The sequence below is a fragment of the Tauraco erythrolophus genome, chromosome 5 (genome assembly GCF_009769465.1).
Source record: "Tauraco erythrolophus isolate bTauEry1 chromosome 5, bTauEry1.pri, whole genome shotgun sequence".
Classification (NCBI taxonomy): domain Eukaryota; kingdom Metazoa; phylum Chordata; class Aves; order Musophagiformes; family Musophagidae; genus Tauraco; species Tauraco erythrolophus.
Window position 1 is genome coordinate 20,787,659 of NC_141469.1, and position 249,806 is coordinate 21,037,464.

At 50.8% G+C, this 249,806-nt stretch overlaps 4 protein-coding genes across 23 annotated transcripts; 3 read left to right on the top strand and 1 right to left on the bottom strand.

Annotated features, from left to right (window-relative positions):
- Positions 1-5,169: 5,169 nt before the first annotated feature.
- Positions 5,170-8,025, top strand: NAGK (N-acetylglucosamine kinase). The gene is given in 11 exon segments (XM_086612125.1): positions 5,170-5,204; positions 5,759-5,843; positions 6,055-6,153; positions 6,255-6,397; positions 6,489-6,598; positions 6,672-6,796; positions 7,072-7,159; positions 7,388-7,485; positions 7,573-7,651; positions 7,739-7,812; positions 7,814-8,025. Coding segments are annotated over 11 exon segments (1,050 nt in total). The 3' UTR covers positions 7,928-8,025.
- Positions 8,026-9,701: 1,676 nt separating this feature from the next.
- Positions 9,702-28,330, bottom strand: PAIP2B (poly(A) binding protein interacting protein 2B). The gene is made up of 4 exons (XM_086611750.1): positions 28,289-28,330; positions 18,083-18,237; positions 13,122-13,298; positions 9,702-11,413 (listed from the first exon to the last, which is right to left on the bottom strand). The coding sequence occupies exons 2-4, from the start codon at positions 18,227-18,229 to the stop codon at positions 11,357-11,359; spliced, it is 381 nt and encodes a 126-aa protein (XP_086467876.1). The 5' UTR covers positions 18,230-18,237; positions 28,289-28,330; the 3' UTR covers positions 9,702-11,356.
- Positions 28,331-37,634: 9,304 nt separating this feature from the next.
- ZNF638 (zinc finger protein 638) lies at positions 37,635-96,325 on the top strand. 4 transcript variants are annotated; one of them, XM_086612427.1, is made up of 26 exons: positions 37,635-37,753; positions 53,537-55,154; positions 61,681-61,742; positions 62,032-62,070; positions 65,007-65,311; positions 66,758-67,098; positions 67,717-67,863; positions 68,245-68,376; positions 68,739-68,797; positions 68,974-69,017; positions 70,171-70,239; positions 70,723-70,887; positions 70,986-71,057; positions 72,041-72,093; positions 72,798-72,929; positions 73,073-73,201; positions 73,531-73,572; positions 75,345-75,485; positions 76,497-76,622; positions 81,962-82,011; positions 86,221-87,646; positions 88,276-88,341; positions 90,973-91,966; positions 93,979-94,071; positions 95,078-95,196; positions 96,018-96,325. In XM_086612427.1, exons 2-26 carry the CDS (start codon positions 53,739-53,741, stop codon positions 96,075-96,077), a joined length of 6,282 nt encoding a protein of 2,093 aa, XP_086468553.1. In that variant the 5' UTR covers positions 37,635-37,753; positions 53,537-53,738; the 3' UTR covers positions 96,078-96,325. The 4 variants fall into 4 exon arrangements, with proteins under 4 accessions (XP_086468553.1, XP_086468550.1, XP_086468551.1 ...); XM_086612424.1 differs by lacking the exon at positions 37,635-37,753 and having other exon boundaries at positions 53,691-55,154; XM_086612425.1 differs by lacking the exon at positions 37,635-37,753 and having other exon boundaries at positions 53,691-55,154; positions 93,982-94,071.
- Positions 96,326-100,966: 4,641 nt separating this feature from the next.
- Positions 100,967-210,869, top strand: DYSF (dysferlin). Of its 17 annotated transcripts, none has more exons than XM_086611421.1 (57): positions 100,967-101,054; positions 105,934-105,989; positions 106,696-106,787; positions 108,966-109,071; positions 109,893-110,007; positions 110,149-110,342; positions 110,490-110,618; positions 111,307-111,369; positions 111,548-111,598; positions 111,690-111,720; positions 112,464-112,579; positions 112,791-112,917; positions 113,249-113,352; positions 114,214-114,282; positions 114,361-114,404; positions 114,539-114,621; positions 116,482-116,523; positions 117,544-117,659; positions 117,978-118,091; positions 118,584-118,761; positions 119,398-119,522; positions 120,043-120,149; positions 123,107-123,299; positions 125,103-125,258; positions 126,371-126,502; positions 126,918-127,084; positions 127,552-127,666; positions 127,801-127,906; positions 128,811-128,953; positions 130,366-130,539; positions 134,237-134,330; positions 134,655-134,732; positions 140,324-140,505; positions 141,432-141,572; positions 142,343-142,372; positions 143,613-143,639; positions 144,488-144,529; positions 145,921-146,022; positions 146,562-146,723; positions 146,889-147,054; positions 147,682-147,755; positions 159,839-159,901; positions 170,423-170,521; positions 171,257-171,385; positions 172,608-172,763; positions 174,526-174,617; positions 176,879-177,049; positions 177,577-177,719; positions 180,830-180,969; positions 182,911-182,999; positions 183,268-183,363; positions 187,101-187,242; positions 200,325-200,424; positions 202,415-202,593; positions 203,319-203,428; positions 203,781-203,928; positions 210,831-210,869. In XM_086611421.1, exons 1-57 carry the CDS (start codon positions 100,967-100,969, stop codon positions 210,867-210,869), a joined length of 6,330 nt encoding a protein of 2,109 aa, XP_086467547.1. The 17 variants fall into 17 exon arrangements, with proteins under 17 accessions (XP_086467547.1, XP_086467552.1, XP_086467556.1 ...); XM_086611423.1 differs by lacking the exons at positions 100,967-101,054; positions 144,488-144,529 and adding exons at positions 103,956-104,049; positions 168,644-168,655; XM_086611426.1 differs by lacking the exon at positions 144,488-144,529 and having other exon boundaries at positions 142,343-142,377; positions 143,615-143,639.
- The last annotated feature ends 38,937 nt before the right edge of the window (positions 210,870-249,806 follow it).

Sequence of the window (249,806 nt, forward strand, 5' to 3'; positions counted from 1 at the left end):
CTCTGCCTCTCGCCAAGTGGCTCCGCAGAGCCGCCCCGAGCACCGGGACCCGTGTCGGGGCCGAATTGGAGCTGGGAAACGCTGAGTCGGCAAAACAGCTTGGAGAGGGTGGGAGGGGGGTTGGTGTTGGAGAACACCCTTTGGGTCAAGGGTCTGGCCTGATGGTGATGGGCACCCACTCAACATTGCGTCTCTGGGCATCTCCCTCTGTCTGGGGGGAGCCAGGATCTGTTCCCATCCCTGTCCCTGTCCCCATCCCTGTCCTTGTCCCTGTCCCTGTCTCTATCCCCATCCCCATCCCCATCCCCATCCCCATCCCCATCCCTATCCCCATCCCTATCCCTGTCTCCATCCCAGTCCCCATCCTTGTCCCCATCCCTGTCCCTCTCCCTGTCCCCGTCCCTGTCCCCATCCCCATCCCCATCCCCATCCCCATCCCCATCCCCACCCCCATCCCCACCTCCATACCCATCCTTGTCCCATCCTTGTCCTGGTGCCTTCTCTCTACCGCAGACCGGAGGAGCAGGACAGTGGCACCCAGGGCAGTGTGGACAGGCAGGGTGGGCTCCGGGGGGCAATGGACACGGGTGACCTTTCCCAGTGGAAAGGTCACGAGCACGTCCTCGTGCTCTGCTCCAGCCCTTGGAGCCGCCACCGCACTCCCTGAAATGCGCCTGCCAACCCCTGGCACGGAACGGTGCCACCGGAGCCACCCTGGGTGTCCCCAGCACCGTCACACCGCAGCGGCTGCACCAGCACAGTCCCCGACACTGCCTCCCCCGCAGTTCCCCAGGTCATCTTCCCATGGCCCCCCTACGCCACCTCCCTGTCCCCCTCCAGCGTTCACCTCCGCGTCCCCTCTGCAGATGTCTGGTGGAAGGTGGTAGAGCGGGAGCACGGATGCCACTGACACAAACTCCTTCCAAGGGGGATGGGGCCAGAGGACCCCCCGGGTGGGCACAGCTGTGGCGTGGCCGGTTGGGACACCCGGCGCCGAGCCCGAACCCTGGGCAGGCACGGTGGGGTGAAGATCTGGGGGGCGGGTGGGTGGATGGAGGGATGGATGGATGGATGGATGGATGGATGGAGGGGTAGGTGGATGGACAGGTGGGTGGTGGGTGGATGAATGGATGGATGGATGGAGAGATGGACAGACGGATGTATGGAGGGATGGATGGATGGGTAGGTGGATGGAGGGACGGATGGATGGGTGGGTGGATGGAGGATGAAAGGATGGAGGGATGGATGGACGGATGGAAGGATGTATGGGTGGCTGGAGGGATAGAAGGACAGATGGACGGATGGGTGGTGGGTGGATGAACAGAGGACAGACAGATGAATACTACGGGCACAGGCGATGGGACGGATACAGAACCTCCCGCACAGACAGAATCTCTGGGAAGGGAGAGGGGTTGCAGAGAGAGCCGGAGGAAGGTGGCCAGGTGAGGGAAGGACAGACGGACAGGGCTCGTGTCACCTACGTGTTGGCAGCTCTGCTCTCCCAGAGCTCTCCGGGCTGGTGCCTCGTCCTGCTGCTCCTGGTGCTGGTGGGACAGAGGTGGCCCCATGCCGCGCTGGATCAGACTGGGAGGCACTGCAGCCCCGGCAGCACCGCGCCGGGATGGGAATGGCTCCAAGGAGTCGCCCTGCTCAGGGTGGGCACTCCCAGGTCACCCCAAATCCAATCCCAAGGGCAGCGTCCAGCCCCCATGCAGCCCCTCGGAGCCAGGCAGCCACCAACCCCATCTCACCGCCACCCCGGGACCCTTTTTGCCACTCACCAGCCTCTCCCTCCGCACAGTGTGTCCCCAGGACGGACGCGGTGCCTGCTCCAGCCCCGGCTCAGCACTGCACACAGCCCACTCACCACTTCCCAACCCTCCAGCAGCCAGATGGATCCGTACCCCCACAATATATCTCAATCGCTCCAAGATCGGAGCTTCTGCGCCAGTGCCGAGGGCGGCCAAAGAGAATAATCCGGCTCCCGGCCGCCATGGCAGGGCCTTCCTCCACCTCTTTCCACCCTCTGCCTCCCGAGCCGGGTCCTGCGCAGCAGTGGGTGGCCCCAGCACCCACGGGATGCTTGAGCTGACAAAGGGGGGCTGAGCCCATGTCCCCTCTCTCCCCCTGGTGCCCTCGCTTGCCTTCCCCGTGCCCGGCCAGCACCCACGGCGGCTTCGGGGCTGGAGCTGCCTGGGGATGCCTGGGCTGCAGCGGGACAGGGTGTCCCCTGGAACAGTCCTGGCTCCTACACCCCATTTCTGGGGAGTCCGTCCCATCACTGGGGCGATTTGCTGCCTGTTTGCCCGCAGACCCCAAATCGCTGTATCTTACCCCGCGCCGGTGCGGGACCCCATGCCTCCCACACGCCCGAGCTTCGGTCCAGCCAGTGCCACCTCTGGCCCTGGTCTGATCCAAAACGGGGGAGCCACCGCTGCTGGGGTGGGAACAGGTTTGGGGATGGGGTCAGGGGGTCCTGGGGACTTCTGCCCTCAGTCGCCGGCCCCCGAGCGGGACGGCGGATGCAGTTGGGGTGCTGCCGGCATCACCCTGCTGGCTCCCTGGGCACCGAGGGTGGCATCCAGCCCAAGCAGGGGACATCGTGTCCCACCCCATGGGCCTCGTGGAATGCCCGCCGTGGCCCCACAGACTCACCTGCAGCTCCAGGCCCCTTGGCAGCCGCCACCAGCTCCGCAAAAACTTTGCCACAAGTTGAGACGAGACAAAGGCAGCGGGTCCCATCCCTGTCCCCTGTCCCTGTGGTCCCCAGACAGTCTGGTGCCACCAGGACTTAATGAGGGCACGAGGGCAGTGGGCTGAGGGGCGCACGCACGCACACTCACACACACTCTGCGGCTTAACCCTTCCCCTGCCGCTCTTCTCCACCCCATCTTTGGGGCAGTTGGGGACTTTTGGGGGGCTCCCCTGTGCCCTTGATGCTCCCTGCATCACTGTTGGCCTTGGGGTTCCCAGCCACAGCCCCCCAGGGGTCTCCACCCTGCAAAACGCTTGGGAAGGATGCAGGTGCCCCCGAGCAGCTCCGTCCCCCGAGCCACGCAGAGCGGGGTGGCCACGGATCTCGTCCCACCAGGACCCTCCACAGCACCCTGGGAGGTCTCTGCATGTCTCACCCTGTGCCCTTGGGGAGCCCCTGGAAGGGCTGGAGCCGGCAGATGCGGGGAGCTGACCCCAGTCCTGGGCTGGTTGCTCTGCTGATGTCCCCATCCCAGCACCCCGGGCCCAGGGGACGCCCCTGGCAGCAGCAACATGGCTGGGCCACACGTGGGATGGTCTGTCCTGCCAGGCTGGAACCAGCCCCCTGCCCATGCTGGGCCACCTCTGCCCTCCACGCAGTCACTGTTCCATCATCTCCGTCTCGTGACACCCCCTTTCTCACCTCCTCCTGCCTGCCTCATCTTCCCCCACCTCCTCTGTCCATTCTGATATGCCCATCCATCCATCCATCCAACCATCCATCCATCCATCCATCCATCCATCCATCCATCCATCCATCCATCCATCAGCTCAGCCATCCGTCTTTCCACCCAATCCCTCCACTCCATCATCCTCTTCATCCGTCTGCACTTCTCTCTTCTCCATCTGCCCCTCTATCCATCTATCTGCTCAGCCATTATCTTTCTGTCCACTCCAGGCACCCCATCATCCTCTCCATCCATCTGCCTTTCTATCATCTCCCATCCATCCATCCATCCATCCATCCATCCATCCATCCATCCATCCATTCTCTTCATCCACTCACCCACCCTCTCCATCCATCTCCATCTCTGTCTTCTCGATCTCCCCAAGTCTCCTCCATTCCTCTATCTGCTCAGCCACCCAGCTCTCCACTCTCTCCACCACCCTCTCCATGACTTCCCATCTTCTCCATCCATCCATATCCACCCGCCTGCCTGTCTTCTGCCTCCATCCACTCATCCGTCCACTCCTTTATCCTTTCCATCTACCCATCCTCCATCTTCTCAGGCCGTCCATCCATCCTCCCACCCCTCTCTCCCTCCCATCCCCTCCATGCACCACCCCTCATCCTCTCCATCCGTCTGTCCACCCCTCTGCCCCTCCACCCACCCACCACTACCCCTGTCCTTTCCGTTCCTCTCCCCCTCACCTCAGCCCCTGGCATAGGCACAGTGGCTGTCACCCACTGTCACCGCAGAAGGGGCTGCGGTGCCCAAGGAGGGGCTCAGCTGCGCCCGCGCCCCTGTCTGCCACTCGCCTGGATCACAGTGATGGGAGCTGACAGCCGCTCCTGCGCTCATTAGCGAAGCTCTAACAAGGGGAAGGGGTGTCAGCTCATGGGGAGGGGGACCCAGCCCCTGCCTCTGTGCCCCATGGGGTGATGTGGCTTTGGGAACAGAGAAGGACCCCGGTGCTGTGGTGACTCCTGGCCCACAGGCATGTCCTCCAAGCTCCCATCTCGCTGCTGGGACCCGGGAGTGATGGCTGGGTGGGTGCTGGATGGGGGACCCCACCCCATGCTCGTCCCCATGGGATCCCCCTTTTGCTCTGTTCCAAGATGCCAAGGGGTGCCTGGCAGGGCTGTGGGGCTGTGACCTGGGTGGGGCCGTGGGGCTGTGTCCTGGGTGGGGCCGTGGTCCTGGATGGGCTGTGTCCCAGGTGGGCGCATGCGTGGGGCAGTGTCCTGGGCTGGATGTGTGCGTGGGATCGTGTCCTGAGTGTGTCTGTGCATGGGGCAGTGTCACAGGTGGGTGCGTGGGTAGGGCTGTGTCTGGGATTGTGTGCGTGTGTGGGGCTGGGTCCCGAATGGGTGCGTGGGGGGTCGGGTGTGTCCCGCGTGGGTGCACGCATGCGACTGTGTCCTGGGTATGCGGGGCTGTGTCCCGAGTGAGGGGGGGCGGTATATCGGGGGCAGGGCTGTGTCCCGGGTGGGTGCGTTGGTCTGTGTCTCGGGTGGACACGCCGGGCTGTATCCCGCGTGACCCCGCACCCCTGCACGTGCACCACCCAGCTGCCCCCCCCAATGAACGAGCCCTCCCCCCGCGTCCCCACCCCACAGAGCTCCGCGTGGCTGCGGTGGCGGAAAACGGCGCCAGAGGGGCGGCATAGGGACCGGGGCGGGCGGGGGGGCGGAGCGAGGACTCAGGGAGGCGGGGCGAGGTGGAGCCGGGGGCGGGGCGTGTCCCGACTGCGATGGCGTCGCTCTTCGGCGGCGTGGAGGGTGAGGGGTTGCGCCGCGGGTGGGGCGGGGCGGGGGGTCCCTAGGGGGCTCTGCTCCCCCCCCCCCCCCCCGATTCCCACGGGTACCCTCAGTCCGGGGGCGGGGCTTCAGCTGGCCCCGCCCCGGGTACCCCCAGCCTGGGGGGGTGGGGCCGGGGGCGGGGGGAGCAAGAGACGGTCGTGGGGGGTCCGGCTGCAGCCGCTAGAGCCGGACCCCCTCCGACCGTCTTCTGCCCCCCCCGACTCCTCCCGCCCCATGCAGGAGGAGGCCAGGGCTGAGGTCAGTGAGACGGGGGCGCGGGGGGGTGTGTGTCAGCAGCCCCCCCCTCTCCAGGCACCCTCATCCTGGTGTGCCGTCCCCCATCCTGGACCCCCCCGCCCCTTCCCTAGGGTCTCAGCACGCTCAAGGGCTGGTTTAGGGCGTGCCGGGGGTCCCTGGGGAGATGCAGAGTCAGGGTGGTGGGGGCTGAGTGCGGATCCCCTGCTCTCCATGGGATGGCGGGGGGGGGAGGGGCATGGGATGGTGATAGCAGCGTGTCCCTCCCCCCCACTGTCTCTGCAGCGGGGGCACCCACTCCAGGGTGGTGGTGGTCTCCGGAGATGGTCGGATCTTGGCTGAGACGGAGGGACCCTGCACGAACCACTGGGTAAGCTGGGGGACACCCCCCTACCCAGTGCGAGGAGGGGACTGGGACAACGGGGGGTGGGGTGGCCCTTCTTGTCCCCAAGCTCCCAGTGTGCTTGGGTGGGATGAAGCCACTGGAGAACGTGCCCCGGCGTTGCCTGCAGCTCGTGGCTAGAGCCCGGGGGTTGGGGTGGGGGGCTTCAGCGCATATCCCCCCCACCTTTGGCTCTCAGCTCGTCGGTTCTGAAAAGTGCCTGGAGAGGATCGAGTGGATGGTCAGCGAGGCCAAGAGCAAAGCTGGGGCTGACCCCCACATCCCCCTCTGCTCGCTGGTGAGCCTCCCCCATCCCCCCTGGGACTAGCGTCCTCCCCAGGGATGCTCCGGCTCCGTGTGCCCCCCTGAGGGGTGACGGGGACCCTCGGCGTGGGGCAGGGGCTATCCCTGAGCGGGGGTGACCAAAAGGACGCCATTGGCAAACTGTCGGAGGAGCTGCACTGCCGCTTCCCGCACCTCAGCCAGAGTTACTACATCACCACCGATGCCGTCGGGGCCATGGCCACCGCCACTGACCACGGGTAGGGGACAGCTGCCTGGGGGGCACGTCACACTGACGGGGGTTGGGGGGTGACTGTGCGTCCCCCTCTCTCCGCGGCTCCAACTCCGCAGCGGCATCGTCCTCATCTCCGGTACCGGCTCCAACTGCAAACTCATCAACCCCGATGGGTCGGAGACAGGCTGCGGCGGGTGGGGGCACATGATGGGTGACGAAGGCTCAGGTGAGGCCGGCGGGCAGTGGGTGGTGGGGGACACCGGGGGGGGCTCTCTGCTGACTCCGTGCTCTCTCCACAGCGTACTGGATCGCGCATCAGGCCGTGAAGATGGTATTCGACTGCATGGACAACCTGGAGGTGCCACCCCATGACGTCGGATACATCAAGCAGGCCATGTTCGACTACTTCAGGTGCTGCCGTGGGGTCCCAGGGGGCTCCAGGCTGTGTGCCGGGGTTCAGGGCAGGTCTAGGGGCTGCTCCACGCTTGGCGGTTCTGGGGAGCTCCTTGGAATGTTGGGATCTGGGGGATGCTCTGGGATCTGCACCAGGATGGTGCAGTCCTGGGGGCTCTGGGTAGCACCCCGGGATGGTGGAGGGTCCTCAGGGGCTCCCAGCTGGGTGCAGGGGTCCCCTGGGGCTGGGGTCCCCTGTGCTGGCAGGTGGGACATGGGCTCACTGGTGGGTTTCCCATCCTGCAGATCTCCGACCGGATGGGCCTCCTGACACACCTGTACCGCACCTTTGAGAAGTCCAAGTTTGCGGGATTTTGCCAGAAGCTGGCGGAGGGTAGGGGAGCCCCTTCCCCGGGGGGCACGGGGGGACCGGGCCCTGGGGCTCAGTCCCCAGCTGGGGACTGTCACCCCTTTGCCGTCCCTCCCCAGAACCCATCACAGTCCCCCCCGCACCCTTTGTGCCGTGCACCCTCCACCCTCATTGTTGGGAAGCGGAGCTGAGTGGGAGCCCCAGCACGTGCAGGGGTGCAGGGTGGGGGGTCCCTATCCCACTCCCCCCCAGGTGCCCAGGCTGGTGACCCGCTCTGCTGCCACGTCTTCACCAAGGCTGGCGAGGTCCTGGCTCGCCACGTTGTCGCTGTGCTGCCCAAAATCGACAGGGTGAGAGGCGACAGCAATGGGGAGCGGGGCGAGTGGGGTGGGGAGGGTCCCAGTGCTGGCTCTCATCCGCTGCCCCCCTCCCCGCAGAGCCTGTTCCTGGGGGAGCTGGGGCTGCCCATCGTCTGTGTGGGCTCCGTCTGGAACAGCTGGGACAGGATGCAGGCGGGTGAGCAGCGGGATAGGGGTGCTGGGGTGGGGGGGGGTCCTGTGGTCCCCTGTAACCCTGACCCTGTGGTGTGTGTCCCGCTTCCAGGGTTCATCCGGGTGCTAGCACAGGCGCGGGAGGAGGCTCCCGACCACGTCTTCTCCCGGTTCAGCCTCCTGAAGCTTGAAGTGCTCCTCGGCGCTGGGGGGGGCCCGCCTGGGTGCCCGGAGCATTGGCCACACACTGCCCTTGGACTACGCTGGCAACGTTGACGTCTTCTACACCCATGTCTTCTAACTGCGTCTCCCCACCCCAGCTGCTGCTCCACAGCCCCCCGCGATGGAGGGACCCTCCGTGCACAGCGGCGGGTGTCAGAGAAACGGGGTTTTTGTAGTTTGGCAATAAAAAGGTTGCACCGCCTGAAGGGTAACGGGCCAGGGGCTGGCGCGGGGCCCGTGGGCAGAGTGGGGCTGGGAGCGTGGCTTAGCAGCCAGGGAGAGAGGAACCGGCCCCGGGAACAGCCTTGGTGGGTGGGGGGGAGAGCTGTGAGCTGCGGTGGGGCTGCTGGAAAATGAACCGAAACGGACCTCAAAGGTTCCTGTTTCGGAGCCCGAGCGGGACAGGGTGCTGCCCACGCCTGCCTGGGCTGAGCTGCCGCTGCGGGCACGGAGGGGGTCTGGTGCCCGGGGGGCAGCTGGACCCAAGCAGAATGGAGAGAGGAGCTGCTGGGGAGGAGGAAGAAGAGGAGGAGGAAGGAGGATGCCATTGGGGTTGAACAGCCGGGGTACCTTTGGCCTCAGCAATGGGGTGAAGGGAGCAATGCTGTCGGTGAGCCGGGGAAAGGACTCATGGTGATGGCTGGGGCTGGTCCCGAGTTCCAGCAGCTTTCCTGGGGCTGGTCTTCATTTAAAAAGGAAAAAAAAACGAAGAAAAGCCCTTTTGGCTTCCATCATGGGGCTGTGCCTGACCTGAGGCACAAACCCAAAAGCTGCCTCATCCTTCTCGGAAGGCTGGGTGGGACGCGCGGGCACTGGGACAGGCAGGGAGCTCATGTACCAAGTGGGGCGGATCCTGCCGGCTCCCCGTGCCATGTCAGCTGCTCTGTGCCAGGCTCTGCCAGCACAGTGTCCCAGAAGGCTCCTCCATACACCACCAGCCTCAGCCCGCAGCAGGACAAAGCCGTGAGCCAGGCACTTCGGTTTGCAGTACCCACTGCGGGGGGAAGAAGCAGCAGCAGAAGAGGCAGTGGCCTCTTCCCCGAGAATCCTCTCACCTGGCTTTCCAAATTTTTTAAAATTTTCTATTTTCAGTGCTGAGTTCCTGACCAGGCATAAACCTGACCCCTTTCCTCCTTCAGCCCTTTTGGGCTCTGCCCTGCCAGCTCCATGGCAGCCCCAGCACAGGATGCTGGAAGCCAGTGGAGCCGAGGAGGGGGGGAACGGAGGAAAAATCCTCCCGGAGCTTCAAGCTGCCTCTGAACTGGGTCAAGCAAAGCAAATGGGGGGCAGGCGCTCAAAGCCAGCTCTGGCAGAGCCATCTGGCGCGCGAGTGAAGGCATTTGCGCTGCTGTGGTCACCGGGTGGGTGGTGGCTGGGAGCAGACGCCCATGCGGGGGGTCCCGGCCCGGCAGCGAACCTCCTGCCACGACCGAGATGTCAGTGGGGAGCCGGTGTCGAATGGAGACCTTACCCCCTTCTCCAGGCGAGACTTCTGCACTGCTCAGTTCCAAAAAAGTTTATTTTTAATAATGCGTTGCCTGAAATTTACAGCACATGGGGAGGGGGGGTGTTTTTTTGGTAAGAAATCAAACAGAAACCAGAAAAAAGTGTGTGCAGGGGGGTGGGGGGGGACTGTGCTACTGCTGCAGAAGTTTGCCCGGCGTACGGCTGCCCTTCCCCGCTCCCCGAATCGTGGCCTGGCCTCGGCTGGAGCTCCGGCCCTGGAGCAGAGGGAGCCTCCGGCAGTGGGATGCGACCATGCAGGTGCTGAAGGCACAGCTCGTACCAGGAAATGGGAGAACTTGCCCCAGCCCGCCCTGCTCCGCACCTCTGGGCAGCAATATTTAAGACGGGCAGCTCCAGCTGTGGCAATGTCGGGATCTGGTGCTGGTTTTAAGACGGGGCAGCCAGAGCCGGGAGAACTGCTGAGATATAAGAGCGGACGGTACCAAGGGAAGCGGGCACAACCCTCCGCTTGCTGTTAGCGTTTGTGGTCCGATAACCGTGGGCCCTCCTGCTGAGCTCTCCGGTGGCAGGAGCCGCGGCTGTCAGCTTTGCTGTGCCGAGCTAATGGAGACGGAGCGAACCCCCAGCTAGTGCGTGGCCATTAGCTTCCATCTCCGCCAGCACCACGGGGGGCTGTAATCCCCCTCCATTAACTACTCCATTTAAGTAAAGGAAATACTGGAAGTAATTGCACCCGAGAGGTGAGATTTACATGGATGAGCAAGAACTCACCTCCAGCGTTACCAGAGCCAGTAACTATCATCACCGTTAGGCTACAGCCCTCATCGAGAAGCTCCTGCTTCCTCTGGATACAGATTTCTGACCCTGGCTCTTCGACGGAGCCCGCTAAGCACAGGACTGACACTCCCAGAAGCGCCCAGGGCTGTGGTTTCGGGAGCTGAAGCCCGGCCAGCTCCTGCCCATGGGGAAGGGGGGTCCCCAAAAGCGAGTTCAACCAGACTGGCATGGACACCGCTCACCAACTGCTCACACTTCCCCTGGCTTTGCCTTCAATGCCACCCGCCACCGGAGCCTTGGCAAAGGGCACTGCAGGGACAGTGACTGGCATGCCGATGCTGCCCATCATCGTCCCCACCTCCATCTGTGGGTGCTCCCCGGGGCTCAGACTCGTCTCGATGGAGGACCCCTCTCCTTTCCCAGGGAGGCTGCATGACACTGACTCCCCACCACTCTGCTCCACTAAGAACGGGCTCTATTCCGCTTTTTTCTTGGATTTATGTCAATGGGAAATGGAGGCACAGGGACTTCAGAGCCGTGGCCCGTAGTGCTGGATAAGCTCAAGAATCGAGAGGGGTAATTATTTAAGAAGACATGTTTTGTAGGAGCAGCGTCTCCTTGGGAAGGGCAGTTGGGGTGATGTCTGACGGGTCTGGTCTCCCCCAAGAGCTCCCACAAGTGGTAACGCAGGCAGGAGCCTCACCTACCAGCAGAGAAGCGTTCCGAGTTAGTGTTCAGCACTTATCGGGGAGCTGGGGCAGGGCTGCTGCTCGAAGGAATTCAGAGTTTGCAGTCTTGTTACACTTCATCTTTCCTTTAGCGAAAAGAAATCCTGTTTAACGGAAATGGGGAGAGCCAGCGCAGCTCCTGGCCCAGGCTTGCTGCCTCTGGGGAGGAAGCAGGCAGGCAGCAGGATCCTTACAAATTCTACTTCAACAAGAAAACATGACTTTTCCACTAGCAGGTCTGAAGCACGCGTGGAAATGGGCCTCTGAAGTAAGGGAAGCGCCGGGCTCCAGGACAGACCTGAGGGGCCGCGAGTCCTAGGAAGCAAAAACTGCCCAAAAAAAAAAAGGTGATAGACAATACAAAGGAAGAGTTTTAAGAAAGAAAAAAAAAAAAAAGGGTACTTGAAGCGTAGAGCAAGATTTTGCCACATTGCAGCAACTCCGCTATGGCACAGAGTCCAGCTGGGGGGCCAATCCCCCCCCCTCCACCTTTCCCTGGAGCAGGGACAGAGTCTCTCCAAAGCCCGCCTTGATGGTCAGTACTTCACGCCAGGCACAAACTCCTTGGCATCTGGATTCAAGTTGCTTTTGCTCTGGAAGAGAAGAGGGAAGGGGTGGGGGGGGCCATCAGCGATGCAGAATATCATCCAAATCCGTGGACCCGCACCCGAAGGCTGTCGCTCACATGCGCAGAGCAGCTGCCCTGGGCTGTGTCCCCGCAGTGCTCGGGATGCTCCTCAACAAGCGCCAGCTCCAAAGCAGCTTCTCCCAGGCTGTGTTTTTTTGGGGTGGGGAAAACATGGGCGAATCGGGCTGTCTCCGTCTCCCCCCGTTCCTGCTTCAGCACAGGGCTGCGAGGTGCCGGCGGCTGTTGTATCCCTGTGCGTGGCGCAGCCGGAAGGTGAAGCAGCTCTGCCCAAGCACGGTCAGAAGGGCCGGGTCACGACCACTCCCCTGCAGTGCTAGTTGTGCAGCATATCCCTTGCTCTCGGACGGGAACGGGCATTGCCTTAACACTGCTGCTCTTCCAGCCACCCAGGCGGTTTTCACCACTTTGAATACCCACCCAGGCTCGGGGTGCTCGGCACCCCTGGAGCAGACCCGTCTGGTCCTGCCCAAAAGGCAGAGCTGCCCAGCTCACGTGCAAGCAGCAGCCCCATTTCCAGGGCTTCTGGAGAGCAAGTTCTGCAGAGCTTGGGAGTTTTGTCTTTAGGATACACAGCCAAAATGCAGAAAACTCCAAATGCACGTTAGGAAATATGAGTTGTTTAGCCCAAATCAGCAAGTTTGTAGTACAATGAATGACTCAATCACTCAGCACCAGGATGCCGGGGTTACGGTACGTGCTGTGTTTGGCATTACCAGCTGAGCGCCAGTAGGTAAAATTGCCGGAGTCTTGGGCCACAAGCTGAGAACTTTTGCTTAGATCTGCTTTTAGCTGAGATAGCATTAACCTGCTTTCTGCTTGGCACAGTGCTGCGTCCTGGATTTAGTGCGAGAATAACAGTGACAGCACAGCGATGTTTTGGCTGTTGCTGAGTATTGTTTATCCTACGCCCAGGACTTTTTCAGTGTTTCCCACATTCTGCTGGCACCAGGAGTGCAAGAAGCCCATTCCCAGAAGATAAAGAGGCTCCAGCCGGCAGCAGAAGCTGCAACTCAGTGAGATATGAATGGTTAACAGCCAGGCTGGGGCCTGAGAGACAAAGAAGGAATCCAATAAAGTGTGAGAAGACCCCAGACCAGAAGTCACCAAAAGATCGCAAGGGAGGGGGGGGGGGGAGGGGCGAGTGCAGAGATATACGGGTATCATCGTCCAGGGATTTCTCCGAAGGCACCCAGCTCGAGCTGACCCTGCTGCTGCACCACGCTATTAAATTATTTATTATTATAAAATCCGATGTCTGAGAGTCCACTATGGAAAACTGAGGGTCGAACCTACAGAAGTGGAAGCACCTGTGGGTGAGTGTGTGTGTGAGAGGGAGGAGTGGGAAGGGGCACCCGCCGGCTCCACGGAGTCGCCTGCTGCAGAGGGACTCCGGCCCTCACAGGTAAAGTCTCGGGTGGTGTGGGTGCGACTCCCAGAACGCAGCATGAACGCTTGGGCAGCGCCTTCTCTTTCAACAACACATTGTGCCTGGTGCATTGGCACCAGCTCTTGCACCCCGACACCCCCACTGCCAGTCGGGAACCTCCCCCCCCCCCCCCCCCCAACCCCGCAAAAAGGAAATCCACCCCTCTTCCCAAGACAGGTCCTCTGCTCTTTGCCAGACTCCATGGCACGTTCTCCAAGGTCCTTACCAGAATGTCCTCTGAACTGTGGCCATCGCCAACCGAGAGGCCGTTCAGCTGCTGCTGCAGCTGCCCCATGCCCTGGGGCAGGTCGCGGGAGGGAATGAACCAGTCCTGGTCTTCTTCCTCCAGCATCTCCTGGAAGCAGCGGTCAAGGAATTCCTGCTCCTGCAGCTCCTCCTCCACCTGCCCAAAGAGATCTGTTAGGTGCAGGCACAAACGACACGTATCTTGGGGTTTTCCATATGCTGTTTCCACCTGGAGAAAGCCAAGTCCGCGAGATGCCAATCTCCTCTCTGTACCTGTCCATGCCTCAGGAACACCCCATCAGAGCCAGAGCTGTATTTCAGCCCTGGATGAATTCGGCTCTGCCAATCTGCCTGTAGCCAGCCCCAGGAAATGCAAGAGCACAAAAACCGGCCCTTTTTGAGGGGAGCAGAGCCGCGCTCAGACGTAGCTTCCTGGCTGTGGCAGATTGCTGGGGTGGGGAGGTGCAGACCGCAAGCAAACAGTGCCGGGAGAATCCGGAAGGGAACGGGGTAGGATTTACAGGACGGGACCTATGGGCTGTCTGGATGCATCAGCACACACACAGGATTTCAGGCTGCTGGGCTTCCGTGGAGCTGGCTGCAAACTGAATGGGTTGGCTAACGAAAGCCAGCTGGGAAGCAGCGCTAGAGGAGCATGTTGCTGTGCGGCTCCTCTGCTACAGAGCAATGCCACAGCTCTGCCAGCCCCTATTTTTGCTTTCTTGCTTCCGTGCTTCTCCAGCTGAATGCCGCGGTTCTGCTCAGCCCGCTCGACAGACCGGTGCTCCACGAGCACTGACGCATGGTGGCAGTCGGCTCCCATCAAGCACACCGGGGATGACACCATCTCAACCGTAGAAAAACTCCTCCCGAGGCTGAGGAAAGCCACGGGACCTGGCTCGGGTTCCTGGATCAGAAAGCTGCTTGCGCAGCGGGTCTACAGGCAAAGTCAGGCAGGAGAGACGCACAGGACGGGGGGTTGGGGGTCCCATCTGTACCCTTGAGCAGGCAGGTACCACATGTGAGTCGCGTTAACTGGCTGCTCCCATCTTCCAGGCTGGTTTTCTCTGGATGCTGACTGGAGCAAAGCAAGCGAGGCTAGCCCACACCCCACCGGCCTCCTGCTGAACAGGCACGTGGTTGCCAGAAAACGCGCAGATGGGACAACAGCCAGAAAACAGCACGATTTGGAGCAGCTGTTGTGGAGTCCAAGAGGGCTGAGGGAATCCATGAACCACAAAATGCTCTGAAAAGCTTAAAGCCTTCCATTTTACAGAAACTACAACTGAAACTGGCTTCCCAGGGGGAAAGGGGGACCCACTGTGCCCTGTCCTGAAGCCCCTGAGCTGGGGATGGGTGGGCAGCCCCTGCCACCGGTGTGCTACTGGGGTCCCACTGCCCCATCACGGCGTTTACAGAGACATGTCCATCACAAATAGATTGGGAAGGTAATTTTGGTAAACCCACAGTGCTACCGACTTTCCGGTTAATTCACAGCCAGTCCCTACTACGTTTTAAATCACTACCAGGCAAACTCCTTGCAAGGACTGCGAAAAGCTCTCACAGTGATCGAGCCCCGGACGCTGCCTCCAGCCTCGGCTACTGGAGAGCTGCTCACCATCAGCCTTAGAAATTGGGTCTGGCCAGGGAACAGCACCTTTACCGCCAGCAAAGCATCCCACGGCTGCCCTCAGCCGAGTTTCCAGAAGCTGTCCTGGAAACCACATTCTGCCATAGCATGTGAACACGTTTTTTTTTTTTAAAAAAAACCCCTCCAATCCAAGCACCCCAGGACTGCGAACTCGCCCCGGCAGGTGATGATGACAACGACAACGACTGCCCTGGGATCCTGCACTTCTACAGGATGCAGGATGGAGCGAGCCCAGAGCTTCATGCCCCTCACAACACTTCAAACCCAGGGGAACATTCCCTCTCCTCCAAGTCGCGGTGCTGCCGGCCATGCTCTAACCGCAGCTAGCAGCGCCCCATTTCCCTTCCCACACCTTCTCGGGCACGCAACCGGTCAGCGAGGCCGATACCAGCGCTGTCTGTGCGCCGGGGATGCGGTGACAATGTCAATCCTGGACCAGGGGATGGAGGGAACGCTCGCACCTGCACCTACCTGCCACCCCTCCAGCAGAACCCATCAGCTCCCTTTCACCGTCCCGTGACAACCTGAATCAGGTTTAACAAACCAGGTTTATTATTTGCTCAGGGCTCTTCTTTGGCTTCCTGTGGTATTTAAGGCAGCTCTGTCACCTCCCGCCCCAGGCCCTTCTGCAGCAACCTCAGCTGCTGTCAGCACAGTTTCTTCTCAGCACAAGAGCCCACCATTCCCTTTTCGCCCTCCGGGATGTGCAGACTCCATGGGAAAAGGAATGTTGCGTGCATAAATAAGGGAAGACTGTGCCAAGAAGCTCGTGGGTTTCTGGAAACACCTGCCTGTTCCCTTTGCTCAGGGCCTGGATGGCAGAACCTTTGTTGGAGGGGGCAAGGAAGCGATGTGGCTTCAGAAAGCTGAGGAAGATGGAAAAGAATATGGGTCTGGGGGTAAAGTTCAGCCCCAGATCTTACAGCAGCCCCAAGCCCCCGGGGTGTCTGTGGGGTGGCAGAAGCCACCATGGCCACCGAAAGGGACCTGCCTGCTGTCCTTCACCCCGTGCCCACATCACCGGGGTCTCGTCTTCTCCCAGGGTCACTCAGGAGTGACTCCGGGCAGGGAGAAGAACAGGGCCAGACGAGAGCACTGCCACCAGCCCAGGGACAGCTTCTACTGAGAGCGCTGCCTTCTGTGGGTCCTGGTGCAGGACAGCTCTCCTCCTGTCCCAAGAAGGACATGGAGCTGTTGGGGCAAGTCCAGAGGAGGGCCACAAAAATGATCCGAGGGCTGGAGCACCTCTGCTATGGAGACAAGCTGAGAGAGTTGGGGCTGTTCAGCCTGGAGAAGAGAAGGCTCTGGGGTGACCTTCCAGCAGCCTTCCAGTACCTAAAGGGGCTACAAGAAAGCTGGAGAGGGGCTTTGGACAAGGGTGTGTAGTGACAGGACAGGGCCCATGGCTTTAAACTGAAAGAGGGGAGATTTTGATTAGACCTAAGGAAGAAATTCTTCCCTCTGAGGGTGGTGAGGCATTGGCACAGGTTGCCCAGAGGAGTTGTTGCTGCCCCATCCCTGGAAGCGTTCAAGGCCAGGTTGAATGGGGCTTTGAGCAACCTGGTGTAGTGGAGGGTGTCCCTGACCATGGCAGGGGTGTTGGAACTAGATGATCTTTGAGGTCTCTTCCAACCCAAACCATTCTGTGATTCCTCACCCTGGCTGCTGCCCCACCAGCACAAAGATGGACTTCAAAGCCCTTCAAGAGCAACTCCAGCTTCGGTATGAACTATTTTCCCCTGAGCTGCATCTCACCAGCAGCTGGACAAAGGGCTGAGCTCCCAGGGCATTGCCAAAGAGTTGGAAGCGCAGAAGCGATGGCTGGCAGACCAGGAGAGCACAGGTGAGTATTTTGGCAGCCCAGTGCCCAACACGGAGAAGCTCTGAGGTCTTGGCTCCACTCTCCTCCTCCTCCATCTCCCTCCACCTGCACATGCTCCCCTCCACCCTGGGATGCTCCCTGCAGCAAAGTCTGCTTTGCGCTTTGCCTTCATCAGGCTTTTAATCAAGACAGCTCTTTACAAATATTAACTAATTAATCCAGCACGTTTCCATCAGCACAGCTGCTTGTGGGGGCTGGCTGCTGCCTAATCACATCATTAAATAAAAGCTTTGAGTCACAGCTCGCTAACAATCGCTAACGTGATGCGGGCGGCACAAGGCAGCTGCCACGTGCTCCCCACGAGTTACCGTCAGCGGCTGCAGTTGCCTCGTGTGGGAATGAGACTTAAGTATTACCATATGGAGATTTTCTGCTGAGGGCACCTGTAAAGCTGACGAAATCCTCCTTTGGTGACCGAGGGTTTGGTGGGGACATGAAATCCTTTTGCCCAGCCTGCTCGCGGTCCCAGAGGTCCCTTCCTGCCAGTCTCCTGACACCCCGGTGATGGGAGCCTGGTGCTTGGCCACGCTCCTGGGGACGTTTCAGGGAGGGGACGAGTGTCCAGGAGCGCTGAGGTTTCCTGCCCATGGCGCAGCTCAGCCAGCTGAAGGGGTAAGCTCCTTCCTCGCCCAGCTCAAGGTGGCTGACTTCTCTCCAGCTACTGGGATGATGGCAGGAGGGACCAGCGAGCCTCCAGCAAGCCCGTCCCTGCTGCCTCGTGCTGCCCTGGCATGTGAGTAAAGACCCCAAGCAGAAGCACGAGGACATTATGCAGCGGCTCCCTCTGCTCCAGCTCGCAGGGTCGCATCGCTATTCCACAAGCCAAGAGCTGTTCAAATCCCACCAGGGTCTGCCAGAAGCTCTCAAGAGCTTAGCACACAATTATGCATCTCATTATGCACACAGCCAACGCTCCTACCAAGTGGTCTGGCTGCTCCAAGTGTATTTGAGATCGTTTCATGAGATTGAGATTTCTGCCCCAAACAAGAGGTATTAGCTGCAGGAACTCATTGCTGAGGCAGCCAGGCTACAAACACGCTCAAATTCTGAGCACCAATTTTTACGCTGGTCCTCTCCTTCCAGCTGAGCATGTGGAAAGCGAAGGTCTCGGTCATCACAGCAAAGCACAGGAGAAGATGACGGTGCTGTCACTGTTCCTCCCAGAAAGATCTGAGAGAGTCAAAGGCACTGTGAGGTTTTTTTTCCGACTTTATTCTTCTCATGTCCTTACAGGCAGATCCAATACAAACAGGATGACGACTCCTGAGAGCCACCACCTCTGTGCAGGGCCCACGCCGGCTGCGACTCACATGCACTTCACAGTGCCCATCAAAGGAAACCTTTCCCTCTCCTCGTCTCTATTTCAGCTGCAGAAACGTGGAGCTGGCAACCACTCTCCCGTTCTTACCTGTCTGTTGAAGTCTTCTTCGTTCTCCATCCACATGTACTCCGCAAAGGGGTTGTTTTCCTTCTCATCGTGGCCGTTCACTACTTGGTCCTCTTTGGATTTGGGATTGGATGCCGTTGTACTGGCGAGGTCGGAGCCATTCATCATTACAGACTCTGGGAAGACAAACAAGGACGTGAGGGAGCTGCTGGGGAACCCCGTGCCCCCCAACTCGTGCCAGTCACCCAGCTCCCAGTTGGCCATGCCAACGGGCGCCAGCTCTGGCTTCCACCACAAGAACCTGCGGCTTCCAGGCTGCTTTTTCCAAGGCACAGCACTATTCCCGACTCCTTGAAAGTGCCGGAAGTGGCACGACACCTCCCTGGCAGGAGCAACATTTTGTTTTGATGGTTTTGACACATAAGGGATAATCTGAACGTACTCAGTCTGGATGTAGAGCAATGAGTGACCTGACCAGCAGCTTCTGGAGCAGCTGTGTACAGGGCTTGGACAGGCACCAGCACCCCACACCATCCCTCCATTTAATTTAAATCTGCCACCAAACACACCAAAAGACCACAAATGGGTTATTGCTGCAGTCAACACACCAACACTGCAGAAGCAGATTGCCCTCTACCCCAAACCACTGAATTTTTGGGCAGAACATATGCACACCAGTTCGTGTCCCTTTATCTCTGCTGTAATTTCTTTATTTTTAGAGGGCATTTTGCAAAAGCCTGTTGGTTTGTGACACAAAGGCTGTCTTTTCCTAAAGCAGGCACTCAGAGTCCCAGGAGCATGGCTTGAAGCAAGACAAACCTTACTGAGTCCCAAACCTGAATTTCCAAAAGGAGCAGATGGAGAGAAGGACTCACGAGATAAATGAGACGATAATTCAGTAACAAAATGTACGGAATAGCAAAACAGGGACTCAGGCCAGCAAACCCTGCTGAAAAACGTCCAAACATCACGTAACGCCATCCCAGCTGTGTGTTTTATTCTCCCCTGGTAAAGGCTTTGTCTGGAGTTGAGCTGCATCCAGCTCTGGCGCAGCACTGGGGCTCAGGGATGAACTGGAGAGCCTCCCACATGACTGGGGGCTGGAAAACACGACTCCTCAGGATGACTGGCAGGAGCGGGTTGGTTTGGTCTTGAGGAGGACAAGAACTGGAGAGCCCCATGCAACAGCCCCTTCCGTACAGAGAGAGGCTGCAGAAAAATCAGTCTCTTGTGCTTGTGGATACAGCAGGGTCTCAGTTTTTGCAGCAGCAGAAATCGGATTTGGAAAAAGGGGTGAGGTTGGGGAGACCACTAGTGACAACGGGAACTAATGCCCTTTGCAGGGGGACAAGCCTCTCCCCAAAAGTTTCAGGGAACAGTTGGTGATGGGTACGACGGACGGCCCAGGAACGCCTAATCCTCCTGTAGGAACACGAAGACAATTGAGGGGACCTCTCAGAGTCTCCATGAGCCTCTCCAAGACGGGGAGAGCAACATCCCCGCTAGAGCCCAGCACTTTCTGTCTCCACCCAGGTCACAGCTGCCGTCACAGCTGCATCCCCACAGCCGCTCTGATCCCACGTAACTCGCTAAACACAGCCCGCTCTAGAACCCGAGCAGATTCTTCTCATTTTTGGGAGGAACCCGAGGCACAGACAGCTGTCGCACGTTACTCTCTGAAAAGCAACCTCGTTGGTAACGGCGGGCAGCCCTTGCGTACTGACGCTCCCAGTCCCCAAGAGCAGCACGGCTTTAAAACAGCTGCTCCTGGGCAAAGCGGAAAAAAAAGGGAAAAGGAAGAGCAGTGAGGTTGTGAGGCTGCCCGCAGCTGCGGGACGCAGCACCAGGCCATGCTGAAGCAGCCTTTGTTATCTGCAGAGGAGCAAGAAAGGCTCCGGAACTGAGCGGGGAAACCTCGGCCGTGCCAAAGCCAACATGGCAGCTCTCCTGGGATCAACAAGGCTTATTGACGATGGGCAGCTCCAGCCTGGCAGGAGGGAGTCACGGGAAGGGGAACAGGGCTGCAAAGCAAGCGGAAAGGCACGAAAGGTTTGGACGGGGAAGCTCTCCCTCCCTCCCTGCTTCTCTCACTGCCAGCACAGATGTTTGCACAGGCCGAGCCCGGAGCTCAAGGAAACATGGGTTTTGAGGAGCTGGCAGGGTTCACGGCTTACAGACAGCGTCTGAAGCCAGGATCTGTGCCAACAGGCAGGATGGGTGCTGGGTTGGACCGAAATTCGTCCTGCCTGGGTCAGGCAGCTGCCGTCAAGAGACAAAACGAGGTGCCTGTGCCGGTCCGGCAGCTCTGTACCAGCCACTGCAGAGAGCGGTTTAGCTGGAGAAGCAGCATGAGAGAGGAGGGAAGGTTCTGCAATGTTTAATTTTACATTTTTTTTTTTTAAATAAAGAAAAAGAAAGCTTCCTCTCCCTCCCCAAGCCTCCATGCTCCTCGCTAATCTGGCTGCAACGGACCTTGCTCCCGTGGTGCCAGCTCCCGGCAGGGCTCTGCAGCTCTTTCCGAACAGCAAAGGGGGTTCTTCCCAATTGAGCATTTGGCGTGGGTGAGCCAGGACCTGCAGCACAGCCGTGAGGAGCTGCAGGAGGACAGCTAGAGGAGGGCAGCTGGCCCGGCACGGCGAGCGGCATGCTGTGGTTCAGGAGCAGGGTGAAAGGACAGTTTGTGCCTGGTTCCCCTCCCAGGTCTGTAATGGAGCAGCAGGACTTTTTCAGGCAGACAGGGAGCAGCAGCTCTCGACACAGACAGATCCTAACAGCAGGGCAGCCCCAACTGCTGTCAGCATCCTGACACCCGTATGGCACCCGCAGCCCCTCGGCCACCCACATGTCCCACCCCAGGGCCTAGGGCAAACCGAAGGACTCCCACATCCCAAGCCGCTGCCGTGGGGCATGCAGGGTCTGGGGCTGCCAGCCGAGCTCGGCTTCCCAATTTCAGCTTCCCCCATGCCCTAAGGGGCAGACAGAGAGATGGGACCCCCGGGAAGGCACCCTACCGCTGGCAGCCCTGGGTACCACCAGCTGCAGTGCCCAGGCTGTGCAAACAGTCCCACCGCTCGCACAAATCACAGCGCGGGAAGCGTTTGTATCTCCACATCACGGCCAATGCCACTTGTTTACTCTGTCACCAACAGGTCCATTTTTCTTTCTTTCTTTTTTTTTTTTCTTTGGACACACAGGTGTCCAAAGCCCCACTCCCAGCCCCTCCCAGCAGCCTCAGAATCCCCCATGCTCACAGTGGAAGTTGTTTCTCTGTGGTTATCACGCACGTTTCCCTACCACGCTATCCCCTACTATGCTATTCCCACCTCTTCTGTTAGATTTAAGTCACTCCAAAGCTTCCTGAGCTGTCCAGCAGTCCTCACCTGCGTCCGTCCCCTGCCTGCTGGGGCCAGAGGTTTCCGAACAGCCCTGAGCGATAAAGGGAGCTGGGAGAGGCCAGCATGGATATTTAAGCATCACGGAGCGAGAAGGAGCCCTTCTGCAGAGCCACGTCCCTGCGCTTTGCTGGGAGAAAGAGCAGCAGGAGAGGCAGGATGCCCACAGCACTGGGACAGCGGCTGCCCTGCAAGCTCGTCCCTGCCAGGGCAGGGGGGTGGGCTCCTGCCTGCGTGTCCACTGGGAACATCCTGGGTGAGAAAAACTCACCAGAAAGGAAGACAGGCACCCAAATCTCCCGTCCCGCTGGCCAGTACAGTGCAAAGGGCAGCGGATAGCCAGGGGCAGGGGGATGCGCAGGGATGGCGACAGCACTGTGTGATGTACTGCTTCAGTTGCCCAAACACAAAAGGGCAAAAAAAAAAAAAAAACACAACTAAAACCAACCAACCAAAGTGACTTTTTTATCTCCCATTTTTCACAGCTGGGTCTGAAGGACCCAAGGTCATGGTTTTCCCATCTCGGCCAGCACTCGGAGCACACCAGCAGTCCCTCGCAGCAGCCCTGGCCGTGCAGAGCCATCCCTGCCGAGAAAAGCACCTTCCAAGGGTGCATTTTCCAGGCTGGCCGAGCCAGGCGCGATGTATGTTTTGGTCTGCGTGTCATTTATTTGAGTCAGTGGCGCAGGGCTGTAGCCGTCAGCCTGTTGACACTCTACCAAGCACGCACAGAGCTGGGATAATTTTGATATATTGCTGACTGCTCTGAGCCACGGCTCTCCAATAAAACTGAAATAAATTAAAAAAATCTACCTTCCTATAATGAAGGCTTCTTGGATTTGTTTTTCCTTTCCCTTGGAAAATTGAGTAGATCAAAAAAAAAAAAAGTAAACTTCAACCTGGGGGCTGAGAGCTCAGAAAATACATCTAGAGCACACAAAGCACCTCCCGAGAGCTGCACGTCCCACGCCAGAGCACGGCGAACCCTGAAGAGGCGGCCAGGGAGCTCCCTGCTCGGCTGTACAAACATCTTCATCTGTCTTAATGCTCCCACACTTGCCCGGGGCTGGAGGAGCAGCCTGGTAAGGCAGGTTTCCTTTGGAAAAGGTGCTGGACAACATGAGGTGGGAAACAGAAATTCAGCCTGTTTGGTATTTGGGCAATGCTTAAAGGCACGACGCTGCAAGAGTCCAGATCTCATGGGACCTGACCCCAGTGGGGGCTACCAGGTGGTCCTGGCTCATCCAAGGGCAAACTAATCAGCGTGGCTCATGCAGGGAGATGCCAACATAACGCCGCCATCCCAACACTGACGGCATCTAAACGAGATGGACATGTTTTTGGAGGAAACATCCACGTTTCTGTATAGACATGCAAACCCCACCGAGGCAGTCAGGTTGTGCGACATGAGATTTGCTTCAGAGCAGATGCTGTGAGGCCAAGTGGGTGGCCACGTCCCACCACGCTCCCGCTCCTTGGAATTACAAAGCGGAGCAAGAGCAGGGTCTTCTCATCACCAGGTTGAGATATTTGATGCAAGCAGGGTAGAAACTTTATGGACAGACTCTGCAGGAGGTGGGGAAGGACTCCTCAGAGCAGGCAGCACTCCAGCATGGCATAAAAGGGGGTAGCTGCCCCCCAAGGGAGCCTGGGCTGAGACAGAGGATGGCAAGCACGAAGGCATGGGTACCCACCGTGCTGCAAGAGCCTGATGCAGAGGAGACAAGGCAGGGTGATGCGGTCAGAGCAGCAGGGAAGCGAGCCTTGGCACTGTCCGTCTGGCAGAGAGCAGAAAGGATGAGAGGCAGCTGACGGTGAGATGGCACCGCAGTTGGAATGAGCCGTCCCGAGAGGAGAGCGTATGGGCAGGAATGCTCTGGGCTGCTGCGATGGAGCGGCATAAGGCATGGTGAGTTATTAATATTATCTGGACAACGCACTTTGACATCCCAGAATTACACGCACAGTTATCCGCTCTTTCCAGGCGGGCCCCTAGCTCGTTTCCTTACCTAATTCAGGAGGATAACACGGTAGAACAAACTGGGGTTAGTCACAGCAGGACCAAGGAACTCCTAGGAGGCAAGACCCTTCCAGGGTCCTGCTCCCAGCTGGATTCTGTCCCTTCGACAGCGCCCCTTCCTTACACCAAGCGTGGCACGGGCCACGTCCCTCCCCTTCACCCCCAAAGAGTTAACAAGTCAGCAGCAGACGGAGATCGGAGCACAGCTGCGCACTTGGCTCAAGGCAGGGACATATGGTCCTCGTCACCCACCCAGGCTGGCGTAGCCAGAGCCAAAACCTCGTCGCAGGCTGCTCCAGTGGGGAGCGCTGGGTTCCATGACGGAGGAGGCTGGCTGGCCAGGGCTCCCGGCTCCATAAATAGCTTGGAGAATCATTGTGTTTGCAGACGGGCTGGTTGTTTGGCAGGAAAAGCCACCCAGCACAACCCAGACATCAGGAAAAATACCCCAAACGAGCCCTTCTTTCTCAGTGCGCTTTCACGGCCCCTCTCCCTCCCCACCGCCCCGCGAGTGCGGCGGGGTTCAGGAGCGCTGGCACCACAATGAAAGGCGAGAGGTTAGTGCTGTGGCCCTGTGCTGCTGCACTCTTGTGCCAGCTGCGCTTTGAGTTTGACACCACTCAAAGTTCCACTTGCGGAGCATTCCTAAGAAGAAACCCACTATTTTTCTCTTCCACTCAACCAGTGCAGAAACACTTCCCGCAGAAGAGGGATACTGGAGCACGAGCAAACTGGTTTGAAGTCCTCCACCAGAAGTCCAGGACTGACCCGTGCCCAGGCAGGGCTGGGCAAGAAGGGGAGGAGAGGGCTGGGTGTTTTTGCAGGCCACCTCTCCACTCCTCCGAAGCAGCAATTTAAAGAAGGGCAACTCGTTAGCCTCATTTCCCAAGAGTCCGGATTCTCCCCTTTCAGCTCGCGCAGGTACTTCTCGCGCTCCACAGGTCAATCCGGTTCAGCCCCATTTCCAACGCCCTCGCTCCTTCCACAAGCTTCTCCTCCGGCCCGCCTGCGCCTCGCACAGCAGACACAGAGATTACCTTGCCCTAATCTCCCTTTACAGATAAGGTCTCCGCACCTCGGAGTCCCGAGCTGCACTTTTTATCTTCCAGCAGCCGCAAGCGGTGCCAGCTGCCCTGCACGGCACTTGCCATGTTCCCCCTCCTCTCTGCTTCCAGCTGGGTCTTGTTGGGGAACCCGGTGTGACGGGGTCTGGCTTTTTCTGCCAGGCGCAATCTGGCTCCAGCCCAGTCCACGTTCTGTCACAACCCTGACGTATTTCAAGTCTTTTTTTTTCCCCCCAGGCTTCTCCTTCCTATTATATTATACTGGTGTTTCAGGTTTTATTCCCTGCTGCCGACGCTGAAGCACTGAGCTGGCGAGCTGCTGCAGACCTGCGGGAGTCACCCACTGCTCCCCGCTGTCTTCAGCCTTCTGTAATTACAGGGCATTAAGTCTTCCAGGTTAGTCTGGACTCCTAATGTTAGGCTGGACTCCTGGTACTCCCTTTTCATGCATGCCAGGGTACAGGGGGGTGCCAGTCCCTGCTCGCAGCCCACAGTAGATGTGGAGCTTTTCATTTTCGGCTCGCTCAGTTGCATCCTATTTCCATCTGTGATCTGGGGGATAATCTCATCCTGCACTATTTTAATCTGCATCCATAAGAACAATCCCCTACTTTGCTCAGGCACAAAACGAAGCGCCGCCAGATCCTCCATCATTCTGAAAGCACCAGGAACGTCAAACGCACTCTTGAGCTGTGTCCAAGAAACGCTTAGGAACCTAATTTCAAATTCATCCTAAATGCTGCTCTTCATTGAGCTCCTTTTAATGTCAGGCAAAGACACCACGTTCTGCGCTTGACGGCTCATGAACAGGTCCTGCTGCTCGCCAGGATGAAGGCTGCCATACACTGCAGCAGCGATATGGTCAACCAGCACCACGCCTGAGCCGCGACGTTCTGTAATTTAAAGGAATTTTAAGGACTTCAAAGCACAGCATCCATTGAGCAGCACCTTCCAGCGACCCGGGCAGTCGCAGCCACCTCCTGATGGAAGCCGGGAGATGCTCTTCCTGCATAGGGACATTGACGGGGCAGGGCAGGGACAGCGTTCCCCATCTGCCTGGCTGTGGGCACAGAAAACCGAGAGCAGAAAAAAAAGCCAGCGGTGCAATATCTGCAGCAGCAGCGGCTGGAAATGGAGCTCAGGGCGGCAAACTGAATGCTTTGCCAGGGCTCTCCGGATTTGCAGGAGCAGTTTTATTTCTGTTTGTGCCGGAGGCCCGACATGGAGGCACCTTTCCCAGCCCTCGCTCGCGGTGTGTGCCCTGTGCTCACACTCACTTGGCCCCGTTGGTGCTGAGCACCTGCCCTCCACGCCATCGTTTTCGGTCTGAGTGGGGACAGGGAAGCAAAGCGCAGTGAGGCCGAGAGGAAGAAAGCAGACTCAGGGACTCGGCACCACCCTTCAGGCCACCAAAACCTGACAAAATGTGCCCTGTCAACACCAAACAAGAGCGGGTGCTGGGCGGGCTGGCAGCTGCCTTTCAGCAGCCTGGATTTCGGCTGCTGACAACACTGGCATGGATCAAATTAGCGCTGGCGGAAGGGCTGGCACGATGACAAGTCTGGGGCCGGCCGCTGCCCTCGCGGCCCCCAGGGCACCACAGCCCGGCCAGCCCAGCCTGATGGGTGACGGATGACCCCACAGGGAACAACTGAGGGTCTCACTTCCCCGTCCCTTGGCCAGGGTCAAACTAGCAGCTGGCTGTGAGGGGAAAACAAACTGCTGCTTCAAGGGAGGGGAACAAGCCTGCTTCCCTCCTCAGCCGTTCAATTCTGGAACAAAAAGTCTGAAAGTTTGCAGGAGGACATCAGCGTCCAGCTCCTGGTAACACAGCCCTTGGATACATCATCCACCTGCGCACAGCAGGTGTTTTCTGCTCATTTCAGCTACACAGGGAATCCTGCAAGGACACGTGTGCACCTTACGGACAACGCACACGTGTGCCTGGCTCTTCCTTCCTCAGCCTGGGAAAGGGCTGTCCCTTCAGCTTGTCACCCACGAGCTCTTCAGATGGAAAACCCACAGACTCCTCTGCACAGAAAGGAAACGTGGACGTTTTCAATGCAAGACTGTAACACGCATTTTTGTCTCGAGCTATTAGGAACCAAACAAACTCAACTGAGGGCTTCACGCGGTCCCTTCTCTGGCTGCTCTGGCCAAGGCTATCAGAGGAATGAGGATCTGCATCAGCCGTGCTCCAAAGCGATGCAGAGTCCAGCGTGCATCCTGTCAAGCAGTCAGTCAGATGCAGAGAGAAGTTTCCCTACCTGGCCACAATGCTCCTGTAGCAATACCTGACTTGTCGCGGCACGTCAGGCTGAAACCTGAAGAGCCAGCACGTAACAAAACATCTGAAGGGCACAAGCCAGGAGCCAGCTACGCTGAGCCTGCTGATGCCGCATCCCATCCCCTGCACACATGGCTGGTGGGGCCAAGTCAGCCTGGCCTGGGGAAGGCAATCTCCTTGCAGCCGAAACCCACTCATGTGCTGCATCCTGAGCCTCTGCGGCACAGGCTGGGCTAGTTTTTTAGGTAAATTTCATGGAATCACAGAATGTTTGGGTTGGAAAGAATCTCAAAGATCATCTAGTTCCAAGCCCCCTGCCATGGGCAGGGACACCCTCCACTAGACCAGGTTGCTCAAAGTCTCATCCAACCTGGCCTTGAACACTTCCAGGGGTGGGGCAGCCACAGCTTCTCTGGGCAACCTGTGCCAGTGCCTCAGCACCCTCAACGTAAAAAACTCCTTCCTTACATTGAATCTAAATCTACCCTCTTTCAGTTTAAAGTTTAAATTTGAGAAACCAGCTTGCAGTCACTGCAATCTGCAAAAACAGCAGGCTGTGTCGCCTACCTCCGGGTTGGGGGTCCCTCCAGAGCGACAGCAGCGTGCAGGACCCCTGTGCCTGTCCCTCGTGTGCTCTGCTGGAGCAGAGACCATGTCGTGGGAGCGGGTCAGAGCAGGTTTAGGAAGGAGAAGCCAAACTCCCTTGCCCCACTACGGATCAGCAGGGCCAGGGACACGCTCCCTCCACTGCGCTCCACAGGCAGGGGACCAGGCAGGCAGGGGACCGGGCCCACACGGAGCGGAGCCTGGGGGCTGTCTGAGGAGCCCGCTCCCGAGGGGTGCCGGGGGCAGGGTGAGGGAAGAACGCCCAGATGGAGCCTGCGCCGGCTTCTTGGGGCAAACCAGCCGGGAGGGACTTCTGCCGCTCGCTCCGCCCGGGACGCACGGTTGAATACCGGCTCCCAGGCGCCCTCCGCATCCCCCTCACCTTCGGGAAGGAGCTGCTCCGGCAGCCCCAGCCCCGCTTTTCCCCGTCTCCGGCTTTACCTTCTCTGCGTGTCCCGGGGAAGAAAACTCCCCCAGCACAACGCGGTGCCTGCGAGCCGGTAAAGAACCCGGACCTGAGCAGCGTTCGTCGCCTCCCGCCCTCGGACTGCCCCGCCGGCGGCAGCCCTCTCGCCGGGCGCAGGCCGGAGCGCGGCCGCACACCCGGCGCTCCGCGGATGAGGCTGCCGGAGCCTCGCGGCTGCGCTGGCGGAGGTCCGAGGCGCGGCCGGAGCCGGGCCGAGGCCTGTGGCCGTTGCCCAGCGGGGCTTTCATTCCGGACCGGGCTGGGGCCTGCCCGGCCTGCGGCCGCCGGAGGCCCGCCCGCCCCGGTCCCCCTCGGTGTCCACCTCGAGCGGCCGGCGGGCTGCCGGGGCTGCGCCCCGGGGTGGTCCCGGAGCGCCGTCCCTGCCCCCGTACCTGCCGACCGGGCCGAGCCGGTGCCGCTCTGCGGGCGCCCGCCCTCCGCTGCCGCCGTCGCCGCCACCGGACCCCGCCGCCGCCCGCCCGCCCCGCGCGGCGGGGACACGCCCACTCGCCCCGCCCTAAAAGGACCTGGCACTCCATTGGCCAGACCCGCTGGGCGCCCCCGCCCCCCTCGCTCAGCTCCAAGTCTGGTTGGGAGGAAGGGAGCGCGAGCGTGTCGCTATTCCACCAGTCCGCTGCCACTCCAGCTTCTAGTCCCACCCGCTCTGTCGCCGTCTGATTGGAGACCCGGATCCACCTCCTAGCCTTCGGATTGGTTAACCTCGAAGGGTCGGATTGGTTGAGCGCACGCGTCTCCCACGTGGGGTCAGACAGGCAGACCCCGGAGGCGGGACCGTGCTGGGGTGGGCGTGGCCGGCCACAACGTAAAAAAACACATCACCCCGCCCCGTGGCCTAGATTTTGATTGGCGGGGGCAATGTCCAATGGGAAGAGGCGTCACAAGCTGCCCGCCCCGCCGCGCGGGAGTGCTGCTAGAGAGCCGCTGATTGGCGGATTGATGTAAACACACAAGCGAGAGGGCGGGGGAGTCCCCTGGCGACGGCGGACTGGGGCGGGGTGGGGGGGAGCTGTCACGTGGTGGGCGCGTGTCTGGGGTGGCGGGGACCCTCACGCTCGGGGGGGCACGCAGCCCCGCACCCCAGTGCCGGGGACCCGGCTTGCTCCCCCAGTTTGGGGGCACCTCAGTGCGGGGGGCACCCAGCCCCACACCTCCGGGGCGGGGGCACTCAGCCCCCCACCCATAGTGTTGGGGGATACCGGGGGGAGCACCGCCGGTACACCCACGACACCCTCAATATTGGGAGTACCTCGGGGGTCACCCAGCCCCGCTGCCCACTGACTCCCCAGCACCGCCCCCGAGGCCCCCCCCCCCCAAGCACCACCACCCCCCCTCCCCCCCCACCCCGGTACCCGTGTCCGTCCGTCCTTCCCCCCCCCGTGACGAGCTCGGGCAGGCTGCCAGGACCGAGCCGGGGCCGCGCCGAGCGGCGCCCGCGGGCACCCGCGCCCCGGCCCCCCGAGATGCCGGCGGGCGGCGGTGGGGGCTCCGCGCCCCTCAAGCGGGGCCCCCAGCATCCCCCGGCCCCCGGCCCCCTGCCCCTCGACCCGCTCGGACGGTGAGTGCCGCGGTCTCGGGGGTTCTCGCAGCTCCCGGGGGTCCCCTCGCCCAGCTGCCAGCCCCCTGCACGGGGCGAGGTTGGCGGGGCTGAGCCTTTCCCAGCCCCTCGGTGTCCCCAGCCCCACTTGCCACCCCCGGACGCCGCATCGGCGTACGGAGAAACTGGGTGGGAGAAGCAGCCCCTCTCCCTGGCAGCCGGACAGGGGTCCGACCCGCAGCCGTGGGGGGCCTCTGGCAGGACAGTGCCCATGGAATGGGGGTGCATCCCTGTGGGAAACCCCACAGCACAAGGGGGTGACCCCAAATCTCCTCCCACCCATCGGGGTGACCCCAAACCTTTTCCACCTTCTGGGCTGGGATTTTGCTAAAATGGGGAGCGGGGGGGTGGCAGCCTGTGGGGGTCCCCGTGCCCCTGGCCAGGGAGGTCCCCATGTAGTGGGGAGGTGAAAGCCTCTGGCAGGAGGCTCCATCTTGGGGTTTGGGGGTCAGCTAAGGGATGCTATGTGGTCCAGGGACCCCCACGGGGCTGGACCCTCCTCGCCTGTGCCAGCCTTTAGGTGTACGTGGGGGTTCAAAGCCCAGACCCGCCCATTGGTGGGATAGGATGGCGCCTGGCAAAGTCCCAGTGTCTCTGCCACTGATCCATGCCCATCCCTGGGCATGTCATTTAGCTCTGATGGGGGAAATGTGCTATTGAGCAAAATCCAATGGGCTGGGCTGGGCTGGGCCAACGGCCCTGGATCCAGCCCTCCCCTCATCCCCCAGCCCAACATTTGGATGGTTTCACCAGCCCCATGGCCACCACGCTCCCATCGATGGCATCACTGGTCAGAGCAGCAAGCTATTTCTAACCGTATTCCCTCATCCTCCGGGAACCTTATTCATTGCTAGGTGCTAATTCAGGGGGAGTTGAGAAATAGGGGGCTGGGTATCAGAGGGAGGAGACACAAACATCCCAAAGTTTCCCCAAGAGGAGAGTGGGATGTCTGGCAGTGGCCAGTCAGGGATGTAAGACGAGCAGGTTGGTCCACCGAGGTGACAATCCCCCCTCTACACCCCCCTGGGTCACTGCTATCTACTTGGGCGACCTGAAATGTGGCACCCTGGGGACAAATTAACTCCCCGAGGCGGCTGATGGCTCCTTGTATGGCTGAGGACAGGGCTCTGCTACCAGATGGAATAAAAATAGCCCGTGGCCAAAGGGCCTAATCTGGGGAGGTGCTGGGCACCCCCACAGCACAAGCGGATGGTGCATCGCATCTTGACTATGCAGGTTTTGGGGTGTGAGAGATGCTGGTGGAGGTCTGGGGGTGCTGCCGGGCATCTGCTGGCACAAGGGAGGGGGCAAAGCCGGGAGCAGCCCCGTTCTGTGGTGGCAGGGATGTCCCCGGGGTGTGGGGATGTTTTTCCTTGCTGTCTGTAATGGGAGACGTCCCCAAGCGCAGGAGCCTGGCGGTTCCCCACTGCCACTGTGGGTCTGGCCCCACACCGTGGTCCCACCACGAGGAGCCTGTGGATTTGTAGTTGCCCCCCCTGGAACCCCACCTGCGGATCCCCTCCAGGTTTCGGGGAGGATCCATGGACCCGGAGCTCCTGTGCACGGGCAGAGTCAGGACCTGAGCTGTTGGGGCAGCGGTTTGGGGGCTCCCGGGTCACTTTGGGGCATGAGAGGTCCTGGCATGGACCCGGACGATGGTGCACGTGGGCGTGGCTCTGCTCCCAGCTCCCTCCCCACCCCAAATCCGGTGGGGTTAATGGGATGGGTAATGGGCGAGGGCAGCCCCGCAAGGTCAGTGAAGGCCACCGAGTGCCCGAGTTAGTCCAGGAATGCCACCGCCGCTGGGTCACACACCGCCCCAGCCCCAGCTGTCAGCGGGGGAATGTCAAACACGGCCTCCCTCAGCACTGCACGTGGTCCCGGACACGGGGACGCCTCTGCGGGGACAGGGACACAGGGCTGCACGTCCCCCACTCTGTCCCCACTAGGGACACGGGGCCGCATGCCCCCTGCACTGAACCAGCCCCGTCCTCTGGCACGTATCCCACTAGCTCCATGCTTGCATCTCCCCGTCTGCGCCTGCATGCTCCTCTACGTCCCTTCACTCCTCCTTTCTCACCTGTCTTGCTGCCTTTTTGCGGTGGATTTGTGCCAGTTTGGGGGTACTGGTGGCCCTGTCTTGGTCCTGCTTCAGAGCCAGAGGAGGAAATTCGGGAGCTGTTCGGACTGGGAGGGGAGAGTCTTGTGCTGGGGGGATGTAGGACCTTGAGCATCTTCTGTTTTGGGTGGCACTCAGAGGTGGGGAAACGAGTTTGGGCAGGAGAAGGATGAGACCCTGGAGCTGGGCAATTTCAAGCTACATCAGTTGCTGGAACTTTTAAACCCAGTGCGACTGTGCGGAGGAATGTCAGCACCAGGGCTCCTCGTCCTCCCACCTCCCAGCGCTCCCAGTGCTCCCAGTGCCCTGGCTGGTGAGCCGCGCATCAGCTCACCCGGCTGTAAAGCAGCACAGCGGGGCCATGTCCTGCGGTGCTGCGGGCATGCCCGCCAGCTGTTTGGAGGCACGGGTGGGTGGCCGGAGGCTGTCCCCAGCCTCAGCACTGGTGTCACGCAGCATGAGCCCCCCGCGGTCCCTGGGGGGCTGGCGGCTGCCATCTGGGGTGAGGGGCTGTCACACACCCTGGGGGACGATGGAGGGGAGCATAGTGAGCCCCCAGGCTTCGCCGTGCCCGCTCTGGGCCACTAAAATGTCACCCTCGTCAGGCCTTGCTGATGAATTAATAAATTAACCGGGCAACCGTGGGAAAGCAGGTGCTTTCCCTGGTCTCCTGTTCCAGCCCAAAGGCTCTGGCTAGTGAGGGGGCAGCTGGGACTGGAGGGCAGGAAGCGAAGCCGGGGTTCCCGTCCTGTGGCGGAGGAGCAGCGGGCAATGGGGAGGTGGTGGCTTCTCCATGTCTTCGTCCCCGGCCAGCCTGGGTAGGACCGAGGGGGCAATGAGTCCTCTGTTGGCAGAGGATTCCAATGTGAAGGATGCTGTGAAGCGGAGGGTTTCTGGGTCAGCTCTTGCCTGAGCTTTGCAGGAATCAGAGCCTGGATAACAGGGTTTCCTGGGGGTTTCCAGCAGCCCCAGCACCGGCGGGCAGAACTGCCACATTCCCTGGCACAGGCCGAGGACAGAAGGATCCAACGAGGAGCTCGAAGGATCAGGGTGGCACATTGTGCTCCTCCGTTGGGTGGGTCACCCCTGTTCTCTCCAAAGTTTTATTCCTGCTCCTTGGAGCCACGTGGAAAGCAAGTGGAGGGGATCCCACCGCAGCTGGGATCCCCGCAGGATCGCCCTGTCCTGCTCCGTGCCGTTGCAGGACACTGCTCCTGCTCCAAAACTGCCTTTTAATCTTGCCGAGCTCAATGCTCTCATTTTATTCTTACAGCCTCATTGATACACACGGCTTCGTCTGCGTGCTCACAATCTCCTTGCACCAATGCAACTAACTAGATGATCTTTAACCAATTAACTAGATGATCTTTAAGGTCTCTTCCAACCCAAAGCAATGCAACCCGGAGCCTGTCCCTCTTCCCCAGGCCTCGCTCCACTTTACCACTATTTAAAATGAGCGCTAAGAATTCACTCTCACAAAATGTTTCAAGGCTCTGAGTGGAGCATCTGCGGCAGGAGGTAGCGAGTAAATGTACAGTTGTGGCAAAAATGGATCTCAAGGGGCAGTCCTGGTGAGGAGCGGTAATTTGAAGCCCTGGGATGCCTGGCTGGGAAGCCAGTCCCCAAAGGACCCGGTCCCCGAAGCAGCCAGCCCAGAGAGCCTGGCTGGAGGTGCTGGAGCCCGGCCCGGTTGTGGTTCTGCTGGCTTAGAGGCACCATCTGCCGGGAAAGGTCCCAGCTCAACCCGGTTGCTCCAACTGGGATGGATGTGCCAGGGGAGTGTGAAGGAAACATACTCCTGTGGAGGGAAGCGGAGCGGACAATCACATCCCTAAGTCTCCAGCATCCATGAGCCCCCCCCGATGAGGGGCTTGGCTGTGCTGCCACCGCTCAGGTCCTTTTAAAACATCTGCTAAGCCCCCACTTGCAGTCAAACAGAACGTGCTTCCAGGGCAAGAGGGTTTCTTGGCTGGCAAAGGAGAAACTGCGGTTGTTTTCACAGCCCTTTTGGGTATTTCTGCTCAGTGGGGAGAGCCCAGGGATCCGAGGAAGCTGCAGGAGGGGGATGTCCTGGTGCATCTGCCCCCTTCTCCCCACAGCAGGAGAGCGCAGTGGGGCATGGATCTGGCATGCTCCCAGGGTCTGCAGGCTCTTCTCCCAGGAAGCCCAGGGTCTTGCTCATACGATGAGGAAGATGAGGCTGCAAGGTCTGTGTAGGCATGATCCCAAGCTCAGCTCTTCCGAACACACAGCGCTGGCACCTCCAGCCTCCGCCACAGCAAGATGAGGAGCCAGCAAACCGGACAGAGGTCCAGAGCTCCTTGACACAGGCCCTCCCTGTCACCGGAGGCTTTCACAGCCCCAAGCTGTGCGGCATCCATTAACAGGATGTGCTTAATTAATGTGATCGACAGGAGCACACCTTGGGTGAATCCTGTGGCACAGAAGATGCCCAAAGCTCACCAAGTCATAACGCGACCGTGTGTCCGGGCTGTGGCTCCCCCACTCCCTTGACCCCAGCCCTGGCTCTCACCTCTTTTTTGGGGGTGTGACACACCTTTCCTACAAGGTGTAATGGCAAACGACTCACCCAGGATGCTCCAGAGGGAACTGGAAGACTTGCTACATCTCTTCTGTAGAGGAAGTGCCTGAATTCCCACTGCTCCCCCCATATCCCCACATACTGGGCAGAGGAACTGGACATCTGAAGATGGAAACCCAATTAATCACATCCAAAATCTGTTCCCAGAGCCGGCTGCGAGCTGAGACAACCCACACTGTCACGCGGAGCAGGGACAGTTGCCAGATACCGATGTGTCAGGCGAAGAGTATGCGGGGCTCTGCAGCTGCCAGCCGGTCCCGGAGCTTGCAGCCTGAAGGACTATTAATAGCCATCAGCCTGGGCAGCCTGGAGTGGGACCAGATTGGATGGAAAACACAGACTTAGGGCAAGGCTTGACAATACGATGGGGATGGGAGAGCAGCTGGGAGCCAGATCATTTTGTCAAGTAGCCAAAAGCCTGCCCAAGTGAAGTCCTGTGCATAAGGAGACGCTGGCTGCATTGGCTCCTTCCTGACTCCATGATTTACACCTCCTCTACAAGATGTAGCCAGCCCCCTGCCTTTCATGTGTGCCCACTCCCCAGCAGCGGCTGTCTCAGCCCGAGCCTTTGGTGATCACCCAATCTGAAAGTGGATTGCAGGTCTGAAAAACCATCTCTTCTCGCTTTCTGGCTACATCCCAAGAGTCTTCTTCCTGCACGCCCACGGCCCCTCTGAAATACAGGGTGATTTATGGTGAGCTTCAGGGCCAGCACTGGAGAAGGCGCTCGGGCTCCTGCTGCTGCAGCCCGTCTCTCCTGCGTGCCAAGCTGCTGGGCTGAGCTCTCAGGTATCTCCTGGAGTTGTTCTGGCAGCAGTTTTGTGCTTGTGTCATGTACACGTCTCTTTTGGGGACATCTTATTTTGACCCAGAGCAGCATGTTTAAGAGCTAAAGGGGTAGAGACAGTTTGGGATTACCAAGTACCCTTAGGAAGGACAAGATTCCGTGTTGTGTTCTCACATGGACACCCCTTCTCCATGTTGAAAATATTCAGAACGAAATCTTAGATGCTTGTCATCTGTGTAATTTTACGGTTAAAATGATCAAAACCCACGCCGTGCCAAACCTTGGACTACCCAGCATCACGTCTGCAAAGGGCAGCTTCGTGACTTCAGCTGTGGCTGTGAGCACTCTACATCACACCTGGAACCCCATCAGGAACACAGAAAGTTTGGCAAAGAACCAGCAAATGCCTAAAACGAGCTGGATTAATCTGGATCCCATGTGGATTTCTTCACAGGAGCAAGGGCAGTCCCTGACTCTGGCTGAAGCTCTTATTAAACTGTAAGACTTTTCCTTCAATCTCTTTGCCCCATGCCCTTTGCATCTCCCAAATTTTGCAACAAATGAGGCAAAGTCCTGCAGAAAACAGGTCCTCCAGGTGCCCAACCCCACTCCCGCAGCAGAGCTGCCGAGGCTCGAGTGTCGTATCCCGTAACCAGAGATAGTGTCGGGACATCAGGACACATCGGACTGATCAGGTTGCACAAGAAGCCTAAATGTTTACATTCCCAAAGGTCTTAGTGCTTAATTTGTTTAATTTTACCATCTTCATAATGCCTTTTAAAACAGAACTGCTGTAATTGCTACTGGATGTTTAGCAAATGAGACCGTGGGTGTGATTCCAGCCTTGTTTGCACCTGGACCTCAGTGCATTTTGACTCAAATTTAATTTCTTATTTTCAACTGTTATGTTTTACAGCTTTCAGGGCAGCACCACAGGAGCAAGACGGCATTCAAGCTCCACGTAGGCAGAGCGCTAATCTTATCCTTCTTTTATAAAGCCTTTGTCCCAAACGATTCTTTCCCAACAAGATGTTAAAGACTCCATAGCAGGTGCCGGCTAGAGTCCACCGTTGGGATACTCCTAAAACCGCAGCTAACCGTCAGAGTCCCGCAGTCTCACCATAAAAGCTGATCCTATCTTTTATTTTACAGCTGATTTTCCCTCCAGAGTACCTGGTCAGTGAAGATCTTCGGGCTGGCCTGAGAATGGCAAAACAGACACAGCACGTATCATATAATTTAGCTGTAAATTTGATTCAGAAGTTTAGGAAATAACAGCTTCTAACTCTCCAAAACGATCCAAGCTTCTAACTTCCCCCTGCTGTGCTGTGGTGAGAGTAAGGAATGCCTGTGGTCTACAGAAGTCACGGGTTGCAGGAGCAGACAGTTCTAAGCAGGTTTCAAAAGCCAAGAATATATGGAAGTCTTAACTTTTAAGGGTTATTGGAGTTTTTCCATGTGCTGGAGGGGAACCGAAGCAGGTTTGGAGACAACAACCAGCAAGCAATTTCTGTGTCAGCCCAGCTTTGTCAGAAAATCCAGCCCCAGTGAATCATTTTTGCTGGATATATGCAAAGTGTCCGTGGGATCTTAAAAAAAAACAAGAAAGAAAAACGCCCAAGCAACTTCAAAGCGGTAGAGCTGGACGGATCCGCACAGCAGCCAGTCCACCGGCGCTGCTCAGTCCACTCCCAGTCTGCTAAAAAACCTGAGTGGGTGCCTGCTGTCTGCCACGTTTGCAGCAAGACGCAGTGCCTTCAGCAGCTTCAAAATATGCTCTGCTTTGCAAGCAAATGGTGTGGTTTTGGGCAAAGCTGGCCCCAGGCCTGCTTTATGTATGCTTTATACGTGTTATATAAACCATACGCGCTTTAGGAGCTGTCACCGTGGCGCAGCAGCAGCATTTCTGGCTGACTTTGTGGCCAGGTTTAGTAACTGCTTTAATATTTTCAGGAAATAATGAGGCAGCTGTTAAAGGCATCTTCTGTCTCCTCAGAGAGAAGCCTGTGACTCCGAGAAGGTGCTCCGTGGGCAAGAGCACGGGGGAGCCCAGAGCACCAGGAGGTCCTTGTGCCAAAACCTCCCAGGGCCACCCAAGGTGGCACAGCACTTCAGACTCTCCTTTTCAGGTCAGCACCAGCACTGCAGATCATAGTTCATGTGGGAAGGCTGCGTTTTGGGACACTGGTGACTTCAGACACTGGTACTTCACTGTACCCCCAGGGAAGTAAGCTTGTTGGAAGTACCAGGTATTAACGCTGCTGCTCCAAAAGCAAGCATAGTTCCAGACAGCAACATGAACAACCCCTCTGAGTCAGTGCCTCAGAAGTCTTATGCTCTGTGCTGGTTTCCACTGGAAAACTGGAGCTGCCGCTGGCTCCCGGTCAGGCGCAGGACACGCCTGCCGCCAGGATGAGCGACTGCGCATGCGCACTGCGCGTACGGTGCCCACACCGAAGGAACCGCCCCACCGCGGCCTCGCGGAGCTCAATGCGCCTGCGCAGGTGGCACGTGCCGCACGACCGTTGTGCGCATGCGCCCCGCGCGCCGCTGCGCTCCGCCTCTTCCCGCCGCGGCTCAGCGCAGGCGCAGTGTCCATTGTCTCCCTCAGCGCTGTGCTTTCGCGGCCGCGGCGGTGGTGCTCGGCCAGGTCCGTCTCGGCGCGACGGAGCGGCAGAGGAAGCGGAGCGAAGGGAGGCTGCGAGCAGCGCCGCTTGGCTGCGCCCCGCCGGAGGTAGGAGCGCGGCGCCGGCCGCCCCCCGCCCCTGTGTGGCGCAGCGGGGGCTGAGGGGACGCGCAAAATGGCGGCGGGTGGGAGCGGCGGAGGCTTCTGCCGCAGGTTGTGGGGACCGTGCGCTCCGTCAGCCTCCGCGACCGCCCCCTGGGCCCGGCCCCGCTCGCCCACCGGTCACCCGAGCCATGGCGGGGCCTGGGAGCGTTGGTGGCGGCTGCCCGCGGGCCGCGAGGGGGACGCGGTGTAACGGCTTCACCGCCGCTCTGCGGCGGCTGCTGCGAAGCGCCTCCGCGCAGCCGGCTGATAACAGCGTGTCGCGGCTGGGTGTAAGCGCCGCGGTGCGTTTGAGCTACCAGCTGCCGCCTCTTTCTTCCTTTATTCTGCAACGGAGCGGGTTCGGCATGGCGGCGGTGGGTGCGGAGGGCCCTGCCAGGCGCTGCGGGCGAACCCAGGCACGGCTGCCCCACCGCCCCTGCGCTTGGTTGTGTTTTCTCGCCATGTAAAAGGCGGATGAATAAACACTCGCTTGTAAACAGCGGCTTAACGTTTATCTGCACTGCAGCCGAAGTCTGGGCACTCCAGCGGTGTATGTATTGATTTAACAAGTTTGGTAATACAACGTGTGTTTAGTCAATCTCAGCTTTTACGCGTTCGTTTAGTTGGGGAAATGCACCGTTTGCTTTCTGATTCTGACCTGGCTCTCTGTCTAGATGTGTTTCAATGAAAGCTCAGATCTTTAATTAAATCTGGAAATTTAGCACATTACATTGAAACAAAGCTCTCTGGCAGTTTGGGGATAGTGGTTTTGGGTTTAAAACTGGCCGTTGAGTGGAGTAATAGTCACTCTGGTTAGCTGGAGATACTGGTTTCCATCACCGAATCCTTTGAGAGCTCAGAATGCTGGCATGTCTTCTGACTCCTTGTTCGTGTGTGTTTGGGTTAAAAAGATAGCTTTCCTGTTTTTTGACTTTGAAGGTGGTAGTAATTCGTCTTAGTTGTTCAAAATAACTGAAACAACAACAAAAGTTCTTTAGACCCAAGGCAAAGTACTTTAGCACTGTGGCATAGTCTCTTTCGTAGTGCTTACCCAGGAACCTCTTGTATTTCTGCAACTTAGATACCTACTGCTTCAGTATTTTTGCTCAGTTACAATTATTTCAATATAGTAATGTAATATAGGTTGTTAATTTTTTTTCTCTGTAGTATTACTTCTAAAAGTATTTAACCATTTGAAATGTATTGTGTGTTTTTTTTTCTTAAAAAAAAAAAAACACAATCCATCATTCATACTGGTTTATAGCCCAGAATTGATGTTGAAATGCGTGTTGAGTTTTGGGTTATGCACTTCTCCCTGGTGTGTGATCATTCATTAGACATTTAAAATATTAAATTCTAGCTATGTTGTGAGATTTTCAAGAGAGTGGATATAAAAGTGAGGTAATTATTTTCCCTATTGAGAACGCACTGTTCAAGAGCAAGAAGTATCTTTAATTGCATTTTTTTCTGATTTAAAAGGAAAATATCATCTGCCAGAACTAACAGAGCAATCATGCTGGCTCGAAGGGTGGAGGATGTAAGAGACTAGACCATCTCTTCTACTCCAACTTCTATGACAACTGATACAGCTGACTGATGTTTATTCAAGGGTGGGGTTCCAAGTGGTTACAAAACTTGCTGCTTCCCGCTATACTGCTGGATTCCTTTTCTTCCCTTCTGTTTCCTCAGTATCTTGCAGTTTGGTTTTGTGGCTGAGAACTAACTCGTGTTAGTTCTTAACGAAACCAGGAGCTCTTCTGTGTATGAAACGGGAAGAACACTGAGGCCTTTTTTTTTCAGTGTTTCACACTTGAAGGTAAAAAAAATGTTTTCTTATTTCTTTGCCATCAAGTTAAATGTTCTGAATGAAGTTCGGAGTTTTAGTTTAGGCAGAGGTATTAGTATTTGCTCTTTACGATGCTCTTGGGCACATCTCCACATCAGGTGTGCAGAACTCTGTATGCCTCAGAGCTGTTGCATGTATATAAATGCGCTTATGAAACAGTTTTAGAGACAAGCTCTAAATTTTGATGTGGAAAGTGGAAATTGAAAAAGACCAGTAGATTTCTGCTGCTGATATTCCATGAAGGTGCTAAAATGCCCTTTTTTGTCTTAAGAATTACTTGCTGTAAGACTTGTGCTGATTTTTTTTTTCATGTGTGTCTGTATATAAACTTGATGCATTGAGCCCCATAAATGCTGGAATAGTGTCTTTTTGGAATATTCCAGTGAATTATGTTACAGAGTGGTGCTGGCTCTGGCTGGGATGGAGTTAACTGTCTCCGCAGCAGCCTGTGAGCTGTGATTTGGACTTGCGGCTAAACCAGTGTTGGTCACACACCAGTGTTTTGGCTATTGCTGAACAGTGCTTGCCCAGGGTCCTGGTTTTAGCTGGGATAGAGTTAATTTTCTTCCTAGTAGCTGGTGTAGTGCTGTGTTTTGGATTTGGCATGAGAATAACGTTGATCACACACTGATGTTTCAGTTGTTGCTGAGTAGTGCTTATACTAAATCGAGGACTTTTCAGCTTCCCGTGCTATGCCAGTGAGTAGGTGCACAAGTAGCTGGGAGGGAGTGTAGCTAGGGGAGCTGACCCAAACAGGCCAAAAGGGTATTCCGTACCGTGTGATGTCATGCTCAGTACGTAAACTGCGGGGAATTGGCCAGGGGGCTCGTGGGGGTTGCTGCTTGAGGATGAGCTGGGCATTGGTTGGCAGGTGGTGAGCAATTGCACTGTGCATCACTCATTTTCTGTATTCTGTTATAATTTTTTTCTTCCTTTTCTGTCCCGTTAAACTAGCTTTATCTCAATGCACGAGTTTTCTCACTTTGACACTTCTGATTCTCTCCCGCATCCAGCTGGGGGGAGGGAGTGAGCAGTGGAGCTGAGTTTCTGGCCAGGATTAAACTATGACAGTCATTTTTGGCACCCAACATGGAGCATAAAGGGTTAAGATAATGACAGATCTGACCAGAGAGTGTTAAAATGAATTTGCTATAAGCATTTATTATATTAGTTTAATAGTCGCTGGTCACAATGTTTTATTTGTTCGCATAGTTGTGTTACGTAAATCCTCACTTGCAGTATATATTCTGCGCTGTGCTGTTTATCACCTCTGGGAGCTGGGTCAGGATTATCATTTTGCTGTACTGTGTAATGTCAATTTATGATATGATAGCATTACTGGGCATGAGACTAACCTTTTATTTGTGCTTGGCATTGCTGTTATCTCCATACCTCGGGAAGCATCTCTTGGATGTTATTAATAATTACACTCGTTATCTTTTCTACTCGAAGAACCAATCTATGGGGAAGACAACAGGGGACACTTTCCCCCACTCTCACCTCCCCTTTCTCCCTCAGGCTGGTTACAACAGCCCTTGAGAATTTTGAATATCGTTGGGATATTCAAGGCGGCATGTTCTCATTGCTATGTCTCCAGAACATATTTCAGGTCTTGTTTAGGGTTAAACAGTTATTTTAAAATAGTACCCAGAGATCTGCCTGCAGGCTGAATAGTTGTGAGTGGCAGGGTGTGTGGGATAGCATGGGCAAATGCCTAGGACAGCGGGCACCTCCAATGTTTTGGAGCTTCTCCCCTCAACAGGTTCAGAATCCTGAAAAACTAGTGAAATATTTGGAAAAAGTATGGTGTCACCCTGGCAATTCCAGGAGACACAAATCACTGCAGTATGCTGGGTGCTGGCTCATGCTCACTGAGCCCTGTTCGACCCTGTTCAGTACCCTTAAGGGGAAGAGAAGGTCTCTGGATCTGACAACAAAACGACAGGCAGTGCAGCTGTTTGAGACCCAGCAACAGGCGCTGTGGCTGAACCAGAGGACCAACCCATGCCGTACCGGTCGCCCCTATGCACAAGAAGAAATCTTGGAAGTGAAAGTCAGGTCGTTTAGTAAGGGATGAAGAAGCTTCCCCTAAGAGAGTACAGGAGGAAGAAGTGTACAGCCCCCCAGCGATGAAGCAGGTTACTCTAAAGCAAGACCATCACAGGAACAGGAGGAGGAAGAGGAAGAATTCCTCACTTCCTCCTGAGGAAGAACTTGGTGGGAGGGCTCCTCCTCTTCCTTGGAGGGAGAGGAAGAACTCATAAATGAGACTGTAACCACCCAATCTCTATCCCTGAGTGAGCTGTGAGATATGTGAAAGGATTTCAGCTGTTGTCGAGGTGAGCACTTCGACACTTTGTCACCTGGCTGCTTCGATGGTAGCATAACAGAGACAGTAGTCTGGAATTAGAAGGCAGAGAAGCCAAGGAGCTGAGATCCCCTTCTAGGGAAGGGGGCATTGACAAAGCCCACAGCCTCTGAAGGTGACTCCTGTCAGGTGTGAAGGAAGGGTATCCCTTCGAGGAGGATGTGCTCTGTCACTGAGGTAAGTGGACCACCATGGAGAGAGGTATCCAGTACCTGAGGGAAGTAGCTGTGCTGAAGGTGCCGACAGGTGCTGATCGCTGCTACAACAGTGCATTTATGGCCGTACTGCACTAACCAAGACTCCCTGATCCCCATCCGTAAGTTGATTCATTGACTGGAGAGCCAAGGGATGATCAGAAAAACCCATTCACCCTTTAACAGCTCCGTATGGCCAGCGTGAAAGTCCAGTGAAGAGTGGAGACTGACAGTACACTATTGTGGCCTGAATGAAGTCATGCTGCCGCAGGGTTCTACGTGCCGGACACGAAAAAACTTCCAAGATGAACTGCAGCCAAGTGGTACACCGCAATTGATATTGCTAATGCGTTTTTCTCAATTCCTTTGGCAGCAGAGTGCAGGCCACAGTTTCCTTTCACTTCGAGAGGTGTCCAGTAGACCTGGGATCGACTGCCCCAGGGGTGGAAACACAGCCCTGCTGTCTGCCAGGGACTGATCCAGACTGCGCTGGAACAGGACGAAGCTCTGGTACACCTGTGATACATTGATGACATCGTCATATGAGACAGCACAGCAGAAGTTTTTGAGAAAGGCAATGAAATAGTTCGAATCCTTCTGGAGTCTGTTTTTGCCGTAAAACAAAGTAAAGTCAAAGGACTGGCACAGGAGATCTAGTTTTTAGGAACGAAATGGCAAGATTGATGTTGTCAGGTCCTGATGGATGTGATAAGTAAAATAGCAGCGATGTCCTCACCAGCTAACAAAAAGGAAACTCCAGATTTCTTAGGTGGTGTGGGTTTCTGGAGAATGCATATTCCAGATTACAGTCTGATTGTAAACCCTCGTGTATCAAGTGACCCGGAAGAAGAACAATTTCAAATGGGGCCCTGAGCAATGACAAGCCTTTGAACAAATTAAGCGGGAGGTAGTTCATGCAGTAGCCCTTGGGCTGAGTCAGGCAGATGGAGGTGTTAAAAATGGGCTCTGCACCGCAGCTGGGGAGAACAGCCCTACCTGGAGCCTCTGGCATAAAGAACCAGGGGAGGCTTGAGGTTTTGGATTTGGGGGTACAGAGGATCCAAGGCCAGCTATACTGCAACTGAAAAAGGGATATTGGCAGCATATAAGGGGGTTCAAGCTGCTTGGGAAGTGGTTGGCACTCAAGCACAGCTCCTCCTGGCACCTCAAGTGTGGATACTGGGCTGGATGTTCAGAGGGAGTGTCACCTCTACACATCGTGCAGCCAATGCTACGTGGAGTAAGTGGGTTGCACTGATCACACAGAAGGCTTGGATAGGGAACCCCCATTGCCCAGGAGTTGTGGAAGTGGTCATGGACTGGCCAGAAGGCAAAGGTTTCGGAGTGCGCAAGAGGGGGAGGTGGTGTGCGCTGAAGAGGCCACACTGTATAACTAAGTAGCAGAAAATGAGAAGTGATGTGCCCTGTTCACTGATGGGTCCTGTCGCATTGTGGGAGAGCATTGGAGGTGCAAAGCTGCTGTGTGGAGTCCCAGACGATCAGCAGGTGGATCAGGCTGCTGGGGTTGAAGTGGCTCAGGTGGATCTGGACTGGCAACATAAGGGTGAATTATTTATAGCTTGGTGGGCCCACAAACATATCAGGCATCAAGGAAGGGATGCAGTGTGTAGGTGGGCTTGTGATCCAGGGGTGGTCTTGACCATGGACACTGCGGCACAGGTTATCCATGAACGTGAAACGTGCTGCAGTTAAGCAAGCCAAGCAGTTAAAGCCTCTGTGCTCTGGAGGGCAATGGCTGAAACGCAAATGTGGGGAGGCCTGGCAGGTTGGTTACATTGTGCTCCCATGAACCCGCTGTGGCAAGCGCTATGTGCTCATGGTGTAGTGAGTGTAGTCCCTGAAATGCACAGAAAGAGTAAGTTAGGGAGCGCAGTCTGGGTTCGTCCTGCCTCTGGCAAGGGCAAACCCACCCACGGGATTGCTTTCGCTCAAGGACCTGGGTGTGCTTGGTGAGGGATGTGGAAGGATGGGGAAGTCTGATGTTGTCCTGGTTTTAGCTGGGACAGTGTTAGCTCTTCTTTTTAGCAGCTAGAAGAGCTCTGTGTTTTGGTTTTACTCAAAGGCTTGCTCTGAGAAGAATGCTGATAGCAAGTTGATGTTTGTGGTTGGACGTGAGACTCCAAGGACTTTTCCAAGTGTGCCAGAGTGCAGAAGCATGGCAGGATAAGAGGGGAGCATAGCTGGGACAAGGGGGACACGATTCCCCTTGTGATTTGTGGTGGAACTTAAAAGATGGAGGGCCAAACTGGCCAATTAGTATTCCATATCACGCAGCGTCATGCCCTGTATAAAAGTGAGGGTCAGCCGGAAAGAAGGGCTTTTGCGCTTTGGCTCTGTCGCCGCTTTTGCTCTTTTGCGCTTGCTGTGGTTTCGCTCTATTGCCTTTTTTCTTTTTTTTCTCTTCCTTCCAGTACTCCCACTCTTGGAGTACTCTCTCTCTCCTCCCCTCTCTATTTCGGGGCCTCACGTTCGTCCGGGATTGCAGCTTCGGGACGAGACAGGCTGCAGATAAGAGGGGGTGATGAGCATCTACACTGTGCATTACTTATCTGTATTAAATTGTTCTTATCTCAACCCACGGGTTTCCCGTTTCTCCTTTAATTCTTTCCCTCATTCCTGGGGGTGAGGGAGGGTGAGCGACCGGCTGTGTGTGGGTTCGGTTGCTGGAGCAGTCTAACCCACGACAGATGTGTACCTCAGTGGGATTTGGTTTTGGGTGAGAATAGCCAGTGTGTTAAATTGCATGATATTAGTTGCTGTATGACCCTGCCGTTGTATGTCATCACTGCTATAGTTGCTGTATTGATGGTATTACGATAAGAATCATCCTGATTAATGAAGAGAGAACTTTGATGAAACCAAGCAAAGTGCAGTGATGATGGAACCAGAACTGGCTTCATTCAGCAAGCAACAATCCAACACCACGTACAGTTCCTCCTGCCCTGAGGGACTGCTACGGCAGATGGAGCCCCAAGTCATGGACTAGCTGAACTCAGCTGACATTTTAGAGGGATGGTACATAGGCTAAGGGAATGATATCTGTGTGTATGTATCGAAGGATAGGAAAAGTGGTGGTGATTAAGTGGAATGTGTTGGAAATTGTAGGACCTGGGTATGACTTAGATGGTTCAGAATGAGGGGTAGGTACTGTCCTGGTTTCCACTGGGATAGAGTTAATTTTCTTCCTAGTAGCTGGTATAGTGCTGTGTTTTGGATTTAGTATGAGAATAACGTTGATCACACACTGATGTTTCAGTTGTTGCTGAGTAGTGCTTGTACTAAATCGAGGACTTTTCAGCTTCCCGTGCTCTGCCAGCAAGTAGGTGCACAAGGAGCTGGGAGGGAGCGCAGCCAGGGGAGCTGACCCAAACGGGTATTCCATACCGTGTGACGTCATGCTCAGTATGGAAACGGGGAAAGTTAGCGGGGGGACAGCTGCTTGGGAGCTGGCTGGGCATCGGCCAGTGAGTGGTGACCAACTGCGTCATGCATCACTTGTTTTGTATATTCTATTATTATATTTTTCCCTTTAATTTTCTATCCTGTTAAACTGTCTTTATCTCAACCCATGACTTTTACTTTTTTATTCTCCCATTCTCTTTCCCATCTCACAGCTGTTAACAGGCAGGCAGGCTCCTGTGCTTGCCATGGGACTTGCTTACCTTACTGTATATTAGAGTTCGGTGCTTGTTAGTGGCTGCATTTTGCTTTCATTGCTTGCTGTGCTGCTGATCATCTCACTCTGCTGTGCCTGGGAATGTTCTGATACCAGCAATGGTCATGCGCCTGGGCTGGCAGGTGGCCATCACTGCTGCTTCTGTGCTGCTGGACCGGACAGGCTGGAACTTCAGCATGAACTCAAGTGGAAGGACCTGGGACCTGTGGATGAGTTCACACAGAAGCAGGACACCCCGAAGCATCTGGTGCTGTGGATAAATCCATGCCAGAGCAGGTGCATCTCGAAGCATCTGTGACCATGGTTATATCTGTGCCACGTACCTCAGAAGGGATTGTGGCCCAAGAAGAAGTCCATGTGCGAGAAGGTACACCCCAAAGCATCTGTGGCTGCGGGTAGGTCCGTGCTACAGCAGGTGCACCTTGAAGCATCAGTGGCTGTGCATGAGGTCATGCTGGAGCACCTCAAAGCACGTGGGTAAGCCCATGACGGAGCTGGCACAGCCCTAGAGGGGCTGCAGCCATGGGTGAGGCTGTGTTGGAGCAGGTTTACTTCTTGTGGTGTAACCCGACAGACGGCTGAACACCACACAGCCTTTCGCTCAGTCCCACCTGGTGGGATGGGGGAGAGAATCAGAAGGGTAAAAGTGAGAAAACTCAGGGGCTGAGATAAAGACAGTTAAATAAACAAAAGCCATGTGTGCAAGCAAGACAGCACAGGGAGTTCATTCACTCCTTCCCACTGGCAGGCAGGTGTTCAGCCTTCTGCAGGAAAGCAGGGCTCCGTCATGGGTAATGGTTACTTGGGAAGACAAGTGGCATCACTCTAAATGTTCCCCCTTCTTCCTCTGTCTTTATATGCTGAGCATGATGTCATATGATCTGGAATATCCCATTAATCAGTTGAGATCAGCTGTCCTGGCTGTTTCCCCTCCCAAATTCTTGTGCACCCCCAGCCGACTGGCTGGTGGAGTGGGATGAGGAGCAGAAGAGGCCTTGAGGCCGTGTAAGCTGCTCAACAGTAACAAAAACATCCCTGTTATCAACACTGTTTTCAGCACAAATCCAAACCACAGCACCGTACTGGCTACTGTGAAAAAAATTAGCTGTACTGCAGCCAAAACCAGCACAGGCAGCCAAAGGGTGTTTGCTGACCAGATGGACGGCAGGAAGAGAAGACCTTGCTGCTCCCTGAGACAGCTCCTCAGTGTTGTTAGGTTGCTGTCATCCATCCGTCAACTCTGCCTCCCTATTGGTTTTTAATTTAGTGATTTTTTTTACCTTCTCAGTCGATATTTTTCCTGCTGAATCCTTGAGCTGGAAATGGCACCTGTCTGTGTCTGCTTCTAATTCCCCCTTGCTCCCTGCCTTTTTTTTAAAACTCTCTCTTGAGTCTTTATCAGAACTCTTTCCTACAACTCTGACAGCTTTCTCAGCAGCCTGACCAAGGTTATGCAGCTGAACTGCACCAGAGGTGGACCTTGAATCCTTCAAAAGGCAACTGGACCTCTGGGAAGACAGGAAGGTTACAGGGAGAGGGTACAAGCTTATTCTAGCTGTGTTCTCAAACCAGGGAAGGTACAGGACCATCCTGTGCTCACAATATGAACAAATGTAATTGTTAAGGCTCTCTAGTGTGTAAGCAGGTAGCCAGAACTTTTCATCTGTATCTCCATCCGTACTGGGAAGCTTGGCAAAATGGACTGAGGAAGTTGAAGGGAAGGCAAGAAGGGTATTGTTTGACTCTTCTGTGCTGCTCTGAAATTTTAAGTTTCCTTGAGGAGCCAGGTAAGCACAATGGCCTTTGGGAAATTCCACCTAAGCATCAGCAAGGTCCTTGGTCACTGCTGTCAGGGTGTCACTGCACCAGAAAAAGCAGTTTAGAGGATCACAGCCGCAGCCCAAACAAAGCTGCTTTTGAAGAGGAAGGTGAGAATCTAGCCTTAAATGTCCAGACCGTTGTTTCCTTAATCTTGGCATGGCTTTATCTTTTGACTGTCATTTCCAGCATTTTCTTTGAAAAGGTCAGTCGCGAGATGCAGCTGATGAAGGCTTCATTGCACACTTGCTGCGGTACGACGCTTGACTGGATGCCAGCAGAGAATTTGAGCGTACGACTTCCACGGGGAGGAATGCAGTTTAAGTGCTTGGCCTCTATTTCCTGTGACTTCAGGTGTAGTTAGGGCCAGGTGGTGAGGAAACTAATGTCTTAGATGTGCTCAGATGTCTGTGCATTATTGTGGGCCTGAGTAAAGTCCGGAATGCTTCACTGCAGAGGGGTTTCAGAGTCATTGAGGGCTGTATAGCACAACTAGGGGAGTGTTTTAAAACCTCAGCTTCAAGGTGACATTGTTCTTCCATTTTGAATTCTTTCACGAAGTAGCCTTTTGATCACAGAAAGCGCAAAAGTGTCTTTTTATTTCTTCAACTATTCATAGTGATGGAGAACTGAACAGTTTTAGTTTGAGAGAGAAATTCTTAGTATCTGTTATTTTGCTGACACAGGAAGGTAGTTTTAAATGCTAGTGCCATGTCTCTTGTGTTTCTCTGAAGAGACTGTTTTTGGTCTGTGCCTTCCAGCATCACAGTGGCTGAGACAGTGGTTCTCATGGCCCTGTATGTTAAGGAGCATTTGCTGTTGAAGTTTGGGTGGGTTTTTTTTTAATGTTTTTGGAGGGTTACTTAGCAGGTCCAGTATTATCATATCCTGAATAGATTGCAGCATTTTGTTCTGTTGCTTCTGAAAAAAGTCTTTGGCTGTTTTCTTAGTAAATGTCTAGGATAAAATGATATTACAACCTTTAGACTGTTAACTGAAGAACGTTTCAGGACTTTGGAGAAAGTGTATCAACTTATAGCATGGTCTGTAGCAGCAGATATTGGTTACTGTTGCACACAGGATGTTGGACCTCTGATCTACTTCAGTAAGGCTATTTTTATGTTTTTGATATCCATAATAGAAGATGTTATTTCCTTATTTTGGAGCACTCTTCCTAAAACAAAGTGGGGAAAAAACTTATCCTCAATTTTACTTTAGAATATTGTCCTGGTTTTGCTGGAATAAAATCATGTAACTAGTTTTCTGTTCAGAAAAGCTACATTTCTAAAGTAAACTGCATTTTTAAGACAACTGCAGCGCCCGATTTGGTGAGAATGCAGTTGATAAGACACTGTTTTGTTTTGCAGCCAGCCGTGGTATGCAAGTATCCATAGTGATCAAGGATTTTCAACTTGTTTTTGCTAATGACCCAGATGTCCAAGAAACCGGGGGAGTGTGGCCAGGGTGATGGACACCTGAATTGGCAAATGGATATTCCATACCCTGTAATGTCATGCTCACTGTAAATTGGAAAGTTTGTTGGGGACAGGCTCTCTTTCTTGATGGTCACTGTCCCTGGAAGGTCTCACCTGTTGTTCTGCTCCCAAGGCCGACTCTCTTCTGGGATTGCGGCTTCAGGACTTTCCTGCTCTGGGATCGCCAGCTGGGAACAAGCTGGACATTGGTGAAGGGGTGGTGAGCAGTTGCACTGTATGTCACTTGTCTGTATATATTATTATCATTATTATTTTAAATTTTATTTCATTTCAATTATTAAATAGTTCTTATCTCAACCCATGGGTCTTCCTTTTCCTGATTTCTCCTTCTCGGCTGGAGAGGGGACGCTGGGTAATAGAACTGGCTGGTGTTTAGCCATCAGTACAGGCTGAACGTAGACAATTGGCTTTTTCTACCTTCTGATTCCCAGACCACCATCTCTGACCAGGCTGGTGGTGTGCGAACTCTGACGAGAGGTTTGTAGAAGTGTATGACTTGTGGCAGTGATTCAAGGTACTGGTGTGGGAGCATCCCTGATCACAGCGTGCTGGGGCTGAGTGGGCTACACTGCCTGGAAATCTCGGAGGGAGTGGTAAGAGTTCTTCCCGTTGAAGTTCTGGTTTGCTCCTGAACAAATCCCCTGTGAGATTCCTAATCCGCTGAGTTAAGGTTCAGTTTGCAAACCAGCATGTTTATTATTAAAATGTGCTTTACGAAGATTTTCGTACTTGTTATGGGTGGCTTTGATACTGTTCTCTGTCCAACTACTTTCCAAATTAATGTGCTGAGAGGTTTTTTTCCCTACAGTGATGAGAGTTCTGGAGAAGAGCAGAACTGAAAGGCAAGAGATGACTTTGTGGATGTTTCCGTAGTAGTCTGTTTTGAAACTGTCTTGAACAAACTTGGTCAGACATGCGTTTACCATTTAAATATGATTTAGTTTGTTGAGGGAGGAGGGATATTGGGTAAGGAGTTCTGGATGAGAGGCCGGAGTTCTGGGATTGTCGTCTGATTGTCGTCTTTTCTTTATTACAGCTTCTTATGTTTTTGTAATGGAGGAGAGATAGGGGTAATGTTTCTGTAGCTACTGTTTCTCCTTGGCCTGACTTTAGTGTGTACTTAGTTAAAATCATAGAATCATAGAACGGCATAGGCTGGAAGGGACCTTAGAGATTATCTAATCCAACCTCCCTGTCATGGGCAGGGACGTCTCTCAACTAGATCAGGCTACTCAAGACTCGGTCCAACCTGGCCTTGAACACCTCCAGGGAGGGGGCATCCACAACTTCTCTGGGCAATTTATTCCAAAGTCTTACCACCCTCGTACTGAAGAATTTCTTCCTAAGATCTAATCTAAATCTGTTCTCCTTCAACTTAAACCCATTTCCCCTTGTCCTATCAGTGGACACTCTTGTAAAAAGTCCCTCCCCAGCGTTCCTGTAAGTTCCCTTCAGGTATTGAAAGGCAGCTATTAGGTCCCCCCGAAGTCTTCTCTTTTCAAGGCTGAACAATCCCAGCTCCCGCAACCTGTCCTCGTAGCAGAGGTGCTTCAGCCCTTGGATCATCTTTGTGGCCCTCCTCTGAACATGCTCCAACAAATCTATGTCTCTCTTATGGTGGGGACACCAGAACTGGACGCAGTATTTGAGGTGGGGTCTCACAAGAGCAAAGGGGGAGAATCACCTCTCTTGACCTGCTGACCATGCTTCCCTTGATACATCCCAGGATGCGGTTGGCCTTCTGGGCCGCATGAGCGCCCTGCCGGCTCATGTTGAGCTTCTCATCTATAAACACCCCCAAATCCTTCTCTTCAGGGCTACTCTCAACCCACTCTGTGCCCAGTTTGTATTTGTGCCTGGGATTGGCCCGACCCAGGTGAAGGACCTTGCATTTTGACTTGTTGAAGCTCATGCAGTTAGCACTGGCCCATTTCTCAAGCCTGTCAAGGTCCCTCTGTATGGCATCTCTTCCCTCAAGTGAATCCACGGCACCACACAACTTGGTGTCATTGGCAAACTTACTGAGAGTGCACTCAGTGCTGTCATCCATGTGGCTGACAAAGATGTTGAACAGCACTGGACCCAGAAAAGACCCCTGAGGGACACTGCTTGACACTGGTCTCCATGTAGACATCGCACCATTGACCACAACTCTTTGAGTGCGACCATCCAGCCAGTTCTTTATCTACCGAGTGGTCCATCTGTCAAATCCGTGTCTCTCCATTTTAGAGACCAGGATGTCACGTGGGACAGTGTCGAACGCCTTGCACAAGTCCAGGAAAACGACATCCATTGCTTTACCTACGTCAACCAGTGCTGTAGCTTTGTCGTAGAAGGCCATTAAATCAGTCAGGCACGACTTGCCCCTAGTGAAGCCATGTTGGCTGTCACCAACCACTTGGTTATTTTTTATGTGCCTTAGTACAGCTACCAGGAGAATCTGTTCCATGATTTTACCTGGCACAGAGGTAAGGCTGACTGGTCTGTAGTTTCCCAGGTTGTCCTTGGTCCCTTTTTTAAAGATGGGGGTTATGTTGGCCCTTTTCCAATCTGTCGGAACCTCACCAGACTGCCAGGACTTCTCAAATATGATGGCTAGTGGCCTAGCAACTTCAGCTGCCAGCTTCTTCAGGACCCGTGGATGTATCTCATCAGGTCCCATGGACTTGTGCACCTTCAGGTTCTCTAGGTGTTCCCGGACCTGATCTACTCCTACCCTGGGTGGTTCTTCACTCTCCCAGACCCAGCCAACGTCCTCTATGATTTGGGTGGTGTGGTTCGAGTGGCTGCCAGTGAAGACTGAGGCAAAAGAGTTGTTGAATATTTCAGCCTTCTCCATGTCCTCAGTAACCAGGTCACCTGTATCCTTCCGGAGAGGCCCCACATTCTCTCTCAAAAATCAAATAATTGCTAATAGAACTTAATAAGAATGCTTAATGTGCAGATAGTAACAAGGTACAGGAATTCAGCCATAAAATCTGAGTCTCCAGCTTGTACGTGGTTCATATTTCTCAAGCTGTAGCTGCGTGTAATTTTTAGTTTTTTGAGTTGTGGTTCTCAAGCTTCAGAACTTCAGTCCTTACAGATGACAAACATGAGAGAGGCACCTCCGTGTACTTGACAAACTTTTGATTAGAGTCAACTTGAGGTTTGAAGACAAAACCTGTGCTGGAGTTAGTGTTGGTGAGACGAGAACCTCAGTGCTGCGGAAATGCAACATGCAAGTTCAGGAACAAATAGGAAAGTCTGCCAGTCCTGTTTTAGTTATGCCTAGTGAAAAATGTCTAGTAAAACTCATTCCAACCTAGTGCGTTACTGCAAGAAGAATGAAAATAGCAGGTTATCCAGTTTCAGGAGACAGCAGACTGACAAGGGGTGTAGTGAGGACTTCTTGGGATCCTTGTGCCTGTGCTGGTTGTGTAGTTCGGGAGGGTTGTGAATGCAGGCAGGTGAGGCACCTTGCTTTGAGTACGCCACAAGAAAGCACTTCCAAACTGTGGTATTTCATTTTTTTAGTGTGAGCATCACTTTGTCTTATTCTACTTATACTTGTACGTTCTTTTACTGCCTTAAAGGCTTGAGTTCTCAGTGGTTTCAGCTGAAATAAAAGATGACAGTTTCTGTTGCCATTGTGCTTTTTTTACCCTTGTATGTATATTGTTTCAGTTTTTGTATGATTTTGCAGCTTTCTGTTTACAGTTGTTTCAGTATAAGGTCTTGCCTTTAACATCTGGGAAATGGAAATTTTCTAGCCACGGAATTCCAATGTTATCACACCCTTTGAATGCTTTCAGGGTATCGTCGTTTACCCATGAGAGTGGTCATGGGAGTGTCCCTCCTGAAAACTGTTCTGCTGTCCTCTGATTGATTCCACAGTGACTTGACAGCCAAGTTGTAACTGTTTTGAATTTCACTTGCAGTTCATACCTCATAAACATTTGGAGAGAGTTTTAATATTTTGGTTTATTGCTCATAAAATAGCTCTAACTGTAAATAAATCCAAGCTCTCTTGTCATTAAGAACTGAAATGTCAAGTTTTAGAAAATGCTGTTGAAAGTGTCATCACTAGGTATGTTATCTGTGACTTGGAACTTTCTGGGTAAAGCTCATTTACTTAATTATCTGTTACCTATTTGCTGACTATAAAGATTTTATCCAGCGAAAGAATATGGTATTGTTCAACAGAATTTTGAATTCAAAAGTACCATTTAAACTGTCATTAAACTACTGTTTTGTGACTTAAGTTGTTTTTCTCACTGGTTATAGAATCCACTGCGTAAAGTAGGTGAAAAGATAAAATAATCTAATGCTTGTCTTTTAACTTTCAGCTTTGTGTTATTCTTGGAAAGTTTCGCTCCACTTGTGAATTCCTTGAACCTTGGCATTGCAAGCCCATTTCTGTTGGGCCCTCCTCCTTTACAGCTTGCACAAATTAAGACACAGTTGGCTCTCCAGCAATTGACCTCAGTTGCTACCAACAGTTCTGCACCACCTTATGCTTGTTTAAATCAGGCCTTTCTGAAAAGCACAATGTTTAGCCCTAGAGGAACTTTACCTCCAAGGCCAAGAGGACCTAATCCATCTGGCACAAAGCCTCCGGGATCCTTTAGGGGAGGAGGTACAGCAGGTCTTCAGAGAAAGCCTGCACCCGGAGCACCTCAAGGAACATCACAAAGATTTTCGGGACAGGAAACGTTTCGGTGGACAGGTTCACAGAGGATAAACGTTCGGGTAACTCTGCACAGGCCCGATCCGAGGCAGGTAAAGCAGAAGATGAACCTACACCAGGAGCAGAAGGCAGAGCCTCGTACAAATTGCTGGGATAGTAGCCCGTGCTCAGCTGGGACAACTGGGCAAAAGCCACTTGCCTCGACACGGATCTCGGAGCAGAATTTGAATGCCCAGAACCGCTACACACCAGAAAGCGCTTCCAGTATTTTAGCAAGTTTTGGGCTGTCTAATGAAGATTTGGAGGAACTCAGTCGCTATCCAGATGATCAGTTAACACCTGAAAACATGCCACTGATTTTGAGAGAAATACGGAGTCGTAAGATGAGTCATTCTTTGCCGAGTTTACATTCTCAGAGCAGAGCAGAAGAAACAATTGGTGGTACGAGCGGTGCAGCAGTCAAGAGTAAAGTGATCGATTATGGTCACGCGAGCAAATACGGTTACACCGAAGATCCTCTTGAAGTGCACACTTATAATCCCGAAGTGCTGTCTGAAGAGCCTCTCGAAGCACGTGTCTATAATCCTGAAGCATCCAGTGGAGAGAACAGGGAAGACTTCCAACGAGAGCAGAACATGTCAATGGGCGTCCCACCATCCGGCGTGACGTGTAATCCGGTGTTTCCAGTTGAAGACTTAATAAAACCGACGGGGTTCCAGAATGATTCATCAAACACTCGATCGTTTTTTCCAACTGAGTCGATGGAAAAGGTGTCCGGATTGTGTGCAGCACCGTCTGGCCTCCCCGTGGTGAAACCTGTGTCCCAGCCTGCAATACCGCCTGTCATGCCGCCTATGATGCCACCTATGATGCCACCCATGGCACAGCCCATGATGCCGCCTGTCATGCCGCCTCTCGTCCAGCAGCCTATGACCCAGCACGTAATGCCGCCGATGGCCCAGCCTCCCTTTTCGGCTGGACTTCTTGCAGCTATAAGCCAGCATGAAAGAATTCAGCGTGAATCTGCGACGAGCCAGTCCAACGCCCAGAGCAGCTCAGGAGCTGGACAGAAGCCCTTCCAGACACAGTCTGAGGGGCCGATTAAATCTCCTTTTGGGATCGTGAAAGCATCGTGGCTTCCTGCCTTTCTCCAGTCTGATGCCCAGAAGATGAAGAGAATGCCCACCCCGTCAATGATGAATGACTACTATGCTACATCCCCAAGAATATTTCCACATATGTGTTCTCTGTGTAACATTGAATGCACTCATATGAAGGTGAGTGTCTTTCCAAGATTATTGCATAAACTCGTTCTCAGCACCTTACCTGCTGCACTGTTGATGAACTAATGTTTTACTGTGCGTTAAATGCGGCACGATGCTGTTCGCCAGTTTGAGTCCTTATGTGCAAGTTTTGAAACGCTAGAAACAGTTCTAGTAAATTATTGTAACTGCTGCACAGTGTGTTCGGTTCCAAATTGCATTTCAAAGTCGCCAGGCACATTGATTTCTATATATTTTTTTATATTAAAAAGTATTTATATCTTCTGCAATGGGTTTCAAATAACAAAACAAAACCCTTTATTGGTGGATTAAAATACTAATGTCATCTGGGTGACTAAAATGTGTGCAAAAACTGTATGCTGAGTCTCGGTAGGGTAGATGAGATGTTCATGTATTCAGTCCTCCTTCTGCAAAGTCTGCATTAAAACAAAGCAGCCTATTTATCTGCAAAAATTTAATCTTCCACATGGTGTCTGTGTGACATTGACTAGTCCAGACACTGAAGACTAACTCTGAGGGACACAAAAAAATGATTTCATTCATCTGACTGAGCTTTTTCAGCTGTGAAGCACATAAGAGTTTCAGCTCTTGAAGGAAGAAAAGGAAGGAACTGGTGGATACTGGGAGGGAGAAAAGCATTCTGAAAACTGTGGATTTTTCTTGAAAGACCTAGGCTTGATACATCAAAATACAAGGGAACGTAATTTTAAAAAATTGAATAAATCATGCTTTGATCAAATTTTAAATAGTCTTCAACAAACGTGTGGAAAGCCTGTGGGGGAGTGCTTATTTGCAATTTGACAAAAATTTGCTAGGCCCTATTTGTGCTGTGTATTTAAAAAAGGTGAATGATAGTTAAGATGGTGACAGCTGCATTAGGGGCTTCAGAGTGAAAATAGATTTTCAAGTGGTTTTACACTGGAAGCCCTGAAAGCCAGGGAGGAGTGCAGCTGTTTGGGCAGACTTGAAAACTTCAAAGGAAGTTTGATTTAAAATAAAAATGTGTGAAATTGAACAGGGTAACAGATTTGGGTTTGCGTTAATAGGTGGATGGAGCACTTTGCAACAGATTACACTTTTCCAATTTGAGTTACTCAGTTGCTTGCTCAGTGGTGCTTTCTAAAATGAAGCAAATGTTTTTACTAAAAATACTTCTTGACAAATTAGCTATGAAGTTTTCTGGGGAGGTTAACGATCATAACTTCTTGCCCTAATGGCGCCTCGGTGTAGCATGTCTTCTCCAGACATTCTGATCCAACTGTGACTACGCAACCTTTTCTCCTCGCCATGGCTGCTTCTTGCTCTGGCAGACGTTCACTTTATTCTGAATAGGATTTTTTTTCTTCATGTACACCTGCTGCTGCGTGGGCAGTTCAAACTGTTTAGAGACCTCATGGGGTGAGCTGTGTTTAGACAACAGTGTTGCAAAATAACCAAGAGTTAGGTGTTTTTTTTTAACTACAACAAATAAAAGTGTGTGAAGAAATGTCAGTCTTGTGTATTTGTGAGTTCTGAAGAATTCCTTTTACTTTCAGTTTTACAGTTTGACTTTGCAAATAAAGTTGTCTTTTTTGTCTCGCTTGCATGGTTAAAGATGACTTAGACATTCGTTTTTTTTTGTCTTCAAAGTTGTGCAGAGTGGTGTGGAGGAAGCACATGAAGCAGCACCTTCAAACTGAGAGAGAACTGGTGGGGAAACAGTGTAGTAGAAATTGATAGTCACGTGTGGAATTACATGCACTAGGAAATGGTTGTTTCACACGGCATAGGTACTGTTTGCCACAACATTGTGGAATCTTAGTTGGAAAATAACAAGTGCATAGAAGAAACCCCATGAGTGGCTGTGCAGAGACCCTGCGGTGGCTTGAGGCGTCTCTGATGAGCAGGTGCCTGTGGGCTGGAGGTGTATTCTCGGGAAGCAGCTCTGGTTTGTTACCACCTCCTGTGCCGTAGGAGAAAAGGTGCTGGGTGAGCCTGCAGGACTGTTGGTCTCCCCAGCACACCTGTAGGTGAACTGGATGTTCAGAGCAGTTTTTAGGTCAAAGTGATTAGACGTGATGATCTCTGGTGTGTAGTACCAAGTCATAAGAAACAGTTTAAGAATGCTGTGTTATAAACAGGTCTTTGTGACATGGCAAATTGGAAAGAAGGTGAAGAAGTGGATAGCGTGAAACAAAACCAGATGAAGATGATGAAGGATACTGAATGAGGAAAACCTCTTTGTCCAATGCTTGAAGATACTGGATATCTGAAAAAGTTTCAATGTTAAAATGATGGATTTCGAGTTCAGATTACTCACGGTGATGAGCCATCTTTTTCCATAGATTCTTTTAATCAGTCTTGTACTGAATTACAGACTCATCTAGGATTCGTTTTCTTGCCAAGGTGGAAGCAGAAGCTGCGTTGCCTGTCGGAAGAGAATCCAAGTGTGTTACCTGGCATTAGTTTATTAAAAGAATGTGAGACCCAACTCCTGCTCCTGAGGAGTCAGTCTGCGTCTGAGGCCATTAACTGTTAGTGGCTAAAACTTTGTATTTGCATCTGAACTGTATCCCCTTGGTCTTTCAGCTCGGCTCTCCCGTAAACGCGGTGAAACGTGGGCCGTTTCAGCTTCGAGTGAAAAACGCTTCTGCTGTTCCCCATAGCATCTGATCGGTTCTCCCCGTAGGCTGGTCGTCTTAAGTATCTAACTTGCTTAATTGATGAGCTCTGATGAAATCTAAGCTGGAGATGGCCTTGAGATCTCTGCAGTGTACTAAAATACAGAGTTCTTTTTCCAGTGTCATACTGCTAAGCAAGTAAAAGTATTTTCTAGTTTTTGCGTAGTATCAGAAAAATCCTCAACACCTCTTCTACAGAACTATGTGTATATATATTTGAAGGTGTTTTTTTATTATTTTTTTTTTGCTAATACACTGTTCAGAAGTCAAAAGTTAAAATATCTTCCACTTGCACGACATAGGTATTGTAGATCTGCCCATGAAAATTTTTGGTTTTAAACTTTGGAACTTTTTTGTAAGGCATATGGATAATCCTTGTGTGTAATGATACATGGCAGGTCAGCAACTGCGTGATAAGCTGCCTACGGTCCAGGGCAGAATGTGAAGAATACTCCAGGTGATTCATGCAATGGACTTTGGAAAGACTCTGTTCAGCATTTCTTTTCCTACCAAAACTGTCTGACGATGCCTCCAGCCACCTTGGTTGGGTCTTGCTGAGGTGTTTGTTCAGACAGGAACTAGGAGAGGTCTTGCCTTTTGGATCAACAGTGCAACTTCAGACTTGGCTGTCAGTGGTCCTCCAATGAGGTACTGGCACTCTAACAGACTATTTAGCTTTCCAAAATATTGTGCGTTTGTGGTAAATGATGATTACTGTGGATTTGAAAGCTGGTTGTTATTGGAGCAGCATCAGAAACATGCAAGATGTGTCCTTATTTATCTCTTATGTTAGGAAGGCTTTTGTGGTGTTGGCAGGGATAGTTGTATACACAATACTGTTAAAAGAAAGGGTATACTCCAGAAAAGTGGGCTTTTTGAGCTTTAAAAAAACAGCTTAGAAAATTAATTAACACTAAGGTGACTTGTTGATCCTAGGTGTTCTCAGAAATTTGTGCGTTTGTGTCCTGCAGCATTTTTTTGTGGAAGACTGCCCAGTTTTGCCCTTGGTTAGATGGAGTGTCCTCTCAGCGTAGTCGTCTTTCAAATACATTTACAACCTCCTCCAGCATATCAAAACATTCTATGAATGCTTCGCAGAGCAGCTTAATTTTCAACTTGAAATGTTGGATGTATTGGAATAATGAAGTGTGATTTCTCTGTCTTCAAACAGATGTCACTTGGAACAAAATAGATTTGCAATATTGCCAGCACGAGGGATCCTATTTACGGTGTGTTTCAATTTTCGTTTTCTATCTTAAATACATTTAAAGTGAGGGTGATGTCTTCTTGGGCTTTAAACTGCCTGAAGTCGTGGGGACTCATTGTTTTCTACATAGAATTGCGCTTGCGATTCCTTTGCTGAAGTAAGAGGACAACATGGGATCTACCCATTTTGCTCCTAGTTTTCAACATAACACTTTGCTGTGAAACCCTCACAAACAGGTGCGGGTGCTATCCCTGTGTACCATTGTTATCTTACTATTGGCAGAAGAGGCGAGATTGGAGAGTGAAGGCACCATGCTCTGTCAGCTGCTTCTTCAGGACCTTTTTGGTGGAAACCTGTGAGGAACGGGAGGTTTGCCATGGCCCGGAGCGGGATAACGTAGCAATTGAGGTGTCGGGTTGTGAAGCAGCAGTGCTGCTGCTGTAAGGAACTGCCTCCAAGTTCTTACTCCTGCCAGGATGTGATGGAGTGCGTGTGCTGGGAAGGGATCCTGTCCTTTTGGGGGAAAGGAGCCCTCTTTGGGGACAGACTTGCCAGAGGGAGTGGAGTATTTCTAAAGGCTGAAAAGGGCGAGGAATTAATCAAAGAGGAGGAACGTGCATAAATCAAGACTCCAATAATTCTGTGAAATGCAAGAGGGCATTGGCATAATGAAGACTTGAAGAAGAGAAGAATGTTGTGTTTGTTAGGGAGGAGAATCTCTCTTTGTCAGCCTTCCAGTCTCAGTGCTCATTTGACCAGTAGCTGAAGACCCTTGGAAGCCAAACGGCCTCCCACAGCCCTCGCTGTCTGCACATTCTTTGCATGGGACTGGGGAAGTGGAACACTTGAAGCCCAATTTCTTTCCGTTTCCACAAGCTAATTTGTTTTAGCCCTTGAGTAATAGTTTTTCTTTTTCCTGTCTGACTTTAAGACTCTGGAAAACTAGTATTCTCGAGAATGGGATTGCTTAGTAATGGCATGTTATTGGGGAAAAAAGTGTTAATGGTGAATTGCTTGTTGTTGCGTGCATGCCGTGTGTTCAGTGTGTGTGCAGTTCTACAGCTGCAGCTGGTTTTGTCAGTCTGCCCTTCAGCTCTCCATGTGCTTTGGTTCAGCCAGGGAGACTAATGCAAAGAGTCTTTTGGGTAATGTTTTTCTGACTTTATTTGAACGCTTAGAATGTTTTTATGAACACAGTTAGTAAAATCTTTCAGTGCCTTTTTGAGATTGGTTAATCAATATATCTGTTTCTTCAGGAAATTATAAGTCTTGTGCTTAAGATGTATTTTAATGTCTTTAAAACCCGTGTTTTTTGTACGTGGAGTATAAATAGTTTGGGTAGCTCTCCTCTAGCCACACATTTTGGTGTTTATAGGCTGATGCAGTAAGTGCAAGGAATGGTTGTTTTCACCACATTCTCTGTGCTGCCAAAATGCACAAAACTAATGGTGACCTGGTCATGGGTTTTTTTTCCACCTCATAGGCTTTGAGTGAGCCATCACAAGCTTTTCTTTGAACCAGTGTGTTCAGCGTTTTTGTCAATCAATGTGAGAGTTTGATACTGCCAACTCTGCGTTTTGTTGTAATGATTTTGTCATAAACCAGCGTGCACTTAGAAAAAAATCATATGTAATTTCACAACCCAAATTATTTCATAATGCCTTGTCTGTCAGTTGCATTATTCAGCTGTGATTACCTATTTTAAAACATTAAAGCAGCTAGAAATTGGGTTTGTTTTTTTTTTAAGGACGCTAAATAATTATTATTGCTGACATGATACCCTACAGCTTCATATCATGCGATATCTCTTCCCAGTAGCAAACTGACTACAGCAGTTGCTTTCACTGGCAGGTCAGTGTACTTCCATAATGCCATTACTCGAATGAAGCCTTCAGGCATCGTTTTCCATGCTGGGGACTGATTCTGTGTTTACAGTTAAACCTCTGCTTGAGTAATTTTCGAGATTGAGGACTTGCGTGGTACTCTGGATTTGTCTCATGCTTAACCCAGCAGTTATTCCCAAGTAAAACTTTTCTTAAGGGCTTTTTAATATTAAAAAAAGAAGGGTGCGTGTGTGACAGATTTCATCAGACTTTTTGACTGACCTTTAGTTGTAACGTTATTAGGAATGAATGTTCTTGACCTTAAGGCATGAAGAGTCATGGCTCTGTAGAAATGGTATGTGACTTAAAAATACCGTGTTGTGTGGGGTTCTCTGATTTATTCAGCTTAATTTGCAATGTATGTGTTCATCAATCTGACAACCTGTGAAGGCTGCTAATAGTTTTCTTCATTTTAATATAGCCGGCTATCAGTTCAACCTTTTGCGTTAGAAGTGTGGTGACAACCACCCAGTGTGTTACTGGAAGTAATGGATTCCTTTAATACGATCCATTTTGTTCAACTTCCACTTCGATTCCTTTGTGTTCTTTAACAGCCTTTTATAATCAATAAGTATTTCAGTCTTTTGCATAAAGAGTAATAATTTTAAGTGAGAGATTTGACCTTGACATAAGAGTTTAGGTAAATGTAAGATTCGTTAGGTAAAATTTGATGGAAGGTAAAATATCACAACCGGTAACTAGAAAGCATGATCAAACGCTGACATTTTACATGCTAATCAAGCTTCTCTGGATGTCTTTTCTCCGATTAGGACTGGATTCTTCATCAGAACAATCCTTCTCACATTGAAAGCTGCCGCCAGTTACGTCAACAGTAAGGAATCTGTTTAAAAAGTTCATTTAGTGTAAAAAGTTGGGTTTTGTGCATGCCCGTAGCCTGGGAAAATGTACTTGCCAGATTGCCTTAGTGAGGATTGCCGGTACCTGAGCGCTGCTCTAAATTGGCTTCAGACCAGTAGGGTAAAAGGTGAACTGACATGTGATGCTTCCGGAGTCCTGGACAGGACCGTTTGTCTGTAAAAGCTACTGCATGTAAACGAAAATTGTGTTCAGACAGCAAGCTTGGCTTTCTCACTGACGACGATGTTTTTAACATTTAACAGATACCCTGACTGGAACCCTGAGTCTCATTCCTCAAAGAGGTAACTACTTTTTGATTACAGGTTGTTTTTAATTTGTTGCTATTATAAACATGTGGTAATTAATGCCATTAATTTTCCTGGTTAGCTCACCGGCAGGCTCTATTAGTGGTGTCATATTTTCATTATAAAATTGCGTGGGGTGCTTTTGCGTTCTTTTGTCCTAAGTTCATTTAAGAAGTGGCATAGTATCTAAAATTCTTTTACAAGGATGAGAGTACTGTCTGTAGAAAAGGCTGAAGATGGATATTGTGAGCAGTCATCCCTTGAACCTCCTAACCCTGCTTCAGTATTTTTAAGTTATTGGACGTGATGCAGTAGGAGCTGAGCGAGACTGTGACCGGTGTTAGATCACTGATTAAACTGTGTGAGTGATTTCTGACTGTCAGACTTAATAGATTTTTTCCAGTTAAGCCGCTCTTGTTTGCAACTTGAAACCTGTTTGACGATAGGCGTGCTGGGGTTAGCTCTTGTTTCACACTCTGCAGTCCGTAGATCCCTTGGGAAGCTACGGGATCACAAGTTGAAAAAACACTGGAATTCATGAACTCATGTTCTGTACTTAAAAATCATGCTGTTTACTGTTAATTTTTTTGAAAACACACCCTGTGGACTAATTCTACTTGGATCTCAGCAGGACTGGGGTATTTTACTGGTTCAGTGTTTGTACATGTTTCAACTTGCATACTAATAGGAATGATATGACTTTAATTTTGCTAGATTTTCCTGTGACTTTCTATTAATTAGTTTGACATACTTGAATATGTAGGTCAGGTTGATTTGCAGAGTGCATCTGAGGTCTCTCCATGTTAATAAACAAGGAGAAAGAAAACTTTAAAGAGAGAAACAAAAGGAATAAACTTTTGAAACTTTCATGGAGAGAATAATTATATTTCAAAACCTCAAACTGAAATTGCTCTCCAGTGCTGCTGATGTTACCAGGAAAAGGAAACAGCTCTTAACTGGAGTACCTTAATAAACTGGAGAAAAGTTTAATAGCACTTTTTTTAGTGAGTGATTTTCTGTGATTGCAGATGGGGCAAAAGTTATCTTTTAGGGTGGTGCTTTCTTAAATCCTTCCTGATGACAACACATCTCCAGCTAGGAGAGCTGGAGCTGGAGAGGGACTTTTTACAAGGGCATGTAGTGATAGGACAAGAGGCAATGGTTTTAAACTGAAAGAGGGGAGATTTCGATTAGATATAAGGAAGAAATTTTTTACATTGAGGGTGGTGAGGCACAGGAATAGGTTGCCCAGAGAAGTTGTGGCTGCCCCATCCCTGGAAGTGTTCAAGGCCAGGTTGGATGGGGCTTTGAGCAACCTGGTGTAGTGGAAGATTTCTCTGCCCATGGCAGGGGGGTTAGAACTAGATGATCTTTCAGGTCCCTTCCAACCTTAACCATTCTATGATTCTATGAACACAGCTGCAGGCTCTCGGTGATCACAGATGTCCAGAGCTGCTGAGTGCAGTCTTGGGACAAGGTTGATGAGCTGTTACCACTCTGGTAAATCACTTCAGTCTCTGCTTTTTAAAATTGCACTGGTTTATTAACACGTTTAAACGTTTTTATTTGGCACAGGAGTAATGGGTTTTACACGGATTTTTTAATGATGTTTGAAACTTGCTAATTAAGTAACACTGTGAGACAGTGGTAGGTGATGTGAGTTTGAACATCATTTAGGAGACCTGAGGGTTGTTCAGCTGTCCTTGTCTAGCTGCTGGCGAAAAGACTGGGCAGCAGCGGCTGCAGTTGCTTGTCATCCCCTTCTCCTGTCTGCCAGTTGTCAGCCCTCTCCTTAACCTGTTTCATCTCAGAGGAACTTTGTCTAGTTGAAGTCTTAAACAGTAATAATAGGGCTCGATGTGGTGACTCATTACGCATTGGTGCTCTAGATTACCTTTAACAAAGTGAGACGCTTTTCAGTTGAAATGTGAGCTTCTGTTTCATGTTGTGTTAAGAGACTTGTGTGTTTAGTTGTCCAGCATACAGTCTTCCCAGTAAACCCACTCGTACTGGATGTAAATACAACATTGGTTATTTCCCCGTGTTTCTGTTAGTTTTGCTACTATAATTACTAGTGAGGTGCTGCTTTCTGCCTTAGGCCGAAGGACATGCTGCATCAGTGGCTTCTTCCAGTTTCACATCTCAAAGGTGCTGTGTCTGCTCTTACCCGGTTTTGAGTGCTGGTACAGTGTATCTTTTGGCATCAAAGAATTCCATATGGGCTGAAAAATTGGACAAGTGGTTGGCCGTAACACACTGGCCTGCCACCTGACAAGCGCATTAAAAATGCTTAGGATATTTAAGCATATACTCTTAGCATTTTTCAGCTTTTCCGTTTTACTCCTGTAATGTGTCCTGTAAGGACTTTCCTATTCCTCAATACTTTCCATGTCTCTAAGAGGGACTATTTCTGTCATGGGTCTCTTCACCATTACTTCTTTCCATGTTCTTCATCAGTTTGACATCTATAGGTAGCATAAGTGTGCAGTGGATGTATATTTATGTAGTCCTCTCAAATCTCTTTTTCAGTCTCAGTCAGTCTTTTAGATGTTATGTCTCATGGTTGCTTACTTCCAAAGTAAATTTGGAAGAAGTAAGGAAAGCATCTTAATTCATTACTCTTTCATGTACGCTTTTCCTCTTCCTATTATTTTTTCATAGCACTGCAGCTTATAACTTCAGAGTTATCCTTGCAACTTTCTCGTGTTCCATGCAGGTTTTTCTCTCCAGTTTGCTTCTTTTCAATTCTGTCTACCTATCCTAAATTCATATAGCAAACATGTTACCAGTAAGTAACGAATATTTGTTAACAGAATTAGACTCTGAGCTTGGTCAATTTTGGTTCTTTTTTGCAGAAAGTCTGTTTCAACAAACTTGGGTTAATTATTCTTTTCTGACTTGTTAAAACTCATTATATGCCTTTATTCTGCTAGAAGTGCTGGTGACAGAAAAGAAAACCAGACCCCAAAGCGTCGTTCCAACTCTGCCAGTCCCAGTCCAAGACGTTCAAGGGTCACAGGCTCCAGCTATGTTCCACGCCGGTCACGATCACGATCCAGGAGCCCTGGCCGCTTCAGGTCAAGGCCAAGAAGCCGAAGCCCACGGCAGATGCGACGACTTAGCCCCAGACACAGGTCAAGGTCACCGCATCGATCAAGAAATCCCCTGAGAACTAGTCCTCGACGTCAGAGGTCTTCTAGTAATGACTGGTCATCAAGGAGATCAACCCGATCTCAAGGTAAAGGGGTGGATAGACGCTGCCAGATCGAAACTACCTTTAGTTTCAGGAAAACTGAGTTATTTCAAGAGATTGATCTGTCCAGCTGTCACCTAGGCATTTTTGTAGCAAAATTCTGTTTCTAAAAACAACTTTTCCTTTTGCTGTTGCTTTGAGAGAAGTATGCTTAGAAGAAAGTGGGCATTCCAAAAGATCTGAGTTTTCCTTAACCTAGTGTCGGGAGTTGGTTAATTGTATCCAACAACTGCTGAACAAGTGTCTGTTCCAAGTGTGCACAGTTTTTAAGACAGGAAGGATAGTCAAGAATTGAAAACAACCGAAGGTGGTTCTTCCTTCAGCATCAAAAAAGTGGTTTTGCAAAGGTGGTAAAGATGAGGAGAAGGAAGAGGCGGTGCTCAGACGCTGCGTTGAACGGAGGTGCAGTTTACAAGGAAAGCGCAGTGCTCTGAGATAACTTTGAGATGGGAGCATGGTACGTGAAAAACTTTCAATGAAATATCTGTTGGAACAGTTAAGTTCATTGCAGCAGTTTGTGACTCTCCGTTCAGCTTATTTCTTCCTCTTCGCAGTTTTAGGAAGTTTTGCGTAAACTCAGTCAGTTCCATGTAGATAATTTTGAGCTCAGTCTCTGACTGAAATACCAGTTTGTTTGGAGTATTTGTTTCTTTTTAAATTCTGAAGAGAAAAAAATAGAGGAATTTTAAAAGGTTGACTTTTTTCCTTTGATCTGTATACTTGTGGCTGTGTTGTTTGCATGCTTTCAGAAAATTAAGAGGTACTGAGCTCTTGTGGGAAAGAAGTCTAGGTGAAAAGCTGTGAGGGGGATGGGCAGTTTCAAAGAGATCTTCTTAAGGGTAAAATGCAAGCCATTGTAATGTAGAAGAATGAGGGGAAGAAGCAATTAACTAAAATAAAGATTTTTCACAGAAAGAAAGAATACAGGACATAATTGTTGTATCAGATCGTTAAAAAATAATTTAAACCAAAACATCAGCCTGTAGGATAAAGAGCAAGACAGAGTCGGGTACAGAATTTAGCAGAAGGCATCAAGATGGTAAGTACTGCTGTGCATCAGTATGTGAGGGGAAGATCAATGTCTTGAAAACTTTTCTTTTCTTACATTCCTTGACATGCAAAATTAAAGAGTCATTCTTTTGCCTCAGCCATTAGGATTTTTGTAGGTATCATTGCCAGTGTCATGCTGTCAGTCTAACTAAAAACGTCAAGTTACGCAACAGCACAGTGAAAATAGTGCAGAGGTTTATTATTATTTATAGACCATCTCTGCTAGAGTGTGATTAATTAAGGTTCTCTAACTTCAGTGAGTCTCGAGATTGAATCAGGAATGGGTGGTGAAACTGAAGCTGTAGAAAACCGAACAGGGATATATGTAAGTTTTCTTTTAAAAACAAACAAAACCCAGTTTGTTTTCCCTTCCCCTCACAGACAGAAGGGCAGCTCTGGAGGCAGTAGTGAAAAGTTTGGGACCTGGCTTTGTAGCAGAGTTCAAAAAACATAAGTCACTTCAAGCAGCTGGGCAAGGATCTTCGGGATCGCGAAAATCACCTCTCTCTCATGGACTCTTAGGGAAGATGCCTGGAAGTACGAAGAAGCCGCTGAAAACAAGTGCTTCTGCAAAGGCTTCGAAGAAAGATGTGCCTTCATTGCTTGGGTCAAGTTCTTCATCTCCTGAATCTGATGATTTACCCCAAAGCAAAGAAATGGAAGAGGATGAGGAAGACTTAGCCACAGGAACCAGTGGACCTCGTCCTACTCCTTATAATAGGGTGAGTTGCGTAACGTTTTTCTCTGTGGTTTTAAGAATTTGGTTAGTATCTCATTTCAGAGAGATCGCTTGGGGGAAGATTAGCCCTTCTGTTTGCTGATTCTGTGCAATAGATACTGCCATCTGCATGCGGAGATTTGCTGGCTGCAAGTGAGCACGGTAATTTTTAACAGATGTGAAGCAAAAGCTTTCCAACAGCAGAAAGAAATGTCCATCAAATTTGGGTCCTCGTTCTACTGGGCACTTGTTTGTATGAATTGTGAGTGATGAGCTGTGTTTGGAGGAGCTTGTTGTGTAAATAAAAGTAAAGGATAGGAGGCAGAAAGAGTTCATTTTGCCCTGTCAAGCGAAAAAAATGAGGCAGAGAAATCTGCTGCTGTTGTAAGAAGGATCTTAAGCCAGTGTTGTCTTAGTCCATCATACCGACTGTTTGAATCTCTTAGAAACACCATCTATAAATCAGATTGTATTTTAATTGTGGTAGGTGCAGTCACAGTCCTTGGTAATGCATAGCCTCTAGATGCTAAGCAAAGAGAATTTTTATTACAGATTCTTTTTTCTTCCTTTTACTGGACATGAGGTGGAAAGCATTTATTTTTGTTTTGCGTTTAATTTGTAGCTGTTGAGAGAGGAATTGCTGAGTTGTGGGACTGTCCTTCAAATATCCGATTTACCGGATGACGGCTTTTCAGATCAAGACATTAAAAAAATTGTTCAGCCGTTTGGCAAAGTTAGTGATCTCCTTGTACTTCGCTCTAGAAATGAGGTGAGTTTTCTTGTAGAAAGTTTTTGTGTCAGAATGCAAAACAAATTGTCAAGCAATTAAAAGATGTAGTGTTTGGATCCTCAGCTGAACATCGGATAAGGCTTCCTGAACAGTTTGTTGTTAAAGATCACACACGTAATCCTGGAATAGCTGGGAATCTTAACGCTATAAATTCAGTCTTCCTTGCTACCTAAGTCTTAGAGAAAGTAGGACGCTTTTTATAAAATACTGAAATCCAGACTTTTTCATCAAACCCTGCGTGAACTCAGATAGAGAAGTACATGCAGTTCTGTCGTGCGCAGATTTGCTAAGGAAAAATGGCAGCAAATTGTATCTTGTGTCTGTAATATAAATAAAGACTGAAAGTGCCATTTATTTTAGGCCTTCTTGGAAATGAACTACAAAGAAGCCGTGATAGCAGCTGTGAAATATGGCGAGACTGTGCCAGTACTGGTAAATGGGAAGCGTGTGAAAATAAGTGTAGCAGAAAAGCCAAAAGCATCTCCTGGGCAGGTAAGCAGCAGGTGAACAGTGTGATACCTCGTGTGCAGCTTGGTATTTTGCTCCAAAACTTGGTGTTCTCCAGAAAAATAGGTTTTAATAGTTTTAACGTATTTTTAATTTCCTTTTCATAAACAGCAGTGGAAAATAAATACGCAGATGCATGTCCTAATTCCAGTTCTCCATTTTTCTTGATTAAATTTGATATTTGTGAACAGTATCAGTTTAATAAACACCAAAAGATACAACCTATATTTTATATTTATACTCAATCACTATTAATAATTATTAATACTGTTTTTATATGTGTATATACAAATATATAAATAAGTATAAATAATGCAGTAAAAGTTTTTTCTTTCTCTTCATTCCAGGCCAAAAAAAATATAAAAAAACGGGCTCAGAATATTAAAAAAGTTGCACCAAGTACAAAGTAAGTTTTGCCATTACATATAGTAGTGTTTGTGATAACCATTGCAAACCAAGTGGGTTAATCTCTGTTTGGTTTCTTGTGTTCTACTGTTTTTGAGCTTTTGTAGCTGTTTTGATACCCATCAATTGTCTTTCAACCTGATTTTTCTTTATTTTTCTCCTGCCTGCTCATAATAGAAAAGGTCAGAACACTGCCACTAAGACCACTAAATCCATTCCAGGTGAGGTTTTGGTTCCCTTTTATCTGGTGATACCTCTGTTATTGCCTTCCCTCTTTGTTCTCATTTCTGTGTTCATATGAGTGCTTTTCTTAATAGTGCCTGAAAGCAAGGCCAGAGAGCTGCAGGAATATGTCTGGTTTATACTTTCAAATGTCTTCCTTTTCATGCAACCCTATCTGTCTTTATAAAAAACCCACAAAAATCAACCCTCAAGCAGCAATAAAAAAACCCCACCTTGGCCTGTGGTTCTATTCTATAATTTTAAATGTTTGCCCCATCTGTCAAAGATAAATGTGGCACTTTGAGCTCCATAAAACCAGTGTAATTCTTCAAGTTGACTTTAAGCCTAATGTGTAACGTATTTAATGTTCTCTTTCACAGTTAGTCCTAGTGCTTCCCGGTGTGTTATGTTCCTTGTACCTTCCAAATGCTTTTAAATTTCTGCCCTGGTCTTCTAATGATTGAGACAGAAATTATTTCAATTATTACTTGGTGTGGCAGAAAAACTTGTATGTCATGCTGTTAGAGAAGAACCTTTTTTTGATACTTCAATGAAAATGGGACAAAGTGCAGTAAATACATCAAAAGCCAATGAAACATAACAAAAATCTGGTGTTACTAAGACATTGGAAGTAACAGCCATGTCATTTTTTTGTTGTTGCTTATTTTATTGACTTTCATGAGCAATTTTTCTGAGCGAAGTTAGGGACCGGACATGAATTTGATGGGAAATTGTGCTTTTTGGAAATGTGGTGTGGTGTTGATTCGTTCATCAGCATGGTCACTTCTGAATCCAGTTGCCGGAATGGAATTAAGGTTCATGTAATAGTGTGTTTCAGAGCTGTCTCACAGATGGAAACAGTGAATTGTTTGTGGTTGTTTAAAAGAGGGAGAACACAAACTCTTTTGCAGGAGCAAGGTTTTCTCACCAGAATCCTAAACAAATTCACAAGACACTCTACTTCATGGCTTTCATTCAGTAGTGTGTTGGAATTAATTTAGTTTTAGGTTTTGGGATTTTTTTTGTCGTATCTATTGAATTTTTGCAGATTAAACTAGTTTTGTATGTATTTTTATACTCTTATTTCACAAGTGTAAGATTTAAGAAACAAGCATTTCTACTGACTTAACTTGGTTTGGATGTTTTACATAGGTAAAAAACAAAAGACTAAGAAATCAACGACAGGAGACAGTAAAATCAAGAAGACTTCAAACACTGCAGGTAAGACAAATGAGAACTTTCACTCTTTCCTCGGAAAACACTGGCAGGTGCTTTTCTGCCTTCTGCCCCCCACTTTCCAGAACAGATATTTAAGGTAGTGAGTGAGTCCCAGATTTTCACACCTTTTACTGGGCTTACCAATGAGGTAGGTTGTTGGACAGGCAAAGCCCCGTCCGTGTGCCTTGGGGCTTGGCTAATGCAGTGATTACCAGCGCTGTTAGGGGATGGAGAATAGCAAAGAATAAGGGAAAGGTGGTGAGTTTGGGGAAACTTTCACATAACCACAGCCCCACGGCCGTTTTGCCAAGCTGGAACACGCATTTTCTGCCCATTTTCAACAAGGAGCAGGAATTTATGTGATAGGAGGCCTCTGAATATCTGGCAGAAAAATGTATAGTGCAGTTCATTCTTCTTTTGCAAGTCAATTAGTTTAATATATTGAAATGAAGACTGCTTTTTCTATTCCCTGCTGTTACCTACCAGCAAAACCAATAGATGAAGACCTTCAGATCTTGACAGAAGCTGAAATGGAAGTCAAGGAAACTAAGCTGCCAGACCCAAAGAACATCACAGAAGGAGACAGAGTTACAGAGCCTGTGAAGACTGAGACTCAGTCCCAAGGAGTGACCAACCCTGCACCTGTACTAGGTAATTCTAATACAATAATGCCATTTTTAAGTTACTTTGCTAGTTGTAAGTAATGTGAAGTTTAACATTGTGATGTCGTCTTGAATTTATTTTTTTAGAGCAACTTGCACAGACATCTGAGGTGGCGGCGTCGGACTTGAATGAGTTTAATGAAGCTTTAATTGATCAAGGTAAATTGGAAACCGACAGGGTTTTTCTGATTTCTGTCCCAAACCTCTCTGCTATTGTGAACTAAATGAGAGTGCTTTTGAGGCCAGGAAATTAAAATGACAGAGGATATCAGAGAAGAAAATCTATGAGAATATGTTCACTGACTGAAACATAAACCAGCAGTTCATCGTGATGACTGAAGTGGCTAAAAAAACCCAAGATTTACGTCTTTCAGCGGACATAATATTGTTATGTTCAGTGTGACATGGAGACTTTCATTTACAGCTCATTAGAGCAAAGGATTCAGGCTTTCGCTGCGTTCTGTTTACAGCTCCACCACGAATTCTTTTAACCTCATTGCTTTACATTGCCTGCTAGAGCTGGCTTGATAAATGATATTTTCCCCATGTTTTATGACTGATTAGTAACAGACTTTGTTTTAAACGTAGCGTAAGTGTATGTTAATTCTCAGTTACTATGCATGTGATAGTGGAGGTATGGCAAGGTTGTAGTTGCTCAGCCTGTTAAGGTAGATAAAAACACTTTACAGTAGAAGTGATTCTCCTTTACCTGCGCTTGCCTATCCTGTGTGATTGCTGTTTCCCTGTTTCCTGCTGTGTGTATTTTTCTGAGCCTGTCCCATATCACTGTGGACTTGTCCCAGGAAAAAGAAAAAGAAAGATAGGGCACCTACACAGTCCCTGTGTGCCCACAAGAAAGTCTTATGGTTGTGATTATTCAACGGATAAGGCCTTGTTGTCAGCAAAGTGTTTGCATGTTAAGATATTTTAATTTTTTCTTTATCCCTACTTAAACCCGTTCTTTCTGGAAGCATTTGCATAACACTGTACGTATCTCACCAATGTCATTTGTCACTAAGTTAAAATGAAGAAAATTTCGTTTTTCACAATGACAGTGGTGATAAAACGTAATGTAGGAAGTTCTTAAAGCTCTTCTGTATTTAATGAAATCTGAACTACTAAACCCCACCCCTTTATTTTAGAAGCTACGATAATGACTACGAAGAGTGAAGAATCGACAGAACCAGCTAACAAGGTCGGTTGAAAGGTGCTTGAATCTGTGGAAGGTTTAAGTAAACGCTTGGGTGCCATTCCCAAGTGTTGGTGTGCTGCCTGAAAACCTCCGATTTAAGTCCCCTGCCTATTAATTTCTTGTGAGAAACAATGAATAGTGTCTTTTCTCCTTGCTGTTTGTGATTTGATAAACATCTAGCATTTCACTCTTTGGCTTCTTGTTTTTGCCTCGGAATTTTTTAGTTACACCAAAACTCCTTTATGCTCTGATCATCTCTGTTGCCCTCCTGTGGGTTTCTTCTCTTTAGATGCAGTATTTGCACATAAGTATTTGATGTGTGGGCATGTCGTGGATATAAAGTAGTGGCATAATTGTAGGGGGGTTTGGTTCCGTTTGAATTTCTGGTGAGGTAGCATGAGACAACCTAAGGTCTGTGCAGACTTAGCTTACATGTGAATACATCCACAATTAAGCAGTAACTAAGTTGATTATGTGACATAATTAGAGAAAAGGGCTAAAAAAAATGTTTATTGCTACTAAATCCTAAAAAGGTTTAAATGGTCTTTGGGTTTGAGGTAATTGCAGGTGTTATAACATGCTTTTAAGCAGTGTTTCATTCAGTTTAATGGTGGTTTTGCATAGTAAAAAGAAATGCTCTCTTCGGTAATATAGCAGTTTTGATTTAGAGTTGAAGAAATACCAGTAATACTTCCGTTTGTTTATAGGAACTTGATGATATATGTGTCGTTCTTATTTCGAACCTGCCTGAGAAGGGTTTTTCTGCTGAGGAGATTTCCAACCTGGCAAAGCCGTTTGGAGGACTGAGCGATGTGCTCATTTTATCATCGCATAAGAAGGTATCTAGTGGGTGTTTAGTGGTGTTTTGGCCCAGAGCAGCAGCACATGGGTTTTTAACAAATGTGAATGTGATAATATAATGCAGCATTGATGTAAGCTGCTTTTGATATTTTTTTTGGTTTTGTTTTCTTTACTTTAAAAGGCATACATAGAAATAAATAGAAAATCTGCGGATTCTATGGTGAAGTTTTACACCTGCTTTCCAATATCACTTGATGGAAATCAGCTCTGCATCAACATGGTGCCTCAGTGTAAGACTATAAAAGATGAAGTAAGTAATGAAATATATTGAAATTCTGGGGTACGTGATAACATGTCTGCACAGCGCAGGGTTTTGAATTTAAGCTGACTTTTATACACTGCCTGTTTTACACATTCTGATGGTTTGTCCGATTGGAGACTGATTCTGTTAAACGTCTTTTTGGGTCCTGGTCTTCTGATACAAGAACAACCCAGGTGTTAGAAGTGCTGATGCTGTCGATTTTAGTAATAAAGCAGAAGCTAAGAGATTGTTAGGAGTCACTGCCACTCAGCTGCTGCTAGTGAAGCTATATTTTACAGTTCAAATCTTATAATGTCTTGTTTTTCTGTTTTTTAAAGGAAGCAATATTTACTGCTATAATTAAAGATTCTGACCCCAAGGTAAGTTGCTAACAGTCTATCTTTTCCTCCACATACTATCAAAATATGTTACTTTAAATTGGAATGAGCTAATATTTCAGTATGAAGGATACTAATTGAATTGTTATCTAAGCTTTCTCTTGAAATAAGTGTTCATATATGTTTTCACGGGTGAGTGAGCAGGGAATAGAATGAGTAAATGTTCACTTAATTTAGCTCCATGATGCATGAAGTGAAAGAAATTAAACATTCAATAGGAGTCCTTTGAGACCCTCTCCTTCTGTTACGTTTTTTTCGTGTTCTAACAACAAGCTGCTGACCACTGTAGCTTGGAGAATATGCAGTGCTCGCCTGTATATAATGCCACGTGTTTTCCTGGTGTGTTTAGTAGACAGATGTTTTGGTTTAACTATCAAAATTACCTCTGTGCTTTGTTCAGTGTAGCGTGTTCCTTCACTTCACGCAGTGCAAGCTGGCAATTGATGTACAAAGCGTTTTTATACAGCGTAGGCAGGCAGAGATTAATGGAGTTATAGCTTTTATGTCTTCTGTGAGAAACATTTTCAGGGTATTCTTGCTAGAGGGTCCGTCCTTGGCTCTGAGTGTGTGCCTTGGGTTCTGAACAGTTGGCACGAGAACTTCACAGGAGTGACTTTAAGAACAGCGCTCTTGGAAGCTAATTGTATCTGTTTAAAAAGCGTGTTGCAAACAGCCCTGTCAACAATAAATCACTTTACAAGAAACCTCAAGAGGCTTGAATTTTCATTTGCAAATGTATCTGGGGGATACCTGCTTTCTCCTTATGACCATTGCTTGGCACTGACAGATGCATCTGAGTACTTAACTGCCAATACCCCTGCTGCCATAGCCTACTTAAGCTTCTGATCTGCTTGTGGTGGAATACTTATTTTCTGCTCCTGGTGAAGTCTTGAATAATGGAAGAAAAACATACCAGACCTGGAGGGCGGGGGGAAAAATCTCTTCCTTGTTGGGAATGAGTGTTGCATTTTGAAAAGACACACAGCTTTGAAGTATTTAAAGATAAGAGTTGTTTAAGATTTCAGAAGTCTACTAGTACCTTTGGACTTTGTGTCCCAGGGCCCTTCCCTTTGATACTGCACGAAGTACTTGGTGCCAGGGTTGAGTCTTTGGTTCTGCTGGTGCTACGTGGCTGATGATGGCTTTCTGTTTGCTGTCAGCCCACTCATATGTCCTACACCAGAATCCTTCCTGGTCAGAAGAGACTTCCTGATCTCCTTGACAGCCTGTCCCCATGATGGTGGTGATAACTCTGTTTGAAAACTAAGAAACACAAGAAATGATATTTGACCAAGGATCCTTGTTTTATTATGAACTAATCAAGTAAACCAAACTCTCACTTAGAAACCAGGATTGGAGTCTTTTGGATAGGCTTCTATGTCTTGACCGATTTATAATCTGACTAGATAGTGTCTGCTTTTCGAAATACTAAATTTTATTTAAACTTTAGCTACATTTTGCAGAGTTCCTTGACGGTACTTTCACTAGTTAGTTAAAAAATTTAAATGATATTAAGACACTCAACTTGATCCTTTCAAGTTTGTTATTCTTTACTGGCAGACATAGCTGGTTCTTTTCATGTACTGCACAGAGACTGGAAAATCTGATGTGAATTGGATGTGTGTGAATGCTCTTTTTTTGATAAGACCAGAGTGATACAGAAGCTTTCTGTGAGGCTTTTCTAATCTAGCTTGGTAGTTGCTAATAAAGTATGTTACAAAGTTAAAGCAAGTTTTGTCTTTGCTTTTCTTTAGGTAAATACTGAAACTATCCGTAATCAGTTTGTGCATCTTGGGAACTTGCCGGATGATGGATACAGGGAACTTGAAGCAGTTTGTGTTGGACTTCGATTTGGAAAAGTAGATCATTATGTTGTACTGAAGAATAAAAACAAGGTGTGTGTTTCGTTTATTTTTTTCCTAAGGTGCAAAGTACCATGTTAGGAAAAAAAATTTACAAAAAGTAGTTGTTTTTCATTTCGCAGTACCGAGAATGTTCTGCTAATGAGAGGTCAAAGTTTCTGACTCTTTCCCACTCATCCTGAACAAGAAAATTGTCTTATTTGTTGGGGGCAGTGGGAAAGGAAAAAACAGAAAAAACCCAAACAACTGACCAAGCTTTCAGGTGTTATCTAACGTGAACAATACAAGAGCAGTTTGATAAGCTCTGAAAGTAAAGCTTCCCAAAGGCTGGAAAAATTATTTACCTTTGACATTAGAGGTGTAAGTGGGAGAAAGATGAGTTCCCATTTTCTAGGAAACTTGGGGGAAAAATTATTTTGATATGAGAAGTGAAAATGTAAGAATTGCTGAAATTACTTTTTGTTTTGGGACACTTCAAAATGTAGTGACTGGATTTTCAATTTCTTTAATTTTGATATTGTAATTTTTCATGTTGCTGGTTTTGCACTTAATATTAGACTTTTATTTTATGAACTAAATTTAAGTCACGGTGTGTACATGTATATTTTAATGATTAAAATGCAGTTGTGCTCCCGTTATTATGAGCTATTTTAAGTGTCCAGCTGCTGATAAACCATAAAACAGGTGAGGAAGCTTTTAAGAAAAATTATTTTTCTGTAGCCAGGAGGTTGGACACGTGTGGGTAGGGAAGCTTCAGGCTCCACTGTTTTGCGATGTAGTTATTTAGTTTTAAAGATAATTCCAAACAGGAGAGATCCTTCTGAGAGGCTGAAGGAAGAAAGAGTCCACTGTCCTCCATATGAAAGAACGTAGGATTTAATTAAAAAAATGCTGCTTACAGCTAATATAAAATGAAGATGTTGAAACCCTTCAGGAATACGAGCTACCCCATGTTATACCAACCTAATTTGCTAAACTTGTTCTGCAATACAGAAATAAGATAAAGTAACAGTTATTTGAAGTTTGTGCTTTGTTTTCTTGTAGGCAATTCTGCAGCTGGATAGTGCCAAGTCAGCCAAATCAATGTACACCTTCCTGCAGCAGTATCCATATAACATGGGTGAGCACACGTTGACCTGTACATTGTCACCCAACGGAGAGTCTGCTGAGGTAAGATTTCTTCTTTTCAGTAATACATTATTTTTGTGGAATAGAACAACCTTTCCATGAAGAGCAATGAACAGTGATGATGTCACTATTTCCTTCACTATTTGCTGTCATGGATGAGAGTGAAAACTGTGCGACAGCTGGGACCAGGATCAGCTAGTCTGCGTTCTGGGATGTGGCACCGGTGTGAAAGGATGTGTTGATGTTTGTCTTCCTTTTGGATCTTTCTCTGTTTTACAAACATATGGAATCTCTTTCATCTCCACCAATGAAAATGTTTCTTAGTGAAAGATGAAGAGAAAAAGCTAGGAAGGAGGAAAGCAACTCTTTCGTACTGGTTAGAAAAGTATTAATAAGTGAAATCAGTAGAGGTTTTTTGATGTAGTTTGATCCATCTTTAGCCGTTCATCTGCTTTAGTCCTCTTGATTCCAGACTCAGTTGTTGTGTCAGCACTGGTTTGTGCGCCCGCAGCTGCTTCCATCTCTCTGAAGAACGAAATGACTTGCAGTATCGAGCAGCTCCCAGTTTGCTTCTGGTGACTTGCTGAAGGAGCAGCAAGCTGCAGCAGCTGAGCACCGGAGAGAAGGGGGCTTTTAATGCGTGCTGCATTGGACAGATAAAGAGCATTAAGCACGAAACGCGAGCATTAGCCACTTGAGAAGCTGTAACACTCTTAGCAAAGTGCAGAACGTAAATCCAGACGTGGTCCCCCTCCCAGGGTGAAGGTAAAGTGGTGTTGACTTGGCGCTTGAACGTGAGGATTTTTTATGTCAGTAGTTCTGCGTACGCTCACCTTCTCATTTTTCAGTTCCGTTCTGGTGTTCTGACCCAATAAATTAGTTGTAGTATTTGTCCAGTGATCGACTCTCCATCTCTTGCCACATCTTCCAAATTATGCTTATTGTAGCGGTATGTAGGTTGGCTTTTATTCCTCTGAATTCCAGCTAGATTTGTTCTTCAAAATTCACCTGTAATTGAGAGAACAGAGACCAACTAACTGGTTCAGCGTGAACTGTACACAGTCGAGACTGAGACCAAAATGTGCATAGGGCTTCTTTGTTTTGTTTTATTGGTTTTCTTGCAGATTTTTTTTTTAGTGATGGTCCAGATGAATTCCATTCTTGGAGTTCTCATTCCCTGTGTGCTGCTGTTCCTTTTCAGTGGCATGACTTTGGGATACTATTCAAATGAGGATGTGCCTGGAAGGACAGGGCATCTTAGTTTTTTCCCTTCGCTTTTATTCATCACAGGAGAAAGTTTAACTTCAGATGCCTAAAGATAACAAGGACATCTGTCCATTACTTCAACAGGGAGGAAGAAGAGTAATTCAGACATGTGCTTCTGCTTACCATGCTGACACAGCTGTCAGTATTATTTGCACCAAGCATCACAATGAATTTTAGTTTAATGAAGTTGTGTACTGATCATTGACTTGTATCATAGTCTGTTCTCTGTTGTTCTGCTTTATTGAAAAGCATCCATATCTATGAAGTCTGTAGGGTAACTGCGTGGTGTTCAGGATTCATGTTTTTAAAGAGATTTTAGGTGTACGTTTCTGGTAGGGCAGTAGTTGTTGAGTTGCATCTGCGATGATTTAGGACATACAGATGTGAGCTGGGCCTATGTGTTTTTCAAGCGGATTCGTCATGCCCCTTTCCAAGGAAATCAGCAGTTACTGTGCTTGTAAAACCAGTTATTGACTTTTCTCTAAGTGTGATTCTCTGAAATGGCTGCAGAGGTTTGGTGACCAGTCTGCCTTCCTGACGCTTCCCGCCCCATCGTTCTGGGCTTAAGGGGCGTAGTTTGTTCATTGGGAGCGACCCTCCTGTTGAAGGTTTCTGCTAGTCTGGAGTCAATATATGTGATAGTTTGATGGGGGGGGGTGTTCTGGTGGCAGGAGAGGGGATTTGCTCCCTGTGCCACCAGATCTGAGTCCCATCCCCCCCGGGGGAGGTTGAGCCAAATCGGCGCCTCTGCGAATTGCCCTATTTAAGTTGGGACAAAGGGGCGGGAAAGGGCTTTTTGCTCAGGAGCGAGGAGAGAGCAGGAGGGCGCGGCCCTCGCTCCGGCTCCCGGCCGGGCGGCTGCCCGGGCCCGGGCCGGCGCCATGTGCTCAAGATGGCGCCGGGGGAGCCACATGGGGGGGGGGACTCGGGAAGCGCCCCGCTCCCGGGGTGCCCGCCGGGCCGAGCTCCTCTAGAGGAGATTAAGATCTAAGAGAAAGCAACCACAACGACCAGGTCAGTTAAGGATGGAGCAGGAGGAGGTGTGCTGGAGCTGAGGCTTCCCTTGCAAATCGGTGTGAGATGGCAGGCGGCCCCCCTGCAGCCAGGGTGTACTCAGCGGAGCAGAGACCCACTCGTGGCCCATGGAGAAACCCACGTCGGGAAGGAGATGCCTGAGCCCAGGAGAGGTCGTGGAGCAGGGGATGCGTGACCAGGTACTGTTAATAATGGGGCATGGAATGCACGACGAGGTCGTGGAGGCATCTGGAGTCCGTGGGACGACCCACGCCGACGCGAGTGGCAGCAGCTCCCTAAGAGGCCGAGACTGGTAAAGCCCGAACTGGTACAATGGGGAAGAATTGCAATCCTGCGGGCAGGACTCACGTTGGAAAAGTTTGGGGATTTTTTTCTTCATGAGTAGGGGATCCACCGAAGCAAGGGAAAAATGGTGTAAAGACTCCTCCTCCTTTAAGAAAGGAGCGGCAGTTAACAACATGGATGAACTGACCTGCGCTCCCCATTCCCTGTCCCCCTGCGCCGCCGGGGGGGGGTTGAGCCAGGAAGGAAAGGAAACGGGGTGGGGAGGTGTTGTTTTAAGATCTGGCCTTGTTGTTCTCTTTTCTCCTCTCAAGTAACCGGTTTCGTTCCCTTGTGTCTCTTGTTTAGTAACTGTTAATAAATTGTTTTGTTTTATGAAGAAAGCCTGAGTCATGTTTTGCCCGGGACCATGTTTGGTGGGTGCTCCCTCTCGGTTCTTGTCTCGACCCTCAGTCCAAAAACCACGACAATATAATAACACTGAAAATGCTTTTTAATTACATATTTGATTCAGAGAAGGGGTTTAACTTTCCCTCTGACCTTTGCATCTCTACCAGATGAGTGTGGTGGTGTGGCAGGGAGTAGGGCAGGGTAGGGTGGGCTGGTGTGCATCCCTCGGGGCCTCTGCTGCAGGGTGGGCACCCTCTGGGAGTGAAGCACCGATAGCTCAGATTTGGTGGGTGTGTAGGGTGCTCTTTTCTCATCTGCTAGATGCAAGAGCCTGGATGAGATGCTCCAAGAGTGTTTCTCTTTCTCCTCTTCCCTATTGCAGGGATGATTCTGCCCATTGCTGACTCTCTGCATGGGACAAAATATGCTTTTCTTCTGAACCGCTTTATTTTGTATTTCAGTTCATGTACTGAACTTCAGCTCATTTTAAACAACATAAATTATAATTGTGTTTGATGTCAGAGGCATTTAAGAATAATGTCTTTTATAAGACTAACTTTGTAGCTGAAGAAAATAACCAAATCTTCAGGCTTATGAGTTTTTTCTCGAGTCTAGAAAATGTGAGTAATAAGTTCCCTTAGCAGCAAAAAATAAGCGAAATATCATTCATTAAAGTGCTCATGCTAAGGAATGTCTGTCAAGGATGCATTGTGGGAACACTTTGTGATTCAAATCCGCTTTTTGTAGCCGTTCCCTATATCTTGTGTAGCGACAGAATAACATGCCTTTGTCACTGTAAATGTTTCATCAGAGCAGAGTTCCATGCTGACAAAGAATGGCATTCACTCTCTGTTTTCAAAATAGTATTTCCTTCCAGCTGCACACTTTGGGTGGTACAAAGCGCTTGTCTGATTTAGAGAGGTTGGCCAGCCAGAGGGCAGTAATGATGCCAGTGGCATAGTAGAGCAGTAATGTAAGTGCTTGCTTAATCACCTTATAGTTCTGTTTCTGTAATTTTTGTTGGTAATGTCTGAATTTAATACTGCTGAAATAACAGAAATACGGGGAAACTTGTGTAATGGTGAAGGAGAATGTGCAACTGGAATACAGAACTGTAGAGCATGGCTGCAACTGGTGTCGTTCTGATCTTTGTCACTGCGACCGTCGCGGCTTTTGCACAAATGCTAAAATAAGTCTGTACTTCAGAGATATGCTTCTAAACTTTCTGTATCTGAGGTGGAGAGAAAAATGCCTGGTCGTACTGATAAGAGGGAAACCTGAGTTTTTTCCATCTATTGTTCTTCACTGCCCTTTGAGTCTATTACCCGTTGTCCACCTTCTTGTTACGTTGCCAGAATCTGTTATCTGCCTTGGTACTATAGGAACATTAAACTTGTAGCTCTGTTTGCCATAAGCTATTTTCTCTAGAAGCCTTTCTCATTCAGAAGCTCATCAGAAAGTCGCTTTTAATTAATTATAACATGTTGAAATTGCTTTTGGCACTTACCTCTGGAATAAATGTTTTTAGAAAGGGCAAACTGAAGGCTTTTGAATTATGTGCATAAATAAAAAATTAAAGTGAATTCTATGTGCACCGAATTTAGCTGATGTTCTTCCTAATAGTGATTGCCTTCAGGTTAGTTTGTAGAGTGCCTTCAGAAAAGAGATATTTCAACACTGAGTTTTTAAAGTTTTGAGGGTTTTTTGATTGCTTGGACCTGCACTACTAACTGTGATAGCTGCAGAGCTTGGATGGTTTGTGGTGGTCTTTTTCAGAAGACGTTATTTCATTTTGGGTTTATTCTACATAACAGAAAGAAGAAAGGTGTAGTCATCCTACGAGAAATGAATACTACATGAGCAGGTTTTAAGGAATAGGAACTGGCCTTGGGTTTTCTGTAGATAGTTTCTTCACTTGGAATATGATTTTTCTTTAGAAAAAGTGTGACTCTGTTTTTCATATAATACTTACTGGTCACGCAAACTGTATTTACCCTGAGCTCTGCAGCCGTTAGCATCTTCGCCAGTACAGGATAGAAGATGCTGTCTGGGAAAAGATGCATTTAACCACCTCCGTTCTCCAAATATATCACAGACTAAAAGCTAATTCTGCTCAAAAACACGACAGCTTTGAAGGAGGGACGAGCGAAACCATTCATGGTATGCCGCATGTTCTGTCTTGCAGACTTTTAGTAAAATCTCTTACACTGCCATGCACTTTTATTTTTCATCTTACGAAATACGTGTTCTGTGGGGAACAGTTTTAGAGCAATTTGCTGTCATTTGATCTTTCAGGTGACACATGCCTAAATTTGGGTTCGTGGTGTTATTAATTAGCTGGGTTATGCAAATTCTGTACTGATGCCTCTGAAAGTCATAGATACCGAACCTTGATTTTTGCCTTTCAGTCTGAAGTTGTGAAAAAAGAAGTGAAGAAAGAGGAACCAAGCAAAGGAAGGTATGCTTTTCAAGTATATAAGGGATTTTTATGTATTTATACTGTTCATGAAATGTGTTTCCAAGATTAAGGAGGTTGCTGAGCCATCTGTCTAACTAAGCTTGATGAAAAGGCCTGCTGTGAGATCCATCAACTGTTACCTGCTGTTACTTCTTTCAAGCATTTGTGTGTTCTGTGTGTGCAGGACGTGTACTGTACTGCTGTAAAGTTTGTGAATTCTTTGAAATGTGGGGCTTTCAAAGAACATGGACAAATGGGATGAATCTTGTTTTCTGTGTAGTTCGTTGAGTTGTTATTGTTTTACTAACTATGGCCAGGATTTTACCACAGGTCCTGGAAAGTGTGTTTGGAAATACGTGTTGGTAAGACAATTTTTTTGTTGTATTTAACCGGGAAGTCATTGCTTTATTTTGTCCTACGGTGCTTTCCTCTGTCAGAGCACCTGGCTCTATTGTTTCTGTTTCCAAATGCTAAAAATAAACTGAAACTTTCTTGTTTAACTAATTAACATTAACTTTGTGCTGTGATACAGGTCCCTGAATTGATTTAAAAATGTTTAGATACTTATTAACATCAGAACCTAGAAATGGGAAATGGTGGTTTTCGTATGTTCCATTTAAATTTGTTTTACAGACATTGCTTGTAGCAAAATTACTAATTGTGGAGTAACTATTTGTTGGTTTTAGTCTTGATTGTGTTTTTAATAAATGGATAGATCATTATGAGAGTTCTTGTTAACAAATATGACTTAAAACACCTTCTGTGACTCATCCATATTTCTTGATAAGTTTTATAATTAAAAAAAAACCAAACTGTGTAATAATGGTCCTAAACTTCAATTTCAAGTAATGCCATTATACTGTAGTTTATCTTTTAACTATATGTTACTATATTTTCAAAAAGTGTTTCTTTCAAGAGTAAAGCTAGATATTCCTAACTTCATGAAACTTCTGCTCAGGCCCTAGTCGATTTTGGAAGCATTTATTTTCTGAACTGTCTCTGACTCACAGGTAGGCAGACGTGCAGGCAACCTTTTTGGTTCCAGACTGGTGGGCTTTAGCTAGCAGTGGTAATTAATCAAAACAAGTGACTCTTGCATCAGTCCCAGGTACTGCCCAGCATCCTGCTGTGGCTGGTGAACTGAGGGGAAAATGAATGTTTTCCCCTACAAATGACAGTACACACCACCTCCTTGTCTGAAGCAACTGTCTTCTTGTAAGCCTTTGTGACCTGACCAGTTATTCTTTTGAGTTACATTTTATGAGAAGCAGAAAATATCTTCAGTATTATTGTATATGGGAAGGCCTTGTCACGTGTTTCTGGGGAGGGAAGAAGTAGTAGAATTTGGGGAGCAGAAGGGGCTGCCCTCTTGGTTGACTGGGATTATGAGGTGATCTTGAAAAAACTTTGAAAGACTTCTGGAAGCTCAGTTGTTGTCCATCCGAGTAGGTAGTTCATCTGACCTTGCGGCTGAGGTGACCAACATGTTCACCTGAACAATTCTGCTCTTTTCAAGGATGCTGATGCATTTTGTTGGGATTTGTTTTCCTCAGCTAAACCAGCTGAAACTTTTCTTGGCCAGGTTGAGACTCAAGGACCATCCCACTGCTCCTGTTAATCCTGAGCTGATGTGTAGGAAGTAGGTTGTGCCTCCGTTGTGACACAGGCTCTGTGCTGGCATTTCCAGGACTGAACTCTCCCAGCCTTTCCCTGGCTAACTCAGGCAGTAGTGGCTGCGTGTGGCAGTTATGCAGACACATACTGTGCAGAAACCGAGCCCCAGGTATTGTCGGTTTTGCCCTCTACACTAACTTCTGTGCAGGCAATCAGTCTTGCAGGTCCACGTGCTGTTTCTTTCCCAGTGCCTAACAGGTCTTTTAAGCATTACTTGGAGCACCTTCATGCTTCATCAGGCTAGCTCATGGTTATCTCTGCGCATCACTGCCTCTGCAGAGCTCTCCTTCCACTGCTTCACAGTCCAGTTTGAATCTATTACTGTATTGTGAAGAGCAGCAGGGTTTTGTCGAAGGCACAGAGTGAGTGTTGGCATGAAAGGAGACATAAAGCCCCGAGGATTCAGAGACTAATACCTCATCTGAATTGTGTAGAGGATAATACTCATGTATGCTACTCACTGTACGCTGTGTAGTTAGCATATGGTTCCAGCGTTCACTGACACTTTTCCATTCTTCATGAAAACAAAATAAACGGAGGCTAAGTGGGGGGTACAGTTTAGCAAGGCACTAGAGTTTCTATTTAATTAAGCTTTCTACACACCAGTGACAAACCTGGGCTGCGTTTCTTGGCTTTGTGCTCTGAGTTATCCAGGTAGTATTTTGCTACGCAGACACATGAGACATGAATCTCACTGGGATGTAGAATGCTCAAGTAGAAGAGAAGATTAGCTGAAATGTTTTTTGCTGTTGGAACACAAACAATGTTTAATCGATGTCAAAATATCTTCTGTGTTGCGACTGAGTAAACCGCTACTGTGGCATAGAAAGCAGATCAGCCCTGACTGCTTAAATACTCATGAGGCACATGTACACCAAAACATTTGCAAATAACAAGTTTAAGTTGCTTACAGGTCTCAGAAGCCTGTTAGAGATGAGCGTGATGTTTGAGTGAGTGAGGCTGCTTTGCCTTCACAAGGCTTTGGTTACTGTGAGTTGAGCCGCTTGGGCTTTGAAGGAGATTCCCGGCATTTTTCTGGAGCACACAGGCTCTGTGGCTTCTGGGAGGGCTGCCTGCCAGCCGCACAGTGCTGCAGGGCTGCTGCTCTGCTTGGGGAGCAGTGTCCTCGTAGTGTGCCGCAAGCGTCCATCTGATGCGTGGTCATGACCTAATACATCTATGCCAATTTTAAATTGGTGTTGTGAAAGAGCTTTTGAAGCAGAACTCGTATCCCTTCTTCTCTCTCCTCTCGCGTTTTGTAGCAGCAGAGGACAGTGCCCTTGGGTCCAGAGGAGACCTTCAAGATCAGTGTTTTTATTGTGCTTGCATAGCACAGATGTTAACTGAGTTTGCCTGTTTTCATCTTTCTGTTGGCTCCATGCATTGTGTCTTCGTCTATTAACCTTTGCATCTGGCCACTTCGAGACTTAGCATTTCCTCCAGTGCTGAGTTCCATTTGATCTGGCCTTCCATTTTCTTGCTCACATCATGCTAGGAGTACCACCGAACTGCCAGACTTCTCTTATTTTTTCTCATGCAGGTTTACAGAAACATGCACCCTTTATTCGTGTACGTAGGTTCTGAGAAACCATAGTGCGGGCAGCTCCATTGTGCGTAACCACTGATTAATTACGTGTGTTTGCTGCTTTTGGGTTTGTCTCGACACTTAGCGAGATTGTCAGCATCAGTCTTTCGGCACCTTTCCATCTGGAGATGCCTGAGATGATGTGATGCTGGTTTTCTCGAGTTCTGTGGGAAAGGGGCACAGATATCTCTAACTTCAGTGTCTGTCAGGATCATCTGTGGAGGATTCTTTCCTTCAGAGAAGAATAATGAGCTTGCTGTAACTCATGTTCTCTGAAAAGTGCTGTCTTCTGCATTGCCATCTCGGGCTTTATTACACTGGGAGCTGACAGGGGGATTATACAGTGAAAATAGAGCCTGGCCAAAAGGAGCCTCTGTGCACGTGTTGTGTTCCCTGCTATTGTGTGAGGTCGATGCTGTTTAAAAACAAAGTGACTCCTCCCTCCCCTCAAACCTGAACCAAAACCAACCAAACAAACTTCAGGCTCCTGGCTACTGGAATCGTTCTCTAGGTTGGTGACTGCAGAGTCTGCAGTCTTCAAACATAAAACTATGGTAATTCCTTTGTACAGGGAGACTGAAGCTTTGTTTTCGCTGTATATATGCTTTCACAGTCTGCCTTGCATCAGGGGACCTAAATTTTAGGTGTTCTTGCCAGCGCTGAGATCACAGGACACATCTGAGTGAGTGTTACCTTGAGAGGTCTGACTACAAGTAATGTAATTCGAAGTGTAAGAGGCTTATGGTGCTGAGGTGAATTAAACAGAAGCATAAAACTAATCAGCGATTTGCCTCCATGTTTTTAACCATTTTAACACTGGTAGGCTAGATTTCCGAATGCTAAGCACTAATGCATCAGGAAATCCCCCACCATTGGCGTCAAGAGGTTACTGGTAACTGTAGAATTCTCAACATAGTTTGATTTCTTCTGTTTTTTTTAAATGCATTTAGCTCTGACTTGAAAAAATATCCAGAGGGATCAGGAGTGGTGCAAACAGCAGCTGCTAATCCTCCAGTAGAGCCTAGTGTGGCAAAGAAAGAACCCATTTCCATCTCTAATGTCAAAGACGAGATGTCAGCAGTACAGATAGAGCCCTCTGAGTCCCATCTTGAAAGAGCAGTAAGGGAGCCCGCTCCAGGACTGCCAGAAACGTCTGTGGAGAAAGCGAACGCTGGAGTCGAAGCTCCTGTGACATCTGTCAAATCTGCTGATACCGAATCATCTGAAGCAAAGTCAGAAGAGATGCTGCTGCCTCCTTCCAGTCTGGAGAAGGACAAGGTGGTTAAAGATAATACTGAACCGGAATTGTTTGAACCTGCTGTTGTACCTGCATCGGAGAAGGAAATTAAAGAGAAAGATGAAGAGTTGTCTGCTCGTGCCATTGAACCACCAGAAGAATCATCCGAGGTGGGCAAGGCTGAAGATGTGCCATCGCATGGTGCTGTGAAGCCGGCAGCGCAGGATGCTACAGGGACCGTCCCTGAAGCGGTGCCCCCTGACTCTGATGCAGCTTCAGTGGAGATGGTGTCATCTGTTGTCACACAACCAACCAACAAGTTGGATGCTCCTGACAAAAATACTGTTTCTGATGCTGTAAAAACTGAACATGAAATGCCCGTAACTCGGACAACAGAGAAGAAACCTGCACTTAAAACTGAAGTGACCCTGGAGAAGAAACTGAATCTAGCTGGAGCAGATACAGAGCTGAAACCAGAAGAGTCTGTGCTCAAAGCTGGAAGAGCTGCGGAGAAGAGCCCTGAAAAGCTTTTGGTCAAGACTGGGGCAGAGACAGAGAAGAAACTTGAAAAATGTGTGGCCAAGGTTGGGGCTGCTGTGGAAAATGCTGCAAATGCTGTCGATGAGAGCAATGAGGGAAGTTTAATCAAAGCACATCAAAATAAAGGAATAGGACCAGCAAAAACTGATGAAACTCGCAAAGCAATTACATTAAACTCCTCTTTATCCATCAAGGAATCTTCCTCTGTCGGTAAAACTATTTTAAAGGCGGTGGTGTCTCTTGCGGATATATCAAAGTCAAGGGTTCCAGTATGGAGAAATGAGCCTTCCCTGTGTAAAGGAGGGGAGCAGAAAGCTCCTTCGAAACCCGAGACCCCAGGCCAAGCTGCGGTGGAGAACAAAATCGCATCGAAAGAAGAGGGTCAGCCGCAACTTGGTAGCAGCCAATCGAGCCCGGGAGACGGCAGTGGCAAATGTAAAGTGAGCAGAAGTTCTGTTGTTGATGGAAAGGGAGACAATGGGAGGAATTCATCTCAGCAAGAGAAGGACTCACGAGTGGAATCTAGGGCTAGTTCAAAACAGTCTCAAGAGGGAGAGAGTAGATCATCCAGCGTGAAGAAAGACAACAGCAGCAATAAGGTGAGGAGGGCAGGAAGGTCCGGTTCAGTATGCCTGATTGGTAACTAACTCCATGCTTCTCTCAGATGTTGAGTATGGGACGCTGAGATTATGTTCCCCTTCCCTTTTCCATAAATCACTCAGCTGGTGTGGGCCAACAGACGAGTTGGAATAGCGAGATGGCGGGCAACCAGTTGCTTTTAGATGCGGTGTGTGCAACGCAAGTATGTAACTGGTTTGAAAATGCTGCTTGGAAAGAATGGCAGGAAAATATTTTTGAAGTGAGTCTTTATTGAGTGTCATAATTTTATGTTCCTGGATTAGTTCTGAATGGGAATTGATAAGCTTTATGTCCTTTTGTGAGCTGATACTTGCTTTCTCAAGTCCTGCACAGACACTGGTTTCTGAAAAGAGGCTACTAAGCAAGATATGACCTGTGACTTGTTGCCAGAGACTCTATGCCTGGACTCTACTGCTGACCGTTGGCTTAGTTCTGTATTTGCCAAGTATGTGATCAGAAGCAGCCATCTGGACAACTTAAAAAAGTTCATTAAGGGAAAAAATAGCTGATTTTTTAATATTGTTTTTTTCTCTTGTGGGCAGGTTAGTTGGTTTAACTGATTTCATGTGAATTTTGTCTCATTTTGCAGGCTGCTGTTGGCGGCAATACTAAAACTTCAAAAAATGACACTAGCAACAGTGCAAAACAAAAGGAGGTAAGGATGTAACTATAAATGAACTTAAAGTCAGATTATCTTGAAAGCATGTGTGTATGTGCACTAATAATCTTTAGTGTCCTTCCCTGGGGATTTTTTTTTTTACTACCAGTTGTTAACAGTCTACGAGCATAAAGCTGTAAAGGCAAGTAATTTGGAAGAGAAACTTAATTCAGGAAGTGAATGTTAAGAGGAGGTGTTTTTTGGTCTCGGATATCATTTGTTTGAGAAAGAGTTAATTCATTGGATCTCCACCTGCCTGTATGAGATCTTTATTCATCATCACACTTATGAGAAGAGGAAGGAAGGCTGAAGTCTTCTACCTCTTCACAAATTATTTTTTACGACAGGAGGTAGTCAGAACATCTCCATCCATGGCACCTCTTCCATGCAAAGATATCTCCAGCAAGTTCTGCAGAGCAAGGATTTCTGTACGGTTTTGGTGCAGTGTTGGTTTGAAGAAGAGCTTGGGAGCCTGTAGGCTCAGCTGCTAAAGAGTGTGTTTTTATTGGAAGGCGGAAAGAGATGCCCTCTCTCTTAGATACCTTGGGCTTTGGGAAAGAAAAGCAGAAGGAAGGTAATAAAAATCCGTATTGATGAGTTAGGAGAAGGTAGCGTTACAGGATCCAATCAAAGATCTACCAGGTAAGTAGTGGGTCCCTGTGGGAAAGGGATTTCTGAGATAAAGTTGGAGACCTAAATCCTTTTATTAATCAGAATCCACATAAACTTCTTGCATCATCAGTGTGTCTGTGAAGTTAACGGTAGGAATAGTAATAGAGAACACTTCCATATCTGATGTTCCAGATGTGTGTGTTAATCTCCAAGAGGAAATTCTGCACCCTTTGAAAAAAGACTTTGTAATGTCAATTACTTCTTCCTGCTTTACTCTTCTCTGTTAGGCAGCTGATAAGAATCAAGATCTGTGTTCTCCTTTTTGTGGAAAAAGGAATACAGTCATGTTTGATTTCAGTTAAAATGTAACCAGATACTTTCTTTTCCTTTGCTGTGCCCACCTTGCATTAAATATTCCTCAAGTTTCTGCATCAGAATGTGGGTGGAGGCACACATTATTCCTAGTATTTGTTAGCTTTTTAAAAAAGAAAGGGAAGAAAAGGCATGTAGCCTTTGAATTTCAGATTACTTTTTCTGCTGGAGGACTGTTCTTAGTATTTCTTAGCTGCAGTCTTACTCCCTAACAGAGGAAAGCTCATCTTGCCTTGGCGTTCTGCTTTGACAGGATTTTTTTCACTCTTAACTGTATTAGATACTGAACAGTATTTGATGATAGGATGGCATATTATGGGAGAAAAAAAAATTAAAATCGTTTATTGAAGAAATTGAGTGCACAATTTGAGGTGGAATGCATATTTGGATGCATTTTACTGCCCAAAATTAATTTGTACTTCAGGTACCCATCTTATTCACCTTATCCCACCATCCTGATTATAAAAGCATGGCTGTTCTACAGCTATCAAAGTACAGTACTCTGTTCCAAAAACATGACTGCTGTCTACTCAAATAACCTAAAAGTAATTTGGATTCACTCAGTCTTTTAACTGATTAACTGGATTCACCCAGTCTTTTAACTGGATTCAACATCTATCCATACATCCTTCTCCAGACGCTCTCAGCTACATATGACATTAAACTGCTGCTAATTCTTTCCGGTGGTCCTAGAATAAGTTGTGTGAGCCCTGATGGAAGCTGGCATGGTCAAACTGTGCAGGGACTGAGGAGTTTTAAATACAGGACATGCTCCAGTAAGAGCATGCCACTGACATGGGAGAATTGGAAAGTGGCAGACTCTGTCACCTTAAACATAAAAACACAGTAAGGTGTTTGCCAGAAAGCTGGAGCTTGTCCCCAGCCCCTGATGATAGGCGGCTGGCACAGGAGCAGCAAGTCTGCCAGGGCGTTTGTGGGGTTAGTCAGACCTTACCAGAAAGGAGAACATTATCACCTTGTACGTGTTGAAGAGAAATGAAGGGAGGTTCCAGTACTGAGAGCCCTTTCCTGGGCTGGAGCGTAGGGCCATCGGAGAACCTCTCTAAAACCAAGGTGATTGTGAGGAGACTGAAACCAAAGAAGCGAGAGAAAACAGTGAGTAATCATCAGGACACAGAATGACTTGGCTGGGTAGAAACTTCGAAGGTAGTCTCCTGTTTTGTAGCAGTGGCCAACAGCACATGGTTAAGCTTCAAAGAGAATGAGGTGTTGACACAAGATAATAGTATTTTTGAAGAGTACTCTGGAGATACTCACATTTCCACTAGTCTTCCTGCAAGTGAGTGCAGAATACACTGTGTGTTCAGGGCATCGGCCCAGTTCTCTTAATATACATAAACTTTGTCTATTCATCCACTGTGGCTTTTGAAAAACGCTTTTGGGTTTCTGGGTTCAATCTGCTTGCTTAACACAAGTGCTGATAATGAAAACTCTTCCATGTGAGACTGAAGGCCTGAAAATTTTTTTTCTACCCTCAAGTCAAATTGCATTTGTTTGGGTGTTTTCTCCCCTTGAGCCAGCTTCAGCGTGTAGACATTTTTCATTAGACACCCTGTGGATGGAGGTTTTGTGTTGCTGGGTGAATGTTAAACTTTGTTATAGCCACATTTTTACACTTCCTAGGAAGAAGAGCTGTTTCCATTTAACCTGGATGAATTTGTTACTGTGGATGAAGTCGTAGAGGAAGTCGAGTCTCCCATTAAAACGCGGCGAAATCCACCGAGGGGAAAGAGAAAAGATGGTGCTAAAACCAACTTGTCTTCTGAGCCTAGTTCCAAGAGGCGGAAAGGGAAGAGCTGCATAGCACGCACTGCTGAAAGCGAACTCTCTTTTGTCACTTTGGATGAGATTGGTGAGGAGGAGGATGTGACTGCACAGCTAATGGGAGTTGCCAATTTAGAAGCGCTTAGTGACCCCCAGGGCCTGGTTGTAGTGGATGAAGTGATGGAAGAGGAAGAACTTGTATCAGAAGCGGTAAAGAATCCACAGTCGCTGGTAACTTTGGATGAGATACCTGAACAGGAGGACCTTAGTTCTCAGAAAGATGTCCCTAGGTCAGTTTTTGAGGAGCAGGATTTGAAAGCCGAACCCTTGGTAACTGTAGATGAAATCGGTGAAGTAGAAGAACTGCCTCTGAACGAGCCTACAGACCTGAATATTGAGGATGTGCTGAAACAGAAGGAGGATGATAAAGTGACTGCTGAGGACACTGGAGACTGTGTTTCCTCCCAGGTGCCTGATGATCCCAGTGCTTTAGTGACAGTAGATGAAATACAAGAGGACAATGAAGATAACCCTCTAGTGACTTTGGATGAAGCTGATGAAGATGATTTTCTGGCCGACTTCAATTGTCTAAAAGAGGAACTAAACTTCGTTACAGTAGATGAAGTTGGAGAGGAGGATGAGGAAGAAGAAAATACTTTCCCAGGGAAAAATCTGAACGAGGATGAAGATGAAGATATTGTTGCTATTGCAGGACCAGAAGAAGAAGAAGAAATTACTGCCATTGCAGGACCAGAAGAAGAGGATATTGTTGCTGTTGCAGGACCAGAAGAAATGGAAATTCTAGGCAATATGAGTCCAGAAGAAGAAATTATTGCAATGTCGAAGGCAAAAGGTAAGGAACCTCCTGTAGCTTCGAGAGGGGAAAGAGAAAATAAGATGCTTGTAACCGGTGCACAGGGAATGCACAAAGAGATCTTTGTAGCAAATAGAAGAAACTGAAAAACCCCAAATCTCTGACAAAGTTAATGAAAGAGATGCCGGGGGGGGGAAAGTAGGAGACTGAGAGTGAACAGCAGCCTGAAGTTAGGGTATTTTATTAATGCATCTTGCAAGGCATCTTTCTTTTGATATAAAATTAATCAGCGCGTTGATTTGAAATGTTCCTTTGGTGTTTATGATGGCTAAAATTGGGGAAGATAGTGTAATTTCTCGCCTTTAATGCCAGGCCTGGTAAACTACCTGATGCTGTACAGATTACTTATAGTCTCTAATTACAGGGCCAGACTTCATCAAAACAAGTGAGTCAAATGGAATAGACACACAGACACTGAGAAGGAACAGCTTCCAGGCTGGATCTAGAGGGAAAAATGTAGAACGTCTGTAGCGTGGAATTAGCAGGAAGTGTTAGGAAGTGTAATGCAGAGCTATATATAACTGACCCACAAGAAACGTTTCGGCTGAATCGTGGGTGAAAGCTCTACATGATGCAGTCCACCAGTATCGAATTTTCTCTCTGTCTCTGCTGTGTAGCTGAGCACTGACACAGCACCTTTTGTTCCAGAGTTTTGGAACAGCTTTTCTCCCATCTGGCTCTCGTTGCGCAGCAGAGGCTGAGCGGTGCAGACATGGAGGAGCTGCAGAAGCAGCTTAAAACAGAGTATTTAAACCTTCCGTTTCTGTACATTTAGAAAGGGATTAGTTGACTGTGTACGCACCCAAAAATATTTAAATATTATATGTTGTTTTAGTCCTGTTAATGTTATAGAACAGTAAGCTTCCTTGTGATTAGCAAAAGCGTTTACTGAAAGTGCGAAGTATCTTCTGTGTTCTATCAGCAAGTTATCTGTAAAAAGACCTCTTAAAATATCTGAGCCCTTGAGTTGACTTCTGATCTCACTGGGAGTGACAAATTATAATAAATATATTTGATACACAATATGTAAGTGATTTTAGTTCCTCTCTGTGTAGTAAAAATCTCAGGTGAGTTAGACCTTGGACAGGACTAGTTCCTCCTGAATTTGAGAAGTGGAACAGGAGAACAGGGAAGGAGAGGTTAAAGCAGATAAAATCCTATTTCTCAAGTCTTAAAAATCTGATTCCAGCAGCAAAACGATGTATTGCTTGCCCCTGGCCAGCAGTTGGAAGGATGACAGTCAGACTGCAGCTGGTAGGGAGCCACAGGGCAAATCTGCAGCTCTGTGTGTGGCATGGTGCGATAACCTTGTTTAGGACATGCTGGTGTCTACGTTCTTTGAACATAGACTTAGGAAGAAACCAGATGTTTTTGATGTGTGACTGTTCACCTGCTAGTTAGGCTGCTTTGATAGTCTAAAAACCAAACACCATGTTTATGTTGTAATGGAGGAGACTCCGTCAAACTTCTTGTCTCCAGAAAAATCTCAGAATGTTGATTTTTGATCTTTCCTTAGAGCTGGTTAATCTGTAACATATTCTGTGGGCTTTGGCTGGTTGTGTAGTGAAGCTGAAATGCTGCTGTTGGACTTGGATTCGGGTCAGATTAAGTCAAGAAAGTTTGGTATCTTGTGTTGTAAAGAAGTTGAGGTCTTTGTGATTGTTGTCACTAAGTTGGTGTGAACCTGCTGATACGAGCAGCAGGGAAAGGCAGCTCAAGAGCGGTGGTGGTACGTCTGTGAAGAGCGCTGGGAGGTCCAGAGCACTTTTGGAGTCAATCACCCCAACGCTGGGGCTGTACCTGGGAGTCTTGCCCGTGGGATCGATGTCAGGAGTTCCTGAAAATTGCTCTATGGAAAGACCAAAGTGTAGTAAACAGTAACGCCTGTCCAGATGGTGTTTGTTTCCAGCCGTGATGGACCGTTACAGCTGGATATAGAGTGCTTTTAAACCAGTGAATGCCTTTGTGTAACGTGCGTTTGTGGCCTCCAGCAGATCAGCTGGGGTCAGGAGATGCAGAACTAGAGCCCAAGCGGAAGAAAACAGTTTCTTCAGAGGCACCAAAGACGCAGAGTACTCCAAAAGGTAAAACCAAAAAAGCCCACCCTGAACGCTCCGTACTGTTCTTGCAGGAAGACAGCCTTCTGCTCATGGGAAAATGCCTCGTTTGCCTTGTGGCCACGTCTGACTTTGTGTCATGGCCCATAGTCTGTGTTTTCATTTCAGCCTCTACAAACGCATGCCTTACATGTTTCTGCTGTTGGCTTAATAGCAGCAGCCAAATGGAAAGTTCATTTTGCCTAAAATGTAATTTACAAATATAGACTAATTAGAATCGTAGAATCATTTAGGTTGGAAAAGCCCCTTAAGATCATTGAGTCCAACCATAAACCTCACACTGCCAATTCCACCACTAAACCATGGCCCTAAGCACCACATCTACACACCTTTTAAATACCTCCAGGGATGGTGACTCAGATATATGTGTATAAAAATTATCCACTTACTGTTCTAATCCTGGTACAAGTTGTATCACCAACTTTCTCTCAATGTATAGAAATGAGCGAGCTGCTTACATGGTTTTAACATGCCTGTGTGTATATTTATATATATATTCCAAGATCCTCATCTCAAATCCTTTTCCATCAAACTACTGATAACACTTGAACTGTAGAAGTTGCTAGGAAAACACAGATCTTTGCCTGATGGCTTGTGTAGATTCTCTGCGACAGAAAATGCTTGCGTGAGGACAGAGGCTAAACCTGGCAAGAGAGTTGTGTATAAATTACTTGTAAGGCCAAAAGCCGCTGAGGTGGTTGTGGTGAGCCTCAGATCCAGAAGGTCAGTTGCCCTATTCACAGGGAAGTACTTGTCCTCCTCTGTTTATTGAAATAGGGCAGGTGACCAACTCGGACTAGAAGCCTAATTTTTTGAATACTGATGAAAAAAAAGTAAGTAACTGCCTTCCAGTAAGAACAAATTGTACAGATTTGGGTAGAGGAATCGGATTTATTTTTTTAAAAAAAGCTGTGTTTTGGTAATGGGAGGTTTTAAAGCTGTGCTTTGTTAATGTTGTGTGCTGTCTCTTCAGATTTGGATTACCTGGTTCCCAAGGCTGGCTTTTTCTGTCAGATCTGCTCGCTGTTCTATGTGGATGAAACGTCTGTGAAAAATCACTGCAAGACGCTGCTTCATCAGCAGAACATGGAGGTAATGCTGAAGCTTCTCCCAAGAAATGGGCCGAAAAGAATATAATTCTAAAAATGTTTGCTTTAATGAGCGCTATAATTTCGTGGGGGCATAGGGAGCTCATGTTAATACTCGAAGGGGTTTTAGTTTTAGATGCAGGTGTGGATATTGTGAAGTTAGTCAAGCTCATTGCCTACAGAGAGCCTTCTCTACTTGGGAAGGTGTGGCAACAGCCATTGTCTTCCCCTCATTTTTAAGAATTGATTTTTAAAAACTATGCAGCGATGTGTCCAAAGACATGATTGTGTCAGATTCCATGGCTTGCCGAAGCTACAGACTGACTGAGATCCCTTGCAGATACAGAACGACCAAGAGGTCAGTTTGGCAGCCAGAAAACTTAACATTTGGGGTCCACACTCTGCACCCCTCAGGGGCACAGCGGGGGGCAGAGACAGCCCCTTCCCACGTGAGGTGTAGAAAACTCGGAAGATACTTATCGATGTAAACTTTTGTAAGGTGGGCACAATAAATGCACAGCCGTGGTGAACACTGAATTACTATTTTGTATTTTATGACCCCCGTTCCCTCTCCTGTGAACTCCCATACCTCATATTTTGCCATGTGCCACTCGGGAGCTTCACCACTTGGTGACTTGTGTGCGTGTCAGTTTGTGAGCAAACCTTTGGAGTGTTTTGGGTACAGATCACACGTTACCAGGAGCAGGCTGACTTTTGGCAAACTCATTTATGAAACCCGCACTGTTTTTAGAGCATGATATTGTAGCAGACTGAGGAATAACTGAGCAGTATCTTTTTCACTTTCACTTCCCCTTACTTCTGCAGAAGTTCATGGCCAAGCAGAAGAATGAGGATAACGACGGGGAAGAACGGAGTTCAAGGTGATCGGAGGAGAGAAGAGTTCTTTCAGTGGATTAAACTTAGGGTCCAGTCAGTTTTGTGTATTTTGTTATGATTTAATTTGTAATTTTGTTTCAGAAACGAGCATTCATGTTGTATAAATTCGAGCTCAGTATAGATGGACTAAAAAAAAAAAAGGTGGTGGGTTTGATTTGTATATCAAACCATCAGACTTGGAAGAGACTTCTTTTACAAGTGTCGACATGAAATAAATGTTCTTACTGTATAGTTAACACCAGGAGACTGTGTGTGGTGTCATTTATTGAGTGCTGTTAACACTTCGGATCACGACAGAGGCTCAGAGGGGATTCGTTCCAGAAACCTCTCTCCGGTGCCACTTTACGGAGCTCTCGGCAGGTGCTTCAGAGCTCCGTGTTGCCCCAGAGCAGTGATCCTCATGCTGACGATCTCGATGATCCTGTGCGTTTTTATGCTCCCTTTAGCCATCTTTTTCCTTGGCGAAGCAGGAAGATAAAACCAAGGCCTTTGGGGGAGGAAAGGCCATTCCAGCACTGTGTCAACGTGCCTGTCGTTACTGCGGCCAGCCGGGGACGTCACTGTCCCTTGCTGCATCTCCCTGGTGACCAAGTTTGCGTGTTTATTTTGGGTTGTTTTTTCCTTGTTTGTCCCGGTCTGTAGGTCAAAGCCTGTGGAGTGCTCAGCAGCGTGGCTGAACTCTAATCTGCTCTTGAAAGTTGCTCCCAGCTCGGTCTGCGTCTCTGGCTGGCACGCTCTTCATGGCAGGTCGCGGTCTGGATGGTGACTGGTCTCACTATTTTTCAGCTAACCACCTTGCGTTTATGTAAAAGACTGGTTTTGAAAATCCACCATTGTCTCTGCATTCCTTCAGACTTTGGGTAGTTGACTTGGGCTGAATTATATTCTTGGAGGAGGGGTAAGGAAAGTGTTTCCTGCATGTCCAAGGGAAAAAAATGCTCTGGTTCTGCCTGGTGGGGATATTACAAGTCATACCTGTGCTATAGCTGGTACAAAAATCCCTGTGTCTTCAGACCGCTGATGAGCAAAGCACCAAAATAAACTCAGCTTACGATTTAGCAAAGGAAGCACCTGAGTGATGCTGATGTGGAACATGTTCCTTGACGGGAGATGATCCCATGAAGTCCCTCAGACTTGCAGAACCTTGCTTCATAAACTGGAAATTATTTTTCTGGGTTTTTTTTCTCTCCTTTGTTTTTGCTTCAGTCCCTCAGCAGAGAAGGCTGCAGGGGGGACCTCTCTGCCCACGTGTGCGGGTGTGTCCCTGTGCTGGTGTGGCCAGCCCTGCGCACGGAGAAGGTCTCAAATGCGCAAGAGGGATCTGGACGGGCAAATACTTGGCAAGTCAGGGAGGATGATTCAGAGTTAGAACGTGTGTGTGGGAGTGCACAGGCATGTCCATCTCCCTCCTCTCCTCTCTCCACTGACTGCTAGCTGGACCTGTCTCCTGCGCCAGCGTAGCCAGCAGTACGGATGAGATCAGTGGGATTTTGTTTAACTGCTTAAGTACTCCCAGTTATCTGGATGTCGCTGTTGGGTTAGTAGCAATTCATACAGAAGAGAATTTAAAAATCCTGTGGGAAATAACGGGGTACAAACTGGAATTTTGTGCAAAGAGACTGTGGAGAGGTGCAGAAAGCACCTGCGGAGCTGGGAGAGTCCGGAGGCTCCGCAGGGGGCTGCCGGCAGCACCCCTGGCTCTGTGGCCCGGCTTGGGAGCTTTGTGGCACGTTCTCCCTGGGCTCCACAGCGCGTGGGACGGGCTGTTCGCCCCCCTCAGTCCCGTCTCCTTTTCAATGTGGCTTTCTGTGTTGGCGCTTCTGGATTTTCTCTGCCGTCAGGAGGGTGATTCCTTCCCCTGGTTTCTATTTCTTGCTTTCTCTGTGCAGAGGATGGGAAAACAACGTTGTTCTTCATTCCTGCTGCATCCAAAGCAACGTGGGCAGCGGGTCGAAGGAGGTTCTGCCCCTCTGCTCTGCTCTTGGGAGACACCCCCCCCCCCCGGAATACTGCATTCAGCTCTGGATTCCCCAACACAAGAAGGACATGGAGCTGTTGATGCGGGTCCAGAGGAGGCCACGAAGATGATCCGAGGGCTGGAGCACCTCTGCTATGGAGACAGGCTGAGAGAGTTGGGGATGTTCAGCCTGCAGAAGAGAAGGCTCTGGGGAGACCTTCCAGCAGCCTTCTGGTACTTAAAGGGGCTACAGGAAAGCTGGAGAGGGGCTTTTGACAAGGGCACGTAGTGATAGGACAAGGGGCAATGGCTTTAAACTGAAAGAGGGGAGATTTCTATGAGATCTAAGGAAGAAATTCTTCCCTCTGAGGATGGTGAGGCACTGGCACAGGTTGCCCAGAGAAGCTGTGGCTGCCCCATCCCTGGAAGTGTTCAAGGCCAGGTTGGATGGGGCTTTGAGCAACCTGGTGTAGTGGAAGGTGTCCCTGTCCATGGCAGGGGGGTTTGGAACTGAACAATCTTTCAGGTCCCTTCCAACCCAAACCGTTCTGTGATTCTAAGATGATTTAATTTTGTAACTTGCTTTCGCTTTGGATAAATGAGAAGATTCTCCTTTGAACTTGCTATTTCCTTTGTCCCAACTTTTAGGCTTGTATGTATCGGTTTAGCTTAGCTTTATGTTTTAGGGATGGTGCTACATGCTATCTGGCACAGTCATCCCTCTGTTTGCCCCTCCCAGGTCCCTTGTGCAGTCCCTGTGCTGCATGGGGACTCTTCCAAGCAAGGCAGCTGTGACTGATGGGTTAAAAACAGGGTGCGTGCACCGGCTGGAAGCTGCTGTGGGCTGGCTGCGTGTGCTCGGGGGCTTTGTCTTGGCTCTGATGCCAGCTTGAAGCCCTGATGCCCGCTCGGTTGCCTGCCTGCTCCCAGCCCAGAGCTGGAGGCTTCCCGTGGCTGGGAAGATGGGATCCAGCATCGTCTCCTGTCTGGCGGTGAGGCAGAGTGTGGCCCTGGAGAACAGGGACTTGGTTGGTAAATCCTAGTTCTGCTCTGCATCCACTTCCCCGCAGCTGGCAGCTGCCTGGGCCCCGTGTGTGCCCCGGCACTTACCTTCGAGGCACTGGATCGTCTTGGATAAAACCAGGTAAGTGCCGCAGAGGCCCCAGGAAAAGATGGAGGAGCTGGGGGGGGGGGCCACGTAACCGGGGAGATTTGGGAAAATAACGTCCTGTCCCCCCGGTGTGGTGGGGAAAAAACAAAATCTAGGAAAAACAAGGTAAAAAAAAAAATCTTCCAACACCATTTTGGAATGAGCTGTTGCTGATTTTTCTGAATGTTGCTCCACAAAACCTATGGTGCTGCCCTTCGGCTCATCCGGTGACCGTCTGCGCTGCAAATTGAGTTCATTTCGGAGCTGCTGGTAGTTAAAACGGCCACGTGCTGCGTGACCCATCCCGTTGACGCTGCCACAGGCTCCTGGCAGCCTTTGCCTGCAGACATGGTGCTTCCAACAAAATCCATGGAGCTTTTGCAACAGCTTTTCCTCTGCCCTTGCAGAATACTTTTTCCTGCCCTTGTGCATTGCTGAGCTCAGCCTGGGCAGCGCCGGTGCCTCGCGTGGAGCCCGGCTGGGCGGCCGCACTTCCCTGGCTTATTGTGCCGCACTTCCCTGGCTTATTGTTTGTGGGTCTTGCAAAAGAAACGGTCCTGGTAGGGCTGAGATTCTCTTGGAGCAACATGATGGAGACGTGGATGCTCCTGGTGAGCTGAGAGGAACAGACATGGGACAAACAGGCTCTTTCAAGAGGATTTGGGCTAAGCAGGGCGGGGACGGAGCCCTGGGAGGGGGATGTGGGGCTGTGCTGTCTCCTGTGGGCGCCCTCGGCTTTAATCTCACCGATAATTAAGTTTCACCCAAATGTGATTACACTGCTCCTGAGTTCCGGGGCTGTGGCCGATCACTGACCTGGTCTGTTTTGGGTGCCAGGGGAAATAAATGGGTTTGGATAAAGCCCAAGAGGGTAAATGGTGGTGGGGTGAGCGTGGGAGTGGGGCAGCCCCCCAGCACGGGGGTCCTGAACAGGCTTGAGGGAGGGACGGACCTCGCTGAGCCCCTTGCTGGGAAACCCAGGGGTAAAAATAACCTCCCCGAAATAGCTGGGTGCTGTGGACGTCCCCAGCTGTCACCCACCGCACGGCTGTTCCTGACTGTGCCAAGAAAGACGGGCTCCCATCCCCCAGCTGGGGAAACTGAGGCAGGGGTAGGAGCATTGGGGCTGTCCCCAGGCACCCCCTGGTGCTGCTCAGCACGGGGGTGGGCTGGTCCCAGTGGGACACCCAGGGTGGGGTTCTGGGTGCACCCAGCTCTCATGGGTGCCCTGCCGAGGGGTGCCATAGGGTCCACCCTGCACGTATCTAAGCCCCCTGTTTTCCCGGCCTGGAGGTAGTGTTGGCCGCCCAGGCCCGGCCCTGGCGCCACGGTGAGGGGCTGGGGCTGCACCCAGGGCCGGGCCAAACCGCGTGTGGGGTCTCGGGGGGGTTTCTTGTCCCCGCAGCACCCCACACCCGCGTGGAGCGACGAAAGGTAGTTTCCACGGTCCGCAGTGTCCCTTGGGGCGGGGGAACCAACACCCCCCCCCCCCTCGTTCGTCCTGCGGGGTCCCCGGGGGGACACACTCATCTGCCCCTGCTGCGGGGGGAGTGGGTGCCCTCAGTCCCCCCTTCATTTGTGTGTGTCCCCTCCCCCCCCCCCCCCCCCGCCCCGCTCGCGGGCCGCGCGGAGCGGTGCCTGCAGCCGTTCCCCTTTAAGAGGGGCGGGTACCGGGCGGGGGCGGCGGGGCGCAGCGGGGCGGCGGGCGGCGGCCGGGCTGGGCTGGGCTGGGCTGGGCCGGGCCGGGCTGGGCTGTGCCGTGCCGTGGCGATGCTCCGTGTCTTCATCCTCCACGCGGAAAATGTCCGCACGCCGGACGCGGACATCAGCGATGCGTACTGCTCCGCCAGCTTCGGAGGTGCGGGGCAGGGGGATGTTTGCACCGCGGGGGGGTGGGGGGGTTGCACTGGCGGTGGCGACGGTGCTGGAGGCACGGGGGGTTGTCCTGCATCTCCACCCGCCCCCCCCCTCCATCCGCTGGGCCCCCACTGCGAGGTCCCCCGTCGGTCTGATGTGCCCCCCCCGCCATGTGCGTTGTCCACGCAGCCCCCCTCCCCCTCGTGCGTTCTGTTGCTGCCCCCCCCCCCCAATCCCGGGGGGAGTGGGGGTCTGGGGAGCCCCCTGCGCCCCCCACCCCCCGCGGGCTTCCTCCTTGCCGGGGGAGGGGGGAGCGGGCGATGCCGGGGGCGGGCATAGCTGAGCGGTGACAGCACCGGCAGCAGCCCGCGCTATTTCTGGCCTCGGCTCCGCTCTCGGGAGGCGGCCATGGGAGGGGGGGACCGGGTCACCACCCCCCGTCCTCGTCACCCCCGTGGGCGGGGGGGACCGGCGCCGCCCCACGGGTGCGCGAGGCCGGTTGCAGGTTAAGGACCTCCCCCGCCCCCCCCCCCCCCCGCTGCCTGCACCTCGACAACCCCCCCAAAAAAAGGGGTGGCAGAAGAAATGCAGCAGCGCGTGACGCATCACAGCTTGTTCGCAGCGCCCTGGGCATCCTTGGGGTGAAAATTCGTTTTTTTGGGGGTTTGCTGAAGAGGATGGGATGGGCGGGGGGGGGCCACGTGTCAGCCCCCCCGCCCCCCAGGCTTGCACCCCTCCGCCCCACCACAGTCATGCAGCTGGGGGGAACCTTCCCTGGGGCATGGAGGTCCCTGTCTCGCTGTCCCTGGGCCTGGGCAGGCAGCAGCACGGAGGGACCCCCTGGCAGTGGGACACCCCCCACACACATTCTGATGTGTCCCCAGTGCTGAGGTATCCCTGGGCCTGGAGCAACCTGGCTTGCACCATCCCTGGGGTGCTCCGGTGTCAGCAGGGCCCTGTGCCTGCGGCATCTCCTGCAGCCCTGGGGGTGCTTCAGCTCCAGGATCCGCTGCTCGGACATCCCTGTAGCTCACAGCACCCCCAGGTGCGGGTGCTCTGTCACCCTGAACTCGCAGCATTCCCAGATGCTTTTGCACCCTTGGGGCGTGCAGCATCCCTGAGTCTGGAGGATTTACCATCCCCGGGGTGTGCAGCATCCCCGAATCCGGAGGATTTACCATCCCTAAGGCTTGCAGCATCCCTGAGGCCCTGTGCTTGGGCACCCCCAACTCACGGCAGCCCCATGCTTGGGCACCCCCAGGGCTTGCAGCATCCTCAACACCAGTGATTTACCATCCTCAGGGCCCCCCTAGGTCCCCGTGATTTATCTACTATCCCAGGAGCCTGCAGGATCCCTGCACCCTGGTACTGTGGCATCCTGGAGGTTCACAGCATCCCTGGGTCCTGATGATTTACTTCATCATCTCTGGGGCCTGCAGCATCCTCGAGGCCCACTGATGTTTTTCGACCATTCCTGGGGCTCGCAACACCCCCAGCACCCGATGCTCGGTTATCCGGGGCTCGCAGCATCCCTGTATCTGAGTGATTTATTTACCATCTCAGCAGTTTGCAGTATTTCTGGATCCTGGTGCTCAGGCATCCTCGGGGCTTCAAGCCTCCCTATGTCCTGGTGATTTAATTTATCATCTTGGAGACTTGCAACATCCCCAGATCCTGATGCTTGGACATCCCCAGATCCCGATGCTTTGGCATTCCCGGAGCTCTTAACGTCCCCACATCCAGGTGATTTGTTTGCCATGCCCAGATCTGAGTGATTTTCTTACTGGCCCTTGGGTTCACAGCGTCCCCAGATCCTGGTGCTCAGCTATCTATGGAGCTCACAGCATCCCCAGATCTGGGTGATTTGTTTGCCATTCCTGGATCTGGGTGATTTATTTACCATCCTCGGGATTTGCAGCATCCTTGATCTCAGTGATTTAATTTACCATCTCTGGGGCTTGCAGCATGCCTGGATCCCGGTGATTTATTTACCATCCCAGGGGTTCACAGCAACCCCAGATCCCGGTGCTTGGGCATCCTTGAGGTTCACAGCATCCCTGGGTCCTAATGATTTAATTTACCATGTCTGGGTCTTGCAGCGTCCCCAGATCCAGGTGATTTATTTACCATCCCTGTATATGGGTGATTTATTTACCGTCTCTGGAACTTGCAGCATCCCCGGATCCCAGTGCTCGGGCATCCCTGGAGCTTGCAGCATCTCCAGACCTCAGGGATTTTTTTACCATCCCTGGATCTGGGTGATTTATTTACCATCCCAGGGATTCACAGCAAAGCCAGATCCCAGTGCTCAAGCATCCTCAAGATTTGCAGCATCCCCAGATCCCAATGATTTAATTTACTATCTTTGGGGCTTGCAGCATGCCTGGATTCTGGTGCTCAGGCATCCTCAGAGCTCGAAGTATCCCCAGATCTGGGTGATTTATTTTCCGTCCCTGGGGCTCGCAGCATCCCCGGTGTTCACAGCATCCCCGGATGCCGGTGCTCAGGCATCTTTAGAGCTTGCAGCATCCTCTCATCCAGGTGATTTATTTACCATCCCCAGATCCGGGTGATTTATTTAGTGTCCCAGGGGTTCACAGCATCCCTGGATCCTATTGCTTGGGCGTCCTCGAGGTTCGCAGCATCCCCAGATCCCTGTGATTTATTTCACACTCCCGGAGCTCTCAGCACCCCCGAATCCCGCTCTTCGCTCTCCCGTTTCCTCGCACCATCCCGGCTCTTGCAACCTCCGGAGCCACCACTCCGAGGCGCTTCGTGTCGCCTCCCGGCCACCTCCCCCACCCACCGGGGAGGGCCGGGATGGGAGGGGGTGGGGAGGACCGGATCCTACCCCTGCTTAAGCCCAGCTTGGCCTCCCCATACCCTACTCCATCTCCCAACCATGCTGCGTTGCTTCCTTCAACGAGCCACCCACCTCCCCAACTTGGAGAAGGGGGACAAGCAAAGCGACCCGGTGGCCAGCTTGACTTTTCGAGGTGAGGGGGATCCCCCTAAATCTCATCTGGGGGGGTGGGCTGGATGATTTATTTTATCATCTGCTCTTAGAACCCCTCTTTTCATCCAGCAAAGCCCGTTCTCTGCGGGACGCCCGGCCAGGACTTATGTCCTAACTGGGTGTCCTGCAGAAACTGGGCTTTGCTAAACTCCATCCTTATCCTAAATCCTTCCAAAATTGGATTGGGGGGGTGGAATTTGGCGCCGGTGGTTTAGAGCTGACCCCCAGCATTATGGGATTTAAAAGTGGTGGGGGTGAGCCCCGGCGAAAAGAAGGACTGGGGGGTGTTGCATCCTTGGGCACTCGCAAAAATCCTTCTTGTGCTTTGCTCTTCTTAAAGTATTTTAATTATTAAGATGAGGTTGATAAAAATAAGTCTTTATCTAGGGGGTGGCAGAGGACAGGGGTCTCGGGAAGCGAGTGTTGCCTTTGTACCTCAAAAGCTCTCACTGGAGGATGTAGCGCTTTTTTTTTTTTATTTGGCAGCCGTTTCCTGGTGCTGGAAAAAGTCCATTTTTAGAAAAAAAAAAACCCACCCCAAAAAGTAAAAATAAGGAAAGGAAAGAGATGAATGGCTTCTGACCCAGTCCTTCCTGTGCTGGGTGGGGGGAGCGATGCTTCTCCCTTCCCCGCCACCTCTGGGACCCTGCATGTGTTTGTCCCACGATGGGTCCTGGGTGGGCTCCGTCCATCTGCTGCCAAGGTGGAAAGCGGCTCTCGATGATCCCGAGAGTGCAGGGGGAATTCCAGGGATTGTGGAGATGAGGCATAAACAGGAGAAGTGCCTTAAATCGAGGGTGTTTGACGTCTCCCCGGCTTGGTGCCGGTGCCCAGACGTGCCATGTCGAGACGATGGCAGCTCTGGCTCCTTCCTGGCACCAGTTTGGCTCCTGGCAGCCGGTTCAGCTCAGGAACGGGGTGTTTAGCAGAGACTCTTTTAAAATGCAAAATAGGAAAAAAACTTAATATAGTGATGCTAAAACAACAACAAAAAAGGAGAATATTTTGAGGGAGCGGCTGGGGCTCCCTGCTAGCCCCGTGTGCTGTCCCCCAGCCTGGGGTACCTATAGATATCCATAGGGCCGGGCAGGGCGCTGGGCTGGTGTCCCCAGGGTTTGACTCACCGCTATTGTTCAGCTTTTCCTTTTCCTCTTCCCTCCCGTGACGTGGCCCCTTGGGGCCCAGCGGGCGTTCGGCTGGTTTTCAGTGGGATGTGAGCATCGTGGTTTTGGGGTGCAGGTGGGGGGGTGCTCTTCGGGCAGGGCTGGGGCCCCCCAGCACCGGGGCTCCTCGGGACGGTGGCTTTGGGTGGCTTTGGACGGCTGCGGTCCCATCCCTGGGGACCGGGTAGCAGCATCCCCATCCACATCTTTAGGGGTGTCAGTGGGCCAACCCCCCACCGTTCAGTGTACCAGCATCTGACGGCTGTCTCAGCGGCTCTGTGTCCTGCCTGGGACTGTGCTAAGGTTCAGGTGGAGGGAGGAGGATATCTGGATCCCCCGAGGCACCTTCCAGCCCAAAAACCCACCAAGCAGCATCTGGGAGCCTCCTGCCTGCTCTGCTCCTGGGGAAACTGAGGCACAGCACATCGAGATGGCTTGCCCGGGGTTTTCCATCAAGGCTCGTGCAGGGCTGGGGCTCGAAGTGGGGTCCCGGAGCCTGTCTGTGCCCCTCCCCAGCCCATCCTGCATGCAAGGAGCTGGGGCCTGATCCTGCTCTGGGAGCTGCAGGTGTCGCTGAAGTCTCAACTCAACCCGTGTGTGGGGGTTGGAGCTTTGTTTTGGGGTCAGAGCTTCATTCTGGGGTCTTGCCCCGTGTTCTGGGGGGGGAAGCTGGTCTGATCCGTGTGCGTTGCTCCCTGCAGGCGTGAAGAAGAGGACTAAAGTCATCAAGAACAACGTGAACCCTGTGTGGAACGAGGTGAGGGTGGCCCCATCCCAGTGGGGAATGCTGCGGGATGTGGGCGCGAGGCCGGTGAGGTGACACAGGGGCTTGCGTGGTGCCGGGGATGCCCCAGGGGTGCCACCCCACAGTGGGTTTGGGGATGATCCCCATCACGGGCAGCTTTGTATCCAAAATTCCCAGTGAAATTCCCAGCACCAGAGGCGTGGGACTGGGCTGGCTGCGCACTGACCTTCGCTCCCACCTCTTCCTCTTCCATCAAGATCTTATCAGGGCTGAACACGCACATTAAAAGAAGCTGCTTAAAAATATTGCCGCTCAGGGGAAAACAAGTGTGGTTTCCTCATCAGCCCAGCCCAGGGAAGGAGTTTATTTTCCAGTGCCTTCTTCCTTCTGCCCCAGACTCCTGTTTCCACGGGTCTGAATTAAAAAATAATTAAAAAAAGGGTGTTTGGTGAGCAAACTAACACTGTTTTGGTGCCGAAACGCTTTTTTGCCAACTCCTGCTGTTTCCTCCTTTGCTTTTAATCCATGGGGAGGGGAAGCCTCTGCCTGGGCTGTGGGTTTATCCATGGATTTGCCAGGAAATTTCACCCGAGGTCAGTGCTGTGATGGCAAAGTGGCTCCAGCATTCCAGTTCTCCATCTGACATCCTCCGGCAGTGCTGGAGCCAATGCTGATCAGCCGGCACTGATCCTGGCTCCTCTCTCCTCTTCCTCTCCAGGGCTTTGAGTGGGATCTGAAAGGAGCTCTCCTGGACCCGGGCGCTGAGCTCACTGTTGTCGTGAAGGACCATGAGACCATGGGGAGAAACAGGTGGGAGAAGCGCCAGGGGCCGGTTGGGACCCTCCGGCACCACTCCCAGTGCCGAGGGGATTCAGACTCCCGGTATGGAGAGGTTTCGGCTGCTGCAATCCGCGGGGACGGTGACGCTCTTGCGAGTGGGGCCCTCTCCGTCATGAGGGTGATGGTGGATTTTTGCTTTTCTTTCCCTTGGGAGAAGATCCCAGCCTGCCCGTGAGCACGGGTGCTGCAAAGAGCAAACAGGGTAATTAATAGTGATGGGCAAATAACGCCTTGTCTTGGCTGCTGTTGCTGTCTGAAATCACAGAATGGTTTGGGTTGGAAGGAACCTCAAAGATCATCTAGTTCCAACCCCCCTGCCATGGACAGGAACACCCTCCACTACACCACGTTGCTCAAAGCCCCATCCAACCTGGCCTTGAACACTGCCAGGGATGGGGCAGCCACAACTTCTCTGGGCAGCCTGGTCCAGTGCCTCACCACCCTCAGAGGGAAGAATTTATTCCTTAGATCTAATGGAAATCTCCCCTCTTTCAGTTTAAAGCCATTGCCCCTTGTCCTGTCACTACACACCCTTGCCCAAAGCCCCTCTCCAGCTTTCCTGTAACCCCTTTAGGTACTGGAAGGCTGCTGGAAGGTCTCCCCAGAGCCTTCTCTTCTGCAGGCTGAACAGCCCCAACTCTCTCAGCCTGTCTCCATAGCAAAGGTGCTCCAGCCCTCGGATCATCTTCGTGGCCTCCTCTGGACCTGCTCCAGCAGCTCCATGTCCTTCTTGTGTTGGGGACTCCAGAGCTGAATACAGCACTGCAGGGGGGTCTCACGAGAGCAGAGCAGAGGGGCAGAATCCCTTCCCTCGACCTGCTGCCCACACTGCTTTGGATGCAGCCAAACATCGGTTTGCTTTCTGGGCTGCCAGCACACGTTACTGGCTCACATCCAATTTTTTACCTGCCCGTATCTCCAAGTCCTTCTGCACAGGACTGCTCTCAATATATCTATTTACAGTTTGTACTGATGTTGAGGATTGCCCTGACCCATGTGCAGGACCTTGCACTTGCCCTTGCTGAACTCCTCCGGCCTGTCCAGGTCCCTTTGGATCCATCCCTTCCCTCCAGTGTATCAGCTGCACCACTCAGCTCGGTGTCATCGGTGAACTCACTGAGGGTGCGCTCAGTCCCACTGTGTATGTCAAGGATGGAGATATTAAATAGTATTGGTCCCAGTATGAACCCTTGAGGAACACCACTCGTTACTGGTTTCCACTTGGACATTGAGCCATTGAGTGCGACTCTTTGGATGTGGCCATCCAGCCAATTCCTTATCCATCTGGCGGTTCATCCATCAAAACCATACCCCTCCTTGTGGGGGACTGTACCAAAGGCCTACAGAAGTCTGGGTAGATGACATCTGTAGCTCTTCCCTTGTCCGCTGAAGCAGCTGTTCCATTGTAGAAGGCCACCAGGTCGTCAGGCATGATTTGCCCGCGGTGGAGGCACATTGGCTGTCTCTAATCCCCTCCTTACTTTCTGTATGTTTTGACATGTCTTCCAGGAGGATCTGCTCCATGGTCTCATGGCGCTGTTAGGACAGCACAAAGTGGTTTGAGGGCTTTCCCAGCTCTGGGTTGGGAGGAGTTGGGCAGCAGCACTGGACGCGCTCCCTGGCCAGCCCTGGTCCGTGGGGGAATCAGCACTGGAAGGGTTAACCCGAAGCAGAGCACCAGGGAGATGCTGAAACTCAGCGAGGGATTTTCAGTTTTATGGTGATTTAAAATACTCCTGGATGATGGTGGCACAGAGACAGCAGCCTCAGCTGCCAGCCCTGATCTCGCCCACCTCCACGAAACCCCCAAGCCCTTGTGCCTGTTTTCCTCTGTGCCAAAGGAAAACCCATCAGCGCTTTGGTTTATGGCTCCTGGTTCCTCCGCGTGGAGTTTTAGGTGCTTTTCCTTGATAAAAAAGGGATAAAGTCCCCAGAGGTGCTTGCTCTGGTTATCTCACCCGGGCTGGGTCTGAGTCGTCTGGTGCCTGAGTCATCTGTCCTGCCCGGGGAGCTGCCCACGGGGGATGCTGGCAGGAGTCCCCCCACTTCTGCCCCTGCCTGCCGGTTGGTTGCTGGTGCCCAGGTTGCACCAGCCGCGGTTCCTCAGCCCCTTCCCCTGCTGACGCCCCTGTTGCTCTTCACCTCCAGGTTTTTGGGAGAGGCTCGAGTGCCCCTGCGAGATGTTCTTTCCTCCCCCAGCCTGGCAGCCTCCTACAACCTGCCCTTGCTGGACACTAAGAAGCAGAGCACTGGGGTGAGTCCCTGCGTGGGGACCAGGACCGGCAACGGCCTTGCCAGTTGCAGCTCCCAGTTGGAGACCAGTTGACCCATCCTGGGCTCTTGGGCTTTGAGATTCAACTTATGGAATCATAGAATCATTGAGGTTAGGAAGGACCTCAAAGGTCATCAAGTCCAACCGCCAACCCCACACCACCATGCCCACTAAACCATGGCCTGAAGTGCTGCATCTACACATTTGTTGAACGCTTTGAGGCATGGTGACTCCACCACTTCCCTGGGAAACCTGTTCCAATGTTTGACCGCTCTTTCAGGAAAGAAATTTGTCCAAATATCCGATCTAAACCTCCCCTGGCACAATTGGAGGCTGTTTCCTCTTGTCCTATCTCGAGCTTTCAACGAGCAAACCCAGCAGCTCAGGGCAGGGGGCAGCAGGAAGGGGACCTCCTGCACCATGCCAGGGGACCCACCTCCTCCTGCCCTGGTGGGCCCCTCTGCCCCTTGCCTTGAATTCTGGGGAAAGCTTTCCTGGGGACAATCCTGTGGGAGATGGGTCAAACCCCTGTGCCAGGCAGGCGTTGGCGGTGGGGCTGCTGTCTGGTGGGACGGAGTCTGGGGGGTCACCCCTCTGGGACCCCGCATATCCCTGGTGCCCCCGTGAGCCCTGGGCCACCTCTCCCTGATGTCCCTCTGCTCCTTTTTCCTGATGTTTGCTGAAATACCACCGCTGTTTTGGCAGGCCTGGACGGAATGGTGCAGATGGCATCTGACACCGAGGCTCAGGCCCCAGGAGAGCATTTCTGGATGTCCGTATATCGAGTATTTCCTTTTTTCCAGGCTTTCCTCATCCTGCAAGTGTCCTACATCCCCCCACCGGGAGCTGCCCCCATCTTCCCCTCTCCAGCCCCTCCGGAGCCAGCACCGGCTGCTGCTGAGCCTGACACAGTCACCGGTAACCAGAAACCTCTGCGTGTGGCACCAGGAGGCCTGTGTTCCCCCCGAGCATCATGTTTTTCCCAGCTGGACCTGCCTGCCCTGCGGTCCCTGGACCCACCTGGCTCATCTCCTCCTTCTCCTTTCCCACCCCGTGCAGAGACGGCCGGAGAGGAGGAGACGGAGGATCAGGTGGCAACAGGGGATGAGACGGAGCCCTCCTCCTCCTCGGGGCCGCCGGGGCCTGAGCCGCCCTCGCTGCCCCGCAAACCCCCCGTGCATCACATCCAGGGAGTGAAAAGGAGGAAGAGCTTGCCCAAAAAGCCTCTATCCAACAAGCCGCAGGACTTCCAGGTGAGACGAGGCTGGTGGGGATGAGATGCTCTCCTTGAATCCACCTCCCCAAGACCCCCCAACCTGTCCTTACTTGGGGGGTTCATCACCATCTCAGGACAGGACTGACTCCAGTGACCCCCTGCCCTGTCTTCCCCCCTGTCTCAGATCAGGGTGAGGGTCATCGAGGGCCGGCAGCTCCCTGGGGTCGGCATCAGGCCCGTGGTGAAGGTGACGGCCGCCGGACAGACCAAGAGGACCCGGATACGCAAAGGCAACAGCCCCTTCTTTGACGAGGTGAGGGGGGTGGTCTGTGCTCCAGGAGTGTCAGGGAAGGCTCAGGAGCATTATGGGTTGGGGTCCTGAGGGATGGAAACCCTGGTGCAAGCCCAGAGGCTGGGATGTGACAATGGACGCTTCAACGGCAGAGAAGCTTAGGCAGCAGCAGCGAGCCCTTGGCAGGTCCAGCATCCCCTGCCTTCATGCAGGGCTCTTCTCGGTCACCTTCCTGAGGTGACCTACATGTCCCAGAGCCCCTGGTAGTGTCCCGGTGGCCTGTCCTGGGCAGGGGTGGGCAACGCAGCCAAGCACGTGGGATGGGTGCACTCGGGCGGCTGCGGGTGATGCGTCCCCAGCCCTGTCCCCACTCTGGGTGCTCCAAGCCTGCTCTTTGGGTTGTCCCCAAAGCCTGCTCCAACCTGCCCCTGGGCTTTATTTGGAGACCCCCCAGGAGAGCTGGTCTGGATGTTGCTTTTGTGAACCAGCCGACTGGAGGATGTTGGTCATTGGGGTGCACCAAAATCACTCAGCACAGCCCCAGCGGGAGGCTACTGCTGTTCACGGGGTGGGGTCTCACCGAAGAGGAGGGGATGGAGGCTCCAGCCTGCGGAGCTGGGGGCGTGGGAGAGGCCGGGAGGTGTGTACGTGCCTTGCGGGGCAGCTGGGGCTGATCTCCACCTGGCACCCTCGCCCCTCGTTCCTACAGACCTTCTTCTTCAACGTCTTCGAGTCGCCGGCTGAGCTGTTTGACGCGCCCATCTTCATCACGGTGAGCTCCGGCGAACGCCTGCCGTGTCCCCGGGGCGATGTTCGGGGCCGTTGCCCCGTCCCCTTCCCTGCAGCCCCCCAGGAAATGTCCCCCCATTCCCCACATGGGCACGCAGCGCAGTCCTCCATCCTTGGGGATTTGGGTTGGTTTTACTGTTTTTCTTTATTTTCATCCACAGGTTGTGGACTCTCGGTCCTTCCGGACGGACTCAGTGATCGGGGAGTTTCGGGTAAGGCTGTCCTCTCTCCTGCCCCCCCAGTTCTCCGCCACGCCGACCCACGGGGTGATCACTGGACTTTCTTTGTTGTTTTGTTGCACAGATGGATGTTGAGACCGTTTACACCGAGCCAAGTGAGCCCAGCGCTGGGTCTGGGCCGGGGTCACCTCCCGTGGCTGGGATGATCACCTCCTGTGACTGGGGGGGGGTCACCTACCATGGGGGTGGGGTCACTTCCCGTGGCTGGGGGAAATCGCTCTGGGAAACCCTTTTTTGGCCAAACGTAGAGGAAACACACATTCACGTTACAGCTTTCCTGTATATGAACCCAGACGTGTCCCTGGATCCATCATCCCCTCCCATTTCACTTCCCTTTCCCAAGACGTATGTCCTTGAAGGCTTTCAAATTGTGCCACTGGCTCGCTGGCAGAAAGCCCCACCAGTGCAGCCCAGCTCGTTGTTTTTGTTTTTTGTTTTTATTGTCTGGCTCATTATTTTATCTTTTACCTTTTATTTTGTCTCAAAAAAGATAAGATAATGCTTCTAAAGAATTTCCTACCCTAATCACTGCAGAGAACTTGGTAGTTTTAGCTGTAAAGAGTTAAGAACTACAAGGCAAATCCCTTGATAACATGGCTTTAGCCTTTGGTCAGCCCTGAAGTGGTCAGGCAGTTGGACTAGATGATCATTGTAGGTCCCTTTCAACTGAAATCTCTTCTCTCCTCCTCTCTCCTCTTCCCATGCCCTTGCCCTTGCCCTTGCCTCCCCTTCGGAACATAGTATTTATTACAAAAAAAACACCCAACAGCACCCCTGAAGCCACCTCCCTGCATGTCTGAGGACCAGCACACAGGTCTCAGTCTCTTTTCTCTCCTAGAACACGCATTCCTCAGGAAATGGCTGTTGCTCTCTGATCCAGAGGACTTCTCTGCCGGGGCCAAGGGCTATCTGAAAGTCAGCCTGTTTGTGCTGGGGCCTGGAGATGAAGCTCCTGTGAGTATCACCCCGGCTGCAATGGGGAGACCTTCCAACTGTGGTGCTCTACCTCCCTGAGCCGTCAAACCTCATGCCTGTTCCCAGGGAAGCTGCAGCTTCAACCTTCTTCTGTTCTGGGGGCAAGCTGCTGGATTTTGGGGGTTTGCTGTTCATTTCAGGACTTTTGGAAAGCTTGGTCATGTTTTCCTCCTGTCCTGTTGTCCTGCAGCTGGAGAAGAAGGAGATTTCTGAAGACAAGGAAGACATTGAGGGCAACCTTCTGCGCCCCACCGGGGTCACCTTGAGAGGGGCTCACTTCTGCCTGAAAATCTTCAAAGCTGAAGACTTGCCGCAGAGTAAGTGTCCCCCTGGCTGGACTGGAGTGTGCTGGATCTGGCCCTCGGCATCGCAGCGAGTCGTGAGGTGCCAGAGAGGAATGAGGGCAAAGATAAGGAAGCTTTATGCGTAGCCTTGGTCCAAAGACCTTGCAGATATCGGTCAGTCGTAACATACTGGGAGATAAGTCTCTTACTGGTGCAAACTGGTATTTACCCTCCTGCCCATCGCCACCTGCCTGGAGCAATGGGGATGCACAGCCCGGCTGGTGGGACAGCCCTTTCCGGAGAGCCAGGACCACCTGGACACCGCATGTTTCTGTGAGCTTTCAGCATCTTCTTCCCCTCCCAGTGGATGACACTGTCATGGACAACGTCAGGCAGATCTTTGGCTTTGAGAGCAACAAGAAGAACCTGGTGGATCCCTTTGTGGAAGTCAGCTTCGCAGGCAAGACGGTGAGTGCCCAGAGCAGGGCGCCCCCTCCCTGGGCCCTGGGCTGGGACTGCAGCTGCCAACGGGGAAAACTTTGCTCCTTTGCTTTGCTGGAGTGTTGGCAAAGGTCCCACCGGTCGTTGTCACACCTCATCTGCTCTCCCTCTGCACCATGATGTCCTGCAGCCTGGGTTGTGTGCCACAGCTGAGGTGGTGTCCCGCAGCCCAGGTGGTGTTCCCGGCCCCGTGTCCTTGTGTGTAACACGTGTAGAGCCAAGCAGTGCCACCAGAGCAGTTTCATCTCTGGGCTCTTCGTGGTGCTGTTGCATTAAAATGAGGATGGAGGAGCTGAGCTCGGGGGAGAAGCGGTGGGGGTGGAAGGTGGTGCTGCTCCTACCATCGCCTGGAGCAAGTGGCTGGTGTCCCCGTGCCACCCAGTGCCCCCCCCCCGTGACCAGCCGGGCCACGGAGGTGACTCCGGTGGCTTCGCAGAGCCCTTTCCTGCTCCCTTTGCCACCGGGTCCCCTCCAGCCAAGCCCTGTCACCCCCAGCCACTGCTTGGCTTTTGGTGCACAACAGCTCTAAAGGGCGAGGGTGCCTCCGGCCCAGAAATCATCCCCTGGGGACGGTGTCTGGGGAGGGGACGGAGGCTCGGGACACTATCCCAAGCAAACCCCGTGGGAAGGGGGGGAGTTTCTGGTGGTCCCGGGGGAGTGACATCCCTGAGCAGTGCATGGCATCCTCTGCCTCTTGCGCAGAGGGCTTCACCTGCACGGTGCAGAGCCCCCCTGGGCCACTCGTGGTGTGGGGTCTGTACTGGGGGACTCTGAGCCCTCCTGGCTGTGGGGGGCACTGACGTGTCACCGCCTGTCTCACACCTCCAGCTCTACTCGCGGATCCTGGAGAAGAACGCCAACCCACAGTGGAACCAGTGCCTGACGCTGCCGGCCATGGTAAGCGTGGGCACCCCCACAGCCCCCCGCCCGCCCTCGCCACCACCCCTCACCACCCTCTCCCACCTCTTTTCCTAGTTCCCTTCCATGTGCGAGAAGATGAGGATCCGGGTGACTGACTGGTGAGAGGGGAGGGGGTCCTGGGGGGATTTCTGTGGGGAGCGCTGAGCTGGAGGAGTGGGACAGGTTGGGGGGACCCCCTGGGGAAAACCCTCCCCTGGTCCGCGGTGTGACGGCGTCCTGGGCTGTGTTGTAGGGACCGTCTGACACACAACGACGTCATCGGCACTGCCCACCTCTGCATGTCCAAGATCTCGGCACCAGGCGGGGAGCTGGAGGGTAAGGCGGGGGGCAGGGTGGGATTTGGGGCACATGGCTGTGGGGGAGCACTGCATGCCAGGGGTTGGAGGGTGGCGTTGGCGTGATGGTGTTCACAGCCACAGTGGTCCCCGCCGGGGTGCCAGTGCTGGGATGTGTTGCTCACCAGCCTGGGCTGCGGCACCAGGGACGCTGTTGCATCTTCCGCAGCCAGGAGGAAATGGCCTGCCTCTTGTAGGCAGGATAGGTACCTTGAGTTGAGTGGTTAATTAGTAGTTCATTAGCTCAACTCAGTCCAGCTGGATAAGAATGATTAGTGCCATAATTCCCCCTTTTTGTTTTAGTATTTTTTGTTTTCACAAAGGCTTTATGGGTGAGCAGAGACCCGGCCCATTCATCCAACTCCAGCACGCTTCCCTCCCGCGAATACCACGTCGGGGCTTGCGGCTTTACCTTCTTCTCCGAAGGACTCGCTTGAGCTCCCGGCTCTGGCTCTGGCTCCGGCTCTTTTGGCTCGGGCTCCTTTGCAGCCAGGGCTCTCGGCTCAGCGAGGGAGTCAGGGCTTCCCAGGGTCTCATCGATGTATCACGTCGGGGTCACCAGTTGTTGCTCACCAGCCTGGGCTGCAGCACCAGGGACGCTGTTGCATCTTCCACAGCCAGGAGGAAATGGCCTGCCTCTTGTAGGCAGGATAGGTACCTTGAGTTGAGTAGTTAATTAGTAGTTCATTAGCTCAACTCAGTCCAGCTGGATAAGAATGATTAGTGCCATAGGGATGGGGTACCAGAGGCTGCTCTGATGGTGGACTGTTCCTGATTGGACCTGGTCCCTCCTGCTTTGTGCTTTTGAAGATCTCCAGGTTGTCCCAGGAGCGCTGGGATGGAGGGGCTGTGGGGCCGTGGAGTGCCGGAGGTTTTGCTTTCTCTTGCCGTTGCCACACAGAGGTGGTCCTCTGGGGAGTGGGTGACGGGCAGCGGCATCACTGGCGTGGGAAGATGCCGCGTCCCACCTGCATGTGGCCCCACTGGTGGCTCCTCCTTAGGTGGCCTTCGGGGGCTGTCATGGTGTCACGGTGGGATGAGGGCTCAGGTCCAGCTCTGAGGGTGCTGTTCCGAGTCCCAGGGGCTCTCTGACGCGAAGGACTGCTGTGATGGGGGATCGGTTGGGTGAGGCTGATGCTGTGCCCCGCGGGAGGGCAGGAGCTGGGGCACTCGTGGGGCTGGTGGGGGCCAGGGACAGAGCCTGCCCTAACCTGCCCCACCATCTCTTCCTGCTAACGAGCTTTGGTGGCATCTGCAACCCCATGGGGACTCCCCCCGCTCTGTTTCTGGTGCTCTGAGTGTCTCCGAGGCTTGTGGGTGCAGACCCCTGCCCCACCACGGGCACCCCCCTGCTGCAGGGATGAGCGTTCCTCCAGTGCTGCCTGGCCGTGCATGCAGGGTGCGGAGTCGGGATGCAGTACTGTTCTCCGCCATGGTGATGTGTGTCCAGCTTCCCCCTTCCCAGGGAAAATGCAGCTTCTGGGCCAGTATGGAGAGAGAAAGCAGGAGCGGGGAAGGAGGAGGGGTCTGCGAGGGGTCTGCCTGGGACTGTCCCACACCACTGCTGAGACCCTCTGGCTCCCAGGGGAGTGCTGGGGCACCGTGGGTCCCATCCATCCTGGGGCTCCACCAGCTTTCGCAACACATGGAGCATCCATGAGAGATGCCCAAATCCTCCCGTTTCACACCAGGTGGAAACCAGGGCAACTATGTAACAACCTCCCCCTTTCTCTCTTTAGTTGGCACCAACAGCCTATGAGAGCACCCACCCCCCTTTCTGTAACCCTCCATCCCCCCCGCCAGTCTTTCCTAACCTCTTCTCCATCTCTTTGTGCCTCAGATGAGTTTCCTGCTCTTGCGAAGCCCCTGAAGGCCGCAGACCGTACGTGCCCCCAGACGCTCGGTAACTGCTGTGCCTGTTCCGCTGCCGTCGGGGCCGGAGCGGCGGCTGGAGCCGGGGGGGCATTGGCTGCGTTGGGCGCTCTGGTGGGGAGAGGGGACAGCTCCAGCACAGCCTCCCCCTGCACTCGGGAGTGGGGAAAGGTCTCCACTGCCCCTCCCCACCACGGGTGTGGGGTGTCCGCGTTGGGCAGTGATGCCTTTGCGGTCCGGTGTGTGTTGTGCAGAGCTGGTGGTGCACGGGGGCTCGCAGCAGGACCCTGCCAGGGGTTTCTGCCCCTTCGCTGCTGCTTCTGCTTGAGGTTTCATAGAACCATAGAATGGTTTGGGTTGGAGGGGACGTTCAACATCATCCAGTTCCAACCCCCCTGCCATGGACAGGGACACCTTCCACTACACCAGGTTGCTCAAAGCCTCATCCAACCTGGCCTTGAACACTTCCAGGGATGGGGCAGCCACAGCTTCCCTGGCCAACCTGTTCCAGCGCCTCACCACCCTCATTGTAAAAAACTTCTTCCTAGATCTAATCAAAGTTTCATAAAAAAAAGAGTGATTCTCTCCTGGGGCTCTCTTACTGCCTTAAGGGGAGCATGGGGCCAGCACCTTGGCTGGTGTAAACCCTCTACGCTGGTTCACACCAGCAAAGCAGTGCTCTCCTTCTCTGGGCACGCTCCCTGGGACCAGGGGGCTCTGTGCCCCCCCAGCCCCACACCCACCTTGTCTTTCTCCTGCAAAAAGGTAAGTGGTTGTAGAATCATGGAATGATTTGAATTGGAAGGGACCTTAAAGATCATCTAGTTCCAACCGCCGTGCTGTGGGCAGGGACAAAGGGACATGGGTAGGACTCAAAGGGAGTGGAAAACCACAGCATTGTGGTACTCTCCAGCTGCATGTGTGTGGTCCCCACGGTCCTGCAGTGAAGCCCTGTGGGGCACGTCTCCCTCGTGGAGGTGCACGAGGTGCCCTTGGGACTCTCTAACGGCTCTTTCCCCCCACTCCCCAGTGGATGACGGGCTGGGGTTCCTGCCCACCTTTGGTCCCTGCTACATCAACCTCTACGGCAGCCCCCGGGAGTTCACCGGCTTCCCTGACCCGTATGAGAGGCTCAATTTAGGAAAGGTGACGTCGGCTTCTTTCCAGCACAACCTAAACTGAACTACCAACCTTCCTTGCTTAAAAAAAAAAAAAGCTGCTATTAACCCAATCTGGCTTTGTTATTAGGAGCCTGCGCTGTGTTTTCTGCCCCTGGCTGTTCCCGCTGGCTAATCGCCTCCTGGCATTGCTCTGCTGCCCAAACGCTCTCTACCTCTGGAGCGCTTGCAGAAATACTTTGCCTCCTCTTGCTCCTCTCCGAGGAATGCTGTTGAAAGCAAAGGCAGAGCTCGACTGCGGGGAGGGGGCACCGGGGTCCTGACGCTGTCCCTGGTCTACCCCAAGGGCGAGGGCGTTGCGTATCGCGGCAGGATGCTCGTGGAGCTGGAGACCAAACTGGTGGAGCACGTGGAGCAGAAGGTGGAGGACATTTCTGTGGATGACATCCTGCGGGTGGAGGTAATGGGATCTTCGTGGTGTATCCAACCCCGTGGGCTCTGGGGTTGGCCCTTGGCATCACAGGGACAGGTGGTGGTCCTGGGTGGGTGATGTCCCCTGAGCGGTGGTCGGTGAGCTCCTGGAGGGTGTCTCCTGCTGTGTGTCTCCCAAGGTGTCCAGCCTGCTCCATCTGAGCTGCTGCTAGGTAGAGAACATGGAGGGGTGGGAGATTTGCTTCAACAGAACTGAGGAGCTCAACTCGAGCACTGTTGCAAATGTGCTCCTTTTGCTCGTTTCTTCAGGTTTAAACTGCGTTTTTTTATGGAAAGTTCTAGTCTTGTCCTTTGTCAGGTTTTTCCTAAGTAGCTCCCTTGCTGCAGCACATGCTTTTCTTCCCTGCAATAAACTTTTTCACTTCAGAGGCCTTGCAGAGCTGGTGGGTGCTGGAGGGTCTGTGTGTAGGAGAGTGGTGGTGGTGTCTCCTCCATGGACATGGTCCTGTGCCTGTTGCAGAAGTACCTGCGCCGTCGGAAGTACTCCCTCTTTGCTGCCTTCTACTCGGCCACCATGCTCCAAGATGTGGACGATGCCATCCAGTTTGAGGTCAGCATCGGTAACTACGGCAACAAATTTGACACCACCTGCCTGCCCTTGGCCTCCACCACGCAGTACAGCCGGGCCGTCTTTGATGGTGAGCAACTTGGAGATGATCAGGCACTGGGACGGGCTGCCCAGGGGATCTCCATCCTTGGAGGTTCTCAAAACCCAACTGGACATAGTGCTGGACAACCTGCTCAAGGTGACACTGCTTGAGCAGGGGTTGGACCAGATGACCTCTGGAGGTCTTTGCCCACCTCAACCATGCTGTGAAGGGGGAGTATGTGACTGGAGAGGAGGGGGGAAGCCAGGACTGCTTTCAGGTCTGTGCTGGCTTGAAGTGGTTTTTGGGCAACACCTCGGTACTAACAGTGCCCGTTTTTCTTCAAGGAAGAGCCAGTGCTTTGGGGTGACCTTTCCCTGACTCCCGTGGGGCTCTTGCTTTGGTGTGAGATGTCCTCACCCCACAGGAGGTTCTGCTGTTTTCTCACCTTGCTTCTCTGCAGGAGCTGCTGCACATCCCTTTGGACCTTGGGGTGCATTTCTCTGTTGCACGTGGGTTTAGGGAACATAATTCTCATCCTCTTGCTCCAAAAGAGCCCCAGAGATGGGCTTCTGCCCAAGGCCAAATGCTCCACTACCCCCCTCCATCTCTGCTCCTGAGGTCCTGAGGAGTAGGGTCCCCCGTCACCCCACCATCACGTGCTCACCAATGTGGTGTACCCTCCAGGTTGCCAGTATTACTACCTGCCCTGGGGCAACATCAAGCCTGTGGTGGTGTTATCATCCTACTGGGAAGATATCAGCTATCGGACCGATGCCCAAAACCTTCTCTACCACGCGGCAGACAGGCTGGTGAGTGCCATGGAGACACGTGCTGGTGGCAGTGATCACTGGCCACCTCCTGCCTGGGGGGACAGGGGGGGCACAGAGGCCATCTCCGGGCTGGGTCAAGATTGGGCTTTGATGACTGTCATGCTGTGGAGGTGAAATCTTTCAGTGCCCTGGATGCTCAGCTAGGGGAGTGATGGAAGGAAAGGGACCACCCTCATCCCCACTGGGATGGCAGTGAGGTGTGAACGCAGCACTTTGCCATGCCACCCACCTGTCAGCTGATGCAGGCACAGGAGGCGAGGACCTTTCTCCAGCTCCTCAGCTGTTTATGAGATTTCTTCCTGTATTTCACTGTTGTTTCCCCTGGAGCCACAACGTGAGCAGAATGGAGGTGCAGAGCGCTGGTGGGACTCAGGCTGGAGTTTCTGATCGTGGGGAGCAGCCCCAGGCACTCCCTGGGAGGGTCTTGGACATGGGGTGGAGTGGGGTGCTGGGGTGAGGTTCCCCACTCTGCAGCTTCTCTTCCCCACCCGTTACGCAGGAAGCAAACCTGGAGAAGCTCCACCTCGCTCTCAAGACCAAGCGTGCACCGAGCGAGCTGGATGCGCTGGCTGCCCAGCTGATGGATGACATCATTGCTGACTGCAGGTACCTTCTGCTGCTTTTCACCGTGAGCCTTTTTGTGCCATTTATTGTGGGAGCCCTTATTTATCTTGGAAGGGACAACTCGTTTTTTTTTCTTTTCTCTGAAAACCGCCGGTCGTTTGCTCCTGTGTGCTTCAGAGGCTGCTGAGCCAAAGGCACGGAGTTGACAAGGTGATGCTTAAGGCAAACCATAAATTTCCAGCCTCTGTGCGTGGACTGCGGCGCGGCGCACTTGAATGAGTGGCATTGTGTCGGAGCCGGAGCCCGAGGGATGGTGGGACTCGTGGAGTGAGGAGCCACCCATGATGCTTCCCAGTTGAGTCTTGTGTCTGCTGTGTAGGAGGCACTAGAGAGGTTGTTCAGGTGTTGTACATCCGACGGCTGGACCAGGGGACAGGGATGTCTCAGGGCTGGATGGCACAGTCATCCTTCCATCCCCGTGGGTAGCACCGCCAGCATCTGCTGCTGCTCTGCCTTTCTGAGCACTTCTCAAGCACTGCAAGGTTTGTTGAAGGGCAGCTGGCACAGTGCCATGGGCTTTTCCTCCATGTAGCTTTTCTTTTTGGGCTGGATTAGGGCTGAGGAGCTGCTCCAGGGGAGCATCGCTGCAGTATGACCATGGTGTTTTATCCCAAGGGCAGCTCAACCCTTGGGAAGGTGTTTCAGGGACTGACCTCACCAAGGTCTTTGGACCGTGGTTCCCCTTCAGGTATGCCCATGAAGGTGATCTGCAAGTCCTGTCCCATGCCCGATATTATGACCCTCCTGCAGCAGCCTCTGCGTCATCAATTTGAGGAAGGGTAATAGTAGGAGCGTTGATGTGTTTTTAGCCCTGGCAAGCCTTTGCCAAGAGAAATTGAGAGCTGCCATGCCTCTTGAAGCTTCTTTGCCTTGGGAGTGGAGTGGAGAGCAGCTGAGCTGTGGGGACAGCCCTGCACTGGGCTGGGACACCCCATTGGTGGCAACCAGTGGCTGTGGTGGGTGGACCTCCGTGACCACCAAGCTCATGTGGTGGCTCTTGGTGCTTTACTTCAGCAGACAGGGAGAATTTAGCCCTTTTGGCTACCCCTGAGGCCACCAAACCTGCTGGGGCCAGTTGTCCCCCACCCCTTCCACAACAGCCACCAGCCTGCAGGACCACAAGCGCTGTCCACCTGGGCTTATGCCAGTCACCGAAGGTTGGGGAGATGGCGTTCAGCTTGCTGCCAAACCCCAGGTCCCCCATTTTCCCCTCCCTGCTGTTTGAAAGGCCTGAGAAGAGGTTGTGGAGGTGCTGAGGTGCAGCGGGCACAGGGACGCAGCCTTTCTGGACCCTCCTGTGACACCTGTGTAGGACCAGCGGCAAGGAGACCTTGATCCAGCTGACCCTGCTCTGCAGACCTCCTGAAGGACAGGCTTAAAAAAACACATCCACGTGCTTAAAACCTCCCAGTTTATTTGGTTTTGAGCCTCATAAAGGAGATGTGTTTCGTCTCCCTGTGCGCACTGGCTCTGCCCAATGGGCTGTTGATACCCACCCCGCTCCTGGGCATGCAGAATGGGACCTGAGGGATGAGCCACGGCTTTGGGTTTTCCAGAGGTGCTGGACCCTCCAAAACAAGTTGAATTAACTGGAAGGGGAAAAATGTGGCTGCGGGATGTGGCCATGGTTCCCGCTGGCTCCGCTCCATGCTCAGCTCCCACGGGGTGTGGCTCCTCCATCTCTGTGAGGGCTCGGTGCGGGGGCCAGGGCTGACTGGAGACAGTCAGGACAGCCCCTGTGGGTTTCTGGGAGATTTCACACCCCTCCATGAGCTCTGCCCACAGCGGGATGAGCTGAGCCGTACAGCTGGACTTGTCCACTGCTCCTGCCATGATGCTGCCAAAGGGCAGAGCTCCTTTCCATTGGGATTTCGGAGGGATGGGACAACTCCTCGCTGCTCTGCAGTGCTTCCCCGTCCTCCTCTGCATCCAGACCTCTCCGGTGAAAGGGTCCCAGCAGGACGGGGTCTCCCCACCTCCCATTCACAGTAGGAAAACAGCGAGATGCTGCTGGCATTGCCTTGTCCATGTCTGTTATCCAGCTGCGTTCAGGTCAGGGGCGCCCAACATCAGAAGGACATGGAGCTGTTGATGCGGGTCCAGAGGAGGCCACGAAGATGGTGCTGGAGCACCTTTGCTATGGAGACAGGCTGAGAGAGTTGGGAATGTTCAGCCTGCAGAAGAGAAGGCTCTGGGGAGACCTTCCAGCAGCCTTCCAGTGCCTAAAGGGGCTACACGAAAGCTGGAGAGGGGCTTTTGACAAGGGCACATAGTGATAGGACAAGGGGCAATGACTTTAAACTGAAAGAGGGGAGATTTCTATGAGATCTAAGGAAGAAATTCTTCCCTCTGAGGGTGGTGAGGCACTGGCACAGGTTGCCCAGAGAAGTTGTGGCTGCCCCATCCCTGGCAGTGTTCAAGGCCAGGTTGGATGGGGCTTTGAGCAACCTGGTATAGTGGAGGATGTCACTGCCCATGGCAGGGGGGTTGGAACTAGATGATCTTTCAGGTCCCTTTCAACCCAAACCCTTCTGTAATTCTGTGATTAATAATGGCAGCACCGTAAATCACTGCATTTTAGAGGAAAACCTCTAAATGGCTCAGCAAAGCGAAGATCCTCCCGGACTCCTGAAACGTTTATCCAGCAGCTTGAATCAATTTACATGAAAACGTGCGCGTGTGTGTTTGTGGTGTGCACAGCTCAGCCAGGGCTCTGTCCCGGCTCCTGCGGCTGATGTGTGGGTGTCACAGGCGCAGTTTGGAGCTCCTTTGCTCTTGGCATTGCCGCGTTCCCCAAATGTGTCTTCGGTGCCTTGTTAATTCTTTGGAAGCTTGCTGAAAAGGAGGGAGAAAAAATTGAAAAAGAATAAAAAAAGACATCAAAACCCCACGGGAGGGTGAGCGAGCCACTAACGCTACGTCTCTGCTTGTCCCGGCAGCCTGCCCCTGCCCGAGGTGCTGGGGACGCCGGCCAGCACCCACCTGGACCAGAATATGTACCGCTTCCGCAGCACCAACCTGGAGCAGATAGTGAAGGCAGCCCTGAAGCTGAAGCATGGAGACTCGAGCCTGTGGCCGGCACTGGAGCAGGCAGAGGACTGGCTCTGCAGGCTGAGGGCCATGGCAGAGGAGGTAACGCTGCTGTGATGCTGCAGGAGATGCTGTGCACCTTGGAGGAGTCTCGTTCTTCCCAAGCTCTCTGTCCCAGTGCTGTTCGGGTGTGACGGCTGTGCGCAGTCGCATGGTGGGATGTGGAGATGACGCTGGCAAAGTCTTGGTCCCCCAGGCAGGGGTTGCACGTGCGTCCCCCCACGTGATGCGGGCTGGGTTAGGAAGGCACCAGGTTTCACAGCTGGCGTTGAGGCTGGGACTTGTTCAAGGCCAGGTTGGATGAGGCATTGAGCAACCTGGTGTAGTGGAGGGTGTCCCTACCTGTGGCAGGGGGGTTGGAACTGGATGATCTTTGAGGTCCCTTCCAACCCAAACCAGTCTGTGATTCTGTGATTCTATGGCAGAGCTTTACAGCACGGCCAGTAGACCCTCGAGCAAGGCCACTGCAGGGAGCTGGGCTGGCTGTGCAGGGCAGGGCTTGGGCAAACGCGGGGCTGATCTGCTGTCGTGGTTTTATAATAAAAGGAACTGAGGGTCAAGGCAAGAACCGAGAGGGAGCACCCGCCAACCATGGTCCTGGGCAAAACATGACTCAGGCTTTTTTCTTAAAACGTGTGTTTTAAGTTGCTTAAAACAAAGTTGCTTAAACAAAGACAAAAGGAAACAAAACAAGTTACTTGAGAGGATAGACAGTAAACAAGGCCAGATCTTAAAAACAACACCTCCCCACCCTTTTCTTTCCTTTCATTCCTGGCTCTACCTCCCCCCCCAGCGGTGCAGGGGGACAGGGAATGGGGGAGTGCAGGTCAGTTCATCCATGTTGTTACTGCTGCTCTTTTCTTAAAGGAGGAGGGATCCTTACACCATTTTTCCCTTGCTCCGGTGGATCCCCTACTCATGAGAAAAATCCACAAACTCCTCTCAGGCTGAGTCCTACCCGCAGGATGCAATCCTTCCCCATCGGATTGCTCGAATGCGGGCTTTACTGCAGTCTCGGATTCTTAGGGAGCTGTTGCCACTCGCTCTGGCGTGGGTCGTCCCACGGACTCCAGATGCCTCATGACCTCGTCGTGCATCCCATGCCCCATTATTAACAGTACCTCCTCGTGCATCCCCATGCTCCACGACGTATCCTAGGCTCAGGCATCTCTTTCCCCAACGTGGGCTTCTCCACGGGCTGCGAGTGGGGGCCGCCTGCCATCTCACACCGATTGCAGGGAAAACTCAGCTCCAGCACACCTCCTCCCGCTCCATCTTGACTGACCTGGTGTCGGTGTGGCCGTTTCTCTCAGATCTCAGTCCTCTCTGGGTGAACTCGGCCCGGTGGGCACCCCGGGAACGAGGTGCTTCCCGAGTTCCCCATGCGGCTCTGTCGGTGCCATCTTTAGCACATGGCGTCGGCCCAGCCCAGGCAGCCGCCCGACCAGGAGCCGGGAGGGAGGGCAGAGCCCTCCTCCCCTCTCCTTGCTCCTGGACAAAAGACCTTTTCCCGTCCCTTTGTCTCAACTTAAATAGGGCAATTCGCAGAGGCGCCGATTTGGCTCAACCCCCGAGGGGAGTGGGACTCAGATCTGGTGGCACAGGGAGCAAATCCCCTCTCCTGCCACCAGAACACCCCCACACATCAAACTATCACATCTGCCCTGACCAGACCCGGGTGGGACCTGGAGCTGCTGGGATGGGCTTTGGGTCAACCCGTCTCACTCCATGGGCTTGAGTTGGCAGGGGGACTCGGGGCATGGCTGCTCTCCAGCCTCCTGCATTCCTCCATGGCTGATTCGCCATGTCCCCTCAGTTGGAACCGATGGCTTTTGTGTTTCCCAGCCCCAGAACAGCCTGCCTGACATCGTGATCTGGATGCTGCAGGGAGACAAGCGCGTAGCGTACGCCCGCGTGCCGGCCCACCAGGTCCTCTTCTCCAGGAACGTGTCCGGCTGCTGTGGCAAGAACTGCGGGAAGCTGCAGACCATCTTCCTGAAGGTACCTTGTCTTTGGATGCATGTGCATGTGTGATATTCATTTTTTAAATATTTTCCCCTAAAAGAAAAGAGAAAACGGTGCAGGGAAAGCTGAAAACCCGACACAATGGGCTGCGTTAACCCATGAGCACCTGGGGGCTCTGGTGAACCTCAAGCCCCAGTTTGAACCCTGTTGAAGCTGGTTCCTACATAGTGAGAGCCTGGTCGTGCTTCTGGTGGAGTTCAGCTCCTCTCGCATGGATCTGCAGCAGATCCCCGGGAATACCTTCATGTTTTGTGCAAGTTCCAGGGCAGTGAAGATGGGTGCACTTTGGCCCAGATGGTGCTTTTTTTTTTTTGTAAAAAAAACCCACCATATTTTTATATTTTTTAATGTTATTTTATGTTTTTAAAAATTCCTGACCCTCTGCCACCCCAGGAAATTCAAGCTGGGCCTCCTCTGCCAGGCCCTTACTGAGCTTCTCACATCTCAAATGATGTTTGTCTGGCCTTTCGCTGCTGCCAGCTTGGGAGCAGGCAATCGCTGCTGAACAAGCTCTCAAAAAATAAAGTGCAATAAACTAAACTGAATAAACCCCAAAACCCCAAGCCGAGCTGGCAGGAAAAGACGAGCCAAAATATACTGGTTTCTGCACTTCAGCTCTGGATGGAAAACTACCATCACTTGAAGGGGGAAAAAAGCGGCTCAGAGAGAGAAAAAAGGACAGGGAGGCATCTCCCTGTTTATTCCATTTTTGCTGAAATATTTGACTGGGATGTGTGTCCCAGCCCTGAAGGATGTCTCACCACCTTTGAACCTTTGTTCCAGGCTAGATTGGATGGGACTTTGAGCAACCTGGTGTAGTGGAGGGTGTCCCTGCCCATGGCAGGGGGGTTGGAACTAGATGGTCTGTGAGGTCCCTTCCAGCCCAAACCATTCTGATTCCATGAAAGTGTTCTGCATGCTGTTGACATCCCAGTTCCCAGGGATGCTGCGTGTCCAACCTACCCCCTTGCCTTCCTGGCCGGGGCTACGGGGGCTTCGTACCCACCACCCCACCCCCAGCCGAGCATCCCGAGCATCCGCCTTTGACGTCCTCCTCAGGGATATTAATGGCGCTCTGCCTTTGGCAGTACCCCCAGGAGGAGGCGATGGGTCCGAAAATCCCAGCCCAGATCCGGGTCCAGCTCTGGTTCGGGTTGTCGGTCGATGAGAAGGAGTTTAACCAGTACGCCGAGGGGAAGCTCTCTGTCTTTGCCGAAACTGTGAGCATCTCGCAGGGACCACTACTGAGATGGGCAGCATGGAGGGGAGGGGGTGGGCTGGGCCACAGGTGGGGCACTGCCGGGTGAAGATCACATCAACCCCCACCAACCGTGAGAAGAACAAACCGTTTCCAGCTCCAGAGGGTGGGGAGAGGGTTGGTAACGAGCCGAAAAGCCACATCGTGGCTTCACACCTCCTTCTGTGCTGGGGGGCAGATCTGGGGGTGCCCCTGGGGCAGGGGCTGGTGGGAGTGGTGAGGCTCTTCCCAGGAGGTCTGTCCTCAGAATAGGGTTTTACAGGAAGGAAGGGATTATTCATGGGATTTCAGAAGGATTATTCATGGGATTTCTAAAGGATTATTCATGAGGTTTTGTGCCACCAAATCAAAAAACCTCTCTACTTTTGCTCCCCCAGTATGAGAACCAGACCAAGCTGGCGCTTGTGGGGAACTGGGGCACGACTGGCCTGACCTACCCCAAGTACTCAGATGTCACTGGCAAGATCAAGCTGCCCAAGGACAGCTTCCGCCCCTCCACGGGATGGACCTGGGCTGGGGACTGGTTCATCTGCCCAGAGAAGACGTGAGTGATGGTTTTCTGCCAAGAGCAGAGCCTGTGTGGGCTGTCGCGGGCACCCTGAAAGCCTGAGCAGATGCTAAGCTGGTGGCAAGGTCGCCCAGACAGCTGGATGGAGATCTGGGGTGCCGTGGGGGTTCCTCATCCGCCTGTCCCGTCCTTGGTAGGCAGCGACGTTAATGCCAAATGCATCGTCTCCGCGCTGGGTGATGTCCCGGGGGTGGTGGGTTCTCACAGGTGCTCAGGGACACGGTGGCCCCAGCACACATCTCACCAGGGTGCCTGTGCAAGCCTCGCGTTGAGGAGCTTTGGAGGTGGGATCCCAGCGGGGCACTGGGGGGATGGGAGGGGATGGTGGGGCTTTCCTTGGTGGAAGAGATTCAAGAGGCAAAGTGTGTGCTGGGTGGCATGGCCAGTGAGGCTGGCAGGGCAGGAGGGGACCCCTCGACGCTGTACATCTCCCTGGAGTGCAGGTTGCTGCACGACGTGGATGCCGGGCACCTGAGCTTCGTGGAGGAGGTGTTTGAGAACCAGGTCCGGCTGCCTGGAGGCCAGTGGGTCCACATGAGCGATGCCTACACCGACGTGGTGAGGATGGAGTGGGTGGCCTGAGGCTGAGCTACCGCCGTGAGCTGCAGGGGCAGGGGGGCCCCGGGGGCTCGGAGAGCTTTAGGCATCTGCCGGGCACCCTTTGGGTGAAAACACCCCCCTTCATCCCACAGAATGGGGAGAAGGTCCTACCTAAGGATGAGATTGAGTGTCCTCCGGGCTGGAAATGGGAAGACGTGGAGTGGGACACCGACCTCAACAGAGCTGTTGATGAGAAAGGTACCGGAAAGCAGTTGGGGGCATCCGTGCTGTTTTCACCCCCTTTGCACTGCCTGTCACGGTGTTTTCTGCTGCGGTCCCATCCAGCACCAGGGATGGTAACGGACCTGTCGTGGCTGTGCTTGCTGCCTCACCAACTTCAGGAGAAGGGGGTCAGGCCCCGGGATGCCCTCTCCCCCGTGCTCTGGCGGGGGTTGGGGGGTGGGCAGTGCTTTCCCTGCTGCTGGGGAAAGGCCAGGATGTTCTTCTGGGAGATCTTCGGTGGCTTTTGGTGAAGGACAGATGGAAGGAGGGACATTTTGCAAGGGTGTGTAGTGATGGGACACTGAGCAATGGCTTTAAACTGAAAGAGGGGAGATTTCGATGAGATCTAAGGAAGAAATTCTTCCCTCTGAGGACAGTGAAACACTGGAACAGGTTGGCCAGAGTTGTGGCTGCCCCATCCCTGGAAGTGTTCAAGGCCAGGTTGGATGAGGCTTTGAGCAACCTGGTGTAGTGGAGGGCGTCCCTGCCCATGGCAGGGGGTTGGAACTGGATGATGTTGAAGGTCCCTTCCAACCCAAACATGATTCTATGAAAGCATCAGGCCAGAGAGCATCCGAGATGGTCACAAGTGTTGGGGTTGCCTGAGGAAGGAAGGGCAGAGAGGAGAGTCCCCAAGCTGTGAGTTTGAGCCAAGGGCTGATGAAACACCATGAGTCCATCACCTCGGCATGCCCAGAGGGACACCTCCATTGGGAGCAGCATGAGCAGGTCATTCAAACTGGGAACATGTATTGTGCCTGGACAAACCTTTGCTATTAAAGCTGTTCCAACCTGGACGTATGTGAAGAGAGATCCCTGATGGAAGATGAGGTGAGGAGCTCTTCTCCCACCTTCACCCATATGTCCCCTTCTCTCCAAGGCTGGGAGTACGGTATCACCATCCCGCCGGACCGCAAGCCCAAGGGCTGGGTGCCGGCCGAGAAGATGTACCACACCAATCGGCGACGGCGCTGGGTGCGGCTCCGCCGGAGAGACCTTGCGCAGATAGAGGCTGTGAGGAAGGTAGGACAGGGGCTGGGGAGAAGGGACTGAGAACGTGTTGGGGCTGTGTCTGTCTCTCCAAGAAGAGGTGAACGTCCTTGGTCCTCTGCAGAGACCTGCAGTGCTTCGGAGGCCGGTGGCTCTGCTCTCCATGCCGGAGCAGGCAGCAGCCTCTGTGGTTTCCACCATGGGGGTCAACATCTCCCAGAGGTGGAAACCACCCCAGGGGTGCCTGGTTGGGCTGTGGGGTGGGATGAGAACCTCCATTGGTTCCACGAAGCAGCTTGAGGGACTGGGGCTGGCAGAGGTCCCCAGTCTGTCCCCTGTCCCTGTCCCACTTCCCTCTAGGTGGTGCAATGGGACTGCGAATGCCACCGCAGTGCTGCTGCTCTTCCCTCCCTCAATCCATCTCCCCAAGACACTTGCCTCCTTTTCCAGCACTTTTTCTGGATAACCATGGCTGGAAAGCACAGGGAACCCCTGCCACCCTGTCGCAGCTGGAAGGCTTCAGGCGGCTCCAAGCAGACCAATGTTCTAATGCGAAGGCTTTAGGCTCTACTCTAAGGAAGGCCCACACTCCTCCAAGGCTCAGGAGGAAATGCCTCACCCTTAGGAGTAAACGCCCTGCCTTAAATAGTCAGGAGTCACATGGTTTGCTAGATAGGTCAAGGCTATTGGTCACTTGACCATCCATCTCCCAGAGTGATTGGCTGAATGCTACAGCACCTGTTTCAAGGTAACTTTCCCAGTGTAACGAGATACAGGTGTTTCTTAGTTAGCCTGCATAGGGAAAGAACTTTCACAGGATGCTGCAGCAGCCAAAAGGTTTCTCCACACCACCCCATTTCCCAAAGGGAAGCAAGTGCCACAGGGAGGTGACACCACTCTAGGGAGAAAAAGCCTTTGTGGGCTTGTGACTGGTGTCCCACGTCTGGTGGTGGCGGAGCCGTGGTGGCCCCAGGAAGGATCAGAAGCAATGACAAAGTGGAGGGCGGGCTGGGAAGATGGAGATGCTAGTGCCACCCAGGCCTGGGCAGGATGCAGCCCCCTCCTTGCACAGCATGGGCAGCCCCCAGCCCTGCGAGCCCATCTCCAAATGGGGTTGATCCCAGGGTCTGGGTGAAGGACTGAGTCCCCGTGGTGGTCTGGGCAGGGTTGGGTTGACTGTTGGACTCAGCGATCATAAGGGTCTTTTCCAACTTAAATGATTCTGTGGTTCTAAGCTGGAGAGATACAGGGAGGACATGGGGTGAGACAACCACAGCAGGGAACAGCTGGAGTTTGGATTTGGGTGGGCACGACCTTGGCCCTGAAGAGCCCCACACACTGGTGGCTTTGCCCCTTGGTGGGTCCCACCGTTGTCACCTGCAGAGGGGCGGCGGGATGGTGGGACCAAGCCCCCGTGCTGAGCCACGCTGTGTCCCCCCCGGCAGCACAAGCAGGAGGAGCCAGACGGGGAGGGCTGGGAGTATGCCTCGCTCTTCGGCTGGCGCTTCCACCTCAAGCACCGCCGCACCGACACTTTCCGCCGCCGCCGCTGGAGACGCCGGATGGAGCCCCTGGAGCGCACTGGGGCCGCCGCCGTCTTTGCCCTGGAGGGGGCCCTGGTAGGTACCCACCTGCACCCCCGACATCGCTGCCTGGGAGGGGAATCCCCATCGGGTCCGCTCCCACCCTCCGTCCCATCCCGGGGAGCGGACCTGGAGCACAGCTTGTTATCTGCCGCTTGTTACCTACGTCTGCCACTGGTTGTTAACTGATACCTGGCTTTCATAATACGTTGCATTTCATAATCCTTTGGCTTTTCCAATGACTAAATGAGAACCAACCACAGCAGCACAAAGCCCCTATTATAGGCCTTTTTTTTTTTTTTTTTTTTTTTCCCCATTTGGCTTTTTCTCCCCCCTCTTTCTCGGCTCTATCCTTCCCCCGATCCAGTGTTCGGACCCAGCAGCCCCTCTGGGATGTGAGCGGCTTCGTGACATTCACACGCACCAGCCCTGAGCTCGTGCTGGCCCCATCTGGGGGAGTCCCGCTGCCACCCACCCCCAGAGCTGCCAGTGGGACTGTGGCTTCTCCCCCTTTGCCCTGGGGCCCATTGATGTGGTTTTTGATGATGGTTCATCCCTCTGCATCACAGCAGAGGCAATCAAGGAGGGTTTGGCTGGAAAACTCTACGACATGGGGTGTGCACGGGTCTGTGGGGCTGTGCAGGACCCCCCTGTGCCCTTTGCTGGCTCTGGGGGGGAGCGGAGCTGGGTGGGGGATGTCTCACGGGGCTGCCTCAGCTCTCTGCTCCAGCCGGTTTCCACGGGACTCAGCCGTGCCCTCGTTTCGCCTCCATTAGCCCACAAATGAAATAGCTTTGTGAGTTCGGCTGCTGATGGACCTGTCTGCTGGGGGTACCGGGATATGTGGGGAAATCCTCTCCCCACGCGTGTGGTGCAGAGGCTGAAGTAAAGGGGAAGAGGAGAAAAAAGCCCCATTAAAGCGTCACTGTGGCAGTGTGCTGGGGAGCCGCTGCTCGTTTCACTCCCGGTGATGCCAGCACGGTGGTAGGGGGGTCCTGGGTTGATTTAAGTGTCCCCCAGTGTCACTGATGTGTTGCTGAACCCCGTCCTGCCCCCGCTGCCGGGGCTGCCCCTTCCAGCCCTTCACCCCCTAAGCCTGTCAGATCTGATGTTACCTGCTTTGCATATTTATTTTCCAAGCATTTCTTGGCTGTGTCAGTTAGCGTTGGAGTGCTCAATTCTCATCATCCCAAATCTCTCATTTATCTTGATGTCGAGGTGACATCTATAACTTTTATTATGGTTGCATGTAACAAATCCAATTTATTATTTTGCTTATTTTCTAACTGAAAACAATTCTAATGAAAAAAGCAGTTGTTCTACCTTGCTTTGCCGTGCCTTGCCATGCCTTGCCATGTCTTGCCATGCCTTACCATGCCTTGCCATGTCTTCCATGCCATGCCTTGCCATGCCTTGCCATGCCTTGCCATGCCTTGCCATGTCTTGCCTTGCCTTGCCATGCCTTTCATTCTCCCCCTTCCCCATCCCTGCTTGGATGTCCACAAAACACCAGGAAAACCTCAGCCAATGCAGGGTCCCGGGGGAGTGCCGAGTCCCGTTGCTGTAGGACTGAGCTGCTCCTGGGAGTTGAACCATTGCCCGGGCAGGGCGCTGCTGCCGGTGAGGAGCAGCATTTCCTTCAGGCACGGAGATCTCGGGGGATGCTGTCCCGGCAGGGTGACAGCTCGGGAGGGAGGAGCGGGAGAGCGACAGGTGAGTCCCTGACCAGCCCCAGCTCTGGCACCCAGCAGCCAGACAGGTGCAGGACCAGCCTGTCTGCCCCTGGCGCTCCTCTCACCAGATTCCCCTCGGCAGTAGGTCGCTCTGGCTCACCTCGGTGCCCTCATATTTTGGGGTTGCTGGCTGCATTTTCTGTGGTTGCTTGGCTTTCCCTGGATCGCTTTAGAATTGCCGTACTTTCTGATTTCGCAGCTTCAGGCCGTTCCAGCTCTCCTCTCTCCCTTGAACCACTTAACGTATTTTGCCAGGATGCTCCATCCCAAAATAATACCTAAATCCACGTAGTGGCTCCCATCCAGCCACCCCAGGGTTGACCCCTCTGCAGACAGGAGGAGGGAGCTGGGATCGGGCTGGTGGGGTGAAGCGGTGCCGAGGATGGGAAAATCCATATGGATGCCCGGGGCTGGGAAGGGTGGGTGCTGATTTTCCACTCTATTTCCAACGTTTTTTTGACAGAGACAGGGAAAGGGAGGTTTTGAAGAGTGAGGTGTCAGGGATGCAGAGTCCCAGAAGGGCACCGGGACAGGGCAGCAGCTGGAATTAGAACTGCTGCCACCGCCAGCTCCCATCCCACCGAAGCAGAATAAAGATGCTGTTAGGAGAGGGAGCCTGGAGCATCCCTCAGCCTGGAGCATACCCCAGCCCGAAGCATCCCCTCAGCCTGGAGCATCCCCTCAGCCCGGAGCATTCCCCCAGCCCGGGGCCAGGGCTGCTGCTGCCGGAGCCTCCTGAAGCCCCTCCTGTCTGCTTGATCCCGTCCCCGTTATCTGCTGCTTTCTCCTTAAAAAAGGCATTTGTGGGATTTCGTGATTGCAGCCCGGGTTTCCCGGAGCCCGTCCAGCAAAGGAACTGTCTGGCAATGCAGGGAAGGCAAAGTGGAGGGAGGATTAAAGTGCAAACTCAGGGAGCACGAGCCAACACCCCGAGCGCTAATTCCCCGAGCTGAGGGGTGCGGGGAGTAATCCCTGCCTGTCCTGGCTCCGGGTCTCCTCCACTCGCCCTTCCCCAGGCCGGCAGCGGGTGCAGGTCGGGGAGGGTCGGGGGGGACCGGTGGTCAGAAGGGTCATAAAAATAACTGAGGAGCTATTCATGTCCGTGGGGAGGGGAGTGAGGAGGGGAGGCAGGGCTAGAGGCAGGACCTCCCCGCCGTAAACACCGCTTGAGCCTGGGGCTTCCTCCAGAGACTATTCCGCGGGAATTGCCATTCCCACCTGGAAGGGAGAGGAGGGCTCTGCAGACCACCTAAGCTCTGATGTGTTTTTGAGGACTCAGCAGCTCCAGGCTCTGGAAACTCCATCCCAGACCTGCTTTTTGGTTTTTTTTTTTTCTTTTTTCCGTCTTTCTTTTCCTTTTTGATTCCCTTTGAACACCCTTCCTGTCCTCCCTAACATTCCATACTTGAAAAAAATTTAAAGATCAGATTTACACTCTCCAGGAAGTTACCTTTAGGCTCCTTTTCCTGAAACTAAATATTTCAAGGCGAACGTGGCTTGAAAGGAGGCGATAGGAGGCGATAAAAGGGTGGCTCTCGTAGCGAACACGAGAAGAAGGAAGAGCGGTGGCCGAGGTTGGCCACGGCTCCCCTGAGTGGCCAATGGGGCCTTTGGCTGCATTTGACACCGTCTATATCACTGTTCACAAAGTTAATACTCCATGAATTTTGCTCGTGAGGGGACTCTGTGAAATTGCTTTAACTGCTCTTCCAAGAGCGATGTGCTTTATGAAGAAGTTTTTCCTCACTGGTGAGATGCTGGGAGGTGAGATGTGGGTTGGTGACCCCCGGGCTGCTTTTGTTGCCGTGTCCTGTTCCCTCCCAGCATGTCATGGAGCAGGATCAGGGACCTCTCTGCCCTCCTGGGACAGAAGAGCCCGGGAGTCCCTCCGTTAGAAAGCCGAAAGTCCTCTTGGAGACCCATATGGATAAAAACCTGGAGGACCCCATCCCACGGAGAGGGTCCCGGCGTGTCTGACCTTGCCTTGCCTTCTCTTGCAGGGGGGAGTGACAGACGACAGGAGCGACGATGGCAAATCCATCTCCACCCTCAGTTTTGGTGTCAACAGACCCACCATTTCGTGCATATTTGACTGTAAGGCCTTGGGGGTGGGAGGGGAAGGTGCGGTTCCCCTGTGGGGAGTCCTGGTGGGGTCTCTGCCATGGGGACCCCACAGCTGGGTGTTCCCCATCCTCTTCCTCACCTTGAGTGCAGGCGGATGGAAAGAGGGAGGTGGGTGAGGATGGGGCATGGCTCGTCCCCCTGGGAACACGGAGGTGCTCAGGGCTCGATGCTCCCTTGGGAAGCCACAGGAAGGATTGAGCCAAGCCTGGGGCTGGTTAAAAACCCAACTGCTCCCCTGTGCCCTGCACTCAGCCCTGGCCTCGTCTCTTAACTGTTCCTTGCTCCTCTGCACAGGTGGGAACAGGTACCACCTTCGCTGCTACATGTACCAGGCACGGGATCTGATCGCCATGGACAAGGACAGCTTTTCAGGTGAGCCCAGAAACCCACGTCCACGCGTTGGTGCTTGTAATTAGTGCCGTGATGAATGCCAGGACGTCGTGGGGTCTGCAAAGCGATGTTTGGGGTGTTTATTGATGTGATGTGGGGAGGGGTGTTTGGCAGCCGTGCAACAAAAGACGGTGGCATGAGGCTTTCCCGAGGCGACCAGCCTGGTAGCTTGATTTCCCATCAGCCAAAAAAAAAAAATAAATCAGAGTTTCAAGAACTCTTATGTGAGAAACCAACCACAAACCTCAAGTTACCCAGGTCAGCCCTGGGTCAGAGCTGTTTGCTTTGCTAACAGCTGCTTCTCCCTGACCCGAGGTGGTGCTGAAGGCGGGGGCAAGGCTGAGGAGCAGACAAACAACAAATAAAACCAGAAAAAACAGAGTGCAGGGCAGATTTTTCACCGTGGCACATCGCCTCGTGCGAGCTGGGGGCTGTTGGCAGGACAGGGGGCTCTGGGCTGGTGTCGAGAAGATGGAGCACGAGGCAGAAACCTTCATGAGATGTGCTTGGGAAAATTAAAAAGGGTGTAATTAGGACCTCGGAGTGGACAGGCACCTTCTCCAGCATCCTCATGACGTTTCTGGTTGGATTGATGTGCCCTCAGCATCCAGCTCCTAGCAGGTTGAAGCCTGGCCAGCCACTCACCCACCCATGCAGGGCAGGGGGACAGCAGCCTCCTTGGTTTGGGGTTCATGGAGGGAATTTGTCCCAAGGTTTGGGGAAGGGATCGAGGCTGAAGAAGGGAGACCTCCTTTATTAAGAATGAGAGAATTGATTGCAAGTACGGTTGGAAAGGAAAATACCCAACCGTGGCGAATCTGTAAAACGGTTCCTATTTGTTTTCATGACCAAACATTACATTGAGCTGCTGCTCCTCTGCTCTCTGTCCTGGAGACTTTGCAAGGGGGCTGGAGGCAGCGGCTGAGGGTTTCCTTGAGGGAGCTGATGCCTGAACCAGGCATCCTTCAGACCGGACTGGAAAAAATGCCCCTTCATGGAAAAAAAGTGTGGTCTCAGGTGGAGAAAAAGGTGTCCTGGGCTTTGAGCAAGGGGCTTTCCACGCTGCTCAGCATGTCCCCAGCACAGCTCCAGGCACTGCTGGCACTGCCAGACTTGAGCTGATGTGGTTGGGACATCCCATGCTTGAGCTCATAGTTTCTGGGTCAGGAAATCAAGGCAGGATAAGGCATATGGCTCTATTGTGTGGGCAGCTCTGTTACCATTCGGTGCTGAAGGGTGCTTGGGCGTAGGTGGTTTGGTTTTAGGAGTGTTTTGTTTGCTGAAGTGTGGCTGTGGGGGTGGGAGGGCATCCCAGGAACGGTCCTTCGCGTTTGACCCGAGCAGGGACCAGCACCCCCGGCAGCTGGAGGGTCCCACATCCTCTTTGCCATGGGCTGGGTCATCCCAGCCAGCTGACCCCGTGCCTCTTTGGTGCTGGTGACCAAAGCTGCCTTTGCCCACACCCGTTAATGCTTTGGAGTGTCATTTTGAGGACGGCCACACTCAAAGAGTTGGGGTCAACGGCTCCATGTCCAAGTGGAGACCAGAGACGAGTGGTGTTCCTCAGGGGTCAGTGTTGGGTCCGATGCTGTTGAACATCTTTGTCGGTGACACAGACAGTGGGATTGAGTGCGCCTTCAGCACGTTTGCTGATGACACTAACTGTGTGATGTTGTGGACACGCTGGAGGGAAGGGATGCCATCCAGAGGAACCTGGACAGGCTGGAGAGGTGGGCCTGTGAGAACCTAATGAAGTTCAACACGGCCAAGTGCAAGGTCCTGCACATGAGTCGGGACAATCCCAAGCACAAGTACAGGCTGGGTGGAGAATGGACTGAGAGCAGCCCCAAGGAGAAGTACTTGGAGGTGTTGGTTGATGAGAACATGAGCCGGCAATGTGTGCTGGCAGCCCAGAAAGCCAACCGTGTCCTGGTCTGCATCCAAAGCAGCATGGGCAGCAGGTCAAAGGAGGGGATTCTGCCCCTCTGCTCTGCTCTCGTGAGACACCCCTCTGCAGTGCTGTGTTCAGCTCTAGGGTCCCCAACACAAGAAGGACATGGAGCTGTTGGAGTCGGTCCAGAGGAGACCACGAAGAGGATCTGAGGGCTGGAGCACCTCTGCTATGAAGACAGGCTGAGAGAGTTGGGACTGTTCAGCCTGGAGAAGAGAAGGCTCCGGGGTGATGTTCCAGCAGCCTTCCAGTACCTAAAGGGGTTACAAGAAAGCTGGAGAGGGACTTTTGACAAGGGCGTGTAGTGACAGGACAATGAACAATGGCTTTAAACTAAGAGAGGGGAGATTTAGATTAGATCTAAGGAAGAAATTTTTTTCATTGAGGATGATGAGGCACTGGCACAGGTTGCCCAGAGAAGTTGTGGCTGCCCCATCCCTGGCAGTGTTCAAGGCCAGGTTGGATGAGACTTTGAGCAACCTGGTGTAGTGGAGAGTGTGCCTGCCCATGGCAGAGGGTTGGAACTGGATGATCTTTCAGATCCCCTCCAACCAAAACTACTCTGTGATTCCATGATTCTGCGATATGCAATGGGGAGCAGCCGGCGAGGACAGCAGGACATAACCACGTCGGGCAGCAGGACCACAGTCCCGGGGTGCTCCTACTTCTCCCAGTATATTGAAGCAGAGGGGCTCGGGGTGGGGGGTGGACAGAAATGCCCTGGAGAGGTGCAGAGCTCTCAAACAATCACCTAGTGTCTGCGCCCACCGAGGTCCTGTCTCGCCTCCGCCTCCACAAAGGTTTGTTGTTTGGAGTGGTGGGGACCGGGGTGATGTCATGGCCCCGATCAGCGGAGCGGGGAGGGGAGTCCCTTCCCTCGGAAAAACCTGGCCAAGGACAACATCAGTAACAACATGCCACAATGTGGAATTGTGATCTCCGTTGCCTAAACAAAGCATAAAGGAGTTCATTAAGAGAACTTTGCACAGTTATGAAAATAAACCTTCTGTGCGCACGAGGGTCTAAACAAAGGGGCTTTATGGAGGCTCTTTTAAAGAGACGAAGAGGGGAAAGAAAAAAAAAGAAAAAAGAGCGAAAAAGCAAATCCAAACCCATAGGGTTTTTTTTGTTTATTGTAATGCATTCTGCTTTCCTCTCGCTGGAAAAAAGCGCGTAAGTGGAAAAGGTTCTTCCCGGTGTGAATAGTGCTGTCTCCAGCCAAGCACCTCGTGACCAGCCCCGGCTCATTAAACATGTCTGCTGTGGTCCGGGCGCCGAGAAAGAAAATACGTCCCCCTGTCCCCCCCCCACCAGCCCTGGGAGCGGGGAGGGAGGGTGGGGGGTGCCGCCTGCTCAGCCAGCCCCACATTCTGGGTCTTGGGATGCTCCTCCATCTCTGGGGTAGGGAGGATGCGTTTTGCTGCCAATGTGAGCTCCCAGTCTCCTGGCAGGGCTGGGGCTGGGGTGTGCATGGTGTTTGGTGGGGTGGGCACAGTGCCAAGCACCAAGGGTTGTGTTTATAGGGTCTGCCATGCTCCTGGCTGCCAGCAGGTCTTTTGAGACTGGCTTTGGGGCGACCTGGGTGGTGCCCTGATTTGTGCTGGTGCATCCATGTCTTGTGGTGGCACTCCATGCTGGATGCCAGACGGAGGAGGTGGCCTGTGTCCTTCCGAAAAGGTCCATGATGTCTCCTGCCATGGTGGAAGTTGGGCTTTGCAGGCAACCAGAGCTCAGGGGTCCACCTGGGACCAGTCAGGTGGGATGCAGCAATCATGGAGGTCTCATCCCTGACAAGGACCAGTAGGTGCTATCAGATTATGAAGGGTGTTCAGTCTCCAGGGGGGTCTTATAACATGATGCCATGTCAAGCCTCTCACCCAGCCCTTGATCCTGGTTCTGCCACCGCCCATCCTGTCCCCGTGCCCAGTGCCACTGCCAATGTGGGCTGGATGTCCTCAGCAGGTTTGGGTCACGTGCTCTTTGAAACTGTCTGGAAGGGAAGGTGTTAGAGAGGACTCAGGTTTCTCATTTCCGTTGTTAATTGATCTCAGGCTACCTGTGTTAATTGCTTTGCTTGGTAAGGGACGCTCCTCGTCACAGCTTGGTGCTGCCTTGCAGGGAGAAGCCTCTGGCTTTGTCCCATGTTAGGAGTGAGACACCTTGGTCCCAGCTCAGAGCCTACGTTCAGGGGTCTGATGAGACCCTGGAGTACCTGAGACGCCTGCGTGGGCTGACAGATGTGATGGACGGCCCTAAGGGAGACCCAGAGCCATCTGGTTTGGCAGCTGAAGGCCAGGCAGGATGATCTGGAGTGCTGGGAACCCAAAACCATCTCCAAGACCTGGAGGTTACCAAAGCTCATGCAGAGGGGCTGATAGGATGACTCTCGCCAGCTGCTGGCTGCATCCTCAGCTCCTGTCCCTTCTGGAGATGTTAGAGACCCCAGGAAGGAGGCAGTAATGTCCCAGCCACCTTCTTTGTGGTCTGGTCTTCACAGTAGGGTGACCTGAAGTCACTGCTCCCCGACATGTGCAGTGCTGGTACCTCCTGCATCTCCCTAGGAAAGACATGGGAACAGTTTGTGCTCTCTGCTGTGCTGGAAGATGGCTGTATTAGCACCATGGAAACACTCATCCTCGTGGAGTCATCTTTTGGGAGAAAACCCCACACTTTAGGGCAATAAGTGAACCACACGTGCTACCTCATTGCTGGTGGACAGCGTGAGGAGTTGTGAGGATAAGCTGGACCAGGACAGATCAGGTCCGACAGTGAGGAAATTTCTAATGCTACAGCAGTGGAGCGCTGGGAGATGTGGCCAGGGAAGGTCACGGTGTCTCCACCAGCTGGAGCTATCACAAGCCAGAGGATGAGGTTGCTCTGGTTCACATGGTCTCATTGGATGTCCAAAAGGTTTTCAGCAAAAAAATCCTTCATCAAAGGTTTTTAGGGAAAGGAGGCTGCTGTGGGATAAGAAGGAAGATAGGCAGCTAAGTTGTGTGGACCATTGTCTTGTTCCAAAAAGAGCTGGAATGAGCAGAGGTTGGGATTTGCCCTTTATGAGGAATAACTCCATAGGCTGAGACTCTTCAGCTTAAAAAAGAGATGTTTTAGGGTTAGCATCATAGAAACCTGCAGAACCCTGAGTATCAGTGCAGGTGGGCAGGAGTGGGCTGCTCCTTCTCTCCTCATGCAAGAACTGAGGAGCCTCAGACGGAGATAGAGGGAGCTGGGTACTGCGAAGAAACATGGAAGGATGGTTCTTCATGCAGTTTTGAGTCCTCACCAGAGGATATGGTGGGTTCAAGAGAGACAAGGCAAGTCTTTGCAGGGTTGCTAAACATACAGAGATCACATCCAGCTTGGGAAGTACCTGAGATGTGAATAACTGGTGTACAGGGATGAGTGTCGGAGACCTTGGCCTCATTCTCTTCCCAGTTGGAGTTGCCTGGGACATGATGGGAACGTCACTGCTGTTTCTAAAAGACCTGCAGCTCCTCCAGAGCTGTTCAGAGTCTTCCCTGCACAACCTGTTGGGCCACGAATGACTATGAACTGCTCTCTCCTTTCTAGACCAATAGTTCTTATTCATCCTTTGCCTCTTGTCTAACATCCTCCCTTGCAGATCCTTATGCCATTGTTTCCTTCCTCCACCAAAGCCAGAAGACGGTGGTGATCAAGAACACCCTGAACCCCACCTGGGACCAGACGCTCATTTTCTACGAGATAGAGATCTTTGGGGACCCCCAGAACGTGTCTGACTCCCCTCCCAACATCGTGGTGGAAATATATGACCATGACACCTACGTAAGTGTGTTGGCATCAGCTGGACCTTTGTGGTGTGAGTGTGCTGGGATAGATGGGACAAACACATGACATCACTCTTGCCCTCTAAAAGGCAATGCTGTAACATCTCTGGGTGGCTCAGACATTGAGCTGGACACTCAGAAGACAAAAAATCAGAGAATAGCTCTGCTAGTGATGTCCTTGGTGACCCTGCTCTAGTTACCAAAGCTGCATCTACATGATGTTTTGCAGAGTGGCCAAATTAACCATATTTCGCTGTGGAAAAAGCTTGTGACAGATTTTAAAGCAGCCACGCAATTAGGGGACCATACCCTCTTGTTTGCTCAGCTGCACAAAGATCTCCAAAGTGCCTTGCAGCGATGGCATTTGGGGGGCTGCTGAGATAACCTTGAGTCTTTCGTAGAGAAACTGGCCTGTGGCACATTACAAGTGCAGGAGGGATTTCAGGCTGTGGGTAAGAGCAGTGCGTAAGTGAAAAGCCCTTAGAATACATCTCAGGAATGTCTCAGGAACCTCTCAGGAGCCCTTCTGCCCTCCCTCCTCCAAAAGACACCAGCGGGAAGCAGCAAAAGCCACCGAAGATCCCGTTGCAGACCAGTGAATGGTCTTTTTAAGAGCTGCTGATGCTTAATGTTACACTCAGAGCTCCTGCTCTGGGAATCGTGTGGTACCATAGGAATTTCACCTCCTGTTTAGGCTAAAAATGCACAAGAAACTGCATTTCTAGCTAGTTACAGGGAGGAGTTTGGAATCTTGAGCCTATGTGGGCATCAAAAACATCTTTCTTTCTGAACTGGTCCCACAACGGTTCAGACGTTGAGCCTGATTTTTGAGTGACAGGGTCTCGGCTAAGCCGCAGTGCTGGATGGGCTCCCCTGGGACGCGGGGTGGGAGGAAAGCTCCCCGTGCCTGTGGTTACCTTCCAGGGTGCGGATGAGTTCATGGGGCGCTGTGTTTGCCGGCCCAGCCTGGTGCCCTCGCCGCGGCTCTCCTGGCACCCGGTTGTCAAGGCGAACCGCAACGTCGGCGAGCTGCTGGCAGCCTTCGAGCTGATTCAGAGGGAGAAGGTGAGCTCCTCATCCGGACCCATCCTGTCTCTAATTGCAATGCCAGCTGTGCTTCGGAGCCAGCCTGAGTGGGAGAGACTCCTCGTCATGCCCCAGCGTGCTCCCGTGTGATTTTTCGACCCTCCCTGTCCACCCGCATGCACTGCCACCACATCGCCTTTCATGGCACCTGGCTGCAGCCCAGATGTGCCCCTGTGCCAGGGGAAGTGGATGAACTGGAAGGCTGAATCTTCCCCCTCCTGTTCCTCCTTCCCAGCCCCCAGGTGCTAATTGGGAGTGAGGGTCCTGCAGCTCCCCACTCCCTCTCTCAGATGTCAGTCCCAGCTCCACTTCTAGAGGGATGCTGAGCTCTGGACATGATGCGCTGAGTACCAGCCTTGCTGCAAAAGTTTGGGGCTGCCGGGTCGGGGTCAGGGGATGTCTCTGTTGCCAGAATTGGGTGGGGGCCTGAGTCATCCACATGTGGCCTCTTCTTCCTCCTCACCCCCTTCAGAAGTTACTGAACTGGGTGGGGAAGACTTTGGAGAGGGGAGTTCTCTCCAAGGACCTGGTTTGATCCTAGCAGAAAGCAGCCGGGTGGATCCGAGGCTCTGCTCCTGTCCCCTGGCCAGAGGGAGAGCCCTGCCCTCGTGCCCAGGCTGTTTGGAGCCCAGCATGGGGCATGGAGGGGGCAGCCCGTGGCTACAGGAGGACTGATGTTTCTCTGCCAGATAAAGCTGAGTTAGCACCAGGAGTGCAAATGGAAAGTATCTGCTTTTTTCCCTCCACAGCCGGCTGTCCATCACATCCCTGGCTTCGAGGTAATGCCTTTCTCCTGTTTGCAGCCCCCACTCCCTGCACCCCTCTTACCATCCCCTCCCCAGACCTGCTGAGTCCTTGCACTACTGCCAGCTCCCGCAGAGGTTTGCAGTGCACTCTGCAGCACCACCTCTGCAGGCAGTTTGTCCATCCTGCCTTAGGGACTTGTTTTAGGATGAAGGAATCCCCATGCAGAGGTGCCAGTTTCCTTCAGCTGATGCTAGAGAGAGCTGAAGTGAGTGGGCAGCTCCCTTTTGACCCGAAAGACAGGGCAAATGTATCCCATTCCAGATATAATTCCTCTGGTTTCAAATGCACCGCTGCCTTCCTGCCCTGCCATAATTTCACCATTCCCACAGCGAAGGGCTGTGCTCCCCAACAGCTCCAGCATGTTTGCTGCCCTGCAACCTGTCTGAACAAAGGCATTCACTGATGCTGATGCTGGGCTTTAAATGGTTTTAGGTCTCCTGCACTGATTTCTTTGAATCATAGAAGGGTTCAGGTTGGAAGGGACCTCAAAGACCATCCAGTTCCAACCCCCTGCCATGGGCAGGCACACCCTCCATTACACCAGGTTGCTCAAAGCCTCATCCAGCCTGGCCTTGAACACTGCCAGGGATGGGGCAGCCACAACTTCTCTGCACAACTCGTTCCAGTGCCTCACCACCCTCAGAGTGAAAAATTTCTTCCTTAGATCTCATAGAAATCTCCCCTCTTTCAGTTTAAATCCATTGCCCCTTGTCCCATCACTACACGCCCTTGTCCAAAGCCCCTCTCCAGCTTTCTTGTAGCCCCTTTAGGTACTGGAAGGTGCTGGAAGGTCTCCCCGGAGCCTTCTCTTCTCCAGGCTGAACAGCCCCAACTCTCTCAGCCTGTCTTCATTAGCAGAGGTGTTCCAGCCCTCAGATCATCTTCATGGCCTCCTCTGGACCCACTCCAAGAGCTCCCTGTCCTTCTGATGTTGGGGACCCCAGAGCTCAACACAGCACTGCAAGAGGGGTCTCACCAGAGCAGAGCAGAGGGGCAGAATCCCCTCCCTCAACCTGCTGCCCATGCTGCTTTGGATGCAGCCCAGGACATGGTTGGCTTTCTGGGCTGCAAGAAATCTCAAACCTCAGGGCGTATGGTGTGCAGGAACTTGGAAAGCATCCTTCTTCTATTCAGTTATCACCTACAATTATGAGCTTTAGTATGGGCTTATGGATGAGAATTGCTCTAACTCTGTCCTCTTCTCTTCTCCAGAGCGAGCTGTCCTCCAGCCTGGATGAGGTGAGTCTATAAGATTTAGTTGTCTCTTTGTTTTGGACATTGTTAAAATTGTGCCTCCATGGGGCAGCCACTTCTTTTCGGTTGAGTCAAGCTAATCGTGTCAGGATTTTAGGAACATGGATGGTCACCAGTGGGACAGGGTAGATGGGCTCCATGCTTAACCCAGGAGGTGTTCCTGGTGGCAGAGCATGTCAGGTCATACTTAACCTCTGTGGGATGTGTGTGCATGAGGTCTACTGGTATTCAACACTTCCAAACAAAGCATGGAAAAGCCGAAATGCTTGGGCTGGCTTTTGGCTTGATCTCAGCTGAAACCGCAGTTGAAAAGTTTGCAACTTTTCATGGGGAATTTGCTGTGAATTGAGGCATGTGCTGGACTGTTCCGGTTGCCCTGAAGGAAATAGTCTTCCCAGGATCCCAAGCTGCTACTTGGGCAACCTGTTAAAGTTGCTACCTGGATCTTGTGCATCCTGCAGAGCAGACCACCAGCTGAACCAAGCACTGCCGGCGTAGACTGGTATCTTGGAAAACCCAAGGCAGGGAGCTGAACAAGGGGCATGTCTGGTTGAGTGTTGTGGTGGCCCCAGGAGCCAGCTAGCCCGGGACATGAGCTAAGAGGGACCTGGGCATGCAAAGAGCCTGGCCACGTTTCCATTAAAAGTTGGATGGGATAAACACGTTTTTGCAAGGTGGGTTTCTTCCACCTAGGCAGCTTTTCCTGACGGTGTGGGGTTCATCTTTGTGCTCCACGTGGGCTGAGATGGATGAGCTCGTGTAAACATAACCATCTCTCTGCTCTTTCTCCTCCATTTCTTGCCACTGCCATTTCTGGACGGGGCACTCCACAGCTCTGCACCCCTGCCTTGTTCTACGAGGGGCTCCTCCAATGGGTACCATTTATGCTCAAATGCTTGACTCTCCTCTCTTCCTCTGCCTTTGCCCAGAAACTGAGCAAAGTCCCAACAGAGACTCTCAGAGAGACCAGCTCCTCCAGACGTGGCCTGGTCTGTCCCACCTGCCCCACAGCAACCCCATCCAGACCAACCCACTGACGCTGCATCCAAGAGAGTGATGCCAGCCCAAGGTCTCCAGTGCCCTTAGCAGTATATAACGAGCCTTGTGGAGAGCCAGACATGCATCGTTCAGACTCAGGATGTAGCTGAACAACCAGGCTGGCACCCACTTCATTCTACTGCATTTCTCTTTGGTGCAAATGACAGTAGCCTTTTGGGGCTAGATTCCATCCGAGCACTGGGATTTAAGCCCCTCTTGAAAAAACGACCCAGATATGCGCTGGGTGACGTTTCCAATCACTGTGTTGACTTTCACCCCTCTCTCTTCCAATGCTGTATCAAAGTCAAGGTTGGACTAGATGATCTCCAGAGCTCCCTTCCACCCTGATTTCCCCTGACTTGTCTCATTCAAACCATCCCAGCTGCCAGCAGACCCCACAGGTCCTTTCATGGATGTCTCCTCCATCCTGCCTGCTGTGTCTGGGTTGAGATCTGTGTCTGGGAATTGCTTGTTCCCCACTACCACCCTGAACCCCCCCTGTGCCTGCCTCATCCTCAGGGCTCACTGCTCATTTCTGTCCCGTCTGGTGAAACATTTAATGCTGAGAACCAGGAGAACCACTGCAAAAGAACCGGGGATTGAGAAGGACTTAGAAACAGCTAGCACTAGCTGAAGACTTTGCAGTGTTGGGAGCCAAGAGCGCACTGTTGGCTTTTGAAGCTGCTGTTGAACCCTGGCGAAGATGAGGGGGCAGACAGGAGCTCTTTCCCCAAGGCTTTCCCTTTTTCCCATAGAGATTTGCCAGAAATGATCTCGAGTCCAATGATGATAAGGAAGTGCATCCGACTCTGTCCAACTCAAGGAGCTGAATTACACTAATTAACCTTCTGCTGCTGCTTCATCCCCTCTCCTCATCCCTTGGCGTAACCATCTCACCCCGGTCCTGGTGTGGGGGTAGATGCGGTTTCATCCCCTCCTGCCCTAAAGGAGGCTGAACCCTCCTTGTTCCCTTGGAGAGGCTCAGGGGTTGCTCTCAGGAGTAGATGTTTGATCTTTTCCAGGGTGAGATTAAGGGAGAGAAATGGTTTGTCAGGACATTCATCCCCCCAGCCCTCATCTCCCCCTGTCCTGGACTTCTGGGGGGAGATGAGTTTTGCAGAGAGAAGAGGACTCTGAGGGCGCCGCAGCATGGGGAGGGGGAGGCGATGGGGTGGGTGTCCCGTCGTGGCATGACCTGACGTGCCCCTCGTGTCTCTGTCCCCTGCAGTCTGCGGACTCCGACCTGCCGTACCCCCCACCCCAGCGGGAGCCCAACGTTTACATGGTTCCCCAAGGAATCAAACCGGTCCTGCAGCGCACGGCCATCGAGGTGAGTGATGGGGAGCACATGGGGCAGCCTGACCCCCCTCGCAGGATGACACCCCAAATGTGTGTCCCTCATTGCGGAGGGTGAGACCCAGAAATGGGATCCAAGCCAGACTCTGTGGATGCAGAGTCCTGATGGTGCTGGGAGCTGGTTCTGTTGATGGGTTATCAGTCAAAACACATTGTTTCACTGGGAGAACAAGTCTTACCGAGCAATCAAGCCCCAGGACAGAGCACAGCCCTGGACCACACTTACTTTTTAGAAGGACAGCTTGCCTCAAACCAGGGTGATATTTGCCCAAACCAGAGATGCTCCATTAATAGATAAGCAGTTGTGGACCTAGTGTATTGGTGCATACAGAGAAATACTTGCTGTATGGCCTGGCCTGGCGCCCGGCACCAGCTGTCCCACACGGTTGGTTCATCTCTCCTTCCTGGTGGACCAACCTTCAGGTCTACCTCCATTGCTGAGAAGCTCAGCGAAAGACCTGGAGGCAGACCTTTGTCTCAGTCTTTGCTTTGTCTGTTCCCCTCGTCCTTCAGATCCTGGCTTGGGGGCTGAGGAACCTCAAGAGCTACCAGCTGGCCAGTGTCACCTCGCCCAGCCTGCTTGTGGAATGTGGAGGCCAGCTTGTGCAGTCCTGTGTCATCAAGAATGTCAAGAAGAACCCCAACTTTGACGTCTGTGTGCTCTTCATGGAAGTGGTGAGGACCTGGTCCCCACCCTGCAGTGGTGGGGTCATAGCAGAGCTGGTTGGGAAGGACCTCTGGAGGTCTCGTTAGAAATGCATTCTATGGTGAAGCTAATCCTGTCCTGCTCAGCCTGTCCCTGCCCTGTGTGGTTATGTGTTGCCCCCCCTCTGTCCACAGCGTTTGCCCAAGGAGAGCCTGTACGGCCCCCCCATCATCGTCAAAGTCATTGACAACAGGCCATTTGGCCGAAGGCCTGTGGTGGGGCAGTGCACCATCCGCTCGCTGGAGGACTTCTACTGTGACCCTTACCGAGAGGAGATGGGTGGTCCCCAGGAGCTCTCAGGTACACACTGCCATGGGGACCATGCTGGCTGCACACCCGTGCCCTTCTCCAGGAGGAGCTGTGGGTTGCTATATGTGTTGCTTTGAGCTCAGCCCAGTATAGGTCTGAATACAAGAAGCCCGTGAGGTGCCAAGAAGGAGTTTAGCTTTGGGGTTGGTTGGTGAGATGGGCTGTCCCTTGGCCAAGCTGCTCAACCCGCATGAACGTGAGCTTTGGCTGACGTGAACGCTCTGGGACAAAGTTGAGATCACCCTTGATAACAGGGTGTCTTGGTTTTGGGGTTTCTGACAGCTGAGTGTCCTCAAAGAATCATAGAAGGGTTTTGGGTTGGAAGGGACCTGAAAGATCATCCAGTTCCAACCCCCCTGCCATGGGCAGGGACACCCTCCACTACACCAGGTTGCTCAAAGCCCCATCCAACCTGGCCTTGAACACTGCCAGGGATGGGGCAGCCACAGCTTCTCTGGGCAAGCTGGTCCAGTGCCTCACCACCCTCAGAGGGAAGAATTTATTCCTTATATCCAATCGAAATCTCCCCTCTTTCAGTTTAAATCCATCGCCCCGTGTCCTGTCACTACACGCCACTGCTGTGTGTCCTCCTCATGCCCGTGTTTGCTCTGATTGCAGATGATGTGAGCCTCACGCCCAGGGATGATGTCCTAATTGACATCGATGACAAAGAGCCTCTTATTCCTGTCCAGGTATGGAAAATATTGCTGCGGGGAAAATGCACTGGTGTCTGGCTTTGTGTCATATGAGGAAACTCGTGCAGATACGGGCTGTGGTGGAGATGGGTGCCCATCTCTGATGGGAGGTCGTGTCTGGTTGTAACCTTTTGCAGCTTCCACCTCTGTTTTCACCCCCTCCCTTCCACCGTGCCGTAACAAACAACCACAAACTTGTCCTTCTCCCCTATGTTTAATAGGAGGCGACAGATTTGCTTTTCTGGGGAGAGACATCAGACCCTCTCCATGCCAGGCGCTTCCCTCCAGCGTCTCCTCCTCAAACGTGTGCTTGGGTGTGAGGCTGAGAAAGGTTTGCGATCACCCCTCAGGGTTCTGCTGTGCAGGATTCTGGATGTATCTCTTGGAAATGGCAATCACTGCCCCAAAAGAGCCAACAGCCTCGAGGGGACTTACCCTGCACTGGAGAGGATGAACTGATGCTGGCAGGTGGGACAGTTTGCCCAAGGCCGTACTGGAAGCAAAGGTCCCCTGAGGCTCAGTTGTCCCTATCACAGCCGCGTGGCCAGGTCTCCTTTCCCCAGTTTTGCTCTTTGCAGGATTCTTTGCTGCTTCCAAACCCACTTGCAGCTTTCAGCAGCTCCGGCTGCTCTGCAGAGGGTCACAGTGGGGACTGTGACTGCAGAACATCCCACGTGGGAACTGGATGTACTCGAGCAGGGAATGAGGAATGTGTTGCTGCTGTTGCAGCATAGAAAGTTTCTGTGTGCCATGAGTTTGAGGGGTCTCAGCTGTCCCTTGTAGATAAGCCAGGCTGTTTTATGCCACTGGGGTTGCTGTTCCTCCTTCCTGAAGCACAGCTGGAAGATGTCTGGCCACACTGGTGACAGCCCTCCTGCTGTCACCTGCGTTTCCATGGCCCTTGGGTCGGCAGATGTGTCCTCTTCGAGGCAGAGCCCTGTCAGTGCTGACGTGCGCGGTGCAGAAACGTGTAGGTGAGCCTGATTGCTCAGGAGCAGCTGAAAGTGTTGTCAGAGGCGTTTGGTGCAGCTGTTCGTGTTTTCCTGACCCCTTTGGTGTATTTAATGTGCACTGGCATTTCCTTCCTCCTCGCATTAAAGGCTGTGGGTGCTGTGTGGTACCTCGGGCTGGAAAATCTGGAGCTTTCTCTAAGAGATCTGCCTCTCAGGTTGCCTCTTGCCCGTAAAAGCAAGATGTATAATTTAAGTGTCAACGCTTCTGCTCTTCATTCATCTCCTTGGTGGCACCTCAGTGTTTGTATTGACAAGGACTTTAGGATGCGCCGATCCATGCTGTCAGGTATCTGTGGTTGGGTCCCAGGGTGGACTCAGGCTGAGGTCCCAGCATCACGCTGTCCCCTGGAGATTCAGAGCTGCAGCTCCCTCCTCGCTGCATCCCTTGTGCTGAGTTGTCTACTTTAGGTGGGTGCCGTGGAAGTCCCCCCTGCAGCTGAGCAGCCGTTACTTGAGCAGTTCAAGACTTTCAGGCTTTGGGCTAAGGAAAAAAAGAAAGGTTTTTGGCCAGTGCTCGGCAAAAGCTGTGGGTGTGGCACTCCAGCCTGCTGCGGTTTTGACCGCAGCTGGCCCTGCTCATGCCTACCTGTCCCAAGCATTGATGAGATCCAAGTTGGTGGTCTTAGGCAAGGTCACCCTGCAGTCAAATGAGCTGGATTTTCAGGTTCCCCACCAGCCAAGAGGTGGGACGCTCATGTGCTCAGCTCCCTAGGACACTGGCGTCTTGTCCTGAGATGCTTCAGTATCAACTAGGAACTGCCGGCAGTGGAGTTTGAAAACATTGGCCCAAGTGAACAAGTGTCGTTGAAAGGAAAAAGAAACTCCAGACAGAAAACACCACTGACAACCTAATTGGCTTTCCGTTTGCTTGCCATTGGTGGGTTTGTCTTAATAATTTACAATTATGCTTCATCTTGTATCAGTAAAGTAACTGGAGCATGTCTGCAAAAAACACACCAAAACGAGCCTTGGAACGGGAACCTTCACTTCTGCAAATCATAAAATCATGGAATCACAGACTGGTTTGGGTTGGAAGGGACCTGAAAGATCATCCAGTTCCAACCCCCCTGCCATGGGCAGGGACACCCTCCACTACATCAGATGGGGCCCAAAGCCCCATCCAACCTGGCCTTGAACACTTCCAGGGATGGAGCAGCCACAACTCCTCTAGGCAACCTGTTTCAGTGCCTCACCACCCTCATTATAAAAAATTTCTTCCTTAGATCTAAAAATAAATAAAAACCCTCACCCTTTTTCTATCTTAGCGCAGAAAGCACTTGGGAGAAAAGTGAGGTCAGGGAATAACGTGGGTAGGAGGATTGGGGTGCAGGTCCTGATTTACCTCTGATGAGCCGTGTGATGCTGGGCAAGCAATGTCCCTTTGCTGCACCGAGGAAGCCAGTGGCACCCAGTGCCTCCCCCAAGGCCATGAGACTCTCTGCAGAGACAGCTGTGGGTTGGATGGATCCCCAGGAAAGGGTCAAGGCACCCAAGGATGGGTTCGCTGCACCCACAGTGATGGTCACAGACCTAATTCAAGGTCTTGGACACTAGTGGAGGATGGGAAGGTGCTGCCTGGTGGCAGAGGCCGGGTGAGGTTTGCTTTAGCTACAGGCTGAGACCGCTAACAGAGGGTTTTTCTGCCCACAGCCACAGATGGGGCAGTGATGAGTGGGCTGGTTTGGTGTCTGCAACCCCAGCAAACTGCAGAGATATCATTTCTTATTTTTTCATAGGAAAAATCTACCCAACTTTCAGTTTGGTTTGACTGCGTTGGTTTTTTTTTTTGGGACACACACACACACACACACACACACACACACACACATATTCTGAAATCTACAGTTTAAACTCTCCCCCTTTCATTTGTTTTTTGGGTCAATTTTCAGTAAAAATGATGTTATGTAGCAAAATAACAACCTGCAGCGCTTCCGACACGCAGCACTGCTCTTGGAGAGCGTCAGAAGGACCATCTCCATGCCGGCTCTGACAACAAAACCATTTGTTAAATGCATCTGAGTTTACAAAACATTTCCTTTCCTCTGACCTTTGCCTGCCATTGCCGTTTCCCAACCCTGATTCTTTTGTGCCTTTGCCAGGGCTGGTCCGGACCCGTGATTGCTCCTTCTCCTTCTCCCGTGGCTTCGGTGGAGGTGACAAAAGGGAAATGCAGTTCCCCCTGGGAAACCAGGGTTTTGACCCAAATTTGCTTTCTCATGGGGAACCAGCACAGCTGGAGCTCGGATGGGGGATGAAGGCTCTGCTGGTTGCAGGGAGGGGGCTGTGGCCACCCCGAGACCCCAACTTGGGGCTCAGCGTGGAGCCGGGATCTTCTATGGACTGATGCCGAAGGTGCCTGGCCAAGGTTGCGCCAGACCTTCATTCTCTACGGGGCCGGTGGGACTCCCAGTTTGCACCAGCACCTCCACCTCTGCTGTATGAGCAGGATGGGGACCGCAGCCCGGGGTGCAAAGAGGCCTCTGCCATGCCCACTGTGGCTTGAAATGCTCTGGTCAGGTTGCCATGGCTTTTGAATGAAAAGACATCTCTTTCTTGACAGTTTCAAAGCTTTTCCTCTTCCGTTGGTGCTTTCTTCTCTTTGTTTTCTAGCGGGGAAAAATCAGGAATGTTTTTCGTGTTAATTTTCCAGCAATTCATTCACTTTCAGTGCATCTCCCCCCGGGACACATTCACTGCTTCCTGTTTTTTCCCCAGGTTTTTCTGCACCTGGAGGTGAGTGCAAGGCAAGAAGTAGAAAGCCAGGGCACACGCTCTTCCCACAGTTGTGCTCAAAAAAAAGACAGAATTTCAAATTTCTTTTGGCTTCCACACTTTTTATTGTGGTTACTGTAGAAAAGAAAATGAAAAATTGTCCTTTAAAGCTTTTTTTCCCCAACATTGACTGTGAACACGTGTGCTGGTGGCATGGGGTGTGCAAGGTGGAGATCGTAGGTGCTGCGTAGACACACGCGCGTTGAACAAGCCATGATGTAGATGTCTGGATTGACTTTTATCAGGCCACTGTGTTTGGGATACGACTGGCAGCGGGCACTGGACATGGCCCTGGGAGTGCAGATCTATATAAGGAACAAATTCTTCCCTCTGAGAGTGGTGAGGCCCTGGAACAGGTTGCCCAGAGAAGCTGTGGCTGCCCCATCCCTGGAAGTGTTCAAGGACAGGCTGGATGAGGCTTTGAGCAACCTGGTGTAGTTGAAGGTGTCCCTGCCCATGGCAGGGGAGTTGGAACTAGATGATCTTTGAGGTCCCTTCCAACCCAAACCCTTCTATGATTCCATTATTCTATCCCTGTGGCTGGTGGTGGGAGTTTTCCTATTGCATCCCTGTGCTGGGTCTTCCTATTTACACCTGCATTTGAGGAACCAAAGGTGCAAGCGTCCATGACCGCTTGAGATGGTGCTTTGGCCCTGTCCATAGCTGCAGGACCTCTTGGAGATGCTGACCTAGAGGAAAAGGCAGCTGGGCGGGGTATTTTGGGAGGCAGAGCAGGATCATGGTGTGCAGGGACCTCTTGCACATGCAGCTCAACACTGCGCTGGGTGTTGATTGTGTCCGCAGAGTAGTCAGAGGTGGCAGAAGGTGACACTGGAGGTGGGAGGAGAGAGGCAGTCCACTTCTCCTCCGAGCCCCTCTCAAAACCTGCTCCTCATTGGGCTAATTTGGAGTGAGACCAGAGGCTCTGTTACTGTGTGTATGCCGTGCCATGGCATGGTGGGGCTGTTCCAATTGCAAACAAGAATAAATCCCCTCCTCAGATGTGGTGATGCATCGCATGGGGGAACTGTTGCACTGCGAACTGCACCCCGTCACCACAGGTGCCGCAGGATCTGGCCTCCTGCCCCCATCTCTTGCTGCCCCCATGCCCTCCTGCCCCCTCTCCTCCTGCCCTGGCACAAATGGCTCTGGGCAGGAGGGGAGTTGTTGGAGAACTGCCCCCAGGGCTGAGGGGACCCATTTCGGATGCCTGCGCTCACTCAGTGCTGGGATTCATAGATTCATAGATTTCTAGGTTGGAAAAGACCTTAGAGATCATCCAGTCCAACCGTCCCTAATCCCCATTAAACCATATTGCTAAGTAGATCATCCACCCTATTCTTAAACACATCCAGGGATGGGGACTCAACCACCTCCCTGGGCAGCCTATTCCAGTGGCTGACAACCCTTTCAGAGAAGAAACACTTCCTAACATCCAACCTGAATCTCCCCTGACTAAGCTTATACCCATTTCCTCTTGTTCTATCACCCAACACTAATGTAAAGAGCCCTTCCCCTACCTCCCCACCATCTTTTCTCAAGTATTTGTAGGCTGTAATCAGGTCTCCCCTCAGCCTCCTCTTCTCCAGGCTAAACAGCCCCAACTCCCTCAGCCGCTCCTCATAAGTTTTATTTTCCTGCCCCTTGACCAGTTTAGTCGCCCTTCTTTGGACTCGCTCCAGGAGCTCAATATCTCTCTTAAAGCGAGGGGCCCAAAACTGGACACAATATTCCAGGTGTGGCCTCACCAGTGCCGAGTACAGGGGCAGGATCACTTCCCTGTTCCTGCTGGTCACACTATTCTTGATGCACGCCAGTATCCCATTGGCCTTTTTGGCCGCCTGGGCACACTGCTGGCTCATATCAAGCCGGTAGTCAACCAACACCCCCAGGTCCTTCTCCGCCAGGCAGCTCTCCAGCCACTCTTCCCCAAGCCTATAGCGATGCTTGGGGTTTTTATACCCCAAGTGAAGGACTCTGCACTTGGCCTTATTAAAGCTCATGCCATTGGCCTCAGCCCAACGATCCAGTCTGTTCAAATCCCTCTGAAGGGCCTCCCTACCCTCGAGCAGATCGACACAGCCTCCCAGCTTGGTGTCGTCTGCAAATTTGCTGAGGGTACATTCAATCCCCTCATCCACGTCATTGATAAAGATGTTAAACAGAACTGGACCCAACACTGAGCCCTGGAGAACCCCACTGGTGACCGGCCTACAGCCAGATTTAGCCCCATTTACCTCCACTCTTAGGGCCCGGCCATCCAGCCAGTTTTTAATCCAAAGGACGGTGTGCCTATCCAGGCCAGCAGTTATCAGTTTCTCAAGCAGAACACTATGAGAAACTGTATCAAAGGCTTTACTGAGGTCAAGGAAAACTACATCCACAGCCCTTCCCTTGTCAACCAGGCGCGTCACCCCATCATAGAAGGTGATCAGGTTTGATTGGCAAGACCTGCCTTTCATAAACCCATGTTGACTGGGCCTGATCACCCAGTTAACCTGTATGTGCTCATTAATAGCACTCAAGATAACCTGTTCCATGACTTTGCCCGTCACCGAGGTCAGACTGACAGGCCTGTAGTTCCCCGGATCCTCCTTCTGCCCTTTTTTGTAAATGGGGGTAACATCCGCCAGCCTCCAGTCCAGCGGAACTTCCCCAGTGAGCCAAGACTGCCCAAAGATAATGGACAGGGGTTTGGCAATGACATCCGCCAGCTCTCTCAGGACTCTCGAGTGGATACCATCAGGCCCCATAGACTTGTGGGCATCCAGCCGAAGGAGCAGATCCTTGACCCGTTCCTCTTGGATCACAGGAGCTTCGATCTGCTCTCCCTCCCTGCTCTCAGACACCAAAGGCCAGTTCACCTGGGAACTACTAACCTTATTATTAAAGACTGAGGCAAAGAAGGCATTAAGGACCTCAGCCTTGTCCTCATCCCGAGTGACTAACGTACCCCCTGAGTCCAGTAGGGGCTGGAGGTGATCTTTAGCCCTCCTTTTGTTATTAATATATTTATAGAAAGACTTTTTGTTGTCCCTTACGGAGCAGGCTAGTCTAAGTTCCAATTGGGCTTTTGCCTCCCTGATTATCTCCCTACATGCCCTAACTTCCTCCCTGTATTGATTCCTGGATGCCTGCCCATTCTTCCAAGACTTATAGACATCCCTTTTTCTTTTGAGATGTTCCCAAATCTCCTTTGTCATCCAAGCTGGTTTTCTACCCCAGCGGCTCGATTTCTGGCACACAGGGACAGCTCGCTCCTGTGCCTCCAGAATTTCCTGGAGGAAATTCTGGAGGAAACCTCGCGGGATGGTGGGTTTCCCGCGAGCAGGTTGTGATGGGAGGAAAGGAAGTGGCAGTCCCCAACCCTCCTCCAACTCCCGTCCTTTCCAAAGCTTTGCTCTGGATGCTCTTGTCCAAAGGCGCTTTCTGCTCTTTGCCAGTTTTTAAAGCCAGTGGGATATCTGAGCGCTCCTGCAGAATCATAGAATGATTTGGGTTGGAAGGGACCTTAAAGATCATCTAGTTTCAACCCCCCTGCCATGGGCAGGGACACCTTCCGCTATACCAGGTTGCTCAAAGCCTCATCCAACCTGGCCTTGAACACTTCCAGGGATGGGGCAGCCACAGCTTCTCTGGGCAAGCTGGTCCAGTGCCTCACCACCCTCTGTGTGAAAAATTTCTTCCTTAGATCTAATGGAAATCTCCCCTCTTTCAGTTTAAAGCCATTGCCCTTTATCCTGTCACTACACGCCCTTGTCCAAAGCCCCTCTCCAGCTTTCTTGTAGCCCATTTAGGTACTGGAAGGCTGCTGGAAGGTCTCCCCGGAGCCTTCTCTTCTCCAGGTTGAACAGCCCCAACTCTCTCAGCCTGCCTCCATAGCAGAGGTGCTCCAGCCCTCGCATAATCTCCGTGGCCTCCTCTGGACCCGCTCCAGCAGCTCCATGTCCTTCTAATGTTGGGGACTCCAGAGCTGAATGCAGCACTGCAGGGGGCAGTCTCAGGAGAGCAGAGCAGAGGGACAGAATCCCCTCCCTTGACCTGCTGCCCACACTCGTTTTGAAGCTGTAGGCACTTCTGATGATGTGCCAGATCCACATCTGTCTCCCTGTCTTTTGAATTACAGCCTGCCACTCATACCTCTTAGGAAATTTGTGTGCTTGCTGTACAAATTAATGGAAATTGCTCTTTCCCTGCCTCTGAAGTTCTTCCCTGAGACTTTGGGGTTCTCCTTGTCCTGATGGAGACCTGCACACCATGGAGGGCTACACAGATGCAGATGAAAATTAGGACCACCATCATGTCCGCAGCAGGTTGGGATCCAGCACAGGGACCCGGTGTTCCCTGAGCGGCAGGGAGATGTCTGCCAGGTTAGAGCTCTGCAACCTGGAGGTGGCCCTGGTGGCCAGGCTCTTGTCTGGCAGGAGGAAATGATGTTTCCTACCTACCTGGAGGCAAAAGAGGCATTTTTGGAAGGTGACAACCAGAAAACAGGGCTCCTGACATGGGGGAGGGTTGTTGGCAGCTGTATCCTCAGCGTTCCTCTGCCACTGTTTGCTTCTCACCTCACCAGTTGCACCTCCACCTCACCAGTGGAGGTGAGGACCTGCCACCACCCTGGAGATGTTGCAGAGTGAGGAGAGCAATTTCTGGTTTTGGGGCTTGTCGTGGGTTAGGCTGACCCTCCCACACAGCCGGTCACTCACCCTCCCCCACCCCCAGGAATGAGGTAGAAAATTAAAGGAAAAACGGGAAACCTGTGGGTTGAGATAAGAACAATTTCATACAGATGATTTAATACACAGTGTAGATGATCACCACCCCCTCTTATGCGAAGCCCATCTCATCGCGGAGCTGCAATCCCAGATGAACGCGAGGCCCTGAAATAGAGAGGGGCAGAGAGAGAGAGAGTACTCCGAGAGTGGGAGTACTGGGAGAGAGAGGAAAAAAAAAAGGCAATAGAGCAAAAGCGCAGCAAGCGCAAAAGAGCAAAAGCGGCGAAAGAGCCAAAGCGCAAAAGCCCTTCTGTCCGGCTGCCCCTCACTTTTATACTGGGCATGACGCTGCGTGATATGGAATACTAATTGGCCAGTTTGGCCCTCTATCTTAAGTTCCACCACAAATCACAAGGGGAATCGTGTCCCCCTTGTCCCGGCTATGCTCCCCTCTTATCACGCCGTGTTTCTGCACTCCAGCACACTGAAAAGTCCTTGGAGTCTCAAACAGCAGCTTGCTATCAGCATTCTTAGAGCGAGCCTCTGAGTAAAACCAAAACACAGAGCTCTTCTAGCTGTTAAAAAGAAGAGCTACCTCTGTCTCAGCTAAAACTAGGACAGGGCTGCAGATGAAGAAAGATGCATCTTCCTGCAGTGTCGATCCCTCTCGTTGTGCTGCCGGAGTCATGGGCATGGAGCAGCCCGGTCTGAGCCCCAGTGGGGAGGAAGCCGTGGTCCTGGTTGGTGCTGGGATGGAGAAGTCCGTGAGAGATGATCCTCTGCAAGATCCTCAGGGCTTGCCCCATGGGCTGGCTGTTCCAAAGCCCTTCCTGAATGTTGCCTGCGGGTGATCCTGGCTATCTTTTCCTTCTGGATACTCAGTCCCCCTCCCTGTTCTGGCGTGCAGACCTCGTCATCAGGGGCCTCAGGCTTGGTCCAACAGTTAGCAAAACTTCCAGGACTTCATTCATGGGCATTGGGTGCAGAAGTCAGAGGTGAGTGACCTTCTGGCCCCTGAGGATGCCCGTGAGGAAGAGGAGGGCTGTGGCAACGAGCGAGGGATGTGCAGGTAAAGGGGGGCACCTCTGGCCTCACCAAAAGGAGGTCCCTCAGCCTGAGGTAGCCAAGTGAGGTGAGGTGAGCTCTTGCTCATGTTTGCCTTTCCTTTAACCAAAATAAATGACATCATGTATGGCATGAGGTAAGTTTTATTTTTCAAATGGCCAGCAAAGATCAGAAAAGTATTTCCCTAGCGATGTCCCCAGGCCTGGAGGCAGGACCTTCTTCCCCAAAAATAGCCATGGGCAGCAGCAGTAACGAGGTGGGTTTCCTGCAGTGCTGCCGAGGCTGGAGTGGCCAGAGCGGCTCTGCTCTTCCCTCTGGAGAAGCACGGAGCTTGACAGGGCTCTGCGTGGCTGCGGCTCTCCCAGGCCCTGCAGGGACTTCACTGTGGTGCTACCAAACCTTCTCAGATCAACCTCTTGGGGACAAAAGCCACGATGGGGCCACGCAGACGCTTCTGTATGGGTGTGCGCAGCATTGGCTGCGCGGGGGCTGCTCCTGGAAGCAGGGTGGGGTCCAGGGGGCTGTGGGGGGCCCCGGAGCTGTGTCAGAGGAAGGAGCAAGACAGAGGTTTGCAGCTGGAGAGACCGCAGCTCTGCAATAAGTTCTTTGCTCCCTGGGGCAGCCTGAAGCCCATCGAAAGCATCGGCAAACGCAGATCGAACTTGGGGAGCGGTTTGAATGGGCAGTGAAGGGATGAGAGGGGAAGAGGGATGTGGCAAAGCCAAAACCCTCCGCTGCGGTGACGGTTCTGAAGTGGAAGACTTTTGATGTTTCTTTACTGAAACAAACTTTTTGCGAACAAACCACCCTGCAATGAACTGAATTATTCAGTTTGACCCCAGATTAATTCTTCTCTGTTTGTTTGTTTGTCTTTCACTCTGCCCTTTGTCTGGGGAGTAGAGGAGGAGGAGGGAGCTTGTTCCTGGAAAGCCAAACCAAAATTCCCACCATCTCCCTGCTTAACCTCTGAATTTTGGCTGTGGGTGCTGTTTGTCCCATGCCTACCCTCTCCTGGTGTCCAAGATGTGTTGAAGTGACTTTCGCTTCGGTGGTCTGACACCCTGCAGCCACTGGGGTCCCTCCACCCCCTCTGGGTCCACATTTGGAGGGTGAAGGAGGAGTCCCAGTCTGCAGAGGCCATCCTACCCTTTCTCCCTGGGAAAGGGGATGGATCCCTGGCCAGGAGCCCGTGCCCAGGGCTGCGGTCTCCATACCGCTTGCTATTCCAGTGGTGACCTTGGAAGCAGGAGCCAGGGTTGTTCCTGCCCATGCATGTATGCATGGGTGTGTTTCGCTGTGTGGCTCCAAAGCCGCTCTCCCTCCTTGCCAAGCTTGGCTTTGGTCCCTCCTCTGGTGGATGGCTGGAACAAAGGATCACTTTGTTGTCCTCATCTGAAAGAGAGAAAACAAACAGACGCGGAACCCCTGAGCTCTGAGGTTGCTGAGCATGTTGTCCATTGTGTCCAAGTGGGGTGAGAAGTTCAGCTCGAGGTCTGTTTAAAACAAGTCTGTGTGTGCATGGACTGCAAACATCGTGGTGACCAAGCGTGAAGGAAAGAAGCTTCTAAAATACATAGAAATGCAATTTTTCTGTAGCAAGGTCTCCTGGGCTAAGCCTCTCTAGTTTGCTTCTCTGGGAGATGCACACGGAGCGGGATGTTGCAAGGGCTGAGTGTGCACGAGCAGCTCCAGGATTTCTTGGGTGAGTCAGGTGTGGACCTGCCTCTGTTCCTGCCTGCTCTGCACCTGTGGTCGCTCCTTGTTCTCCGTGCTCTTTCCTGGGTCCTCATCCCCATGGGAAGCAGAGCAGAAAGGACAACCATGATGTCCATCTGCAGCCCCAAGGGATGAGCAGATACTTGTTTCTTCTGATAAAATAGTCATGGAGGAGCTGTATCCCATGAGCCTCCAAGAATTCCATGGCTGTCCTAGTGGGAACCGAGCCTGGGGGAATCTTTCTCCCATGAAGCAGCTGTAATTTTGGTGTTCTCAGCTTGACCAAGGTCTTGATGCTCAAGACCACCTACTTTCTGGGGAGAACATCTCAAGGACAAGCTGGGCTGCTGCTCGGCGTTTTCTTTGTACCAGACCTGGGTCCTGAGCTCTCCTAATCCCGTTCTGTTAAGAACACCCTGGGTCAGATCCCTCCTTGGCTCCAGCGATGAACCTGGCTCGCTGCATTTGCAAGCCCTCAGTCTCCCTGGGAGATTTTGTCTTACACTAAGAAATATTTGACAGCTTTTCTGTAACGTGTGTTTTTGCGGCATTTTCCCTTTAATACCCTATTTAACCAGTCAAAACCAGTCCTGTTTGATGAAGATCAATGCAAACCCAAACCCTGCTCTCGTGCCAGGGATGCCTTGGCCAGCGAGACCTCAACCTTCTCAGCCAGGGAAGGGGGAAGGCAGCACTGTTGGAGTTCATTCATTTTATTTCTCCTTAATTGTGCTTTTGCTGATGTATGTTAAACATTGTTTCTCTAACCCCATCGATAACCAATCATTTTAATTTGTAGCTTGCAGAGGGTATGACCGGCTCAGCATTAATTAACATACCAGCTTCTCGGGCCCAGCCTCATGTATGTATTGCTTAATTTCTAACTTACTTGCTTGGTTAATGTTTTTTATGAATGATATATGTGCATCTATATATATTTAAAGACCTGCAAGAACTGGGGCATGTTGTTTTGTGAAATACCCCCTTGCTGTCCTAGAAAAATGGAAATTTCATCTTGCTACAGGTGTGCGTGCATTTCAGCAACCGTTTTCCTTCGTGCCAAGGAAAACAAGGTCTGTTTTGGGAGGAGGGGTGAGGAAGCTTCCTCCCTCTCATCTTTGCGGAGCCGGCAGAATTATATATGTGGTCGAGGTCAGATGTCTTCCCAGCAACCTCTGACTTCTCTGTGGACACCAGCAGAGCCTGGTAGCTCAGTAGAGATGGTGTGTCCTCGGTGGCAACAGCAGCGTGGTTGAGGACCTGATGGGACTTCTGTGCTCCTCCATGTCCTAGCTCAGGGACTGTGACACGTCCTAGGCATCACATTGGTATAAGTTGAACTAAGAAGTTGTTGGCCTTTCACGAAGAAGGTTTCACCCCAAGGAAGGTTTCACCTCCTTGGCACAGTCCTGGTTCTTGTGGGTATACAACCTGCTGCCCTCAAAGCGTGGGGATGGGCGAGGTGCCAGGCAGTGCCCGAGCAGCGACAGATCCCTCCTTGCCAATTGTCTCCTGCTGCCTTTGTGCGTTTTTCATAAGAAAATCAGATGTTTGGGATGTTCCCAGGTTTTGCAAGAAGAGCAGTGAAGCTGCTTTTCTTTCTCAGGGCTGACACTCTAGAGGAGCAATTCTTCTCCATGCCCCAAATTCATCCCTAGCAGGGTTGTGACCTTGGGGCTCTTCACCCCTCTTAGATCCCTCTTGATACCGGGCCATGAGTTACAGGACACGGGCTGTTCTTGCCAAGAGCCATGCACGTTCCTCCTGTGTGTCTCGGGTCAGAATTAATCGCGTTGCTTTCCACTTCTTCGCTGCGATAAAAAGTGGCTCTTTCCCACCGGCTGAGCTTGGAGCAGTGCCCGCAGGCTTCAGCCCTGGGGTGTAAACCACCAGTGAGTCAGCCCAGACCTTTGGAAGAAGGTCAGCTCGAAGGAGTTATTTATACTTCGTCTTTGGGAGGAATAGTCTTCCTTCGAGGTCTGACTATGTGAGATGGAAGGCAAGATAAGATTTGATCCGAGGGCTGGAGCACCTCTCCTATGAAGACAGGCTGAGAGAATTGGGGCTGTTCAGCCTGGAGAAGAGAAGGCTCTGGGGAGACCTTCCAGCAGCCTTCCAGTACCTAAAGGGGCTACAAGAAAGCTGGAGGGGGGCTTTTGACAAGGGCGTGTAGTGATAGGACAAAGGCCAATGGCTTTAAACTGAAAGAGGGGAGATTTAGAGTAGATCTAAGGAAGAAATTTTTCCCTTGGTGAGGCACTGGCACAGGTTGCCCAGAGGAGTTGTGGGTGCCCCATCCTTGGAAGTGTTCAAGGCCAGGTTGGATGAGGCTTTGAGCAACCTGGTGTAGTGGAGGGTGTCACTGCCCGTGGCAGCAGGATTAGAACTGGATGATCTTTGAGGTCCCTTCCAACCCAAACCATTCTGTGATTCCATGATTCTGTAAAGTGGGCTTTCTCTTGCTGAAGAGAGAGTAAATAAGGAGCAAGCAGAGCACATGGAGCAAGAGATGGGTTGCAACTTGACGGCAGTTGTAGCTTTTGCACGCAGAAGGCCCTGAGGGGCATCTTTGTAGGTTTAGCATAGGGTTGGAGGCATATTTAGTGTCCAGCCTGTCTCTCTGTAATCTATAGATAGGTGCTGTGTTGGCCCTATGTGCATCTCTCCAGTACTCCGTTAATTCTCTGCACTCACGTAATGTTGTTCACTGATGTGGCTGCCCTTGTCGCGTAGAGAAGACAGATGGGTGGCTGTGCTGGGATGCAGAGTATGGAAACAAAAGCTCCATAAATAACCTCCCCCCCTTTCTGTTCATCAGCATCTTTGATTGACGTGAATGTGTTTTTGTTTTAGTTCAAATAAATTTTTTGCAAAAAGAAAAAAGCTGCAAACCATTAATTTAAAATAAAAGCTGCGGAATATTAGGCAGTAATAAACCCATTCTCCTGGCATTCACCAGGGCTCTACAAGAATGTGATTAAATGTAATAAACCTCATGTCACAGAAAGCTGCCGACCCCTCCTGGGGGAAACCATCCTGTTTTGGAACGCAGGTCACCGTGATGGCCCGCGCACGTCTTCCTTCCCGTCTCCTTCTCCTTTATAGCTGGGGAGCTTTGCACGAAAGCAGGAGCTGTGGAATGAGGCATAGGGGCTGCAGCTGGTTAAATATTAGGAAAAAAGCTTTTACAGCCAAAAAAAATCCAGCCCAATGTGGAGCGTGTGAGGGAGCTTCTGAACTTCACCGGGTTCTGCCTCCAACTGCGGTGTTAATGACCTGGAGGAGGGGGAGCATGGTGGGAGATCGTGGACTTGTCCCTCATGGAGACCTGAGCTCCTCAGTGGAGTCCACAAGAGTTTTTTTCCCCCTTCATCTCAAGCAGGGGGATTATCTGCCTCCCCAGCAGCGTGTGCTGGACAACCTTTCAGTGTGTGCTGAAAAACCCCAGACCCACAAACCACCCTGGAAAATAAGGCAGATATTGCCAGGGGGACCCGAGGACGATGAGGCATCACCTCTGCTCCCTGTGACAGCAATCCCCGACACCTGCCTGGGGGGACAAGTGATAATGTGGTGGGGATGTCAGGTGGGGGCTGCCAGAGCTGATGCTTCAGGCTCTGCCTGGAGCTCACACGAATCCCAGCACTTAATCTGCAATTGTTTATAATCTATTTCATAATCCCTTTCTAATCTGTCCTCTCTTTGTGCTCCTCTGGTGCTGCCGTTGCCAAAGTCCTCCTAGACAAAGTCAAGAGTTGGCCCTTCGTCCCTCTCTGCTCCCTCCTGAGAATCTTTGGCATAAGCAAAATGAGATGATTTTGCAACACCGATGTCTCGTAGACCCACCTCTCTGCTCCAGGTCTGTCCCTGTCCCTCAGCGTTGAAGTCCTGTCTCATCCTTTTGGAGTTCAAGTGATTTGATCATCTTCAAAGGGTGAAAGAGAGACTCACAACTTGTTAAAATGTCAAAATAAGCTCTTTCCTGAGCCATTTCCCCCTCCCCGCCTGGAAGGAGCACTCTGTAATTATCCACAAAATCCCCTCTGTAATTATCCACAAGATCCTCTTTGTTGTCCTTTAAATCCCCCTTTCCAACTGTCAAACCATCCCAAGAAAATGGGCCAGAACAGCCCCTGTGTACCCCTGGGCTTGGCCAGCGTCCCCTCGAAGCTCTCCGAGAATGGAGGTGCCATCTCCTTCCATGTCTCTGCCACGGTGCCCACCAGAACTGACCTGAGAGCGTTCAGGATGAGATCCTGGTGACCTTAGAGGTGACCTAATTTCCCTTAATTTTGGAAAGCGAAGAGGACTGCAGGACAGAGGAGAGCCCATAGACAATGACAGCAGAAGGTGCAGTACCCCTCTTGCTGGGATCAAAGCCTGTATTTAATCAGCTGAATCAAGACTGAAGCTCCAGTAGATGTATAGATGCCACCACCAGAGCTGGTCACACTGGGATCCCTTTACCAACAAGGGACTGTAAAACTCTGTATGCCTTTGGTCTGGTTTTGGTATCTGCCTTAAGAGCAATATTTAAATGGAGTTTTGGGGCAGTTTCCCATCCTTCTCCTTTTCTACAAAGCACAGCACAACAGGAGCCGAATCCCGACCGGGGTCCCTGTGTGCCAGGGCAGTACTTATAATAAATTAGAGTGTTTTTGATTGTTAAAGGCAGAGGGAAAATGCAGAAATGCTTCTGAGGAATCACTTTAAAATGTCAATAGATACAGCTGGGAATTGGCAGGAAGCTGCTTGTGCAAGTGAAGAATAATCACAGTATATTTGGGGAAGATACGTTGCATTTTGAAAAGCAGCTGTTGGCCACCAAGGGCCTTTGAGGGCCCTAATCCCCTTTGGCAAGATGTCCTTGTCCATGTCTTCTCTAACTTGCTTCAGGTTCAGGATCGAAGGGACAGTCAGGCTCCTTCACCTGAGAAGCACAAAAGAGCTTTCAAGTCCTGTTGGTGAAAACGTGGGGTTAGTGTGAAAGCCCCGATGTGGGTGGGAGTGGAAGGACCCAGGTTTGCAGGAGAGCCATGGAGCACCCTCTGCAGAAGACCCCCCTGCCCGGTTAATGCCCATGCAGCCCCTGCATTCCCAACTGTGGAACATTCTGCCAAGGTCTCTCCACCAGCCTTAACTTGCTGGAACAATAGCAGGAATTGGGCAGTTGATAAGCATCTCCCAGAGGAGAGCAGCTCAAGAGGAGCCCTCAGACACCTCTGAGCTATGAAACAGCAATGAGGAGCCTCCGTTCTCCCCCGAAAAGCACTATAAGGTGCTTTCTATGTGGTTATTCGTACCATTATTTTTGGCTTGCGATGCTCTGGTTGTAAGGAATACAAATAACCCAGCGAGCAACAAGTTAGTGAAGCTAACCCGAGCCAAAAAAAAAAAAAAAGAGAAGTCAAAATCTGTAAACTATTTGGAATAATTGGTTATTTGCTGTGTCTGCTAGTTCCAAATCAGAGCACATATTTTACAGCTTATCCTGTTACTGTGAGTTGGAAAGGGCTCTCGGTGTTGGATGTCTCCTGTGGAAAACGGTCGCCAACCTACTCTGCAGCCCAGCGATGCCCTCAGTGCATTCCTGCCCTCTTTTTTATTTTCCCAGTGTTTTGTGTGTGTTTGGGCACTGCCAGGGGTGATGGGTGAAAGCCCTCCCAGACCAACTTCCACCAGCCGGGATTGCAGGGGAAAGCATCTCCGAATATAAGTCACGGGACAGAGGCTGCCCTTGGGTGGACATGACTAAACGTGGGCTGATTGAACGGGATGGAGAAAACCCACTGGAAGCAAACAATTTTGTCCACTTCTGAGCAAAATTAATGGCATGGTGAAAAACAGGTGAAACAGCCAGAAATGCATAATTTCTCTTTAGGAACATCTGCCAGTTCACCTCTTGAGGGCTGATGGAAGGATAAGCCAAATCCTCCTGCAGCCTCCATGTGTGGATAGAATCATAGAATCATAGAATGCGTAGGATGCATGTGGTCTTCTTCTCCTTCCTCCAGTGTTGTTTGCTGCACAGTGCTGCTCAGAGCTGCTGCAGGTCCCTGGGATATTTTGAAGGAACCATGGGAAGGACCAGGTTGACCCAAGGATAACCCAAAGATGGGTCCCTCTTGGCGACGAGGTTGGAGTTCAGGGACATGGAGAGGTTGTTAGCACAGAAAAGGCTTCCTCCAGCTCCCAAGGTCTGGCAGGTGTGAGGTCTCAAGCCCACTTTGTGACACCTCCATCCCAGTATTTTGGGCAGGGCATGGCCTTCTAGCAGGAAACATCTGTTTGTTTTTTTTTTTTTTTTTCCCCTGCCTCCCAGGCACTTCTGCAGCTGCTGCTGGTCTGCATCTGTAGGTGATGGAGCCTGTTGGGCAGCAAAGCCTGACATACCCCCCTGGTACTGGGATAGCTGGCATCTTGTCTGGGTGGTCAGTGGCTGGTGGACTTCATTGCAGTCGTTTCATGCCACTGCTCGGTTTCCTGCCTGAGTGTGCCAACCTCTGGAGCGATGCTAGACAGAGCAATGGAGGGATTTAGGATGTGGGTGGAAAATCCCAAGGAGCGCAACTGCGGTGTTTAAAGATGTTTTTGTGTCCCCCAGCTGTTTGCCATGGCCCCTCCGCTGGAGTTTCCTGCCCCAGTGGGAGAACAGGACTGGGCTGGGTGAATTCGGTCGGGCGAGGAGCTGAGCAGGAGCAAACAAGGTTGCTGACACCACCCTCTCCAGGGCTGAGATGCAGGGTGTCATCTCCTGCAAAAGTGTGGTAACAGACTGCTGGGGAGCTGCATCTGTAAATGTCCAAGCTGTTTCTAGAGGGATCTTCTCATCCCATCTGCTGAGCTTTCCCATAGCGGGAAAGCTGCCTCCCAGATGTGATGTGTGAGTACTGTTGAGACAGGCAGTGGCTTCTTTAGAGGCAACCGTAGAATCACAGAATGGTTCGGGTTGGAAGGGACCTTCAAGATCATCTAGTTCCAACTCCCCTGCCATGAACAGGGCCACCCTCCACTACACCAGGTTGCTCAAAGCCCCATCCAACCTGGCCTTGAACACTTCCAGGGATGGGGCAGCCACAGCTTCTCTGGGCAACCTGTTCCAGTGCCTCACTGCACTCTGAGGGAAGAATTTCTTCCTTAGATCTAATCTAAATCTCCCCTCTTTCAGTTTAAATCCATTATCCCTTGTCCTATCACTACACACTCTTGAAAAAAGTCCCTCTCCAGCTTTCCTGTAGGCCCCCTTTAGGTACTGGAAGGCTGCTAGAAGGTCTCCCCGAAGCCTTCTCTTCTCCAGGCTTATAATTATATATATTCCCACAGGGAAGAGCGTGTAATCACTAGGAGAGCGAGAATAAGTAGTGAGACTTCAGTTGTCTCATACTAGCTCTGCTCTCCGGGCTTTGCTGTCTGGTTGTTAACCTGTCTGTGCCTCAGTTTCCCCCACTTGTAAAGGGATAATAAGGACTAAGTTTCACCAGAAGCCAACATGTCCGTTGCGTAGCAGCTTCTCAGGTTTCCACACCTCCTTTTGCTCTGGACCGAAACGACCATTTCAAACATGCTTTGTGAAAACTGGGTTCTGCTGGGCAAGCACTGGCTCCTGCTATCCTCAGCTGGGAACGCATCCTGTGGGAACAGGCTTGCAATTGCAGGAAACCCTGGGCAGTGGGGAGAAAACCACTCTGGCTCAGCCTCCTCGACAAAAATGAGGTTAAAACTGGTGTGTTCCCACCCAGATGAAACAAAATGAGATTGAAAACATCCCGAGAGGTGCCAAGAAGACACAGATCTGCATTTTGGGGTCCAGAGGAGGGGAGAATTTCAACCCCCTCAACAGCGATGTGCACAGCCTGGGGTAAAAGTCCTACGTGGAGATCAGGCACAGCTCAAACCTCCTTCCTGGCTATCCAGAGGGGGTAAGGAAGCGGTGGCAGCGGCTCGGCTGGACCCAGGTCCGGATCCAGAACGCCCTTGAGACTGTGTCAGAAGAGCCTCATGGACTTCAGACGGATTTGCATACTGGATTGAAGTTCAGCCTGTGTCTGAGTGCTTTTGCTGTGTCCAAGCCATAATCCTAGAAATGTTCCTAGTGGGAAGTTGCAGCCTCCTGGTGAAATTCTGGTTTTAAGGACTCTTTTTTTTTTTTTTTTTTTAAATCTGAATTTCTTTATTTTTGGAAACAGTTGTGCTTTTGGCTGTAAGACATTCTTCTCTTCTGGGACGCCCCCCTGGAAGAGGTTTTCCTCCTGTCCCTTTCCTGGATGCTTATGGAGCTGCTGGAAAACTGATGAAATGGTCCCATTCAGGCTCTTGCCTGGTGAAATGGTCCTGGATCCTCTTCTGCTGCTCCGTATTAAATACTGACTTTTCCATTTTAGCAGATAATCATAGAATCATAGAATCATAGAATGGTTAGGGTTGGAAGGGCCCTTAAAGATCATCTAGTTGCAACCCCACTGCCATGGGCAGGGAAACCCTGCACTACACCAGGTTGCCCAAAGCCTCATCCAACCTGGCCTTGAACACTTCCAGGAATGGGGCATCCACAACTTCTCTGGGCAACCTGTTCCACTGCCTCACCACTCTCAGAGTGAAAAATTTCTTTCTTATATCTAACCTAAATCCGCCCTCTATCAGTTTAAATCCATTGCCCCTTGTCCTATCACTACACACCTTTGTAAAAAGTCCCTCTCCAGCTTTCCTGTAGGCCCCCTTTAGGTACTGGAAAGCTGCTATAAGGTCACCCCGGAGCCTTCTCTTCTCCATGCTGAACAGCCCCAACTCTCTCAGCCTGTCTTCATAGCAGAGGTGCTCCAGCCCTCTGATCATCTTCGTGGCCCTCCTCTGGACCCGCTCCAGTAGCTCTATGTAAATAATAGATTTACATCTAAATATAAAGCCAAAGCTGAGCACCTTGGAGCCTGAAAGATCTTGACTTTGTCTCAATGGTGAATGGGAAAATGTTTGCAATCCTGACTCGGGTCTTGGGGCATGTGGGATGTGGGTGCCAGCCCTTGGTGTGGTGGTCCTGGCTCTATGGGAGTCGTGGTTGTGGGGGGAGAGGGCATGAGCAGGAATGGAGAGACAGCAGACTTTCTGATAACAGAGGCTCACCACATCTGGATAAGCTTCTTTCCAGGCCAAAATTTTAGCCATTAGCCACTTGGTGTGAAATTTACCCACAAGTTATGCTGCCCTGTGGGTGCGTGCCCCACTGCAGCCCCGCGGGGTCCACCCAAAAGCTGAGGGGTCGTGCAGGATGCTTGAGGTCCCTCAGCCATCTGCATGGCATCCCACCAGGGCTCAGGGCACGGACCCTGACTGCGAGGACCATCTGGTACCATGTCCGAGATAGAACACTGGAGATGATTTTGGCTGTCGCCTGGTTGCTAAATGAAATCCCTGAATTCCGTCGCTTGGGCGGTGGAGCCATTGCTTTCCCTGGCTTCCCCATCTGCAGGCAAATGGGTTAATGTCCTTCGCTATTAACATTCCAGCTGCTCCCCTCGCCTCTTCTTTTTTTTCCCTTCCCCTTTTTTTTCGTAACATCAGTAGAAATCAGCAAAAATATCTAACCAAATTCTTTGTCTTGGGGCTGCAGAAGATACCATGGGTAAGTCGTCAGATTAGTTTAAGTGCTTTCTTTGTAACTCAGTACCTGTGGAATGTCGTAATAAAGCCATGATGGTCAGAGTGGAGCTTTTTAAACAATAAAACAGGGGAAGTGATGAAAGGCAATTTTTTTTTTTTTTAAAAAAAGGACGCAGCAGAGATCTCAGAGTTAATTTATGTAATATTTCTATTAAAAACAATGTCTATTCAAGACAGCAATTTAAAGCCTGCACTGTTGGCTTAAAATATAAATCCAATAAACCTCTATTATGATTCCTCCATTAGGTCAGTGTGATGGAATTTTGTGGACTTCTAAAATAAGACATCATTATTTTTCAGGAATGTTTCATGAATCACAGTCAAAGCCCCTTCATCTTTGCTTGTATAAATTTCAAAAATGGTTCTCTTATAAAATACCTATGTTTGCTGAAGCCAGCAGCTGGCTTTCCTCTTGGAGCAGCATCCTCAGGGCTGAAACACAGTTTGCACAGCAGATGAGACAAATTACAGCCTACAAATACTTGAGAAGGGATGGTGGGGAGGTGGGGGAAGGGCTCTTTACATTAGTCATGGGTGATAGAACAAGAGGAAATGGGTATAAGCTTAGTCAGGGGAGATTCAGGTTGGATGTTAGAAAGAGTTTCTTCTCTGAAAGGGTTGTCAGCCACTGGAATAGGCTGCCCAGGGAGGTGGTTGAGTCCCCATCCCTGGATGTGTTTAAGAATAGGGTGGATGAACTACTTAGGGATATGGTTTAATGGGGGATTAGGGACGGTTGGACTGGATGATCTCTAAGGTCTTTTCCAACCTAGAAATTCTATGAAATTCTATGAAATTCTATGAAATTCTCCTCCGTGGTGTTGTGGCTGTGGGCTGTGAGGTTGTGAAGCTGAGGTTGTGTGAGATTTGCCCATTTCTTTGTAGAATATCAATGAGAAGAGAGTTACCTTATTCCTGAGAGAGCGGCAACACCTCAGGACCATTATTTTAGTGGGGGTATAAGCATTTTATGCATTTATTTGTTTGCCCGTGCGCTTTGTTTGGATGGGGAGGTTGGGTGGTGCGGGACGCAAATCCCTCTCCCAGAAACCCCAAAACATTCCAGGTGAAGCCTAAAGCAAGGGTTGAGTTTAAGAGTAGCTCTCATGTCCTCCCTGACTTTCAGGCTGTCAGGACTGTGTTAGCACAAGAGGTAATTTGTTTCATCCCCTGTGTGGTCCTGCACCGCCGTCCTGGGAAGACCACCACCCAAACTGGCCAAAATCTGCCCCTAGCCTAAAAACGCTGCAAGTTTCTTCTTGTGAGGTCCATCTCATCCTCCCATGGAGAATCATCCTCCCTGCTGACAGGTCCAGGTCCACGGTGTTGCTGTAGATTTGGGCTGGAAGCATCCCCAAAAGCCCCTTGAAGCCAGGGAGTGAGAAGCCGCATGTTGGGTTAGAATCATGGAATCATAGAATGGTTTGGGTTGGAAGGGACCTCAAAGATCATCCAGTTCCAACCCCCCTGCCATGCTCAAAGCCTCATCCAGCCTGGCCTTGAACACTTCCAAGGCTAGGTTGGATGAGGCTTTGAGCAAGTGATGCTTTTGAGAATTGTGGGTTTGTGATGGCTTCATCACCTCTGCAGGACAGAGACCCACCCAAACCCACTGTGCCATGGGGTCGGTGCACAAGGTTCACCTCTAGCAATTACGGGAGATGCTGTTGTCATTGATTGTTGGGGTTTGCTGATGGAGATGTGTAACTTTGGTATCCCTTGCTGCTAGGAGGAAGAGTTCATTGACTGGTGGAGCAAATTCTATGCTTCCACAGGAGAGAGGGAAAAATGTGGCTGCTATCTAGAGAAGGGCTTTGACACCCTGAAGGTAAGTTGCCTTGGCTGATTCTGGCCCATTGGACCTGTGCTCTCTGTGATGTTTTTCCACAAGCTTTGATTTTTTGGAATGTTTAGGCTTTTTTTTTTTTCTTCTGGGACAAAAAAAAAAAAAAAAAATTAGATCATTTTCCCCTGAGAGCAGGTACTTTTGTTTTGAAAAAGAACTATTTGGAAAACACAATTTTCCTTGTAAAATCTTTCCCGGTAACTTTCCACTTTGCAGCCTTCAAGAAATTGTCACTTTTCTAAGTGGCAGAAGGGATGGGGAACTGCCACCCTGAAAAGTGTTTGGGAACAACAAGGAAAGCCAGAGATTGCCCAGGGAAGGGGAGATTTAGATGCCCTGTTACAAGAACGGCTAAAATTAGCACAGGACCCCATATAGGACTAAAAGGGAGAAGACCTTAAGGTCTTTTTTCTTAAGGAGAATGTTCCCAGCAGGAAGGTCTCTTCGGCTGATGAAAAACCCTCTGTGAGACCTTGGCTTAGTCTGGGTCTTCTGCAATGTGCTGTTATTTATTGTAGGGTCACCAAATGTCTGTTCATCTCTGTCCTGGGGGTCAGGCAACAAGGCTGACAGGTCCCAGGGCTCTGTCCCTGAGGGTGGTGTTTCCCCTAGACTGAGGAGCTTAGGTCAAAGCTTGTCCCAGATCGGTGGGGACATGCTGCTGGTTCCTCTGCCCAGGAGCAGTCCCTGCCCTCACCCCCATCTCTCCCTCCCCAGGTCTACGAGATGGAGCTGGAGAACGTGGAGGACTTTGAGCATCTCTCCGACTTCTGCCACACCTTCAAGCTGTATCGGGGCCGGTCGCAGGACTCAAATGATGACCCCTCGGTCGTGGGGGAGTTCAAGGTGTGATGGCCTCTCTTTCTACCCCTGTCCATACTTGGGAACACGTGTTGCTGAGTGGAAGGTCTTGCTGCTGGGTGGGATGATGCCAATTGACTATTTTTAGGTAGTACTTCAGTGAGAAATGGGCCATAAAAGTAGCCCACTGTGCCCAGTCTGAAGAACCTGCCTGTGCAGGTCTGCCTGCTGTGTTCCCAGCAGTGAGTGCCCTGAATGCCTCAAACCTAGTCTAGCCTGTGCTGTCATCTTCCAGAAAAAAACCAGCTGCAGCTGACACTGGGTGTAAGTGATGGAGCATCTTCTTCCAAGGAGGTGGTGGGACCATGTGTGGGCACTTATGGTCTCACCACGCTGGTGCTTGGAGCTCTCCCTTTGGAGATATCACCCCAGTGCAGAGGAGCAAAGCTTCTTCTACTCTTTTTAACCCACTCGCAAGAGAAGAGGCAATAATTTTTTCTGGCTGTTTTTTCTTAAAATTTTATTCCTGCTCTTACCCAGCACTCTCTTCTCTCAAACAATACCCAGAGACTGATTCCTGCCACTTTGCCGAGAGGAACTCAGGTCTGGTGAATTAAAGACTAGTAAATTTTTGCCTTTTCTTCCTCCTCTTCCCACCCCTCGCTCAGGAACCAGCTGCCTCATTCAGGAACCCTTAAAAATGTCTCCGCAGAGAAAGTCTCAGCCTAAACCTTTAGGAGGCTGATCGCATTGGCAGCACGTCTCCTTCACGCCTCTTTAGTAGTGTGAAGGCTCAAAGGACAGTGAAGTAGAAGAGGTAAAGGACAAACACGCTAGAGGAGTTCTGTGCAGACTTATGGCAGAGTTTGCATCGATGTTCAGGCAAGAGATGAAGGACACAGGCAGCTCACCACTCTGCTCCGGGCTCACTTGGCCATGAAGAACCTGGCAGGACATGGTCTGGTCTAGTAGACAAAGGATGGTCAGGATCTGGGCTCTGTCCCCAGCATTGTAGTAGTTGTAGATGCCCCATCCCTGGAAACTTTCAAGGTCAGGTTGGATAGGGCTCTGAGAAAACTGATGTAGTTGAAGATGTCCCTGCTCGTTGCAGGAAGGTTGGACTAGATGACCTTTAAAGGAAGCTTTCTACTCAAACCATTCTATGGTTCTATGCAACCATCCAGACTGTTGTTGCAAGCCCACTCACACGAGACCCATCTGCACGTATGGGTGTGTGAGCCCAGCTGAATACTTCTGTCCTTCACAGGGTTCCTTCAAAATTTACCCTCTCCCAGATGACCCACGAGTCCCAGTGCCGCCTCGGCAGTTCCACCAGCTGCCGGCCAGAGGACCCCAGGAGTGTCTTGTCAGGGTCTACATCATCCGGGCCTTCGACCTCCAGCCCAAGGACACCAATGGAAAGGTATCCTGGTGGGGAAGGCTCTGATGGACCTCCACGTTGGCTCGTGGGGTGGGCTCTTTCAACAAGTCAGCCCTAATTGATCAAAATTTGCGTATATGGCTTAACATTTAGAAACAAGAGTGACAGCAAAAAGGAGAAAATCTACCCTTTCTTTCCACCTCCATTGCAACATCTGGGAATCCCAGGAGCCAACTCTTCCTCCATCCCGAGGGATTTTTCAGTAGGGTTAGTTAAAATAGCTCAATGAATTGGTTGGGGTTTTTTTGTACCTTGGTGCCAAAGGAAACAAAATTATGTCTTTCACATGACTGCTTTTTGCAAAGCTTTGCCAGTCTAGAAGAAAAATTCAGTGCAAAAAGAAAATTGTGTTGATTCAAAAAGAAAATGTTAATTTTGTTTCACTTTGAAAAAAAAACTCAGGGAAAAAAATCCTTCTTAATTCTCTTTGTTCCATAGAAAAACAGGCAAAAAGTTAGAGAAGAGTATGGGAAATATTTTGACGTGAACAAAATGAAATTGCTTTTTAATCTGTCCAGTTTTTTAAGATGGACTTGGAATAGAGGTTTTCAATTTCTTAGAAATCTCCTATAAAACACTCCTGTAGAAAAAAAAATATAGAGAAGAAAAAAAATGCTTTTTTTTTTACACTGAAAACCAAAACCAATCCAAGTTTGATCCATAGTCTTTCCCTCTATGCGGTGTGATGTCTCCTGAAGCTCGTCCGCTCGTCCCAGTCAAGGGCAGACCAAAGGAGAGCCCTGGATGCCCAGTCCAGCCTCATACTGCAGACCTTCCCCGAGCACTGCTTTTCCATCCTTCACTTCTTAAAAAAATCTGCAGGTCAAGGAAAAATGATGAGGAGCTTGGCCTGGGTGGTTTTCCCAGGGAGCGTAACTAGCCAATATTTTGGGGAGCCAATAACTAGCCAGTTTTTCTGTTTTTAATGTGAGCTGAGGTGGTGAGATCTCTGGTGATGGACTCAAGGTGGGCAAAATCTTTCAGGTGAAATTGTTTTTTTTCTTTTTTTCTTCTTCCCCTGGCAAAAATGCTGACTTAAGTTAATTGAACCACTTTTCAAATTTATGCTAATTTCCCAGAGTAGTTTTAGTTGTGAGAGAGAAGCTTAAAAACTTGCTAAAAATATAAAAATATCTGATACAATTTTTAGATGCACAATGAGGCTTTATGTTAAAGTATGCTTCCTCTCTTTTTTTTTTTTTTTTAAAGTTGTTGCAGCATCTGGGAAATAAAAGGTTTTGAGCCATATTTTTTGAAACAAAATGTTTTCCCTTTGACATTTCAGTCCCCTACATTTATACATCTATTTTTGAGTAAACTCCAAACTTAAAAAATGATGACCTTGCTGGCACCCCCCCAATAGGTGACTCAGATGAGAACGGGAACATCCTGAGGACTTCAGAGCAAGCCCAGTCCATCAGAGTAGCCATAAGTAGTTTTTTCATGCTCTTTTATTGCTTTTCCATCCCTTTGGCCTCAGAAGGGCTTGGACTCTTCTCCCACACTGCTAACTGGTCCTTCGGTCATCCTCAAAAAGGAACTGCAGTGCAGGTAGCTCTTGCCGCTGGTCACTGATTTGTAGTAAGGAGTTAATGGTCAGCCTGTCCTATCCTTGAAAATAGGCATTTGTCAAGGGTGGTGGAAGATCTGCTTAGTGGGACAAGGGGAGGCAGAGTTATTCATTTGCCATCAATATTGCTGCGCAATGACTCTTTCTTGCGTTTGTTTTCACGCCCACCTTTAGTGCGATCCCTATGTGAAGATTTCGGTGGGAAAGAAATCCATAAATGACCAAGAAAATTACCTCCCCTGTACGCTGGAGCCTGTCTTTGGGAAGTAAGTTTTGATGCAGTTTGGAGCCCGTGCGATTTTTTATGTTGTATTGAGGGAACAGGACTGGGCCAGGCAGAGCTTCTTGTTCCAACTTACATTCAAGGTCAGGCTGGATGGGGCTCTGAGCAACCTGATCTACTTGAAGATGTCTCTGCTCTTTGCAGGAGGGTTGGACTAGATGACCTTTAAAGTTCTCTTCCATCCCAAACCACTCTGTGATTCCCATGGTGTGCTCTTGCCTCATGTCCAAGCTTGTTGAAGTGAGTCTGACCTTGGCTCGACCACCGTCCTACCCACTATGACTCGTGTTCATCTTCTTCCTGGGACTTTTGAGCTGTGGAGCATGGACCAGGTCTGCTCTGTCATCAACAGAGACATCAGGAAAATTATTTAGACCTGAGATTCCCTTGTGCAGGCATCTGCCTCACCCCATCGATGGTGGAGAGGGTCTGGGGAAACTCTGCTCCTCATTTAGGCACTTTGGTTGAATGTCTGAAGAAAAGACATGATGAAGGCCTGTTTGATTAGCCTGTGGCATGGGACACCTCAAAATCAGATGCTCTGAAAAAAAATTATCTATAAACATAGTATGGGCTGGTTGAGCTGTTTGCCTTGCCGTAGGGCCACAAATTTGAAATAAAAGGAAAAAGAAAATGTTTTCAGAAAAGAGGATTCATCAGAGACAGAAAGAACCATAGGGACCAGGCAAAGCAAAGGGAGGCAGAGGAAAAGGTGCTCAGCCTCCACATGTCCATAGGACTTTGGTCTCCCAGAAGAGCTGGGATTAGACATAGGGGTTATGCTTCTGCATGAACAGAGGTCAAGCCCTGCTCCACATGATGTCTGGCTGGTTCTCTTAGGCAGCCTTCGCCAGCTCAAGATGTCAATGCCACGTCACCTTCCCAACAAAGCAGTATGGAGAAGGAGATACACCATCTGCAAGGATGGAGCAAAAGGGAGAGGGATGGCAAGGGTAATCTGGTGAGACCTCAGAGGACAGTGTGCATTAGCCGACTCATTTCCTCTTCTGCCAACTGGAGATGGCAGCTCTGCCGTTCCTATGGTGAACACGAAGTGGTTGCACCCCATCTAGCATGAGGGAGCTCTGCTCTTCTGTGGGCCGGCACCTATTGCTCTGTCGCAGAGCCCACCACCAGACGCTGGAGACTCTGCTGGGCACAGCAAGTCCTCCTTGGCTAAGCCTGGCTCCTGGCCAGAGACCATCTAGTCGGCGTGCTGCACCTCCCACCCACTCTTTAAAGCAAGACGTAAAACCGCAGTCCTGGCTGCCGGCGGCTATTAAACTTCCCATTTCACGAGCTTTTGCCTGCGCGGCTGGCTGCCGTCCAGCGCTGGCTAATTACTTTCTGCTGACCCCAGTTCCTCCTGCACTCTTAATTGGTAGCATAATCACTTACTTCCCCTCCTTAAAAGCTGCTGGGGGGTGGGTGCTGGCAGTGGGAATGGGCTTTGTGTTTCTCCCCGGTGCCACCTGCCTTTCAGCAGCAGGTGGAGGGTTCCTGGGAGTGGCGGTCCAGACCTGGGCTGTCCTGCTCACCCTGTCGGACCACCTCCCACATTGCCGGCATCCGTGAGCACTGGCTTGGTCTGGGTCAGGGTGTTGTGTTTTGGTGGGGTCTTGGTGCTGCGTCTCGTGCCATCCTTTATTTGAAGAGGGAGAGGAAGGCTTGCTCTTGCTTTGTGTTACGTTGGTTTGTGGACCGTGGTGTAATGATGGCAGAGGAGACAGCGCAGAAGAAAGGTGCTCAGGAAAGAGAGGACAAGGTGGTTTTGGGGAGGTCGGTCTTCTGTTGACCAGTTGGCCCAGCCAGGGTGGGCTCCTGGTTTGGACATTTACTCTTTGGGCTCAAAGGGCAGATAGTTTTCCAAAGCTGTCATTTCTCTCCCTTTCAAATTCCATGGCAATGATGATTCCTGGCTCTCACTTGCCCCTCTTTTCCCTGGACATTGCAGTGACCACCATCACATCCAATTAGCAGATGGAGAAAATGAGCAGGGGCAAAGTTAGAGTAATTCAACCAGGCAAAAAGAAACCCAAAGCACACTTGCTTAGAGCACATCTACAAACTAAGCCAGTACAACACAGGACCAACAGTACTGGAGCAACGCGACCAAGATGTGCAGGGCGTGTACTGTCCTTCCCGGCACTGATGGGTTGGGATGGTGTGTGGATCCATTTCCTGTGGGGCACTGGGCAGCACAAACCTCCATCTCATGGGTATTTCTCGGCTACTGTTGCACAGGATGTTCGAGTTGAGCTGCACTCTGCCCCTGGAGAAGGACTTGAAGATCACGCTCTACGACTACGACCTCCTGTCGAAGGATGAGAAGATTGGGGAGACCGTCATAGACCTGGAGAATCGGTTCTTGTCGAAATACGGGGCACACTGTGGCCTCCCCCAAACCTACTGCATGTAGGTCCCTTGGTGGGCTCAGGCAGTGGGTCTCTGGGGCTGCCGGGGCTGCCCGGTGCTGAGCTGGCTGTGGGGACCAGGGTGATATCTCAGTCCATGGGTCTGCTGTCCCAGGGGGTCCTGACCAGTGCTGTACTTCACCACAGAGATTTGTCTGGAGAGACAGATTCATACTGGAGAAGCCCCATATTTGAGGGACTTCCCTGAGCCCTGGCTCTCCTCCAGAAGCATGAAACGCTTCAAATAACGGAAATCTCCTTGGGGAGATCCTGTTACATCTTTGGTGCCTCTTGGGCACACCGTGGTGAGGACACCCTCCATGCACAGGGCCAGCTGAAGGGTGACGTGATGCGTCTGGGGGGGCTATCAGGGTACCCCGGCCCTGCCAGCTGGGCCTGAGTGGGCTGTGGGAGATGCAGCCCCGTTCACCAGACCCGCATTGGTCTCACGCTGCTGTGGCCTCCTTTTTGAGGTTGGAAGATGTTTTATCACATGTCAAGCTGCTGTTTTCCCTCGTTTGGTTTCAGCTCTGGACCCAACCAGTGGCGAGACCAGCTCCGTCCTTCCCAGCTGCTTCACCTCTTCTCCCTGCAGCACAACTACAAGGCACCCACCTACAAGTCCGACCGGATCATCTTCAGGGAGCATGAGTACATCCTCTCTGAACTGGGTAAGGTAACAGGGCTGCTTCAGGGTAGCAAATGGCTTTCCTTTATCCAGAGCAAGGGATGGAGTTTTAGGTCATGAACATGCCATGATTTGGGGGTTATCGTGGAGGCTGGGAGCAGGCGATGGGCATGTCCCCATCCTCCTCACCTTGCCGTCCAGGCTGGCTCTGCGCCTTTCCCAAGGTTGGCTCAGCCCTGAAGGCTGCAGGTTGCAGTTGGATCTGCACCAAACCCCAGGATTGAACCCAGACCTGCGATTCAGCCACGTTAACTTTGGCCTCAAGCGACTGCCCTTCGCTGCTTCCAGCAAACCAAATACCCGCAGGCTGAGAACAGCAAGTCCACGGCAGCCGGAGAGGCTCCAGCCGGCTCTTCCAGCTGCTGCTCGGGCTGGAGGAGCAGTTGTGTCTCTGCGTTTCTGAGCTGGAGTCACTAGAGGGAGACAGTATCATACGCACGGTGCCCAGTGTATCGAACCAGGGCTCGCACCTCGGGGAGCCAGGGGTTCTCCAGGTGATAGACGTGCAAAATCAGCCTCTGCCAGCAAGGAGGAAATATATCCAGGTGTCGGGGAGGTGTTTTCTTGTTTGCAGAAAGAAACCCAGCACTGACACCTGCGATATCCTGGGCATCAACTTGTGCCTGTCTTAACCAGCATCCCTGAGGGCAGAAAACTCTGCCTGAAGGCATGGAAGGGGTGTTTGGCCCAGGGAGGAGGTGAAACCCCACGGTTAACAGCCCAGGAGCTGCAATTTGACTTTATTAAGGCGCCTACAGTATTGCAGAGCCATACAGGAGGAGCTGGCCTGTGGAGCCACGGAACAAGGCATAACCCAGGGCTGATCCCTCTACTTGCTCTTGGGAATCAAGGCAGGAATTCATGGTTCTCCCCATAGGAGGAGAAGGAGGAAGAGTGGGGAAGCAACGGCTCCATTGCAGCCTCTCGTTATGCAAAAGGTTTTCAATGAGGGCTGGAAAGGTGTTAAAACTGCATGGGGTCTTCCCCCCTCCCCCAGCCTCTGCCTTTCACCTTCCTCTGCTTTAATGGCAATAGGTTCAAAAACCAGAACAAAGTCTGATGCTTGACCTCGAGGAGATCTGGAAACCAGCTGTGTTCGCAGAGCAGTGTCAGATCTGAACCTGGCAGGATAAAGTGAGGCTATTAAACACGAGAGCATGGGTTTTACAAGCACTGCACCCGGACTATTATTCCATAACCCCCACATTTGTTGTTTTCTGAGAGGGGCTTTTTCTTTTTCCCGTGCATACACACACACACGCACACCACGCACACATGCGCCAGGTTTCCACTGCTTGGGAAATAGCTCATATGTCTGAAGTTAACCACTTCAAGATATTGCCAAGAAAGAAGCTGGGATATATCACCTGAAAGTTGCAGAGCTGTAATAATATTTATGGAGCACATTTCATTTCAAAGGTCCTCAAAGGTGCATGGCCTTGAAACACTGCGGCTGGAAGGCGTCATCGTGGGGGTGATGCCCTCCACCAGCCCCAGCATGGCACGTGGGGATGGGGAGGCAGGAGCAGGCTCAGCCAAGGCCAAGCTGGCCATCCTCCATACCTGGAGGGATGGAACAGGGATCCCGAATGTTGGGGCGGAGAAGGCAGAAACGTCCATTATTGCTATGACTTGTCTGACCTATTTGTGGAGGAATTAGGGCGTGGAGTGGGTGAGGAGGTGGAGATGGTTTCAGGTCTGCTCATGGATGGCTCTGCGTTCGCTGCGATTGTTGTGCACTGGCCTGTTTTGATGAAAGACCACAAATTCCCCAGTGGGAGCAGTGAAGACCAGAGGAGGGACCAGGACCGGCCATCGAGCTGTGCTGGTGGTGCCTGTGTGGCCATCCTTTCCCTGTCATTGCCGTCTTTCACTTCGAATCCAGTAGAGAAGAAGTGAGTCCCTGCAAGGAGCTCATTGCCACTGCACTCCTCTCTGCCCACCTGAAGGTCCTGGATGGTTTTAAATGACAGGATTTAAGCAATATTCATCACATGAGTGCTTGCAAACTGCACCAGAGCCGCCCCTTTCATCTCCTCTCCCTGAAGAACTTTGACCACACATTAGGTAAACCTCTGCTGGGGTGGGAACAGCAGCCGAGCAGCAGCATGGGCTGGAGGGCTGCTGGGGACCCAACTGCTATGATTTTAGGGGGCCTGAACCCTTGAGCTGGATCGAATCATAGTATCATAGAATAGTTTAGGTTGGAAAGGACCTTCAAGATCACCGAGTTCCAACACCCCTGCCATGGGCAGGGACACCCTCCACTACACCAGGTTGCTCAAAGCCCCATCCAACCCGGCCTGGAACACTTCCAGGGATGGGGCAGCCACAGCTTCTCTGGATAACCTGGTCCAGTGCCTCACCAGCCTCAATGTAAAAAATTTCTTCTTAGATCTAATGGAAATCTCCTCTTTCAGTTTAAAGCCATTGCCTCTTGTCCTGTCACTACACGCCCTTGTCCAAAGCCCCTCTTTGGCTTTCTTGTAGCCCCTTTAGGTACTGGAAGGCTGCTGGAAGGTCTCCCCGGAGCCTTCTCTTCTCCAGGCTGAACGATCCCAACTCTCTCAGCCTGTCTCATAGGAGAGTTGCTTTAGTCCTCTCATCATCTTCATGGCCTCTTCTGGACCCACTCCAACAGCTCCATGTCCTTCTGATGTTGGGGACCCCAGAGCTGAATGAAGTACTGCAGATGGGGGAAGTACTGCGTAATATGATGGATAATGGTTTATCTATAGTCCAGACCAAAGACCGGACTCTCCTTTCCTTGTGCTTCAAGTTGGTCTGTGAAATGTTTCACTTGCTGTGGTGTGGCAGGGGGGGACTTGAACGAGACTCCCCACAGGTCCATGTCCCATTCTGTGGTGGTTGTCCACCTGTCCCACTGGGAATGGGTTGCCCTGTGCCCTGGAGGGTTTGCGATGATGGTGGATGTGCAAACGGAGGCTGTACTCCTCCTGCTCGGCCCTGGCTGCAGCGGGACTGGTGGACTCGTGCTCGCTGCCCTGCAGAGCTCCTGTGGGACCATCAGAACCCAGCCCAGCACTGCCGCAGCCATGCCGTGCTGTAACACTGCTCTTTGCTCTGTGGCAGAGGATGGCAAACCCCTCAACCCTCACCTGGGGCCGGTGGAGGAGCGTCTTGCCCTGTACGCCCTGCGGAAGCAAGGGCTGGTGCCGGAGCATGTGGAGACCAGACCTCTGTACAGCCCTCTCCAGCCTGAAATCGAACAGGTGGGTGGTGGGATGTGTCCAGGACAAGACCAACCATCCAATGCTGAGCAGCTGGCTGTTGCACCGCTGGGGAACCTGCCCCAGAAGATGGGCTGTTCCCAGGGAGGGGAGTCAGCTATGGAGCAGAGCAGAGCACTGGCTATCACACACAGCCTGGACCTCAGCTCAGGGTGCTTGAGGAGCCTGATTCCAGCCTCCTGTGTTTGTTTTCATCAGCATTTGCTCACAATTTTTTTTTTTTGTGTGGGAAAGCCCTTTCTGATGTGAGAGTCTTAATACAGAATTCTTCTGTAACTGCCGGCTCCTTTGGCAATGCAGCAGCGTGATTTCTGCAGTGTGAACCCTCCCTTGGAGGTGCAAAGTGTTGGTTAGTACTGTTGCAGACGGGGTGTTTTTAAGCTGAATGAAAACTAAATGGGCTTCCATCCAAACCCAGTCGAAATCCAGGTATCTGCACTGAGCCAACCCTTCTCTCTTCAATGAACGTGCGTGTGTAGTTTATGCGTTTAGATGGAGAAGTGCTGCTTCCCGATGATTAATTATCATCTGTCACACGCTTCAGTTGTGTTGCAAAGGTGGTTTCAAGAGAATGGCTCTGCAGCTGTTGCAAATCTGCACAGCTGCTCCTCTGCACCGCTTCAGCCCTCTCCCTTCTGCGGTTCCTTTTTAAGCAGAGCACCTAGTCAGTGGTGGGAGAGGAGGGCTGTTGGCAGGAGTAAACACACTGGCGACTGCTCTGACATCTTTTTGTGTTAATTCACCCAGTGAAAATGACGATTAGAGGCAGGAGATGGCTGCGACCAGGTGATCAGTGGGTCTGTGCTGTTCTTATGGGTATAGGTGTCATGGTCTTGTTGGACCAGACATGGAGACTGGCAAAGGTGCTTTCTTCATGTCATGGGGTTGGCTATGGGCAGAGCAACCAGGGTCTGCCTTGCACCAGTGCTTCTAACCAAGAGCATCCATAGGGATGATAGGTAGAATGATAGAATGGTTTGAGTTGGAAGGGACCTCAAAGATCATCCAGTCCCAACCCCCCTGCCTTGGGCAGGGACACCTTCCACTACACCAGGTTGCTCAAAGCCCTATTCAACTTGGCCTTGAACACTTGATGATGGTCAAGTGATGCTGGGTCCAGCTGTGTGACTCAGTACTTGTTGCATTCGGGGCAGTTCTCCGAAGGGTGGCTCTGACCTGCGGCAAAGACATGGAACAGGCTGGCTCTGTCAGGCTGTTTGTAGGGAGCCAAAAGCCAGGTTGGGCTTTTAAAGTTTTCTGCTGAAATGGAAGGTTTTATTGCCAAAAAGCAAGCAAACCACAAACCCCTCTGTGATGGGCTGATTGTCAAAGGATGGCTTTTTTTTTTTCTTTCAACCCTCAAGACTGCACAATAAAATATTTTATTGGCACCCATTGGTGTTTTACAGTAAAAGAGACCACCTAAAAAACACCCCTCCTGAGATTTCAGCTGCATTTCTGCTGCTCTCTCCCTGGAAGGATTTTGTGAAAGTGGAATTAGATTCCCTTCTCCTCATCCCATCCTCCACTCCCATGGTCAGAAATCCATAAACTGATTGTCTGGCTGGTGGCAACTGGTGGCACCATGGAAAACAAGTGAGCTGCTTGCTTCTCCAGCACCTCCCATGGACCTAGTCTTTAGCCTGTCCCGATATAGTCAGCCATGGAGGGTAAAGCCAGAGTGCACCTTCAGCTTATCCAGACCACTTAAATATCACAAACCATTAACATACACCCAGCTATCACTAAAATAATTTTAATAGAATAGTTAATGACACTTTTCCATTAAAGAAACCTTAGTTTTCAACTGAGGAACACTAGACACTTGATATTTTCTCACTCCACTACTAGGTCTTACAGAGGAGGTGAAGGTAACCCAATTAGGAGGTTCACCAGGCTTCATGTGTCTTTCTTTCCATACAGGGAAAACTACAGATGTGGGTGGACCTGTTTCCAAAATCCTTGGGTCAGCCTGGCCCCCCTTTCAACATCACGCCACGCAAAGCGAAGAGGTAAGTTGTTTATCGTTTCTTACTCAGTGCGGTGCTGGTTCCAGCACCTTCTGTTTGTGAGGGGAGAGGAGAGGGCTTGGAGATGTCAGCTGGGGAGGGATTCACTTCCCTAGCTGAAAAACGTCTATGTGGGCTCATCTTCAAAAAAAATGACTCGTGTCTTAGCTCCTTCAGCTGAATAGCTGAGCAGCACACCCAGGCTGCCTAGGTGGGCTCTGGACCAAGTTTTCCACCTTCTCATGTTGCTTTTGTTCCTGGTGCTGTCCAGGTTCTTCTTGCGCTGCATCATCTGGAACACCAAGGACGTCATCCTCGATGACCTCAGCATCACTGGGGAGAAGATGAGTGACATCTATGTCAAAGGGTAAGCCACCCCACCTTAGCGTCCTCTGGGTACCGTAGCCCGAGAGCAGCAGTGAAGGAGTTAACATGGCCCTTGCATCAACATTGCTGTGGTAGACACGAACCCCCACTGGGATGAAGGGGCAGTTCACACCTCTCCAGCCGTGGATCCGGTTTCTTGGCAGACATGTCTCTGCTGGGCTCATAACCGCCTCCTGATGTCAAGCTTTGCTTTGCCTCTCCCGTCCGCTTGCATGACAACATCTACATTTCGAGAGATGTAGATCTCGAAATGTGGGGAAAGCAGCGAGCCCTTGGAGAGAGGGGCATATAGTCTGCATTTCCACTGCTGGCTCCTTCCCAGCTCCTCTTCCGAGACAGCCGTGGGCTTGTTCCGTGTACATAGGTTGGCTTGTTTGCATAGCTGCTTTTTTTGGAATTCCCTTTTTTCCTTGAAACACACAAAAATGTGGCAACCAGCAGTAACTCCTCTGGCACATTCCCTTCTCTGCCTGACTCCATTTATGTTTTATCTTGTGTAAAATGGTGCAATCCCAGCCAAGGGACTTACTTATTTTGTGCGTTCTTTGGATTTATGGACAGGAAGAGGTAGGATTTTGAAACAGACTGTAAATCCCTTTTTTACAATCCCAATTTTCCTCCTGTAAATCCAGAATGCGCACTGCTTACCTGGTATTCACATCAAGTGCATTGTTATCAGCTCCAGCTAAGCTGCTCTGTGCACCTCAGGGCTCTGGAGTAGTTCTTGCAGGGTGTTACCGGGAAAGCGAGAGCATCCACGTCTTGCTGATGTTCCTCACCTGGCTTTCAGCATCCCTGATGACCCAGCAAATCTCACAGTGCTGTAAATGAGTTAAAAATCTTGCTCAGCTTCCTCGTCTTCCACCCCAAATAGCTGCATCACTCTTCAAGGCCAGGTTGGACGAGGCTTTGAGCAACCTGATGTAGTGGAAGGTGTCCCTGCCCATGGCAGGGGGGTTGGAACTGGATGATCTTGAAGGTCCCTTCCAACCCCAACCATTCTATGATTCTATGATCTTTGGGTAATCCTATTGGGAGGGGTGGCAATGGTCCTTATTGTGCTTAAACATTTCCCCTATGGATAGGGGATCCTGTTGGCAAAGTGACCTTCACCACCATGACGTGGCGCCCATGGTGGGCATCGTTCTTCCATCCACCGCTGCATCCTGAGCAGGGGCTGGAGCCTACTTTGAGGTGAACTCAATGGGTGAAGAGCTTTCACCTGTGGCTTTCCTTCAGAAGATCTCGCAATGCTTCTATGAGGAGCCTATTGCCAGTTGATTCTCTATTTTACCCATTAACCAAAGCCAGGGCTGGAATCTCAGTCTCTTGGACATTATCTTCTACGTAATATGTAAATGATTGTCAAGTCAGTTAGGCAGGTAAATTAAATAGGAGCTTTTCTACTATGCCTGAGGCAGTTGTAATTTATTTTATTTAATTTAAACAGTTATTTATTGATAGTCTTACAATAGCATGAAGAGGTCTCAACCAAGCTCAGGTTGTGCAAGGCTGGGTGAAGGGAGACCTTCCCTTCCTAAGGACTTGTGCTGTAGGCAGATGGAAGAGTGGCAGTGTAGGGAAATCGTGTTTATTAGGAACTAAAGGTGTTGTTTTTGAGTTAAGATCCCGCTCTGTCGCTGTTGAATATCGGAGGATATTTTTGTGTTGTTTTCATAGTGAAATTTCCAATAAAAAGTTTTACTTCACCAAGAGCATGGATCCACACTGAGCCAGGTCACAGGGGAGGTGGGCGGTTTTCACTCATCATCTTGCAAGTTTTTCAAGATATTTCAAGGTAAAACCAGTACTGCATTGAGCCAATTGGACTAGAAGTTTCCAGAGTCCCCTTCAAGCCAACCACCACTACTCAGATTTATGTGCTATTATGCCATCTTTAAAACTCATCTACATCCCCTTTTGGGCTCCTAAATAGAAGGATGGATTGAGTCCTCCAAAACCGTACACCTGTGCTGAGCAAAGAGAAGGGTGTGTGAGTTTTGAGAACAAAGACGCTGCTTAGATTTAAGAACCCAACTTTGCCTTTGGATATTGCAGACACCTTGAGTTGCATGGATTTAAAAAATACTGGATGAATTAATGGGCTAAAAGTCCACCCAGTCCTGTTAAGTACAAAAATGTTATCTATAACTTGGGAAATCTCTGACCTGCAAGTTATTAGAGTCTGGAGAGGTGTGTTGGGAAGGTACCAGGATGTGTTTGCCCCAGTGCCATTCTCTTACCTGGACATCTGCTGTTGGCCCAGGTCAGAGGTCAGGTTGGTCACCACGGCCATTCCTACATTATGTTTTTAATTCTGGGGCACTGTGACTTGAATGCTTTTGATTTCTAGCATCTCCTTCCTGCAGTGGGGAGGGTGCAGCAAATTCCACAAGTAAAAGGAAAGTACCGAAGAAGCATCCTAAACCAAACCATTAATTGGTCCTTTTGTTTGTCTGCAAGGAGAGGGCACTCCCACTGCATCCTCCGAGGGCCCCTGCCAAGCTTTGCAGATGTGGATAAACACATGGGCTCTCCATTTGCATCCAGTCAGATCAAGTCAAATAATCCAGCCACAATTTAAGTAGGAGTGTAACCTCATCACACAATTCCCGCTGCCACCAAGCCCTCACTGCCCATGTAGCACATGTGCATGAGATGTGTACTGTAGGATGAACTTGAGTAGACCTCCCCTTCCTGTCTCCCACAACACATTTGGGGCAGGTCATGTGCTCCTCTCAAGCACTGGAGAGGGGGGAATAATTTGTATAGCTGGGCAAAATACTGCTTATTTTCAATTTAAGTGGAAAACAATCAAAGGAGATAATTGTTTTCATTAGAAGTTCCCTCTGAATCTTCTGGCTTTCCTCCAGAAGGGCTCTAAATGCACAAATGGGTGTGTTTTATTGTTTTATTTAGTTTCATTGATTGCTGAAGACTGAAAAATCTTGGACAGGGAAAGAGGTCAGAATGAAAACCCGATAGTTGCAAAACTCACAGCTGGAAAAAAGTAGTTGTTATGGAAAGTTTTCAGTATGCCCCTGGCCTGGTTGCGGGGTGACCACAGCGAACTCTTTTAGATCGGGAAGGGAACTGTACTGCAAGGACCTGTCTCTAAGAGGAGCAGCTGGGGACCACCCCAGCCACATCAGGGTCTGGCCGCTCTAGGATTTTCGTGAGGAAGCACTTCTTGGCTGTTTAGGACTGTCAAATAATAATCTTTGAAAAATCGACAGAGTATAGAGGGAAAATAATGGCCCTTTGGTCCTTTAGCATAGTTGTCTCATCAACAGGACTGGCTTTAGGGGCTGACTACAAGGTCAGTTTGTTGGGGTGGCTGCAAAGGGGAAAGGAGCTCTTGCCAAGGCAGTTTAGAAGCTGATGTGTTCTTATGGATGGTGACAACATTGAATCAAGGCTTAAGACAGTGTAGAGTCTTTAAAACATCCGTAACACTCAGAGAAGGGAGGAGAAGAGATTGCATAACTTCTCAGGCTACTACCACCAGCAGTGGTTCATCTCCCAGCACTGCAGGGACCGTTGCATTCCCTCTCAAGTCTCCTATGGTCTCCAGGTTACCCCTACAGATAGCAGACCAAGGCATCTGCAGGGATGAGAGATGTTTTATTCCCCGCTCGTGGCCTCTGTGGCATTGAGTGAACTCCAGCATCCTTGGTGTGTTTCTGGTTTTTCATTCACTGTGTTTGCATTTTGCAGCTGGCTGGTTGGCCACGAGGAGAACAAGCAGAAGACAGATGTGCACTACAGGTCTATGGGAGGAGAGGGCAACTTCAACTGGAGATTCGTCTTCCCCTTTGACTATCTCCCTGCTGAGCAAATGTGTTACATTGCAAAAAAGGTGAGCTTCCCTGGACAGAGGTTTTTCTGCCTTCTCGTAGTAACCCTGGAGTGAAACGCGCTGTGTGATTTAAGAGCTGCAGAACTGCAGCACAAAGGGACCTACGCAAGGCTCAGCCTCACCATTGTGTTACTTCAAACACAAAGTTGTGGACAGGTGGGGAAACTGGTTTAAAAAATCCACATTTTGAATACTGCATTTGTGGGATCAGAATTAGAGGTGGCTTTGTATAAAGAGTCTGGAGAGACTCACCTTCCAGGAAAGACTCCTCTGGACTAGAGGCAGCTGATGTCAAAGTGCTCTCCAGGTTGTGTGGGACTTCCAAGATGCCTGCTCAACAACAACAATAGGGTTGTTGAACCTGTTTCAACCTGTTGAATCTCTCAGGGGAGGGAGATCTATCCAAAGATGGAGATGCCATTTCCATGGGAATGGTTAGATATGCACTTCTAGTCTCCAACATAGCATAATGGACATCGTGCTGTACAATAACTTCACAGAAGGGCTAAAAGGGGGTTAAAGGAAGGAGATGCCTTCAAGTGCCTGAAGGGTAAGCAGGAAGGACATGTAGGGGAACATGGGTTGGGATGTGCCATTGATGCAGAGATGGGAAGAAAAGCTTTGATTTGAGATTCAGGGTGAAAATGCTCTAATGAGAGAGCTGTGTGCTCTGTTGGGGAGTAAAAAGTGGATGTGATTTTGGCGCTCTCATTCCTCCGTCTGTAGCTGGCTCTTGCTCCTGCTGTTCCTTAGATAAGTTAGTGCAACGCGATGACCAGATGTGGACTGGGAGTTGCATGGAGGGAAGGAAACAGGGATGGAGTTGGGGTGCATACATGGAATAACGCTGGTGAAAATCAGACTAGGTCTCCAGGAACACTTTAGGGGAGGGAGATCTGGTCACTTAAATTTCCCGCTCATCACCTCATTAAGAGGAGTCTTGTTGGGTCTGTGTGGGCAGCAGGGACAATCCCTTCTTTTGAGACTTGGTCCTGTTCTGTGACACCTCCCTGAAAGCTCAGACGCCTTCTGCCACCCAACCCCATCTCTGCTCCCTGCCTTGCTGCTGTGAACTTGACCTCGGTGTTGGTTGACTACCCAAAGGCAGTTGCAGTGAGACCATCTGCATCCACTAATCTCGCCTGGGACCCCCATCCTGGGTGGTTTTGTGGGGCCAGCAAGGTCCCAGCATGACCTGGGATGGAACTGGGGTTTCGGCGGGGAGGATGCTGAGCGAATTCCCCATCCCTGGAGCCAGCCGATCCCTGCGAGGAGGCCTGGCTTCCAAATGAATCGCCAGGTCGTTAAACTGATTGACAGAATCATAGCTGTACCCATTTCACGCTTCATGTTAAACAAATCAAAAGTACAGTGTGTACTACATTCAATTATCCCCCTTTGAAAAAGCAAAGACCCCCCTATAAACCGTTTAAGAAAATACATCCCACTGTGCTGATATTGATTCTCCTCTGACCACATGTCTGCCAACACTGTATCAGAAAATAAACAGCTTGTAAAACCTCTCTGTAAAGGAAAAAATAATGAATGAAAAGCCGTGCTTTGTGTTTGCGGGACACATTCCGCTCTGGCGAGTTTTGATCTCGCCATGTGCTGTTTGAACTCCGGGTTCATTACTGCTGCTGTAAAAGCCCACGCACCCAACTTTAAACGCAGGCAGTGGAAAGAGGAATTTAAATCAAAATGGTCAGATGGCGAATTCAGAGCTGCTAAAAGCCACCTGTGCCCGGCCTCGCTGGTGCTGGCCCTCGGAGAGAGCACTGCTGGCAGGAAAGCAGCTTTCAGTTTGCTCTCCTTTGTTTGCTCTGCTCGCCTCCTCACAGGCTGGAGCTCCCTTTGGTATGGCAGGATGGACCGCAGGAATGGGTCACCTCAACCCAGGTCACAGATATTCTCCCAAAGGAGCAAGGATGCCCCTGGGCAGCAGGGTCTGCGCAATGTTTAGTTCTGGTGTGCAGGTCTGGGGGGGAGATGGGAGCCTGGAAACGCGGGGGAAACCCACATGCCACATGGTGGAACTGGACCCTGAGGCCTTGGGATGGCCAGGGTTGTTTAATCCTTGCCACAGCACTGGAAGTTTTGGGAACTTAGAATCACAGAATGGTTTGGGTTGGAAGGGACCTTCAAGATCATCCAGTTCCAACCCCCCTGCCATGGGCAGGGACACCTTCTGCTAGATCAGGAAACTTCATCTCCAGAGCTCCAAAGCGCTGGGACTGCTTGGGATTTCAAGACTTCAATCTTCCCACAGGGCACCTCAAGGGAAAGCAGCAGCCTGTAAATCCTGCGCGCATCAATTCAACTTAGGGATTGGAAGTGTAGGCTCTTATTCCTGTTTTTCTAAACATTTTAACCATTTCATAGAATCATAGAATCATAGAATCGTTAGGGCTGGAAGGGACTTTCAAAGGCCATCTAGTCCAACCCCCCTGCAAGGAACAGGGATATCTCCAACTAGATCAGGTTGCTCAGGGCCTCATCCAACCGGGCCTTGAACGTCTCCGGGGATGGAGCATCCACCACCTCTCTGGGCAACCTGTTCCAGTGTTCTACAACTCTCATGGTAAAAAATTTTTTCCTCATATCCAACCTGAATCTACCTCCCTCTATTTTAAAACCATTACCCCTTGTCCTATCACAATAGGCCCTCCTGAACAGCCTCTCCCCGTCTTTCTTGTAGGCCCCCTTGAGGTACTGGAAGACCGCTATAAGGTCACCCCGGAGCCTCCTCTTCTCCAGGCTGAACAGCCCCAACTCTTTCAGCCTGTCCTCATAGGAAAGGTGCTCCAGCCCTCTTATCATCTTCGTGGCCCTCCTCTGGATCCTCTCCAACTGGTCCATGTCCTTCTTATGTTGGGGACTCCAGAACTGGACGCAATACTCCAAGTGAGGTCTCACGAGGGCAGAGTAGAGGGGGAGAATCACCTCCCTCGACCTGCTGGCCATGCTCCTCTTGATGCAGCCCAGGACGCGGTTGGCCTTCTGGGCTGCAAGAGCACATTGCCGGCTCATATTGAGCTTCTCGTCCACCAGTACTCCCAAGTCCTTCTCCTCAGGGCTGCTCTCGATCCATTCTCCGCCCAGTCTGTATTTGTGCCTGGGATTGCCACGACCCAGATGTAGGACCTTGCACTTGGCCTGGTTAAACTTCATGAGGTTGGTACGGGCCCACCTGTCCAGCCTGTCGAGGTCCCTCTGGATGGCATCCCTCCCTTCCAGTGTGTCAACGGCACCACACAGCTTGGTGTCATTTCAGAATGTTTAGAAGAACATTTCAGAATGTTCTTCCATCTGTATCTTCTCTTGCTGCAGTAATGGTATAAGGATTTTGCTTCTCCTTCTAAGAAAGGAATTTACTCCATTCTGTATTTCAAAAAAATTCTCACGAAATAGGAAGTCCATCTTTGGGACAGCTCTTCTGCAAATATGTAAATGCATGTTTCTTTAACATCCTCTCTCAGCATTTATTCTGAATTTCCTCCTTCTGTTCTCGCTTCTTTTTGTGCCATCTTCTTCTAGCAGCCCTGGCCAAGTCAAGCCACCTCGTTTGCATGACCACAGCATGCTTGCAGCTTGCTGAGTCCTGCAAGAAGACCGGTTTTTAAATTTCAAATCATGCAGTCATTTTGGTGAAAGGGTTGATATACATGTTGGAGCGCCATTATTTCCCAGGGAAAGCTAGAGTGGAAAGGTAGATGCAGCGAGCTTGGCAAGTTTGCATGAAATTGCATATTGACTTAAGGAGGGGAGGAGCAGACAGGTTCTGGTCCCAGATGAATACAATGATCTGCTGCCAATCAGCAGAGAGAAGAGCAGATGTCTGAGGAGTTTCAATTTCAGATCCCCAGGTCTAAGCCTGGTGAGTCTTGACTCTTCAGACAATGTTATCAAATGATCATGGTACAACCGGAGTCTATCGAGAGCAATGCCGAGATAGGTTGGATGTGGATCACGTTTCACTGGGCAACCAGTCAGAGAGGAGCTCAGCTCTCACGTCTGGCAGGCACTGTAGAGATGGAAAACGCGTGAAATTGATTTTGAAATGTCAGCTTCAAGTGCCAATTACAGTGGTAGCTGAATGTAGCTGCCAAATCTGAATTCTAGATGTCCTCCGGGGCAGAAGAAGCTTGACACTGAATATCTAAGCAAATGCCATATCTGTAAATGAACATTCAGGGTAGAATTTCAAGAGCATCTCAATATACAAATTAAAAACTATTGGTGCTTGAGTGGGCCTGGATATAAACCACTAGGTTGGATCTTCCAAGACCTGGGTTTGTCTGTGTATCATCTGAAAAGTGTTGCATAAAAGACACTCCAGGAGATGAACATAATGAGTATGGGAACATTGTTGGCAATTTCAAATCTGTGTCATGCCATGTCATTGGCAGAAACCAGACCAAGGAACATAGCTGTTGTCTTTGTACTTGTTCTGCTACTAGAATTTGGCATTAGCTGTCAACAAGAAAATGAAGTGCTGATGCCAGAATACAAAATAGTCTGTTTGCAAAGACAGAGAGCTGTTGGAAGAAGAACCATCCCCCTGCGGTAGAAGAAACTGCAAGCAACTGTCTGGTTTATTCAGTGTGAAGGTTGGGGTGGTTGTGGTGAGGAGCTTTTCAAGGAGCTCTTACATTCGTTTGTTTTCTCCCACTTTGTGCTCTCAAGTAAAGGGGCCCGTCCAAGTTTTAAGCAGATGAATTTCAACCTACCTGGGCACAAAACCACATTGACTTTGAGTTGGAGGTCTTTGGACCAGCTCGATCATATAAGATGCAGGTTGGATTCCACTTCTCATTGGGTAGACAACCCGTACTCACTGTCAGATGGCCTGGGACATTTGGATAGTCAGGTCCTATATGGTAATGCTCCGTCAGGATGGATTCTGCATCCAAAAAAGCCATGTACACTGGATGGAAGCAATGGGATGGACATGGGGACATCTTTAACTGTGGTGCTGCCAAAGTCAGCATGGGATTCCTTAATGCAGAAATGCCTGCTGGGCTTCAGACCACCTCTAAAAATAGAGCTGAGAGGCTAGTGTGAATTGGTGAAGATCAAAGCTCACTAGGAGAGAAGATGTCTTCGGGGAGATCTTATAGCAATCTTCCAGTACCTAAATGGGGCTACAAGAAAGCTGGAGAGAGACTTTTGGCAAGGCTGTGTAGTGACAGGACAAGGGGCAGTGGCTTTAAACTGAAAGAGGGAAGATTTCAATGAGATCCAAGGAAGAAATTTTTTACAACAAGGGTGGTGAGGCACTGGACTAGTGTCCTGGTTTTAGCTGGGACAGAGGTAGCTCTTCTTTTTAACAGCTAGAAGAGCTCCATGTTTTGGTTTTACTCAGAGGCTCGCTCTGAGAAGAATGCTGATAGCAAGCTGATGTTTGTGGTTGGACGTGAGACTCCAAGGACTTTTCAGTGTGCTGGAGTGCAGAAGCACGGCGGGATAAGGGGGGGAGCGTAGCCGGGACAAGGGGGACACGATTCCCCTTGTGACTTGTGGTGGAACTTAAGATTGAGGGCCAAACTGGCCAATTAGTATTCCATATCACGCAGCGTCATGCCCAGTATAAAAGTGAGGGTCAGACGGGAAGAAGGGCTTTTGCGCTTTGGCTCTTTCGCCGCTTTTGCTCTTTGCGCTTGCTGCGCTTTTGCTCTATTGCCTTTTTTTTTTTCCTCTTTCTCCCAGTACTCCCACTCTCGGAGTACTCTCTCTCTCTCTGCCCCTCTCTATTTCGGGGCCTCGCGTTCATCTGGGATTGCAGCTCCGCGATGAGATGGGCTTCGCATAAGAGGGGAGTGGTGAGCATCTACACTGTGTATTAAATCATCTGTATTAAATTGTTCTTATCTCAACCCACAGGTATCCCATTTATCCTTTAATTCTCTCCCTCATCCCTGGGGCTGGGGGAGGGTAAGTCAACAATTGTGAGGGGGGCGATTTGGTTGCTGGAGTGGCCTAACCCACCACAACTAGGTTGCCCAGAGAAGTTGTGGCTGCCCCATCCCTGGAAGTGTTCAAGGCCAGGTTGGATGGGGTTTTGAGCAACCTGGTGTAGTGGAGGGTGTCTCTGCCTGTGGCAAGGGGGTTGGAACTAGATGATCTTTGAGGTCCCTTCCAACCCAAACCATTCTATAATTCTATGATTCTGTGTCAGGGGCGATACTCAGAAGGAGCTGGGAGGGAGTGGGCTTTCAGGACACTTTCCTCTCTGTCCTTTTAAGACTGGACACAGGATGTGGGAGTAACAGAGCACGGCAGCAGTAGCATGGCTAAAGCAGGATAATCCCCGGAATGACCCTGTGCCTGTGGGATATTGGTGATGCTTGCACACTTGTCTCTGCGTAATTGAGACTCTGTTTCTGTAAGACGCAGCTGAAGCCTCCAAGTTTTCTGACTGGCATTGAATATAACAACAAACCTGATATTTGGAAGGGATTTTTCCGTAACTGATCATAGAAGAGATAGGTCTTCAGGAGCGATATGAGAAAGAGGGAGGTTTGTGCTCTTAAACCCACGTAGAGAGAAAAGTGCAAAGGCATTTGAGGGAAAAGCAGGGAAGAAGGGGCTATAACTCACAGCTTGTTTTGTTCTACTACTGAGTGGAGCCGAGGACAAATTCCTCCCTCCCTGGCATTGAGGATTTCCCAGCTCCATCTGGTTTCATCGATCCTGGTTACTTTGTCTGCAAATTCATTATAGCATCCTGACATCTTCCTGGTACTGATGGCTCTGACCTGCCACGGACCAGACCCCCACCAGGGGCAGGTCAGCGAGTACGTTCCTCCGCACCCAGCGGATTCGCACCCGCTGGGAATGAGAAGCAGATGCCTGTGGTGGGGCAGGTGGAGACGTCCCCATTGCAATTGGTTTTGCATGGGAGAGGCTCACGCCGTGCAGTGACGGCTCTTGACGTGATGCTCTAAGTCAGCTGGGAGCTCATGGGCAGCCTGGGCCAGAATGTACCCTGCAGGTAATTGTGTGGCCTCTCCACTGTTTAATTTTTATTAAAAAAATAGCCAGGTGTGTGTTTCTGCAACTAACTGGTTCCCCGCATCATCCCCTTTTTCTTTTACAGTCGTCGCCAAATCTCCAGGGTGTACGAAGAAATCTCTGTGCTCTGGTTGGTTTTAGTTTGAAAATTTGAGTATTAAACACTGATTTTTGTTAAAAACAGTTAATATTTTATTAGATTGAAATTTTCCTTCCTCTTTGGTATCGGAAAGCTAAAAAAAAAAGGCTATTGTCTTTTAATTTTGAATTTTTTCCTCTCCTGTTTCCTGTCCTCTATCGTGTCCTTCTTTGTTTTTCTTGGTGACATCAGAAAGCAAAGTAAAACACAAAATGTTCCTTTTCCTTCCATGTTTAGCCCAAATGCCACATTTTGAATGGACTCCAAGTACATTCTTTTTTCAAAGGAAGGCAGAGTTAGACAAGACGGTCATATATATTATGTATTTTAATGGGACTGCAACGAGCGGATACGATGACACAACAGTCTTTTGTAATAGGACAGAGGCAGCAGTCGTGGCCTGGGATGCACTGGCAGCCTCTGTGGTATCCAGACAGGAGTTACTGTTGCGAGTTTTGCTTTCCCATGGATGTATGGAGAGGGATGAGCAAAGCATGACTGTGTCGAGAACTGAAGGTCCAACAGTGTTCATAAACTGGCCAAGACTGGGACCTCAACGCTTTGGAGCTCCCTAAATGGCAGCGGGATGGCCCCATGTCATAGAATCATAGAATGGTTTGGGTTGGAAGGGACCTCAAAGATTATCTAGTTCCAAACTCCTCTGCCATGGGCAGGGACACCCTCCACTACACCAGGTTGCTCAAAGCCCCATCCAACCCGGCCTGGAACACTTCCAGGGATGGGGCAGCCACAGCTTCTCTGGATAACCTGGTCCAGTGCCTCACCAGCCTCAATGTAAAAAATTTCTTCTTAGATCTAATGGAAATCTCCTCTTTCAGTTTAAAGCCATTGCCTCTTGTCCTGTCACTACACGCCCTTGTCCAAAGCCCCTCTTTGGCTTTCTTGTAGCCCCTTTAGGTACTGGAAGGCTGCTGGAAGGTCTCCCCGGAGTCTTCTCTTCTCCAGACTAAACAGCCCCAACTGTCTCAGTCTGTCTCCATAGCAGAGGTGCTCCAGCCCTTGCATCATCTTCATGGCCTCCTCTAGACCCGCTCCAACAGCTCCATGTCCTTGTGTTGGGGACTCCAGAGCTGAATGCAATATTCCAGGTCCCTGGAAAAGCCTGATAAACTCTGCCGGAAGGAACATGGGAGGCTGAGAAATAGCTTTGCAGCGAGGGATTCCAGGGACCAAAATCAGACTATGTGCCTCAAGACAAATATTATGACTATGTCACATTTATGGTATGGTGACGCCTGGAGTCTTCCTCCAGATATTGTCAAGGCTGTGCCCCAATGTGAAGCTGTACACTCAGGGTTTTGCTCAGCTGCCATGCTCATTGAGGGAACGTCATAGAATCGTAGAATGGTTTGGGTTGGAAGGGACCTCAAAGATCATCTAGTTCCAACCCCCCTGCCATGATGCAGAAAACCAAGTGCCATGCGACCTGTGACGCAATTGTCAGAGTTGGCAGCAGCAGGGAGACCAAGAGGCGAGTTAGTCCAGAAAAAGTGCAATAATGAGCGCTCTCAGGTGTCTGCTTCTTACAGATAGATGAAATGTCCCAATGGGATGAGGTTCAGAGCAGCAGTTTCTCAACACCTTGAAGGATGGCCCTGCAGGACAGCCTGCAAGAGGAGAGGGTCTTCTTGGCCAGTCTCTGAGGGGGTCTCCTGCACGGCCGGGGCTCCCCAGTTGCTGTGGGATGAAGGACATGATGCTCTCCCACATGCACATGTTGAAACGGGCCGGGCTCGCTGTGGCACAGACACGCTGGGGCTTCACAGCCTCCCTGAAAAAGCGGGGTTGCTCCTTACTTTGTATTCCGCAGCACATAAGCAACTCAGAAGAAATGCAGCCCTGTCAATGCTTTCCTGGTGAGATGAGCTTATTTTTTTTCCTGCCTCCCCTGCTGCATTATTCATGACCGTAAAATATTCACCAGCCTCCCCTCTTCCCTGCCCCCGACTGCAAAACAAACCCCCAAACAATAATTCAACCTGTCCTCCCTTCCCACGTCGTGCAAAAGGTGAGGAAATAAATTTCTCACCATGGGTTTTTTTATAGTGAACTTTCGTGGCCAGATTTAATCACGGAGGCAAATTTCACACTGCCTTGAAACGGACCCATAAACTTTGCTCAGCATCAAATTCCTCCTTCCATAGCCTGACCCTCCCAGCCCTGCTCTGCCCTGTGCCCACTCTGCGGGGCTCCGCGAAGGAGAGCTTTGCCACCGGCCAAACCACATTCACAGTGTTTTTCCACAAGAAAGGCCAAAGCTGTATGGATTGTGCTAGCATCATGTGAGGTCCGTGTTGCCACTGGGAAAGGGTCGGATCCTGCCTGAGTCGTCCTTCATCAGGCAGGGCATCCTCAGCGAGCTGGGATGTTGCTGGTGGGGTTGGAGCGGTTCTGGGGAGGCGAGGGAGTGCAGTGAGCATCCGCTGGGTGGGGGCATGGGGTTTGCTCGCTTTGAGCGTGGGTGAGTCTGTGGACATTGGAATGGGAAGGAGTGAAGGCAGAAACCCAAAGTCCTGCACGTTTGCTGGTAATTGCGTGGTTGATCTTGGGTGATGCTTATCCAGTTGCGTTTTATTGTGTGGGAGATGACCATAAGGCTCTGACCTGGATTCAAGGTGCTCTTCTGTTCTGGGAGAGCTCAACCAGCACCGCAGATGAAGAAGGAGCCCACCATGAGGAGGGGGATTGCTGCAGCAGCTCCGAGACTGGGGCAGTAATTTGAGTCTCACATTAGCCTGCTCCTTTCCCTGGTTCCTTCTCTTTCCCCATTAGGGTATTCGTGGGATGGGTCTTCCAGCAGGCAGCACTTTTGCCAGAGAGCTGAGCTGCCATCACCACCCGTGCCTTTCCGAGAGGCTGCTCCAGTGCTAGGTTTTGCTCATGTGCGATTCCAGGTGGTTGGGATGGTGGAAAGAGAAGGTCCAAGATCTGCTTGAAGAGGTGCTTCAACACAGGCAGCAGCATAGCGATGCTCCTGGAGCATGGAGACATCTGACGAATGCAGATGTGGTGGAATCAGCTTCTGAACCAGGGACAGAGCCACTCTGAGGGTGGTGAGGCACTGGACCAGGTTGCCCAGAGAAGTTGTGGCTGCCCCATCCCTGGAAGTGTTCAAGGCCAGGTTGGATGAGGCTTTGAGCAACCTGGTGTAGTGGAGGGTGTCCCTGCCCATGGCAAGGGGGTTGGAACTAGATGATCTTTGAGGTCCCTTCCAACCCAAACCATTCTATCATTCTATGACATTAGTTATCATCGGAGAGGAAGAGGCACCTGTAGGACACGTTTCATCTTCCCCCAAGAGGAGCATAGACAAGGTGCCTGAATTGCCCCAGCAAGGGGCAATCAGGAGGAGCCCGTGGTGTCTCACTGTGGTGCACACCGTGGGAAATGCGTCTGCCTCTGTCTCGCAGACCCTGGATGAACTTTTCCAACCCATGGTGAGGTCATCTGGCCGCCTTCTTCAGGCACGGGTACATGGTTCCTGAGGGCTTTTCTCCTCTGGACGACTAACAACCCTTCTGCAGAGCGGGGCCCAACCAATATACGGGAAAGGGAAGAATCACCATAAGCTCTTTCCCTTTTTAGCAGTTTTAATTTAAAATGACTTAATAGCTGGGAAAATGTTCCCCCCCGCCTTCTTGGATAAACGTACATTTTAATACATTGCAATGAGCGGAGGGGGAGAGATGGAAGTTTCCATTGACTTTATTTTATTTTTCTAGATTATAAAATATTTAAAATGCATAAATAAAATGCTCCATTGCAAAAATGCTGGCTTGTTTTCCCAAAGCAAGGCAAGGAACGAAGCTAAATTGAAATATAACCGTCCAGGGTGATCTCTTAAAGTGAAGCCAATTTCAATTGGATTTAAGTGGCCACAGTCTCCCTGCTTGAATATTTATGTTCTTATGGAGTGTGACACATTCTTTTTTTTTCCCCTCCCTTTTTTTAATATCGCATGATATAATGAATCAGAGTCTTGTAGCCACTGCGGTGAATTTATGGTGCTACGTATGTGTCATGAATAATGCTGAAGTTTCCTGGTTTTAATTAAAGCTGTTCCATTTATGATACTGCCATGTTGCAAGAGTGCAGCAGGAGGCATTGCCCAGAGGACACACCTCTGAGCCTGGGCTCTCGGCAGACACAGCTCGTGACTCTGCCTCCTCTTCGGATGGAGCCAGAAACAACAAGACCTCAGCTTTTTGTGCCTCTCTGTCTCTCTCCTTCTGTCCTGACACTTCTTAGTCTTAACTTTCAGTCATCTTGTGTCATCCCAAAAGTGGTATTAGATCCCTGTTGGGAAACATTACCGGTTGCCACCACGTAAACAGCAAATTTTGTGGCATGGGCACATATCCATCATATGTTATAATGATGTGACCACAAGCTCATTGTCACAGTAATGGGATTCAAACCATCCTTGTTAGAGAAGTCTAATTTAAATGTTCCCCTCCACTGGCTTTTTGGAGAATGTTGGTCTGACTCTTCAGAAGGCAGACCGTCTGCCTAGCCGTTGACCTAACCACTGTAGTAACCAGGCTGCTGCTGTTGCAAACTTCTCCTGGGTGAGTATTTTCCTCTCCAGAAAGCAGAAATTGCTGCCTCATCCTGTTGCTGACCTGCCGTGCGGATGCTGTCTCCCAGGAAGTGTCTGTTCCTTAATATTGTGGCCAGGGTGCAGAACCGATGGATGATAGCACGAGGACTTGGTGAATGATGATAACCACAGGGGATGCTCAGGGTGTAATTTTCATTCCTGGTGCTTTGCAAATGGGCTTCTGGGACTGCTGCAAAACGTTTCCGCATGTTGTCACAGCAGCTGTAGTGGCAGGGAATCGAGGAAATACTGCCCATCTAATAGAAATGAGAAGGGCACATAGACAGTGACAGATTTCACATTATAAGGACTGAAATCCAGTGTCGCAGTGCCACCGCTCCATGGGTTGTACAGGGAGTCAGGCTTTGGTCATCATGGCTTGCTGATCCTCTGAATCTCTCCTTTCTTGAACTTGGATGTAGTAATAGATACGGCAAGCTCATTATGTAGCTTGGCAGCAGCCCGGGGTAATATTAGCAGCAGATTTACTGGGATACTGTGTCCAACTCCAGCATTCATCTGTCCTGAGAATGAAAACCTGGGAGATGTGTAGAAAAGATGAACAAAGTAATTTGAGAACCGAGGAACCCACTACGCAGTGAGCTGCTATGAAACCACCAGTCTCTTTCTCTCCATATTCATGTTTAGTAAGTAAACTCAGGAGCCACAGGATACCTACAGGTGGTGAAGGTGTTTGCAGGTTGCAAGTTGGCCAGCTGCACACAAACTGCTTACAACAGACCAGACTGCAGATCAGAGCAGTGATGGATCCAGACTTGTGCAGCGCTCTGGCTGCTGGCAAAGCTGGGGTGAGAGATGGCAGAAAGGAAAGGGGTGTATTTGAATTGCCTACCATAAGTGCTAATTTAAGTGTTATTCCTGTATTTTTCCATTAATTAAGAGGAAGGTGAAGTTTGGCAGCACTGGCACTCAACACTCATTGCTCTATTCACCTTGGAGAGTCATCCATATCTAAATCGTGAATATGATGCTGTCACTCCAAAAGACCCTATTTGTAAGCTCATGGTGCCTGTTTGCTAAAATATTGTCACTAAATTAAGGTACAACTTGATACCAACCCAACTTCCAGAAGCATCTTAGGTTTTCCACTGAGCATCCTTGTCCAAGAGCTGATCAGAGCCAGGAGTGTCCTCCCGTGCCTCTGGCCCTGCAGAACTGGAGCAGGACAGAGCAAGAATGTCACGTTACAAGACTTCCACTGCTGTGAGATGAGAGAAGCCAGGCTCTGACCACTTCTGCTGACAAACCTTTTATTTTGCCTTGGTTTCTCTTCCGGTGTCATTTTAGGAGCACTTCTGGAGCTTGGACAAGACAGAAAACAAGATTCCACCACAGCTTATCTTCCAGATCTGGGACAATGACAAGTTCTCTTTTGATGACTATTTGGGTAAGTCAGGAGGGGTTTTGGCTACATTCCTGCTGATGCAGACAGGAAGGAAAAAAATTACTGAATCCTTTCAGGATATGAAGAAAGTGTAACAAGACCAGTTTAAGCCACTGAACAGGATTCAGTGTCAGCGTAAGTTCAGAACTGATGATAGGTGGTTTGTATTAGGCAGATTTCCAGTCTCAGCCTGCAGCAGCCTGTTCCTGGCCTGAATAAATGTTGAGAGCACCATTTCGAGCCTGGGAACAGGCTGCCCAGGCTGCTCCAGTGGAGTCACCGTCCCTGGAGGTATTTAAAAGACATATAGATGTGGTGCTGAGGGATAGGGTTTAGTGGTGGACTTGGCAGTGCTGGGTTAACGGTTGAACTTGATGATCTTTAAGGTCTCTTCCAACCTAAATGATCTGATGGTGATTCTATGGTTAAATCCAAAGGCCACCACCTTCCAGGAAGGCCCCAATTCTCTGTGACTCAGCTGAGTCTGTGCTGCAATGTGCTCATCGGGGTTAACCGTGTGTTTGAGCTGAGGTCACCAGGCAGGATCACTGACCTGACTTGCCTTACCTGGGATGTTTAGGCATGAACACAGCTTGATCCAACACTTGCCTTTTTTCACTGCTGGCCTCATTAATCATCCTCAGAAATCTAGGTTTAGGCCAAGAAACAAATAAACCAAAAACATCCAATAGGAAGGATGACAGTGCCACACAGCAGATTATCTGTGCAGAAGCTGGAGGCTCCAGCATTACAGTTTTTTTGGCTGTGTCTTGTCCTACCTTGCTTTTTGCCACTGAAAAAATTTCAAACATCAAAAACTTCACTAAGGAAGTGCGTGATCAAGATCCTTTAAAATCCAGACTTTTATTAATTACGGAGTGCCGAAATAAGCTCTCCAAGGTGTGTTTTCCGTTTTTGGCTCTGCACATCATGAGCTCTTGACTGCCAACCTTAATTCTTTGCAAACTCCAACAAATAAAAGTGGTCGTTGGCACTTTTCATCAACGGACCTCGAAAGTGTTTCACAACAGATCTGATCTGAGCTGTTATTGTCATGGGTTGCAAGAATCTGTGGCACAGAAAAGCTGCAAATACAAGCACGATATTGAATGTGGGTTGTCCACAGCAGTGTAAAAAGCTGCTGTCCTTCAGCTGAGCCACAGGACCCGACCCTGTGTATGTTCTTGGCTGTTGTGGCTGCCCCATCCCTGGAAGTGTCCAAGGCCAGGTTGGATGAGGCTTTGAGCAACCTGGTGTAGTGGAGGGTGTCCCTGCCCATGGCAGGGGGGTTGGAACTACATGGTCCCTTCCAACCCAAACCATTCTAGGATTCTATGATTCTATGAATTAAATTTACCTTATCATACAATTGAATTAAATACAGGCACTTTCAACTAACGCTTGGAGAACTGGGCTCAGAGTTCCTAAAAGCTGGATAAATATGCTAATTACTGGATCTCTCTGTCTGAGAAGACAGCTATCATTTTTGTGGGATATCCTTCATATTTAGCCTGCTGCAATTACTCACCTGGGTGGGGCAATAAAATAGCCTGTTTGGAGATCTGCAGGCTTCCTGCCCAAAGCTCTTACATTGGTTGGGCTGTGGCTGTGTATAATTTGATTTTCACCTGAATCTCTAAGTGTTCATTAAAAATCTTAGCCTGCCTAAGAATCAGTGCAAATCATCCAACGTTACAGCTGTGAAAGTCAGTGGGTGTTTTGCAGCCTCTTCTAAAAGGGCTTCAAGGCTCAGGTCTTCCTAAGCGCGATGGTGATGCCAAGTGCCCAATTCCTAGGAAGAGCCAGTGACTAAAACTAGCACTGTTTTGGGAATATAGCATACTAGAGCCTGCTGACACCCTGCTATGTGGGTGTCTGCCCAAGCTCCCTGAGGTCAGGAGGGTGCCACAGTGAATATTTCTTCAGGGAAACAGTCCACGTTTTAAGGACCTGGTACACCAAGATGACTTCCCAGTAACGTTCCTCCTTACAGGCTCCATTCAGATGGATCTCAACAGAATGCCCAAACCTGCCAAGACTGCTGAGAAGTGCTCCTTAGAGCTAGTGGATGAGACCTTGTCTTCAAGTCGCTTTGTGTCACTCTTTGAGCAGAAAACTGTCAAGGGATGGTGGCCCTGTGTTGCTGATCAGGACCAAAAGAAGATCCTGGCGGTAAGGTGGCCTCTTCACGTGTTCTCTTGGGGAACTTACTCAAAGCATTGAGGAGGGATGTGGCTGGGCCAAGCACATGCTATGTGGACGTGGCTGAGCCAAGGATGCCATGGTCAGGGCAAGAAACACAGTCTTAGGCTGCAGATTTTACAAATTGGACCAACTTTTGTCAGCGGGATGTTTTGCAGAATTTGTCCAGCACCATGGAAATGCCTCAGAAGAAATTATTTGTTCTGTGGGACTTTTGCTGTGTTTTTTTGAACATATCACCTAATTTGAATTTGTATCATATCTATTCTTAATGATGTTGTGTTGTGATAAGTACCAGGGAAAGGTTTCAAGCTGTCAGAGTGATATATTTAAATGTGTCTGGGCTCCTGTTCAAGTCTTTGGTGACTGTTCAGTACAGGTAAGGGAGTCCACACAGTGAATTAAGTCCTTCAACAAAAGATCTTTCAGTCAGTTGCTGAAACCTGGGTCTCAGTGATGTTTGAGAGGTCCTGGGGTATCTGCTCAGAGCATTGCAGTGGGCAAGTGAGGGATCTGTATGAAATTCACTCTTGCTGGGCTCCTCACGGTCCTTGTTGGTAGTGGTTGGGTTATGCTCAGAGTACTTTTTCTTTCCCCAATCAATATTTTGTGTCATACATTCATTCCTCACCTTTCCTTTTTTTTTTTTTTTTTTTTGTTTATAAATCTGTTCGTTTTTTTTTTAACCCACACAGGGCAAATTGGAAATGACTTTGGAAATTGTGGCAGAACAAGAGCATGAAGAGCGGCCAGCTGGCATGGGTCGGGATGAGCCGAATATGAACCCTAAGCTGGAGGACCCCAAGTAAGAGCATTTAGAGTGGAAAAGTAACCAGTGGGGCACAGAGTTCTCAAGGAGCAAATTGAAAATCTGGGTTCCTAGTTTGGGATCTGCTGTCTGCAATGGGCTTGCTCCCATGTAGACTGCATTTCTGAACTGCTGGTGCTCAGACTGGATGAGCTGAGACAATCCAGGTTGGCCGAGAGGCTGGTCTGGACTGCCAAGGAGGACATTTGACATAGTCTACCCAGAGGGAGGTGGGTTTGCAGGTTGAGCAGCCAGATCGTTACAGCAGGGCTTGCTCATGGGCTTGGGGATCCAGAAGGGTGAAACTACTGTGAAACTCAGAAGCGACCTCAACTTTATTTCGCTCCAGGCGCCCGGAGACCTCCTTCCTGTGGTTCACCTCCCCGTACAAGACCCTGAAGTACATCTTGTGGCGGCGGTACAAGTGGGTGGTTATCCTGGCCATCGTGCTCTTCATTGTGCTGCTCTTCCTGGGGATCTTCGTCTACGCCTTCCCGGTATGATGGGTGCAAGAGAGGATGGGGGGTGGGAGATGATCAAGGTCTCAAGTGTTCCTCCAGGTCTCCGTGGCTGACCAAACTCTGTGGTGACAGAGATGGTCCCGCGTGGCTGCAAAGACCCCTGATGGTCCTTGAGGAGCAACCTGGGGGACCACGATGGGACAAAAAGAGAGTCTGTGCCTCCGGTCTCTGCCGCAGCCTCCCAGCCAGGTGCTCCCCTCTATACGTCCATGTTTTAATTCGTGTCTAATGACGCTGAGGTCCATCGGTTGTTTTCAGAGAGGTCCCAGCAGCTGATGTTGGAGGCATTGGAGGGCTGGTGGTTAAATCCCTGACAAAGATGCGGCCTCCTTAGCAACGCGGCTGTTTTACGGGGCTGAGCAGTGGCAAACCCCACGTGGGTCTGTAATCGGTTGAAGGTGCAGGGCAGCTTATGGGCGTTCAGGCAGCCCCGTCTCTTGTTATCATGGCTTGGAGCATGTTACACCAGCGTAACGTCTGAAATGAGGGGGAGGGCTTTCACCTCATTAATCAAGAAAGTGGCTCTTTCTTGTCTTACTGTCAGTTTCACTGGCAAAACAAACTAAATAAATAATGGAGCCTTCTAGTTTGGCTCGGGATGGAGTTTTGTATCCTCCTCTGTTCTACAGCACTGGAATAATTCATGCTGGCTCTTGGATGCTGTTTCCCCTCCTCCTAGACTGATAAGAAAAATGGCCCACCTCTCTCTTTCCAGCGCTTAACAAATTCTGCTCCTTGTATATGATTTTCTTTTTCTTTTTTTTTATGAAAAAAACTCACTGGGGTAATTTATAACTTCATGGGAGAGAATGTGGCTGCCTTTTGCAGATGGCTTTGTGCGCTTGCAATGTGTGACCGAACAGTGAAGTGTGGAATTTCTCCTCACCATCCTAATCATTTTCAGATGAGTAGAAGTCGTGCATGCTGGGTTGTTCCCATCAAGAAAAAAGGGGATGGGATTAGATCATGGCTCTCTCTGTCTCTCTATCCTCATATCCATGGATAAAGCTGGGAGACTTCTGCTGGAGAAACGATTCCAGAGGTGCTAAGTAGTATGAAGGAGGAAATAATTGTACAAGTGCAGATTTCTGCTGCGTTGCCCCCTCCCTGCCCAGTTCTTGGAGCCGTTCGTGGAGACTCCCTGTTCTGTCAAGTAGCAGAAACCAAGACTTTTCCACCCAGAAGAACTTGGTGTTTCCCTGAAGCTGCAAGTGGCTTTGCGTTCGTTCCAGTGGTATCATACAAAAACAACATTGAGAGGAGAAAAAATTCACGAACTATAAATATTGATTTACACTCATTATTACTTGGGACTTTTCCCTGCTCCCTAGCTGAATGTTGTTGTATTTAATTTCATCTTGGTCGGGTCAATTTTTAGTCAGATTTCAAAAAAGTAAGGCCATGTTTCATGGAATTTTTTGTTTTTTATATATTTGGCCAGCTTCCCCTAGATTTTTGAGGTCACTGGTTCTGTATCTACTTGGAGATTTAGTTCCTTTCCCCTTTCTTCAGGCACTAAATTTGGCAGTGGCACGGGTGATGGTTTGCTATGAAGGATGCCCCTGGCATCCCGACCTTTGGCAGGGCTCACCTGCACCGTCCTGGTTAAATGCATGGAAAACCAATCCCTCCTCACTTCTGTTTTGGTGTGCGTGCCAGGAGCACCATCAGGTCCCATTTAAAATAAGGACCTTGCTGCATTTAGTGCTGTATGTGTGATCTTGCCACTACACATGCAGCTTCGAGGTCCCACAATGAAGGCACAGGGTTTTGTGTGTGTCCTGCCCCTCTCATCCTGGGAAAAGGGACGGGTGATGGGAGGGAAACCTCAAGGGAATGCCGTTAGGGCACGTGGACCATCAGTCTGAGCAGGCAGAAGGTAAGGAAGAGGGATACAGGGATGCTAAGGGATGTGTACAGAGGTGAAGTTGCTATTTTCCTACTTCTCTTGCCCTTTTTGCTACAGCCGTGCATGAAGAGCTCGTCCACAGCTTTCTGCCTGTCAGGATATCTGCTGGGACCTCCACGGTCCCTCCAGTCGTTGCTTTTCAGCAGCTGGTCCTTGGCTCAGCAGGAGCCTGGGACGTGCCTGCAGTCTGACTGCCCCTGCCTGCAGCCTGAACGTCCCTGCCTGCAGTTCAAACGTCCCTGCCTGCATCCTGAATGCCCCTGCCTGCATCCTTAATGTTCCTGCCTGTAGCCTGAATGTTCCTGCCTGCAGCCTAAATGCCCCTGCCTGCAGCCTAAACATCCCTGCCTGCTGATGGAATTCCCTGCCTGCAGATGAAATGCCCTGCCTGCAGATGGGATGCCCTGCCTGATGGAATTCCCTGCCTGCAGATGAGATGCCCTGCCTGCCCACAGCCTCTCCACCTGGGAGTGTTGTGTATGATGCACCAGATGCTGCCAGAGAAGTCTGAGCTCTGGCTCCAATCTTGTCTTGTTTGGGCTCTGCCTGAGGATACCCAAGGAGGGTATCTTGTGCCTGAGAAATAGATGTCCAAAATACTCCATGGGAAACTAACGGTTCTGTGAGCCGGGCTAACCCTGCATGGCTCACCCTCCCTCCCAGACAAACGGGAACCTCACCTGGAAACAGACCCCAGGCATTTTCAGTGGTTCTTGGTATAAAAAACAGGGGTTTTTTTTGGATCTATTCCTGTTGCCCATATAGTGCCGAAAGCTCCCAACCACAGTGCCAGCTCTGTGGTCGTAGTAGCTGGAGAGTAAGAGCAAATGTCCCATTTGAAAGCTGTGTGCTTCCACCCGAAACGGCGAAGGGCTGTCTGTGGTTCCTAATGGGAATGCCCAAAGCCCAGTGCTTCCCAAAAGCTCAGGATTTTTAGTGAAAATGAATATCTTGATCTTGTTCAGAATACCCACCAAGAGATACTTTACACACCAGGGAAATATTTTCGCTATTGAGTTGAGAAACAAAATATTCTGCATAATATTATATGTAAGTATTCTGCAAAATATACACACCTTTAGAGGTAACTCATGGAATCAGAAACTTTTGAAGATGTGGTACCTTTGTGCTTCCCCCATCCTCAGGACACAGAGTACGTGTGATGGCTCATGGGCTAGAGTAAAGATCTTCCCATTCCTCCTCTCCAGTCCTCTTCAAAGTCTCCTTCCCAGGAAGACTTTGTGGAACCAGGAGTTATTTGCCAGCCATGGAATGTGCGTGGCTGCTCCGGTGGGATCTGGGGTCCCTGGAAGGAGCAGGGGGAAATGTGGGGAAGTGAGGACGGGTCTGGAAGTGCTTTGGGGTGAAGAGAAGGTTCATCAGGACCTGTGGGGAGCTGGGAGTACTGCAGTAGGGGAAATTCAGGCATCAGTCCATAAGAAATCAGTCATCGTTAGCGCAACTGTTTACAGAGCAACCTGTTTTAGTGAGCGAGAGGCCATTTCCAACTGAAAAGCCTTTTGGTTTTGGGTGGAAAACTGCATCGTATTGCAAATTTCCTTTAAAAAAAAAAGTTGTCTAGTTTTACAAGAATGGGAAAAAATGTTGAAAATCTGATATTCTGAGGTTCTTCATTTTTTTTTAACTTGAGGTCTTCCACCCAGTTTTGGTGTCGGATTACTCACTGGTTTGCCTTAGCTTGCTTTGCAGAGTGGTTGTCATTATGGTCTGTACAAGCTGGGACTCTGGGAACAGCATTCCCTGGGTATTTCCTATATGATTTCCTTAGAGGGTCCTTAGATTTAACTTGACATCAGAAGACTCCTTAAACAACAGATGAAAAGTATAATGAGATCCAGTAGCTGGATGTTGAAGTTAGAGGAGTTATTCCAGTGGAAATAGGATGCTAATTTTTGAGACGAAGGGTAATTAACCATTAGAACAGTTTGCCAAAGGTTGTGGTGAATTCATCGTTGCTCAAGTCATCCATGTTTCGAGATTGAATGTCTTTCTACAAGATATGCTCTAGTTCCACCCCATTCTCCTGTCCAGCAGTGCCCGTTTATGGCATGTTCTGGCGCTTTTTGGAAAGGTCCGGTGGCTTTGATGGACTTTTCATCTGACATTCCCATAGCTGAGCAGAGCTCTGCCTTCTGCTGTTGGAACGGTTGAGTGAAAGTCTTGGGCTAGATGCAAGGTCAGAAGAAAAGGTTGTAGAAGTCCAGTCTTGGTAACACGTAGGGAACGCTGCGGTGGAGTTATCTCCCTGGAGCAGTGATTATTGTAAAGGTTTTCATGGCTACCGCCGTAGAAAAATGTAACGCTACTTCCAGCTGGAGTCAGCTCTGCTTTGCAGCACCGTGAAAATGTTTACTACCTTTTAAAGCTCTGTTTGTGTTCTTCAAGCCCAGCGTTGCTTCCATTGCCATTAATTCTAATTACAGCTTGCTTTCTGCACTGATTGATAATCCTGCTTGGCTTTCAACACTTCGTTAATACAAATTTCGGAGCTGGACAGAAAACTTGCTACCCTCCAGAATGCAACCAGTCAAATCGTAAAAAATAGGAGTGTTTTGAAGGATAGACTCTGAAAGACAAATGGATGGGTAATTAATTCGAAGGTTATATGTCACTGGAGGCTTTTCTAATGACTTCTGGTAAACTGCCCTAACAACTTTGCTTGCTTGATTTATGGCATTATTAGAAATCCTCAATTGGCAAACTGCCTTATAATTTGCTACACATTGTAATTTATCAAGATGCCTTTGGTCAGACTTCACTTCAGTTGTGTGTATTCTTTTTCTTTTTGCCCCGTTCCTTCACAGGTCTTGCTGGTAATTAGCATTAAGCTTTGTTCCCCAAAATTGTGGTTTGTTTTGTTTTGTTTTTTTTTTTTTTTTTTTAACGTGACAGAGTGATAGAACATCCTGTACCAATTAAATTCAATATGCTTGGGAGGGACTTCCAAAGGGGCCAGTATGTGGTCGCAGGGATTTGAATCAGAGCTACTTTAAATATAGCTCTTTCCAAACGACCTCAGCGTCTATCTTCATCTGTGTTTTCATTGTGATCTCGATAAGCGGTGTTTGCACAGCATATTGTTTTTCACAGCGCTGTCATCTTCCTTCAAGGAAGGAATTGCACATGAATAGCCTAAAATACTGTGACACGTCATTTTTGTGGCAGCCTGTGCTTCACTGTGCAGTAACAGGGACAGGAGAGATCCCAGAAAACAGGGGCAGAGAGGTCCTGCCTGGGGTGTCTGCTCTCAGGAACAAAACCCACACCGAATGCTGATGCTGAAACAGATGGCTGAGGCGTTCCGGGATGTGGACAAGGCAGATTGAAAAAAAAAATACATCAGCAATAAGTTTGCATTTCTTGATTGCCTTTGGCAGATTGTTTGGAGCTAGTCCATGGACCTGCAGCTGGGTTCGTGTGAAGGGATTAAACCGGTATGGGGCAGGGCTGGAGAACCATCCTCTTGCTGCTCAGACCAGCTGATTGCTGGCGTGGTCCTGGGTGCAGGTTTTGACATGCTCTCCAAAAAATGGGAATTGGCCAGAGAATGGATGGGAAGCAGCCCTGAGGAGAAGGACTTGGGGGTGCTGGTCGATGAGAAGCTCAACATGAGCTGGCAACGTGCGCTGTCAGCCCAGAAAGCCAACCATGTCCTGGGCTGCATCCAAAGCCGCGTGGGCAGCAGGTCGAGGGAGAGGATTCTGTCCCTCTGCTCTGCTCTCCTGAGACCCTCCCCTGCAGTGCTGCCTTCAGCTCTGGGGTCTCCAATAGAAGACAGACATACGGAGCTGTTGGAGTGGTTCCAGAGGAGGCCATGAAGATGATGTGAGGGCTGGAGCACCTCTGCTATAGAGACAGGCTGAGAGAGTTGGGGTTGTTCAGCCTGGAGAAGAGAAGGCTCTGGGGAGACCTTCCAGCAGCCTTGCAGTACCTGAAGGGGCTACAGGAAAGCTGGAGAGGGGCTTTTGACAAGGGTGTGTAGTGACAGGACAAGGGGCAATGGCTTTAAACTGAAAGAGGGGAGATTTAGATTAGATAGAAGGAAGAAATTTTTTACAAGAGTGGTGAGACACTGGAACAGGTTTCCCAGAGAAACTGTGGCTGCCCCATCCCTGGAAGTGTTCAAGGCCAGGTTGGATGGGGCTTTGAGCAACCTGGTGTAGTAGAAGGTGTCCCTGCCCATGGCAGAGGGTTGGAACTGGACGATCTTTCAAGTCCCTTCCCACCCTAACCGTTCTATGATTCTGTGATTCTATAGAATGTTGTGACACAGCTTGGCAGATGCTTGGGGATCCCAATCAGGGCTCATATCCAAAGGGTCCAACCCAACAGGCAGAGCGGATGATGGTCACCAGTTTTGAGGGGGCAATGGGGAGAAGGAGCCGTAAGAATGAGAAGTCAGGGCTTGGGTAGTGAAAACAGCCTTGGGGTTTGTGGGGGACCAGCACAAAGAGAGAGCGGAGGGGAAGGGGCGCGGGAGTCTGAGGGGAGGCTGGAGAAGCTCAGCAGAGAGCTGAACGTGTCTCCTCACCTGCAGGAAAGGCACGTGGGCACCGGGATGGTGCTGGTGGGGAGGTGCCAAAATTCTTGCAAAGGTATGGAAAGTTGGAAATTCGTCTTAAAAACTGGTGAAAGGAGCAATCAAAGGTCAGGATCGAGTCCTGGTGCTCGCTGCTTGGTGCTTGTGCCCAGTAGCCTCTACTGAAAGAAGGCAAGATCCATTCTCTCACGGATCCTGGGCTTTCCACCGTCCTTGCTAGTGGGAAAGCACTTTTTGCTTGCTTGTCTCTGCAGGCTGGGGCTGGGAGCTCGGCCGTCGTGCCTGCCCTGAACGCAGCCCTGTCTGCCCTTCTGCCTCGTGCCCCTAAAACACTTCAACCTCCACGTGCCACCCCACTGTCCCTGCTTCGAATCAGCTTTTCTTTCCTCTGTTTTCCTGTCCCTCTAGAACTATGCTGCTATGAAATTGGTGAAACCTTTCAACTGAAGCTGTGCTGGAAAATCCCTGGAAGGTCCGGTGCCTGCCTGGGGATTTTGGAAAGGAGTTGCAGCTCTGCATTGGGTCACATCGACGGATGGAGGTGAAGAAGGAGCAGCCTCTCTCATGCCCTGGGCTGCTGCCAAATGAAGATACCACTTACCCTGCTGCCATATGCAGAACCCCACCAACGGCACTCACCTCGGAAGCAGCACATAAAAAAATACCTATTCTGAAATACTTCTTATTTTACTTCTTTGTCTGTCTTCTTTCTTTTTGTTTTTGTTAAGCTGCTCTGATTTGTAAAGCTTGGACACCAGTGCAGAACTGAAGAGGGTGGGGGAGAAAAAGGACCTTTTTGTTTCTAGTCCTGTGCTGAGAGCAGCCCCAGGAGCGAAGCCGTGCAGGTGGGCTTTGCTTTTCCCCTCCCCTGCTGCATGTAGCCCCTGCGCCCACAGCTCGCTGAAACTGTTCATCTTTTTTTTCTCCCATGCTCCTAAAAACACGCTGAAGCAGAACAGTATGAACCGGCTGCGACATAAGCGCGGGGCTCACTGCCGCTGGGTGCCAACGAGGCGGGTGACAACCTGCCCCTTGGGCAGCAGCCGTGCTGGATTTCTGCTTTGCACACAAATTATTCCAAGACGTACCCTGCGGGTCTTGCTCAGCCTCCCACCGAGCACACGGCGGCTGCGACCGGACTGGGATGGCAGTGCCGGGACAATTCTGCTGTTTTCCATTCCCTCCTCCTGTCCCTCTGTTTCTCTGGGGCTGTGATCAGGTGGAGCAGTGTGGATTAAGAGGATTTCTAGTGTTTTGTAGTGCTGGCTCATGTCATCAGAGGAACAGCATTAGCTTCAAATTTTCATCCTGCATCCACTCTTCCCGCAAGGAACCATCTCCCAGAACAGGGGCATCAGACATGAAAGCAAATGTCCCTTTGAGAGGCAGCTGTCCTGCTGCTTTGACACCGTGTGGCTTTTGCTACGGTCCCTCCAGCCATAAATAGATATTTCCCTGCTGCCCTTCCACAGAACAAGACGTGTCTGTGGTTTGATTTATCCCCTGGAGCTGTTGCTACTCAGCATGACGTGAAAGCAAGTAGCAGTGAAAAGCGATCCTGGGGATCAGAGTTCCTCAGGACAAACTGTGCTGATGGAAGCTCCTGCCCAGCTCCAGTGAAGCACTTAAGCCTGTTCTCAGCAGACGGCAGGGGAAAAGAAAGCCGTCTTTCAAAAATCCAGCAACACGCCTAATTGCTTTGCTGGATTGGGATGATGTGTGCTAAATGCCATGTTGTTTGGTGCTGTAACAGCCCTGGATTGCACGGGTCAACTCCCTGTGTAGCTTTGAGGTGGAGCACACGCAGCTCTAAAACCCTGTCCCTGCTGCCCAGGTTTGGCTGATCCAGTGTCCCCCTCCCAAAAGCTTGAGAGATGAAGTCGGCTCCGGGCTTGCGCTCCCCAGGGTGGGCATTTCTTTTTTACCGGCGCAGTTAAATGCCTCATTTTTGCATTTGTTCAGTTTTTCCCTGGGAGCCTTCCCACCTCCTTTGCATCCACACCCCTGTTCATTAGCCACTATCAAATCACCAGCTCTTGGTCAAATTTTTCCGTATTTCTTTCTCCCTGAGGGTCTCATGAGCTGAGGACAAAAGTCACTTGTGTTTGCACCTTTCTTAATGAGTTTTGGGTTTCGTATTTGATGACAATGTTGGCGTGCACCTCTTCCACCATGACCCAGCTCTGCCATGGTGGGGTCTGCACATCTTGCTGAGTGCTCGCATGCCTTGCTCTCCCATCCACGGTGGGAAATCAGCCCCATTATTTCATTTTCTTGCTTGGGTTTGCAGAGACTGTGAAATTTCCCATCTTGGTTGGCATTATCGCTCTGTGACCCCCACCTATTCCAGTAACTAAATCTTGGTGCCAAGACCCCCAAAGAGACGAGTGACCCATGCTTGAATGCAAAACACTGCTTACATCTGAGTGCTCATCGTCCATCCTATCGCAACAACCACTGTCCATCCCAGCAGAGACAAGTGACCCTACCAAAACACACTCGTGTGTTACCTCTCCAGAGCCTCTCCCAGAAAGAAACCGTATTTTATTCCCCAGCACTTACCAGCAGGTCTTCCCTGACAAACTAGATTGGGTCATCAGTGATGCGTGAGCAGGATCCAGGGCGTCCAATTGCATAAGGGTAAGGAAAGGGTTACATCCCTACGTGCAATCCTCTGTGCTCCCAGTCCACGCTGCAAGGCCAATCTTCATGCCAAGAAGATTCCGTGGGACTGTGGTGGGTGAAAGCAGGTCTGAGCATCTGAAAATACCAACTCAGTCCCATTTGCATGGCTGCTTGAGCAGCCACATCTGTTTGCCCAGCTGTGGGCCCTCCAGAGCTCAGTTAAGTCTCTCCACCAAAGCCAGGCAGGAGGTGGGACCTATATAAAGTGTTCCCTGTGGCTCCCTCTTATTCAGGGCTTTGAAATGGCTGGAAGATGTATGTATCACCTGTTTATGCCTTATATGCAATAATGCAAAACGCACTGTGGTTACAAATGAAATGCCCTGAAACCTGCTGCCTGGTGTGTGTTATTGTGTAGATGGGATTGTGGCACCTTGCCTCCTTGGTGTGGGAATGTAAAAATGCCACTGGAGGGAACAGGACAGGGAACAGTGGTTGTTGCGCTCTCCTTTTCTCACCTCTCTGCTGCTGTCGCATGGGAGCAGATGCAGGAGGAGAGAGCAGAAAGCGTGGAGAAGGGAGGATGGACGTGGGACCGGGGTTGCAGTGCTCCCAGGCGATGCAGCCGCTCGTACCTCCTCTGCAGGTGCATTTGGCACCTGAGATGCTGTGGTGTAGAGTGGCGAAATGACCCGGCTGTGACAACGTGCCTCTCCCTGCTGCTCGTGTCAGCGGTGCCCTGGTCCATGGCACCGTGCAGGCTTTGTGTGGGGATCACATACCTCATCTCCCCACCTGGCTCAGAAGGCTGGTCTGTGATCCGGAGCATCCCATGAGTGGGGTGGGTGAAGGAGCAGTGGGAAGCTCGGGCTGCCTGTGGCTTTTGAGGAGCCAACCTCCAGCCTTGTCCTGGTGAGGCACTGGCAAAGAGGTCGATGCCCACTTCATTCGCAAACCTAGACACTCAAAATATGCCCACTGAAAGCCAGGGCTGGCTGGAGAGGGAGTGGATGGCTGAAGAAGGGAAGAGAGGAAAAAGATCCTACAGATTTCACCCTCCTGCTGTAGCAGGGGGGCAGAAAGAGTTAACCCCATCCAGCTGCTCTGTGCATACACAGAGGCATACCATTACAACAGTGTGTAGTGATAGGACACGGGGCAATGGCTTTAAACTGAAAGAGGGGAGATTTAGATGAGATCTAAGGAAGAAATATTCTACGATGAGGGTGGTGAAGCACTGCAACAGGTTGCCCAGAGAAGCTGTGGCTGCCCCATCCTTGGAAGTGTGCAAGGCCAGGTTGGATGAGGCTTGTAGTGGAAGGTGTCCCTTTCCGTGCCATGGCGGTTGGAACTGGATGATCCTGAAGGTCCTTTCCAACCCAAACCATTCTGTGATTCTGTGATTCTATGATATCTCTTTGCAGATGCTCATTAGGATGGGCGTGAGCAGCTGGAATGTGAATATCCAGATCCTTCTTGGGACTCAGCCCTGGTGGCTCTTGGCCCAAGTGAAGACCTTTCCCTGCTGTCTCTTCCTCTTCCCATTTCTGGACTTGGCTCAAAAAGCAGCAAGTCCCTTTGGGTCTAGGTCTGTTTCTTCCCTAGAGGGAAGGACTTGTCTGGCCAACACGGACACCATCCAGAGTGACCCGAGGATTCATTCTCTGATACCTTTTTGGAGCTGTTTAGCATCAACAGGCTGTGTCAAGGAGATGCTCCAGGTATGCTGGAGAGATTTACTGGTGAGATGGGGACTTTTTGTGCCTGAATCCCCAAAATGCCTTTCCATTGCTCTGTAATGGTGCAGATGGATGCTCCCTGCTTTGGCACAGGAGACCCCCTCCACTGCCTCATGTTTTGGGGTGGTGCCTGGGATCTAGGGAGGCAGGGGATGGGGAGACCCAACTGTCCTAGACTTCATCTGAGGAAGACACAGGGGTTTGAGCTGGCGCTCTGAGCTGGCATCGTGCAAACCCAGTCTGCCAAGCCCCATCGCAGCCTCTCACACCCCACACATCATCGGGAAGTCCTGGAGGAAGACCAACCATGTCACCACACTGAACACGTGAGAGAGATGGTCCTCACTAAAGAGGAGGGGGTGGCAGGACATGAGGGGACAGGTCTTGCCTGCGCCTGCCTGTGCACAGATGCGTGCAAAAGTTAATTGCAAAACGTTCCGCTGCCTGAACGCTTTAGCGATGCTTGTTTTTCTATTATTTCCTTGGCCTCCCAACTTATGTTGCATATAATTCAAGGCTGGAGTTATGAAGTGTGCGAGCTCCTTCAGGGATGCTCTGACAACACCCCGTTGTGTTTCCCAGCCCTACAAGCTGGAGGGCAGCGAGACGAGGAGCTGGAAAGCTGCCACTCTGCCTAGGGGCTGAACTCCCTTAAACTCCAGCAGGCTCGCTGGCACGTCCAGAAAAACCCAGCAAAAGAGCTGAACCGACTTTTCTCTTCAATAATAATAATTCTATATTCATTGCCCGGTCTTATTTGCCCAGAAGAGAGAGGTTTCCACCCAGAAGGGTGGCTTGCGATGAAGTGGTTTTGAGGGGAGGGAGGTGGTGGAAGGGTGAGGGGGATGAGGGATGGGAATCAGGTCAAGACGCTGCTGTAAAAACACTCTGTGAAGCCCTTTGCGGTTGTGTTTGTTGGTTTAACCCCTGTGAACGGGGTCTGCGGTCGGTTTTGCTCATTACCTGCTGACAGGGCGGGAACACGCCTGGTGCATGGAGGCCTGGAGAGTTGACCTACTGGGATGAGCTGCAGAGAAGACCATTGTGGCATCCTGGCCCCAAAGTCCATTAGTCTTCAGAGAGGAAGGTGGAGATAGTCCTGACCTCAAGTGACACAACTCATTTCAGTCTTAGCTGAAGGTCCGACCCCTTAAACTGCTCCCAGACACAGAAGAGTGTTTACTGGTCCTGAAATGTCCTCCCTGGTAGAGGCAAACACAGAGGGAGTTATGATGAGTATATATATTATGAGGCCAGGCTGGCCGAGACTTTGAGCAACCTGATGTAGTGGAGGGTGTCCCTGCTCATGGCAGGAGGGTTAGAACTAGATGATCTTTGAGGTCACTTCCAACCCAAACCATTCTATGATTCTATAAAGGTGGCTCTGTTGGCTCTGGAGCTCCTGAACTGATAGCCTGAGCTTTCTATCAGCCTCCTCCACGGATAGCACCGTGCCATCACTGCTGGGACAGCCGCCAGCCCCATCCATGTTGCTGCAGTCTGTCTTCATCCCAGAGAAGCCAAACATTGTGCGCTCGGGGGATGATATGCGGTGATGTGTGCGTTGCGCCTTCTGGGCTCTGCTCTGCTCCGAGTGAGGACGGAGATGCCCAGGCAATGGGGCGTGAAGCTACTGTGTCTTCGTCTCCACTGTGCATCAGCCTCCAGAAGGTAAATGAGCTTTTTTTTTTCCCCATCTGCTTTTCCCATTCACATCCCAGCCTCCTCAAATAACAGATGCTTTAAACGAGCTTTGCAGCAGAGCAGGCTCAGTGCTGTGAAACTTTCTGCTACCTTTGAGTGCAACTCGGTCTCTGCTTTGGTCTTTGGGCTGAGTCCAGGGGGACCTCCGCAACTGTTCGGCTCCCTGGCACTTGGCCTTGGAGCAGCCTCAGCGTTCCTTGTCCATCGGGAGGAACACTGTAGCTGTGTACTGACTACCAGGTGTGTGGAACAGGGTCCCCTGGTACTGCATGGTAGATGTCCTAGCTGCTTCTCCTGCAGCTCCTGGGACAACAATGTCCATGAAGCTGCTCTCCAGTGCTGCTGGTGAATTCTGTGGTTTTCTCAGCACCATAAAGCTGTCATATGGGCAGAGGGTGAGAGTAGGAGTCTGTTATACTGTGGGTGGCTTAACTCTGCCATAGGCTAAAGCATAGGATGTGAGAGACTGTTTCTACCGAAGTCTTTGAGTCCTGTACAAGTCCCTGATAGGGTGAGGAGGCAGAAGTGCACCTTAACCAGGTTTTCTGCTGGAAAGCTCCGGATCTGTACTACTGGTGATAAGTACTGGGCACTTAAACTAATTTTACAGTTATTGATGCTATGATAACAATACAAACAGTAATGCTGGAGCTGCTGGTGTTACCAGAGGCTTATTCAGGAGTTGGCCATCTATGGTGCTAGGAGCTGTATGCACCGCACAAAAATGTGATCACTGTCTCCATAAAATGAAAAGAATTTATTCCTCTCAGGCAATACTCTGAATGGGGATTAGAGTAAGTAAGGGACACAACCAAAGCTCAACTATGGAGGAGCTCAAATCCACAGACACTGCAGGGGAAGATGCAGCAGGTTTGCAATGCAAATAGATCCAGTTGTAAACACTCTCAATGCCAAACTACATGCTTGAGACTTAAGGGTAAATCCAAGGTAATACTGAGGTCAGTCACGGTGATTGGCACAAGGCAAACCCACCGAGGCTCTGTGCTCTCCTGCGTGCTCTGTCCCTTCGTTGCCCCCTTGACTCCCAGCTCCGCAGGGAGCTGTACTCCACGCAGTATGCTTTTAGCAACCAGCCCATTTTGTTGTGAATATGCAGGTGTTTGTCCCTCTTTCCATGGGTGTCTGCTCAGTCTGACATCTCACGCAACCCTACCTCTGTGCTAGATGTCTGCCTCTAGTTTCGGGCCGTATGCACCATCATCCAGGCTGTGGGGTGATAAAATAGTCCCAGTAAAGGATGGCTGTGACTGATGCTGCTTTGCTGAGCCAGGACTGAATGACCATCATACTGCCCAAACCCTGTCTTTCGCCCGAGGCAGTGGGCACAGACAGACCATTGGCTCCCCTGGTCTCCAGGGAAGGGAGGTCAGCGTGGGGAATGGCGACCATATTCCCTTCTTGCAGCATTAGCAGCACTCAACTGGTGCAGGATCAAGACATCAAAGTGTGTTGTCCTGCTTCACAGTTCTGGAGGAGTCATTTTGTGTTCAATCTTTAGGAGCTGATGGGATCCAGCTGAGATGTTTGTTTGTGATTCAGTGTATCCCATCAACAAGTCTGGAGAACATGGACTGGATGTTTCTTATCTCCTCAAACTATGACTCCAGGGTACTATGACTGAGACACAAGAACAAGGAAAGGAAGAAAACATGAGTGTGATGGAGGTTGGCATGTCTGCACCCTCATGTGAGCTTGTAGCCAAAGGACAAAGCAGAATCTCAGAACAGGACCCTGAGTAGGGTTGAGAATTTCTGTGCAGAGCAAGGACTTTCCCCATTAAGTCAAAAATATAATGCTAAATGATTGCAAAACAAGTTATACAAAAGGATCATCGCTGCAGGGTTTAACATGCCCTTTGTCAATTCTCTACCCTCCTTCTGGATCAGAGGCAGGAGATGAGAGCAAATGGTTCCTCAGGATTGGAGGGTGCTGCCTACGTGCCATGTCAAGAAAATTGTGCGAAGAAAATGTGCATGTCAGTGAATGAAGGTCCCACGCTTTGGATTGAATCAATATTACAACTAGGGCAACTGTCTTGTGCTCTCCTTCCATCATGCCCACAAAGTTTTAAGGCACAGAAAGGTCTCAGACACATCTGTCTCACTGTGGTGAAGTCATGGCATCTCCTCTCCTTGTCTTCAGCAATGTCTGCCCAGTCAATCTCAAGGACCATGTGCTTTCTGCCCATGCTTTGGGCTACAGCTGTAGTACCAAGGGTCCATGCTGTGCCCGAGGTAGGATGAACCAGGTTTGTCCTCATCTCAACCATGTCCACCCAGTCCATAGGGAAGAGACTGAAGTTCTCCGTGTTTCAGCTCCCCACCACCAGAGTGCTGTGGTTTTCAGGCTCAGGCAACGTTTTAGCAAGGGCCTGAAGACTGAGAGTGTGGATTGTGGATGGAGGGTAAGTCTGGTCGGAGGAAAGAGCTGGGATGTGTACCGGGCTGCAGCAGTAGAGACACCTTCAAATCACAGGTCCAGTTGGTTGATGACAACAGAAGTGTTCCTCTAAGCTGCACGCGGCCAGGCTATACCTTCCCTTTGCTTTCCTCTTCTCTTTTGGTCTTTTCTCTGCTTTCTCCTCCATCCTTTCCTCCTTTTTCACTTATGGTTTGCCATCACTCTGTGTCCAGACCTCATCAAAGACTGCCATCCCGGGAGGAGCGGAGAATTACCACTTCACAAACTGGGAAAGCCCCAGCTCTCGTGGAGCTGGCCTCCCTCTCCCTCTTTGTCCTTCATCTCAGAACATGTGTCCTACCTCCTGACAATGGGACCTTTTGGTGTTTTTTCCCTGGAAACAGCATAATCCCATGTTTATGAAAAGCACGAAGCCAGGACACTTAAATTGGATGGAGTGCCTGGGGCCAGCTCAGTAGTTGGTGGAAGAGGCAGCAGTCTCTTTATCCCCCCTTTTTTTTCTTTGTCTTTTGGAGCAGACTCAAGGTTGTACTTCTATCTGAGGCAAATAAAGACAAATAGGATTTGGTGGATATGGAAAAGGGGGGGAAAAAAAAAAAGCCTGAACAAGCAAGAGATTTATGTTTGCCAGTGAAAACACAGTGGGAAGAGTCATCTGCTTGCAATGAAGATGGCTGTAGGCTGGAAAACAAAGCCTGAATTGATTGTCTTTGCCTATAGTCAACAGAGAACAATTGGCACCTGTTGGGATGAGTCACTGCAGCTGAAGACAGTGTCTCAAAGTAGTGGGCTGAATCTGTCTGGGGACTTGGAGCTGGCGGGTGACAGAAAGGTCAGAACAGAAAGGTCATCGGTGTGGCTTTGCAGTCTACATCTTCAGTGCTGGAAGTTTGACAAGGTGTCACCCAGCCTGCATCTGGAGGAGATCCCTGCACTGTAGCACACTGCCGCCCGTCCCTTCTTTGTTACCCCATGGACTTCAACCAATCTGGAGTCAGACAACCCAAAATCATCACTTTTTTAGAAATTATGCAATCTGAAGAAAAGCAAATAGAATAATACATGGGCTGCTTTTTTTTTTTTTTTTTCCTAGCTGTCTGAGTAATCAGGGATTTAAAATTCCACGATTTTCCTTACAAGTAGAAAACCTAAAAATACACATATTTTCATATGCGAACTGCCATTCTGACATTTCCTTCAACTCCAGCACTGGCTCTTTTGAGAAATACCAGAAAACACAAATCGTATGGGCAATGGAGACAGCTGGTATCATCTTCCTCATGGCTTGAACACATGAAACCACACAGTAATGTTGGAGACCTTTACTAATCCTCAAATGGTTCATAAAGAATGAAACATTGAAAGGGTGGATAATCCACTTCTTCCTACCTCCCCCGCCCATCTCAACCAGATGACGGGGGGAATTGGCACAAACTGGGGACCTGCCTCAAATGTGGTCCATTCTGGGCAACTTCGGCCATCCTGCAAAACTGGAGGGGAGGGAGTCAGCCAAGGAACTGGAGCAAATGCAGGGAAGAGATGCGAGGTATTCAGGAGAATGAAGTCTCCTTGTAGGAAGAGATTAGAAGACGTAGGCTTCTTTAGCCCAGCAAGAAGCAGGATCAAAGGACTGTGTTTGACAACCACAAAACTGACAGGAGTAAATCCCAACCAAGGAGAAGTAATCTAAAGGAAAATGTTGGCAGAAAAGATAAAATAGAGAGAAAATGTCTGTGGATACATTCAGGCTTTTATTGCAGCTAGAGCATCAGTTGAGGTCGTATTGGGTCTTGACCTTCCCTCAAGATTGGGCCCTCCTCCATGGTGCTTCATCTCCCCATGCCTCAGGCTTTCCACCACAAAGGGTTTGCTGTTTGAGACTCAACTGTGATCTGTAAAGCCCTCAGCTCCTGCTGGGTTCACCTAGTGTAACATGATCTGCTTTTTAGTTGCTCAACAGCTCCAGCTGTCGGTTTTCTTTTCCATGTCCCCGGGATGCTCATTACTGTCTCCAAAGGAAAGATATTCCACTAAACATAGACTCTTTCACCATAAAAATGGTTCCAAGCACGCAACAAGATTGGATAAAAGCAAATTTAACTATGTGCTCACCTCCAGAACCTATCAGACACTTCCAGTCTGAAAACCACCACAGAGGTTGTTCAGGTGGCTGTGAGTGATTGCACTGAGGCCAGCCCTACTGCATTTATTTCACCAAAACTGAAACGCCATGGAGGACTGGTGTTAAAGTGTTAGTTTCATCTGTTACAAGTGAAGTTCATGAACTAAATCATGAATTCAGATGGTTCAGAACTCCACTGTTGAGGGCAGTTGTCTGTTCTGTGTTGGTTGGTAAGAAGCTCGCCATGAGCCAGCAACGTCTTCTCACAGCCCAGAAAGAAAGCCTACCATGTCCTGGGCTGCATTCAAAGCAGCGTGGGCAGCAGGTCGAGGGAGAGGATTCTGCCTCTCTGCTCTGCTCTCCTGAGACCCCCCCTGCAGTGCTGTGCTCAGCTCTGGGGTACCCAACATCAGAAGGACATGGAGTTGCTGGAGTGTGTCCAGAGGAGGCCACGGAGATGATGCAAGGGCTGGAGCACCTCTGCTATGGACACAGACTGAGAGAGTTGAGGTTGTTCAGCCTGGAGAAGAGAAGGCTCCGGGGAGACCTTCCAGCAGCCTTCCAGTGCCTAAAGGGGTTACAGGAAAGCTGGAGAGGGGCTTTGGACAAGGGTGTGTAGTGACAGGACATGGGGCAATGGCTTTAAACTGAAAGAGGGGAGATTTAGATTAGATAGAAGGAAGAAATTTTTTACAACAAGAGTGGTGAGACACTGGAACAGGTTTCCCAGAGAAGCTGTGGCTGCCCCATCCCTGGAAGTGTTCAAGGCCAGGTTGGATGGGGCTTTAAGCAACCTGGTGTAGTAGAAGGTATCCTTGCCCATGGCTGGGGGGATGAAATTGGATGATCTTTAAGATGCCTTCCAACCCAAACCATTCGATGATTCTATGAGTCTTTCCTTGCCTTCATTATGGCATTGGGAAAATTCTCCTTTGTTGAGCCTGTGGACCCAAGTGAAGCCACAGGCATTACATTGGGCTGTGCAGAAGTTACAAGCCCTCAGGTCAAAATCCTATCCAGTCTCACTCTGCCAAGTTGAAACGGAGACCAGAGAGGGTCTGTAGCAGGAAATCCATTTCTGGTGTGCTGGCAGGTGTATGAGACGTGCCAGGCTGTCTAATTCAGTGAGGTCTGCTCGTTATTTGAGTGCAGGAGACCAGCTGAAGCACTGGAGACCATTAAATGCTACTTTTCAGTAACAGGCTTTTGAAACTGGCCATTTATTTTTACATACGGTGAGCTGTGTGATGAACACTGCAGAAGAAATAATAGCAAAGAAAAAAACGCTAGTGGGTTGCAGGAGGGAAAAATATCAGACTATCAAACATGTCGTCCCTTCTACGTCCCAATTGTGGAAAGCCTCTTAACAGAGATATCGGCTTCTTCATCACCTTGAGATAACGGCGTATCCAGACTTTGTGATTGAAATGTCAATAATTTGCATGGAGTGAAATGTGTTTTTTAGCTTACCTGGAAAAGATTGCCTGGAGCATGGCCGACAGTAAGCATATGAATCCTTCATCCAAGCCTGCCACCTGTGAGGCCTGAAAACAGGGCTAAAAAGTATGAAACAAACCAAGATGGTTTGAAGCCTGGTGTTGAGATTACATGATGGGGTTTTGGTAGCAGGGGAGTAGCTGCAGAGATGGCCCATGTAAGTAGTTGCGAAAAGCTTCCCTGGCTCCAAAACCAGTTGGACCAGCCTCTGGCCAGGTTGGACCCGCCCGTTCCCTCAGGCCAAAGCCAAGTTGATCAGTGCCTCTGCGAATGCCCTATTTAAGATGGGGACAAAGAAGCCCGAACGGGGCTGGACCTACACTGAAGAGAAGGGGCAGGCAGGGGGGGCCTGGCCTCCCAAGCAGGCAGCTGCTGGCATTGGTGCACCACCACTGGAGTGGAGATGGCCACAGTGGCACAGATTGGAGACCTCCAAAATGCCCCGCTCCCAGGCACTCGTTGAGCAGAGTTCGTCCTGCTGGGACTGCCCAGGTTTGTCAGGCCTGGCATGACTGCAGCGGAGAAAAGACTGAGACCAAAGAGAAACGGTCACGCAGACACCAGGTCAGTGAAGATGGAGTGGGAAGAGGTGTGCCAGAGCTGGGATTCCCCTGCAGCCTATGGTGAGATGGCAGGTGACTTCCTGCCTCCCGTGGAGACTAACTGTGGAGCAGAGACCCACAGCCTGTGGAGAACCCCACACTGGAGCAGAGATGCCTGAGCCTGAAGGGAGTCATAGAGAATGGCCTCCGTGAGCTGCTGGAGGCTGACAATGAGGTGGAGAGGCATCTGAAGCCCATGAAGAACCCGCACCAGAGCGGGTGGCTGTGCCCTCAGAAGCCATGACTCCATGGGGAAGAAGCCCACGCCGGAGCAATCCAATGGGTAAGGATTGCATCCTGTGAGAAGGACTCATGGTGGAGTCCCATAAGGAGAGGATCCACTGGAATAGGGAAGAGTGTCAGGACTCCTCCTCCTTTAAGAAAGGAGCAGCAGAAACATGTGATGAACTGACCTGCAGCCTCCATTCCCCGTCCCCCCTGCACCGCCACGGGGGAGGTAGAGCCAGGAAGGAGAGAGGGGTGGGGGGAAGGTGGGTTTTTTTTGAGATTTGGCTTTGTTTCTTTCTGAATGAACTGTTAAGGAAGTAAATTGATTTGTCTCCAAGACGAATCCGTTTTGCTGGGGGCCATGGTCGGTGGGTGATCCCTCCCTGATCCTACCTCGACCCTCAGCCCTTTGGTGACATTTTCCCCTCTCTACCGCAGTGGTGGCTGAGCTGCCACCTGGGCTGAACTGTGGCACCCAGCAGTTGCTCAATGGATATCCCAGCTGGATGCCAGGACTCCAGGTTGCAACAGGTCCCTTCCTCCTGCTTTTCCAACACTGGCAGATGGATCATCTTCAAACTCAGCAGCATGTTCAATCCCAGAAGCCGATTCTGCTGGGAGGAACATGCTGCCCCAAAATGGAGAGGGCAGAAGCAAACATGGGAACAGGTGAAAAAACACATGCTTTCCCTGAAAATGTGTAAAAAAAAGTATTTAAAAATGCTCATTTCACTCATAAGTTCTCCTAGGAATTTGGGAGATTCCTGACAGCAAAAACAAACTGTTCTGGTTTAAAACAGAATGAGAAAAGGTCACATTTGGTGGTTTTATGTCAACCTTATTTTCTCTCCTCATCTTCTGTAGTAGAAACAACAAAATTCAAAATGAAAACATGCAACTGACTAAAAACTGTCTGTAGCTATTCTTATTTTAGCCAAATAGGTTAGGGTTAGGGTTAGGGTTAGGGTTAGGGTTAGGGTTAGGGTTAGGGTTAGGGTTAGGGTTAGGGTTAGGGTTAGGGTTAGGGTTAGGGGTTAGGGTTAGGGTTAGGGTTAGGGTTAGGGTTAGGGTTAGGGTTAGGGTTAGGGTTAGGGTTAGGGTTAGGGTTAGGGTTAGGGTTAGGGTTAGGGTTAGGGTTAGGGTTAGGGTTAGGGTTAGGGTTAGGGTTAGGGTTAGGGTTAGGGTTAGGGTTAGGGTTAGGGTTAGGGTTAGGGTTAGGGTTAGGGTTAGGGTTAGGGTTAGGGTTAGGGTTAGGGTTAGGGTTAGGGTTAGGGTTAGGGTTAGGGTTAGGGTTAGGGTTAGGGTTAGGGTTAGGGTTAGGGTTAGGGTTAGGGTTAGGGTTAGGGTTAGGGTTAGGGTTAGGGTTAGGGTTAGGGTTAGGGTTAGGGTTAGGGTTAGGGTTAGGGTTAGGGTTAGGGTTAGGGTTAGGGTTAGGGTTAGGGTTAGGGTTAGGGTTAGGGTTAGGGTTAGGGTTAGGGTTAGGGTTAGGGTTAGGGTTAGGGTTAGGGTTAGGGGTTAGGGTTAGGGTTAGGGTTAGGGTTAGGGTTAGGGTTAGGGTTAGGGTTAGGGTTAGGGTTAGGGTTAGGGTTAGGGTTAGGGTTAGGGTTAGGGTTAGGGTTAGGGTTAGGGTTAGGGTTAGGGTTAGGGTTAGGGTTAGGGTTAGGGTTAGGGTTAGGGTTAGGGTTAGGGTTAGGGTTAGGGTTAGGGTTAGGGTTAGGGTTAGGGTTAGGGTTAGGGTTAGGGTTAGGGTTAGGGTTAGGGTTAGGGTTAGGGTTAGGGTTAGGGTTAGGGTTAGGGTTAGGGTTAGGGTTAGGGTTAGGGTTAGGGTTAGGGTTAGGGTTAGGGTTAGGGTTAGGGTTAGGGTTAGGGTTAGGGTTAGGGTTAGGGTTAGGGTTAGGGTTAGGGTTAGGGTTAGGGTTAGGGTTAGGGTTAGGGTTAGGGTTAGGGTTAGGGTTAGGGTTAGGGTTAGGGTTAGGGTTAGGGTTAGGGTTAGGGTTAGGGTTAGGGTTAGGGTTAGGGTTAGGGTTAGGGTTAGGGTTAGGGTTAGGGTTAGGGTTAGGGTTAGGGTTAGGGTTAGGGTTAGGGTTAGGGTTAGGGTTAGGGTTAGGGTTAGGGTTAGGGTTAGGGTTAGGGTTAGGGTTAGGGTTAGGGTTAGGGTTAGGGTTAGGGTTAGGGTTAGGGTTAGGGTTAGGGTTAGGGTTAGGGTTAGGGTTAGGGTTAGGGTTAGGGTTAGGGTTAGGGTTAGGGTTAGGGTTAGGGTTAGGGTTAGGGTTAGGGTTAGGGTTAGGGTTAGGGTTAGGGTTAGGGTTAGGGTTAGGGTTAGGGTTAGGGTTAGGGTTAGGGTTAGGGTTAGGGTTAGGGTTAGGGTTAGGGTTAGGGTTAGGGTTAGGGTTAGGGTTAGGGTTAGGGTTAGGGTTAGGGTTAGGGTTAGGGTTAGGGTTAGGGTTAGGGTTAGGGTTAGGGTTAGGGTTAGGGTTAGGGTTAGGGTTAGGGTTAGGGTTAGGGTTAGGGTTAGGGTTAGGGTTAGGGTTAGGGTTAGGGTTAGGGTTAGGGTTAGGGTTAGGGTTAGGGTTAGGGTTAGGGTTAGGGTTAGGGTTAGGGTTAGGGTTAGGGTTAGGGTTAGGGTTAGGGTTAGGGTTAGGGTTAGGGTTAGGGTTAGGGTTAGGGTTAGGGTTAGGGTTAGGGTTAGGGTTAGGGTTAGGGTTAGGGTTAGGGTTAGGGTTAGGGTTAGGGTTAGGGTTAGGGTTAGGGTTAGGGTTAGGGTTAGGGTTAGGGTTAGGGTTAGGGTTAGGGTTAGGGTTAGGGTTAGGGTTAGGGTTAGGGTTAGGGTTAGGGTTAGGGTTAGGGTTAGGGTTAGGGTTAGGGTTAGGGTTAGGGTTAGGGTTAGGGTTAGGGTTAGGGTTAGGGTTAGGGTTAGGGTTAGGGTTAGGGTTAGGGTTAGGGTTAGGGTTAGGGTTAGGGTTAGGGTTAGGGTTAGGGTTAGGGTTAGGGTTAGGGTTAGGGGTTAGGGTTAGGGTTAGGGTTAGGGTTAGGGGTTAGGGTTAGGGTTAGGGTTAGGGTTAGGGTTAGGGTTAGGGTTAGGGTTAGGGTTAGGGTTAGGGTTAGGGTTAGGGTTAGGGTTAGGGTTAGGGTTAGGGTTAGGGTTAGGGTTAGGGTTAGGGTTAGGGTTAGGGTTAGGGTTAGGGTTAGGGTTAGGGTTAGGGTTAGGGTTAGGGTTAGGGTTAGGGTTAGGGTTAGGGTTAGGGTTAGGGTTAGGGTTAGGGTTAGGGTTAGGGTTAGGGTTAGGGTTAGGGTTAGGGTTAGGGTTAGGGTTAGGGTTAGGGTTAGGGTTAGGGTTAGGGTTAGGGTTAGGGTTAGGGTTAGGGTTAGGGTTAGGGTTAGGGTTAGGGTTAGGGTTAGGGTTAGGGTTAGGGTTAGGGTTAGGGTTAGGGTTAGGGTTAGGGTTAGGGTTAGGGTTAGGGTTAGGGTTAGGGTTAGGGTTAGGGTTAGGGTTAGGGTTAGGGTTAGGGTTAGGGTTAGGGTTAGGGTTAGGGTTAGGGTTAGGGTTAGGGTTAGGGTTAGGGTTAGGGTTAGGGTTAGGGTTAGGGTTAGGGTTAGGGTTAGGGTTAGGGTTAGGGTTAGGGTTAGGGTTAGGGTTAGGGTTAGGGTTAGGGTTAGGGTTAGGGTTAGGGTTAGGGTTAGGGTTAGGGTTAGGGTTAGGGTTAGGGTTAGGGTTAGGGTTAGGGTTAGGGTTAGGGTTAGGGTTAGGGTTAGGGTTAGGGTTAGGGTTAGGTTAGGGTTAGGGTTAGGGTTAGGGTTAGGGTTAGGGTTAGGGTTAGGGTTAGGGTTAGGGTTAGGGTTAGGGTTAGGGTTAGGGTTAGGGTTAGGGTTAGGGTTAGGGTTAGGGTTAGGGTTAGGGTTAGGGTTAGGGTTAGGGTTAGGGTTAGGGTTAGGGTTAGGGTTAGGGTTAGGGTTAGGGTTAGGGTTAGGGTTAGGGTTAGGGTTAGGGTTAGGGTTAGGGTTAGGGTTAGGGTTAGGGTTAGGGTTAGGGTTAGGGTTAGGGTTAGGGTTAGGGTTAGGGTTAGGGTTAGGGTTAGGGTTAGGGTTAGGGTTAGGGTTAGGGTTAGGGTTAGGGTTAGGGTTAGGGTTAGGGTTAGGGTTAGGGTTAGGGTTAGGGTTAGGGTTAGGGTTAGGGTTAGGGTTAGGGTTAGGGTTAGGGTTAGGGTTAGGGTTAGGGTTAGGGTTAGGGTTAGGGTTAGGGTTAGGGTTAGGGTTAGGGTTAGGGTTAGGGTTAGGGTTAGGGTTAGGGTTAGGGTTAGGGTTAGGGTTAGGGTTAGGGTTAGGGTTAGGGTTAGGGTTAGGGTTAGGGTTAGGGTTAGGGTTAGGGTTAGGGTTAGGGTTAGGGTTAGGGTTAGGGTTAGGGTTAGGGTTAGGGTTAGGGTTAGGGTTAGGGTTAGGGTTAGGGTTAGGGTTAGGGTTAGGGTTAGGGTTAGGGTTAGGGTTAGGGTTAGGGTTAGGGTTAGGGTTAGGGTTAGGGTTAGGGTTAGGGTTAGGGTTAGGGTTAGGGTTAGGGTTAGGGTTAGGGTTAGGGTTAGGGTTAGGGTTAGGGTTAGGGTTAGGGTTAGGGTTAGGGTTAGGGTTAGGGTTAGGGTTAGGGTTAGGGTTAGGGTTAGGGTTAGGGTTAGGGTTAGGGTTAGGGTTAGGGTTAGGGTTAGGGTTAGGGTTAGGGTTAGGGTTAGGGTTAGGGTTAGGGTTAGGGTTAGGGTTAGGGTTAGGGTTAGGGTTAGGGTTAGGGTTAGGGTTAGGGTTAGGGTTAGGGTTAGGGTTAGGGTTAGGGTTAGGGTTAGGGTTAGGGTTAGGGTTAGGGTTAGGGTTAGGGTTAGGGTTAGGGTTAGGGTTAGGGTTAGGGTTAGGGTTAGGGTTAGGGTTAGGGTTAGGGTTAGGGTTAGGGTTAGGGTTAGGGTTAGGGTTAGGGTTAGGGTTAGGGTTAGGGTTAGGGTTAGGGTTAGGGTTAGGGTTAGGGTTAGGGTTAGGGTTAGGGTTAGGGTTAGGGTTAGGGTTAGGGTTAGGGTTAGGGTTAGGGTTAGGGTTAGGGTTAGGGTTAGGGTTAGGGTTAGGGTTAGGGTTAGGGTTAGGGTTAGGGTTAGGGTTAGGGTTAGGGTTAGGGTTAGGGTTAGGGTTAGGGTTAGGGTTAGGGTTAGGGTTAGGGTTAGGGTTAGGGTTAGGGTTAGGGTTAGGGTTAGGGTTAGGGTTAGGGTTAGGGTTAGGGTTAGGGTTAGGGTTAGGGTTAGGGTTAGGGTTAGGGTTAGGGTTAGGGTTAGGGTTAGGGTTAGGGTTAGGGTTAGGGTTAGGGTTAGGGTTAGGGTTAGGGTTAGGGTTAGGGTTAGGGTTAGGGTTAGGGTTAGGGTTAGGGTTAGGGTTAGGGTTAGGGTTAGGGTTAGGGTTAGGGTTAGGGTTAGGGTTAGGGTTAGGGTTAGGGTTAGGGTTAGGGTTAGGGTTAGGGTTAGGGTTAGGGTTAGGGTTAGGGTTAGGGTTAGGGTTAGGGTTAGGGTTAGGGTTAGGGTTAGGGTTAGGGTTAGGGTTAGGGTTAGGGTTAGGGTTAGGGTTAGGGTTAGGGTTAGGGTTAGGGTTAGGGTTAGGGTTAGGGTTAGGGTTAGGGTTAGGGTTAGGGTTAGGGTTAGGGTTAGGGTTAGGGTTAGGGTTAGGGTTAGGGTTAGGGTTAGGGTTAGGGTTAGGGTTAGGGTTAGGGTTAGGGTTAGGGTTAGGGTTAGGGTTAGGGTTAGGGTTAGGGTTAGGGTTAGGGTTAGGGTTAGGGTTAGGGTTAGGGTTAGGGTTAGGGTTAGGGTTAGGGTTAGGGTTAGGGTTAGGGTTAGGGTTAGGGTTAGGGTTAGGGTTAGGGTTAGGGTTAGGGTTAGGGTTAGGGTTAGGGTTAGGGTTAGGGTTAGGGTTAGGGTTAGGGTTAGGGTTAGGGTTAGGGTTAGGGTTAGGGTTAGGGTTAGGGTTAGGGTTAGGGTTAGGGTTAGGGTTAGGGTTAGGGTTAGGGTTAGGGTTAGGGTTAGGGTTAGGGTTAGGGTTAGGGTTAGGGTTAGGGTTAGGGTTAGGGTTAGGGTTAGGGTTAGGGTTAGGGTTAGGGTTAGGGTTAGGGTTAGGGTTAGGGTTAGGGTTAGGGTTAGGGTTAGGGTTAGGGTTAGGGTTAGGGTTAGGGTTAGGGTTAGGGTTAGGGTTAGGGTTAGGGTTAGGGTTAGGGTTAGGGTTAGGGTTAGGGTTAGGGTTAGGGTTAGGGTTAGGGTTAGGGTTAGGGTTAGGGTTAGGGTTAGGGTTAGGGTTAGGGTTAGGGTTAGGGTTAGGGTTAGGGTTAGGGTTAGGGTTAGGGTTAGGGTTAGGGTTAGGGTTAGGGTTAGGGTTAGGGTTAGGGTTAGGGTTAGGGTTAGGGTTAGGGTTAGGGTTAGGGTTAGGGTTAGGGTTAGGGTTAGGGTTAGGGTTAGGGTTAGGGTTAGGGTTAGGGTTAGGGTTAGGGTTAGGGTTAGGTTAGGGTTAGGGTTAGGGTTAGGGTTAGGGTTAGGGTTAGGGTTAGGGTTAGGGTTAGGGTTAGGGTTAGGGTTAGGGTTAGGGTTAGGGTTAGGGTTAGGGTTAGGGTTAGGGTTAGGGTTAGGGTTAGGGTTAGGGTTAGGGTTAGGGTTAGGGTTAGGGTTAGGGTTAGGGTTAGGGTTAGGGTTAGGGTTAGGGTTAGGGTTAGGGTTAGGGTTAGGGTTAGGGTTAGGGTTAGGGTTAGGGTTAGGGTTAGGGTTAGGGTTAGGGTTAGGGTTAGGGTTAGGGTTAGGGTTAGGGTTAGGGTTAGGGTTAGGGTTAGGGTTAGGGTTAGGGTTAGGGTTAGGGTTAGGGTTAGGGTTAGGGTTAGGGTTAGGGTTAGGGTTAGGGTTAGGGTTAGGGTTAGGGTTAGGGTTAGGGTTAGGGTTAGGGTTAGGGTTAGGGTTAGGGTTAGGGTTAGGGTTAGGGTTAGGGTTAGGGTTAGGGTTAGGGTTAGGGTTAGGGTTAGGGTTAGGGTTAGGGTTAGGGTTAGGGTTAGGGTTAGGGTTAGGGTTAGGGTTAGGGTTAGGGTTAGGGTTAGGGTTAGGGTTAGGGTTAGGGTTAGGGTTAGGGTTAGGGTTAGGGTTAGGGTTAGGGTTAGGGTTAGGGTTAGGGTTAGGGTTAGGGTTAGGGTTAGGGTTAGGGTTAGGGTTAGGGTTAGGGTTAGGGTTAGGGTTAGGGTTAGGGTTAGGGTTAGGGTTAGGGTTAGGGTTAGGGTTAGGGTTAGGGTTAGGGTTAGGGTTAGGGTTAGGGTTAGGGTTAGGGTTAGGGTTAGGGTTAGGGTTAGGGTTAGGGTTAGGGTTAGGGTTAGGGTTAGGGTTAGGGTTAGGGTTAGGGTTAGGGTTAGGGTTAGGGTTAGGGTTAGGGTTAGGGTTAGGGTTAGGGTTAGGGTTAGGGTTAGGGTTAGGGTTAGGGTTAGGGTTAGGGTTAGGGTTAGGGTTAGGGTTAGGGTTAGGGTTAGGGTTAGGGTTAGGGTTAGGGTTAGGGTTAGGGTTAGGGTTAGGGTTAGGGTTAGGGTTAGGGTTAGGGTTAGGGTTAGGGTTAGGGTTAGGGTTAGGGTTAGGGTTAGGGTTAGGGTTAGGGTTAGGGTTAGGGTTAGGGTTAGGGTTAGGGTTAGGGTTAGGGTTAGGGTTAGGGTTAGGGTTAGGGTTAGGGTTAGGGTTAGGGTTAGGGTTAGGGTTAGGGTTAGGGTTAGGGTTAGGGTTAGGGTTAGGGTTAGGGTTAGGGTTAGGGTTAGGGTTAGGGTTAGGGTTAGGGTTAGGGTTAGGGTTAGGGTTAGGGTTAGGGTTAGGGTTAGGGTTAGGGTTAGGGTTAGGGTTAGGGTTAGGGTTAGGGTTAGGGTTAGGGTTAGGGTTAGGGTTAGGGTTAGGGTTAGGGTTAGGGTTAGGGTTAGGGTTAGGGTTAGGGTTAGGGTTAGGGTTAGGGTTAGGGTTAGGGTTAGGGTTAGGGTTAGGGTTAGGGTTAGGGTTAGGGTTAGGGTTAGGGTTAGGGTTAGGGTTAGGGTTAGGGTTAGGGTTAGGGTTAGGGTTAGGGTTAGGGTTAGGGTTAGGGTTAGGGTTAGGGTTAGGGTTAGGGTTAGGGTTAGGGTTAGGGTTAGGGTTAGGGTTAGGGTTAGGGTTAGGGTTAGGGTTAGGGTTAGGGTTAGGGTTAGGGTTAGGGTTAGGGTTAGGGTTAGGGTTAGGGTTAGGGTTAGGGTTAGGGTTAGGGTTAGGGTTAGGGTTAGGGTTAGGGTTAGGGTTAGGGTTAGGGTTAGGGTTAGGGTTAGGGTTAGGGTTAGGGTTAGGGTTAGGGTTAGGGTTAGGGTTAGGGTTAGGGTTAGGGTTAGGGTTAGGGTTAGGGTTAGGGTTAGGGTTAGGGTTAGGGTTAGGGTTAGGGTTAGGGTTAGGGTTAGGGTTAGGGTTAGGGTTAGGGTTAGGGTTAGGGTTAGGGTTAGGGTTAGGGTTAGGGTTAGGGTTAGGGTTAGGGTTAGGGTTAGGGTTAGGGTTAGGGTTAGGGTTAGGGTTAGGGTTAGGGTTAGGGTTAGGGTTAGGGTTAGGGTTAGGGTTAGGGTTAGGGTTAGGGTTAGGGTTAGGGTTAGGGTTAGGGTTAGGGTTAGGGTTAGGGTTAGGGTTAGGGTTAGGGTTAGGGTTAGGGTTAGGGTTAGGGTTAGGGTTAGGGTTAGGGTTAGGGTTAGGGTTAGGGTTAGGGTTAGGGTTAGGGTTAGGGTTAGGGTTAGGGTTAGGGTTAGGGTTAGGGTTAGGGTTAGGGTTAGGGTTAGGGTTAGGGTTAGGGTTAGGGTTAGGGTTAGGGTTAGGGTTAGGGTTAGGGTTAGGGTTAGGGTTAGGGTTAGGGTTAGGGTTAGGGTTAGGGTTAGGGTTAGGGTTAGGGTTAGGGTTAGGGTTAGGGTTAGGGTTAGGGTTAGGGTTAGGGTTAGGGTTAGGGTTAGGGTTAGGGTTAGGGTTAGGGTTAGGGTTAGGGTTAGGGTTAGGGTTAGGGTTAGGGTTAGGGTTAGGGTTAGGGTTAGGGTTAGGGTTAGGGTTAGGGTTAGGGTTAGGGTTAGGGTTAGGGTTAGGGTTAGGGTTAGGGTTAGGGTTAGGGTTAGGGTTAGGGTTAGGGTTAGGGTTAGGGTTAGGGTTAGGGTTAGGGTTAGGGTTAGGGTTAGGGTTAGGGTTAGGGTTAGGGTTAGGGTTAGGGTTAGGGTTAGGGTTAGGGTTAGGGTTAGGGTTAGGGTTAGGGTTAGGGTTAGGGTTAGGGTTAGGGTTAGGGTTAGGGTTAGGGTTAGGGTTAGGGTTAGGGTTAGGGTTAGGGTTAGGGTTAGGGTTAGGGTTAGGGTTAGGGTTAGGGTTAGGGTTAGGGTTAGGGTTAGGGTTAGGGTTAGGGTTAGGGTTAGGGTTAGGGTTAGGGTTAGGGTTAGGGTTAGGGTTAGGGTTAGGGTTAGGGTTAGGGTTAGGGTTAGGGTTAGGGTTAGGGTTAGGGTTAGGGTTAGGGTTAGGGTTAGGGTTAGGGTTAGGGTTAGGGTTAGGGTTAGGGTTAGGGTTAGGGTTAGGGTTAGGGTTAGGGTTAGGGTTAGGGTTAGGGTTAGGGTTAGGGTTAGGGTTAGGGTTAGGGTTAGGGTTAGGGTTAGGGTTAGGGTTAGGGTTAGTTTTAGGGTTAGGGTTAGGGTTAGGGGTCAGGGTTAGGGGTTAGGGTTAGGGTTAAGGTTAGTGTTAGGGGTAGGGTTAGGTTTAGGGTTAGGTTTAGGGTTAGGGTTAGTGTTAGTGTTAGGATTAGGGTTAGAGTTAGGGTTAAGGTTAGGGTTAAGGTTAGGGTTAGGGTTAGGGTTAGGGTTAGGGTTAGGGTTAGGGTTAGGGTTAGGATAAAGCAGTCAGGACCAACATCTATCTTGCCATCAGGTTTAGGGTTAGGGTTAGGTTTAGGGTTAGGGTTAGGGTTAGTGTTAAGTTTAGGGTTAGTTTTAGGGTTAGGGTCATCAGGGTTAGGGTTAGGGTTAGTGTTAGGGTCATTAGGGTTAGTGTTAGGGTTAGGGTTAGGGTTAGGGTTAAGTTAAGGGTTAGGGTTAGGGTTAGGTTAGGGCTTAGGTTTAGCGTTAGGGTTAGGTTTAGGATAATGTATTCAGAGCAACATCTATCTTGCCCAGGTAGTTGCTTTTTTTTTGTATGACACTTAATAGGCCTTTCCAACTACAGCTGAGATTTTTTTTTTTTCTTCATGAAGCAAAGAATATGAACTTTAAACCTCACCTCAGATTGGCCAAATTAATAGCTCAATGTTTTTTTCAGTGAAGTTAAAAAAAGAAATGAAAAAACCCTTTCAAATACCTGTCTTGCATTTCAGATTGTCTGAAAAAATAAAAAAAAATTAAAATACCCCACAATAAAAACATAGCTAATCTTCATACTTGATTAACTTGACTTATTTGAACAATTATAAACTTTAAAAGAGGTAGACTGAAAATGCTAAAGTTAAAAGCAAAACTTTAAAAAAAACTTTTAAAAATTACTTGTAGGCAAATTCTGAAACAAAAGAAAATCTTTTAAAGTTTCAATTTTTGTTAAAATATTTTGTCTTTCTCTGTTCCCCTCCCGTTTTCCAAAGCTGTGACTGACTGTATTTTCTAGGATAACGCCTGAGACTCCAGCAATGATTGAAAGGTGCTACAACACTTTAATGGCAAGGGAAGCCCACGCATAAGATATACGATGATTTTCCCATGTGGATGTATAAGCATGGATGATGAGCTGTGCCTCTGGAAATCGCAAGCAGATGGACCTGGGGTAAGGAGATGCCTGGAAAGGGAGTGTGAAAAGCCTGGGAAGACCCTGAGGATGTGTTGTAAAGAGGCAGAAGGTAGATGGTGGCCATCTCCTGCATTTTGCAGGGAGGGTGGACTGAAAGGGAGTCCCAGATGCTGGAGTAGGAAGGTGAAACAGTCTTGAAAATTATCCAGACTCTGTCATTGCCTGTTTTAGCCTGGTGTGAGGTTTGATTCTGAGTCATGACAACCCTATGGCACGGGAGAGTTGGCCTGGAAAGTGCCTTGGGCATAAGGCAGAGGATGGTGTGGATAGAGGCTGAGGTCCTGCGAAAGTCTCCCTCTACAAAACGGTCATTAAAAGTGCTGAGGTTTAAAGGGGTTTTGGAGCTTTCCAAAGTCTAGATGAATTGGATTTTTACTGCTGTGTGACCAGTTTGTCCCTCCGGCAGCACTCACACTGGCTGCTTGTCCCATCCCGCGCAGACACAGTGCGGAGAGGCTCAGCAAGATGGAAAAAAAAAGGATATTGCAGCGTAGGGCTGCAGATGGTGGTGAGGGGCAGGTGACTACAGGGCTGCTTGAGTGAAAAGGAAAGTATCTGAAAGCCAGAGCCAGGGTGAGAAACGGCAGCGGTGGGACACAAAAGGTTGTTTCAATGGCTGCTTTCAACATCTTTTGAAGATGCTCTTTTGAAGAGCAGCATCTTCTCTTCAAATCTGGGACAAGGTGTCCTTCTGTCCCTGTCCCATGACTGTGGTGGAGCAAGAGGCCACAGACTCACTGTGGACCTCTTGCAAATCGTGCTTGCTTCCCACCTTCCCACCAGACCTACACAGTGAACTCAGTGCCAAGGGAAAAGCCTGGTCTGTATCAGCAGCAAGAGAGTGAGAACGAGGCGCAGGAGGGGATGAGGATGGACAAGTAACAGGGAAGTTTATTGCTGACAGAGTTAAACAGTTGAGATCTTCCCTCCACCTCCTCATCAGACCACTCCAGAGCAGTAAATCATCCAAACCTTGACGGGAAGAGAGCTGCCAACTTGGACAAAAGACTAATTGCCACGATAGGAGTCCAGTTGCTCTGGCTGGGGAGTTGGGGTAATGGAAGTCAGGTCTGGATTTATATAAACGTTATGCCAAGTTAATGCAATGAATGAAGATCTACGCTGTGTGCCTTTCTGAGGTCCATGACCCTGCTGATGGCCTGCCAACACCACCGCCACTCAGACCCAAAAGGAGGGCTGGGGGGCCCCGAACCGTGGCGTGTTTTACAGTAACAATAAAACTCCCTAATGAAGAAAAGAATACGTATGCTCATTGCTTTGATCGACGTGAAAGCCGTGCACACACGTCTCGAAGGCTCCTGGAAGAGGATGAATTGACAGGGAGACCACTGGGGGACTGGCGGAGGAAAGGGTTTTGTTCCTTGGTAGAAAACGGCTACTGTTAAGAGGAGCAAAATATTTGCTGGAGGAAGACAAAAAGAGGCAGATACTACCCAGGGAAGACCCTGATGTGGCAAACTGTGGCTGCAGCCCTGGCAAGACCTCGTGTTGCTTCTCGCTGGGTCAAGAGGGAGTAGGAGGTGGTCTGTGCCTCTCCCAGTGTCTGAACTTTGCTTGGGAGGGGGAGATCTGCCATCTGAGATGCAGAAACAAAAGGAGACAGCAGAAGAAGGAGGGAGAGGAGATCTCATCTGAGATGCTTACCTAGGGCAGGAACATAGCCTGGCACAGCGCTCCCATCCTCAGACTGAAATGATTCGAGAAGTGGGACGTCTGGTTCTTGTTAGCTGCTCCACGGTCTAATAAGAACAGATCCATTTCTGTGTGTTTTGATTTCCAAGAAAAATAATTTTTCTTTTCTTTCTTTTCTCCTTTTCCCCTTCCCCTTCCCCCTCTTCTTTAAAGCAACCGATTTCCAGACAGATGCTCTCATAACATCTGCAGCCCACAGAGAACAGCTCTGGGTCAGTTCAAGGGAACCAGGATGGGTGACCAGACTCAAGGAGAATGTGATGGTCAGTGGGCCAGGCCCTGCAGAACAAGGTGCAAACCACCCACCCTCTTGGCCATGACGTTTCAAGCCCCAGCTCCTGGAGCCGTGAGATTGCACAAGAACCACAGTTCCGGTGACGTGCTGAAGATGTTGCTGCTGATTCTCCACCTTCCTGAGGCTGCAGAACCACCATTTGTCACTGGTGGCTTCTTCCCTTTGCCTCCTTGCTTCTCTGCATCGCTTCATCCAGGGGGTGGACCAAATGTGTCGTCACGCCAGGCAGGGTAGGTCCAAGATCCTCACCAGCCTTCACAGGCCACTTGCTTTGTTTAGGACAATTATCACGATCCCCTCTTCATCAGGGAGGTGGTCTGGAGCTGGTTCTCTGCACTGCTGACTCCCCCATACCCACAGTGCTTTACCGTTCTGGGTTGGTGGTGTGTACATCAAGTCTGTGCTAAACATTTCCCACCCTGAGTGATCACGACAGCTTGAGTGTTGCAGTAGGATGCCAGGGCTCTCTGTTCCCTTGAATTTCTGCCCAAATCTAGCCCAGCAGCCTCTAGCTGCTCGTCCACGAGCAGCTGACAGGCTCTGGCAGAGACAGCTCACCCTGTCTGAACCCCAGCTCTTAAATACTTCCCAAAGCAAATTTGACTTGACCCCAAATATACAGCCATGTTGCCAGTTGTGGCAGGTACAGAATCCATCAACACAGTTGATAAACATCCTTACTGGCTTGACCGTGCTGGAAAAGTACATCACTGGCATGATCCAGCCATCCCCATGATCCTGGCATGGTACTCCATGGACGGGTACCCCACTCATGAGATGGGATAACAACTCCCCAGTGGGGTGGGCTATCATGTTGGGCCCAAGGAAATGCGTTTTCTTGGGTTACTTAATTTGGTCTTCCACGGCAGCACCTGGGTTGAAGAAAGGGTGTAGGAACAAGGAGGTGAATGAGTGGGTGGGATATGCATGAGAAGGTTTCAGTGAAGCCTCAGTGCAGGAGGGGAGAATGGGACATGAAGGAGTGGGGAAAGTTCTGGGACACAGTGAGGAAGAGAAGGAGAGGGAAGTCCCAGTGTTTTCCCACTGGAAACACGCTGGGAGCACATGGATATGCTCAGTAGATGGGGTCAAAGAGCGGATAGTAGTTTGCAGAAGAGCCTCTTTCTCTTTGAGCTCATATATGGCTCCTTTGACATGGGCCTTGGAGCTTCTCAGGCTCATGAATGATGAATCCCCACTAGCCCTCCTGGAGGGAAGGTCCCAGCCAGTGCCAGGCAAAACACTAGGATTTGTTAGGATTTTTTTCCCTTTTTTGGTAGCTAATTAAAATTTGGTAAAGTGCAGTCTTTCTCCGAACAGTGTTTGGTGTCACCAGACTGCTCATTTGGAAGAACTTAAAAATAAACCAAGAAAAGACAAAGGAGCTCATTTGAAAATGTGGAATTACTTTGTTTAGACCTTATTGTGAACAAAACATTTTGATGTCCTGATGTGAAGCAAGTCCCTGTTTTGAAATTTCCTCCAAATTATTTTAAGAACACCAAAAAAAACCCCGAAACTGTCTTGAGATTGAAAGAAAACATTTCATTCTGGTAGAATTAATTTTAAAGAGTGGGTTTTTTAGAACTGCTGGGTGAACTGGAAAATTCATTATTTGTTCGACTTGCCTTGTTGCCCTGTGGGAAAACACAGTCCAGGGACATGAAACAATTCATCCAGCAACTGTCAGAGCTGGGATTTGAACTTGTGTTGTCAAAATTCTAGTTAAATATACTAGCTGGGAACACACATTTTTGACCCACATATTAAGCTCGGAGGTGAGGCACTGCCCTGCCGTCTGCACCGGGCTGCCTGGCCACGTCCTGCTCCCCGGCTATTTTTGGGCAAATCAAAGCCCTGAGGTCGAGCTGTGTCATCTGCAACATGGTGGGTTTCTGTTCTGTTCCCCCTTTCCTATATAATAATCATAAAAAGGGATCCTGAGAATTTTTAAAACCTGTTAATCATTTCCATCCCATTCACTAACTCAGAATAATAATCATCATCGTCGTATTGATGGCCCGGGGCATTTCCCTTGGCCTGTGTGATGGCAGTGATGTTCCAAAATTGAGCAGAGCCATACAGCTCATTGGGCAATGTTTCCTTGAGCTCCTCCAGCAGCTTTGATGGGAGCCCCGTAATGAGGTGAACCCCCTCCAGCACCCCACGTCCTCCCTCCCCATGCATGCTTTGCAAAAGAAGCAGAGGAAAAAATAGATTTTCCCCAAATAAGCACCCTGGCAGCAGGTAGAGTGAAACAGTGATTTAATTGTGTGGTGAAGACAATGAGGTCACACTGCCTTGTTAACCTTGTCGAGCTGATGAGAGCAGGAGAGCTACTGCAGGCTTCTGGGGTCCCGGCGGGGTTGGGGTGGGAGCAGAGTCTCTGCCGCTGTCAGCATTTGCCTCAACGCCAGTTTGCGGTTTTCCTGCAGAGGCAAAGTCTGGGATGTTGCTGGGAGAAACCTCCCTTCTGAGCTGCCTGTATCTCTGCATCCTCAGGATATATAAAGCTATTCTTACGTAACGAAAACAAACATGGGAGCAAGCTGGACTTAACCTTGGCACTAGTCAGGTATGTTTACCTGAAGAAATATGAAATAATGATGCTCTTGAGAGAAGGAAGCCTCCACCATCCTCCGTTGGACCACTTGATTGCTGTGTTAATGAATTACAATGGCTTCATGACCACGTCAGCACCCACAGTTGAGTTTGCGGGAGTCTTTGCCACCACTGCTTTTCTGACTCCCTCCAGGCAGAGTAGCACATGCTCACATGCTCACACACATACCATATTAATATCTAGTGAGGCTCCGCTTTCTTTCTCAAACTTGGGAGCTAAGGTCCTCACCGAGGTCCTTGGGAATGCTCAAGGGGAAATTCAATTTCTGCACCCGCCATGGATAAATGATGAATGGCAGCCAATCAGCCCACAGCCCGTTATTAGCCGTTGTGATATTAAAGTCAGCATATTTCACACATAATTTTGGAACATGCTGCAGACTCTTGGTTTTAATTGGAAATGCCCGTGTGAATGTTGCGGAGATGTGAAAAGGTGTGTTTTGGCCCTTGAGAAGGTGTGGGGGAGAACCTGAGATCTCATGGGAAGCCCACAGCTGGGCTTTTCGGCTCAAGCTACCAGTAACCAAAGTGGGTATGAGCAACCTGTGACAGCCTTCACTGGTTCCTTGCGATAAGGAGTGGAGTGGTCCGTTTGCACCTCTTAAAATCCTGTTGCTGGGCTGTTGCACCTTCTGCTTACAATCATTGGCTCACATTTTCAAGGCACCTTCACAACCACGAGGGCAAGAAAACGTGAGAAGTGGCACGGTCTGCGGGCAACACAAGTTTTAAAGTGGTGTGAAAGTCCTCAGAAGTGATCCCTACCAAAGTTAAATGTTCTTAGTCCGGTCACCAGGGTAGGGAACAGGTGTTACATACATATATATATATACGTATGTTGTGTACACACACACATGCTACATATAAAAAAATATTTTCATCCAAATATGTTTTAACATATATAATATTTTCATCATTAGCTCAACAGTAGGCACTGAATATAAATGAGTTTTAATTTAAGTGAAGGAGGGAGCATGGTGAGCTCCATGTCTGCATACGAGGTTGGTGTATAAAAGATGTGAGCGATTTAAAATGGGCAGATCCCTCCAGGCATCAGGGAAGTTACTAAAATATCTGGGAAACAAATGCAGCACAAATCCCCACTGCCTTCGCCAGCTTTCCCTGACTCCATCCCTCTTCTGCAACTCACCACACATGTTCCCAAAACAATCTCTTGGGTTGGCATGTGATGGTTGGTTGCCCAGTGGACCAGATTCCCAGCATTTCCCTGGTGCATGCATCCCACCAAGCAATGATGGAGAAGAGGGCAGCTGGAGACAACATATTCTGCTTTTCTGTGCACCACAGTGTCCTAAACAAAAACATGCTTTCTGCACGCCTCGGTAGCACGGACGGTAAGTTCTGCGGCCGGGGGGGGTAGACTTGAGGTGGAAAAAGCGAGTGTCGTGTGAGCTAGAAGCCAGGCATCGCCCGGCGGGAGCCAGGATCTCCTGTGTCCGGTTCCGGCAGTGCCTACGTGACTGCTGACGCAGGGGGGCGGACTCCGGAACAGACACAGGAGATTTAAACTGCCCTGAGGAGCGCAGGACCCAGAGCGCTGCGACCCGGAGCGGGCAAACAGGGGCGTGGCGCGGCAGAGTGAGGGGCGCTGGCAGTTTGCGCGGCAGTTCGCGCAGGCAGGGCGAGCAGAAAGAGCAAGCAGGCAGAGCGTCGAGCCCAGTCGGAAGTCCCTGACTAACATGGTGGTTCACTAGGCGTAAAGCTAAGGCTGCCTCCAGCCCGGTGCCAGCCACGACCGACGCAGCCTCCCAGACGGACCCCCGCTGGGTGCACGCTGCCACCCAGGTGAGCTGCAGGACCTTGTCCCCCAAGTGTATTGGCTCAGGTCGCCACCGGGGAACTCACTTGTGGGAGCTGTGCCAGGGTGGAGGAACTCCTCCGCCTGGTGACAGAGCTCAGAGAGGAGGTAAACAGGTTGAGGGCCATCAGGGAGTGCGAGAGGGAGATCGACCAATGGACCAGTACCCTGTGCTCCCTCCCGCAGACCCAACAGGCTACCACAGCTTCTCAGACTGAGGAGCCCCCACCCTCTCCCCGCCTGGCCGGGAAGAGGAATCCAGGTGGGAATGAGCAATGGCAGCAGGTCCCTGCCCGGCGCGGCAAGCCTGCCCCCTCTGCTCCCGCAACTACCTCCCAGGTTCCGTTACACAACAGATATGAAGCTCTGCAAGTGGAACCAACCCCCAGGGAGGATGACGATACACACATGCTAGTATCCTTCCCTAGGACCACACATATCATCAAGACATCCTCAGTTATGAAGAAAAGGCGGGTGATTGTTTTAGGAGACTCCCTTTTGAGGGGTGTGGAGGGCCAGATTTGTAGACCTGACCCTTTACATAGGGAGGTCTGCTCCCTTCCTGGGGCAACAATTAGGGATGTGATAAAAAAACTCCCATCTATAGTCAGGCCCACCGATTACTACCCTCTTCTTATTTTCCAAGTTGGTATGGATGACATTAGGAAAAGAAACATCCGGACTATTAAGAAGGATCTCAGGGTTTTGGGAAGAATGTTGAAGGGATCGGGGGCCCAAGTAATATTCTCTTCTATCATACCGACTCTGGGACATGACACGGGATGGAAAACAAAGATCGAGGATTTAAATAATTGGCTACAAAAGTGGTGTGAGGAAAACAACCTAGGCTTCTTTAACCACGGGCTGACCTTAATGCCAGATCTTCTATCTAGGGATGGGGCGGTTTGTCTCCACGGGGGAAAAGGCTGCTCGCTACAGAACTAGCTGGGATCATCAACAGGGCTTTAAACTAGATGTGAAGGGGGGTGGGGGGTATTGTCAGACTTAGAGGATTAACACCGAGGACGGCCCTCCATTGTCTGATGAAGGAGTGTAGGCAGGTGCCTTCGGCCTGCTGCCTCAGTGATAGTAGGGGGTGATATGTGTAGTCAGGAGCAACACACAAGTTGCCTAGAGGTAAAAGAGAATCCCAAAAATAACAGCTCAGGTAATAAAACTTCCCCCCCTAGGGGTGCAGTGGGGTCGAAAGCCCAACTTACGTGCTTCTATACGAACGCACGCAGTATGGGCAATAAACAAGAGGAACTGGAAGCTCTTGTTATCCGGGGAAACTATGACATAGTTGCCATCACTGAAACATGGTGGGATGACTCGTATAACTGGAGCTGCTACCATGGATGGCTACAAACTCTTCAGGAGGGATAGGAGAGGTAGAAGGGGTGGTGGGGTTGCCCTGTATGTAAGGGAAGGTCTAAACTGTTTAGAGTTAAATGTTGGGGATGACCTAGTAGAATGTCTGTGGGTGAAAATCAAAGGGGGGCCTATGAAGGCGATATTGTAGTGGGAATCTGCTACAGGCCACCCTGTCAGGACAGTGAAACTGATGAGCTATTCTTTAAACAACTGGGGGAAGTCTCGCGCTCACTAGCCCTTGTCCTTATGGGTGACTTTAACCTACCTGATGTTGTTGGAAGTATAACATGGCAGTCAGGAAACAGTCTAGGCGGTTTCTGCAGAGTGTGGAGGACAACTTCCTATCACAACTGGTCAGTGAACCGACTAGAGAAGGTGCTCCCCTAGACCTGCTGTTTGTGAACAGAGAAGGTCTTGTGGGAGATGTGAAGGTTGGAGGACGCCTGGGGCATAGTGACCACGAGATAATAGAATTCTCAATTCTAGGGGAAGTTAGGAGGGGGAACACTAAAACGGCCAAGCTGGACTTTGGGAGAGCTGACTTTGGGCTGTTTAGAAGTCTGATTAACAAAGTCCAATGGGAGATAGCTCTCAAGGGTAAGGGGGCGCAGGAGGGATTGGTTACTATTCAAAAGGAAATTCTGGAGGCACAGGAGCGAGCTGTCCCTGTGTGCCGGAAGTCAAGCCGCCGGGGTAGAAAACCAGCTTGGATGACAAAGGAGATTTGGGAACATCTCAAAAGAAAAAGGGATGTCTATAAGTCTTGGAAGAATGGGCAGGCATCCAGGAATCAATACAGGGAGGAAGTTAGGGACATGTAGGGAGATAATCAGGGGGGCAAAAGCCCAATTGGAACTTAGACTAGCCAGCTCCGTAAGGGACAACAAAAAGTCTTTCTATAAATATATTAATAACAAAAGGAGGGCTAAAGATCACCTCCAGCCCCTACTGGACTCAGGGGGTACGTTAGTCACTAGGGATGAGGACAAGGCTGAGGTCCTTAATGCCTTCTTTGCCTCAGTCTTTAATAATAAGGTAGTAGTTCCCAGGTGAGCTGGCCTTCGGTGTCTGAGAGCAGGGAGGGAGAGCAAATCGAAGCTCCTGTGATCCCAGAGGAACGGGTCAAGGATCTGCTCCTTCGGCTGGATGCCCACAAGTCTATGGGGCCTGATGGTATCCACCCGAGAGTCCTGAGAGAGCTGGCGGATGTCATTGCCAAACCCTGTCCATTATCTTTGGACAGTCTTGGCTCACTGGGGAAGTTCCGCTGGACTGGAGGCTGGTGGATGTTACCCCCATTTACAAAAAAGGGCGGAAGGAGGATCCGGGGAACTACAGGCCTGTCAGTTTGACCTCGGTGACGGGCAAAGTCATGGAACAGGTTATCTTGAGTGCTATTAATGAGCACATACAGGTTAACCGGGTGATCAGGCCCAGTCAACATGGGTTTATGAAAGGCAGGTCTTGCCAATCAAACCTGATCACCTTCTATGACAGGGTGACCCGCCTAGTTGACGAGGGAAGGGCTGTGGATGTAGTTTTCCTTGACCTCAGTAAAGCCTTTGATACAGTTTCTCATAGTGTTCTGATTGAGAAACTGATAACTGCTGGCCTGGATAGGCACACCCTCCTTTGGGTTAAAAACTGGCTGGATGGCCGGGCCCAAAGAGTGGTGGTAAATGGGGCTAAATCCGGCTGGAGGCCGGTCACCAGTGGGGTTCCCCAGGGCTCAGTGCTGGGTCCAGTTCTGTTTAACATCTTTATCAATGACCTGGATGAGGGAATTGAATGTACCTCAGTAAATTTGCGGACGACACCAAGCTGGGAGGCTGTGTCGATCTGCTCGAGGGTAGGGAGGCCCTTCAGAGGGATTTGAACAGACTGGATCGTTGGGCTGAGGCCAATGGCATGAGCTTTAATAAGGCCAAGTGCAGAGTCCTTCACTTGGGGTATAAAACCCCAAGCATCGCTATAGGCTCGGAGGAAGAGTGGCTGGAGAGCTGCCTGGCGGAGAAAGGACCTGGGGTGTTGGTTGACTACCGGCTTGATATGAGCCAGCAGTGTGCCCAGGTGGCCAAAAAGGCCAATGGGATACTGGCGTGTATCAAGAATAGTGTGACCAGCAGGAGCTAGGGAAGTGATCCTGCCCCTGTACTCGGCACTGGTGAGGCCGCACCTGGAATATTGTGTCCAGTTTTGGGCCCCTCGCTTTAAGAGAGATATTGAGCTCCTGGAGCGAGTCCAAGAAGGGCGACTAAACTGGTCAAGGGGCTGGAAAATAAAACTTATGAAGAGAGGCTGAGGGAGTTGGGGCTGTTTAGCCTGGAGAAGAGGAGGCTGAGGGGAGACCTGATTACGGCCTACTAAATACTTGAGAAAAGATGGTGGGGAGGTAGGGGAAGGCTCTTTACATTAGTGATGGGTGATAGAACAAGAGGAAATGGGTATAAGCTTAGTCAGGGGAGATTCAGGTTGGATGTTAGGAAGTATTTCTTCTCTGAAAGGGTTGTCAGCCACTGGAATAGGCTGCCCAGGGAGGTGGTTGAGTCCCCATCCCTGGATGTGTTTAAGAATAGGGTGGATGATCTACTTGAGGATATGGTTTAATGGGATTAGGGATGGTTGGACTCGATGATCTCTAAGGTCTTTTCCAACCTAGAAATCTATGAATCTATGAATCTATGAATCTATGCACTGTGAGCGGGCTGCAGGTTTTCAAATAATGATTTACGAGAAATATGTGGATTAGCTTCAAACGAGCTCTTCTAGTCAGGTGGGAAGGCAAAGCTCATAATCTTTTATTGCTTCTGCCCCAGTGCATTGTTCTCTGTTACAGAACAGCAAGCCATTGGGAAGGTGTTAAACCCTGGCCAGCCTCGCTGGAGGACCTTCCCCTCTCTACTCCACCATCCTGTTGTGGAACAATCTTTTCTTCTCCTGAGGTGGAAGAAGAACCACTTGATAGGAGTAAGTACCACCTAGAGAGCTGATCCTGCTCCTCAAATGATGCTTGGATACAAGTATAACCTGGAGAGCTGATTCTGAACTGATGCTCAGAGCTTGCTGGTGCTATGGTTCTGATGAGCTTCATGTGATCGTGACTGGGCTCTTCCAAACCACATCGGGGTGCATCTCCTTCTCCACTGGCTGGAGAAGAGCCCAGGGAGCTAGTTCACATGGAACCATCTGCCCTGTAGATGTCTAAAACTATGTGAAATAACATAGTGGAGAGGGACTTTTGACAAGGGCATGCAGTGATAGGACAAGGGGCAATGGCTTTAAACTGAAAGAGGGGAGATTGAGATGAGATCTAAGGAAGAAATTCTTCCCTCTGAGGGAGGTGAGACACTGCACAGGTTACCCAGAGAAGTTGTGGCTGCCCCATCCCTGGAAGTGTCAAGGCCAGGTTGGATGAGGCTTTGAGCAACCTGGTGTAGTGGAGGGTCTCCTGCCCATGGCAGGGGGGTTGGAATTGGATGGTCTTTAAGGTTCCTTCCAACCCAAACCATTTGATGATTCTATGTTTTTTGGTGCTAAGGAGTCTGTGTGGTGAGAAACCTGGGTAGTTGCAATGAGAGGCCTTACCAATCAGAGGTTTTGACGTAAACTCCCACACCCTGCCCGAGCCTCAGTGCACAAACTAAGATGTTTTTCTATATCTGGGCCATCATCTGCTTTTGGGTGCCTCTCTCCCAGCTGTTACACCAAGGAAATGCCAGCACCGCTCGAGCTTGTGAGGGGTTTACACAAGGGAGCACAGCTCAGCATCTGTTTCCACCGGTTTTCTGCAACGACTTCTCCCATTCACGCCCTTCCCTGCTCCGAGGAGAGCAGATTTCCCTTCCTTCCCTTCAGCAAGGCCCTTGGAAGAGCTGTGCAGCTCTTTTTGCAGCACCGCAGCCTCTGCATCTATTTTTAAGCCTCCTGAGGACAAGCCTGTATAAGGACTAGAAGCCCAGCTGTAAGGGGAAACCAGAAGAGAAGGTGCCAAGCAGACTTTGGTCTCAAACTTATGCATAAAAGTCTGAGAAATTGGTTCCAGATAAGGGGTGACCTACTCGATTTGACAGCTGCGCCTGGAACAGCTGCACCGCACCAGCCCCGAGTGCATCCAGATGTACCACCCGCCCCCCCCGTGCATGCTGTGGCCAGAGCTGAAAAACTTTTCCACCCTTACTGTGCTCCCCAGCGCCAGAAGCAGCCCGGGACTAGATGTGCTGACATGATGGATGGCTTGTTTCTTTGTCCTAGTCTCTGGAGAGGTGATATTTTTGGGTGTTGGGAATGTCTTGACAGCTCAGTTCTCAGCGTCATGGACCCTAATGTCAGCACTCTGATTGCTCCAGAGTGAAACGGGTCAGGCTTTCAGAAGACTTTCCCCATCCTTGCTGCTAATTGTCCTGAATGTCAAGCCACCTTGCTCCCTAGTGCCTTGGTGCCTCTCCATCTGCCTCCTCTGGGTGGACCTGCAAGCCCTTTGAGGTCTGGGCTCCTACACCTAAGACCTGGGAGAGCTTTGACTTGGGTTAGAGCATCTAGGAGCTACTGTAGAACAACATGAATGAACTCATCTGGTGGGCAACTACCACACAGCAGTGGAAATAAGCCTGTGTTTAGGAGATTACAAATATTTTTGTGGTTAAAAATAAAATAAACACACCATAAAAGACAGCCCATCAAATAGTCATTTCTAGAGATTTTTACCATCCAAGAAATGCTGCTTATTTCTGCTCCCATGCCATACTAAGCTGACTCCTCTTTTTTGAGGTTTATTTCATTGAGAATTGTATGAATTAAATGTATTGTCCTCAGAGCCACCCAAGTCTCACTAGAGCAAGACCTTGTACAAGTTTGGAGCTGGAGCTACTCTGACCCAGATCACAGAACCAACGGGCAAAGCAGGGAGAAAAAAGGCAAAACAAAGCAGTAGAGAAGACAGAACAGTGGCAGCAGCCCTCCTAGCTTCACAACTATTTTTCCCCCAACCAGCATTTCTTTTATCCTCTGCAAAGGCTGGAAAAAGCATCCAACCATCTTCTTTCTGTGGCTGCTCAAGTGACATCTCTTGCCGTGCAGAGGACCGTGACATGGTAGTTTGCACAGCAAGGAGCAGCCACATCAGGCCATGGGGTGGGGGCTGAGCTGCAAGGCTCTACGTGGGGTACCTGCCTTCAAGAGATGATCTCACCATGTGTCTTAATGCTCCCCTACCAGTGAGCATCTGAGCAGACAACCAGCAGTTACAAGGGTGGCAGATATCAAAATGAAGGCTGTAGCGTGCAGCAAAGTAGTTTAGTCATCAGAATCTTTGACTTGGCTTTCTAATTTCATTTGAATTTGCATTTCCCCTGATGCACGCTCTCCAGAGTCTCATTGTTTGTGCAACAAATGAGATGCTCATCCCCAGGTCCAGACTGGTTCTGCTCACCTGGCTGAGCATACCTCTGAAGAGCCAGCTCCCATTTTAGTCTGCTTGTGGTTCTAGTGTTGGTATGGGGAACAGTGGGGCAGGCCTTCTGCCTGGTGACCCTGGGCAATAGCTCCACGTGATCCTGACCATCGTTTGGAGCCTCTGTTGTTGCTTGCGTGATGACGTTGCTGTCCATACCCCAACTTATATTCTTGGAGATGAATCTAGACAAGCTTGTATGCAAGTGAGGTGCAGACAGTTTCCAGACCAAGGGTATGACATATGACTGAGGCTTTTCAGGCTTAGATATTCCCTATTTCCTAAGTTCTGTGGCATGAATCCTATGGGTCTTAGTCATTCAGTATTTTGATTTATAGGTTACACAGTAAGGAAAGTAGTCACCCTGACACAAGGAGGACACAAGTCCATTTTCTAGTCAGGAGGTTGTAATGTAATTAGGTGAAATACATTGAAAATTCAGAAATTTCATTACAGACAAGATTTCCTAGTAGCTGTTCTTCAAATGTTCCTGCCAACAAATTCATCCATGCAAAGGGAATGCAAAATCGTCCTCAATAAGTGGCTTTTGTGTAAATATTTGAACACAAAATTAAAATTTGCAAAAAAAGTCTCTGACCTACATTACCCCAAGGGCTGATAGTTACATAGCTGCTGGAGATAACACAAGAGAAATGTCCCTTCAAATTATTATCATCCAACATGAGATGTTACCAGTTCTTCAGTTCTCCTTGTACAAGCTTTTTGCGCTGGAAATGAGAACAAAAATCCAGCTGGCATTTAAAGACTGTGGCCTGGTAGATATTGCCAGAAGAACGGGAAAAAACGGCACATAGAGAGAAATCCTCTTTTGCCAAGAAAAGAGTAGCAGATAGATTTTACCAGAATGGAACAGCCAGGAACTGTGGGAGGAAACATCCCAGGCAAGGCTCCTGGGTGTACTGATAAACTTACTGGGAGTCCCAGTAAAGCACAGTCCCCCTTCTAGTGTTGAATGGACCATAACAACAAAAAATAGCTCTATCTGGTGTTGTAGCAGGAGACTCTATGCCAACTGGAAGTAGCTGGGTTTCATAGAATGGCTTGTTTCAGCTCTTCAGGCTTTGAGACAACCCCTCTCAGAGCTTGTGAACACATGACCTCCCAACTGATAGTATCTTCTGAGAGAGATCATCTTCCATGAGCTCTCTGAAAGTCTTTTTAGGCATTACAAGACTGATTAGAGTTAGCTGGTCGTGTCTTCCCATAGGTTTTGATCTTTGGGTCTGCAATCCTTGCCCACACCAGAAAAATTAAGACCCTTTGAAGGGCACGTGAAGCAGCACGGACTGAGTGCTAGAAAGCCAGAGGCTGATACACCTGGAAGGGGTTTTATAGAATCATAGAATGGTTTGGGTTGGGAGGGACCTCAAAGATCATCCATTTCCAACCCCCCTACCATGGGCAGGGAAACCTCCACTACACCAGGTTGCCCAAAGCCTCATCCAACCTGGCCTCGAACACTTCCAGGGATGGGACACCTACAACTTCTCTGGGAAACCTGTGCCAGTGCCTCACCAAGCTCTGAGTGAAAAATTTCTTCCTTCTTTCTAATCTAAATCTGCCCTCTTTCAATTTAAAGCCATTGCCCCTTGTCCTATCACTGTATGCCCTTGTAAAAAGTCCCTCTCCAGCTTTCCTCTAGGCCCCCTTTAAGTACTGGAAGGCTGCAATAAGATCACCCCAGAGTCTTCTCTTCTCCAGGCTGAACAGCCCCAACTCTCAGCCTGTCTTCATAGCAGAGGTGTTCCAGCCCTTGGATCATCTTTGTGGCCCTCCTCTGGACCCGCTTCAGCAGTTCCATGTCCTTCTTGTGCTGGGGACTCCAGAGCTGAACACAGTATTCCAGGTGGGATCTCACAAGAGCAGAGTAGAGGGGCAGAATCACCTCGCTCAGCCTCCTGGCCACACTTCTTTGGATGCAGCCCAGGACATGGTTGGCTTTCTGGGCTGCCAGCGCATATTGCCGGCTCATGTTGAGCTTCTCATCCACCAGCACTCCCAAGTCCTTCTCCTCAGGGCTGCTCTCAATCTACTCTCTGCCCAGCCATACTGTGCTTGGGATTGCCCTGATCCACGTGCAGGACCTTGCACTTGGCCTTGTTGAACTTGTTTTGTGATGTGGTGCTTGAAATAGCAGGGATCAGTCCTTTTGAGACTAGTGCCCTTCCATTGATGCTCCTCTCGGACATCCACAGGGTTTGTCTAGGCTGTTTTCACCACATCTAATATGGACCTAATGGCCTAAATCCCATGGTAGTCTTCAGATGTTTCAACAAGCTTTCAAGCTTTGTAGGCTGCTTTAAATTCAG

Coding starts and splice junctions, on each gene's coding strand:
- PAIP2B (XM_086611750.1), bottom strand. CDS start 18,229: ATGATGAATGGCTCCGACCTCGCCAGTACAACGGCATCCAATCCCAAA. Junction 13,299..18,082: donor AAGAAGACTTCAACAGACAG/GTAAGAACGGGA, acceptor CTCTTTGGGCAG/GTGGAGGAGGAGCTGCAGGA. Junction 11,414..13,121: donor ACAGTTCAGAGGACATTCTG/GTAAGGACCTTG, acceptor CTTCTCTTCCAG/AGCAAAAGCAACTTGAATCC.
- DYSF (XM_086611416.1), top strand. CDS start 103,956: ATGCTGCGTTGCTTCCTTCAACGAGCCACCCACCTCCCCAACTTGGAG. Junction 119,523..120,042: donor ACCACGCGGCAGACAGGCTG/GTGAGTGCCATG, acceptor CCCGTTACGCAG/GAAGCAAACCTGGAGAAGCT. Junction 180,970..182,910: donor TCCAGCCTGAAATCGAACAG/GTGGGTGGTGGG, acceptor CTTTCCATACAG/GGAAAACTACAGATGTGGGT.
- ZNF638 (XM_086612427.1), top strand. CDS start 53,739: ATGTTTAGCCCTAGAGGAACTTTACCTCCAAGGCCAAGAGGACCTAAT. Junction 55,155..61,680: donor TTGAATGCACTCATATGAAG/GTGAGTGTCTTT, acceptor TTCTCCGATTAG/GACTGGATTCTTCATCAGAA. Junction 61,743..62,031: donor TGCCGCCAGTTACGTCAACA/GTAAGGAATCTG, acceptor AACATTTAACAG/ATACCCTGACTGGAACCCTG.